This window comes from Erinaceus europaeus, chromosome 18 (assembly GCF_950295315.1).
Source record: "Erinaceus europaeus chromosome 18, mEriEur2.1, whole genome shotgun sequence".
NCBI classification, from domain to species: Eukaryota; Metazoa; Chordata; class Mammalia; order Eulipotyphla; family Erinaceidae; genus Erinaceus; species Erinaceus europaeus.
The window spans coordinates 4,328,574-4,616,931 of NC_080179.1; the positions used below are offsets into that span (position 1 = coordinate 4,328,574).

Here is a 288,358-nt window from a genome sequence, read left to right on the forward strand (position 1 = left end):
TTATCCAGGCCCAAGATAAATTACTTCCTGATTCGTTGAACCACTTCTCCTTTATTTCCCCCCCCCTTTTTTTTGCCTCTTGGTTATTGCTGGGGCTTGGTGCCTGCACTATGAATCCACTGCTTCTGGAGGCCATTTTCCCCCCATTTTTGTTGCCCTTGTTTATCATTGTTCTAGTTATTATTATTGTTATTGCTTCCGCTGGATAGGACAGAGAGAAATAGAGAGAGGAGGGGAGACAGAGGGGGAGAGAAAGACAGACACCTGCAGACCTGCTTCACCGCCTGTGAAGTGACTCCCCTGCAGGTGGGAAGCCAGGGGCTAGAACCAGGATCCTTCTGCCGGTCCTTGAGCTTTGTACCATGTGCGCTTAACCCGCTGCGCTACCGCCTGGCCCGTCTCTCCCCTTTATTTTGTCCCAGTTGAGGCACCAGCCTCTCTTGTATCTGCCCAGTGGTTTTTGACTCTTGTCGGGTCATCTTAGAGCCTAGATGAAATTGCACGGAAATGCCTTCGGGCTTCCGATGTGGCTTTGTCTTGTCATCTTACGCCCAAGGACAGAAGAGCTTGTGCTGAGAAAATCATTTCTTTTGATTTCACTGTAGTCAGCATGTCCCAGCACATCCTCATCATCACAGAATAACACGATTCTAGGGCCCAGTTTTTTAAAAGGCCCTGCAGACCCAGAAATCTCTTTGGTTGCACTATCCAACAGGGTAGCCGTGAGACAGGTGTTCAAATTTAATTCAAGTGCGGAACCTCATTCCTCAGATCCACGAACCACATGCCAAGCCTTTGAAGTCTCCCTTTGACTAACAGCTGCATGCCTGTCAGCGCCTCTCTGCAGCTGCCCTCAGAGGTGGACTCACGCATGCGTCTGCTCTCCGCCTGCCACCTAGGCTTTGTCTCTCGGCTCCTTTCCCCCTTTTAACTTTACTAGTGATTTAACATTGATGAACAAAATTACAAGGTAACAGGGCTACAACTCTACACCGTTCCCACCACTAGAGTTCGGTGTCCCCATCCCCTCCACTGGAAGAAGCTACAGTGTTTCTCTTAAGTTTGCAGATAGGGGTGAACTATTATTCCTACTACTCTCTGTCTCTATTTGCCCACTTTTTTCTGCGGTCCCATCTTCTCTTCCTGTCCAAGTCACACCTACACCTATTACTACATCCAAATGTCCCTTCCTTTTCCTCTTCTCTCACTGGGTCCTGATGGAATTGGAGTTTAGAGCCCTCTGGTCATCTTCCTCCTATTACTTCTCCCACTCTGGGAGTATGGGGAGCAGAAGGTGGGAGTTCTGGCTTCTGTCACTGCTTCTCCGCTGGACATGGGTGTTGGCAGGTGGATCCACACCCCCAGCCTGTGTCTGTCTGTCCCGAGTGGGGCAGGGATCTGGGGAGGGGAGGCTCCAGGACACACGGGGGAGGGCGTCTGATCCTTGGGTTTTCTCGACAAGGCTGCCAAACTACCCATGCCGGCCTCTGGTGCAGTCGGGCACTCACAGCCAGCAGAGCTCTAGGGGGCTGAGCAGTGGCGCATCCGGTTGAATACATACATTACCACGCATAGGGAGCAGGGTTCAAGCCCTCGGTCCCCACCTGCAGGGAGGACGCTTCACGAGTAGTGGAGCAGAGCTGTAGGTCTCTCTCTATTTCTCTCTCTCTCTCTCTCTTCCCCCACTTCCTTCTCAATTTCATTCTCTCTGGAAGGAAGGGAGGAAGGAAGGAAGGGAGAAAGATAGAAATCTGCAGACCTGCTTCACCACTTGTGGAAAAGCATTCCTGGTGCAGGAGGGGAGCCGGGAACTCAAACCCAGATCCTGGCACTTAGCACTACATGTACTTACCCACCGCCTGGCCCCCAAGAACTAAACTTTGCATACAAGGTGACAGTTCAGGCTAGAACTGCTGACGGCTGGCTTTGCCACACCCCCCCTGCCTCCAGGGAAAGGGAGAAGGGGTGGGTGGACGTATATTTTAGCACCTGGTGGGTTTGAGTTAGAATCCTGGCTTTGTGATTCTGGCCTAATAATGTAGCCCTGATCCCTCCAGCATCTTCACATCTAAAGCAGGGATCGTGAACTGTATCGTGCTGGTTGTTAGAGAGGCGAAAATCAGAGCCTCGCCTGTAGATGGCCAGGACTCGGGAACCACTGGCTGGGGGAGAGGGACATTTCCCAGACGCTCTAGCTTCACGTGCTGTCAGCACCACTCCCTCTGGTAGTGCCAGTGTGACTGCCTGCCAGTCAAAGTGAAACACGGAGCTAACTGCCTCACGGGGTGGGGGCGGGGGAGGGAGAAGTAGCAGGAAAGTAAAGCCCAAGGACCCTCCTAAGACCTCAGGTTTTTCATCAGGTTCCCTGGCTCGTTGGGACGACACGCAGCATTAGAAGCATCTACGGAGACTCGCAGTGACTGTCTATTCCTCAGCAGCTCGCCTGCCTGGGTCCACGCGAGCTCACCACTCGGGGGTTTCACTCCGAAGCCATAGGGGGAAAGAGTAGGAAAGAATCATTCAGACAATCCTCACCCCTTGCACTTTGGGACCCCTCGAGGGACTTCTAAAGGGTCTCGAGTGGGGTTATAAAAGTCTCAAGTCGGGAGTCGGGTGGTAGCTCAGCGGGTTAAGCGCAGGTGGCGCAAAGCGCCAGGACTGGCATAAGGATCCCGGTTCCAGCCCCCGGCTCCCCACCTGCAGGGGAGTCGCTTCACAGGCGGTGAAGCAGGTCTGCAGGTGTCTGTCTTTCTCTCCCCCTCTCTGTCTTCCCCTCTTCTCTCCATTTCTCTCTGTCCTATCCAATAATGATGACAACAATAACTACAACAACAAGGAAAAACAACAAGGGCAACAACAAAAGAGAAAATAAATATAAAAAAAGTCTCAAGTCAAAATTTCATTTGAACTTACTTTAATATATATATATATATTTTTTAATGGCATATGGCACTTTGAGGACAGAAAAAAGTCACAAAGTCCACAAATTCATGAAGGCGTCCACTCTCCGAGGCTGGAGATGACAGCAGCATTGAATCAGCTCTCACAGGAAACAGTTCCTAGCAAAGGTCTGTTGGATTTTGTCTCGTGCTCTAGAGTGGAGAACTTCTGTTTACTCACATCCTAAGCATTTTAATATCTTAAAATAGTCTTTATTTTTATTTCAACATGTCAACAGCAGGCTTTTCAAAGAAATAAATCAGATCTGTAAACACGACATACAGTAGAAGTTTCTGACTCGCTACCATTTCACAAATCCACATTCTATACATTCATAGGCGGAAATCAGTCTGTCACCCATTTTTTTTTTAATTTCTATAATTACATAAGCATAATAAATACATCTGATTTTAAAGGTCACTTAAATGCATGATAATTTACAGTACAGTACATTTCAGTTCAAGTGCAAAAATAACTATTTACTTAACTCTTTCCACTCGTTTATTTTTAAACTGTGTTTGAGGTGAGGCTGGACGTCCCCGTGTAAGATCTCTGCTCCCAGCGGTGTGTCATGGAGAAACTGTCACTAAACCCTGGACCCTGCGTCGTCAGGGTCGGAGGTAAGGTGAGCCGTTCACCTTTCACTCTGTTCTCTCCTTGCTCCTGTGCTCATCCACAGAACCTCACACTCTCTGACTGACCTTCATTCCGCTGTGGTAGTCTTTCCTCTCCCCCGGGGCTCTGGATGAAACCTCAGCTTTCACTGTTAGTAGCAAGCTTCATGTGTGAACCACACCCAGTCACTGTTCTGACTGTAGCTGTAATATATACAATAGCTTATCCATAGCTGAACTGTCCAGTGCCTGACTACGTCTCCACAGGAGTGGAGATACGGAGGCTCACGTCCTTAGGAACTACAAAGTATGCTTCTGTCCTGCCCATTCCAGTGTTGCTACTTTCCCCTGTCCCTCTCACCAAAACCCTTACGCAACTTGAAAAAATTGTATCCCTCCCCCAGGCACTTACATCTTATACTGTTATTTGTAAATAGTACTACTTAAGGAAAGAAATCCTTAGGAATTCAGTGGTTTGTTTTATTTCATCAACGAACTGGAGCTCAAATCACTATGAAGCTGTAAATAGTGAGGACGGCCACGGACAGCATCACTGTAGATGTAGGGGCGCTTTCCCTGTCAAGCCTTGGGGTACTGAGTTGGTTAGTTAACTCGATATATTCCCTCTTCTAGTCTTAAAGCCCATTTAAAACAAAAGGCATTTTAAAGCTCAGCTAAACTTGCAGTTGTCAATACCAGATCTTGCTGCTCAAAGGTCTGACACTTTCATTATACACCTTACACATATAAAAATAGATTTGCTAGACATACGCCAAGTTTCTAACGAAACTTTCTTTTAACAAAAGCATATATACGTTACAAACTTCTGCCTGGTTATTTTCCTTAAATACGTCATGTGATTTTTTTTTTTAAATGGTTCTCTTCAAGAGAAACAAAACTATATACAGACTCTGTTTCTTCCCAGTTTACATCGAGAGCTAAATAACTCAAATAAATAATCAGAAGAGGGAAATTATGACCACTTTCACCCTGCAACATTTCCTCCCCCTCACTGCTGGTTACAACTCTCTCTCTGATGGCAAGTCACCCTTAACCTAACCAACTGTGCACAGGCAGTACTCACTGAACTGCATTCCCTTCTCTGAGATGAATGGCGTTGTGGACAGTAGCTCGCGTCTGATCGCAGGTATGCAGAGCCCCGGCGTGCGGATGTGTTTCCATGTTAATGAGAGAGATCAGATGTTTGGGGGCATCCATGGTGCCGTGCTCCTCGAGGTGAGGTGTGTCTTGGGGTGGACGGGCCTCTCTCCCCCCGAGAGGAGCCTAGTTCCATGCAGGGTGTGAAGTGAACAGGACCCCTCAGTGTCCTCCCTCGGTGGAAGCCTGCCGGTCCCCGCCCTCCTCAGCATTCTTCTCCGTGCTTGGGCGAGTAGGGCTGTTCTGTGTTGGAGGTGCTGCTGCCTGAGGGGGTGACTGCTTTGTAGCTGGATCAGAATGGGGCTCAGGCTGGGCTCCACCAGCTGGAAAAGGTTCCCGAATCTCATTGGTCGCCTGAAAGGGGGGAATAATAATAAATAATAATAATAAAGATGCCCAGGGTCAGTCATAGCAAATAAACCCAGTTTTTATTAAATATGCTTTCCAACAAGCTCTAGAAAGCATGAGGATATCATCCTGATGCGACCATATCAGGCAACACATGGAAGAGGAGTGAGTAAGGAGGCCGTGTCTTACCTTTCATTTCCTTTCCTACGTACAACTGCCAAAGCCGCGTGAAAAACATAAAGACTATGAGCAGACACATCGTGTGGAGGTCACAGGACATTACTACTAGACGCCTGTCACGACGAGGAAAACAGTCACGTCCACAGATACTCACTGAGCTCCCCACCTGCCGCTACGGCAAGTCGCCGGGCCAGCAGCGGGGAAGGGGAGGCCGTGTCACTTGCTGAGACCACCAGGCACTAGAGCTGGAAGGCAACTGTCCACTCAAGAAGAAGACATAAGAATACGTCTCAACACTGGGTTAGAAAGAAAATGTCCCGATATTTGCCCCTAACAACTATCTGGGGTTTTGATAAGCGCACTGAAGAAGTCAAATACGACAGGAGATCCTATACACAGGGCGGGCAGATGGAGGCAGGCAGAGGAATGCTTCTGGAACCGTGAGCTCACACTACACACATCATCCGCAGCCCATCGGAATAATGTCATGGTCCATGTCACATTCCCGACTTTCACAAAACATTTTAAAAATGAGGTCCTCTCCCTCTCTCTCTCTCTCTCTCTCACTCCCCCTCTCCCTTCTATAGCAGAGCACAGCTCAGCTCTGGCTTATTGTGGTGCTGGAGATTGAACCTAGAACCTTAAATCCTTGGGCATGAAAGTCTTCTTGTATACCATTATGCTATCTCCCTGGACTAGTCTCTCTCCCTTTTTTTTTTTTTTTTAATTTTTTATTTATAAAAAGGAAACATTGACAAAACCATAGGATAAGAGGGGTACAGCTTTTCCCACCACCAGACCTCCGTATACCAACTCTTCCCCTGATAGCTTTCCTACTCTTTAACCCTCTCTCTTTATTCAAATAGCTGAATGCCAACAAAAAGCTATTTGAGACTGACTGACAAAATATATTACAATTGTACGACTTCCCCATAGGAATACTAAAATATACCTGCCAGCCCATATTAATTCTAACAGACCAGAAAAAAAAAACTGAACGTGAGTATTGAAAATAATGAAAGTGACACGACCGGGGAGAAAGTTCTATCCTTTTCTCAAGCTTCTCTTCCTGGTTTCATGTCTTCTATATGTTCCTAGTCCACAATTCTCATTCCTGGTCGAGCAGAGGATTCCTGTGGGTTTGTTAACTTGATAACCATCTTGATCGCGCACGGGGATTGCGTATGGGTAAACATTCAGTATGGCTATCAGAGAAGAGCCAGGTTTGGTTTAAACCACAGCAGTCGTGCACAACCATTTACAAAGCTGCGGTACAGGTAAAGCAGTTCAGTTGTTCTTTTCTTTTCTAAATATTTTACTTGTTTTATTTATTTATTTACTTTTAAATTCCTTTTTAAATATTTACTTATTCCCTTTTGTTGCCCTTGTTGTTTTACTGTTACAGTTATTATTGATGTCATTGTTGTTGGACAGGACAGAGAGAAATGGAGAGAGGAGGGGAAGACAGAGAAGGGGAGAGAAAGACAGACACCTGCAGACCTGCTTCACCGCCTGGGAAGCGACTCCCCTGCAGGTGGGGAGCCGGGGCTCGAACCGGGATCCTTACGCCGGTCCTTGCGCTTTGCACCACCTGCACCTAACCCACTGCGCTACTGCCCGACTCCCTTCCTGATTTTATTTTAATGAGGGAGAAAGACAAGAGCTGTGGCTTATGCTGGTGCTGGGGACAGAACCTGGGAGCTCTGAGCCTCAGGCATGAGAGTCTTTTGCAGAACCATGATGCCGTCCCTCCAGCCCTCTGTTTTTCTTAAAGAGAACAAATCATCCAAGTTCATCTTTTGTTTTTAAGACTTTACACGTTTTTTTCTAAAGTGTCTTCCAAAGCTACTTCAAATGCAGGGCTGGCATGGCTCACATCGCAAAAGAATGAGGTCAAAGCCAAAAAGCACACAGGGACTCCTAACTCCTAACCTTGCCAAACCACAGAACCACATCACGCTTGATCATTTTCCCAAGGTGTATTTAGTTTATTTTAAAGGTTTTTTTAAAAATATATTTTTATTTCCTTTTTGTTGCCCTTGTTGTTTTTCTTGTTGTTGTAGTTGTTGATGCTGTTGTTGTTGAATAGGGAGAGATGGGGAACACAGGGGGGGAAGAAAGACACCCGGGGAGTTGGGCGGTGGTGCAGCGGGTTAAGCGCAGGTGTCCCAAAGTGCAAGGACCGTCGTGAGGAACCTGGTTTGAGCCCCGGCTTCCCACCTGCAGGGAAATCGCTTCACAGGCGGTGAAGCAGGTCTGCAGGTGTCTGTCTTTCTCTCCCCCTCTCTGTCTTCCCCTCCTCTCTCCATTTCTCTCTGTCCTATCCAACAACAACGACAACATCATCATCAACAACAATAATGACAATAAGACAAGGGCAACAAAAGGGAATGAATAAACAGATATTAAAAAAAAAAAAAAAGACAAACACCTGCAGACCTGCTCCACCACCTGTGAAGTGACTCCCCTGCAGGTGGGGAGCCGGGGGGCTCGAACCGGGATCTTTATGCCGGTCCTTGCGCTTTGCACCACGTGAGCTTAACCCGCTGCACTACCGCCCAACTCCCCATATTTAGTTTTAATTACAATCACCCATACTGTTTTATCAACATAATTTGACTTAGGGAAGAGGACACTTCTAAGGAACAACAAAAAAAATTAAACATTTATATTTTATTTTCAGGTGAAGCTACCAGCAAAACTATACTTCTGTTAAGTTCCATGTCCTATCAGACCCAGAGTGATTCAGGACCATTCACTAGTTCACCACATACGCACTGAGATCCTGTCTCCCATGACAACTTCAGGATTACAGTGCTTCAAATACAGTCCCTTAAAGAACCACAGTCTGATTAGAGCTGGTATCTATTACCCTTAAAATGTTCAAGAAGAACACTAAATCAGAATGGGTTTTAATTTATTATTATTTTTTTAACCAGAGCTCTGTTCAGCTTTGACTTCCACTGGTGCTGGGGGCTGAGCGCGAGACCTTTGTGCCTCAGGCCCGGAAGTCTGTTTGTATAACCATTCTGCCGTCCCCCCAGGCCTGGGCTTTCATTTTCTGTCTTTCAGGAAGTGTCCTCTGGGAGAAACCTCTTCTACACTTCTGCAATGCACTTATCTCTGAGTCTGAAAATGATCTGCCGGCGTGCGTGCGGCTCTCCTCCAGCAGACCTTTGCTTCGTCATGCTGAAGGAGTACTGAGTAATGAAAGCCAGTGAGCCCACGTCCGGCAAACCACCCGAGGGCCTTTACCTGTAAGGGCTGGATCTCCGAAGCGCGGCTGTCTCTGGCTAGCCGCACCATCTCTTTGATCTGATAGAGTGCGTACACCAAGGTCACCCAAGGGGAGGAGCTGACCCCCCAGGCTGGCTTGTTCACATCCTCCTGTTCTTCCTGGTGCTTGGTTTTCTTGGGTGGAAGTCTGGGCTCGATGCGTGACATGACATCTTCTGTCTGTTGCTGTACCAAGTCGATGGTTGCTATGGGCACGGGACTGGAGGGGACAGGAATCCTTTCTGCCAGCATTGTCTTGTCTGAAGAGAAAATCATGTTGAAATCATTTTGTAAAGTTTTTTTACATATTTAAAAACCTATGCCGAAATCCATAAAGTAGAAAAATCCTGCAAACCTATTATTTTATTTTATTGTCCTGCTTACTCTAATGTGCTGGCTAACTTTAATAAGTTGCTGTGTACTGAAGGCTTGAATTGATGCAAATGTACAGCAAGTCGACATGCTATCTTCCAGGATCTCCTGGTAATAGCTATTAACTTCTAATGACTTATGGGATTTATTCATATTTAAATTATTGGATATAACATCTCTGGGGTATAGGCTACAGGGGCCATCACTCACTGACTTGTATGTTGTACAATGTGGGAAAACCAAGAAAACGGACCAGGCAGTGGTGCACTTGGAAGATAAAGATTATAAACGATAAACCTCGGGAGTCGGGCGGCGCAGCGGGTCAATCGCAGGTGGTGCAAAGCACGAGGACCGGCAGTAAGGACCCCGGTTCGAGCCCCTGCTTCCTACCTGTAGGGGAGTCGCTTCACAAGTGGTGAAGCAGGTCTGCAGGTATCTCTCCCCACTTCTGTCTTTCCCTCCTCTCTCCATTTCTCTCTGTCCTATCCAACATCGACGACAACAATAATAACTACAACAATAAAACAAGAGCAACAAAAGGGAATGAATAAATGTATTTTTAAAAAAAACCAAAAAACTATAAACCTCAAAAGGGAAAAGTCTTTTTTCATCTTTTGCTGAAGGCATAAGCCAAGGCTGTCTCAGAGATAGAATCCAGTAAGATTATAAGAGAATAAGAATGAGAAGAATCAGTATTATTTTTGTTTCTTTCCGCCAAACTGGTTGGCATTAAAATCTGCCTCTGTGGTTTCTTTAGTGAGTTTTTCTCTTAACAGAAGCATTTCAGTTACGTGAGGGGCAAGGGAGCCTCAAAGGACAAGACATCAAACATGAACCCTATCCCAGGACCCATGAGCCAAGGTGATCTTATTCTTACTGAGAATATTTCCCCTCCACTGGTTGGGCTTCCTTATAAAACCATTTGGCTCAGCTTGTCCCCATTTATACATCATATTTCATGTGAGCTCCTCTCCATGTAACAATCTGAATGATGGTAATAATGCCTTTTGAGGTAAAATTCAAATTTAAACCATATATATATATATATTTCAAATGCAGGAAAAAGTGTAGAGATTAATACTACTCTCTATCTATAGGAATACAATTACAATTTAGCCTTAATATGTCTAATTTAAATTTCTTTAGAATACTAGTGAAATTTTAAAGCAAAACTTCCCCTAGTGTTTTGTACAATGTAGCAAAAACAAGAAAAGGAGCCAGGCAATGGTACACTTGGTTAAGCACACATTATTACCATGAGCAAGGACCTGGGTTCAAGCCCTCACTGCCCACCTGTAGGGGGAAGCTTCGTGAGCAGGAAAGCAAACACTGCAGGTGTCTTTCCCTCTCCCTTTCCGTCTACCCCTCCCCTCTCAGTTTCTGTCTTAGCAAATAAAGGGAAAACACACACAGGAAAAAAATGGCCGCTGGGAAGATGGATTCATTGTGCAGGAACTGAGCTCCAGCGATGACCCTGGAGGAAAAGAAGGAAAAAGAAAGGGGAGAAGGGAAAGGAACGGAAATGAAAAGAAACCCCATGTTACTTAAAGCAACTCGTATTTACCAGACTCCTTCCAACATCTCCAACAGTGGTCCACATGAATCCACTGAGGATCACTGAGAAGATCTCGCCACGCAGATCTGTGGTAAATTCTGTAATACCTCCAGCTCGCAGAGGAATATATATGGCGTCAACCTTCAGAGCTATTAATAAGGAATGGACATTTTTACCTTCTTCCTCCTCGGGCACTGCCAGCCACTGGATCAGGGAAAAGAGCAGGAGTATCACCAGGCAGGCCATGCCAATTCCTCGGAAGGTAGCAGCAGCCCCTGTAAAACAGAGCGATTCCAGGAGAGTTAGGTGGCCTTCATGCAAAGCTGTCAGTGTTCTTTAACTCAGGGCTTAGAAAACAAATGGTCATTGGCTTCCAAAAACGAGGAGAAACCCAAAATACAGGGTTGTGAAGACAGCAGGAGACCCGGGTGTTGGTATTATGTCTATTAATGATCAGGTCTTAGATGTGTATTTGTGAAGGACTCTGTTACTTTCATCATGAAGCTCAGTGGTGCTATTCTGTTCATGAAAACCAAGTACTAGGGGAGGGGGGTAGCACAGTGGCTTTGCAGAAAGAATCTCATAACTGAGGCTTCAAAGTCCCAGGTCCAAGGAGTCGGGCAGTAGCGCAGCGGGTTAAGTGCACATGGCACAAAGCGCAAGGACCAGCATAAGGATCCCGGTTCGAGCCCCCGGCTCCCCACCTACAGGGGAGTCACTTCACAGGCGGTGAAGCAGGTCTGCAGGTGTCTGTCTTTCTCTCCCCCTCTCTGTCTTCCCCTCCTCTCTCCATTTCTCTCTGTCCTATCCAACAATAATGACATCAATAACAACAATAATAACTACAGCAACAATTAAAAACAACAAGGGCAACAAAAGAGAAAATAAATATTAAAAAAAAAAAAGTCCCAGGTCCAATCCCATACACCAGAGCTGAGTAGTGCTCTGGTTACAAAGCAACAGAAAAAAAAAATCACAATTATTCAACAACCCTGTCCACCTATATTAGGAAGAGCAGAGTTCAAATAGTGCTATAAACTCAGACATTTCTAGGTCCATCTTCTATATGTACAGAAAGATAAAGTCACTTTGCCTGAGCAATCCAGATGCCTGAAGCAGATAACCCCACTCCCATCCCACCTCTCCATTTTCCACTCAGGACAGACAGATGGAGTCATATTACCAAAATCAATCAATGACTACCAGTTTTCTGGTTCAAAGACGCCTTCCAGAATGAACAGCAGTGATGAGTGTTCTCCCTGCCAGCGCCAGCAGGCATGCTTCTTCACTTGCTTGCTGGCTTCCAGGTGTCTGTGTGACATCTGTACGTTGTTCGTCAGAGAGCTCTAACTACCTTCCGTCCTCACAGTCATGGACGCCAAGCGGAGAGAGAGCATGCACGCCGGAGCTTAGCTGCTGCTGACCTTCACCGGCAGCCTGAGCCTTTATGCAGCTGCTGTCGAACAATCACAGGTTTGCATGAAGTAAGTAGGGAAGAAAAAGTAAAAGGCATTCTTACCGAAATAATTGACCAGCACGCCTCCGATCATGGCACCGCAGCCTCTCCCCAAGCCCAGGTGAAGGCCCTGCAGAATGCCCTGGGCGGACGTCCTCAGCTCCGGGGGCACAGCTGCACTGAGGTAGGAGATGCAGGCCGCCCAGATGGCTGCGTGTGTCACTCCTGCGGAGGAAGAGGCATGAGAGGGTTGTCTTTTATTTATTGTTTACTTATGTATTTATTTAGCCTCCAGGGTTATTGCTGGGCTCGGTGCCTGCACTAGGAATCCACTGCTCCTGGAGGCCATTGCCCCCATTTTGTTGCCCTTGTTATTATTGTTGTTATTGATGTCGTCGTTGTTGGATAGGACAGAGAGAAATGGAAAGAGGAGGGGAAGACAGAGAGGGGGAGAGAAAGACAGACACCTGCAGACCTGCTTCACCGCCCGTGAAGTGACCCCCCTGCAGGTGGGGAGCCCCGCCCTCGAACGGGGATCCTCACGCTGGTCCCTGCGCTTCACGCCATGTGCACTTAACCAGCTGCGCTACCACCCGGCCCAAGAGTTGTCTCTTTTTAGATAGGAATTATTTATTGAAACACAGATAGTTAGTTAATAAATCTACACATACACAGATCTTATTTATTTGTGATAAAATATATCACATAACGGGGCTGGGAGGTGGTACACCGGGTTAAGTGCACACAGTACTAAACACCAGGACTCCCACAGGGACCCAGGTTCAAACCTACACACACATCTGCAACCAGTCTTCTTCATATTTGCAGGTGTCTGTCTCTCTTTTTCTCTATCTCCCCCGCCCCTCTCAGTTTCTCTCTGTCCTATCAAATAAGAATAAAATTATACATAACTGGGGGCTGGAAGACAGTTCACCAAGTAGAATGGACGCACCGCTATGTGTGGTGCTCTGGGTTCAAGCCCCAGACCACATGGGGGCACTGTCAATGGTCCGAGGGGCCCTCGGCAGAGGGTGGGACAGTGTTATGACCTCTCTCCTCTGTCTCTGCAGGCTTGTAGTTAGAAGGGATTAAGACATCTTGCGTTCTGCCTAGATTAAGTTATGGGTATAGAGAAATCTCACTTTGAGATATCATAAAAAAATACCTTTTTTTTTTCTGTCATGAGGGGAGGGGAGGTTGCACTGCTTCAGACCGACTTTTTTTTTTTTTTTTTTTTTTTTTAGATAAAGGGAGACAGAAAGACATATGGAGACATACTACAGCACCAAATATTCCCCCAGTATGGGGGGGTGGGCTCAAAGCGGAGTTGGCCACATGACAAAGCGGGTGAATTCTCTCCAGGTGAGCCACACTGGCCCCACCCAGAGACATTTCCTTGTTGTGTGTGTGTGTGTGTGTGTGTGGTTTAATGTTTACAGTAGCTTTATTTGTACTAGCCACAACCTAGTACAATCCAATGTACTTCAAGAGGTCAACGGCTTCCTCGCACCTCACCTGTCAGATGCAGTCCTACCTCACCTGTCGGATGCAGTCCTACCTCACCTGTCGGATGCAATCCTTACTACTCAACAATTCGAACAAATGAGCAGTCAGCACCTGCAACAGTCTGACCACGTTACCCTAGACGGACGCTGAATCAACAGCAACAAACCTGGAAGGTTCTATTACGGGCCACAGGTTACCATGTACAGAAATGAAAGGGTTAAGGAGAGAGACAAAAGCATGAATGGCTTCTGGTGAAGGAAGATGAGGATGGCAGGCAGAGAGGTGAGACTGTAAAGAGATCAGGGGAGTTAGTTCCTCTGTGAGAAAACAACCCAGAATGTTTTGTTGCTGCTGCATAAATCTGTACCGGGGACAGACTCACACAGGTTGGCCCACAAAGGAGAACTGGGGAAGGAAGCCTTTATTCTGCCTGGCAGTGTCATGTCAGTCTCTTGCTCTGCCCTCTTACTGCGGCTCCAGACAGACTATGACCCACATAGTCAACGACGGCCACCTCTCCAGATTCAAAGGAGGTCTCGAAACTTGACATCAGGCTCAACCTGACGCTGATGACTGGCTGCGGAAGAAGGGCAAACGCTAGGAGAAGAAACTGTAGTTACAGGAGAAGTTTCTGCTGAGCAAGATGTGATTCTCGTTCTTGGATGGACCTTGAAAAATTCATGTGAAGTGAAGTAAGTCAGAAACAGAAGGATGAATATGGGACAATCTCACTCTCAGGCAGAAGTTGAAAAACAAGATGAGAAGAGAAAACACAAGTAGAACCTGAACTGGACTTGGCGTATTGCACCAAAGTAAAAGACTCTGGGGTGAGGGGATGGAGAGAGAATACAGGTCCAGAAAGGATGACAGAGGACCTAGTGGGGGTTGTATTGTTATATGGAAAACTGGGAAATGTTATGCATGTATAAACTATATTGTATTTATTATCAAATGTAAAACAAAAATTCCCCAATAAGGAACTTAAATTAAGAAAAAGGATATATTGTCAGGGGGCTGGGTAATGATGCACTTGAGTGCGCTGTGATTGTGTCTTTTCATCTTGATGCTCATTGTGATCATTTTCAGTTTGGAAAACTTATGTTAGAGGTGAGAACATGGTAGGTTTTAATCAATAGGAACTTTATTCTTTTTTTTTTTTTTTCTCTTCTAGGGTTATTTCCGGGGCTTGGTGCCTGCACTATGAATCCACTGCTCTTGGTGGCTATTTTTCCCATTTTATTGGAATAGGACAGAGAGAAATTGAGAGAGGAAGGGGGAAATAGAGAGAGAAAGGGAAAGGGAGATACCTGCAGACCTGCTTTATCACTTGTGAAGTGATCCCCCTGCAGCTGGGGAGCTGGGGGGCCCAAACCCAGATCCTTGTGCGGGTCCTTGCACTTTGCACTATGCGCACGTAACTGGGTGTGCCACCTTCCCAGCCCCTCAATAGGGGAATTTTACTCACCACGTAGGAATCAATGGAGATTGGGGGGTGGTGGTGAATTTACTGGCTTAAAGACAATTACAGAGACACTACTACATCAGCACCATATAACATGGGCCAACTGGCTTCCAGAAAAAGAAGGCAGTAACTGACTATTTTTAGTGAGTGTGCGTCACACCCCGGCACACACAATTACCTGCCAGAAACTCCTTTGTTTCAGAAGATGAAGCTACAAGATAAATACTCGCTGGAGACTTAATCTGACTTCAGTCTGCTCCTGGATAAAGTGGAACAACAGGATCTGTATTTATCCTGCTTCCTAAAACAACTAGCATGAGCACACTTCTAAAACAATCATTTTCAAAACACTCAACATCAGCACAGAGGTGGTGATTCCTGAGATGGGAAATATTGAGAGTCCTAACTGACTGCTGAGTCAACTAGCTGCAGGGAAAGGAAGGGCAACCACCCAACTGAAGGGATGAAGCCCACCATCCGGGACAGAGAAAGAGAGGAGAGAGCCCCTTAGCAAGAAGACACCCACCGTCTGGGACAGAGAAAGAGAGGAGAGAGCCCCTTAGTAAGAAGACACCCATTGTCTGGGACAGAGAGAGGAGGGAGCCCCTTAGCAAGAAGACAGTTTCAGGGGTCTGTAGAAACTTCCTCTCAACGATTCAGCAGAGAACTAGCAAGCCAAAAACCCAAACCAAACAAACAAACCAACAAAAACATGTGTAGAAACAATTCAAACCCAGGAAAGGAACCACCCCAGAGCACTGGAGAAGATGGTGTGCAGATCCCACACCTCCCACAATAGAACCTGTTTCTAGAACAACACAGATTGGAAAAACTTGTGCTTCCTGGGACTGGTACAATACTCCATAGACTTATGTGAATAGAACAGGGGAAAAAACAGCTCCTGTCTAAACCCAATTCTGGCTCAACCTAAGTAATCTTTAAATGCAAGATCCAACGGGAAAATACTACTAACTGTGTGACTAGCACAAGGCTCAAGATTATCTAAGGAAACAAACAAACAAAAATCTCCAGCAGCCAGGAGAGGGTGTGGCGTCAAAGGAACCCTCCTGCACTGCTGGTGGGAATGTCAATGGGTCCAACCTCTGTGGAGAACAGCCAGGAGAACTCTCAGAAGGCTAGAAATGGACCTACCCTATGGCCCTGCAATTCCCCTCCTGGGAATATATCCTAAGGAACCCAACACATCCATCCAAAAAGATCTGTGTACACATATGTTCTTGGCAGCACAATTTGTAATAGCCAAAACCTGGAAGCAACCCAGGTGTCCAACAACAGATGAGTGGCTGAGCAAGTTGTGGTATATATACACAATGGAATACTACTCAGCTGTAAAAAATGGTGTCTTCACTGTTTTCAGCCGATCTTGGATGGACCTTGAAAAAATCATGTTGAGTGAAATAAGTCAGAAACAGAAGGATGAATATGGGATGATCTCACTCTCAGGCCGAAGTTGAAAAACAAGACCAGAAAAGAAAACACAAGTCGAACCTGATATGGAATTGGAGTATTACACCAAAGTAAAAGACTCTGGGGTGGGTGGGTGGGTGGGTGGGGAGAATACAGGTCCATGAAAAATGATGAATGAAATAGTGGGGGTTGTATTGTTAAATGGGAATCTGGGGAATGTTATGCATGTAAAAAAAAAAAAAGAAGTAGAAACGCAAAGTAGAAATTGACTGAGTTTGGAGTATGGCACCAAAGTAAGAAAGCAGAAGTACACTAGAGTTTGCAGTGAGTACCTCCCTAATACTTCCTCTCCACTTTTCCAAGCTTTGGGTCCATGATTACTCAACAATTTGTTTGGCTTTGTATGTTAACTCTCTTTTCAGTCACCAGGTTCCAGGTGTCATCAGGATGCCAGCCAGACTTCCCTGGACAGACGACCCCACCAATATGTCCTGAAGCTCAGCTTCCCCAGAGACCCACCCTACTAGGGAAAGAGAGAGGCAGACTGGGAGTATGGACCGACCAGTCAACGCCCACGTTCAGCGGGGAAGCAATGACAGAAGCCAGACCTTCCACCTTCTGCAACCCACAGTGACCCTGGGTCCATGCTCCCAGAGGGATAGAGAATGGGAAAGCTATCGGGGGAGGGGGTGGGATATGGAGATTGGGTGGTGGGAATTGTGTGGAGTTGTACCCCTCCTACCCTATGGTTTTGTTAATTAATCCTTTCTTAAATTAAAAAATAAAAAAGAAAAAAAAAAAAAGAAAACACAGCCACCCGTAAAAAAAAAAAAAAAAATCTCCAGCAGCCAAAAAGGTAAAACTCACTGTCTGAATCTGATCAGAGGACCAGGCATTCTTCTTTTCTAGAATGGAGTGAGTAAACACTATTTATCCGGGCTACATTGAATACTATTCCTTAAAGTTTACTGAGAAGTATCAAAATAATTTTTCTTAGGTTTACCTATGTGTCAGTAACCATTTCGACCAGCTTATATTTTAACTAACGATGGGGCTAGGTGACTGGCAACAGTATACACACTAAATTAACCTCCACAGAAGTCCAAGCATTTGCTTTGTCTGACTACACAATTGTCACATCTCAGACAGATAGTGCCGGCCTTCCACAGGACTGAACATGCTTGGATAACATCTTCATTATAACGGAGCTCTGGTGGTGGGGATTGTACCCCTCTTACTCTATGGACTTGTCAGTGTTTCCATTTTATAAATTTTTTTTTTAAAGAGAGAAAATAGAGCTTTTCTAACTTTTACCTTGAAAGAGGCAAGTAGTTTCAAAGCTTGTCTATGATACAGTGTGTGTGTGTGTGTGTGTGTGTGTGTGTGTGTGTGTGTCTGTGTGTGTGTATGTGTCTTTGTGTGAGTATGCTTGTGTATTTTATATTCCTGTATTATGCCCTAGGCAAACCTGAGAGCAGGTTTTAGGATAGATAAGCACCCAAACCAGAGATAGCAAATGTCAAGCCTAATCAACACAGTTTACTGCGTGTTCAGAGCTTCCTGCCATGGAGTCATATAGGAGAAATGCTTTTATATCAAAGCCAAAAAAAAAAAAAAAAATTCACTTCCCCAAAGGTGACTTTAAGTACAAGGTGTACTGATGCGTCATGTTTCTCTCATGCTTGATCTACCAGGGCTCAGAACCTGATTTATGGTCCAGCTTCAATACTTTTCACCTCTTAAAAAAAGCATCATCTAAGGGGGGGTTTGGGTGGTGGTGAGCACACACATATTACAATGTGCAAGGACCCAGGTTCAAGCCCCTGGTCCCCACCTGCAGGGAGGAAGCAGGGCTGCAGGTGTCTCTCTACTTCTCTCCCTATTTCCCCCCTTCCTCTCCATTTCTCGCTGTCTCTATTCAATAAATAAAGATAACAAAAAGATTTTAAAAAAAAAATATCTAAATTGGGAGTCCGGCGGTAGCGCAGCAGTTAAACGCAGATGGCACCAAGCGCAAGGACTGGCATGAGGAACCCAGTTCTAGCCCCCGGCTCCCCACCTGCAGGGGAGTCGCTTCACAGGCAGTGAAGCAGGTCTGCAGGTATCTGTCTTTCTCCCCCTCTCTGTCTTCCCCTCCTCTCTCCATTTCTCTCTGTCCTATCTAACAATGACAACATCAATAATAACAACAATAATAACTACAATAAAAACAACAAGGGCAACAAAAGGGAAAAATAAGTATTTAATATTAAAATATTTATTAAGTAATAAATATTTTAAAGAAAAGAGGTATAGCATTTAAAAAATATCTAAATTACATACATTTTCCCTTCATCCTGATTTTTTTTTAGAAATTAATGATCAGGCGATAGTTCATACGCCAGAGCACATGCCTTGCCATATGTGAGACCCTGGGTTCTGGTCCTAGTACCCACGTGAGCACCAAGGAAGGGACCAAAGTTTGCTCTGTGGGTGGTGGAGCTCTGCTGCGGTGTCTCTCCTGCTCTCCTCTCTCTGTTCCAGCAAAGACAGAAAGAACCAATTTGAGCACTTGGGGAATCGAGAGGTACCGCAGAAGCAGAAGACACACTTCACTGGGCCTGCGCCCTCTACCAACACCTGGGACAACTGGGCAGGAGAAGCTTCATCAGCAGTGAAGCAGGATGGTACTGTCACTCTTTTTCTCTCTGTCCTTCTCTCTCTCTCCCCCTCCCTCCCCCGTGTCTCACCTTTAATGAAAGGAGAGAGGAGGGAGGTGGACAGGTAGGTAGATCAGTTGGGACTGGTAGAATTGTGCAGGTGCAAAGCCCCAGTGAAAACCCTGGCAACAGAAAGAAAAGAAAATGGACAGGCCTTTAAAAGGTAACACTAGAGACTCGGGCGGTGGCACAGCGGGTTAAGCGCACATGAGGCAAAGCGCAGGGACCAGCGTAAGGATCCCGGTTCGAGGCCCCGGCTCCCCACCTGCAGGGGAGTCACTTCACAGGCGGTGAAGCAGGTCTGCAGGTGTCTGTCTTTCTCTCCCCCTCTCTGTCTTCCCCTCCTCTCTCCGTTTCTCTCTGTCCTATCCAACAATAGTAACAAGAATAACTACAACAATGAAACAAGGGCAACAAAAGGGAATAAATAAATAAATATTCTTTTTTAAAAAAGATAACACTAGTCTTTGCAAGCAAACTAACTGGGAGAACAAGTAACTGCTAAGGTCTGAAATAGTGCAGATATTTGAAACCAACTCAGGAAAGGAAGAGCCTCTATTATCATTTATAAGACTATACTGTTTAAAAATTAATTTTAATGCTGACTTGTTTGTTTTTGCCATTAGGTGATCACTGGGACTCTGTGTCTGCAAGATTCCACAGCTCTGATCACCAGTTTTCCCCTTTTCTTTCTTTGTGATAGAGGGTGAGAGACAAAGAGAGTTAGGAGAGACACTTGCTCCACTGCTCATCAAACTTACTCCTGCAGAGGCTTGAACCCAGGCCCACAGGCATAGTAACTTGTGAACTTCCCAGGTGAGAAACACCAACAATTACTTTTGTGTGCAAATTTTTCTTTTTAACTTATGTTTTTACTTATTTATTGGGTAGAGAGAGAGGAATCAAGAGAAAAGGGAGGGATAAGGAAGGAGAGGGGAGAGAAGGAGAGACAGACAGATACCTGCAGCACTGCTTCATTGCTTGTGAAGCTTTCCCCCTGCAGGGGGGGACCCAGGGCTTGAACCTGGTTCTCTGAGCACTGAAACATGTACACTCAACTGAGTGTGCCACTGCCTGGCCCCAGTGTATGCAAACTTTTCAACTGAAATTATGAAACTAGAGAATCTGTCTCTCTTCTGTATTTGTGTGGCTAGAGATTTGGCTCTAAAGAGTTAAACCAGACAGAAAAGTGCCCACGTCAATACAGCTGAAATCTCGTCTAGAGTTTCCACGGTCAGGTCAGAGTAGCATAGGGACCCTTTCATAATTTTTCTATGCTCTTCCAGGGTGTAAGAGAAAGAAAAACATGACTCTTTCTCGGTTGGGTAGGCTTACCAAATAAGAGAACAAATCCATTCAAACTCATCCTACTGACAACACTGAGAGGCATTCTTACATCAGAACCTTAACCCGGATCCCGCTGAAGAAGCATTCTGTGGAGGCATCTGACGCAGACCTCCTTTCCAGCCTTCCCTGTCTGACTCGTTAGCTAAAGTACTCCAGGTGGGTCCCTTTACGGCACAGCAACCCCAGACTGGCCTTATGTCTGTATTTCGATGTGTTTTCATGGCAAGAATGCTTTTGATCACATCCATCTCAATAGTCTGCAAGGATTCATAACCATAAACCGCGCACAATAAATTCAAGTTAGATTTTGTTTTCTTTCTTTCTTCCTTCCTTCCTTCCTTCCTTCCTTCCTTCCTTCCTTCCTTTTTTTCTTTCTTTTTTAACCAGAGCACTGCTCAGCTCTGGCAGTACAGAGGACTGAACCTGGGACTTCGGAGCCCCAGACACAAAAGTCACTGTGCATAACCATTATGCTACCTACCCTACTTGAGTTAGAATTTTTTTTTTCTACTTCGTTATAACTGTGTATGTCTAAATGCTTCCGATACAGAAGTCGAAGGGAAAATTTCATGGGATTTTAAGATAAGGTTTGAAAACTAGAAACTGGGCAGAGGGTAGAGAGCATAATGGTTATGCAAACAGACTCTCATGCCTGAGGCTCCAAAGTCCCAGGTTCAGTCCTCCGTACCACCATAAACCAGAGCTGAGCGGTGCTCTGGTTAAAGAAAAAAAGAAAAAAAGAAAAAGATGATGGAAAACTAGAAACTCCCTCTTCCTCTCTACCCAACTCAGAATTGAGTCTAGTCAGTTAGAATCGCTTATTCATCTTACTCTTTTAAGAAAAGCTCTTGGCCCAGGGCCAGAGCTGCACTGAAGGCTTTGCGAATGTCTTCTACACTGGGTCACTTCTCCAACCCAATTTTACATTTAATTTTTATGAGTCAGAGAGAGAACGTGGACAAAGCAGTCTGGTTTTGTTTGAGTTGCTCTCATGTGATGCCAGGACCCAGCCTAGAGTCTCATGAAGTAAAGCAGGGGCTCAGCCTAAGTATCTTCCAAATCTACACTGAATGTTCCAGCCTAGAGTCTCATGAAGTAAAGCAGGGGCTCAGCCTAAATATCTTCCAAATCTACACTGAATGTTTTCTTTTCTTTCTTTCTTTCTTTCTTTTTTTTTTTTTTTTTTACCAGTACTCTGTTCAGCTCTGGCTTATGGCGGTGTAAGGGACTGAACCTAGGACTTGAGAGCCTCAGGCATGAAAGTCTTTTTGCATAACCATTATGTTATACCCCCACCCTACTGAATGTTTTCAAAATAAGTTGTGGGTTCCGTCTGAGCAGGAAATCTGCCTTCTGCTTCTTCAAATTGGTATCACCAGTTGCCTACTGAAGACACATATCGGTTGCAAATGGTAGCTGGTTATTTCTCTGTGTGACCACAATAATACTCCACAAAGACTTATGTTGGTGCTGGGGACTGAACCCGGGACCTCAAAAGCTCAGGCATTACAGTCTTCTGCAGGACCACTATGCCATCTCCCTACTCCTTGCCAATGGCAGCCCAACCACACAAGTGATAACACTACAAGAGAATGCCGACTACTAAACCGGGGTAAAAGTTCAAGAAGAAGACGCATCGTCACAGTTTTCATCAGTATCCAGTCTTACCTTGATGCCCAACAGATTACGGACTAAGCTTCCTTCCTAAAAGCACACAGAACAAGGGGCCTGGTCGAGTGCACTCGTTATCATCTGCAAGGCCCTGAGTTCAAGACAGAGGCAAGCTTCTTAAGTGGAAGAGCTATGCTACAGGTGTCTCTCTTTCTCTCGCCCTCTCAATTTCTCCATCTTCTCTATTTAACAAACCCGGAAGAAGGGAGCCAGGTGGTGGTGCAAAGCACAGGGACTGGCGGAAGGATCCCGGTTCAAGCCCCGGCTCCCCACCTGCAGGGGAGTCGCTTCCCAGGCGGTGAAGCAGGTCTGCAGGTGTCTGTCTTTCTCTCCCCCTCTCTGTCTTCCCTTCCTCTCTCCATTTCTCTCTGTCCTATCTAACAATGACGACAGCAATAACAACAATATATAACAAGGGCAACAAAAAGGAAAAAAAAATAAAAATTTAAAAAATAAACAAACAAACAAATCCCCTAGAAGAACAGAAAATCTTATTTCTCCACAACGAGTTCTGATTAGAAAAATGCTAACCCACCCTGCTACTCTGCTGCTGCCCTTGCACCTTCAGGACTAGGGTGACATCGAAATCTGCAATGCCCGTCAAACTATATATAGCGGTGTGCGACTTAGCACAAGTAGTGACAGTTGCCTTGGCTAGACCAGAAGATCCCAGACGCAGTCCTGCTGCCTTTATTTTTAGTCTTAAAAGTATTTACGCACTTTCGTTTATCATTTAAAAATAACTTTATTTTTACCATAATGCCAAGCTGCTAACAGAAGTGTTTGAGAGATCATCTGGGTTTTTCTGTAAGTTAAAATGGCGATGAGCTTTGACTAGAAATTCTTTTTCTTGTACTGCTAGGTAAGTCCTATGACAAGAGCGTCATAGAAGGTTTTTTGGGGGAGTTGGGCAGTAGCGCATCGGGTTAAGCACACGTGGCACAAAGTGCAAGGATGGGTGTACGGATCCTGGTTCGAGTCCCCGGCTCCCCACTTGTAGGGGAATCACTTCACAAGTGGTGAAGCACGTCTGCAGGTGTTTGTCTTTCTCTCCCCCTCTCTGTCTTCCCCTCCTCTCTCCATTTCTCTCTATCCTATCCAACAACAATGACGACATCAATAATAATGACTACAACAATAAAACAACAAGGGCAACAAAAGGGAATAAATAAATAAATATTTAAAAATAAATTAAAAAGTTTTTTTTTCAAAGTTACATGTTGGAGGGAATTTACACACTGAAGCTAAGAGAAAATTTCAGGTTAGGGGATTTAAGCAAAGATTTTAAAGGCTCATGGGAAAGCACTAATATGACTATAAGAATTTAGTTATGTCAGTAGATGCAATAAAGTGACAGAGTATATAAAAGTATTATGACAACCATTTCCAGTAAGTATGGTTAATCTACAGATGCAAAGACATCTTAAAAAACAACTTTTTAATTCTGTAAAGTCATCTATGGACAAATATCTAATAACTGCCCCTAAGAGTTTATTACAGAGTTCCTCTTGCTTTGTTTAGTCACTAGGGTGTGGGGTCAGATCCAGTTTTGTCTGGCTCAACAAATAAGACAGGTAATTCTCACAGTAACTGAAGAACCTGTCCCCCGACCTGAACCTCTCCCTTAACAAACACACGAATATGACCTAGAGCAGTGTGGAGCCACCCCTCCCAGAGTCAAATGTTGAAAGCAAACTCTTCCTTTCTCCCTCCCTCCCTTCCTTCCTTCCTTCCTTCCTTCCTTCCTTCCTTCCTTCCTTTTTTTTTAATATAGAGAAATAATTCTTTTCCAAAAAAATTTATTAGTGATTTACAAAATTATTAAATAACAGGGGTGTAATTCCACATCAATCCCACCACCACCAGAGATGTTTTTTTAATACTATAATTCACTTTCTTTTTTTTATTGGGGGGATTAATGGTTTACAGTCGACAGTAAAGCCCTGTAGTTAGGACATGTGTAACATTTCTCAGTTTTCCACATCACACTCCAATGGCCTCTAGGTCCTCCTCTGCCAGCCTGTTCCAGGACCTGAAGCCTCCCCGTCCCCCAGTCTTTTACTCTGGTGCAATACACCAGCTCCCGTCCAAGTTCTGCTTGGTGTCTCCCCTTCTGTTCTTATTTCTCAGCTTCTGTCTATGAGTGGGACTGTCCCATATTCAGCCTTCTCCCTCCCTCCACCCCCACCCCCAGAGTTCTGTGTCCCCATTCCCTCCACTGGAAACTGCGGTGGTTCTCCCAAGCTCACAGATAGGGGTTGACTATTATTTCTATAACTATCTGTCTGTACTTATATATATTTGCCCATTTTTTCCCCCATGGCCCTGTCTTCTCTTCCTTCCTAAGTCACACCTACACCCATTGCTACTTCTGAATGTCTCTCCTTTTCTCTCCCTGGGTCCTGATGGAGTTGGAGTTCAGAGCCCTCTGGTTATTTTTCCCCTAACATTTCTCCCTCACTGGAAGTATGGACTCCAGCTGCTAACTTACCTTGAAGAACTTCCATGGGGAGAATAATCCAGGCGTTTTCAAGGTAGGAAATATAGATGTATCTCGCCGTGTTACAGGCCAGCCCGATGTACAGAACCCTGCAGAAAGCAAAGGGACAGAAAGTGGGAACCCAGTAAGTGATGCCTACTTGGCCCTGCCACACCATCCATTATGGAGTCGCCAGTGTTCCAAACTTAGGAGAGGGAGAGTGAAGGATGATTCAGTCTGACCACGAACTCTTAGGACTAGAAAGAGACATAGCTTCTCATCTGTCTGGACTCTGCCTTTTCACCATGCTTGTTAATATAAACGTGAACACGACCCTTTCTGAAACTTAACTAGCAGCAGAGGGGATGCTTTTTTAAAGAGAGTCTGGGCACACTGCCATCTGTAATGACATTACTGGCTTCCTTCCAGGGGGATGTTGGGATCGAAGCTACTTCACTATGATGGGGGTGGAACAAGGGAGGAGGAAAGATCAAAATGACAACGTGTGATGTGAATGTGGCCTTGCTCGCACACCCCAAGATACTCCACAGGTTCACAGAGAGACTTTGAAGGTCATCAGAATGATCACCTGTTGATAAATAATACACCCCTTGGAAATGGAGTCCTTGTCTCTGTCAGTTCAACTCATACAAATTCATTGTTTCTTTTTTGACATCATGTGTGAGCTTATAAGATTGATTAATATATACCGACCATCTGCTTCCCCTTCACAAACACCGTCGTCCCAATCATGAGTAAAGCAAAGCAAGCACGGGCTTTCTGCGTTGCAGCCAACCACAGACTTCCGGTCTCTCTCATTCTGAACTAGGCAGGCTGGTTTAGAAGCCACTGCTCTATGCAAAACAACTGGATGGTAGAAATTCCCCAGCTGTTTTCCACTTTCTGTTAGTATTGCTAACCTGGATGGTTTGCATGTCTCATGAAAACTTGAGGGTAACAGAAAGAAACCTGACAGTCTGGTCAACAATCTTTATCAATTATATTTCTATATTCAAATCATTCCTACAAACATTTTTCTCATTTTCTAACAATAGATTAAGGAACGGAAGTGCTACGTGACGTCCAGTTGGCATGAACTACAAAGACGAAACAGGAGGGTGGGGAAGAGTCAACAAATAAACATTAATGAGGACTCTGAGCAATTTCATCAGGACTCGGAGAGAGAAGTGGGGGAAAGGGAAGGGACACTCAGAAGTAGCAGGTGTGACTTAGTGAGGAAGACAAGGCAGGACCATAGGGGGGAAATGGGCAATTATATATAAGTACAGACAGATAGTTACAGAAATAATAGTCAGCCCGTATCTGTGACCTTGGGAGAACCACTGCAGTTTCCAATAGAGGGAATGGGACACAGAACTCTGGTGGTGGGAAAGGTGTGGAATTATACCCCTGTTATTTTGTAATTTTGTAAATCAATATTAAATCGCTAATAATTTTTTTAAAAAAAAAAAGGCTAAAGTGTTTTCAGTGAGGTTGGTATAGGAAATGAATGTTAGGAGGGGTTTAGAATACAACTAACTAGGCATCAGTATGAGTCCTTGAGAGACAGGTCAGCCATGATAGTGTTTTTGTCATTTTAGCCACCTATACAAGATGACTTAGTGACCCCTAAGTGCCATAATAAATATGAATTGGACTCCAAGAATATTTGTTGGAATATTACCAAATGCCAAACACTACAGTGGGCTCAGAGATAAAAAATGTAGAGAAACCCTCTGTGCCTTCAATTCACAGTCTAGTGGCATGACAAGACACATGAGCAAAAAAACTCAACACGGTACTTCCAAGAGGTCTGTGTAGAGTGTGCTCTGGTCGCAAAAGGAGAGGTCCTGAGGGGTCGCCGGGGCTCTTGGGTTAGGAGTAACGGACAAAGACAGTGGGGAGGACACTGCAGGCAGAGGAAACACCGGGGACGAAGAATGATCATGAAACCTCAAGTGTCTGCACAGAGAGAGAGCCTTTGAAAGACAGAAGGAGGATCAAACACTGATGATTTAGGAAAAGAAGAGTGAACTTCTCCAGTCTAGATCCAAGCCAGAAACGTCATTAGAAGCGGAGTATTTACAGACAGGAAGCCTGGCATGGCTCAGCAGTCTTGGTCTATACCCCATTTAAAGAAGCACAGATCCCACACACACGTTACTCAGGACAAGCGTTCCTCAACGGTGAGAGACAGAAAGATGACCAGCAATAAACCAAGGTTCAGAAAACATCACTTTGAGCAGGCAGGAAACCACTTGGTGAGAGTTCTGACCCGCAACTCAAGAGCGCGGATTCATCACAGACATCGGCTACTTGAAGCACAGTCTAGTTGGCCTGAAGCCTGACTCAACTTACACCGTCTGGACAGTGGCTAGTGAGGGGTTCACACTCTCCTTGGGTTGCATCATTCCAAGATCAACTTTTTAAGCTCTCTATAAACTTGTCAAGAGAGAAAAAAACCTAAACAAACAAACAAAAACCCTCCTTCAGATATTGCTACAGAAGTCTCTTTAGACCAGGTAGACATCTCTCGCTAACGACAGTGACAATTCTGGTTTGCTTACGCAGACTGGTACAAGAAGGAAACATATTTCCAACACGACCACTCATGGACACAGATGGCCAGAGTAAGATGGCATTTCCTAGAATTGGTTTAATAAGGCAGGACAATACAAAGCCAAACCTTTTAGACAATGATACAACTGCACCTTGAAATATCTGGGAGATCTACTGGAAAGGATGTTTCCTGTCAAGGACAGAGACCTCACAGTCAAGTCAAGACTCAGGAGAAGGGTGAGGTCACCAGCTCTCGCCACTCTGAGGTAAGCACATCATCTGGTCTGGACGGCGTGTGGCAGCCTCTGTGACGGACGCTTCCCTCAGATTGCTGACTACTCAGTGGTCTCATCTTTGCCCCTCACTCTCACTGCCTTTGCTTCACTCCCTCAGTGAGCACGCCTTTGGTTTCTCATCGCAGTCAGATGGCAGCTGCTTGAAGGGGGAGTTGCAGTGACTAGCAGCCCAGGATTGGCTGATGTGAAGGGGTTGGGCTGGTGCTCACCATTTGAATGCCCACCCCAAGCAGCTCCCATCTCTTCACGTGACTATTGCCATTTCCTGATTAGAGTTTACTTATGTGACTAGGTTAACACTGAGAGGTTCTCCAAGTGTTTTGAAGACTTTCTTCTTGGAGTTCAGGGCTGAGGCTACTTACTTTTTTAAAAAAATTTTGTTAGTGATTCGATAATTGATTTACAAAATCAGAAGACAACAGGCGCATGATTCTATAATGTTCCTGCCACCAGAGTTCTGTGTCCTCATCCCCCCCAGGCCACTATCATTTTGAGTGGTGTCATTCTCTCCCGTGTGGGACCTGCCATTTCATAGCAGACTGGCTAGTATACCTGGCCCTCTGGTACTAAATATCAGTTTTTTAAAAACTAAAAATGCTCCTACACATACTCTAAATACCTCCTCTAGAAAACCATTCGATGGGGAGTTGGGCTGTAGCGCAGCAGGTTAAGCGCAAGTGATGCAAAGCGAAAGGAGCAGCGCTAGGATCCCGGTTCGAACCCCCGGCTCCCCACTGCAGGGGCGTCGCTTCACAGGCAGTGAAGCAGGTCTGCAGGTGTCTGTCTTTCTCTTCCCCTCTCTGTCTTCCCCCTCCTCTCTCTATTTCTCTCTGTCCTATCCAACAATGATGACAACAAATAATAACAACAACCATAAAACAGCAAGGGCAACAAAAGGGAATAAATAAATAAAATACATAAAAAAAGAAAAACATTAGATGAGTCTCTTAAAACAATGATTTCCTGGTCTTTGTGTTATGAAATGTCCTGCATATGCACCCATATTCAAGCTACATTAGTGCGTAAACAGGGATGCACTGGATCGACCTTCCCGTGGTGCATCCCGTGAGTACCCATTCATTGGGGAAACCGACAATCCTTCCTAGCCGACTGAATCCACATGGATCCCAGTCACTTTCAAAGCCAGCAACAAGCAGCTCCTGACAGCTTTCAACCTGACGCTGTTGACTGGCTACGGAAGAAGGGCAAATGCTAGAAGAAGAAGCACGTAAACAAAGCTAGAACAAAAGAAGAAACTAAGGCAAGGCTGAAGTTTACCTTCAAGATTTGTGACTGGAGTCCTTCACTGTCGAGGGGGTTTATTTTTGCAAATGCTGAGTTTACACAGTGGGGCTGTGTACTTTACAGTAACTATATATTAAAGTTCTCAAAGAAAAAAAATTAGTTTCCAGATTTAAAAGATGAAAAAAATAGACCTAGGACAAAAAGTAAAATTTGGGGGAAGTGGGTAACATAATACAAAGGAAAAGAATTCTTCTCTCAGATTGTTCTATCTTTCAGGTCATGTTAAAAAGGAAAAATTGATGGAAATCAGAGAGCACAAGTGTGGTCTAACCACAGTGAACAAAGACAAGATTTGGTCCCGCATCTGAAGATGGGCTCACGCTTTCACATGTCTGTGTTCTGCCACGTTTACCCCGCACTCTCTACTCTGCATAGCTGAGAAGGAAAAGTTTCAGATCCACGGAGACACCGACATGTGAACAGACTGTTTCTGGAAGGGCTGAACTCTCATGTTGCTGATAGTCTCCAAGAAAAGGATCTAGGCATCTGTCCAAAGGGTGGGAGAGACATCTCCCCGGATATGTTGTAGTAGTCTTGCTTTTTTTTTTTTTTTTAATCATGTCCGTCTACTTCCTCAAAGAATGAATCAGTCACTGTTTCACACTGACATACAGGTACTGTAAATGGTGTACAATATATGATGTCTGACAGGTGGCTCTCCATTTTGAAGAAATCATCTGTTTTTTCCATTTTGACTTAAAAACAAAAGGACAGGGAGTTGGGCGGTAGTGCACCAGGTTGAGTGCAGGTGGTGCAAAGCACAAGGACCAGCATAAAGATCCCAGTTCAAGACCCCTGGCTCCCCACCTGTAGGGGAGTCGCTTCACAGGCAGTGAAGCAGGTCTGCAGGTGTCTGTCTTTCTCTCCCTCTCTCTGTCTTCCCCTCCTCTCTCCATTTCTCTCTGTCCTATCCAACAATGACGACATCAATAACAACAATATTAACTATAAAAAAAAACAAGGACAACAAAAGGGAATAAATAAATAAATAAAACAAAAGGACCTTGGTCAGGGAAGCTATCATAATGGCTGTTGGGAAATGGTTAAGCCAGATCCCCCTGCTCCACCCTGCATTCCTGATACCTATCTACCTAGTCATTGTCTTGCCTGAAAGATCCCCACCCATTCCATTCCTTTGATCTATCTTTCAAGACCCTCCCTGCCTCCAGGGTATCATTAATCCCACCAGTGAAAACCCTCGCAACAGTTGCTAAGGAAGTTTCTACCTTCCCAGAGCCCGTTTGCCTTTCTCCACCCCTTTCCTAGCCATTTCCGTTTCTGACTTGTCACTTCCAGGTCTGACCTTTAAAAGCCTTGCTCTCTGATCAATAAAGACATTGCATTGCCACTCTACCACAAGTTCAAGTCATCTCTCCCACTTCTCTGAGTGAGTAGCAGCCCAGGCTGGCTGTAGTCAAGTTCTCTCCAACCCAGAGAGTGCACGCCCGGGAAGAGACACCCCTATGCTAGCCCGGCAAATGGCTATGCAAAAAGACTCAGCATGATGGTTGTACAGAAAGTCTTTCATGCCTCAGGCTCAGTCCTACCCCAACCATAAATCACTGCTGAGCAGTGCTCTGTGTGTGTGTGACTTTCCTCGTCTCTCTTTTTTCATCTGTTTGTATATATATGTATATATATCATTTATTTGTTTATTTATTGTCACCACTCTTGTCACCAAAGATCTGTGTCCCCATGTCCACCCTCACAGATAACCACTACAGTTCTCTCACAGTCTTGAAAATAGGTTGACGTTTTGTCTTTTTCACATTTGTCTGTTCAATTGTCTATATTCCACATATGAGATCCAGAGATTGCCTTCTCTCTCTTTCTTACTCTAAAATAAAAAATTTATATACATAAGAAGTTGGGCGGTAGTGCAGCAGGTTAACTGCAGGCGGCGCAAAGCTCAAGGACCAGTGTAAGGATCTTGGTTCGAGCACCCGGCTCCCCACCTGCAGGGGAGTCACTTCACAGGCGGTGAAGCAGGTCTGCAGGTGTCTATCTTTCTCTCCCCCCTCTGTCCTCCTCTCTTCTCTCCATTTCTCTCTGTCCTATCCAACAACAATGACATCAATAACAACAACAATAATTACAACAACAATAAAACAGCAAGGGCAACACAAGGGAATAAATAAATAAATATTTTTAAAAAGAATATATGACGACCTAGTTAATTTTAGATAGTACTCCTATCTTTCTAATCTGCCAGAGATTGGGTTTGAATAAACCATCTAGTCATACAAAAAGTTAAGAAAAGCACGTGAAGGAGCCAGCATTCCATTCACTTACTGACAAAGAACAGGGCAGTCGTACAGGTAGGCTGAAGCTCTCATTTGCTGCCAGTGCCACCTGGGCCATCAGAGGATGCCTGTTAATACGGATTCAGGTTCCATTACACACCACGCGTCCTCGTCACTCAGCCGGCACACCGCCTAGCTCGCTGTCCTCCAGACACGTGCGCGTCGAGTGGACAGCGTGGTCAGTGTCCTCAGCTCTCCCTGGTGGAGGTCTGAACGCCCATGCCTCCTTCAGCCGTTGCTCAGGGTCTTTGAATGAGCTCACACACCCCCTCGCCATCCTCGCATCAAGTGCAGCTTGCATCAACAAGCTTTATGAGGACTGCAGTTCTGTGTGTCCCCATACTACTGACTCAGGCTGACTTCCAGTACTCAGTGCACAGCTAGTACTAAGTAAGTACTCACAGGCTAGAGAGACAACATGCACACTTGAAATAGGACATCATACAGCAGAAATTCTTATTTTACACACTCCACCAAGTGTCAGAGACACTGTGAACATGCTATCGTTATAAACCATGCATACATACTTAGAATTTACATGCATGTACATACATGCATATAGATAATGGCAAGGGAATAAAATAAAAATGGTTACATGAAAGAATCCACTGCCTTAAAAAAAAAAAGGGGAGTTGGGCGGTGGCGCAGCGGGTTAAGTGCACGTGACACAAAGCACAAAGACCCGTGGTAAGGATCCCAGTTCGAACCCCCGGCTCCCCACCTGCAGGGGAGTCGCTTCACAGGCGGTGAAGCAGGTCTGCAGGTGTCTGTCTTTCTCTCCCCCTCTGTCCCCTCTCCTCTCTCCATTTCTCTCTGTCCTATTCAACAATGATGACAACAACAAGAATAACTACAACAATAAATCAAGGGCAACAAAAGGGAATAAATAAATAAATAAATAAATAAATAAATAAATAAATAAATACATTTTTTTTAGAAAGCCTAGAAGGCCAGCAGAATTGCTTACTTGAATGATGTGCTGCTCTGCTCTGTTCAAACCTGGCTTGCACCACACTGAGGAAAGTTTTATTTATTCTTTTATTATTATCTCTTTATTTATCTGTTGGATAGAAACAGCCAGAAATCGAGAAGGGAGAGGTGGAGAGGGAGAGAGAGACAGTGAGACCTGCAGCACTGCTTCACTACTCTCAAAGCTTTCCCTCTGCAGGTGGGGACCGGGGGCTTGAACCAGGTGTGCTACCCCGCCCAGCCCTGAAAAAGTTTTATTGCTATGGTTTCTTTCACTCTCAGTCTCTGTCTCTGTATAATAACAACAACAACAACAATAGGCTTAAAACTAAGATAATAAATTTCATGTCCATATTCGGTAAGCTTATTTATTTATTCCCTTTTGTTGTCCTTGTTTTATTGTTGTAGTTATTATTGATGTCATTGTTGGATAGGACAGAGAGAAATGGAGAGAGGAGGGGAAGGCAGAGAGGGAGAGAAAGACAGATACCTGCAGACCTGCTTCTCTGCCTGTGAATCAACTCCCCTGCAGGTGGGGAGCCGGGGGCTCGAACCAGTATCCTTATGTAGGTCCTTGCACTTTGCGCCACCTGCGCTTAACCCGCTGCGCTACCACCCGACTCCCAAGATAACAATTTATAAAAAGAATTTCTGTTCCAAACAGTTGTTGTGTTCGTGTTCTTTTGAAGAGAAGACCTAACCATCTCTCACAACATAATTATTAATGATCCCTAACCACCTGGAAGACTTCTGTGAACTTTGTTGTTGTTTCTAGTTAAGTAAAAAAAAAACAAAGTCAACTGACCACGCCCTCACCCATGTGCCCTGGAGCCTCCCCTCCCCAGAGCCCTGCCCCACAGGGAAAGACAGACACAGGCTGGGGGTGCGGATCCACCTGCAGAAGCCAGAACTCCCACCTCTGTACCCCATACAAAATTCTGGTTCATACACTCAGAGAGGGGAAGAAATGATAGGGGCAGATGACCAGAGGGCTCTGAAATCCAACTCCATCAGGACCAGAGAGAGAAAAGGAAAAAATGAGGCACATTTGGAAGCAGCGATAGATGTTAAGTGTGACTTATAAAGGAAGAGAAGGCACAGGGGGAAAAAGGGCAAGTATATATATTTATATTAGCCTAGAAATATATTTAGTAAACATATAAATATATCTCTATATTAGTATAAATATATATTGTATGTAATAAATATATTTGTTTCATTTAAATATATAATATATATAAATATATAAATTTATTTTATATTTTATTTCAAATGTTTAAATTTAACTTTAAATATATTAATTTTTACATATAATAGTATATATAATTATATATAAATATATAAAGTATATATAATTATGTATACTATTATATATAAAATATAATAAATAAATAAATATATATATATATACACTGCAGTTTCTAGTGGAGGGAGTGGGGACACAGAACTGGAGGTGGGAATGGTATGGAAATGAAATTATAATTAACTAAAATGTATACCCCTGCTATCTCATAATATTGTAAATCTAAGTCACTAATAAAAAAGTCAAATGACCAAACACATACACACTAAATGACTTTGATTAATAAGTTCTCAGTGATATGGCCTGAGGTTCACATAAAGTAATGTCTATAACAGAAAACCGATAGTTTCCAGATAAGAATCACTGACATCTGGTATAGCCATTATTCTGAAAAAGGCATCAAGATGTTTAAATGACCTTAGGTGAAATATGAGGAATCCAAACTACTTCCTAAAAATTCAGACTAAATCAAAAAGAGATACTGATCCTACTGCTCTTACTATGGCCAGACCATACCAGGAAGTGGGTGTGATTACTAGATTACGGAGAAAGAAAAAAGAGAGAGAAGCTAGAACTAGGATATGGGGGCAGAGGGGAGTGTTGGGGATAAGGTATTTTGGAGGAAAAAATAATTCCTAGAGGAAAACTGTTACAAAGCTGTAAGAGGCACACGAGGAAATGAGGTTTTTGCTCAAGAGGGGGAATAAGCTATAGTTTTCCAAATTCAGTTCTTCAGTCAGTACAAACAGATATTTTTGCTTAGTTTCTAAGCACCAATTAAATGGATGCAATATTGTCTTTTCATAGGGATTTGATCCTGGGAACATGTGATCCTGGACCTGCCTGGGACCTCTAGCAGATGCTCGAGCATGAAGCCCACTCAGAGGAAAACAGAGTTGGAAGACAGAGTGCCAGCTTCTGGTGACATCTGCAGTCATTCGCCGCGTTTTTGGCTACAGGAAGGTCCTCCTCTTCCAGTTAACACAAGCCAGCTGTGCTTCCCTTAGGCCACTCTGGGTGAGGCTGTCTGCCCTGGAAGTAGCAAGAGTCTGCACTGACCCCACGTCTTAGCTCCTCTGAAAGCAGCAGTGCTCACAGACCAGCTGCGGGCCTGGCTGCAACAACAGGGCTTCCTTCCTCCTTATATGGAGGCACAGCGTCTAAAGTCAGGGTTCATTTCCTCTCGCGTGCCTCCTTCCCCGACAGACAGACAGACAGACGCTTCCCTGTGTCTTCTTCCCCTGTCCATCATTCCATCTGTTTCAGGGCATCTGCAACGCAATCTTCTCACAGGACACATCTGTTTACAGCCCATCCTAATGCCTTTTTTTTTTTTTAAAGATTTTATTTATTTATGAGAAAGATAGGAGGAGAGAGAAAGAATCAGACATCACTCTGGCACATGTGCTGCCAGGGATCGAACTGGGGACCTCACGCTTGAGAGTCCAAAGCTTTATCACTGCGCCAACTCCCAGACCACCACTTTTTTTTGTTTGTTTTTTAACTTAAAGCACCTTTTGTGAAGTCCCTACATCCAAGTACAGTTACAATCGGAAGGACTAAACTTTGCCACATGGATCACTGGGGATGTGGAGGCACAATTTGGCCCTCAGAAATTACCTCGACCAGGGAGAGCAGAAGCAACCGGTGGCACAGCTATATACAAGATGCTGGGTACTGTACAGCAAACCCTAACAAAGGGACTTCTCAAAGTTAACCCAATTACCAAATAATGTGATGATAACAATAACTATCCATTGTCTTCTTAAACCCTAAGACAGCAGGAACCTCACATTTCCACTATAGAGCCCCTACTTCCCCCAGTCCTGGAACCTTAGGGTGGGGCGCACTTTCCTGCATGCTTCTCTCAATTCATGCCAAATAATATTGCATCTGCCGATCCCAACCTAATTAATGCAACGAGTGCCACCCCAGCCTGCTTCACTTCAGACTGTGTCCAGAGACTTCAGGTGTGGAATGACAACCCTTCAGCTTCATTACACGGTGAGACCTTTCCTTTCATAGTATACTCTAATTCCATTCCAGGCGGTTCACTTCCTAACAAAGTCCCAAAACCTAGATATAGACCAGGTTCTGTGAGAGAGAGCATATGTTCACACGTATCCATAAACTAGGACAAAATATATACCTGAAAGCAGAAGTACACTAGAGTTTGCAGTGAGTACCCCCCAACACTTCATCTGCACTACTCCAGCTTTTAGGTCCATGATTGTTCAACAACTTGTTTGGCTTTGTATGTTAACTCTCTTTTCAGCCACCAGGTTCCAGATGCCAGCATGATGCCGACCAGACTTCCCTGGACAGACAACCCCACCCATGTGTCCTGGAGCTCTGCTTCCCCAGAGCCCCACCCTACTAGGGAAAGAGAGAGACAGGCTGGGAGTATGGATCCACCTGTCAACACCCATGTTCATCAGGGAAGCAATTCCAGAAGCCAGACCTTCCACCTTCTGCATCCCACAGTGACCCTGGGTCCATGCTCCCAGAGGGATAGAGAATAGGAAAGCTATCAGGGGAGGGGATGGGATACAGAGATCTGGTGGTGGTAACTGTGTGGAGTTATAGCCCTCCTATCCTATGGTTTTGTCATTGTCTCCTTTCTTAAATAAAAATAAATAATAATAAAAAAGAAATGCCCTCAGGGGCTGGGGGATGCCTCAGTGTGCGGAGCACAGGTCCTGCACGAGGCGTAGGTTGCGGGCCCCAGAAGTGGCGGAGTGGTGCCTTGGTGCCTCCTGCTCACCTGCTCTCCACCTTCCTCTCTCTCTCTCTCTCTCTCTCTGCCATCCTCTTCCCCCCCAAAAAAAAAGAAAAGAGAGAGAGAATGATAAAAACTAGGCTGAGGAGACCACTCAGTGGTTATAAAAAAAGATGACCAGGGGCCAGGCGGTGGTGCACCTGGTTGAGCACACATGACAGTGCTTGAGGGCCCGGGGTTCAAGCCTCCAGTCTCTACCCGCAGGAGAAAAGCTTTGTGAGTGGGGAAGCAGGGCTGCAGGTGTCTCTCTCTCCCTAGCTGCCCAGCCCTCTCAATTTCTAAGTCTCTATTCAATGATAAATTAATTTTTTTTTTTGAAAAAACCCACGTACTCCTCCGACGAGAAATAGCACCGATCAGAAAGCAGCTTTCCTGGGTTTCCAAAGGCAGAACAAGGCTGCCGTGTAGGGAGACTGTTGGCCCTTTATACACCCCAACCCAACCCAACCCAACCCAACCGCACTTACTCACTGTGTTATCTGGGGGTTACTATTTACGCTCCCAGTGGCTGCTGTAAGAGGACAGACCTGGCAAACAGTGCTTAATTAATGCATTTGCACAACGGGCAAGTGGATCGGTGAAGCCCTGGCACATTCCTACTGGAGTTGGACTTCTTCTTGGAAATGATGAGAAGCCCTCGTGCTGCTCTATGATAAGGGTTCTGACAAGGTCGAAGAAGAGCAACAGAACGGCTCACCTGGACAACGGGCCGCTCTGTCGTGTCGGCTCCGCGTTGAAGCCCCGTTCCCGCTGCAGTAAAGGCAACGTCAGCTCTGTGGTTTCTTTCGCTCTCTTTGCCCGCCTCTCTGTCTCTTTCTGGCAGCCGGCCTGGAGTGCCAAAGCTATAGAGATGACAACATGGTCCCATGTACTCCTGCCCTGTGCGCCCTGTGACGTGTGCCTCAACCAAGGGCACCGCCATCTGGCCCTCGACGCCTTAACTTTACAGAAACAAGGAGACGGGCAAGCAGAATGAAGTCGCAAAGCTGGCTGGTCAGCGACAGGTCAAGAAGGCCCCTTTGGACAGCTAAAAACAGTGCTGTGTGCCTACATAAGATCAAACCCAGACAAAGACTGAAAGAAACCCCAGACTGGGCCAGTGAAGACAGGAACTGGTCAGATCAGTCGACATACTGGTAGCAGCTGTACACGGAGATGAAGGAAGCAGGTGTGTGTCTGAGCCTGAAAGCCAGCCGGCCGCTAAAGGACCGATGACCCATTAGGAGGATAAACGGGGATAAGAGTCCAGCAGAAAAGCGAACGCCACTCTGCAGCTGTGCAGTATCCTGAATCACAAAAGAAAAGTTCCCCAAGAAGCGACACCTGGTGTTATTAGATGAACTAGGTCCAGTGAGCCTGTCTGCTGAAGAAGCCGCTGGAATCCCAGGCGTAAGTGCTAAGGCAGGACACATCCTACCCCCAGCTGCAGGATGGGTGTGGGCCGCAGCATCTCTGAAGTAAGATAATTAGGAGTTGAGTGTATGATTTGGGCTGGGTTAAGAGCAGAAACTAGGGAGAGCCGTGAAAGAGAGAGAAGGAGAGAGAGAGGAGAGAGAGAGGGGAGAGAGAGAGAAAGAGGAGAGAGGAGAGAGAAAGGAGAGAGAGGAGAGAGAGAAGGAGAGAGTATAGGAGAAAGAAGGAGACAGAGAGGAGAGAAGGAGAGAGAGGAGAAAGGAGAGAGAGAGAGAGAGAGAAGGAGAGAGAGGAAAGAGAGAGAGAAGGAGAGAGAGAGAGAGAGGAGAGAGAGAAGGAAAGAGAGAGTAAATAGGAGAAAGCAGTAGCAGACTGTGAGGAGAAGGCAAGTATTTTCATGCCCTGAGGCTCCAAAGGACCAGGCTCAATCACCTCACGTTACTACCATGAGCCTCTGCTGAGCAGCACTCTGGTCTTCTCGCCCTGTATTTTTCTCTCTCCTCTCTCTCTCCCTGTATCTCTGTATCTCTCTCCCCCCTCTCTCTGTCTGTCTCATTAAAACAAAACAAACGGGGAGTCCGGAGATAGCGCAGCGGGTTAAGCACAGGTGGCGCAAAGCACAAGGACCGGCGTAAGGATCCCGGTTCGAGCCCCCGGCTCCCCACCTGCAGGGGAGTCGCTGCACGGGCGGTGAAGCAGGTCTGCAGGTGTCTGTCTCTGTCCTATCTAACAAAGACATCATCAACTACAACAATAAAAAACAAGGGCAACAAAGGGGAAAATAAATATAAAAAAATTTTTAAATGAAGTATGTACATAGTAAAAAGACAAGTACTCTCTGGAAGTCTCCAGGTCAGTCATGTCTGGCTGCAAGCATAGCAGGGCTCACCAGCACCCCGCTTTCTGGCCCAGACTGACGCTGCTGAGAAGGCTTCACCCCAGCAGGGCCTGAACAGAGGCCCGGCCTCCTCAGCTCCCTGTCCTTGAGCTGCCTGCGCAAACCCCACAGCCGAGTTGTGAATAGTGCTTCTTTCTTAAAACCTATGCTTTTTAAAAACAGAATTGTGTTCAAAGTTCTTATCCAAACCATTCCTGTTCTCTTTTCCTGGCATCAAGGAAGAAAAGAACATCAACCTCTGTGGTCAAGAGTTTGTTTTTTTTTAAATATTTATTTATTCCCTTTTGTTGCCCTTTGTTTTATTGTTGTTGTCCATGTTGGATAAGACAGAGAGAAATGGAGAGAGGAGGGGAAGACAGAGAGGAGGAGAGAAAGACAGACACCTGCAGACCTGCTTCACCGCCTGTGAAGCGACTCCCCTGCAGGTGGGGAGCCGGGGGCTCAAACCAGGATCCTCACGCTGATCCTTCCGCTTTAAAAAAAATTTTTTATGGGAGTCGGGTGGTAGCACAGCGGTTAAGCACAAGTGGCGCAAAGCACAATGACCGGCGAGAGGATCCCGGTTCAAGCCCCCGGCTCCCCACCTGCAGGGGAGTCGTTTCACAAGCGGTGAAGCAGGTCTGCAGGTGTCTGTCTTTCTCTCCCCTCTCTATCTCCCCCTCCTCTCTCCATTTCTCTCTGTCCTGTCCTACAACGAAGACATCAATAACAACAACAATAATAACTACAACAATAAAACAACAAGGGCAAAAACAAAGGGAAAATGAATAAATATTAAAAAAAACTTTTTTATTATCTTTATTTATTGGATAGAGAGAGCCAGAAATCTAGAGGAAAGGGGGTTGTAGAGAGGGAGAGACAGAGAGACACCTGCAACACTATTTCACCACTCACAAAGGATAGCATTGCCCCTGCAGGTGGGGAATGGGGCCTCGAACCCAGGTCCTTGCGCACTGTAACACGTGCACTCAAGCAGGTCAGTCTGCCGTAGGCCCCTCACCTGCACCCAACACGACCATCTCAGTCATGGTCTCTCATCCTCTACCACTCCCTCCCACTTAGTTTTTCTTTTATTCCTAATAGTTATCCTTCAAAAGGGAAAGAAGATGAGTTTACCCTTTATCTTATTTTTAAAAAGATTTTATTTATTTATTCATGAGAAAGATAAGAGGCTTTGGAAGCCAGATGGTGGTGCACCTGGTTAAGAGCACCCATTACAATGCACAAGGACCCAGGTTCAAGCACCTGGTTCCCACCTGCAGGGGAAAAGCTTTGTGAGTGATGATTAGGGCTGCGGGTGTCTCTCTGTCTCTCTCCCTCTCTACCTCTCCCTCCCCTCTCAAGTTCTCTGTGTCTCTATCCAATAATAAATAAATAAATAATTGTTTTTAAAAAGATAGGGGAGAGAGAGAGAGAGAACCAGACATCACTCTGTTACATGTGCTACTGGGGATTGAACTCAGGACCTCATCTGTGAGAGTCCCAATTTTATCAACTGTGCCACTTCCTGGACTACCATTAATCCATTAATCTTATTTTATAGGTGAGGAAATCAAGGCCTCAGTTCCAAGAATGGAGGCAACCTAGCTCTCAGCAAGTCACTGGGAAACAAACATAAGGAAGCACTACACTGCATAGTAGTCAGCAGTAAAATATTTATAAGCACTGTATCAACTGCAACGCTTGCCATGTTATTTCCAGTTATTTTTTATTGATGATCTAAAAATGAGAAATAGAAACCATGAGCTTTCTGATTTAGCCTAACTAGGAAACAGACCAGGATTGTTTCCTGTAAAAGAGGAATCATTCCTTGTGGAATAAAATCTAATCCAGCCTTTGCTGAGATGGGGCAAAAACAAACAAACAAACAAACAAACAAAAAACAACGAACAGTGCTTCACTGAGACGTGTGTGTTAGAAACAGTGTGTTTCTTCGAAACTAGTCTTGGTTTGCTTTCCTTCTCAGGTGCTCAGATAAGCCCTGTGCACAGTCACGCCTTAGTCGTCAGCCTACTTCAGGCATCATATTCCCCCACTACCGGTTTTTCCAGTCCCACAGAAATGTAAGTAAGGTCCGCCATTCCTAAGGGGAAAACAGAGGCTCACTCTGGAATGAACATGAGGGTAAAGAATAGGAAAGCTACTAGCTCTTTCCAAAATGGAGACCTCCCCAGATCTTCATCTGCAATATTCTTGCCTTTAGGTTCAACAGTTTGGCTCTATATGTTAACTCTCTGCTTCAGCCACCAGGTTCCAGATGCCACCATGATGCCAACCGGACTTCCCTGGGCAGAAATGAGACAGCTGGGACACTATCCCACATGCCTCGCAGGGAAGATGAGGAAGATGGTGGAGTGCAGATTAGACCGACCTGCTCCTTCCACCTTTCCCTCCCACTCTGCCAGCGGAACGACATGCCTGATCAACACCCCACCATGAGAACCAAGGACGGCTGCCAGCACCCCCTCACTAAGGGCTCCACACTCTCTCTACCCAGCTATCACTCACAGTGGACCGGTCCAAATAAAACCGCTTAAGTGTACTGAGCTGGGTACCATTCTGCAGTCTGCTGTTTCCGATTCAACACCACACCTCTGAGAGTGTGCGGTGTCGACAGAGGCTCCGTCACAGTGCTTTTATCTTCCACACTCTATTCCAGTCCATGCAGAACATATGCCACCACCATGTACAGCATATTCATTCCCCGCCTGACAGGTAACGTTTCTATTTTTCATGGTTGTAAAGATGTGGTCAGTGTGTAAGTGTCCTCATGCAGTGTCTTGGTGTTCATGTAGAAGAGTGTCTCCAGGTAATTTTCATGAAAATTGAAGTACGATTTTCAGGTCATGGGAAATGTTCACCTTAAGCATTTCCATAGACAGTGGATCTGGTCTCCCTAGCGGCGGTCCTGGTAAGAAGTCTGTTGGAACCGTCATTACTCTGGCTAAGTGCAGAGCTTAACAATCACCACTTTGGCCTGGGAGATGGTGAGAGGCATATATATCAGTAACCAAAAAAGCTATGGCTTTGGGGTTGGGCGGTAGCACAATGGGTTAAGCGCACGTGGCGCGAAGCACAAGGACCAGCGTAAGGATCCCGGTTCAAGCCCCTGGCTCCCCACCTGCAGGGGAGCCACTTCACAGGCAGTGAAGCAGGTCTGCAGGTGTCTGTCTTTCTCTCCCTCTCTCTGTCTTCCCCTCCTCTCTCCATTTCTCTCTGTCCTATCCAACAACGACAACATCTACAACAACAACAATAACTACAACAATAATAAAACAAGGGCAACAAAAGGGAAAATAAATAATAATAATAATAATAATAATAATAATAATAGTGAAAGCTATGGCTTATATGGAGTAAGTCTGTTCTCCTTAACACACTAAGTGCCTTAGACACGCCCAGCCAACACAGGTGGAAGAGAAAACAAAGCAGATGTGACATCACTCAACAAAAGCCTGGAATCTATTTGCTGCCTGGTGACAAGGGTCTTTTGTTCCCAGCCAGGAACAACTGAGTGCCCAGCAATGCCGCTCCTGGCTTGCCAGGCCCGGGGCTAGACTATGGCCGTAGATTTCTCTGAAGAAATGTTCTTTTCAAGGAACTATAAAAGCCAAGTTCCTCCCTTTCAACTCTTGAAAGTCAGTTTTTATTTATCGGAGGCTCTGCAGCTTACACTTTCGTGATGAGAACAGATCCTTGCAATAGCTCTAAGAGACTTTCCTGACAGAAAATGGCATCACTACCACCCCAGGTGAAGTGGGAAGTGAACAGGAAAATAGAAATCTGCCTACATGGCAAGAACAATTATGGGCATAATCATCCTGCGTATTGTTTATTACACAGACGGTGCTTAGAGTCACCGACTTCAAAAATATCACTAGGGAGCAAACAAATAAACCACAGATACCAATCTCTATTGGAACAAGATGTCTTTGAGAGAGGACTGTTACTTTTTAAATCACCACCAACTTTCCAGCCTTAAGGATAGGGGCACTCTCACAGTAGACTAGACGTTCGTATCCGATTCAGCAGGCTCTGTGGCTGTGAGCAGGGCAGTAGCCAGAGCGGCTAAGTAATCAGAGAATCAGCTGAGCTCCTAGTAACAGGCCAGCTGCCATGCTCCACAACTGTCATGCTTCATCGCAGTCTTAAAAAATGTATATGTGTACTTGAGGCTTCATTGCTTTGGGTTCACTTATTTTTCAGAGATGAGAGAAATAGGCAGAGACACAGGGGGCCAGGTGGTGGCACGCCCAGTTAAGCGCACATAGTACAAAGCATAAGGACCCACACAAGGATCCAGGTTCGAGCCCCCAACTCCCCACCTGCAGGGGGGAATGCTTCACAAGTGCTGAAGCAGGTCTGCAGGTGTCTCTCTCTCTCTCTCTCTCTCTCTGTCTTCCCCTTCTTTCTCAACTTCTCTCTGTCCTATCCAATAAAATGGCAAAAATGGCCACAGGAACAGTGGATTCACAGTGCTGGCACTGAGCCCCTAGGATAACCCTACAGACAAAAAAAATAAATAAATAAACAAATAACCTGGTGAAATCCAGTTTTAAAAAAGAGACAGAGACAGAGAGGCAAAGACACGACTCTGAAGATGCCCCAAGTGTGATGGAGGCTAAGCTGGAAGCTGGGTTCCGTGCGGAGGAAGAGCAGGAAGTCAGTACTGAAGTCTAGGAAGTAGGTGCTAACAGCATACCCAGTTCCAAGGAGCTGAGGCAGAACACACCACATCATTTGTAAAGCCACACAGTTCCCAGCGGCAGAGCTGTAAGCCAGGCTTGTCACCACTATGTGACAAAGATTCTCAGAAGGACAGGAAGACACCTTTGCTTTCAGAAAGGAGCTGTTTCCTCTGTCAGTAGCCTCTCTGGAGTCCCTGTGAGAAGGATGCGAGGACAGAGCCACGCTACCAGCACTCAGGATCCTCCACAGCAGAGGGGTCTGTAAGTGAGACGCAGAAGCTGTTAGAGAAGCTGCCTGTCTGACAGAGCACAGGGTCTCCTGAGCTAAGGAGATGGGGCTGACAGGGCAAAGGACAAGAGTAGAAAGGACTGCAGAGGGAGCCCCTCAAGTTTTTAGCTGAGGGCTTACAGCACCAGGCGGTGCGGTGCACCTGGTTAAGGGCTCACATTACAGTGCACAAGGACCAGGTTCAAAGCTCCTGGTCCCCAACTGCAGGGGGAAAGCTTCACAAGCAGTGAAGCAGGTGTCTCATCTCAGTCTCCCTCTCCCTCTCTATCTCCCCTCCCCTCTCAATTTCTGCTTCTATCCAATTAAAAAGAAAGAATTTCTAAAAATAAATAAATATTCTTTTTTAAAAAGGGGGGACTGGGTGATGGCGCACCTGGTTGAGCACACGTCACAATGCACAAGGACCCAGGTTCAAGCCCCCGGTCCCCACCTGCAAGTGGCAAGCTTTGCAGTGGTGAAGCAGGGCTGCATGCTGTCTCTCTGTCTCTCTCCCTCTCTATCTCCCCCTGCCCCTCTCAAGTCATGGCTGTTTCTATCCAATAAATAAGTAAATAAAGTAATTTTAAAAATCATTAAAAATAATAATGAAAACAAAAGCACCCGAGGCAGGGAGGAACTAGCAGAGAGATTCAGGGAGCCGCCTGCAAGGCCCAGATGAGCTGTTGTGTGAGCTAGAGGGAGAGCAGAAGCCCCCCACCCCCACACAGACCCCCCCACTCCTCACTGGGCCTCTCTCCGGCTCAGTGGTTATCAAGCTCCACTACACAGTGCAGTCACGTGGGGCACTTGGAAAAGTCCAAGCGTCTGAGTCCTGCCCTAGAGACTCATGTCTGACAGCAGCCCGAGCACTAGGAGGACTTCCAAAGCTCTCTTGGTGAGGGGCCGGGTGTGGCACATCTGGTTGAGCGGACCTGTCACAATGTGCAAGGACCTGGGTTCAAGCCCCACCTGCAGGGGGAAAGCTTGGTGAGTGGTGAAGCAGGGCTGCAGGTGTCTCTGTTGATCTATCTATCTATCTATATCTATCTATCTATCTCTTCCTTCCCTCTCAATTTCTGGCTGTCTCTATTCAATAAATAAAGATTTTTTTAAAAAGAGGAAAAAGAAAAAAAAAAAAAAAGCTCTCTTGGCGAGGCTCAAGATCACTGCAACAGCTGAGCCCAGGCAGCAACCAGGAGACCAGGGCCTGGGAGGTGAAGTCCGCAGAAGTCAACAGATGAGTGGTCCGGGAGGTGGCGCAGTGATAAAGCTTTGGATTCTCAAGCATGAGGTCCCGAGTTCGAACCCTGGCAGCACATATACCAGGGTGATGTCTGGTTCTTTCTCTCTTCTCCTATTTTTCTCATAAATAAATAAAATCTTTTTAAAAGAAGGAGAAGGAGGAGGAGGAGGAGGAGGAGAAGAAGGAGAAGAAGGAGAAGAAGGAGAAGAAGAAGCAGTCAACGGTTGTGCATGTGAGAGGCAGCAGGTCCGGGGTCTACAGTCAAGGCACAACGAGGTGGAGGGAGACAAGAAAAGGACACAGCGCCACAAAAGAACCAGCACCAGCCTTCGGTGGCCAGCTCAAACTCAGCTCCCTCTCTGAAGCCTTCCTGCCACCCCTCCAGTGTCAGATGCTGATCACATGCCCCTCCCTTCTGTTCCCAGCTTGCAGGTAGCACTGCCCTCCTGTGCCCTCAGGACCTCACCAGGACAGCTGGCGGGCTCCTTTTCGCACCATGCTTTGGTCCCCTTTCTACACTGAACTGTTAGCTCCTTTGCCTACTCAAGTAGGATTCGTGGCTAGTGGGGTTAATGTATTACTCCTCCCAGACAATATTTGTGTATCAAAACTAACCTTGGATATAAGAATTTCGGGACAAAGTCACAAACTGAGTGGATCTTTGCCCCTTAAAAGGTAAACAAATTACAATCGAATAGCATGGGTGACAGCCTGGTGCGGCACAGAAGTGAGCAGCCAAGTTCAAAAGTTTTCATTGTAACTTGTAGCCTGCGGCTACGGACATAATCATGGTGCTGACTATAACCCTGAGGGCCACTCACGGTCACAGAAACCCAGCTGTCATCTTTACGTAAATTAGCCCAGAAAGAACTGCACATTCCACCACTCTTTTAAAAATTTTTTTGTCAGTGTTTCCTTTTTATTTATAAAAATTTATATATATATATACATATATATATATATATATATATATATGCACATGAGGTGGCACAGTGGGTGGCTTTTGGATAAAACCACTTCCCAGACCACTCAGCAGCTTTCTCAACACTTGGCGTTTCTGAAGTCCCATCTAAAGCCTGAAAATCTCACATTGTTGGTTTTATTTGCCTTCCCTGATAATCAGGGACTTTGAGAATATTTTCAGATGTCTACTGTCCCTGTGGATCTCTTGAAAATATTCTGGCCATGTATCCCACCTATTTTTAAAGGGATTGTTTTATCTTTTTTTTAAAAAAATATATATTTTGTTTATTTTATTTTTGAGAGATGCAGAGAGAGAGAAACGCCATAGCAATGCCCAGCTCTGGCTTATGGCGGTGCAGGAGGATTGAACCTGGGACGTTAGAGCCTCAGGAATGACTGTCTCATTCCATAACCATTATGCTATCTATCTACTCCCGCCCAATGATATGCTTAATTTTTAAAAAATATTTGTTGTTTTCCCTTTTTGTTGCCCTTGTTGTTACATTCCACAACTCTTATGACTTCAGATCAAGAGAATTTTACATTATAGTGGCAAAACTAAGCTTAACTATTTGCCTAGAAAGGCTGCTCTCTAGAGACGGGCAAACCCAAGGTCAAAATCAGAAATCATTCTGGGTGTGTGCGCACCTGTGCAGGTACGCTGTGTATTCGTGTGTGTGTGTGTGTGTGTGTGTGTGTACATATGTACTTAAGATTAATTTGCTGTATGGGGTAATTCCCTAAAAAAAAAAAAAATGGGCCCATACTGGAGAACATAAAACATTAAGAAGTTCAAAATCGGCATGCTATTTTAAACACTGTATTTCTGGTACGAATTATAAATTTTGAATCTATATAAGGAATTTACAGAAAATTCACTTTTGGCTACATTAGGATGTTTGTGATCCCCATTAAGCCAAACACAGAATATTGCAAAAAGCACATCAAGGCCACAGATAGAATCCTCATTATGGATCTATGAGAAAAACACACACAAGATAACCTATCTTAATCAGTAATTTAAGGTAAGGCATTCTTCCAATAAAAAGTCTGAGCTGCCAACACCACACTTTTAAATTCTCAAGCCTTCGCCATCACCACCGCCAGACTGGGCTCACAAAATTAACCCAGAAGAGAAACATATTAATTCTAGCCGATTGTGTGGGCATAACACGGCAGCTATCAGAACATGTTACTTTATTTATTTATTTTTGAAAGATAGGGACATGGAGATAAGTGGAGGAAGAGAGAGACAGGGGAGATGGGAAGGAAGGAGAGGGAGAGAACATGAAAACTTCTTTCTCTTTCTTTCTTTTTAATTGGATAGGACAGAGAGAAACTGAGAGAGGAGGGGAAGAGAGAGAGAGAGAGATACCTGCTTCATCATTTGTGAAGCATCCCCCCTCCCCCTCCCCCCCCCCCCCCCCCCCCCCCGCAGATGGGGGCTCCAACCTAGATCCCTGGCCTGGTCCTTGGGCTTTACACTGTGTGCTCGTAACTGGATGACCACTGCACCGCGATCCAAATTTCTTTCAATGCAGTAGGGCTGGGCTTGAACCTAGAGCATGTGCCTGGCATCACATCATCCAAGCCAGCCATTTCACTTGTTCCAGAATCTTTTACAAAAGAAAACATTAAAAAAATTGAAATCTGAAAGAGGTAAATAACCACAAATTGATGAAATTCCAGTAGACTGTTGGGAACAAGAATGTGACCACAGATCTTTTTCCATCTTATCTTTCAATAAAGAAACGGGGTGCTCTTTTATACGTGAACCAGAAAATTAAAATGAAATAATCTGTAGGGTTTTTTTTTTTTTTTTTTTTGCCTCCAGGGTTATTTCTGGGCCTCAATGCTGCACCATGAATCCGAGGCTCCCGGAGGCCATTTTTTTTCCTCCTTTGTTGCCCTTGTTGTTGTAGCCTTGTTGTGGTTATTATTGTTGTTGTTGATATCGTTTGTTAACAGAGAGAAATGGAGAGAGGAGAGGAAGACAGAGAGGGGGAGAGAAAGACAGACACCTGCAGACCTGCTTCACCGCCTGTGAAGCGACTCCCCTGCAGGTGGGGAGCCGGGGGCTCGAACCGGGATCCTTACGCCGGTCCTTACGCTTAACCCGCTGCGCTACCGCCCAACGCCTGATGTGTAGATTTTAAAGGAGCAAGTACCTAATGAGATAAAAAAAAGCCCAAGTGTAAACACATGCAATTATCAAAAGTAACAGCAGACTCACAAGAATGGTATCATGAAATACATACAGCAGGGGGCCAGGTGGCGGCTCATCTGGCTGAGCGCACATGTTAAAATGCACAAGGACCCGGGTTCAAGCCCCTGGCCTCCACCTGCACAGAGAAAGCTTTGTCAGCGCTGCCCGTGTCTCTCTGTTTCTCTTCTTCTCTATCTCCCCTTTCCCTCTCAGTTTCTGACTGTCTCTATCCAATAAGTAAATAAAGGTAATAACTTTAAATAAATAAATATCTATAGTAGGCAAAGGACAAAGACAGAAAAGATAGTTTTTTTCCCTTAACATGTGAGAAGCTAACCATTTACCAGTCAGGGGGGTAAAAAAAAGGACCTATGTACACACTCTGAACAGAGTCATCGTTCAACTCATGCTACTGACTAAATAAGGACATCTAGGAACTCCACTCACCAGGTATCTCTCTAAGAACAAATAACAGGGATTTAAAGATACAATCAGCTGAAGCAGAATCCCATTCACACATCCAGGTTGAAGAGAAGTGTCTCATTCATCACAGTCTTCTAGCAGAGAATGTAAACATGATCTAGACAAGCTTAAAAGGCACCCAAGTCCTTAACACAAGACGCTTTTCAGACCTCTCTGTCCCACTGAATTGTGCCCTGGGAAGTCTGCACATCCTGGAGCCATCCACACAGCATCTCGCTTTGTTTAGTGACAAATTTGAGAAAAAAGACCAACCAAGACAGAGATTTGAGAAAAAAGACCAACCAAGACAGAGAGCCCCCTCCTCCCACCAAGCACAACCAAATCAAATGAGAATGAAAAAAAAAAAAAAATATATATATATATATATATATATTTATAATTGTTGGGGAGGGAGAGAGATCATAGGCTGAAACATTAAATTAGAAAAGATCTTTAGTTAGTAAAAGAGAAAGTAAAAAGAAAAAAAATCAATGTTTCTCTTGTCAGTGTCTATTTTTCCTTCTTATATTCTCATACAAACAGCAGATTTCAGAATTACCACATAGACACAAACACACATGGTTTGCTTTCTTTTACAACAACTTCAAATTTGGGGAACTGACAGGCCTTGCTTTTTGAGTAAAGCATGCCTAAGTGAACCAGGCTTGACAGCAGCTGAGTAGAAAGACTTACAAAGAGTGAGGCCAGGTGGTGGTGCACCTGGTTGAGAGCACGTGTTACAGCGTGCAAGGACTGGGGTTCAAGCCCTTGGTCCCCACCTGCAGGGGGAAAGTTTCACAAGTGGCGAGGCTGGGCTGCAGATCTCTCTCTGTCTCTCTCCCTCTCTATCTCCTTCTTCCTCTCAATTTCTGGCTGTCTCTATCCAATAAATAAATAAAGATAAAAATAAAATATTTTTTAAAAGACATATAAAGATCAAGGTTCTATTTGAAAAACTTTAGATAAACACTAATGGTGGGGTTGGGTAGTGGTATACTCAGTTAAGTGCAGGTAATACCAAGCGTAAGGATCTGGGTTCAAGCCCTTATTCCCCACCTACAGGGAGGACGCTTCCTGAGTGGTGAGTCAGGTCTATAGGTGTCTATCTTTCTCTCCCTGTTTAACTCCCCCTCCCTCTCAATTTCTCTCTGTCCTGTCTAGTAAAATCTTAAAAAAAAATTTTTTTTAATGGAAAAAACAGCCTCCTGGAGCAGTGGATTCACAGTGTAGGCACCGAGCCCCAGTGATAACCCTGGAAGCAAAAAAAAAAAAAAAAAAAACCACTGGTGAAACATTATATAAATCCCAGGCAATTCTTGATTTTTGATTTTTTTTTCCTCCTCCAGGATTATTGCTGGGGCTTGGTGCCTGCACCACGAATCCACTGCTCCTGGAGGCTACCTTTTTCCCTTCTGTTGCCCTTGATGTTTTATGGTTGTTGTGGTCAGTATTATTGTTGTCAGATAGGACAGAGAAATGGAGAGAGGAAGCGAAGACAGAGAGGGGGAGAGAAAGACAAACACCTTCAGACCTGCTTCACCACCTGTGAAGCGACTCCCCTGCAGGTGTGGAGCCGGGGGCTCGAACCGGGATCCTTACGCCGGTCCTTGCGCCGGTCCTTGTGCTTTGTGCCATGTGCGCTCAACCTGCTGCGCTACAGCCCAACCCCCGATTTGATTTTTTTTTTTTTTTTTTACTAAGAGGACTGATTATGTACAAGATTTTTAATTTCCCATGTTTTCATGATAGATAAAAACGCAGAGTGGTCCGGGAAGTGGTGCAGTGGATGAAGCATTGGATTCTCAAGCATGAGGTCCTGAGTTCGATCCCCGGCAGCACATGTACCAGAGTGATGTCTGGTTCTTTCTCTCCTCCTATCTCTCTCATGAATAAATAAATTAGTTTTTAAAAAATGCAGAGATGCTTAAAAACAACTATGTTGGGGGTGGGGGAGAGGGGGAAGGAGAGGGTGTTTACTCACCTGAGCAAACATTGTACCATGCTGGTGCCCACAGCAGAGATACCACAGTACCAGAGGGAGCCCCGCTGACAGTGGGGTGTCTGTGGTATCTATCACTCTCTCATGTCTCTCTCTCACTTTAAGAAGCAAAACAATATCCTCTATATAAAGTCATGGACTAGCAATGATGGCGGGTTACGTAACTTTTGCAGAATACAATAGATATCTTCATTTGTTCAAGATCTGTATCAATTAGAGGCTGAGATAAGTAAAGACTAAACACCAAAATAAACACACAAAAATGACAACGAAACCTAATTCCTTTTCCATTTCAGCTTTCCTTCATAAATGTCTGCCATGGTAGCCTCTGAGGGCCACAGAATGATACGGTTTGCCAATTCAGTGTCCCTATATCTGAAGATAGTTATTGTAAGAGTTTCTTAGTGTGCAAAGAGGAAGCAGTGCTTCTTGCTTGTTTTAGATCATCCAACTTGTCTCATTACTTTCGCTGGATTCTATTTTGAGAAGGAAAAGAAACAGGCCTCCTTTATACTTGATCCCCAACCCCATACTCAACACAAGCGAAAATACCCTTAAGTGTGTTCAAGTAAGTGTTCCATTGTGGGAAGGGCAGGAATAGCATTAGTAAGCTTGTTCTAGGCCCAGGTGGTGGCGCATCTGGTTGAGCACACATGTAACAAAGCATAAGGACCTGGGTTCAAGCCCCCGGTCCCCACCTGCAGGGTGTGGGGGGGGGAGCTTTGTGAGTGGTGAAGCAGGGCTACAGGTTGTCTCTCTGTCTCTCTCCCTCTCTCTCTCCCCTTCCCTCTTGATATCTGGCTGCCTCTAGTCAATAAATAAATAAAGACGGGGCCAGGCGGTGGTGCACCTGGTTGAGTGCTCACATTACAGTGCACGAGGACCCAGGTTCAAGCCCCTGGTCCCCACCCGCAAGGGGAAAGCTTCACGAGTGGTGGAGTAGGGCTGCAAGTGTCTCTCTGTCTCACCCTCTTTTCATCTCCCCCTCCCCCTCTCAATTTCTGGCTGTCTCTTCCAATAAATAAATAAAGATTCAAAAATTCAAAAATAAGTAAATAAGTAACAATTAAAAACTAAGCGTGTTCTTACCTGATGTGGCCGATCAATTCAATAAGCTTGTGACTGAAAAAGTAAGCCATCAGCTCAGACACATGACTCAGTACTGAACAGACCCCAAAAAGGGTTGTGGTTCCATTGAGATCTTCCAAGTGCCAGTAGAGAAAGGTGAATACAAAGCCATATCCAAAGCCCATAAACCAAGCCACAAATAACACGGAGCCGTACTGCACGCTGCAAAGTAGTCTGATGAGGTCCCAGAAGCTGAAGGCCTGCGAGTGGCTGGTGGCAGTTGGCGTCTCCTCCGGGGTCTCCGTGGAGCTGTTTCTCTCCACCTGAGGGATCTCCACCTCTCTCCCTTTATTCTCATCGTTCTTGAAGTGGTTATAACGGAAGCGGAACTGGGTGGCTACGATCAAGGCCATGGTCATGAGAACTCCAAAGACGATGAAGACGATCTGGTAGTTACGATACTCGGGGGGCCTGCACCCCTTGCCATCGATGGGCACTTCCATGTGGGTGTAGTCAATGCCGATGCCCACAGACAGCATGGCCAGGCCCCAGCCCAGGGAGCCCCACATGCGCTGCAGCCCGTAGCGATCTCTGTGTTTGCCCAAATACTGAAGGGTGACTGTGTCCACAATTGTGACAGAAGAAGCACTAAAAAATTCCCCTATGATGACAACCACCAAGATCACCAAAAATATAGCTTCCACCTCTTGCTGATCATACAGGAGCGCGACTTGGTCGGAAGGTACAGCTTTGGTGGTGGCGGCGACGGAGGTGGTTGTCTCCTTAGCTCCATTTCCCGGGTGGGCCAGTGTGGCCGTGCTCGGGTTCAAGACGGAGTTCGCTATACGGGTGGTGGTTTGATCGGTCTGAGGTTGAAGAGTGGGGGCACCGGTCTTCGCGACAACTGCTGGGAAGGTAGTCATTTCTGTGACGTTAGGCGTCACAGGCCAGCTGGAAGAAAGCAGGTCCCTTTTCGCACGCATCCTTGGGGACGTGGTTGCGGGAGAGGGGGTGGGAGACTCCGCCGGCATGACGGTTAACGGGTGACTCGAATTGGCAGGGGGAGTTGTTGGGGAGATCTTTGGGACGCACCTCAAGGTCGCAGGTTTGACAAAGCCAATGCCCAGGTTAAATGAGACCCAACACAGAAGAGAAAAGAGGAGGACGATTTTGCCCTTTTTAAATCGATCCGCGACGACACCCCAAAAGGGCGCACTGCAGAACTCGATGAAATAGCGGATACCTACGAGCAAGCCGCTCTGGCTGGGCGACATCCCCAGCTGTTTATAGTACACAGGCAGGAGTGGGTAGAGAGAACCATAGGCAGAGTAAAAGAAGAAATAGAAGACCTTGGAGATGAGGAGGTCGTTGTTGATTTTAACACAGTGCCGCTCCATCCAGTCCGTCTCCTCCTGGGGAACAGCAGCTGTCTCCGTGGAGGAGGGCGTCTCGTTGGAAGGCGGGTCTTGTTCCCTGGCAAGGCCATTGAAGGGGTCTGCAAGCACGTACTTCCTCTTCTGCTCCTCCTCGTCATCAGTGAGGATGGCAACTTTATCGTCGGCCGCCATGGCTGTTCTGCACCATCGGAGAGTGTCTTCACTGTGGATCTGCACAGGAGAATTTTTAAAATAACTTAGTAATTTAAAAAGCCGTAACATTTAAACATAGAGCTTTAACTTGAAGGAAACCGAGGAGCATAAAATTATAGCTAAAATAGGGGTCGGGCGGTAGCACAGCGGGTTAAGCGCACGTGGCGCCAAGCGCTAGGACCTGTGTAAAGATCCCAGTTCGAGCCCCCGGCTCCCCACCTGCAGGGGAGTCGCTTCACAGGCAATGAAGCAGGTCTGCAGGTGTCTATCTTTCTCTTCCCCTCTCTGTCTTCCCCTCCTCTCTCCATTCCTCTCTGTCCTATCCAACAACGACGACATCAATAACAACGATAATAATAACCACAACAATGGTAAAACAACCAGGGTAACAAAAGGGAAAAAATGGTCTCCAGGAGCAGTGGATTCATGGTGCAGGCATCGAGTCCTGGCAATAACCCTAGAGGCAAAAAAAAAAAAATGATAGCTAAAATATACAGACTTCCTCGCTCCTTCCAACATGGAGACCCCAGATCTCACCTGCTCTATTCTTGCCTTTAGGTTCCTGATTATTTAACAATCTGTCCTGCTTTATATCTTAATGCTTTTCAGCTACCAAGTTGCAGGTACTACCTTGACATCAACCTGACTTCCCTGGGCAGACGCCCCCACCCATGTGTCCTGGAGCCTCCCCTCCCCAGAGCCCTCCCCCACTAGGGAAAGACAGAGACAGGCTGGGAGTATGGATCCACCTGCCAACACCCTTGTCCAGCGGAGAAGCAATGACAGAAGCCAGAACTCCCACCTTCTGCTCCCTATAATGATCCTGGGTCCATGCTCCCAGAGGGAGAAAAAAAATAGGGAAGCTTCCAACGGAAGGGAAGGGACGCAGAACTCTGGTGGTGGGAATTGTGTGGAGTTGTGCCCTTCTTATCCTATGGTCTTGTCAATCATTATTAAATCAACAATAGTAATAATAAAGCAATCCCTGTGAGGGAGCACTCCCACCACTGGTCACTTCGTCATACAATACTGATAAAGAAGACCAGCTTTCAAAAGACCGCATATTTTCTGTGGTCGCTGACTGACTTTCTCATCTCAGATGCAGAGCTCAGGTTCAGTCTCAACGGTGTCACTGATTCCTAGGGAAAAGGCATCATGGACAGGGCTCATGCCTAGCACAAATACAGAGGAATGGAGATCCACAGCACTTACAGCGTGGAAAGCACCCCTACCCTCTCCTCCTCATCAGGGACAGGTCTTTTCAGCTGCAGGCCCTCCCCACATAGAAACAGACTGGCCCTTCCCAGGGCGGTCGCTGCCTCACTACTCTCCTACATGACAGCGTTTTGCAGATGGTCAGAGAACCTCTGTCACGTCTATCCAGGGACCCTCATCCTGACAGTATTGTACAGTCCTGTGCATGGAAGATGAACTCGGGGTAGCTGCGATGAACAAGTCAAACGCCACCAAGCTAAAGGGCCACTCCCCACAACACACACACACACACACACACAACTCTATCCTCTTTACACTTTCTCTCTTCCTAATAAAAACTCCCTGGGACAGTCAGAATGAGGAGACAAAATTTAAAACTTCCCTTTTGTCTCCCACCTAATCAGCCCCATATCCATTCCACACTTTCTCTTCCCAAACTTCTGCACGTGCTGGGTAGCTGGTTCCTAACCACCATGTCTTCGAATAGCTCCTTGGCCTTACTGTTCAGACAAATCCATAGCACTGTGAAGTCTAGATTTATTTATTTGTTTGTTTGTTTATTTACTTATCTTGCCTCCAGGGTTACTGCTGGCTCTCGGCGCCTGCACTACGAATCCACTGCTCCTGGAGGCCATTTTTTTCCCTTTTATTGCCCTTGTTGTTTATCATTGTTATTACTGTTGTTGTCACTGCTGTCATTGTTGTTGGATAAGACAGAGAGAAATGGAGATAGGAGGGGAAAAGAAAGATACACAGAGAGAAATGGAGAGAGGAGGGGAAGACAGAGAGAGGAAGAGAAAGACAGACACCTGCAGACCTGCTTCACCACCTGTGAAGCGACTCCCCTGCAGGTGGGGAGCCGGGGGCTCGAACCGGGATCCTTAAGCCGGTTCTTGCACTTTGCGCCACATGCGCTTAACCCGCTGCGCTACCACCCGGCCCCTAAGTCTAGAATTTTTAAACACTAAGGGCAGCTAAACTCATGTAATTTCTGCAGGAATAACAGAAATGAGAGGGTTATTTGTTTGTTTGTTGCCTGACTGAAGATTAAACTCAAGCTCTCAGACAGGAGCTGTGCCGCGCCACCTCCCCCACCCCGAATGGGCCCCTAGTCACCACAGCAGAGGCTCGGACAGCCAGCAAGCCCTCGTGCTGCTTTTATTGCATATATCTTAGTAACATCCCTTTTACAGATGAGAGAAAAATGAGGCGTGGTTTCTTTGATCCATTTCAGTACATGCATTTAAATAACCCGATAAATGGCAGCCAGATGTCACAGCGGTGGTGGTGGTGGGGGGTCTTCCACCAGAGGTGGGGCCAGGTGGGGAGCTGGAATATTAATCCTTGTCGGGCACAAGGTCATAGTCCCCAAAACAGTGTAAGCGGAGACCAGAGGCAGCTTGGACATCCACCCTGACCTGAACAACAGGGCAACAACAGGGCAGCCTCCTTTCCCCCTTGGGGAGGGCTAAGGGGAGGCTCAGCGGAAAGCCAGGCGGCCCTCAGCCTGCCTGCAGAGGAAGGCCACCCCTCCTGCTTGGTTATGGTGTCAGCAGTGATGAAGCCAGAGGTTTCAGGGAAGGCTAAGAGCAGCCCCACCACCAACCTCCACTTCACAGTAACAAACAGCCTTCCCTCCCCAGGTGTCCACAGGGACTACATAGAAACCTGTTTTTGACTCCACCTGGCAGTGACAAGGCAGCGTCTCTTAAGTCTCTTGAGAGTTGTGTCAAGAAAGTCCAGCTGAAACAGAAGGTTTCAATAACCAGTCTCCTAACAGAATGTCCAAACTTCAATAAAAAACTAAGTCATGGGCAGGGGTAGATAGCATAATGGTTATGCAAATTGTTATACACTTGTGCCTGAGGCTCCAAAGTCCCAGGTTCAATCCCCTGCACCACCATAAGCCAGAGCTGAGCAGTGCTCTGGTAAAATAAATAAATAAATATAAAATTAAATTTAAAAAATAAAATATTTAAAAAAACAACAACAAAAAACCTAAGTCATCATATCAAGAATCAGGAAGACCTCAAACTAAGTAGACGACCATCAACCCACGTCAGCACAGAGATGGCAGTAATGTAAAGAAAACCTAACACCTTTAACCAGCCATAAAAACAAAAATGCTTCAAGAAATTAACAGGGGCTGGGTAGTGGCGCACCTGGTCGAGCGCACACGTTACAGTGCACAAGGACCCAGGTTCGAGACCCCGGTCTCCACCTACAGGGGGAAAACTTTTCAAGGGGAGAAGCAGGGCTGCAGGTGTCTCTCTCCTTCTCTCTCCTCCTTCCTTTCAATTTCTGGTGTCTCTATCCAATAAATTGATGAAGATAACTTCAAAAAAAAATTTTTTTAAAGAAGGCGACAAATGCACTTGAGACAAATGAGTAAGTAGAAAGTTGAAGGACACGCAGAGAAAATTTCAAGAAAGAAATATACATAGAGCAGAAAAACTGGAAACAACCCCGGAGGGATTGTGAAATGAACTGTGATGCATCTGTGTTATGGAAAAAGTATGTGACAACAAACTGGAACCCACGAGTGGCCAGGGAGGTGACCTACACAGAGGATAAAGCACGGAACTTTCAAGCAGGAGGCCTTGAGTTCAACTCTTGGCATCACGTGTGCCAGAGAGATACTTTGCTTTCTCCCTCTCTTGGCTCCCTGATAAGCGAAAGAAAACACTGAAACATACAATTGCTTGGGATAAAACTGCCAGAGAAATTACTAAGGAGGAAAAAGGCCAATCCCAGAAGCTGCAATGCTACTGGATTCAGCTCATACACCGTTTCTCAATTTAAAACATCACTGAAGTCAGAAACAGCAGGAGGAATAGGGGATGATCTCACTCTCAGGCGGAAGTTGAAAAACAAGATCAGAAGAGCAAACACTAAGTAGAACCTGGACTGGAGCTGGTGTATTGCACCAAAATCAAAGACTCTGGTGGGGGGGAGAGTACAGGACCTGGAAAAGGCTGACAGAGGACCTAGCGGGGGCTGTATTGTTATGTGGAGACTGAAAACTGTTATGCATGTACAAACGACTGTATTTACTGTCGACTGTAAAACATTAATCCCCCAATAACAAATAAGTTTAAAAAGTTCCTGGAATATAACAATCAGTACTTTTTAGAAGAGCGTCATGCTTGATAACTTTTATAAATTTGAAGTCTAAAAATACAAACAGAAACTTTTAGTTTCAACTCTGGACACTGAATCATTGGTTAGATTCCTTATTTCCAGGTCATGTTTTATTTTGATGGCCATAAAACTTTTAAATCACACTGTGAAAATAGTAACAGAATAAAGCAGTCATCTGTGAAATCCCAGGATCAGGGACAAAAGAGAAAAAAAGCAAATGAACTTAAACATGTCTCTATTTTAATAGAATTGAAATATGTCCCAAAGCAAGATATGTTCTGGCTAACACAGATTACAGCTAGTTTGCCATAAAGACGGACAAAGGGACTGGGAGGAGCAGGAAAAACACCATGTCACCAGTCCAGGGAGACTGGTCAACAAGCTAACATTTTGTTCTCAATTTCTGAGTCTTAAAAGATTTTTTTTTTAATAGAGAGAAAACTTCTCTTCCTTTTCATTTATTTTTTGTATTATCTTTATTTATTGGCTACAGACAGAAATCAAGAGGGGAGAGGGAGACAAAGAGGGAGAGAGACAGAGAGGCCTCTGCACCTGCTTCACCACACACAAAGCTTCCCCCCTGCAGGTGGGGACTGGGGACTCAAACCCAGTTCCTTGCACAATGTTAACATGTGTGCTCAACCAGGCACACCACCAGCCGGGCCCCCTTAGAAGGCATTTCAAAGTAGATACAGAATTGAATTGATGAATTCCTCTGGGAAACTGCTACTGGAATCACGCAGTTAATTCTAATTGGGTAACAGAGGCTTTTTCATTTTCCTTTAGAAAACCTGAGAAGTTTTCACACCTAGCACTCTCTAATGAAAGTAATCAACACTATGACTGCGAAAATAAGATAGTCTTTTAAAATGTGGAAAGACATTCTCACTATTGATAGCACCTGCACTGAGTCATCAAAATAGCAGGCATTTCTGAATTATGGACAAAAGGAAATAAATAGCTCTTGTTAAAGCTGATGGCTTTCCTCATTATGTATTTAAATTAAAACTGCCCAAACAATACATTGAAAAAAAAGTTTTCTTTGCAAGATACTGTTCTATATCTACAAATATACTTGTATGGGAATGGATTCAATTTTCAAGAAGAAAAATAAGCCTGAAACGTGAAAATATCATTGAAATAATAACCACCATAGGTCAGACGACAAAGATTACTATCACATGAGCTCTAACGTAGCAATGTGATCATCTTCAAGGATGGCGGAGACAGTCCTGAGTCAGAGAAGTCTCACCCGTCCTGGTACCAGAGTCATAGCTCAGTGAAGCTCAGAGACCAGCAGAGCAGCTGCAAAGAGAGGAACTCGCTTCTTGAACTTACGAAGCTAGCCTCTCCCCTGTCAGCTGCCATTGCTCAGGCTCTGCGTCTCAGGACGGTGTAAATCATGGCGTAAGACTCTGTAACAGCGGCTGTGATTCATCCTTAGCACAGACCCAGAGAAGCCCCTCTCAACAACCCTGGGGGCCCTGGTCTTCACACACTACATACACTCTTGAACACTGAGTACAAGCTCCCAAATTCTCCAGGATAGGGTTTTTTTTTTTACTCAGAAGCACAACATTCAACGTAAATTTTCACCACGTTAATTTTCCTTACTAAGACTTGCTTTAGCAGCTAAATAGTTAACCAACATCAAGAGAAATGTTGGTTGTGTAACATTTATAACAGTTGCCAGGATATTAAGGTATGTAACTTGTGCATCTAGACCACAGCTTGCTCAGCCACTCATCTGTTGTTGGACACCCGGCTGCTTCCAGGTTTTGGCTACTCCAGACTGTGCCACTCTGAACACAGGTGTACACAGGTCTTTCTGGATGGGTGTGTTTGGTTCCTTATGGTAGTGCAGGGGACTGAACTTCAGACTTTGGAGGCTCAGGCAGGAGAGTCTCTTTGCATAACCATTACGCTATCTACCCCTGCCCCAGCCTGTTTCTTTGTTGGCAATATACAGAAGGGTCCCAGCACAGCACATCAGACCATGGGTCTGGAGAAGCAGCACCAGCACTGGTAGGGAACTGGTATGACCAGTGTCCAGGCCTCACTGCAAACATGCCAAGTCATAACTTCTTACAATAGGCACCAGAGGGGAGTCGGGCGGTAGCACAGCAGGTTAAGCGTAAAGTGCAAGGACCGGCGTAAGGATCCCAGTTCGAGCCCCCGGCTCCCCACCTGCAGGGGAGTCGCTTCACAGGTGATGAAGCAGGTCTGCAGGTGTCTGTCTTTCTCTCCCCCTCTCTGTCTTCCCCTCCTCTCTCCATTTCTCTGTCCTATCCAACAATGACGACAGCAGTAACAACAACAATAAACAACAGGGACAACAAAACGGAATAAATAAATATTTTTTATAAGGTACCAGAATACCCATACTTTCTGTGCACATTAAGGTGTGAGAAGTAAAGCTCTATGATGTTAGTCACCACCCACAGTCCATTACCATCACAATGGGGATGTGATTTGTGCTTTCCTAAACTGATTGATTCTGTTTAGTTCTGATTGTAAGTATCAGGCTCATTTTTATCAAAGTTAGGTAAAAAAAAAAAAAAAAACTTGTTAAAATTGTATAAAAATCTTTCATCGGCATCAGTGCCTCCAACAGTTGCTCCTGTCTTCCTGTCTTGTCTGCTGAATTCATGATTCTTACCCAGATCCAATGAAGATCACGTAATAATCAGATCAGTCTAGTATCAGGAAGTGGCCCTTAGTCGCCATGTGAAGAGTACTGGAAAATGATCTTTCTTGCTAAGAATCAGATAGCCTGCATGTGACCTAAAAAAGTAATATGGATGTTTTAAATTGCGCTATACCTGGAAAAATTCGACTTGTATTATGTGGGGGGTTTGCAGGAATATGAGCATAAATTCTACACATGACACGTTTAAGGAAAAGAATAAAAAAGAACTGCTGTTTAAGAGTTGAAAAAAAAAAGGAATGCAAATAGTAATTAGAATGTGGGATTTTGGGGGGGCCAGGTGGTGGTGCTCCCGGTTAAGCGCACATATTACCATGCTCAAGGACCTGGGTTCAAACCCTCAGGCCCCACCTGCATCATAAGCAGTGAAGCAGGTCTGCAGATGTCTCACTGTTTCTCCCTCTCTATCCCCATCCCCTCTCAATGTCTCTCTGTCCTATCAAATTAAATAAATAAATAAATTTTTAAAACTCTTTAAAAGAACTTGGGATTTTTTTTTTCTTTATTGGGGGATTAGTGGTTTACAGTTGCCAGTAAAATACAGACGTTGGTCCATGCGTCACACTCTCAGTTTCCCCCACAACACTTCTGACTCCCCACCTCGGTCCTCCTCCCCAGTTCCAGGACTTGAACCCTCCCCCTCTTCCTCACCCCACAGTCCTTACTTGGGTGCAATATACCAAACCCAGTCCAAGTTCTGCTTTGTGTTTTTAAATATTGTTTTTTGCTTTTTGATTCTTTCCCTGACTTTTGGAGTATTCGGACATGGCTCCTGTCCAGCCAAGTGGAATTGCTAACTCTTTTAAAAGCAACCTGTGACTACTTGTTGCTGTTGGCAGTTACAGTCTTGGTCCAGGGCCTTTACAATACTCTAACTTATATGGCAATTGTTTCCCAACTTTTCTTTGCAAGATACTGTTCTAGAATTCTGTGGCTCTGCGCCTGAACTAGGCCAGCACCATATCCAAAATGTTCGTAAACGTAAGTCTATAACCATTTCAAATCCACTGCATGACTGGGGGGGGGGGGCACGGGTTGGGGGGCAGAGGAACACCTGCAGATGCACGAGAGAATGTGTTGTTAAGAGAATGGACTAGAATGGTAGTTAAGCATACCCTGGCCAGCAATAACTATTTATTTATTTTTTTAAAGATTTTATTTATTTATGAGAAAGACAGGAGGAGAGAGAAAGAGCCAGACATCAGTCTGGCACTTGTGCTGCCGGGGATCGAACTTGAGACCTCAAGCTTGAGAGTCCAAAGCCTTATCAGTGCGCCACCTCCCGGACCACACAATAACTATTTATTTAAAATACAATCCCCTAATGAACATTTTCATTTTACTTGTTATGAAATAAATGTGAAAGAAAGGAGTTAAACTCATATTTCCCTTTAACTGCTAAGAGGGTACAAGGAATAAATTATTTGCATCTTCTGTGGAGGTGAACAGCCTTTAACCCTAAACATGACGATAGTCATAAAAGGCAACTGACTTTATGGACAACACAATTAAACTTCAATTTAAAAAAGTGTTATAATGTAGACCCTTAGAGTATATGAACCATGATAAAAGCAGATGCCTATTTGTTTGTTCTGGGTATTTGATCAACATTGTGCTATTAGCTTACAGTATTTATTTAAAGGCATCTAGAATTGCATTTCCTTCAGTCATTCAAATAAATCTCCTGCCTTCAAACAAGTCCAGTAGAAGCAGGCCAGATGGTGGCTTACCCAGTAGAGTACACATGGATGGAAGACATGGGTTCAAGTCTCCTTCCCCCACCTACAGGGCAGTATTGTGGGTTTCTCCCTTTTTCTCTATTCTCCTCCCCCCCCCCTCTCCCCTTTCTCTTTTTTTTAATATTTATTCCCTTTTGTTGCCCTTGTTTTATTATTGTAGCTATTACTGTTGTTATTGATGTTGTTGTTGGATAGGACAGAGAGAAATGGAGAGAGGAGGGGAAGACAGAGAGGGGGAGAGAGACAGACACCTGCAGACCTGCTTCACCGCCTGTGAAGCGACTCCCCTGCAGGTGGGGAGCCGGGGGCTGGAACTGGGATCCTTACGCCGCCTGTCCTTGTGCTTTGCACCACGTGCACTTAACCTGCTGCACTACAGCCCGACTCCCCCTCTCCCCCTTTTCTAGTTCTCTGTCTCTCACCTCTATCAAAAAAGAAAAATTGAAAAGGGGACAAAAAGATGTCACCACCGGAAATGGTGGTGAACTCTGCACAGGCACTGAAGCACCAGAGGTGATTTGGAAGGAAAAACAAAAAGGATAAAGTACTAAGCCCAGTGGAAGAGACAACTAACACTATGTTACAGCATTAACAATGTTCTGTGTTTAAGAGAATCACACCTTGTGAATGTCATCAACGGCAGGAAAATTCAAAAGGCGTTCACAGGAATAGCCCGGTGCTTGCACTCACACTTCACTTACTTGAAAGAAAGCAATGCTGGGATATAAGAAAGTCCCAGAAGCTTGGTAAAAATAATAACTTTGGGGACAGGGGAGATAGCATAATGGTTTTATGCAAAGGGACACTTGTGCCTGAGGCTCCAAAGTCCCAGGTTCAATCCCCTGCACCACTATAAGCCAGAGCTGAGCAGTGCTCTGGTGTTTCTGTCTCTCTCTCAAATTAAAAAAAAAAAAAAAAAATATATATATATATATATATATATATATATATATATATATATACACACACACACACACACATAATGCAGCCATCTCTTCCTAAACAAGTATCAGTAACTAGATCAGGGCTGGAGAGACAACATACTGGTTATACAAAAAGAATTTCATGCCTGAGGCTCTGAAGCCCCAAGTTCATCCAACTAGCGGGCAGGGTGTGTTTCTAATATTTATTATACTTCAGTTGCTTGAAAGCTGTTTCCTCATTGCAATCCCGTTCCCCATAACACTGGTGCTCAGTTCCCCACACCGAGTGGCAAGGAAGCTGAGGGTAACAGCCGCACGACTTGGGAGTTTGCTTCTGCTTTTTGAATGGGAGCGGCGCCACATCTCCAGAGACAGTCTCAGCCCTGCTTCACTCACCGCCTGGCCCTGAGCTTCCCCCAGGCTCGGTGACTCCCTACCTGCAGGAGCTCTGAAGTTACTGCCAGCAGCCACGGAAATCACTAAGGAAAAGTGGGACACCTATGTACCTGCCTGTTTCTGAATGATGCTACCACCCTGCAGCCACTTATTGAATAAATGTAAATGCCACCCGAGTTCCCTATCATTCTGCATTGTCTCAGCCAGGGAACTCTCCAACGTCCCTGAAACGGGGCCTTGATCTCCTAGGTCACAGAGCTGCACGGGGGTGGGGGGGGGGGGTGGGGGGGGTGGTGGGGGGGGTGGGACGAGGGCCGAGTGGGACCTGACCCGAGTCGACACTGACCAGTGTGTAACTGGGGGCCAGAGCACGTGAACACACCCCCCTTGAAAACTGTCTCTATTTACAAATTGATAATTGTATCTGCTTATCTTTATTATAGTTCAGGCTCATGGAGATGCTGGGGGTTGAAACTGGGACAACTCGGGCATGAAATTTGTAACTTGTTTTAAATGTTTTATTTATTTTAGTGAGAAAGATATAGTGAGAAAATAAGAAGAAAGAGGGAGAGAGAAAGAAAGGCAGAAGGAAGAAAGACAGACCAACAGACTAGAGCACTGCTCAGCTCTGCTTTATGGCGGTGCTGGAGATGAAGCCTGCACCCCCAGAGACACAGGAATCAGTCTTTTGCAGAACCACTGTATTATCTCCCCAACCCCAAATTTATGATTTTGGTGAACATATTTTTTTCTCCATGAAGCAAACAGAAAAACCTTAGATGTTTTTTACTTTTAAAAGATATAAAGTACTCCCAAGTCCCAGGTTCAATCCCCTGCACTACCATAAGTCAGAGCTCATCAGCGCTCTCATTAAAAAAAAAAAAAAAAAAGACAATGAATTGTATAAAGGTTGACACTGAAATCAGAGTTAACTGCTTAAACTTTTAGAGACAGGTTTTTTGTAAGCTATTGTTATACTTTAGAAGCAATTTAAACCAAGTATATTAAAAAGATAATGAGTATTAATCTTTTATTTTAAAAAAGCATTTTTTAACCGCTGCAAATGTCTGACTCATTTTGTTTTTGTCATCACCATAGCTTTATCACTCTGAAGTGATTTCTTTAAAAAATTTTATTGTGTTTATTTATTTATTAGATAAAGACAACCAGAAACCAAGAGGGGAAGGAGTGACAGAGAGAGATAGAGAGAGACACATAGACACCTGCAACACCGCTTCCCCGTTAGCAAGGTGGGTTTCCCTCTGCAGGTGGGGGTTGGAGGCTTGAACCCTGGTCCTAGTGCTCTGTAACACATGTGCTCGAAAAGATCCCAGTAGCAAATCTTCCTCCAATGCAGTGAGGGTGGGGTTCGACCTGGGGTTGCACAGGTGACAAGCAACATAATAACCAAGTGACTTATTATGCTTTCCCTGTAAGAAGCATCATGCTAAGGGCAAGACATGAATAAACCTAGAGTTCCTGAAAATCACGGGAAGTTTTGAAAACGCAGTCTGTGTTCACCAGCAGAAACAACTGATCGGGCCTGCCCTGTGGGCTCTGTGCACTCTTAAAAAATGCTATACATTCAAAACAGAAAACCCCATTACACAGAAATGTCAGATGTGTGAGATTGCTCCCTTTTGTTTATTTTTTATTTATTTTTCCTTTTGTTGCCCTGTTGTTTTTTTAAATTGTTGTTTATTATTGTTGCTGTTGTTGATGATGTCATCATTGTTAAACAGGACAGAGAGAAATAGAGAGAGGAGAGGAAGACAGAGAGAGGGAGAGAAAGACAGACACCTGCAGACCTGCTTCACCACCTGGGAAGCGACTCCCCTGCAGGTGGGGAGCTGGGGCTCGAACCAGGATCCTTACGCCGGTCCTTGAGCTTTGTGCCACCTGTGCTGAACCCGCTGCATTACCGCCCGACTCCCGAGACTGCTCCCTTTTAAAAGTAAAGAACAGTCTTCTTTTATTCAGACTCCCTCATACAGGTGAATCGGGGGATGATTTGTTCATGACTTGAACACAACCCCCCAGAAATTATTTTGAAATAGGATCAAGAAGATACTCTAGTAGCGAGAGTAGTTTGTGCTCACTGCTGTGTCAGAGAGATGTGCTTCTTCAGGAAGTCAGAGATAAGGTGCTTTCCCTCTGTCTGACTCTGCTTTCTGTGTGGGAGCTCACCCAGGTTTTGCTCTGCTCAGGGGCACGTGTGGAAGGCCCCCACTAGCCTCTCTCTAAGCGTCCAGCAAGGGCTCATGGAGACCTGCGAGGCGCCTCCCCTGTTCTAGAGCTCAGAGACTCTCTGGGAGACATGTCTCTGCTCTGCCCAGACATACTCAGGGGGCCTCGTGGAAAGTCGGAGGCTACCTCGCTGTGTAACGGAGGCCCCCTCTTCAGAACCACACAGCAGCTCACACTAGCCCAGGCTCACTTTCCCCCCGGCACCATTAACCCACAAATCAGTCTGGTGGAGACAATCCCAGTTCCTCCTTCTAGTTCGCCTTTTCCTCTCCACAAAGACAAAGCAGAGCTGTCTGGCCACTGCTCACTCACGGTGTCCCATCGGACCGGATTCCCCCTCGTACCGCTCATGATGTCAGATTCAAAGGTTCCTCAGTCATACAAAAAAACAAACAAGCAAACAAAAACCCCTGCAATGTTCTGTTTTCTACTTCCAGAAGTTTCCCTGAAAGGTTAAAAAAAAAAAAATGGGGGCAGGTTTACTCCTCTTAGTCCTTTTGCTATTCCTGTGTGTGTCTCTTCCATCTGGAAAATGGTTTTTCTAACAGCCTAGATTTTTTTCCCCCTCCTATATTTTTTAAAGATATTTATTTATTTATTTATTATTGGATAGTGACAGAAATGGGAGAGGGAAGGGGAAGACAGAAAGGGAGAGAGACCCCTGCAGCCCTGCTTCACCACCTGTGGAGCTTTCCCCCTGCAGGTGGGGACCGGGGGCTTGAACCCAGGTCCTTGCACACTGTGATGCGAGCACTTCACCAGGTGCGCCCCCGCCTGGCCCCTCCCTCCTATATTTTCCATTCTCTCTTCTTCCTAAAATGCAGCAGGTCACAAGGCAATGCAAAGATCTCCTGCACATCTCCAAGCCTGACTATTTCTCCACCAGTCATCATCTAGGCCACATCAGCCAATGGTGGATCAAGGCGGATGAAGTGACTTTTAACACACACACACTCTGTATTAAGGCAGATTTTGGTGGTGGTGAAGCAGAGGCTATGTGTGGACATACTTGCATTAGTACAAATGCTCTGTAAGTAAACAGTAACCGTACACACACACACATATAATATATATATATATACACACATATGTTGAAGTGAAATTAATTTTCAACGGTAACGAGCAAGGGAAGGCACCAATGTAGGTGGTAAAGCTCAATGGGTCCTGACTGGCTTTGAAGCCAGAAACCTGGGGTTAAATCTAACTCCACCTCTTACTGATAAGTGGTTTGTGTAAGTTCCTTAACCCTTCCGAGCTTCCTTTTCATATCATAGAGGGAGAAGCTTATCTTCTAGAAGATTTAGAAATTAAGTGCTTAAGATAGTGACTTGAAATAGTTCATGATAAAAAAGATGCTTTAAAACTGGTATCTCTCTCTCTCACACACACACACATACACACACACACACACAGAGACTGGTATCACACACACACACACACACACACACAGACTGGTATCACACACACACACAGACTGGTATCACACACACACACACACAGACTGGTATCACACACACATACAGACTGGTATCACACACACACACAGACTGGTATCACACACACACACAGACTGGTATCACACACACACACACACAGACTGGTATCACACACACATACAGACTGGTATCACACACACACACAGACTGGTATCACACACACACACACACAGAGACTGGTATCTCACACACACACACACACAGAGACTGGTATCACACACACACACACACACACACAGACTGGTATCACACACACACACACACACACAGACTGGTATCTCACACACACTCACACACACACACACACACACACACACACACACACACACGCACACACGACTGGAGACTCCAATGCCTGTAAACCCTGCTGTTTTATCTTTGTGACTTCATGTACCTTCATGGTTTTCTATTTACCTTATTTATACAGAAACAGAAGGACATTTGGAAAAAAAAAAAAACTACTGCAAGCAAGCCTAGTGCCTTTATTACATTACTGAAATATGACCCTTTCGCCTCCTACTCCCTCACAGCGTCTGGCACTGGACTGCTTAGCGATGCCCCTACGTCCACGGAGGTAATCTCAAATTTTATTTACCACTATGATAAACACACAGGCCATCTGTCTACCACAAGATACCTTCCATGCTCGCTAATGACCAGCAGCTTCAAGTGCCAAAAAGCAAAACTTCCCAGCAATGAGGCTTGTCTTCTTAACAAGGCCATCAATGCTACACACACTTTTAGCTGCAAGGTGGCCTCGTCCTGGGGAAGAGACAGGCACAGACACCAGGCCTCTATCAAGCCCATCTCTGCCCTTATCACGTACTGTGGCTCCGCCCCACATCCTCCTACCCTTTCCATTTATTTCTATTTGAAGAGGTAAGATCTTTCACATTTCTACAATTAGTGGGAAGTCTAGCCACGATTCTATCTAACCCTCTCCTCTGATAAATGAGAAAACTGAGGTTCAGAGAGATATGCCAGGCCCCAGGGTGTAAAACTATTTAGATAGCAGCTGGGATTAGAGCCCAACTCTTCAAGGTTTTTTCCTAGAACTTAATGGGCAAGGTGTGGGTCTGCTCCAGGAGCTCTGAAAAGTGGGGGGGAGAAGGGGGGCGCGGGGTAGGAGAGACAAGAGGCAGCCAGCGTGTGCCGCTCCGAGGGCAGTCAACCCACGTCCCTGTCCGCTCAGGGATGAGAAAATGCGGGCGGAAACCTGCGTCTGGAATTTGCCACCGTCCAACTTGAATTCACTGGAGACTAAGACACAAGGGGATCCAAAAGGACCAGTGGAAACCCCACTGCCTCCTCACAAGGGGTTCTAGGGAGGTGAGATGAAGGCGGGGAGGAGGGCAGGCAGCAGCTCCGGGAGCAGAGCCTCCCCTGGGCGGGCGGCACTAGGTGGAGCGCACCAGTCGCCGCGTGCGGGGTAACCTGCAAGCCCCCAGCCCCTCCTGCGGCGGGGAAGCCTTGGAGGCAGCGAGGCAGGGCTGCAGGTCTCTCTCTCTCTCTCTCTCCCTCCCTTCCTCTCTCCTCTCTCCCTCTCTCCTCTCTCCCTCCCTTCCTCTCTCCTCTCTTCTCCCTTCTTCTCTCCCTCTCTCCCTGTCTCCTCTCTCCTCTCTCCCTCTCTCCCTCCCTCCCTCTCTCCTCTCTCCTCTCTCCCTCTCTCCTCTCTCCCTCTCTCCCTGTCTCCTCTCTCCTCTCTCTCCTCTCTCCCTCTCTCCCTCCCTCCCTCTCTCCCTGTCTCCTCTCTCTCCTCTCTCCCTTTCTCCCTCCCTCCCTCTCTCCTCTCTCCCTCTCTCCCTGTCTCCTCTCTCCTCTCTCTCCTCTCTCCTCTCTCCCTCCCTCCCTCCCTCTCTCCTCTCTCCTCTCTCTCTGTCCCTGTCTTCCCTTGCTCTCTCGGTTGCACTCTGTTTCCCAGTCCTACGCTCTACCGTTGTGCCACCTCCCCAACTGGCTCTATCAAACACAATCTTCAAATATTCAACAATAATAATAATAATTGTTTTTTCTCCTAGGGAGAAAGGTGGTTGTTATCGTTGTCCCGACGCACCTGCAGAAGCTGTGCATTTGCCGCCGGCGGGGTCCGCGCCCCCAGCCCCCCGCACCCCCCGCACCCCCCGCACCCCGGGCGGCCGCAGGGCCGGGCTCCGCGGGCGGCGCCTTTGTTTCCCGGCCGGTTACGTTTGCGGAAGCGGCACCGCGCGGGGGAGCCGGGAGCCGCCGGCAGGGCCCCAGCCGCGGCCACAAAGCTGACAGCCCGCACCCAGCCCGCACCCAGCCCGCACCCAGCCCCGCACCCAGCCCCGCAGCCGCCCCGCAGCCGCCCCGCAGCCGCCCCGCAGCCGCTCCTTCCGAGCCCCCGGGGCCGCCGGGCGGGGCGGGGGCGGCGGGGCGGCGACTCACCTGCTGCGGGGCGGCGGCGCTCAGGGGCGCGGGGCGGCGGCGCGGGGTCCCGGGCGGGCGGGCGGGGCGGCGCGCACCATCCTCGGGGCGGCGGGCGGCTCGGGGCGGGAGGCGGGGCGGGGCGGGGGCGAGCGCAGCCGGCGGAGACCGGCCTTCCCGATCCCTCCTCCCGGGTCCCTCCTCCCTCCCTCCTCTCTTCCCTCCTCTCCTCTCCTCTCCTCTCCTCTCCTCTCCTCTCCTCTCCTCTCCTCTCCTCTCCTCTCCTCCTCCTCTTCTCCCTCCTCCTCTCCTCCTCTCCTCCCTTCTCTCCTCTCCTCCCTTCTCTCCTCTCCTCCCTCCTCTCCTCTCCCCTCCCCTCACCTCCCCTCCCCTCTCCTCTCCTCTCCTCCCTCCTCCTCTCCTCCCTCCTCCTCTCCTCCCTCCTTCTCTCCCTGCTCCTTCTCTCCCTCCCTCCTCCTCTTCTTCCCTCCTCCCCCTCCCTCTTCCTCTCCCTCCCTCCTCCCTCCTTCTCTCGCCTTCTCTCCCTCCCTCCTCTCCCCCTCTCCTTCTTTCCCTCCCTCCTTCTCTCTCTCTCTGGTCCTTCTTCTCTTCCTCCCTCTCTCTCTCCTTCTCTCCCTCCCTCTCTCTCTCCTTCTCTCCCTCCCTCTCTCTCTCCTTCTCTCCCTCCCTCTCTCTCTCCTTCTCTCCCTCCCTCTCTCTCTCCTTCTCTCCCTCCCTCTCTCTCTCCTTCTCTCCCTCCCTCTCTCTCTCCTTCTCTCCCTCCCTCTCTCTCTCCTTCTCTCCCTCCCTCTCTCTCTCCTTCTCTCCTTCCTCTCCCCCCCCCCCCCCGCGGGCAGGGCCTCCGCACCCTGGCGGCTGAACCCGCGTCTGCTGCGCCCGCCTCCTGCGCTGCGCCCCGCGACTCCGCCCGCCCGCGCCCTGGGCCCCGCCACGACCGGCCCGCGCTCCCCGCGAGCGCACCTGGGTTCGAGGACCTGGGTTCGAGGCCCCTCTCCCCCGCTGTCCACCTGCAGGGAGGGGGCAGCTTCATAAGCGGTGAAACCGGCCTGCAGGTGTCTCTCCCTCTCTTCATCTCCTCATCCTCTCTCAATCTCTCTGTCCTATCTCAGAAAATTAAAGGGGGCGGACGGTAACGCACTGGGTTCAGCACCCATAGTACCAAACTCAAGGACTCAGGTTCGAGCCCCCCCACCTCCACTTACAGGGGGAGGGGGCTGCTTCAGAAGCGGTGGGTCATGTCTACAGATGTCTACCTTTATCTCTCTCTTTAAATTTTTACTATCTTTATTGGATAGAGACAGCCAGAAATCGAGAGGGAAGGGGTGATAGAGAAACAGACAGACACCTGCAGCCCTGCTTCAACATTCACAAAGCTTTGCCCCTGCAGGTGGGGGCGGGAGGCTCGAACCCGGGTGCTTGCACACTGTAGCATGTGAGCTCAACCAGATGTGCCACCACCGGGCCTCTCTCTCCCTTTAACTCTCTCAGTTTCTCTCTGTCCTATCTAATAAAAAGAAAAAAAAAAGAAAAAATACATAAAAGAATAAATGGCCTCTGGGAGCAGTGTATGCATAGTGCCGGTACCGGGCTCCAGCAATAACCCCGGTAGCCATATATACAAAATGCTGTGCATAATATATTCACCCACCCCACCCCAACTGGGCGGGGACACCCTCACACTTTGTCAAGAGAGGGCAGACTGTAGGTGGCCTACTGGTTGGGACTTGTAGCAGCCACAAGAATGACAGCCATACTTCACTGAGCAGTTACTGAGCGTGAGACGGTGCTAACACTGTCAGTGCAGTCTCTTCTTGTCTCTAGTTTGAATCTTTTTACTGGCTGCCCTCAGCTGACCCAGGAGAGAGGAGCTGGGCAGGGTGACAGAGGCAGGAGGCAAGTAACCCAGATTCCAGGACTCAGGGGAAAGGAAACACCAAAGCTAACCTGCCTTTCCAATTAGGAAGGTGCTTCTAGCGGAAGCAGTAACCTTGGGTGTCGCATTAAGGATATAATTAAAGTTGAATTTCTGGTTAAGCATGAAGGAAGGGTGTGGAGACTGGAGTTGTTTGCAAGAAATGTATTTATCTTCAGTAAATGTTTTCATGACTGTGATGGGGCTGGGGAGATGTCTCTCCTCTGATGCTGCTGTTCAGAAGTGACAACCCCATTCTGGCAAGAATGGCAGCTTCACCTCATCTTGGATGGGGCTTGAATGAATCATGTTAAATGTGATAAGTCAGAAACAGAAGGATGAAGATGGGATGCTCTCACTCACAGACAGAAGTTGAAATACAAGATCAGAAGGGAAAACAAAGCAGAACTTGGACTGGAGTAAAGACCCTGGAGTGAGAATGGGAAGGGGGGGGGGTTTCTGCTCCCGGAAAACAGAGGAGGACCTAATGGGGGTTGTATTGTTATGTGGAAAACAGAAATGTTACACATATACAAACATATATTTTATTTTACTGTGAACTGTAAACCATTAATTCCCTAATATAGAAATTAAAGACAATGAAAAGAATGGCAGCTAACACTGTGTAACTTCTATTACATATGAAGCGTTGGGCCGGGTGGTGGCGCACCTGGTTGAGCGCACGCACGTTCCATATGAAGCATTGTTTGATTCCCATTCCGTCTCCTATAATCCTATAGACATCAGTAATATTATTGCATCTACACCTAAGGAAGCTGAAACTGAAAACTAAAGTGTTACCTGTTCAAGATTCCTACAGGACCAAAGAGAAAGACATCTATTAACTCCAGAGTTTAACCCCGTGACCCCAAAATCGCACTGATGAATATTTTATTGACCTGAAGATTTGGGGTTTGAGACCCTGTTTAGGAAGAACAAAACACATAAAGTCCCTGCAGACTTTACAGCATCGAGCATTAGGCCCGAGACACATCCCCTGGCTATTCTGATGCCTACAAAGCAATCAGTTTCAAATTCAAGAGCTTGTAGTGGCTGGTGGTTGGCCTCAAAGTGACCGATTTTGCTCTGCCGTGGCCTGGAGACAGTTCCTTGCTGAAAGTACCCAGCTAACAGCTAAGGCAGCACATCTTGTTAGCCTTTTTATCTGCCCGGCGATTAAAGAAGCACATTTTTCAAGATGGAAGAAAAGAGAAAAGAAAAAAAAATATGAACGTTCTGCTATGATTCAGGCTCCCTTGTGCCTATGGAAGGAGGTGGGGAATGGGAAGAATTGGGGGAACTAACAGGTCATTCTTAGCCTGCGCTGGCTGTCCGAGGGCTGCTCTGCATTAAGAAGTAAAGCCAAGTGACTCAAAAGATTCTGTCTGCTGTGTGTGTTTCAGCGAGGACAGAATAGGGTCTCCAAATCAGAAAATGTTGTTTTAATTGGCCTTGTTCGACCAGAAATTGTCTTCTGGTAGACCCTTCCTTGCTTTTACCCTCAGTTTGTTTGTTTGCTTGTATGTTTGTTTTACCATGTCTTTCCCACCCCATATATGTACTAAATGTTGCATATTTAGTTTTTTTCAAAATGCAAGAGAAATGACTGTTAATATAATTCAGAGAAATATATATATCCTGCCCCTCCTCCCACACCTTCTGAGGACTTGTAAGGCAACTGGTGGGTGTGGTGTGGGAAATTAGCTCCCAGTACACTTCCCATGCAAACTATCCCAGAAGTCACCACACAGAAAAAGTTCAAAGATAAAAATTAAGATGTTGAAATCTTAAGGCCTATTGGGTCTATTTAAAACTCAGAAGCTAGGAGAAAGAGATAAGGCAGATTAAGGATGAACAAATTTAGCACTGGGTCCAAGCCTATGTTGTATGCTTTCCTGCTAGTGCTGAGATGGCACAGGCAAGAGCTGGGCTGAAAGAAGCCGATTTGGTGGGCAGAGGGTGCACACCCCTCGCCCAGTGACTGGCCCCAGTTCTAGCTCACCCATTAACCTGATGCATAGCAGTGGCTTTTACCTGTGCTTCTCAGGCAGAGACTAGTGGAGGCTACGTAGTCCTTTCCTTTCAGTCTTTCTCGACAGTGAGTGCCTCACGGCCTCATGAATAGTTTCCTTAGCAAAAATATTTGATGCTTATTTGGACCTTGTGCTCTTTCCCTCAAGCTTTAGCTCCTACCTGCAGCTCCCACTTAATCTCACAGACGTGTTTCTGCTTTAATGCCTTGCCCTGTTTGCTTACCTTATTTCCCTTGGCGGCAGAATCTGTTATTCTTAAGTAATAAAGCAAATATTTTTACTTTGGTGCCCTACTCCAGATTTAGTCAAATCCTGCTTTGAGTTTCCCTTTCTGTTCTTCTTTCTCAACTTCTGTTGATGAGTGAGATCATCCCGTACTCGTCTTTATCTTTCTGACTTAGCTCACTTAACATAATTCCTTCTAGCTCTGTCCAAGATGGATCAGAGAAGGTGGGTTTATTGTTCTTAATAGCTGCAGAGTATTCCATTGTGTATATGTACCACAGCTTTCTCAGCCACTCATCTGTTGTTGGGCACCTGGGTTGCTTCCAGGTTTTAGCTATTATGAATTGTGCTGCTGTGAACATAGGTGTACAAATGTCTTTTTGGTTGGGTATTATGGAGTCCTTGGGGGTATATCCCCAGGAGAGGAATTACTGGGTCATATGGAAGGTCCATGTCTAGCTTTGTGAGAGTTCTCCAGACTGCTCTCCACAGAGGCTGTATCAATTTACATTCCCACCAGCAATGTGAAAGGGTTCCTCTGTCCCCACATCCTCTCCAGCATTTGTTGCTGCTGTCCTTTTTGATGTATGTCATTCTCACAGGGGTGAGGTGGTATCTCAGTGTTGTCTTTATTTGCATTTCTGTGACAATCAGCGACCTAAAGCAGTTTTTCATATGTTTGTTAGCCTTTTGGATCTCCTCTGAAGTGAATCTTTTATTCATATCCTCTGCCCATTTTTGGATGGGGTCTCATTTGCTTTTCTGGTGCTAAGTTTGCTGAGCTCTCTGTATATTTTGGTGATTAGTCTCTTGTCTGATGTATGGCATGTGAACATCTTCTCCCATTCTGTGAGGGGTCTCTTTGTTTGTGTGATAGTTTCTTTGGCTGTGCAGAAGCTTTTTAATTTGATGTCGTCCCATTGGTTTGTTTCTGCTTTAGTCTTCCTTGCAATTGGGTTTGTATCATCAAAGATGTTTTTGAGGTGTAGGTGGGAAAGTGTTCCACCAATGTTTTCCTCTAAGTATTTGATAGTTTCTGGTCTAACCTCCATTTGGAGTTGATTTTTGTTTCTGGTGAGATAAGGTGGTTCAGTTTCATTCTTCCGCATGTTTCCGCCTAGTTTGTTACAGGGAGCAATAGCAACAACAGATACGACTGCTGGCACATAGACAGGACTTAACACTTTCCATTTATGTGTTTATTTAATCCTCACAACAATCACAAACAGATAGATATTGTTGTCATCCCACCTTTAAAAAGACACAACTGTTGCATATAAAAGTGAAGTCACTTCAGCCAGCTAAAAGCCCTTAGTAAGGGATACGAGCTGTTTTTGCACCTAGGTAGTAGCTGGGTTCAGGTTTTTTTCTTTTTCTTCTTTTCTTTTAGGTTTTTGCTTTTGTTCCTTGGTTCCTTTGCCACAAGGGTTATTGCTGGGGCTCAGTGTCTCTATGAGACGGCCACTTCTAGCAGCCATTTTTTTCCTTTTTCTTTTTTTTCCTTTCATTTCGATAGGCCAGAGAGAACTTGAGCTGGAAGGAGGATAGAGAGGGGGAGAGGAAAGTGACCTGCAGCTCTGCTTCACTGCTTGTGAACCTTCCCCTCTGCAGATGGAGACTGGGGTTTGAACCTTGCACACCGTAACTTGAGAGCTCAGCCAGGTACACCACCAGCCTGCCCCTCAGGGCACAGGTTCTTAACGAACCCTTCCACCTTGCTCATATAAACACTCACAAGCGTGTATCTCCGTGTGGGGACACTTAAGTATTTTATTTTTATGCAGATTCTCCCACCCACTTTCTGTCTTCTGTCAGCAGCATTGAGTGTTGTGGACTATCACCTTCTAGAAGCTCCCCACCCCACCCCCCCGCCTTTGACTTTTGTGGTTCAACAGCTTTGGATTTACCTTGTCCTTTAGGGAACCCCCTTCCCCACCCCCGTGTATGCTCCACTGGGGTTTTGTTTGAGGTATTTCTTCTCATCCTGCTCTTTTTCTGCCGGGCTAGTGTGGGGGTGCCTCTTCCCGGGCACGTACTCTCTGGGTTGGAGAGAACACGACCAGAGCCGGCCTGGGCTGCTACTCACTCAGCGATGCGAGGGAGATGACTCAGGAACAGACACGTGGTGTCAAGACAATTCGATTCTTTTTTTTTTTTTTTTAATATGTATTTATTTATTTTCCCTTTTGTTGCCCTTGTTGTTTAACATTGTTATGGTTATTGGTGCCGTTGTTGTGAGAAATGGAAAGAGGAGGGGAAGACAGGGGGAGAGAAAGAGAGACACCTGCAGACCTGCTTCACCGCCTGTGAAGTAACTCCCCTGCAAGTAGAGAGCCGGGGGCTTGAACCAGAATCCTTACACCGGTCTTTGCACTTTGCACCACATGCACTTAACCCACTGCGCCACCACCCGACTCCTGCAATTGATTCTTTATTCAATTGATCTGGGTTTAAAGGTCAGACCTGGAAGTGGCAAGTCGGAAACGGAAATGGCTTGACATAGTTTGGAAAGGGGCAGAGAAAGGCAAAAGGGGATGGGAAAGGCAGGAACTTCCTTAGCAACTGTTGTGAGGGTTTTAACTGGTAGCATAAATAATAATACCCTGCAGGCAGGGAGGGTCTTGAGGGTAGAAAGAAGATAGATCAAAGGAATGGAATGGGTGGGGATCCTTCAGGCTAAACAATGATTATGTAGATAATAAGGGAACAGGGCATAGTATCAGGAATGCAGGGTGCTTTGTGAGGCAGAAAGTCTGATAAGACGGAGGCAAACCTTTGGGGTTACTCCTGTTCCTCCTTGCTCAACCCCTCAGTAGAGAGATAGACTAACAGGATAGAGCACTCCTCAGGTCAAGCCCTGGCAGGCTCTACCACATTTCCTCACAATTTCCCGACATTTTTCTAGTGTAACTCTTACCTACATCCTTGACTTTGATCACAGAATATTTGAGAATGCCCTAGGGTCTCACCCTCTAGGGCAGCCTCTCTCCACAGTGCCCTCCCGCTTCAAACTGCCAGGGGTCTGCTGGGTCATTTCCCGGGCACCTCAGCCTGGCTGACGTCCATGGCTATGCTTCATTCTTCTCTGTTCCTTTCCAGCTCACTGCTCACTGGGTTCCCAGATTGTCATCTGCTCGAATATACTACCTTTCTTTCTGTTGCTTCTATAACAAGCTGCCACAAATTCAACAAAGTAAAATGACAGATATGCATTATCTTGTAAGTCTGGAAGTCAGAAGTTCGAAATGGGTTTTGAGTGATTAAAAAATCATTGTATTCACAGGACTGCTTTTCATGGGTAAGTTTTAAAAGTGAATCAGTTCCCTATCTCCAGCTTCCAGAGACTGCACACTTGCCTTGACTCATAGTCCCCGTCTCCCTCCAGCTCTGTAGCATGTCTGCTTTGGCTACCACTTTGCCTTTCCTGACTCTGATCCTCCTGTCTCCTCTTCCTCCTCCTCCTCCTCTTCTTCCTCTTTCTCTTTCTTGATTGAGAAATGGAGATTCTCTCTCCTCTGCCTTATAACAAGGTCTCTGGTTCTTTACCTCAATGTACTCTCTCATCCAATTGATTTTCTTTTTAAACTTTATTTATTTGTTTATTTATTTTTGCCTCCAGGGTTATGACTGGGGCTCTCTGTGCCTGCACTACGAATTCAATGCTCCTGGAGGCTATTTTTCCCTTGTGTTGCCCTTGTTGTTTATCATTGTTGTTATTGCTGTCGTTGTTGTTGGATAGGACAGAGAGAAATGGAGAGAGGAGGGGAACAGAGAGTGGGAGAGAAAGACACCTGCAGACCTGCTTCACCGCCTGTGAAGTGACCCCCCCCTGCAGGTAGGGAGCCGGGGGTTCAAACCGGGATCCTTACACAGGTCCTTGTGCTTACCCACTGCACTACTGCCTGGCTCCCCCCGTTGATCTTCTTTGTTGCAACCAAATTCATCTTTAGTGGTGTCTAGCCACGGAATTCCTTTGTGGTCTCATAGGGTCGCACGATGCCTTGGGACAGTGTTCACGTGTCCTTGTACCTCCCAAGGGACCAGCAGCACAGTTCACTCCTCTACTTAAGTCCCATCCAAGGCTCCATTTACTGAAACAAAGAGATTCAAAAGCCCAGTAGTTAAATATAACTAGAAACTTGTCTTCCTTTGTGTAGTATTTCCTAAGTGGACTGCTCCAGGCTGATAATATGACCCCACCACCCACACAGCCTGTGGATTTCATCTCCATGGAAACAATACTGGGGGTGACAGCTTTGGGTCTCACCATTTACAGGACATGAGATGGGGGGGGACACAACACGAGTCACTGAAAGGGAAGCACTATCATTTTGCACACATCCTGTTTATTCATACCCTCTTGGCTGAAATAATCACATGGAAACCTCTGCATGCAAAAAAAAAAAATGGAAATATGGTTGTTAGCAGAGTGGCTATAAGTCTGGTTAAACTATAACACTACAAAAGAAAGGAAGAATGGTCTTCCACAGAGAGGAAAAACAAGGCACTGTGTAAGAGGAGAACGGAGAAACGGAATCCGTGTTGGAGGATAGGGAAGGCCTCTTGGTGGAAGTCACACTAAACTGAGAGCTGGGCTAAGTAGGAGGTGGTGAGGAAAAGTCCTCTCTCCCCTTGAGGGAGTAGCTCTGAGGCAGCTAACAGATCATCTTTGGTGACTGCAACAAAGTGAATGTTGAGTTCGTAGAAATGTCAAGAGATGAGTCAGGTCAGGCTTTCTCCGTGTGCATCATGTTAAAGCTTTTGAATTTCAACATATACTGAGCATGACCCACCGCAGGATGTTCAGGAGGTATTATTTGTGCTTTTGAAAGGCTTGTGATGGCCACTGTGTCTCAGGGAGAATGGTGCAGAGAGTGCAGAAGTGGAAGCGAAGATCAGAAAAGAAACAGCAGTGAAGAGAGAGGAGCGGCTTGGGTGGGAATGGTAGCATTGGCGACAGAGAGTAGTGGATGGATGAGATGGTTCTGAGACATGTGTCGGCACCCTTGCTAATAATGTACTGGGTGTGGGAGGTGTGTGTGTGGGGGGGTGAGTAGGAAGTGTTAAGAAAGAGTCACAAATACCTGGTTTGAGCAAATGGATAGATTATGATAACTTTACCATGAGGCAACAGGCTGAAGAAAGAAAAGGAGAGTTCATATTTTGCGGTGTTTGAGATGCCTGTGAGGTCTTCAGGTTTACCTTGAAGTAGCAGTTAAGTGCGTGTGTCCCTCACTTAGATGAGACGGATGGACATGATAGTCAACAGCACTGAGATGCTTTTCACAGTTCCAGGATTGAAAAGGACCACCTGAAGAGAGAATATGTCAAGACCTTCCTGAGAGAAAGGAAGACTAACGTATAGAAATCTCTTACATTGATATCTTCTTTGATTATGTAGAGTTTGCCAGGTGGATGTTGATATTTACCTAAAAGTGATGATATTGTGATCTCCTTTCTAATATTTATAAATAGTTTTATAGTATTACTATATTGGCATGGCAATTATAAATATCCCTGATATTTGTCCCCTTGTCTTATTTCTTTTCTTTCTCTTTTTTTTAAATTTATTTTTTTAAAAAATAGTTTTAGTTTTATTTTATTATTGGATAGAGACAGAGAGAAACTGAGAGGAGGGGAAAATAGAGAGGGAGAGAGAGAGAGAGAGAGAGGCGCCTGCAGTCCTGCTTCACCACTTGTGAAGATTTCCCCCTTCAGGAGGGAACCAGGGGCTTGACCCTGTGTCCTTACCTACTGTAATGTGTGCGCTTAACTCGGCACACCACCTCCTCCCCCGCCCCCATCTTATTTCTTTACTGAGTTTTTCTTTTCTTTTTACTTTCACAATAAGTATTGACTGTTACTTTAAGATAATTAATTCTTCACTGTTAAAGTAACCCTACACACACACACACACACACACACACACACACTTAAATAGCAAGAGTTTAAAAATTAATAATAGGTGTTTTAGCGTTATAGAGTTAAAAATGCTTTATCACAATCCAGTTCTACCTCATATATTCATTAATGTTTTCTAGTTCTGGTCAAGCTAGCCAGTTGTAGCACAGCAATGAATTAAACCTTAGAGACAAAAAGAAGTACAAACCCAATTTCATTCCATCACAAGATTTGTCACTGACTAGCGGAGACAAGGCTATAAATAGGTGGGTTCTCTAACTGAAGTTGACATCTGCTAGGAGTGCTACACAGATTAGCTCTACCAAAAAAAAAAAAAATGTCACTTTGATCATGTTCCTTCCCACCTAAGAAGAGCTCATTAAACCTTTATGGGCTAACGCACCGAGTTCCAGCTCTTTCATCTCCTTCAACCAAACACCGAGCCTTGCTAATTTTATCTCTTTGGTATTTCTCCAGCATGTCTAATGGTGCTCATTCCTGCACATCCCACTCCAAGATTCTAATGTCAAGGTCTCCATCATGATTTCCGGTCCCTAATCTTGCACATCTGTCCAGTAAAAACCAAGGCTTCAAAATGAGTTTCAGCTACGAGCTTTTGGACAATACATACTTATGTTTAATTTAGATACCTTTTTATTAGAGTTTTATATATATATATATATATATATATATGAGTACACAAATCACAAAGGTAAAATTCACTGAACTATAAAATATTAAAAAGGGGAGGAAGACCTGGCACCTGTGTTTGTTTCCTTTGGAAAGATTCTTAGAAGGGGGGTTGCAGGGTCACAGGGCAGGTCCATTTCTAGCCTTCTGAGAGTTCTCCACACTGCTCTCCACAGAGGTTGAACTAACTGACATTCCCACCAGTGTAGGAGCAGTGTAGGAGGGTCCTTTGTCCCCACACCCTCTCCAGCATTTGTTGCTGCTACCTTTTTTGATGTGTGACATTCTCACAGGAATGAAGTGGTACCTCATTGTTGTCTTTATTTGCATTTCTCTGACCATCAGTGACTTGGAGCATTTTTGTATATGTCTGTTGGTCCTTTGGATCTCTTTGGTGAAGATTCTGTTCATATCCTCTCCTCATTTTTGGATGGGGTCATTTATTGATGTTGTTCCTGAGTTTGGTGAACACACACACACACACACACACACACACACACTGGTTATTAGTCCTTTGATATATTTTTTGATGGTGGTTCCTTTTGTTGTACAGAAGCTTTTCATATTGTTGTAATTCAGCGGTTTATTTTTGTTTTGTTTTCTTTGTGACTGAGTCATGAAAGATTTCTTTAAAAATTACATTAAAAATAATTCTGCTAATGTTTTCCTCTAAATATTTGATGGTTTCTGGTCTAACATCCAAACCTTCAACCTACTTGGAATTGACTTTTGTGTGTGGTGAGATGTTGTGGTCCAGTTTCATTTCTTTGAACACTGCAGTTGTTTATATTTTTCAATGTCTCTGGTATCACAAGGTTTTCTAGGCTCTTGGTGTTTTTTTTCTCACATATTTAAATATTCATGAAAAAGAGAGAGAGGAGTCTGAGCACTGCTCTGCTCTAATATGTACCTAACACAGATTCAAAACTTCTTAATAAGATTTTAAGAAATCATATCTAGCAATGCCATTCCCCTCCTGCTTAGCATCGTGACACAAGGTTCAATAATTAAAATTCATTCAGAGTAATTCACCACATTGACAGAATAAAAAGAGGGAACATATTATGACTGCAATAGCTACAAAACAAATATTTGATGAAATTCAGCATCTACTTAACACTGTGCTAGCTCTCTGTTTTGTGTAATAAGACAAGAATGGCGAATATCTACAGTTGGAGAGGTGACTCTGAGTACAGCATAGACTTTGCATTTTTAAAAAATTTCTCTATTGGGGGACTAATGTTTTACATTCGACAGTAAATACAATAGTCTGTACATGCGTAACATTTCCCAGTTTTCCGCATAACAGTACAGCCCCCACTAGGTCCTCAGACTTTGCATTTTTGAGGCCCCAGGTGTGGCGGAGCAATGCTCTGGTTGGTTTCCCTCACTCGTGCTCTCTCATAAAAATAAATTGAAAAAAATTAGATTGGAAAGAGAAGAACTATTTTTATTCACAGATGACACATTTATTGGTATGGAAAATTCTAAACCATCTATGACGAATGCTAGTAGACTAGTGAAAAGATTGAATTTGTAAGACAGAAAAGTCCAGGTGAAAATCAATTCCAGTTCTCTTGACAGCCAATGAACATGAACTTCTAAATGTGTAAGACAGTACCAATTACATGACATCAGAAATTTAATTCTGACATGTCAAAAAATTTTAATAGCTAAAACACGGCTAAGAGAAATGAAAGAAAACCTAAAAATTAGAACTGATCTACCATGATACTAAGTTGGAAAGCTCAATTTACAGATTAAAAACAATCCAAACCAAACTCTCAGCAAGTTTATTTTTATTTATCCTTCTGATTGTTGGGAATTGTTGAAATGATTCTAAAATGCTCCTAGACATGCAAAGGATATAGAATGCAGACCAGCTTTGGAGAAGATCACCTTAGGGAGAGCTAGGCGTTGTGCACCTGGTTACACACACACACATCACAGTACACAAGGACCCAGGTTCAGGACCCTGGTCCTCACCTGCAGGAGGAAAACTTCACAAGTGGTGAAGGAGGGCTGCAGGTATCTCTGCATCTCTCCATCTCTATCTCCCTCTCCCCCTTATATTTCTCTCTGACTCTATCCAATAATAAAAATAGAGAGTCGGGCGGTAGCACAACAGGTTAAGCTCACGTGGCGCAAAGCACAAGGACCTGTGTGAGGATCCCGGTTCCAGCCCCCGGCTCCCCACCTGCAGGGGAGTCGCTTCACAGGCAGTGAAGCAGGTCTGCAGGTGTCTGTCTTTCTCTCCCCCTCTCTGTCTTCCCCTCCTCTCTCCATTTCTCTCTCTCTGTCCTATCCAACAATGATGATATCACTAACAACAACAATAATAACTACAACAACAATGAAAAACAACAAGGGCAACAAAAGGGAAAATGATTTAATTAATTAATTAATTTAAAATATCACTTTTAGGAAACTTACACCACCCATTCGGGGCGAGGGAGGTGACACGGTACAGCTCCTGTCTCAGAGCTCCAGTTTGATCTTCAGTCAGGCAACAAACAAACAAACAACCCTCTCATTTCTGTTATTTCTGCAGAAATTACATGAGTTTAGCTGCCTTAGTGTTTAAAAATTCTAGACTTTGGGGCCAGATGGTTGCGTAGCGGGTTAAGTTCATGTGGCGCAAAGCGCAAGGACCTGTGTAAGGATCCCGGTTCAAGCCCCCGGCTCCCCACCTGCAGGGGAGTCGCTTCACAGGCGGTGAAGCAGGTCTGCAGGTGTCTGTCTTTCTCTCCCCCTCTCTGTCTTCCCCTCCTCTCTCCACTTCTCTCTGTCCTATCCAACAACAACGACATCAATAACAACAACAATAATAACTACAAGGAAAATAATAACAATAATAACAGAAGGGAAAATAAATAAATAAAAAGATAAATTAAAGAGGAGAGAGAGGAAGGAGGGAAGGAATGAAGGAAGGAAGGAAGGAAGGAAGGAAGGAAGGAAAATAAATGCCTTCCAGGGGTGATAGATTTGTCCCAAGCTCACATGGAGATTCATCATAATGCTAGGAATGGACCTACCCTATGACCCAGCACTCCCTCTCTGGGGGTATCCACAGAGAAAACAGACACACCTGTCCAGAGACACCTATGCACAACTATATTCATAGCTGTACTGTTTGTCATAGTCCAAACTGGGAAACAACACAGATGCCCAGAGCAGATAAGGGGCTAAGAAAGTTGTGGTCCATATACACACCTGACTACTACGCAGCCATTAAAAATGATAAGGTCATCTCTCCTTTGCAGTAGCTTGGCCAAAACTCAAAGGCGTCATGTTGAATGAGAAAAACCAGAAAGGAAAGATCAGTACCATAGGATCTCATTCGCAGGTAGATCTGAAGGAAAAACAAACAGAAAGTGAACCCTTGGCTTGGGTGTAGTGTGTTTGCACCAGAGCAAATGACTGGGGAAGGTGGGAAGGGATAGGGTCAAAGGATGTTGGGCTCCCTTGGTCCCTTGGTTGTGGGAGTGTCTCCCAGGCATACATCAAGGAGAAATAAAGGTCGTGCCTATGTGTCAAAGACTGTACTGTTAGCCATTAACCCCACAGTCAAAATTTTAAGACACATGCAGACTCTCATGCCTGAGGCTCCAACATCCCAGGTTCAATCCCCATAAGCCAGAACTGAACAGTGTTCTGGTAAAAAAAAAAAAATTAAAACATGCACACTAGTGAGCCCTACGTAACAACAACAACACAATGTAAACGACAAGGCACAGAGCAGAAGAAAGTATGTTCAAACATATGCAATAGTTACTTGTATCCAAAATGTAAAAGAACTCTCACAGCTCAACAGTGAGAAGCCTAGCGATCCAATCACAGGAAGGAGAGAAGCATTCCAACTCCTACTTCACCTAAGACAATGACTCAATGGCCAGTTAGTCCATGAAAAAGATATTTGGGTGTGTTAATCATTCTGGTGATGCTTTCAGCTGGTTACAGTTTGTCCCTACGTAGGGTTCCAGAGACTTGGACGATGTCTCCAGATGGTTCTGATGGCTGCAGCTAAGGAGGAGAGAACTACTGACCCCTAGTGAGTGGACACCAGGGATTCAGCTAATCATGGGCCGTGCACTTGGAACTCCACACAGGAAGATGGGCTTGGCCGGAAATGCCGATAGCAAGCAGTAAGGTGGAAGGTTTTACAAGAGGCACAAAGTAAATCAGGCAGACAAAAGCCTCTCAAGATTCCAATACATATGTTGCAGAATAAGCAAAGAGATAACTAAGTAAACCAGTCAGTCTGAACATACCAACTACTGGCAAGGATAGGGAACAATGAGAACCTCATGAGAAATAAATGTCGGTATCCATTCATAGACCATTGGTAACCACTCCCCACCTGCAGGGGAGGATGCCTCAGGACCGGTGAAGCAGGTCTGCAGGTGTCTCTCTTTCTCTCTCCCTCTCTAACTTCCCTCCCCCTCTCAATGTCTCCCTGTCTTATCAAAATTGAAATAGAAGGAAAAGAGAATAAAAGAAAAGAAGAGAAAAGAAGAAAGGAAAAGAAAAGGAAATGGCTGCTGGGAGCAGTGGCTTTATAATGCTGGTACCAAGTGTCAGCAATATCCCTGGTGGCAAGAAGATCAAAAATTAAAAACCTAATTGGCATAACTACATGCTTATATTTGTAAATATAAAATAGAGTAGGGATGCAAAATAGCGATATGACTTGGAAGTTAATTTACTAATCTCTAATTCATTTATTTATTTACTATTTGATAGAGACAGAGAGAGAGATATTGTGAGAGGAAGGGGATAAAGAATAGGAAAGAGGTTTGGGCGGTAGCACACCGGGTTAAGTGCACATAGTAAGAAGCACAAGGACCCTCTCAAGGACCCTGGTTCGAGTCCCCGGCTCCCCACCTGCAGGGGAGTCGCTTCCCAGGCAGTGAAGCAGGTCTGCAGATGTCTGTCTTTCTCTACCCCTCTCTGTCTTCCCCTGCCTTCTCAATTTCTCGGTCTTATTCAACAATAAGAGCAGCACCAGAAGCAACAGCAAGAACAATAACAACAAAAGCGTCCAGGAGCAGTGGATTGGTAGTGCAGGCACCAAGCCCCAGTGATGACCCTGGAGGCAAAACAAAAACAACAACAAAAACAGGGGAGCTTCCAATGGAGGGAATGGGACACAGAACACTGGTGGTGGGAACTGTGCCCCTATTATCTTATAATCCTGATAATCATTATTAAATCACTAATAAATAAAGTTTCTCTGCAAATGCTAGGGTGAGACTATGAAGAATAAATAAACACTGTTAGATGAGGGGAAATTTTTCCATTTGGGAATAACGTGAAAATCTTGCCAAACCTGTCACCTCTCAACATTTTCTAGTGCTTTCGTATTCTTCTGAAGTGTTATCTGAGGAGTGACCTCAACTATCTGTAGACCGACCTCCTCTTCTGGAGAATGTGCCCTGTGGTGTCTCAAGCGTTAGCATCTCCTCCGGCTTCAGTGTAGGACCTTGGCTTCTTACTCGGCCCGTCAGCTGAAAATAGTGTCCTGCCTGCCACAAGCACCGGGGACGACTGAGTGGTGATACAGCAATAATGGAGTGATTATTCAGTTCATATTTATTAGGTACTCAAAGCTCTGGTACTATTCTTCCTGAAATGGAGTGACACAGAGCACAGGAAGAACTAGCATGACATTGAGGACATGAAGGCCATGCTATTAGGACTGAGTGTACAAACATATATACTTATATGTCTGGGCTGGGGGAGATAACACAATGGTTATGCTAAGAGACTCAGGAACATGATGGCAGAGGAGGACCGGGGCGGGGGCGTGAGGGTGTGATATGGAAAACAGAAATGTTACACCTGTACCAACTACTGTATTTTACTGTCGACTGTAAACCATTCACCCTCTCAATAAAGGAAACAAAAACCTAAATAGGTAGATACACAGTTATAGAAATAATAGTCAACCCCTATCTGTGACCTTAGAAGAATTGTTGCTGTTTCCGGTGGAGGGAAAGGGGACACAGAATTCTGGTGGTGGGGAACAGTGTGGAATTTTTTACTCCAGTTATTTTGTACTTTTGTAAATCACTAACAAAAATAAAATTCAAAGGGGGCAGGCGGTGGTGCACCTGGATAAGTGCACATAGTCCGAAGCACAAGGACCAACATAAAGATCAGGGTTCAGGCCCCCGCTCCCCACATGCAGGGGAGCACTTCACAAGTGGTGAAGAAGGTCTACAGGTGTCTCTCTTTCTTTTTTTTTTTTTTTAATTTATTCCCTTTTGTTGCCCTTGTTGTTTTTTATTGTTGTAGTTATTATTGTCGTTGTTATTATTGACGTCATCATTGTTGTTGGATAGGACAGAGAAATGGAGAGAGGAGGGAAAGACAGAGGGGGGAGAGAAAGACAGACACCTGCAGACCTGCTTCACCGCCTGTGAAGCGACTCCCCTGCAGGTGGGGAGCCAGGGGCTCGAACCGGGATCCTTATGCTGGTCCTTGCGCTTTGCACCATCCGCGCTTAACCTGCTGCGCTACCGCCCGACTCCCTCCGCCTTCCCATTTATAAAAAGTCATCCTTGCTTATTGAAAACAAACAATAAAGAAATGGAGGGAAGATTCTTTTGTACTCCAATCCATTGGCATGATTAACATAAGCATGCCAAGTGTATACTTATATAAAGGAGGTCAAATTGTTTAATAAACAGAAACCAAAAGGTAGGAATAGAGCAGATGAAACCAGGGGGTCTTCATGTGGGAGGAAGCTGGGAACTCTATTTTAGGTGAGTTCCAACGGGCCCATGACTTTAGTAATTTTTGCCTGAGCCTGACAGCTAACATGCAGATGGGCTAAAGGTATCGTCTGTGAAGATGGTGTCAGAGTTGATAATTGGACTAGAAAGCTGGATCAGGCCAGAGTAGCTCCCAAATATGAGGAAAGTGTATAAATACTGTTAACTGTAAACCTCACTGGTCTGTCCTAGGGCCCATGCCTACTCACATTGAGCACAGGAGCCTGAGTGACCTCTGAGTCCCTGTCAGTCTGAGCTCACAGTCCATGGTCACAGCTGGGAACATTCTAGGCTGCTCTCATGTCAGGACCCAGCTTCCTCGATTGGACTAGTAGATTGACCTGGCCTCCCTTCAGAGAGTGAGGGGGTCCCTACCATTACTGTTCTACATTGAGGATACGGTCCTGGGGTGGCACACAAAAGGGCTCATGATGATGTTCCTTCCATAGCCAGTGATGGTAGAGAGAGGGTTTTGTTAGAGGTCTAGGCTTATCATATCTATGTGGGAATCCAAGGATTCTCTGACTAGAGCCCAAGATGCTGGGGTGGCCTAGTAATGACCAAAAAGGCCATCATTAAAGTGAGTCTATAAGAGACTCTTAATTGTTCTAAATTCTCATCAGTGCTTGAACTCGTGTTAAGTTTTAGCCATCCTGGTGGGGACAGTGAAGCTCTGTGTGTTCTTTATTTTATTGAGGTAACATTGGTTTCCATGGCTGTATGTCTTAGAGGTGTGGCTTGACAGCTCTCCCTCTGCACATTCCTGACCCTCACCCTCGTGTTCCACGCATCGGATCGTAGGGCTGGAGATGTCAGGAGTCAGCATGAACTTGCCTTGCTCCCCTGAGAAACCTCTGCACCTTCAACATCCCTTCCTGCCTGTACCTGGTTGTGTTGTGGTAGAGTTGCCTTTCTGGCATGGGCATCTCTCCTCCTCTCTGACCGGATACTGTCTCTGGGACCCTTGGGAAAACTCTGTTGACACACATCTGCGATGGTTTCTGTGCATATCCACCCCCACTTGGTTTAGTTTTCTATATTCATTGCGAGATCAAGTTTTCACCCCATCCTTCCTATGCTGTCATAATGCATTTTCCTGATCACCTGTGATCCTGAGCACCTTTTCTTTCTTTCTTTCTTTCTTTCTTTCTTTCTTTTTTTTTTTTTTAAAGATCCTATTTATTTATGAGAAAGATAGGAGAGAGAAAGAACCAGACATCACTCGGGCACTTGTGCTGCCGGGATCGAACACGGGACCTCATGCAAAGCTTTACCACTGCGCCACCTCCTGGACCACCTGAGCACCTTTCCATATATATATCCATTTGAATAGTCTCTTTGGTAAAGCATCTCATGACCATTTTTAGTCGGCCTCCCCTAGCTGATGCCCTTCCTGAACGACCTTGTGAACACAGGTTGTTCGGCAAATCTTTCTTACAAGTATCTTCTCCCTCTCCGGCTCTGTCTTTTGTTTTCTTATGTAGACAGAGAAGTAAAGCAACTAAAGGGAGATCAACTGAAAGGTCAAAAGTAGCCACGTGTCATGTCTGGAGGCTGGATTTTGTGCCCTTTCACATTCCCACATTTTTCCACTTAAAAGCATGTCATGAAAAGAGAATTGTAGGACACAGTGAAAAGGAATGAAGTTTTTTTCCATTTTTGTGTTGGATAGGACAGAGAGAAATGGAGAGGGGAAGACAGAGAGGGGAAGAGAAAGACAGACTCCTGCAGACCTGCTTCACCGCTTATAAAGTGAGCCCCCTGCAGGTGGGAAGCCAGGGCTCGAACCAGCATCCTTGCGATGGTCCCTGCACTTCGCTCGGTGTGTGTTTAACCTGTGTCATTACCACCTGACCCCCAACCTTAAACTGTAAAAAATTTATGGATGATAAAACTATTGTTTCCATGTGGGTTGCTACAGTTTCCTACTTCTCTTGTAAGTGCAGTCATATTACTAGGGCTAGGTTCTAGTCAGTGAGGGAAAAGAAACCACCTACCCTTGCATGGCTGTCTTTCTCTTTATTTTTTTATTTTATTTTTGTTTATTTATTGTTGGATAGAGACAGAGATAAATTGAGAGGGACAAGGGAGATAGAGACAGAGAGACACCTGCAGCCCTGCTTCACCACTCATGAATCTTTCCCCCTGCAGTTAGGAACCAGGGGCTTGGACCTGGGTCCTTGCATACTGCAATGTGTGCACTTAACCAGGTGCACCACCACCTCAAGTGTAGACCCTATTGTCTTAGCCCGTGAGAAGAGCCTGGGGCTGTGGGCAATGACACAGAAGGAACCTGAGTCCTTGAGGACTTACGGGTAGAACTGTCTCTCACCTTGAGACTTCAGGGAACGTGGTTTGCAGTGGAGTGGGGAGATCCTATCAATTTGACTTAAAAACCAACTTGTAGAATGTAAGTGGTAAGAACATACAGTTTGAAAACCCCAGTTAAGCTCAAAGCATCATCAGGACTTTAAAAAAAAATCTAGGGGTTAGGAAATGGTACACTTGGTTGAGAATACATGGTACCATCTGCAAGGACCCAGGTTCAAGCCCCTGGACCCCACCTGCAAAGGGGAAGCTTCACATGCAGTGAAGCAAGGCTGCAGGTGTCTTTCTCCCTCTCTCCTCATCTCTGCCTTCCATCTCAGTTTATATCCAACAAACATATTTTAAAAGCTATAAGCCTATTACCAAACATGTGATTTCACTGTCGTATGAAACCAAACGCTATTGGAAACGTTCGTTCATCCCTTCCACTCATTTGTGAAGATAAAGAGAACGCTGCAGAAATAATCCTTGTCCCGTAGAGGGCGCCAAGTGGAAAGAAGTCAGAGCTGAGTCAGGCTGGTCTCCTCAAAGCCACAGCAGGAAAACAGGAAAGGGAAGGAAGGCGTCAGTATTCTCCTCACAAAGGCTGCTGCAGCACTGCTGCTGCTGCTCACTCTACTGCTGGCTTCTGAAGTGTAGAAACACGGCCAGCACGCACACACACAACCTGGGGCACTGTCTCCTCTTCTGCTTTGCCTTCTGAAGCAGTGCGTGAAGAGCCTAGGAGCAAGGAGCCCTGGGAGGCCGCACAGGGGATGAGATGTTGGCCTCTAGGCATGGAGTCCTGAGTTGGATTCCCCAGAATGACAATATGCCAGTGATGCCGTTTTTATTTTGCTCCCTGTCTCTCCATCATTAATATAAATGAACAGATCTTTAAAAATAAAAGCATTGTTGGGAGTCGGGCGGTAGTGCAGTGGGTTAAGCACATGTGGCACAAAGCGCAAGGACCAGCACAAGGATCCCGGTTCGAGCCCCCGGCTCCCCACCTGCAGGGGAGTCGCTTCACAGGCGGTGAAGCAGGTCTGCAGGTGTCTGTCTTTCTCTCCCCCTCTCTGTCTTCCCCTCCTCTCTCCATTTCGCTCTGTCCTATCCAACAATAACAACAGCTATAGCAACAATAATAATAACCACAATAGGGCAACAAGAGGGAATAAATAAATATTAAAAAAACATTTTAAAATAAAAGCATTATTTTTTTTTTTTTTTTAAAAAAAAGGTATTGGGGGTGGGGGTAGATAGCATAATGGTTATGCAAAGACAATCTCATGCCTGAGGTTTCAAAGTTGCCACACACACACCACCATCAGCCACAGCTGAGCAGTGCTCCGGTTAAAAAAAAAAAGTTATTGGAAAGAGAATGTGCAAGATAGTGTGAATATAAATGAGAGAGTCTAGAGGGCTTCAGACTTTGCTATAATAGAACAATGCTGTTTAGACTACAGGAACTTAGCCAATTATGCATCAAATTCACACTTTCAACATGTTTTGCTCAAGACTGAAGTTGCAGACTTTCCTCTAAGACAGGAAAGAAAACCAACCAACTGTGGTCGGGCGGTGGTGTACCCGGTTAAGCACACACAGTACTAAGTGCAAGGACCCGTGCAGGGATCCGGGTTCAAGCCCCTGGCTCCTCACTAGTGTGTGTGTGTGTGGTGTGGGGAATGATGCTTCACAAGCAGGTCTGCAGGTGTCTATCTTCCCCCCCTTCTCCTCTCTCAAGTTCTCTTTGTCCTGTCCAATAAAATGGGGAAAATGGCCACTAGGAGCAGGGGAGTCGTAGTGCTGGCACCGAGCCCCAGTGATGACCCCAGAGGAAAAGAAAGAAAACCCAGGTACAACACTCTCCTTCTTTGCATTAACTTTATTTATTGGAATAGAGACAGAGAAATCGAGAGGGTAGGAGGAGAGAGAGAGGGAGAGACAAAGAGACACCTGCAGCCCTGCTTCACCACTCACAAAGCTTTCCCCCTGCAGGTGGGGACCAGGGGCTTGAACCCAGGTCCTTGCACACTGTAACATGTGTGCTCAACCAGGTGCGCCACTGCCTGGCCCTAACACTCTCCTTGTCATCCCTAATAGTTCAGCAATTGGGTGGATAGAGGAGTTTTAACAGCAGAGAGGATTTCCTCCAGTTTTCTTCATCTGGTTTTTGAGGTGTCTCAAGTGAAACGAGTCACACACTCCTCAAAACTCCACACCCATGTCGTTATTGTAAGAATGCCATTTATTTGTCGAGATTAACATCAGGAACACAATGGGAAAAAAAAAAAAGGTCCTCAAAAGAGATGGATGAATGTTGAGCAGAGACTACCCCCCAAAGAGACGCGGAGAGTGGCTTCGCAGCTCTGTGTCTGGCTATGTCTGCGTCTCCGCCGGGGCGAGGAGGCTCTGGATGAGCAGGCTCAGGAATGTCTCCAGCTGTTTCCCGGACCGGTAGGCCACCAGCCCTCCCTTGTTGGCCCACTTATCCACACCGGCAGCACCCTCGTTCTCCACGTGGTAGGCCAGCTGTGGCAAGCCTCGCCCGGCTTCTGCGGGCCTCGACAAGCACTCGCTCAGGTCCACCATGCCCCCTCCCATGGCCCGCAGGATGGCGTGAGCCGCACAGGAGTCCCACTTGAACGTGGTGTCTTCGGAGAAGATGTAAACGTCGACCAGGCCCTGGATGACACACAGGCTTTTGTAACCGGCCCCAGCGGCCCGGAATATGCGGTCTCCACACACCTGGGACAGTGCCGCCTTGATGGTCTCCTTCTCACTGGTGCTGATGACAGCTGAAAACTGATGGGGGGAGGCGGCCTCCGTCGGGTTGCTCTGCGTCTCACTGCCATTCCTCTTAGAGGCAGGGGACTGAAGGGAGTGGACGTTGGTTCCCATATAAGAAAGGCCCCAATAGTACTGGCCTTTCCATCTGTGGAAGAGAACGTTCAGTTTACAGAGGTGGGTTATCCCATTGTTTCTCTCTCTCTTTTTAATTTTAATCTTTATTTATTGGACAGAGGCAGCCAGAAATTGAGAGGGAAGGGGGTGGTAGAGAGGGAGAGAGATAGAGAGATACCTGCAGCCCTGCTTCACCACTCACAAAGCTTTCCCCCTGCAGGGGGGGACCGGGGGCCTGAACCCAGGTCCTTGTGCGCTGTAACATGTGCGCTCAACCAGGTGCGCCACCACCATCCCGTTTGTTTCTTTTTATTTCTGTTGTTTTCCAACTTATTTATACAGGCTAAAACATGTATTATGTACTCAGTGCCATTAAGCCTAGGAATGGATGTCAAGTCATTAAGTTATTTTTACAAAATTTTCATCTCTAGGAAGCTGAAGTTTGTTGCAGATTAAAAATGCCATCAATTGGGGGCTGGGTGGTAGCGCAGTGGGATTAGTGCACATGGCGAGAATTGCAAGGACAGGCATGAGGATCTTGGTTCGAGCCCCCAGCTCCCCACCTGCTGGGGGGTCACTTCACAGGTGGTGAAGCAGGTCTGCAGGTGTCTATATTTCTGTCCCCCTCTCTGTCTCACCCTCCTTTCTCAATTTCTCTCTGTTCTATCCAGCAACAACAATAGCAATGACAACAATAATAATAACGATAAACAACAAGGGCAACAAAAGGGAAAATATGGCCTCCAGGAGCAGTAGATTCACAGTGCAGGCACCGAGCCCCAGGGATTACACTAGAGGCAAAAAGGGGGGAAAAAGCCACTAATTGTACATCAAACCTAGGATTACCCTGAAATCTGTGGGCTTTCCAGCCTCTAGGAATATTTAAGGCTTAGCTGGGAGAAAAGGTTAAATTGACAAGACTCCTCTCACTCTGCAAAGCTTTCACAGTTCTACAAGTTTTTGTTCTTTCGATGGCTTATTCCCTCCCTTCATCTGCTAGCTGGGTTTTGACTTGAACACCAAGAAATTCCTTCCCAGCAACAACGGCAGTCGAAACGACACCCATCTCTTATCAATCTAACGAGATATGCTGGGTGATTTACTGTTTGCAGAGAAGTAAACTGAGGCACAGAGTTCGTGAATTGCTTGCTCTAGTCCACATGGCTGGTCAAAGATAAAACTTGCATCAGACTCAGTCTCACTCCATATTTGAAGGCTTTCATGAATATTGTTAGGCACCAACATTCCCAAGCCAGGGCTATATCTCACTCAGTCTTCATTAATTTTAATGTGGTTCCCCCCCCTTTTTCCTTTTCTTTTTTCTTTCTTTCTTTCTTACCTTCTTTCTTTCTCTCCTTTTCTTTATTTTTAGTTCATGTGTATAAGATCTCTAAATTCCACAGGAGTGGAACCACCTAGTAGCTAATTACATGTTTGCCTCCAGAATTATCTTTGGGCTTGGTGCCTACACTAGGAATCCACTGTCCTAGTGGCCATTTTTCTCATTTTTTTTTGGACAAGACAGAGAGAAATGGAGAGAGGAGGGGAAGACAGAGAGGGGGAGAGAAAGATAGACCCCTGCAGACCTGCTTCACCACCTGTGAAGAGACCCCCCCCCCCGCAGGTGGGGAGCCGGGGGCTTGAACTGGAATCCTTACGCCGGTCCTTGCACTTCACACCATGTGCACTTAATGTGCCACTGCCCGGCCTCCTTAATGACTTTTTTTTTTTTTTTAGTTAAAATTTTTTTCTTATCTTAATTTATTGGATACAAACAGCCAGAAATTGAGAGGAGAAGGAAGACAGAGAGAAACAGAGTCAGAGAGACACCTGCAGCCCTGCTTTGCCACTTGTGAAGCTTTCCCCCTGCAGGTGGGGACCAAGGGCTCGAACCCAGGTCCTTGTGCACTGTAATGTGTGCTCAACCAAGTGCACCGCTGCCCAGCCCCCTTTAATGACTTTTTAAAGATAACAGAACTACAGCTTTAACTGTCTTTTTCCTTGGGTTAAAGGAAAAAAATGACAAAATTCCAGGGATATAGTTTATGACAAAGATTAAAGAATTCTCAGTTGTCTGAAGTAAGTCAAGGTTGAATAAAAATATATAGTCCATAATAATTAAAAAGCATCTCAGAGGCTGAGTGTTGGTGTACCCAGTCAGGCATACATATTATCATGACCAAGAACTCAGGTTCAGGGTGTCTCCCCCCCACCCCACCCCCACCCCAGAAGGGGCGCTTGACAAGCAGTGAAACACAGCTGCAGGATTCTCTCTTCCTCTGTCCTCCTGAATCTGCCTTCAGCTCTCAATTTCTCTCTCTCCTCTCAAACAAAAGAAAAATGGCCACTGGGAGCTGTGGTTCACTGGGCAGACACCAAGACTCAGTGATCACCCTGGTGGTGAAAACAAACAACTGTAATTTAAAAAAGAAAGAAAGAAAGAGAGAAAAGAAAAGTTGCCAGCAGGCAGCTGGACTCTGCCATGCCCAGGAGAGAGCCTCTAAGCACAGCTGGCTTCATGCCATCTTCTGTTCTCTGCGCAGGCATCCAGGGAGGGCAAGGGAGGAAAGGGGTGCGGAAGAGTCGAGCATTTCATGGGTTCAAGTCCCGACCTGCAGATACTTCGTAGGGTCACTGCAATGCACCCAGTCTTGGGGTGGCATGGACTGGAAGTCTCCACAGTGAGCAGAGCCGCAGCTGTGCATTCTAAAAGCCACGGTATAGCCACAGGACGCGTCTTTTACCTGCGTGTGCTTGAGTCTTGTGATGTGAAAGGCTGGTTGATGACTCCCATCAAGGGCTCCCCTGTCTGTGTGTCATAGACACCAATTAAAATGGTGACACACTGCAGTCCGCTGGGGAAGATGCCTTGGTTGGATTTGGTGTCGGCAGAACCTTTTATATATTGGTAAGTGGAATCTGAAAAATGAAGTACAGGTGTTTGGATCCAGTGAGAGGCTGTTTTGCTTATTTTATTTTTTAAAAAAGATATTGTAATTTGTTATTGGACAGAGACAGAAATTGGGAGGAGAAGATAGAGAGACACTTATAGCCCTGTTTCACCACTTTTGAAGCTTTCCCCTTGCAGGTGGGGGCCTGGGGCTCGATCCCAGGTCCTTGTGCACTGTTATGTGTGTGCTTAACTGGGTGTACCACCTCCTGGTCCAAGAGGTTATTTTGAAGACAACGAATACATCAATAAATTCTCTCCTAATTTATCTCTTCTACGAGTTTGGTGCCTGTCATGTTCTGAATATCGCATCTCCCCTCATGACTTAATTTCACCAAAGGTGATGGTAGTATTTACTGCCTTTGGGGGGGGGGGGGAGCAGATGGTGCTGCACCTGGCTGAGCGGCCATATTACAATGCACAAGGACCTGGGTTCAAGCCCCCAGTCCCGACCTGCAGGGGGAAGCTTTGTGAGTGGTGAAGCAGGGCTGCAGGTGTCTCTCTCTCTCTCTATCTCCCCCTTACCCTCTTGATTTCTTGCTGTCTCTCTCCAATAAATAAGGATAAAAAATTAAGTGCCTTTGGGAGGTAGTTAAACTAGGTAAGATTGGTGCTCTTATAAAAGAGGTTCCAAAGAGATCTCTAGTCCTTCCCAGCGGAGGACATACCCAGAAACACTGATTCTGAGCCAGGAAGGGGCTCTCACCTACGCAGCCCAGCACCGTGTCTCTAGAATCTCCAGCCTCCAGAGCTGGTTTTCGTTGCTTACAAGTCACTTGTAACAGTCTAGCTAGACTCACAGAACCAAGCTTGCCCTCTGCTGTTTGACTCTGGTGCTTCACTTTCATGCTGATTGAGTTTTTATCTTCCCATCTACATGGGATCCCTTCAAGGGAGAGGACATGCCTTCACTTCCCAAGGCATCTGGTATAGCATCTCACCTGCCACACACACTCAAATATTCAGCACGTATCAGGTGCACTTAAAAGATGGTGACTGGGGGTCGGGCGGTGGCGCAGTGGGTTAAGTGCACGTGGCGTAAGGATCCCGGTTCGAGCCCCCAGCTCCCCACCTGCAGGGGAGTCACTTCACGGGCGGTGAAGCAGGTCTGCAGGTGTCTATCTTTCTCTCCCCCTCTCTCTCTGTCTTCCCCTCCTCTCTCCATTTTTCTCTGTCCTATCCAACAACAAAGCAATGTCAACAATGGCAATAATAACCACAACGAGGCTGCAACAACTAGGGCAACAAAAGGGGGGGGAAATGGCCTCCAGGAGCGGTGGATTCATGGTGCAGGCACCGAGCCCAGCAATAACCCTGGAGGAAAAAAAAAAAAAAGATGGTGATTATGGCTTCTGGAGGGAATCTCCAGCGCACTCACTACATAGAAAACAAGTCCCACCATTGGAAAATGCCAATGGTGGTGGTACCAGCGAAGAAATCATTGGAGCTCCCATGGACAAGGAGGCAAGGAGTTTAATTTCTCTCTGTGATGTGCACACCAGCAGATGAGTGACAACATCTAGGGAGGCAACACCAGCTAACAAAGTGCTGGGCTAATGTGCTATCAAACAGAAGTCACCTTATCACAGAACGAAGACACAGGAGGTCCTGGTGTCTCGGAAACGTCAACCGATTCTGATTTAACCTTACAGGATCAAGGATTTGGGAAGAGAGTCTTAGTTTGCATATGTATCTACTAATAGGATATTCCGAAATTCCCTCATCAGTGGCATTTCCGTGAAGCTGTATTAACGTAGGGATGGGTGGGTAGGAGTGGGAGAGTTGGCCTGCTCAGTAGACATAGTGGTAGGACATGATAGAAGGGTGAGTGAGAAAACTCTCTGAAAACTGACTCAGAGCATTATAGTAGTCGTCTCACTGAGATAAGATCTACTCTTTTAAAAACAACGAACTATATGCCATGGTTCATTCAGCATGCCAAAAACACGAGTGAGTTTACGCAGGGCTCCGAGGCTGAGTGCTAGGGCACCCTACTCAGCTATATTTTGTTTGACCTGTGCAGTGCCTCTGTCACCAACAAGCAGAAGCAAACCTTTACACACAGCTCTCGGAAGTACACATGCTGCTATGGTAACACGTATAACTCAACTCTTCATTGGTCATTTTAAGATATACAAAGTATGAAGAATTATAAGAGTGCTGAACCATACACACAGTAACATTTATTTGTCCAAGGTCCCCCCCCACCCACCCCGCCAGACACATTCTCCTATACTTACCTATGGGATCCACCCAGATTCCCAGAATGTCCTGTGGGATGCTGACCTCTACAGAATCCAGTGTTGGGTCCGAAAGGGTAACATCTTGATGAACAACACTGGCTAATGCTTCTGACGCCAACTTGTTACCATTAAGGACTTTGCTAAGAAGCTCCACTGTTTCTTCCTCTGTTGCACACAGTCTTAGGATCACCTTTTCCCCTAGAGGAAAGACAAACTAAAAGCCATTACATTTCAAAGAGTTTCAGGGAACAAAACACACAAACAAAAAGAAACAGGGAGAGGGCAGCAAAAGCTGACAATGTGTCTACACCACACATTTTAAAAACGATTTAAAAAATTTTTAATGATTTTAAAAATCATTCAAATAATGATCAGAGTCACCCACTGGACTGTCCAAGATAATGGCCTTGCAGCGGTCACTCGAGCACTTTATATGAACAGTGAGGGACACTGAAGGAAAGAAAGCCAAACGCCTCTTCTAATCCTCCTTGTCTACACTCAACTTCATCACCAGCCCACTATTTCTTCCTCCACATTTCTCTGTCCCTTCAACCTGCCAATCCCAGTCTTTCCTTCGGCTTTTGGGAAAATGCGTGGAGGGTGCCTTTTGCCCTTATGATTCTATAAATTCAATGAGTCCTTATGAAGTAGCCAAACATGGGATCTGAAATGCAAAATTTCTTATGAGTTTATCAGAGACAGGAATGTTTGAGCCTTAAGAATTTTAAGTGAACGTGCAAGGACCCAAGTTCAAGACCCTGCACTCCATCTGCAGGAAGAGGAGCTTCATGAGAAGCTGCAGGTGTCTCTCTCTCTCTCCCTGTCTCCTCCCTTGACTTCTCTCTCTCTCCTCCATATATATAGTATATACATAATATATACATTACACATATATAAAGAAAAAGGCTACCAGGACAGTGGATTCATTAAGCAGGCACCAAGCCCCAGCAATCCCCTTGGTAACAATCCTCACTGTCATAGAAGTAACCGCATCTTAATACACAGCATAGAAAGAAGACATTTCTAGAGTTAATCCAGAATTTTCCTTTTTCTGTTGTAAAGATGCCTTCAAATGCTTGATCATTTGTCAGTGTTTAAAGTTCACTACTTTAGTTGTCTGTTAATCAAAAACTGCTACAAACTGAAACGAATGTATTTCTCTGCAAAGACTCAGAGAGATTATGATCTTCATATGCATACCACAAGGAACACAGGGGCCCCTCAAAGGAGAGTCTGACCCACAGGAAACTAAAGACTTAAAACTTGGTACAACAAAACCTTGCAATTAGTCCAACTCCCTTTACGGAGGCTCTGAGAACAGAGAACCGGGGTGGTTTGCTCAAGATGAAATGGTATTTCAGCAGTGGGCTTTCTCTACATTATTATTATTGTGATTTAATATTGATTTACAAAATTATGAGATGACGGGGTATAATTCCACACCGTTCCCACCATCAGAGTTCTGTGTCCCCATTCCCTCCACTGTAAACTGCAGTGGTTCTCCCAAGGTCAAACATAAGGGTTGACTATTATATCTACTACTATCTGTAACTATATATATTTGCCCTTTTTTTTTTTTTTCCTCCAGGGTTATTGCTGGGCTCGGTGTCTGCACCATGAATCCACCGCTCCTGGAGGCCATTTTTCCCCCTTTTTGTTGCCCTAGTTGTTGGAGCCTCGTTGCGGTTATTATTGCCATTGTTGACGTTGCTTTGTTGTTGGATAGGACAGAGAGAAACGGAGAGAGGAGGGGAAGACAGAGAGAGAGGGGAGAGAAAGATAGACACCTGCAGACCTGCTTCACCACCCATGAAGCGACTCCCCTGCAGGTGGGGAGCCGGGGGCTCGAACCGGGATCCTTACGCCCTTACGCCGGTCCCTGCGCTTTGCGCCACGTGCGCTTAACCCACTGCGCCACCGCCCGACTCCCATATTTGCCCATTTTTTTTCCTATGGTCCTATCTTCCCTTCCTTTCTAAGTTACACCCATGCCTATTACTACTTCGGAATGTCCTTTTTTTTAAATCTTCTCTCTCTGGGTCTTGGGGTACTGATATAATTAGAGTTTGGAGCCCTTTGGCCATCCTCCCCTAACATTACTCCACCTCTGGGGGTATGGACCAGTATTCTGGGTGTGTGTGGGGGGGGAATGTAGAAGGTGGGAGTTCTGGCTTCTGTAATTGAACTCTTTCAGGGGCCCATGAATAGGCTTCCACCTCAGGCTGGAGCACAGCTGTGTAGATCTTATACCTGAAGGCATCTGTAACTTCCATTAAACCCCAAATAATTGTGCAACTTTCCCCAAAGGGAAGTCATACATTACTTAAATATTAATGATTTACATGTAAAATATTCCATGTGGACTTGCTAGATACTCTAAGATTTAAATGACACAAGGGCCAGGTGGTGGTGCACCTAGTTAAGTGCACACATTACAGTGTGCAAGGACCCAGGTTCAAGCCCCTGGTCCCCACCTGCAAGGGGAAAGCTTCACAAATGGTGAAGTAGGACTGCAGGTGTTTGTCTCTCTCTCTCTTTCTCTCTCCCTCCCCTCTCAATTTCTGTCTCTATCCAATAATAAATGAATAAATTAAAAAAGATTTAAAGATGCAATATTCTGGGAGTATTGAACACAGATTTCATGTGCTTTTAATACACTACACTGTTTGTCTGAAAGGCTCCCAAACATCCATTTATTTGAACACTCAAAGGCCACATGATAATTAAGTCACAAAATTATATTAAGATTTTTACACTTACCCAATTCATTAGTAAACTCATTAGACTCTTCTCCAAAAACTTTGTCTCCCAAGCCTGGAAACTGAACAATTCAGAGTATAAGAAACAACAACAGCTACATACAACTTCAGTTCTGAACAGATTTTCATTTGAGTGTCACATTAAATAGCACAATTATTCGGTTGTGTAAAAAGTCATGACACAATCTTTTTTTTTTTTTCATTGAAAAATGTAGAAAAGTACATCATGATTTTTTCAACAGCCCAACAGATCTGGCATTCCGAAATTTCCAGTTCCAGAAATGAGTTCAAGCATATGAAATGAAGTCATCTTGGTTCCGTGCTACATCTTCTGAAATGTTCCTGTCCCTACAGTCTTCTACAAAGTCCAAGTCATGATACAACCTGTCTCCTTATGTCCTGTTCCGTTTGCGGAAGTACTTGAGGCCATTCTCCCTGTACCGAGGGTGACTGACTGGCCCTTTGTTCCCATCACTTAGAAGTCTGTCTCGCATAATCTCAATAAAGAATGGAGGAGGGGGAGTCTGGCTGTAGCGCAGCGGGTTAAGCGCAGGTGGCGCAAAGCACAAGGACCGGCCTAAGGATCCCGGTTCGAACCCCGGCTCCCCACCTGCAGGGGAGTCGCTTCACGGGTGGTGAAGCAGGTCTGCAGGTGTCTGTCTTTCTCTCCCCCTCTCTGTCTTCCCCTCCTCTCTCCATTTCTCTCTGTCCTATCCAACAACGACAACAACAACAATAATAACTACAACAATAAAACAAGGGCAACAAAAGGGAATAAATAAATAAAATAAAATATTAAAAAAATAAAGAATGGAGGAGAAAGCATGATTTTCAGGAATTTTAAACTTTACTCAGGAAAAGTGAGAACCTTCGCATGTTAGGCAGAGAGAGGGGGGGGAGCGGGAGTAAGATGGGGAGAAAGAGAGGGAGATAAGTCGCAGAGCTCTTACTCACATGTTGCTGGGAGAATGACAGAGAGAGAGAGAGAGAGAGAGAAGCCTCTCAGAGCTCTTAAATGTCCACCCCGGACTCACCCAGCCCAGAGTCAAGCTATGCCCACAGGTCTAGCTTACGAGAAGGCTCAAGCCTCGCCTCCACCTTGCCAAGCCACACCTGTCACCACTCCCATTTGCTGGCAGCAGTTCCCCCCTCCTCCCCCAGGTATGCAGGTGTGCCCGGGGAATATGTGTTCCAGGCAGTGCCCTCTCCAGGAACTTCCTGTCCCTCAACAATCCCTCTGAAGAGCCGAAGAACTAGAGTATTTACAACGGAGATGTTTTAAACTGTTGCTCCAAAAATTCCTCTTGTAGTTGATATTACTGACCTAGCACTTGAGACTGGAGAGAAAGCAGATAATGTGGAATCTCTGCCCTCTCTCTCCGTGTGTCACTATCTGAAAGACAAAGTAGGCTCAGGAGCGGCGAGACCACACCTGTACAAGGTCTCAGCATGGCCAAAACATACACTGCCAGGTATGTCTTCTACCTTTTGGAGGCATCACTAGCCTTCAGGCTAAAACACAATACACAGAAATAAATACTTTGCTGCTAAACTAAATATGGGGTTGGGTGTTGTGACCCCAACAGGAGTTTGGGACTATTAGCACACGAGTGTCGTCAGCCTGAGGAGGTGCTTCAGAGAAGGGAAGGTGTAAAGCAGGGACTGGGAGCAGGGCGCCCTCTTTGGCTGCTGCTGCTTCTCCTGGTCAGAAGCATCTCGAAGGACGTGCCCCAGGTAGCCGTCATGGCCACTTCTCCTGGGAACTGCACACGTGTGACTCTGCTGGCCGGTAAACTTTTAGACCCCTGTACAGCCATGAGCAGCCTTTACCTCAGCTGATAATTGTTTCTCTTATGGGACTCAACTTTTGATAACTATACTCAGACTTTATGGACCTGGCGTACTCTCAACCCCTGATGATCAGTGCTTATTTTGCCTTTTACCTCTTTCATACTAATAAACCTTGTATTGTTTAAAGCAGTTCCCAGTTCCCCGCTACAAATCCTTTTACGTGCCCTAGCTCCCCCCAAACCCCTTTTTAAGTTACAACAGCTGGGTGGTGGCGCACCTGGTTAATTGTAATTGTGTACATTACAATGCACAAGGACCCCAGTTCAAGGCCCCAGTCCGTACCTGCAGAGGAAAACTGTCACGAGTGAAGTAGGGTTGCAGGTCTCTCTCTTTCTCTCTCTCTCTCTTCCTCTCTCTCCCTTTCTCTCAATTTATGACTGTCTCTATCCAATAAATTAATAAACATAACAAAAAAGGTTTTGTTTTAAAAATAATTTATACATTAAAACTGAATTAAAAATGAAGCTAAGAATGCTCTCTCATGGCCTAGTTGGCGGTGTAGTGGCTGGAGCTTGAGGTCCTGAGAGCTGTCCCTGGTATCACATATGGCAGTGATGCTCTTGTTTTTTTTTTTTTTTTTTTCTCTCTCTCTCTCATATTAAGAAACAACTAGGGAGTTGGGCAGTAGTGCAGTGGGTTAAGCGCAAGTTTTGCAAAGCACAAGGACTGGAGTAATGATGCCGGTTCAAGCCCCCGGCTCCCCACCTGCAGGGGAGTCGCTTCACAGGCGGTGAAGCAGGTCTGCAGGTGTCTATCTTTCTCTCCCCCTCTCTGTCTTCCCCTCCTCTCTCCATTTCTCTCTGTCCTATCCAACAATGACAACATCAATAACAACAACAATAATAACTATAACAATAAAACAAGGGCAACAAAAGGAAATAAAGAAATTTTAAAAAGAAACAACTAATAAATCTTTTTTGGATAGATTTTTCTCTCAGTTACAGAAATACTCGTTTCACTGTTTGTTTTTATTTTTTTATTTTAACCCAGAGGATGTAGGGTATGAGAAGTATAGCCTGTAGAAATTTCAACAATCACTTAGTCCTTTTTCCTCTGATCAAGAATCCACTTATCTCTCTTGTGAAATTCTACCTTGTGAAATAAATAAAACAAATCTTTAAATCTGGCACTCTAAGAGTTGAGAGAAAATAACTTCTGTCACTTCTTAGTTTACTCCAAGAGTCTGGAGGGACAGCACCCAGACATCTCTAGATGGGAGAGTGTCAGCTGTGCTGGACCCAAACTCCAGGCAGAGTATTTATTGAGAAAGACATCAAAAGGAACAGGAATATCAGCGATGCCTTTAGGTAAACGAGAGGAGCAATGGTCAAAGCACCGATGACTTTCAAGGTGTGGGAGACATCAAGAATGTGTTAGACCTTGATGACAGTAGCTTCGTGTGAAGGCCACTAGCCAGGTGCAGTTCTCGGAGGCCGCAGGAAATAGTCAGGTCACTCGATTGTGTGCCAACCCCAACCCCTTCAGGGAAGGCTCCAGAGGCTGGAGTTACAGAGATGCATGCTGCAGAGTCCCAAGGCCTGTGGGCTGCCACCGTGACTCTCTGACTCTCTTCATAATGGTTATGCAAACAGACCTGAGGCTCCAAAGAGTCCCAGGTTTAATCCTCTGCAACAGAAATGCAGTATCAGTGTTCAAATCAGATGGGAAAGTGGTCTGGAGTATAGTTAATATTTCCTTTTTCTTAAAATTCTTTTTTAAGTACTTTTTTTTTTTTTTTTACCAGAATACTGCTCACCTCTAACTTATGGTGGTGCAGGGGGGATTGAACCAGGGACTTTGGAGTCTCAGGCATGAGAGTCTGTTTGCACAACCATTATGCTACCTACCCCACCCATGCCACTGTTAGTTAGAACTACTTATAAACAGCTTCTCTTCCCACCCTCCAGCCCTCCAACTTAAGAGAACTAGAATTACAATCACTGATTGCTGTAAACAGCTTTTCAATTAAAACAAAGGAGAACTTTGAGTCTCCAAGACTCTACACGTCCATACACAAGACAACCACTAAAATATGATTACAACAAAATGGTGGGAGTTAAACAAATTTTAAAAAAGGTGGTAAAACTTTTATTTTCTGCTAACAGGGTGAGGGTAGATAGCATAATGGTTATGCAAACAGACTGTCATGCCTGAGGCTCTGAAGTCCCAGGTTCAGTCCCCCTCCATCACCATAAACCAGAGTTGAGCAGCGCTCTGGTTAAAAAAAATAAAATAAAATCAATTTCTGCTGATTTAAAGCATGTACTACTCACAAACACACACACACACACACACACACACGCAAAAGCCAACAATATTTAGCAAAACATAGGTACGACTTTCTCTAGTGATGGGATTAAGGATTCCTCCCTCCCCCAGAGAATATGCATTTTTAAAAAACTTTTTAATATTTACTTTCCTTTTGTTGCCCTTGTTGTTTTATTGTTGTAGTTATTATTGATGTTGTTGTTGTTGGACAGGACAGAGAGAAATGGAGAGAGGAAGGGAAGACAGAAAGGGGGGAGAGAAAGACAGACACCTGCAGACCTGCTTCACCGCCTGTGAAGTGACTCCCCTGCAGGTGGGAAGCCGGGGGCTCGAACCAGGATACTTAAGCAGGTCCTTGTGCTTTGCACCTCCTGCGCTTAACCTGCTGTGCTACAGCCCGACTCCCAGAATATGCATTTTCTAAAAAAAATATTTTATTTATGAGAAAGATAAGAGGAAAGAGAGAATGAACCAGACATCACTCTGGTACATGTGCTGCTGGGGATTGAACTCAGGACCTCATGCTTGAGGGTCCAGTGCTTTATCCACTGCGCCACCTCCATGACCACATGAGAATATACAATTTTTTTATTAAACAGAAAACTCTTTAAAAAAAATAAAAAGTTCTATGCCAGCCAATTCAAGATGTTTCTTTCTAGTTGCTGGAAATGTGATTTTTTTTTTTTAAATTTTCCTTATTTGCTTTTAATACATTTAAAAATATTTTCTGCAGTGGACATTTTAGTAGCACTGTAATCAAAACAGGGGGAGACCCGTGTTGTTTATATGAATCCAGGGTGTTAGTATTCGAAAGGGGGTGGGGAGAGGAAGGGACAGAAGGGAAAACCACAGGGGCAAATAGTTTGCAGTTCCCTTGGCTGTGGCCTTTCTTACCTTGTTCTCCATATTCTGTTTTATAACTTCCTGGACCAGCACGTCCGCCAGGGTCTTGAAGTCGACTGCAAACTTCTTGTTCTTCTCTCCCCCTCTCTTCTCTTCTATCAGCAGCTGGAAGAGGGCTTCCTGCTGCCTACAAGCCCGGGCGATGTTGGCGGCTTTTTCAGAGACTCGCAACAGCTCTCGGAGAATTTCTGACATTTTGAAATCTTGCTGCTCAGCTGCTACCGCCGGTGGGACCGGCACCCAGCCTCTGTGTCTCCAGCTGGAGAAGAGAGAGCAGAGCAGAGTGATGTCAGATTGCTTCTTCCCACACTGCCAACAGCCGCTCTGGTAGTTCACCTGCTTAGCGTGGCGAACAGCTAGCGTTTGTCACGTTCATAGCCTCAGCGTGGAAGACTGCACATCTTAAAATATATGTGGGAGCCTCCAAAATCCACTGTGCAAAGAACTGAATGCCCAAGAGAAAGAAAGTTCTTTTGTGAAACCTACATTCTCTTAGAGACTTTGGGATAGACACGCAGCTAGACACACTTGACAAAGAAGAACCACGTTTTTGTAATGACCTTGGGATAGTCTCGCACGCTCGCGGGCAATGTTGAGATAGTGCTCCTTCCTTCATCCTGGGGGGGGGGGAGGTTAAAGTAAGTGGGGGTGGGGGTCTATCTACCATCGAAGGCAATGTTCTAAAGTACTGAGCACTGCACCAACAAGCAGTGTTTTGTTCTGCAAGACTTAACAGGGTACTTGTGGATGTGCAACTCTAGTGATCTGATCACTTTTCCATTAAAGAGAGAAAACGCACGCACACACCTGTGCTGCTCTTGTATGTCACAGAGTTTGCCTAATACAATGAAGCAGCACCTGCAACTTGCTGAGACTTGCAGATATTCTGGCTTCTAAGAGTGCTGCATTACCTACCTTTATATTGGGTCTAGCTGGCCATCAGGGAAACCCTTCTCACTTTACCCACAGTAGCTACCTTCCATTGAGATCTTTAATAGTTCCTATCCCATTGCTGTCAGAGTTTTGAGAAGCTGTCTGGCCTGCTTAATTGTCAAGGAAATTGAAGTTGAGAGAGGTTAAGTAACCTCTTCAGGGTTACACAAGAGCAAACGGCAAGGCTCAGACTTGATACCCAGAAGTCCAGGCTATTTACTATCAAACTAGACAGCACGCTTCTGCTTTTTATTTGATTTTTTTGTATTTTTCCCCACTGTTGTTGTTGTTGATAGGACAGAGAGAAATGGAGAGAGAAGGAGAAGATAGAGGGGGAGAAAAAGACAGACACCTGCAGACCTGCTTCACTACTTGTGAATTGATCCCCTGCAGGTGGGGAGCCAGGGGCTCGAACCGGGATCCTTGAGCCAGTCCTTGTGCTTCTCATGCATGCTTAACCTGGTGCACCACCACCCGGCCCCCTCATTTTATTATTTTTTTGAAGTGGCCTTAATTTTTTATTACAGTCTTTATTAATTAGATAGACACATCCAGAAATTGAGAGGGATGGGGAGATAGAGAGGGAGAGAGGCAGAGGCAGAGAGACACCTGCAGCCCTGCTTCACCACTCTCAAAGCTTTCCCCCCGTAGGTGCGGACCAGGGGCTCAAACCTGGGTCTTTGCTCATTGTAACATGTGTGCACCATCATCTGGCCCCTTAGTTTCTCTTTTTCAAAGTTCCCTGAACGGACTCCAGGAGGCTGGGAATCAGTACAGTTATGAAGATGTCAATGCAGCAGAGTCAACTGTGAACTGTCTTGCTTTATTCGCCTTAAATTTGCTAGAAAAAAATACATATATATCAACCACACCTTGAAAACAGGCTCGAGCTGAATAGTAATAAAAGGCAAAAATAACAACAATGAAACATATTCCTTCACCATAAGACAAAAAAAATTTTTTTAACTGAATTTTAATTACTTTAAGATTCAGGTGTGCCCTGTGGAGAGCAGTCTGGAGAACTCTCAGAAGGCTAGAAATGGACCTACCCTATGACCCTGCAATTCCTCTCCTGGGGATATATCCTAAGGAACCCAACACACCCATCCAAAGAGATCTGTGTACACACATGTTCTTAGCAGCACAATTTGTGATAGCCAAAACCTGGAAGCCACCCAGGTATCCAACAACAGATGAGTGGCTGAGCAAGTTGTGGTATATATACACAATGGAATACTACTCAGCTAGTAAAAATGGTGACTTCACCGTTTTCAGCTCATCTGGGATGGAGCTTGAAGAAATCATGTTAAGTGAAGTAAGTCTGAAACAGAAGGATGAATATGGGATGTTCTCACTCACAGACAGAAGTTGCAAAACAAGATCAGAAGAAAAAACACTAAACAGAACTTGGACTGGAGTTGGTGTATTGCACCAAAGTAAGACTGGGGTGGGGGGTACTGGGAGTTCAGACCCTGGAACATGATGACAGAGGAGGACCTTGTGGGGGTTGTATTGTTGAGTGGAAAACTGAGAAATGTTATGCATGTACAAACTACTGCATTTATTGTCAACTGTAAAACATTAATCCCCCAATAAAAAATAAATTTAAAAAATTAAGAAAAAGATTCAGGTGTGAATATGTGCTGCATTAAGTTTGCCATTAAAGTTCAATTCTATCCTTCATCCTTCATCATACACTTTAAAAATATTTTATTTATTAATAAGAGATAAGAGAGAGAGGAGAGAGAGAGAGGGAGAAAGAACCAGAATATCATTCTCATACATATGCCACCTGGGACTGAAATGGGACCTCATGCTTGAGTGTCCTGAATGAAAGACTCAAAGATTCGCTTCAGTGGGCTTGAACCTAAATACCAAGGAAAAAAAAAAACCCCCATAAAACTGAGGTTCCAGGGGACCAGGTGGTGGCACACCCAATGAAGCACACACATTACAGTGCACAAGAACCCAGGTTCAAGCCCCCAGTCCCCACCTGCAGGAGGAAAACTTTGAGAGTGGTGAAGCAAAGTTGCAGGTGTCTCTCTGTCTCTCTCCCTCTCTCTGTCTCCTTCTTCCTCTTGATTTCAGGCTGTCTCTAGTCAGTAAATAAATAAAGATAATAAAAAGAAGAGAAAACGAGAGTGACAGAGAGCCACCACAGCACCATTCCATCACCCGTGGAGTTCACAGCTCATGATGGCTTCATGTAGGCTCAAACCAAGTGCCTCACACACAGCGGGGTGTGCATTCTACTAGGTGAACTCTCACAGCCCTACAGCTTTTCATCTTAAAAGCATCATGAGGGGGGTGGCAGTGGCACAGCGGGTTAAGCGCACGTAGTATGAAGCACAAGGGTCCCGGTTCGAGCCCCCACCTCCCCACCTGCGGGGATCATAAGTGAAGCAGTTCTGCAGGTGTCTATCTTTCTCGTCCACTCTCTATCTCCCCCTCAATGTCTCTCTGTCCTATATAAAAAAGCACATGTAGCATATAAAGGAGGCCGATTCCAAAGCTTCCTAGATAAACAATGTCACTGTCTGTTGTACTCAGCTCTGCTAAAGCCAACCATTTTCTTGCCTGAAAAGAAAAACTGTACCACTGTACAGTGTTTGCTAATCAAGAAAGCTCCCTTATTATTATTATTATTTAAAATATTTATTTACTTTCCCTTTTTTGTTGCCCTTGTTGTTTAACATTGTTGTGGTTATTGATGTTGTCGTTGTTGGATAGGACAGAGAGAAATGGAGAGAGGAGGGGAAGACAGAGAGGGGGAGAGAAAGACAGACACCTGCAGACCTGCTTCACCACCTGTGAAGTGACTCCCCTGCAGGTGGGGAGCCAGGGGCTCGAACAGGGATCCTTACACCGGTCCTTGCGCTTTGCGCCACATGCGCTTATCCCACTGCGCCACTGCCTGTCCCCCGCTCCCTTATTATTATGCCTCACAGCACCCAGATGAGCTATTCCACAGGCCACAGGCTCCAGAAATACACCGCCCTGTCATGCATGTGCACACTCCATTCCCTCATGGAAGAAGTGTGTCAGCTTAGCCCTGATGAGTTTCTACATGTTGACCACAGAGAGACATCAGCTGTACACTGGCATCCTGTAATTAACAGATGCTCAGATTTTAGGCATTTATCTGAAGACAATAAGCACATTGTTCAGTTCTAATACTATCCCTGAATTCAATTATAGTCACTATTTTGATCCCAGGAGACAATATGGCTCTTTGGCCAGCATGCAGGCCAAGTCTCCAACTTGAGTTTTTAACTAGACTTCCCTCCAGTTATCCTGTCAAAACCCATTATGCCCCCCCCCCCCCGCCTCTGTGGTCTAGGCCACAAAAATAATCTCTCACAGATGCCACCACCTAGATGCAATTCTCTCGAATGAATTATCATCTCCCGGGCCAAATGGATCATTGAGGGCTGAACTCCTCCAAGGGAGACAAGTCACCATGCTCTAGGTTGCCCCAAGTTGCCTCCACATTTCTCTCCATCTGTTCTCAATTCAGTTTCCACAGACAGGCTACACCCCTGAAGGGAATGTTGGGAAATTCAACCTCATCTTGAATGACTCAACTTTAAATAACATGCCTGTGAGGAGACTGAGGGTTACACCCAACAGGGGGTTTCTTTAGATCCATCAATAGGTACTGTTAGTACTCAGGGAAATTCTCTCTTATAGATGCTTAAAAGATCCTCACGCTGATTAGCGACCTAAGTTAATTTTATCCAAACACTGTAAATGAAAATTATTAGAGACTACCAATCAGTAAATCATGACAGATGCCATTTTTTGATAACATTAAGGTTAAAATAAAATACTTTTATTGAGTATTTCTTTCCCCAAAAAAAATAAAAGGGAGGGGGAAGAGAAAAAAAAGTGGAGAGCCGGGGCATCAGTCTGGCACATGCAATGCCGAGGACCAAGGCAGGATCCCACGCCTGAGTGCTGACTCCTTACCCACTGTGCCACCTCCTGTGCCAACAGTCAGTATTTCTGACCAGAAGTTCTAAGAACCACCGGCATCAGATTTATTTAAGGTCCCTACTAAAACTTTGGACAGATTCCTGGACTCCCTTCCATTTCAGTGAGCCAGAACAGAATTTTTAAAATGTTATTTATTCGTTTATGGACTGGAGACCAAAACAAGGATGAAAATGGGAGACAGAGAGTGCAGCACTGCTCCACCCGTGAAGCCCCCTACAGGTGGGGACGGAGGGCTTGAACCCGGGTCTCTGTGTATGATAACATGTGCACGTGCACTCAAGTCAGTGAGCCACCATCCGGGCCCTGGAATCTGAATGTTGCCAGCATCTTCAGTAACAATACAGACTGAGACTCAGTAGTTGCTGTTCTTTCAGCTGCTTGTGACTACCAGGTACGGAAGGGTGTGGGCATCTGGTGACATCTGTCTCGCAGGAAGCACACAGGTGGGATGGTTCTGCTACCAGATACGGAGATGCAAAGGCACAGATCGTCTTAATGTGGGCTTAATGTTTACCAGGTACTCACTATTTGTCAGTTAGCGTGTGTGTGTGTGTGTGTGTGTGTGTGTGTGTGTGTGTGTGTGTGTGTGTGTGTGTGTGTGTGTGTGTGTGTGTAAAGCGCAAGGACCGGCATAAGGATCCCGGTTCGAGCCCCCGGCTCCCCACCTGCAGGGGAGTCGCTTCACAGGTGGTGAAGCAGGTCTGCAGGTGTCTGTCTTTCTCTGCCTCTCTCTGTCTTCCCCTCCTCTCTCCATTTCTCTCTGTCCTGTCCAACAATGACATCAGTAACAACAACAATAGTAACTACAACAACAATAAAAAAAAAGGGCAACAAAAGGGCAAATAAATATAAAAAAATTTGAAAAAAGAAAGCTAGAGAACTGAAACAAATGAACTTTCACACACACACACACACACACACACACACACACCAGAAGTGAACAAACTGTCTCAAACTTTGTGAGAACTACAGCGGGTATTGTTGGCATGGGTTGTAGCACAGAACTCTGGTGGTGTGAAACTGTGCCTTGTCATCTTATGATCTTTTTAAAGTTATTTTTTTATTTATTTATTGGATAGAAACAGCCAGAAACTGAGAGGGAAGTAGGAGAGAGGAAGAGAGACACCTGTAGCCCAGCTTCACCACTCGTGCAGCGTTCCCCCTGCAGATGGGGACTAGGGGCTTGAACTCGAGTTCTTGTGTACTGTAATGTGTGCACTTAACCAGCTGCGCCACCACCCAGCCTCTTCAGCTACCATTTTGTAAACCACTATCAGCCACAAATAAGAAATGGCTTGGAAAAACTAGATCAAGGGTGAACAGACTGTCTCTTAACACTTTGTGAGAACCACAGTGAACCACTGCTGAGAGCGTGGGGACACAGAGCTACACCCTGTGATCTCACAATCTTATAAATGACGCTTAATCAACTAAGTACAAGAATGGCCTGACTAAAAAAAAAAAAAAATCATAGTTGAGTAACCTACACATATGTCATAAGTGAAAAAGAGTACAGTGGAAAATACACAGGCTCTGAAATTAGATTCACTTGGACTCCAGCCATGGCTCTGCTAATTTCCTTCCCTCTCTGAGTCTCTCTCCTCCCCTGTAGGATGAAGGTAATATTAGCCTTGAAGGGAAATCGTGAAGATCAAATGATTGTTTTTTTTTTTTTTTTTAAGAAGACTCAGCTCAGACCCTTGCAGACAGAAGGTAACGAACAGCAGCATCTCTATGACAGTCGACTTTACAGAAAGCAGTCATGTGTCTTGAGAAAATAGAGAGACTGGCAATTTCATAAGGGTCACTGAAATCATTTCTAAAAAGAAAAAAAATACTAGTTCATTTAACTGCAAAGGGCTGGGAGCTACTTGTAATTCTCTGAATGACCCAGAATGTCGTTCTTCATGTAGGTCAGACTTGCTAGCCTCATGGAAGGAAGACACAAGAGAGCCATTCTGTCAGGGGGCAGGGAGGAGGTGGAGGTGGTTGTTCTATTTTGTCTGTTCTGGTTTTTTTTTTGGATCAAGCGAGTTTTTTTTAGGATGTTCTGTATTTTTAGGATGTTCTGTATTTTTTGGGTCAAGCGAGTCCATTCTCCTGTGAGCCGCCCACTTGCCACAATGCTGGACATTCCCTTTTGTTGCTCACAGGGACGGAAATGTGCTGGCGGAGATCATGCCGTCACCCAGCCAGGTCTGCTCTCTAATGAGCAGGCAAGTGGGTCAGAGTATTTCCGGTGATGTGTTCCTTCTTCCTGCAGATAATCCACTACTTTCACTGAGCCTGCATTTTTTCCCATTATACAATGCCTCTCTCTCTCTCTCTCTCTCTTTTTTTAATTAATTTATTTTTTTTTTAATTTTTCCTCCTCCAGGGTTATTGCTGGGCTCGGTGCCTGCACCATGAATCCACCGCTCCTGGAGGCCATTTTTTCCCCCCTTTTGTTGCCCTTGTTGTAGCTTCGTTGTGGTTATTATTATTGCCCTTGTTGACGCAATTCGTTGTTGGATAGGACAGAGAGAAATGGAGAGAGGAGGGGAAGACAGAGAGGGGGAGAGAAAGACAGACACCTGCAGACCTGCTTCACCGCCTGTGAAGCGACTCCCCTGCAGGTGGGGAGCCGGGGGCTCGAACCGGGATCCTTACGCTGGTCCTTGTGCTTTGTGCCACCTGCGCTTAACCCACTGCGCTACCGCCCGACCCCCCTCTCTCTTTTTTTTTGGCTCCAGGGTTATCACTGGAGTTCAGTGCTGGTACTATGAATCCATTGCTCATGGCGACCATTTTTTCTATTTTATAGAACAGGACAAAGAGAAATTGAGAGAGGAGGGAGGGAGAGATAGAGAGATAAAGACAGACACCTGCAGACCTGCTGCACAGCTTGTGAAGCATTCCCCTTGCAGGTGGAGAGCCGGGGGCTCAAACCTGGTCCTTATGCTTGGTACAATGTGTACTTAACCAGGTGCACCACCACCTAGCCCCCGATGTCTCCCCTTTTGAACCCCGAATCCTGAATTCAAATGTTGAATTCATCTTTTCACTGGTTCTCTGAGGACTGGCAATTGGGTGCTTTTATGTGGTGGCCCTCACAGTTATTAACACACACACCTTACTTACACACAGTTATTAACTTACACACAGTTATTAACTTACACACAGTTATTAACACACACACCTTGTTCTTCTCCCTTACTGTTGCCTGACATTTAGAGGCTGAATCAAGGGGCAGTTTGGAAAGTGGAAGTTGCCCTGGAAAGAGGGCTTGTGAAATGGATGCAGGTCCACCAAAGCATAGTAGAAGACTCGATTGATTTATTTTTAATTTTGTTTATTTATTTACTAAATTTTTTGTATTTATTATTTTCTCTTTTGTTGCCCTTGTTTTTCATTGTTGTTGTTGTTATTGATGTCATCATTGTTGGATAGGACAGAGAGAAATGGAGAGAGGAGGGGAAGACAGAGAGGGGGAAAGAAAGACAGACACCTGCAGACCCGCTTCACCGCCTGTGAAGCGAGACTCCCCTGCAGGTGGGGAGCCGGGGGCTTGAACTAGGATCCTTACGCTGGTCCTTGGGCTTTGCATGACATGTGCTTAACCCACTGTGCTACCGCCCGACTCCCTATTTATTTATTTTTTACCAGAGCACTGCTCAGCTCTGGGTAATGGTGGTGTGGAGGATTGAACCTGGGACTTTGTGACAAAAATTAAAATGCTAGGGGAACCCCCCCATTTCTACCTTTTTCTCCTCTCTCAATTTTTCTATCAAATAAATAATTCTTTAATAATTTAATAATAAATGAAAGAAACACTTTAACATCGGTTATTTTTTATCCTCTTCTCCAGTTATAAACACTTTCATTAAATAGAAACACTGTTCCTTTCGCTATTGTTCTGTGTTTCAATTGTATATGTCTATCTACAATAGTCCAACTTTGATTTTTTTTATGCTAACAGATGTTTTCTGAATAGCTCAGATGTCACAAATGAAACATGAAATTACATAGAATATAAAATAACCAGAAGATTCAGTGTAACTATCTTAGGAAACAATAATCAAATGGGTTTACCACATGGGAAGTATGAGTTGTATGAACCACAGAAGCACATCCCTGGCCAGGAATAAATACTTTCTGCATAAAGATAAGAGATGTATGGGTTACAGGATATTTTTCAGTAGAATATTACTTATAGTTTGATAACTGTTCATCAAAATGGGGGGGGAGGGGAACACTCATGCTGAGATTAAACGTAGGGCCTCCTATCTGCAATGCATAAAAACTTACCAGAGATCTACATACCCAACCAAAGTTTTTAGAGTCTTATCAATCTTTCAAGTTCATTCAAGTTGAATGTGAATGCTTGGTTTTTTGTTGTTTTTTTTTTACATGACATTTTTGAGTTGTTTTATCTTCTGACCTTATTTTTTTTAACACCTCCTTTAGGTACCAAACTCACCTAACACTTTTTTTTGTTCACTAAATGAGTCAAGTTGTATGATAGAAAGATCTATTTTCAGCCATGGGAGAGTTGCTTTCACACTCTGCTTGACTTTTAGACAACAAGCCTCTTAAATTCTCAGGGACTTGTTTTCCTTGTATTTGTAAAGAAAGGAAGGTACCGAGACCTTAGCTGGGATGATTTCTATGGTCTGTTCCAGTTTGAAAATTGTCTCTGATGTCTACTTTACGCGTAACAGAGTTCTAACACATGCTACCAGTGTGCTATAACAACCTGTAAATATTGCACTGTGATAAAAGCCAGACTCAAAGGAACAAATACTGCATGATTAGCCTTACTTGAGATACACAGAATAGTCACACTTATAAAGACAGAAAATTCAGTGGTAATTCCCAGGGTCTGGGAATAAGGATTGCTTAGTATCACAGAGTATCGGTTTGAAATAATAATAATAAACGCTCTGTAAATGGGTAATGGTGGCAATTGTGTAACAGCTAGAATGCACTTAATAACAGTGAATAACACAGTTAAAGTGGTAAATTCTGCATAAACTTTATTACCATTTCTAAAGGTTAAAATGCATAATTAAAAAACTTTGATATTCACCACCTACTTAGTCAATAATAAAAACATGCTTACTGAATAAAGAGGTCAGAGTAGGGCATGAACATCACTGAACTTCTCTGTTCCAGTCTCTTGGAAACAGAGTTGGCAGTCAGCTGAGGTCAAGAACAAACACCTCATCACAGACCCCTGCAAGCGTCAACCCGGCTTTGACCTGGCACGTTATGATTGAGCCCTCCTCAATCGCTATCGAACAGGCCATGGCCGGTGCGCCGCTATGTTCTACCACTGGGGAGCCAGAGATGACCCGAACTGCCCCTGAGGCTCCAGACAGACTATGACCCACATAGTCAACGACTGCCACCTCTCCAGATTCAAAGGAGGTCTCGAAACTTTACATCAGGCTCAACCTGACGCCGTTGACTGGCTACGGAAGAAGGGCAAACGCTAGAAGAAGAATCAGGTTGAAAGGTCAGGGACCAGGCTATTTTTTCTTAAAGCTGAATTTTCAGAGCAATCAGTCTAGGTTTTAGTACTTAGACTGTATGTTTACATGCAATAGTCTAGGCTTGAAGCTTCCACCTAAGTCCTCACTCTGTCCACGATGACTCTGAGTTTGCAGGCCCCCTAAGAGCAGGACATAGGCTACATTTTCTCCATCTCCTCGCAACACAGAGAGAAGGCTGTAAGTTAATGAAAGGATTTTCATTCCATTAGAGATAAATGTGTCTAGAAGGATTTTCTTGCCCCAAAATTAATCTGCAAGGGGTTATTCCTTATGTAAAATTTAGTACTATAACTAAGAAAACATGACTGGAAGGAGTTCTCTACCAAAAAATAGTCATTTATTGGCCCTTACTATTTATTTCCATAATGAAAAATAAAGTACATGACCTAAAATACACTTTTTTTTGCCTTTAGGGTTATTGCTGGGGGCTCAGTGCCTGAACCATGAATCCACTGCTCCTGGAGGCCTTCCCCCCCTCTTTTGTTGCCCTTGTTGTAGCCTTGCTGTGGTCATTATTGTTGTTGATGTCGTTCGTTGTTGGATAGGACAGAGAGAAACCGAGAGAGGAGGGGAAGACAGAGAGGGGGAGAGAAAGACAGACACCTGCAGACCTGCTTCACCGCCTGTGAAGCGACTCCCCTGCAGGTGGGGAGCCGGGGCTCGAACTGGGATCCTTACACCGGTCCTTGCGCTTTGCGCCACGTGCGCTTAACCCGCTGCGCTACCTACCACCCGACCTCTAAAATACACTTCTTGAACATTACGGTAAGAAATCATAATTCTGGCGCTGGGTAGTGGCGCATTTGGTAGAGTGAATGTGGTATCCAGCGGTGAAGCAATACTGCAAGTCTCTTTCTCTCTGCCTCTCTATCTCCCTTTTCCTCCTGGATTTCTCTCTCTCCATCCAAGAAACATATATCCAAATTCTTAGATTCTGTCATGTCACTTGGGCAGGCTTTTTAAAAAAATCTTTATTTATTTATTGGATAGAGGCAGCCAGAAAGGAAGGAGGAAGGAGGAGAGAGAGGAGAGAGAGACACCTGCAGCATCAATTGACTCACCACCTGTGAAGCCTTCCCCCTGCAGGTGGCGACTGGAGGCTTGAACTCTGGTCCTTGTGCAATGTAATGTGTTCACTAAACCAGGTGGCCACCAGCTGGCCTCTCTCTCTTCCTCTCCCCTTTTACTTTTCTGTCCTATAAAATAAATTTTAAAAAGGCAAAAAATGAGGACACTTAACTGTTCAAGTCAGGGGTTTGTTCAGTGGATTATTTTTATCATTCGACTATGGTCAGGCTTCTCTGGCTCCAATGCCGGGAGTCACAGGTGAAGGTCCGAAAATGTTTCATTCAACATGTTTGCTGCATTTAGCAGTCTGTACATCCAGCCTGAACTTACTGTCCTACTGAAGCAAACACCACTCACACATTATCCAATCCAAACCTTGGTTTCTTCTACGTAACTGTAGATTTACAATGGCTGGTAAGATTGACCAGCAGCTGGTGTAACGGACTTGCTAGCCTTCCTGAGTTAGCTCCCTGGCACCACATATACTAAGGTGATGCTTTGGTTCTCTCTCATTAATAAATGGATTTATTTTTCAACTTAGACTTCAAATTGGAGACTCTCCAAAGTACACATTCTGGGTGTGTCTGCTTGCTCTTCAAGGATGCATTAAATAGCTAGACATTTTCTTTCATGTTCATTTGATCGAATCTTTCCCACCTACTACTCTGGGTACAACTAACTGTGCCTATCTTGCAAATTCATGTCGCAAGGCTGTTTTCTGTATTTTGAAAAATTTAAAGAATGAGGCCAAGTAGTGACACACCTGGTTGAGCGCACATGTTACAATGTGTAAGGACCTGGGTTCAAGCCCACAAGTCCCCACCTGCAGGGGGAAAGCTTGGCGATGACGGTGAAGCAGGGCTGCAGGCCTGTCTCTCTCCCAATCTCCCCCTTCCCTCTCGATTCCTGGCTGTCTCTATGTACTAAATAAAGATGACGATAAAAAAAAGTTAGGGGCCGGGTGGTGGCGCACCTGGCTGAGCGCACAAGTTACTGTGTACAAGAACCCGGTTACGGCCCGGTCCACTCGGTCGCGAGTGGTGAAGCAGGGCTGCGGGTGTCTTTCTTTCTCTGTCTCTGTCTCCCCTACCCTCTCAATTTCTGTCTCGATCCAATAACAACAACAACAACAATAATAATAATAAAGAAAAAATTTGAGAATGCAAAGCAAGGAGGTAAGACTTGTCTAAATACAGTTCCTTCCACCCAGGGCGGCCAGCAGCTATGGACACTAAGAAGCAGCATCTCCGAAAGCAAAAAAAAAAAAAAAAAAAAAAATTCCAAGGGCGCTTGGCAGCTCCTGTAGAAGCAGGGCCACTCCTGAGGAGCCATTCGATTTGCCACGAGACAGGTTCAGGACGTTTTCCAATAAAATCCAACAGAAAGCTATTTGCTCATCAAAATTTTCTCGCTCTCTCCCACCTACTTCCCTGCAGAGAGCCAATGGAACCGCCAAACCCCAGGGTGACCGCAGGCCGGGCAGTACAGGGGGCACCCCCGGAACCCCCAGCCTCTGGGGTCTGACTCAGCTGCTCCAGGAGCGCACCCGAGCCCCTGCTCCAGGCCCCCCTCCCCGACCCTGACCCAGACCCCAGACTCACCTGCCGGGGAAGAGCACCCGAGCCCCTGCTCCAGGCGCCCCCGACCTCTGGCCCCGACCCCAGACCCCAGACCCACCTGCCCTGGGAGAGCACGCGAGTCCCTGCTCCAGGCGCCCCGACCTCTGGCCCCGACCCCAGACCCCAGACCCACCTGCCCGGGGAGAGCACGCGAGTCCCTGCTCCAGGCGCCCCCGACCCCTGGCCCCAGACCCCACCTGCCCGGGGAGAGCACGCCAGTCCCTGCTCCAGGCGCCCCCGGCCCCAGACCCAGATCCACCTGCCCCGGGAGAGCACGCGAGTCCCTGCTCCAGGCGCCCCCGACCCCCGGCCCCAGACCCCAGATCCACCTGCCCTGGGAGAGCACGCGAGTCCCTGCTCCAGGCGCCCCGACCTCTGGCCCCGACCCCAGACCCCAGACCCACCTGCCCGGGGAGAGCACGCGAGTCCCTGCTCCAGGTGCCCCCGACCCCCGGCCCCAGACCCCAGACCCACCTGCCCGGGGAGAGCACGCGAGTCCCTGCTCCAGGCGCCCCCGACCCCTGGCCCCAGACCCCAGACCCACCTGCCCGGGGAGAGCACGCCAGTCCCTGCTCCAGGCGCCCCCGACCCCCGGCCCCAGAACCCAGACCCCAGACCCACCTGCCCGGGGAGAGCACGCCAGTCCCTGCTCCAGGCGCCCCCGACCCCCGGCCCCAGACCCCAGACCCGCCTGCCCTGGGAGAGCACGCGAGTCCCTGCTCCAGGCGCCCCCGACCCCCGGCCCCGACCCCAGACCCACCTGCCGGGGAGCGCACGCGAGTCCCTGCTCCAGGCGCCCCCGACCCCCGGCCCCAGACCCCAGATCCACCTGCCCCGGGAGAGCACGCCAGTCCCTGCTCCAGGCGACCCGACCCCCGGCCCCGGCCCCAGACCCACCTGCCGGGGAGCGCACGCGAGTCCCTGCTCCAGGCGCCCCCGACCCCTGGCCCCAGACCCCAGACCCACCTGCCCGGGGAGAGCACGCCAGTCCCTGCTCCAGGCGCCCCCGACCCCCGGCCCCAGAACCCAGACCCCAGACCCACCTGCCCGGGGAGAGCACGCCAGTCCCTGCTCCAGGCGCCCCCGACCCCCGGCCCCAGACCCCAGACCCGCCTGCCCTGGGAGAGCACGCGAGTCCCTGCTCCAGGCGCCCCCGACCCCCGGCCCCGACCCCAGACCCACCTGCCGGGGAGCGCACGCGAGTCCCTGCTCCAGGCGCCCCCGACCCCCGGCCCCAGACCCCAGATCCACCTGCCCCGGGAGAGCACGCCAGTCCCTGCTCCAGGCGCCCCGACCCCCGGCCCCGGCCCCAGACCCACCTGCCGGGGAGCGCACGCGAGTCCCTGCTCCAGGCGCCTGGCAGGAGCCGGGGCGCACAGGCCGGGGTCCGGGGCCGGGGGCGCCGCGGAGGGCGAGGACAGCGAAGTCCCCGAGCCGAGCGAGCCGGAGGCTGCAGACTCGCCCTCCAGAAACGGAAGAGGCGGGGGACGCGGGGACGCGGGGGCGCGGGGGCGCGGGGGGCGAGCAGAGCGCGGAGGGAGGCGCGGCGGCGGCGGCGGCCCGGGGCGGGCGAGCGGGGGGCGCGGGGGGCCGGCGGGCGGCTGGGCTCCGGCTCTGGGCCCCGCGCGGGTCTCCGCGCCCCGGGCTCCCGGCTGCCGCGCGTAACCGTAACCGTAGCCGCGCGGGGGCGCCCGCGCTCGGGGCTGCCCGGGACACCCACGCCATCCGGGCCCGGCGCTGCCACGTCACAAGTGCGAGGCGCTGAGCGGAGGTGCCGCGGGGTCGAGGAGCAGCACCGGGTGCGGGCGGCGGGGGCGCCCGGGGAAGCGCGCGAAGATCCGCGCGGCGATCCGGGTTCGAACCCCCGGCTCCCCAACTTCAGGGGCGTCGCTTCACGTGCGGTGAAGCGGGTCTGCAGGCGTCTCTCTTACCGGATCCCTCTCCATCACCCCTCCTCTCTCAATTCCTCTCTGTCTCGTCCAAGAAGAAGTCCAATAAAATGGGGGAAAAGGGGGGGTGCATCAGAAGCGGTAGATTCGTCATGCTGGCACTGAGCCCCGCGGTAACCCTAGAGGAAAAAGAAAAAAGAAAAATCAGAGCTAGCCTATTGAAGTCAAGAAGGAGGAACTTCATTCATGTAAACAGGCCACCGAGGGCCGGTCCAGCTTCTCCGGGGGCTGCAGGCTGAGAGCAGAGGCTACAGGGTTAAGGGGGGGACACCAGTGCTCAGAGTCCGGTTGCCTTGGTTACTGTTATCTTTTCCGGCATAGCTGTGTCTGGGGGAAGCTTCAGGACATAGAAGTTTTATGACCTGTCAGGACAGGATGTACCACTCAGGGGTGGTGGTGGGGCGCTTTCTCAAGGCCTCTTGTTATCTGGGGCTACCCTTCTTCCTATAGTTTGCTTAACTTTTTCTTTGCCTTGACATTCTCCTTTTTATTTTATTGGCAGTGCAGCAGGTAAAGGGCTCCAGGCTCACCTGCTCCGTCGTTTCTGTTTTGACCTTGTAAGCCGCCCACAAACTGGTTTCTAAAAACCTTCCTCCTGGTTGCTTTATGTGTTGGGCGGGAATACGAGTTGGGCAGCCGGCTCCGCAGCTGTGGAGACGGACTTCCTGCCCAAAGCAACCAAATTCCATGATTGTAACAGAAATGTCAAACATGTCGATTGTTCTTCAAGCCATGAAGAACTCCTGAGACTTCGCCTCTGACCAGGAAGCACATCGGAGGACGCTCCTTTCCTTTTAAATTGTTGTCCTAGCTGAAGATGGCTTTCAGTGCTGGGTGCGGACAGGAATGGGTGTGTGCGGGAAAGGGAGGGGTCGAATCTTTTTCAAGGGTAACAGTACTGTTTTGAATACAGCTGGCCCAGCTGTCATGGGTGTTTGCGAGTGCTTAGAGCAGCCCAAAGAAGCTTCACACACCCTCCCACCTCCTTGTGCACCTGGGAAGTTACGGTGTCTGTAAGTTCCCAGGAGGGCTGATCAGAAAAAGATCGCTCCTGATCAGAAAAAGATCGCTCCTGATCAGAAAAAGATCGCTCCTGGAGTGACTGGACCTTTTTTTTTTTTTTTTTTTTTTACCTGAAGGGCTGAGAATACCAATCTCTACATATTTGTAACATCTTCCATGACACAGCATTGGGATGCTAGGTTTTGATGTTCTAGCTGGCAGGTTTTCTTATTTACATCTCCCCAAGCCACTCATGACCGCCTCCTGAGTTTTCCAACACATATTTCTCACAACAGTGAGAAATCACTGAGACAAGAGTCTGGGGCAATTCTGGCCTTGTCCATACTACAGGAAGTGATGGTTCAGACCCACACCTCTCAGACTGAACTCATCTTTCTGCTCCCAGAATGCTCTGTGGGGAGTCCGGCGATAGCGCAGGTGGCGCAAAGCAGAAAGGACCGGCATAAGGATGCCAGTTCGAGCCCCCGGCTCCCCACCTACAGGGGAGTCACTTCACAGGAGGTGAAGCAGGTCTGCAGGTGTCTGTCTTTCTCTCTGACCCTCTCTGTCTTCCCTTCCTCTCTCCATTTCTCTCTGTCCTATCCAACAACAACAACGTCAGTAACAACAACAATAACAACTACAACAATAAAACAAGGGCAGCAAAAGGGAATAAATATTTGAAAAGAAAAAGAAAAGAATGCTTTATGGTCTGACTCAGATAACTTCCCTAACCAGCCTCCTCTTCTCTCCAGTTCCCATAACTAGTTAGTTGGACTGGTTCTACTTTCTCTCTCAAATTCATGCTTTAGATCTATTCCTTTAGGACTCCTTGGATCTATCCCCACTGCTGTATTGTACAATTATAAATAAGGTCTTTTTCCAGGCTGACAAGATAGCAACAGTTCAGTAAAAACCCCCAGGCTTAAGAGGGCTACAGGTGCAAAAGCTAGCAACTAGCTGCTGCTCATTCTGAGAATCAAAGGTAAGGTGTACACACCTGGCCGCTGAGTAGCCTGGGATGCCAGGTGGCCGCAGACGCAGCTGGTCCCCCTACTTCCCCAGAGACCCACTTTTCATTGAAATGTATTTCACAAGCGCACTGCCGCCCAGCAAGCAGGCAGTCAGCTCTCTCCTGTGGACACACCTCCATCTCATCTGGGAAGCAGATAGCTCCTTTTCAGCTGACTATTTCTTAACAATGAACGTCCTAAATCCTTTGCTGCTTAGTCTCTCTCCCAGATTCCTTATGCATCAGCGGCCAGAAGGTGCAAAATATGCCTTCGTGTATTCTTACAGGGTACTAGTCTCTTAACCTAAAAAAAAAACAAAAACCAAGAAACAGTTTAAACATGATAGATACAAGAGACAAATACTGGAATCATTATAAGATGTTGGATTTCGCCTCTAGTGAGCTGGAATTTGGGGCGGGGAACTGTGGAGTGGGGGAATTGCTGTTTTGTAACTTTGCTCCACAGAGATCATAGTACATCACACATTTCAGGGCATGTGCTTCTTAGTGGTTCTTTTTTTTTTTTTTTTTTTTTTTGCTTGCTCAAAACGTATTTTGTAGCTTTGTACCTTTCCACATGTTGCTTTTGCCCAGAATAGTCCTTTGCTGCTATGATGTAAGAGCTAAAGGCATTCTTCAAAGTCTATCATATACTTTCTAACTTTATGCTTACAGTAGTCTTAGAGTAGGTCTCATTGTTCTTTCCAGTTAATACAAAATAAAAACTGTCTTAGGTTAAGTAATTTGCTAAATGCAGACTGTATGGTGAGACCAAATTTGAACCATAAATAGAATTCCAATACTCACATCATTATTACTATTGAAGCTTGTGTTAAGGGTGCCAGGAACTGTCAAAGGAAACCTTCTGGAACCACTGTATTTCTTGGACAGGTACAGGAATCCAAAGTCAGAATGCGGCTGGGCTGGTTCGGTGCTGCACCTCAAACTCTTGATGTTGTGAAAGACGCAAAGCACTGAGGCCCAGTCATCAACCATCAAAACAGTGATGATGACCAAACACTAAACGGCTGTGCCACTGGCATTGCAAACAACCGTTCCATGATACCCGGAAGAACAGGTTAACACAGTAGGCAGAAAAAAGATGGACTGGGGCCGGGTGGTGGCGCACCAGTCCCCACCGGCAGGGGGAAAGCTTTGCGAGTGGTGAAGCAGGGCTGCAGGTGTCTCTCTGTCTCGCTCCCTCTTTATCACCCCCATCCCTGTAGAGTTCTGGCTATCTCTAGCAAATAAAATAAAGATAATTAAAAAAAAAAGAGAGAGTCGGGCTGTATACAGCGCAGCGGGTTAAGCGCAGGTGGCGCAAAGCACAAGGACCGGCATAAGGATCCCGGTTCGAACCCCGGCTCCCCACCTGCAGGGGAGTCGCTTCACAGGCGGTGAAGCTGGTCTGCAGGTGTCTGTCTTTCTCTCCTCCTCTCTGTCTTCCCCTCCTCTCTCCATTTCTCTCTGTCCTGTCCCACAACGACGACAACGATAATAATAACTACAACAAGGGCAACAAAAGGGAATAAATAAATAAAATAAAATAAAATAAAATATTAAAAAAAAAAGAAAATAAAAAGAAAAAAGACAGGCTGTAGGCTCCCCTCACATGTAGGCAGTGTGCGGACTCTGCACAGCAGCGAGGACAGTTCCCAGAATGGCTCCTGAGCTTTAGTTTGTAGATTAATCCTTACGAAAATTCTTCTCAAATCCAAGTTTGTCTGCTTTTCAGTGGACACAACACCAGTATAAAATGAAAAGGCAAGTGAAAAATCATTAAAAAAAAACTGAATACATGTGAAATATAAATAAATAATAAAATTAAAACCTCAGTAAAGAGATTTTAAAAGGAAATGTAAATATCCTGTTTTTCTTTTAAAAAATATTTATTAATTTATTCCCTTTCATTGCCCTTGTTGTTTTATTGTTGCTGTAGGTATTATTGTTCTTATTGTTATTGATGTCATTGTTGGATAGGACAGAGAGAAATGAAGAGAGGAGGGGAAGACAGAGAGGGGGAGAGAAAGAGAGACACCTGCAGACCTGCTTCACCACTTGTGAAGAGACTCCCCTGCAGTTGGGGAGCTGGGGGCTCGAACCCAGGTCCTTAAGCCGGCCCTTGCGCTTTGCGCTATGTATACTTAACCCGCTGCGCTACCACCCAGCCCCCCATGTTTCCTTTTAATTAAACATTTTTTCCTGCCTTGCAACTTACTTTATTTCAGCCACCAAGTTGCAGATGCTACTATGATTCTGTCCTGACCTCCCTGGGCCAACGACCCCACCAATATGTCCTGGAACCTCCCCTCCCCAGAGCCCTGCCCTACTAGGGAAAGATAGAAACAGGCTGGGGGTATGGATTAGCCTGCCAGTGCCCATGTCCAGTGGAGAAGCAATGACAGAAGCTAGAACTCCCACCTTCTGCTCCCCAAAAAGAAATTTGGGTCCATGCTCTCAAAGGGGTAAACAAAAAGGAAAGTAAACCAGAGGGTCCTGTAAGTCCCATTCCACCAGGAGCCAAAGCAGTTGTCACCAGAAATCTTTTTTAATACCATCAATGAAAAGGAAGTGAATCTGGAAAACCACAGAGGAAGCCAGGCACAATTTTGCTTGTCTAAGAGAGAAGAGGGGAAAAAAAGGAAAGATGTGGAAGTAATCGTAGGTATAGTGGTGAACTGGAAGGGAAGTGAAGGCAGGATCATTGAAAACATGGAAGGGAACTATATATATTTACAGTCAGCCCATATCTATGACCTAGGAAGAACTACTGCAGTTTCCAGTAGAGGTGATGGAACACACTCTGGAGGTAGAAACTATATGGAATTACACTCCTCTATTACCTTCACAATTCTGTGAATCAATATTAAATCACTAATTGAAAAAAAGAAAAAACAAACAAGTAAAATAAGTGTCCTGTTTTTAGAAATGGCTGAAAATGAGAATTTGTTGTGCACATGATGTTAAAGGTGGGGGAGATAACACACTGGTTCTGCAAAACTGCCAGTTCAGGCTGAGGCGTGGCATGTCCCAGATTCCATCCCCAGGACCACCATACACCAGAGCTGGCCAGTGCCCTAGTAAAATGGAAATAGACGACACTGCCAGTAGTCAAATATACTTTTCTGGGGAAGGAAAGCTTTAAATGATAATGTGTCACCAAAGTGAGAAAAAAATGAACACTCAGAATCAGTGATTTGGGTCAGTGACTGTAGAGACAGGCATCATGGCAGGCAACCAAGCGCAGTCATGAGAACAGCATAAACTGGTTCAGTGTTTCTGGAGGCAACTTGGCAGGCAGACTGTAGCAAAAGCCTCAAAAATGTTCACACCCTCACCCTCAAAAATGACATTTCTGGGAATTTCTACTAGAGAGATTGACAAATGTTTTTTTATGAAAGCCCAGAAAGTAAATACTTTAGGTTTCCCAGCCCACAGATGTCTATATTACTTTTCTTCTTTGTACGTGTGTGCAAGAAAAACAAAAGAAAGACAATAAAGCCTTCTAAAGTATGAAAGCTCTTAGATGGAGAACCATAAAAAAAAAAAAGAAAAAAGCAGTCTGAGGTCTGAAGTTGACTTGGGGTCAGTCATGTGCAAAGAGTTAATTACAGGCAGGTTCAAACGAGTGCATTTAATAATAGCCAAAGGAGAAGCCAAACTTTGCTCTATAGAAGTCAGTTTTAAGGAGCCAGGCGGGAGTGCAGCGGGTTAAGCACACGTGGTGCAAAGCGCAAGAACTGGCATAAAAATCAGTCCTGGTTCGAGCCCCAGCTCCCCACCTGCAGGGGAGTCACTTCACAGGCGGTGAAGCAGGTCTGCAGGTGTCTGTCTTTCTCTCCCCCTCTCTGTCTTCCCCTCCTCTCTTCATTTCTCTCTGTCCTGTCCAACAACGACATCAATAACAACAATAGTAACTACAGCAATAAAACAACAAGGGCAACAAAAGGGAATATATATATATGAAGCTAGTTACGGGGGCCAGGTGGCGGTGCGCCTAGTTGAGAACACACGTTTGAGCCCCTGGTCTCCACCTGCAAAGGGAAAGAGCTTTATGAGTGGTAAAGCCGTGTTGCAGGTGTCTCTCTGTCTCTCTCCCTCTCTATCACAGCAGGTTAAGCGCAAGTTCAACACTCGATACAGCAGCTGGGTCTATAGGTGTCCTCAATGTCTAAACAACAAGACTTGTGGGTATTCTGTATCTCTGTGAGATTTCATGTAGCCAAGGAGAGAGGAAGATGAGGAAAGGGCACTTAGATGTAAGCTGGACTTCTTTTTATCCTTTTTAAATATCTTATTTATTTATTTATTTTTAAGATTTTTTAATATTTATTTATTTTCCCTTTTGTGGCCCTTGTTGTTTAACATTGTTGTGGTTATTGATGTCGTTGTTGTTGGATAGGACAGAGAGAAATGGAGAGAGGAGAGGAAGACAGAGAGGGGGAGAGAAAGAGAGACACCTGCAGACCTGCTTCACCGCCTGTGAAGCGACGCCCCTGCAGGTGGGGAGCCGGGGGCTTGAACCGGGATCCTGATGCCGGTCCTTGCGCTTTGCGCCACCTGCGCTTAACCTGTTGCGCCACGGCCCGACTCCCTTAAGATTATTTATTTATTTATTTATGAGAAAGATAGGAGTAGAGACAAAGAGCCAGACATCACTCTGGTCCATGCGCTGCTGGGGACTGAACTCAGTACCTCATGCTGGAGCCCAGTGCTTTATCCACTGCGCCACCTCCTGAACCACGATAGTGGAACTTCTAAGGAGCTTTGGATTCACATTTGGTATCTGTGATCTGAAGATGTTATCAATGTACCTCAGGAAGTTTCATAAAACTGATATTTTCTTTTTTTATATTTTTTTTCTTTATTTTTCCTTTTGTTGCCCTTGTTTTTTGTTGTTGTTGTAGTAGTTATTATTGTAGTTGTTATTGATGTCATCGTTGTTGGATAGGACAGAGAGAAATGGAGAGAGGAGGGGAAGACAGAGGGGGAGAGAAAGATAGACACCTGCAGACCTGCTTCACTTCACTATGAAGTGACTCCCCTGCAGGTGGGGAGCCGGGGGTTTGAACTGGGATCCTTATGCTGGTCCTTGTGCTTTGGGCCACATGTGTTTAACCCGCTGTGCTACCTACCGCCCAGACTCCCAAAGCTGGTATTTTCAAAAAGCAGTTCTTTGGTATGGAGATTCTTTTTTTTTTTTTTTCTAAAAGAAAGACACTGTTGATATTCTTTTTCTTCTTTTGTCACTGCCATTCTTGGATCCCCTGTCCACTCTTTAAACCCTCTAAGGCACAGTTTTGAGTATACTCTCACTCACCTAGCAACAGAATGACCTACACTTCATTGTAATTCCCTCTGTGTACATTATTAAAAATTAGATTGCTAAGCTGTGGAAGATAGCCCAATGGTTCTGCAAAAAACTCTCATGTCTGAGGCTCTGAAGCCCCAGGTTCAGTTTCCAGCACCACCATAAGCCAGAGCTGTACAGTGCTCTTGTTAAAAAAAAAAAAAAAAAGATTTTTTTCCCATTTGCTGACCTCTCTAATGTCATTGTTACTCATTTAGTGTAAGAAGAAGCTGGAAGCATAGGGGACTTCCCCCCAGGATCCCCACAGACATTGTTTTTTTAAAAATAATTCCACTCTGATGCATAGTTCATCCTGTTGGTTTAAGCGCAGATAGCACGAAGCACAAGGACTCGCGAAAGGATCCTGGTTCGAGCCCCCGGCTCCCCACCTGCAATGGGGGTCGCTTCACAGGTGGTGAAGCAGGTCTACAAGTGTCTGTCTTTCTCTCTCCCTCTCTTTCTTCCCCTCCTCTCTCCATTTCTCTTTGTCCTATCCTATCCAAAAAACTCAAAAGAATGCCACAGGAGCAGTGGATTTGTAGTGCAGGCATTGAGCCCCAGCGATAACTCTGGAGGCAAACAGACAAACTGAATTTCAGGTCTGGAATTATTATTTTTTTGGTAATACCTATAACTTGTCTTCTGTTCAGTGACTTTTTGGTGGTTATATGTGACCTAGGTTAGAAAAGCAATTTATCACCAAAGGCTTGAAACGCGACCATTTTTAAATGTTAAGGAGCTACAATGACCTTTTTCTTCTCTATAATTCTTCACTGAACCCCTCCTTTCTGATCAATGGGTCATAACCTCAGTGATGATGAAACGTTTGCTCCTGGACTTCTGGGTGGGAGGAACGTTCAGTTGTTTCCTGAATCAACTTAACAGTGGCTCCTAGTGGACGAAGCCTCATTTTCCTTTAAGTAACATTTCTGAATGTAATCAAGAATTCACTGACAACAGTTTCTCTTTTTCTTTTCACTATTTCCAAAAAAAAAAAAAAAAAATCCTGGTTTACTTACTGAGAGAGAGAGCCAGAGTATTACTCCAGCACAGGTGCCATGCAACTCCTGGGCTTGCTTTTTGCTTTTTGTTTCTTTCTTTTTTTTGGGGGGGATGGGGGACTTGTTTTACTTTGCACAATCTTAACAGCCTTGCTGATGGGCTGTCCCCTTTCCCGGGTGCCCCAGGCCAGGCCCCGCCCCTCCCCGGGCCCCGCCCCCTCTCTCGGGCCCCGCCCCCTCCCTCGGGCCACGCCCCCTCCACCAGCCCCTCCCTCGCCCTGAACCCATTTCCTCCCGCGGCAGTGCGAGCCCCGCCTGTCTCCTCTCTAGCCCCTCGGAGGACTAGTCTCCTATGTCCCACGCCGGCGGACGTCGGTGGGCGTGTCTGACGTAGGCCGGAGGAGCCACGCTGATTGGCCAGCGCGCCCCTCTTAGCTTCGCGAAAGCCATGGCCATGGGGCTGCAGGAGGCGTGCAGGCTGGTTCCCAGGTGAGCGGGCTGGGGTCCCGGGCGCCGCAGTGTCGGGGCCTTGGCGTCTCTGGAGGCGGCGCTCTGAGATCGGCCTGTTCTCACGTCCTCAGCACTTTGCACCATGCCGCTGCTTGCTCACCCCGGGCTCCTCACTACTTGTCTGTCGGTCCCCATTTATTCCCGGGGGCAGGAGGAGGCCGCAGTCAGGGCTTGCATATTCTTCTTCTTCTTCTTCTTCTTCTTCTTCTTCTTCTTCTTCTTCTTCTTCTTCTTCTTCTTCTTCTTCTTCTTCTTCTTCTTCTTCTTCTTCTTCTTCTTCTTCTCCTTCTTCTTCTTCTCCTTCTTCTCCTCCTCCTCCTTCTCCTCCTTCTCCTCCTTCTCCTCCTTCTCCTCCTTCTCCTCCTTCTCCTCCTTCTCCTCCTTCTTCTCCTTCTTCTTCTATGATTTTGTGCGTTTAAATGCTTGTGTTTTGCCAGTGTTTGCACCTGTGCTCCTAGTGTGATTTTTTTTTTAATTCGTTTTATTGCACATTCTTTAAAAGGTTGCAGCTTTGACAGCGGGCACAGGTGGCCTGAAAGATGGGTGCACACATTGATTTTTATTTAGATTTGTTATTATCTTTATTTATCGGCTAGCGACGGCCAGAAATCGAGAGGGAAGGAGGAGAGAGACACCAGCAGCCCTGCTTTACCATTCGCAAAGCTTTCCCCGTGCAGGTGGGGGTCAGGGGCTCGAACTCGGGTCCTTTCGCACTGTAACATGTCGCTCAACCGGGTGCGCCCCCACCCGGCCCCCCCACACAGATATTTTTTATTATTTTTATTTATTGGGTAGCGACAGCCAGAAATCGAGAGGGAAGGGGGGAGATAGAGAGAGAGACAGACAGACAGACAGACAGACACTTGCAGCCCTGCTTCACCACTCAAGCTTTCCCCCTGCTGATGGGGTCTGGGGGCTGGAACCCGGGGCCTTAGCATTGTAGCATGTGCGCCCGGCCAGGGGCGCCGCCACCCGGCCCCTTGGGATTGATTTTTGGAAGCGTTGCTCTGCTCTGAGCCGGCAGAGCTCTGGTGTGAGTAACCCTCGTGGGAAGTCAGGCTGCAGCAGCCTCACACCTGGCGCCTGTCCCCAGGAGCCACCTTATCTGCCACCTAAACCCCAGGTGCTTTCTAAACCCTTTGAGGTGGTTTGTCGCACAGGGATGGAAGTCATCCTTTCAATTAAAAGTAGTGATTACTTTCGGGTAGGTTTCTAATAGTTTAATATCGCATCCATAAGCCAACATTAAACCACAGGTGCTCAATACGTAAGCCCAAGTCTGTCTGTCTGTCTGTCTGTCTCCCTTTGAAATAGGTTGTCCCAGGGCCTCAAGATAGTAAGCATGAAAAAAAGTCGAAACCTGACTGGTGTTTATTGCAAGTGATCCTTGCAGGTGCTTGTGTGAAGATTGTCAGCAAATAACTAAATTCTATGAGAAACACAAAACGAAACTAGTAAGTCTGTGCTTGTTAACTTGGAGAAGAATCTGTCAGCTACCGTGTTTGGGTTGGGTTATTTCTCCCCACGTTCCGAGATGCAGACCCGGCGAGTTCTCTGAGTTCTGACCAGAGGCCACGTCCCCAGGCTCAGTTCTAGCTGGAGTGGAGGCGTCCTGGCAAAGCCGAGACACGAGGGCGGAGCTGCGGGGCCTGCCACTGAATACATCAAATAAATCAAGGAACACTGTGTAAAGAGTGCTTCTGAGGAAAGAAGGCTGCTGTGCTGTGCTGTGTTGGGCAATCTCTCAACTGCATACTTCCTTGGCTTCTCCTTTGCCTTCCTTTTTTTTTCTTTTTCTTCTTCTTCTTCTTTTTTTTTTTTAATAAACTCTCTCCACTACTTAACCTGACCCTTCTTCTTCTAGCGTTTGCCCTTCTTCCGTAGCCAGTCAACAGCGTCAGGTTGAAAGCTGTCAGGAGCTGCTTGTTGCTGGCTTTGAAAGTGACTGGGATCCATGTGGATTCAGTCGGCTAGGAAGGATCGTCGGTTTCCCCAATGAATGGGGACTCACGGGATGCACCACGGGAAGGTCGATCCAATGCATCCCTGACCCTAATGCTAATTCAGTCCTTGGACTATATTCGCTTTCCCAAATAAAACTGTTCTTTTCCTGAAGGGAACTTCGCACATCCAATCCTGATGTACTCTAAATGCCTTGTTTGCATCCCAAGTATAAATTTATACTTATGTACGATTCTCCTACATGCTCCTTGAACTTGTTGGCATTAACATTTAGATTTCTTTTTTTAATATTCATTTATTTATTTTCCTTTTTTGTTGACCTTTTTTTTATCATTGTTGTGGTTCTTGTTGTTATTATTGTCGTTGTTGGATAGGACAGAGAGAAATGGAGAGAGGAGGGGAAGACAGAGAGGGGGAGAGAAAGACAGACACCTGCAGACCTGCTTCACCGCCTGTGAAGCGACTCCCCTGCAGGTGGGGAGCCGGGGGCTCAAACCGAGATCCTTACTCCGGTCCTAGAGTTTCGCGCCATGTGCTCTTAACCTGCTGCGCTACAGCCCGACCCCCAACATTTAGATTTCTAAAGTAAGTTCATCCACACTCCCAACCAAATGTTTTCTTTTTTAAATGGATGAATTTTTTTTTGTCAACAGGGTAATTGCTGGTACTTAGTGCCCACAAAACTCCACCACTCTTGAGAGCCATTTCTGTTATGGAGAAAAGGGTGAGGGGCCTGGTGGTGGTGGCACACCTGGTTAAGTACACACACTACAGTGTGTAAGGAGCTGCGTTCAAGCCCCTGGCCCCCACTTGCAAGGGACAAGCTTCAAGAGTGGTGAATTAGAGCTTCAGATCTTAGTCTCTCTCCCTCTTTCTCTTCCCCCTCTCAATTTCTCCCTGTCTCTATCCAATAATAAATAAAATAAAAATAAATAATAGAAAAACAGAGAGAGGGTGAGAGCGAGGAGAGACAACAGCCCTGCCACAGCATTGCTCCACGTACTTGTGAACGTTAATCTGCAAATGCTCTGGTGTGGTGCCCCTAGGGCTAGAAGCTTGCTGTCACTCCCGGGAGAGAGAGAGAGAGAATCAACTGTATTCTTAGCCTGCTGGCTAGAACTTGAAAAGTCCTCTCCAATTCATAACGTGTTTGTTTTGCAGAAACCTGACTGGTGGATTTAGTTTTAACCGACTAGATACTGCCAGGTGATTCTTGCTAAAGTCTTGTTTGTGCCTGCCGTTACTCTACTCAGCACGTAGAGGTGTCCAGCTAGCTACGGCAAGAACTGGAACTAAAAACTTAGCAACTAGATTTTCAAAGTTTTGGCCCCAATCTACCTGATGAATTGACAGTGCTTACTTCCAAGTTCTGGCTGAGGAGCGAGGACTGAAGGCTCTTGGGAAAATCCGTGCAAGACAAAAGTTACAAGGAAGGTAGCTGTCCCTGTTAATCCCGGTTTTAATGCCCAGCGTGCGGATCACCATCTCGCAACAGTGAGGTGCGAGGGTGAAGGACTGTGCTTACTGTTCTATTGTTTCTCATAAAGTCCTTGAGGTCTGCAAAGACAGCAGGCCTGGCTCAGATCCTTAAACAAAAGTAGCTCTTACCTGCCGACGCTGATGAGAGCCAGAGTTAGGAAGAGGGATGAGAGAGCGCCTTCACCAATGTTGACTTGGACATTTTGAAGAGTACTCGGAATCCCAGCTGTGGTCACACGTCTAGTCTGTATTCTGCTACGGAACATTGGTTCTTCTGGGCTGTTGCTTTTCTGTTCTGTTGTTTCTGAAGACGCAGTATTTGATTATTGGATCATTTCCCTTAGGCTAGATGCGGAGTCTAAATGCAGAAACGAAGTATGCAGTTTGTGAAAATTCATCCACTTGTATTTTTTTTAAATAGTTATTTATTTATTTATTTATTCCCTTTTGTTGTCCTCGTGGTTTTTTATTATGTGGAATCGTACCCCTCTTATCCTATGGACTTGTCAGAATTTTCCATTTTATAAATAAAAATCTTTTTAAAATCTCATTGATACACAAATGTGTCTACTTTTAAATCCCACAGGATGGCTTTTATTGAATATTTTAAACTAAATAAGCAATAACAAGTTAATTGGAAAGAAAAAAAAGAAAAATCACTAAATTAGCAGTGTGTGTGTATGTGTGTATCTGTGTGTGTGTGTGTGTGTGTGTCTGTCTGTGTGTGTGTGTCTTGTGTGTTGGGTAGTATGCCAGCTCCCCCTGGCTTCTGCTTAACCATATACCTATATAGGGATTGATTTGTTCAAAGCTTTGGTCTATTTACATAAATCACTTTTACATTTACATAAAGCACCACCTTCCCTCCAGGGCACTGGTGGTTTAGTGGTAGAATTCTCACCTGCTCCACCCCCTCTCCTTGTCACACCCTGATCCTCTCCTTGTCACACCCTGATTTTCACCAGTCACTTTTCTCTCCACCCTCTCTGCGTCACATCCTGTTCACACCCTACTTGGGAAGTATATATAAGACAACATTGTTCGTTTTAGTTGTTAGTTTAGCTTAGCTGGGCTTAGATTGTGCTGCGTCCTGCATGAATAAAGAGATACTGCCTACAGCTCAACCATGAGTCCCTGGTTGTCTGTTACCCGCCCGTGAAGCCAGCCCGGCGAAAACAACATCTGTGTGTGTGTGTCTGTGTGTGTGTCTCTGTGTGTGTGTGTGAGTGTGTGTCTGTGTGTGTGAGTGTGTCTGTGTGTGTGTGAGTGTGTGTGTGTCTGTGTGTGAGTGTGTGTGAATGTGTGTGTTTCTCTGTGTGTGTGTCTGTGTGTGTGAGTGTGTGTGTCTGTGTGTGTGTGTGAATGTGTGTGTCTCTGTGTGTGTGAGTCTGTGTGTGTGTCTGTGTGTGTGTTTGTGTGTGTGAGTGTGTGTGTGTCTCTGTGTCTGTGTGTGTGAGTGTGTGAGTGTGTGTGTATGTGTGTGTCTGTGTGTGTTTCTCTGTGTGTGTCTGTAAGTGTGTGTGTGTCTGTGTGTGTGTGTGTCTGTGAGTGTGTGTGTGTCTGTGTGTGTGTGTCTGTGTGTGTGTGTCTGTGTGTGTGTGTCAGTCTTCAGACACACACTTTCCTTTTTATTTGACATGCATTTTGTATATTCTAACTTCATGGTTGTTATTGGCTGTGTAGTGGTTGTGTATAGAAGACAGTTTAAAAAATATTATTGAGTTGTTACACGCTTACTTTTTGGTTTTCTAGCTTTTTCCTCATGATAATAATTGTTGCAAAAATATGAATAAATCAAATTATGCCTGAAGTCTCCTTAATGCAATTGGTTGTGGAATTTTTTTATCTTGATGTAATTGTAAAGTCATGGATCTATATTTCTAGATTCCAGCTCATATCTCAGCAGGTGTCTGAGAATGAGAACGAAAATGCTCTTGTTTTTTTTCAGTTAGTGATTTAACAGTGGCTTACAAGATCTTCGTTATTTCTTTTTTATTTATTATTAGATAGAGACAGAAACTGAGAGGGGAGATGGGGAGATAGAGAGGGAGAGAGACAGAGACAGACGCCTGCAGCCCTGCTTCACCACTTGTGAAGCTTTCCCCCTGCAAGTGGGGGCCAGGGGCTTGAACCTGGGTCCTTGCTCACTGTAATGTGTGTGCTTAACCAGGTGCGCCACCATGATCTTAAGATTAAAGGGAATAGTCCTACACTGCACCCACCACCACAGTTCTGTCCCTGAAACTCCCTCTCTCCCTCCCAGCGCACCCAGCATAGTTTCCACCAAGTTCTAGTGACAGTTGGACTGTTTCTTGAAAGCAAGCTCATATATATGAGTGAAGCCTTCCTGTTGTCCTTCAGAGAAATGCAAGTCACTTGGTAACAGATATAAACTGTAACAGCAAGAGTCCTTAAGCACAAACAAATTAAGGAACCCCAAGGTAGTATACAGATAAGGATAAAGTCATGTCCTTTGTCTTACCTTGGATGGGGCTTGAAGGAACTATGTTAGGTGAGATGAATCAAGAGAGAAGGGAGACAAAAGAGAATAAATAAATAAAATATATGTTTAAAAAAAGAGAAGGGAGAACACTGGATGGTCTCACTTCTAAGTGGGACTTGAGAAATGAGGACAGAAAGTGAGACTCTGGCTGGGTTTGGTGTATGCACCGCAGCAAAGGCCTCTGGGAAAGGCTGGGGGGGTAGTAGAGGGCGGAGAGGTCACTGTGGATCCCAGTGCAGGACAGTCCAAGAACCTAGTTGGGGTGGTGTGTTCCGCCTGTCAAGGGAAGGTGAGAAGTTGTAGCCGTGTGTCAACATTGTCCTGCCAACTAGTATTCCCCCAATAAAATAGTTTTGGGGAGAAGGTTTAGTTCTGTGAGAACCCTCTAGACTTTCAAAGGAACTGTATCATTTAGTATTTCCAGTAGTGAATGAGAGTTAAAACTTGGTGTGTGCGTGTGTGTGTGTGTGTGGGGGGACTGCTTTTGTGCTATTAGCTTTTAAAGAAATGAAAGCAAATATAGTATTTATATGTTGAGACCTATCACTCACACTGTGTTCCTTGTGTCCCACATTTGTTTCAGATTTCGTTCTGTCAGAAGGACTAATATCATACTGCAACATTTGGTAAGTCTGGCCTTCGCTCGCCATTACTAGATTGTGACGTGTAATTAACAGTGGGCGTCATTGTTAGGGAAATTGAGACCCTCTGGAAGATTTTTGTTAGCCTTTTGCTGTACCGTGGTTTCTAATCTTACAGTCTTGAAACCTGAGGTGATTTAAAAGAACATGGATCTTCCAGCCAGAGCCTGGGGTTAAGTAATGAATATACTCTCTTACCCGGGTTTCTTATGGTTTTCTGTTTTGACGTAAGTAAAATTCATCTTGGAGTGCTTATAAGATAATTATGTTCAAGAGAGACTACACTGGGGGCCCGGCGGTGGCGCAGCGGGTTAAGTGCACACAGTACAAAGCACAAGGACCCGGGTAAGGTCCCAGTTTGAGCCCCGGCTCCCCACCTGCAAGGGGGTCGCTTCACAAACAGTGAAGCAGGTCTGCAGGTGTCTGTCTTTCTCTCCCCCCTCTCTGTCTTCCTTTCTTCTCTCCATTTCTCTCTGTCCTATCCAGTAACAACAACAATAGTAACAGCAACAACAACAACAATGGAGAAAAGATGGCCTCCGGGAGCAGTGGATTCATAGTGCAGGCACTGAGCCCCAGCCATAACCCTGGCAGCAAAAAAAAAAAGTGAATATAGTACCTGGCATATATATATGTGTGTGTGTACATATATTTACTTTTCCTGTAGTATTAATAATACCTTTCTAAGTCTTAACCGTCCTTTAAGTCGCACCGTTAGTATAAATCACTCACTTTTGACCCTGCCGGAGACCGAAGGTGTCATCCCCAAGCCTGTATGTTGTATGTGCAGCGCTGACTGGCGGGAGCACTCGGGGTTGTCATTAATTCTGGAGGTGGGAGCCCCAGAAATGCCTCAGTGCCTTTCTCAGAGCATCCAGGGAGAGCTCGTCTGTACCTTCTCCTTGTGAGGGAGGAGGACACAGGGAGACTACGGGTGTCTGTGAGCCAGAGGCCGGTACCCGACATAGGCCTCATCAGATACCGAGTCAGCTCACAGCCTGGTCTTGGGCTTTCTAGCCTTTAGAACTGTGGGACATTTGTCTTTTAAAAAGTAACTTTGGTATGAAAGTGTGCGGATTAGACTACAGTGGAGTGATAAGTGAACATACCAATTTCATGACTAGTGTTATGTCCTTCTTTTAAAACAAATTTTTTTTACATTTATTTATTTCCTTTTTGTTGCCCTTGTTGTTTTATTGTTGTAGTTATTATTGTTATTGATGTCATTGTTATTGGATAGGACAGAGAGAAATGGAGAGAGGAGGGGAAGACAGAGAGGGGGAGAGAAAGACAGACACCTGCAGACCTGCTTCACCGCCTGTGAAGCGACTCCCCTGCAGGTGGGAAGCCGGGGGCTCGAACCAGGATCCTTCCACGGGTCCTTGTGCTTTGTGCCATGTACGCTTAACCCGCTGCGCTACCACCCGACTCCCTAATGTTCTTAAGTGGTTTGTCTGAGCTCAAGAAAGAAAAAAAAAAAAAAGAAGGAGACCAGTATTTTTAGAGAACACCATCACCAGACAATGAGAAGTCAGAGTGATAAGATCGCAAGTATAGGGTAGAAGAAACCATAAACAAAAACCAGTGAAAAAAAAAAAATAATATCAATAAAACAAAATGACGATAATGTGGAGTTATTATGGGACAACATCTGGAGAAACACCACTTACATCATAGGGACGCTAGAAGAAGATGAGGGAGAGAAAGACTAAAACTCTTATCTGCAGACGGCAGAGCTGGGCATTGTTCCAAACTAAAGGAACTGGATAATCAGGTAGAGGGAGGCTGGAAATTCCAAATAAGAGTCGAAATAGAGCAAACCAAAAATACTCTAAGACGTAGTAGCTAAACTGGGGAACAGTTAAAGACAGAACTTTAAAATCAGCAGGAGAAAACTAGACCTCACCTCTGAGCGCACCCCAGGGCCAGGAGTATAGTTCACACGGGTGGGCACCTGCTTTGCCCTTCACGTGACCCAGCTCTGAGTCCAGCCCCTCTTGGCCGCACTGGAGCAGCTGGCAGCGCTGTAGACTGCCTTCCCTCCTGTCACTCTCAACTGTCTGAAAAAGATGTTGACATAGAGTGGTGAATCTCTGGCAATGAGAAAAAAGAGTTTTTTTTTTTTTTGCAGGTACCCCCACAAGACAATTAACTGACTTCTGAAATAGAAACTTTAAAAGCCAGAAAGAAGGGGCGCAATAGATTGAGAGCGTTCCATGGAAAAGACCTCCACTCAGCATGCTCGATCCTGTTAGACTCAGAATTGTAGCGATGAATAGCTTTTCAGAACAGAGATCACACCGGCCTGGAAGAAATACCAAAGGGATTTATGTGGCAGGAAAATACTAGATTGCTTTTTTTCTTCAGCTCAGACATACCACTTAAGGACACAGTGCTGGTCCTGATGTTGCTATGTTCACACCTCACTCCTCTGCAGCCTAGTCAGTACGCTTTCATATTGAAGCTATTTTTAGAAAGACAAGTCTGACATAGAGCGGCTTACAGACTAGGAGAGAGATTATTCAGATATGTCTATGTATGTCCTTAAAGTGTTTATGCATTCTCTGAAGACGTTTGCGTGACATTGTTGTACGCACACCTACCCCAAAAGGTAGAGCAAGCAGTCCCCCCGTGGCAGACATGGCAGAATCACAGTGTGCTTGCCTCTCCTGACCTTTCTCTCACCTCCAGTAGTGTAGACAGTTCTTTTCTCTCTATCTGAGAACGTGTTGGAGCTCAGATACCAGCACAAAAAAACCCTTGTATCTAATTTAGAAAAGTTATCTAGGGGCCAGGCGGTGACGCACCTGGTTAACCGCTCACTTTACAGTGTGCAAGGACCTGGGTTCAAGCCCCTGGTTCCCGCCTGCAGGGGGAAAGCTTCATGAGTGATGAAGCAGGGCTGCAGGTGTCTCTCTCCCTCTCTGTCTCCCTCTCCCCTCTCAATTTCTCTCTATCCCTATCCAATAATAAATACGATTACATTTTTTAATAATTTTGTTATATTTATTTATTTATTTATTCCTTTTTGTTGCCCTTGTTGTTTTTTATTGTTGTTGTAGTTATTATTGTTGTTGTTATTGATGTCGTTGTTAGATAGGACAGAGAGAAATGGAGAGAGGAGGGGAAGACAGAGAGGGGGAGAGAAAGACAGACACCTGCAGCCCTGCTTCACCGCCTGTAAAGCGACTCCCCTGCAGGTGGGGAGCCGGGGGCTGGAACCGGGATCCTTACGCTGGTCCTTGCGCTTTGCACCACCTGTGCTTAACCCGCTGCGCTACTGCCTGACTCCCAAAATTACTTTTTTGTTCTCACAGAGAATGACCAAGCACACGGATACAGCAGGGGAAATATCACTGGAAAGAAAAGGCTGTGTAGGCGTGATCACACTAAACAGACCCAAGTTCCTGAATGCCCTGAATCTCAGTATGATTCGACAGATTTACCCACAGCTAAAGGTTTGTCTTTTTTTTTTTTTTTTTTCTTTACAGACATTTGCACGAATCTTAAAGAAAATAAGTGTTTACTCATGAGAGAGAGAGAGGGCAGAGAACCAGCGCATCATTCTGGTACATGTACTGCCAGGTTGAACTCGGGATCTTATCTGGGATTCCAGAGAATTGTCATTACGTGGCCAAGATCTCATGCTGACTGACCCGTTCCCCACGCTTTCTCCACGGTGCTACCGCTTAAGTACATGGGATACATGGGATCAGTGACAGTATTTTTCTGGGTCATTACTCTGAAATGCCCCCAGTGCTGAGGACTGTGTCACGCCGTGAGATGACCCCTAGCTCCACGTAGCTCTAAAGTCCTTTCTCGTGTTCTGCCACTTTTTATTTCTCTGGCTTTTACAATATTACCTGCAGCCACATGACTTTTTTTTTTTTTTTTTTTTTGGTTTGTTTTTGTTTTTACTCAAAACTGGTTTTGAAATGCTTAGTGAGGTTTCTTTTTAGAGAAAGCTGTGCACGTTTCTGGTCTAAGTGAACTAACTGCACAGTGCAGTGGAAAAGTAGGACTTAGTCTCCTTGCATTGAAACTCAGGCTCCTGTTGGCTGCGGCGATAAAGGAAATCTAGCGTCTCCGCCTTTGCTCATCTGTGAAACTGGGATCATGATTCATAGGATGGTCAGGAAGATTAAGTGAAATAGCATTTCCTTACGTCTTCAGTTGAGAAATCTTTTCCACAGTGATGTACTTGTCTGGGATACCTTGAAATAAGGCGAGCTTTTACGAACAAGAGTCGAGCTAGAGCAAGGAAACAAAATAGAAGCCTCCACACTAGAATCTCATATTTCTGTGAACGCAGCCCAGCATTGCACGGAATTTTGTTTGGATAACCACACTGGTCAGACTACATCTCATCTTGCATTTGTTTTCATCCTCAAGTACAGAAATTATAGAGCAATTTTTCATTCCCCAGTTAACTGCTTTTTATATTATTTATTTACTTTTTACATAGAGACAGGGAAGGCAGGGATGGAGGGGGAAAGATATATATATATATACTTTTTATTTTGAGAGAGAGAGAGAGTTTTGAGTTTTGTCATAGCAACAAAGCTTCCTTCAGTGCAGCCAGGGGCAGGCTCCAGCCTGGGGTCTCGCTCATAGCACAGCCACACACTTACCAAGTGTGCTATTTCACTGACCTCAGTTAACTACTTTCTCTGAATTTGGCTCATTGAAACATTTGGCCTTTCGAGTGGACTTTTTCCCTGTCGCCACGTGAAGTGCGTGTGATGGCACTGTCCCCGGCAGAGGCTTTTGCCCGTCAGCAGCAGCTAGAAGCCGAGAGCGTCGAGGAGGGGCCCCGCAGCCCGGCTCCAGTGTTCACGAAGCTGTCCACACCGTGCCCTGAAGGGGCTTCCAGCCTGGGTCCTTGCACATGTTAAAGTATGGGTCTGATCTGGTGAGGCATCTCCCGATTCTGGATCGCTTCATTGTAGCTATGAAGTATCCCCAAATTGCTGGCAGATTCCAGTAATCTAAGTGGTTCCACTTTGCTCCTTACTCATGTTCAGCTGGACAGAACCCGGCATCACTAACCTAGAGTGGCCGCTGCTTTGTATAGAAATGATTTATCGGGTGACCCATTCACGCAGTTTTAAGTTTGTTGAACAAAATGTGGAACCTGCATTCCCCCCGTGGTCTTACAGTTTTGCCATGAAATCTTTGGCAAAGATTTCAGATGCTATACAAACACTTGGATCACCAAATGTATTTCTCCAGCAACTCTTCTAGAATAGCCTCTATTCATAAAAAAATAAATAAATAAATAAATAAATAAAAAGGTGAGATTCATCCTAGTAGATATGTTTTCTAAGACTTTTCTTTGATCTACATGTTCTGTTTGCACATAGTACACCTCTGCGTGTCTCTCCTGAGTCAGTTTCCTGATGTGCTAATACTTACCTTTGCATTTGGGTAGAAATGGGAACAAGACCCAGAAACTTTCCTGATCATTATGAAGGGAACTGGAGAGAAGGCTTTCTGTGCTGGGGGTGATATCAGAGGTAATTATTTTTCTTCTTCTTCTCTCCTCACCTAAATGCCTCCTGCCCGTGGTGGAACCAGCAATACAAATTCCTACAGCATATCTTGCAATCTGCTTTAATTTTAAGATTTTTTTTGTTGTTGTTGTTACAAAGGAAATCTGTTGTCATGCAGTTAATTTACAAAAAGAAACTTTCAGACAGTGCCCTGCTCCCCCGATCAGGAAGCTTTGTCTTGGCTTGGGCTCCAACACCGTCCTCGCTCACGGCAGTGTCTGCTTTGCTGTGCCAGCTGCCACCTGGCTGCTGCTTCTCCCAACTTTTTGTAGTTGATATCAGAAAAAAAATGAGAATAGCAAAGTAGCTCAATGTGTGTCTTGAAATTCAGATATGTTGTCTCCCTCCTTGAATTGTCCTAAATACACTGTTTCATCTGTGAGAAGAGCTGGTCCCAAGCTGTGTGGCTGTGACACGGTAATCAGACAACCCGTTCACAGGACAGAAGGGAGAAGGTGTGTTCGTTCTGAGCGTCACGCTCATGCCGGCGCTGCATCTTGCTGGCAGCTGACTCTGGTCGCCAGTCTTTCATATACACGGAAAGCTTTCTGCAGCTTGTAGTTTGTTTTTTCATGTTTAAAATCCTGTGGTAGTTGAGGCTTGACCCACCTGGGATGACTTGTGCAGAGAGAGAGGTGGAGAGGCAAGGAGAGAAAGAGACCACAGCATCGAAACATAGTCCAGTGTGGAAGGTGGGTGGGCGCGAACCTGAGTCCTGCATATGGCAAAGCCGTTCACTATCCACGTGAGCTATTTTTGCCAGCCCCCCCCCCCCCCTTCATGTTTTATGGAACTGGTGGTAGGATTCAGGGATGGGTTGTTTTTTTTTCCCTTGGCGTTTTTGCTTTGTATATTTGTTCTTTTATTGATGGTTGGGTTGATACTCAAATTTACTGTTTTGTGTATGCCACGGAGCAAACAAGCTTGAGTCAGCACATCATTTAAAGTGCCTGTCAGATTTTAAGTAGAAATGTCTTCTTTTTCTTAATTACCAATTCTGTTTAATGAGCAAAAGCTATTGAGCAGTTTTGACATTTGGATAGTATAGTTACTCAGTTAATGACCTGAAAACGACACCAATTTTGTCCAGAGTCCTGGAAGATACTATCAGTGTCAAATGCCAGGTAGACCCGCCCTGTGGCTTGGCAGTTCTCCTGGGGATCTACCCAAAGGAAGCACAGACACTCATTTAAAGAGCTGCATGTGTCCCACACTCCTAGCAGGGCACTTTGTAGCCCCCAGACCGGGAGGCCCCCAGATGCTGCACTACAGGGTGGCTGAGGAAGGGTGGTGTGCGGACACAGCAGAGCACGACTCAGCTCCGTTGCTCGTCCTGCATGGAGCTTGAAGGAATCACGTTAAGTGAGACAAACTTTTTTTAGTGAGATACCCGGGCGTGAACTGAGGTCCTTCACACAGCACTGAGTGACTTCTCTAGACAAGCTGTTAAGTGTCTCTTTACACAGGAAGAGGTGAGAGGGGAAGAGAGGAGAAGGAAAGAAGAGAAAGGAGAGAGGGACAAAGAGCTAGATACCCAAGTACTGCTTCTGCATCTGCTCAGTTCCGTGTGACGCTGTTTATGATACTCCCATGCAGTGCTGGGGATGTAGTCCAGGGCCTCAGCCCCTTAAGAATGCATCTACTCTCGGGACTATCTTGGCTCTAGTTACTGACCCTTAAAATTGAGTTTACTCTTCGATCGATGAGACTAATATATGTATTTTGCCTCCAGGTTTATTGCTGGGGCTTGGTGCCAGCACTACGAACCCACTGCTCCTGGAGGCCATTTTTCCCATTGTGCTGTCCTTATTGTTACCCTTGTTGTTGTCATTATTATTATTGTCATTCCTGTTGTCGTTGCTGTTGTTGTTGCTGGATAGGACAGAGAGAAATTGAGAGAGGAAGGGAGACAGAGACGGGGAGAGAAAGACAGACACCTGCACACCTGCTTCACTGCCTGTGAAGCGACTCCCCTGCAGGGGGGAAGCCGGGGTCTCCAACCGGAATCCTTCTACTGATCCTTGCGCTTTGCGCCACGTGCACTTAACCTGCTGTGATACCGCCCAACTCCCCCTTTTTCTTTTAGAAGAGCTGGGGCTTTGCATCTATGTGAGTCCACTGTCCCTGCTGTTCGTTCATTCAGATACAGGCATGTTGGCATTTGCCCGTCTTGTGGCATTTCCTTGTGGTACTGGGACTTGAACTTGGGCTGTATACTTGGCAAGGCATGTGTCTTACCCAGGAAGGTGTTTTTCCAGCTCATAACATTCATCTCCATTCATTCACTCATTCATTCATTCATTCATTCATTCATTTTTAAGCAGAGCACCACTCAGTTCTAGCTTATGGTGGTTCCTGGGCTTTAACCTGGGACCTTGGTGCCTCCGAAAGCCTTTTTGCGTAACCATTATGCTGTCTCATCTTCCCTAACATGCATATTTTTAAAATACTGATTTTCCTCTGTAATGAAATGTCCCTTTGGAGCTGGGCATGCAACCTTATATTTTACAGATGGGGAAAGCCACGTGTGACTGTCATCTTCTCGCTGCACTCAGGCCTAACTTGAGGTTAATATTCAGACGTGGAATTACAAATGCTAGAATATAGTGCCTATGTTCAAAAGAATAAGATCAAATGCCAGGAATGTGTGGTTTCTTTGAAGATGGTAGTTTTTTTTTCCCTAGAAAACATGGAATTATATTATTTAAAAAATTATATGGATAATTGGTTTAGTAATAATTAGCATAAGACATGGGGAAACTTATAAGACTTTTTCTTTCAGGTAAAATATTTGTTCTCCAGGCTCTACGCCTCAGCACTCCTGTCCTGTTAGGCTGTGTTAGCAGTGATGAGAACTGAGCTGTGTCATGTGGTGTCCGTCGGGGGTGGTCTGTGTCACTAGATGCTTCCAGTGGCAACACTAGACACTAGGCTTTTCTTTAAAAAAAAAATAAAAGTCAACATTGGGAACATCTTGCAGGAATCACCTTAGTCTAGAGTTAGTCTGGAAATCCCAGGTCAGCAGTTTCTGTGTAGTTTCTCAGTAAAGCAATCAGGAAAGGTAACATGAGCTTGCACTAGGTGGATGAGATTGACTTAATAGCAGTTTTTTCTTTTTTTCCTCCAGGGTTATTGCTGGAGCTCGGTGCCTGCACCACAAACCCACTGCTCCTGGAGGCCATTTTTCCCACCTTTTGTTGCCCTTGTTGTTTTAGCCTTGTTGTGGTTATTACTGTTGTTGATGTCGTTCGTTGTTGGATAGGACAGAGAGAAATGGAGAGAGGAGGGGAAGACAGAGAGAGCAGGAGAGAAAGACAGACACCTGCAGACCTGCTTCACCGCCTGTGAAGCGACTCCCCTGCAGGTGGGGAGCCGGGGGCTCGAACCAGGACCCCTACACCAGTCCTTGCACTTTGCACCACGTGAGCTTAACTCTCTGCGCTACTGCCCAACCTGCAGTAGCAGTTTTCATATCAGCAGGAATAGTAATCCAGTGACTGTCCACTGAATAATAGGAAATTGTATAGGATTGAAGGCACTTGATAACTGTTATCCACCATCTGGTGAGCACACAGCTCTGTGGAGCCAGCTGATTGAGCCGGACAGTACTACTGCCCTGGTACTATCACAAACCCAGCATTTCTACTGAGATTATTAAGGTTACTAATCCTTTTATTTGCTCCTCTGGCCTCACCTTTGACCATTCTTCTGTGATCTTGTACAGACTACTTCTTTTCTTCTTTCTTGCCTATGTATCTTTTTGATAGTGGTTTTAAAAAAATAAGATTATGGGGTTATCTCACAAGCTACTTCTCTTTTTTCAAGTCCGTGTGTTTCAGTTCTGTATATTCCAGAAACTATAATTTCCGGTTTAATTTATTAATTTTTATTAATTTTTTTTTAAATTTATTGGAATTGGCATATTGCCCTCAAGTAAAAGACTCTGGGGTGGGTGGGTGGGGAGAATACAGGTCCATGAAGGATGATAAATGACATAGTGGGGGTTGTATTGTTAAATGGGAAACTGGGGAATGTGATGCATGTACAAACTATTGTATTTACTGTTGAATGTAAAACATTAATTCCCCAATAAAGAAATAAATTAAAAAAATAAATAAATAAATAAATTTCTGGTTTAAGTATAAACACTACGTAAGTAATTTTTGCTAGGAAGTTTGCCTTCCAGTTCAGCACTGGGCTGTGTATCTGCTACTCACTGGACATGGGCACTGCGGGCAATTTAATTTTTTAATTTTTGAGTATCTCATTCATTCTGTCTGGACAGAGAGAGAGAAGTGGAAAGTTATGAGGGAGGTAGATAAGGAAGGGGGAAGCAGGGAAGCAGGTAGACAGACAGACCTGTAGCGCTGTTTCACTGCTACTGATGCTTACTCCCACGGGTGGGGACTGGAGACTTGAACCTGGGTCCTTGTGCATGGAATGTATGTGCTCAACAAGGCCACCACTGCCTGACTTTGTGCACTATGGGCCACTTGGGCAACCTATTCTAAAACTTCCCTCTGACACTTACTATCACAATATTTTAACTTTACTCTGTTTGGCTGTACTGACTAGAAAATGCCTTTTTTAAAAAATAAAATTATAATCCTTTCTTTTTTTTTTTTATTTTTTTTTTATTTTAGGAGGGGTACAACTCCACACAATTCCCACCGCCCAATCTCCATATCCCACCCCCTCCCCCGATAGCTTTCCCATTTTCTATCCCTCTGGGAGCATGGACCCAGGGTCATTGAGGGTTGCAGAAGGTAGAAGGTCTGGCTTCTGTAATTGCTTCCTCGCTGAACATGGGCGTTGACTGGTCGGTCCATACTCCCAGTCTGCCTCTCTCTTTCCCTAGTAAGATGGGTCTCTGGGGAAGCTGAGCTCCAGGACACATTGGTGGTGTCTTCAATCCAGGGAAGTCTGGCCGGCATCCTGATGACACCTGGAACCTGGTGACTAAGAAGAGAGTTAACATACAAAGCCAAACAAATTGTTGAGCAATCATGGACCCAAAGCTTGGAAAAGTGGAGAGGAAGTATTAGGGAGGTACTCACTGCAAACTCTAGTATACTTCTGCTTTCTTACTTTGGTGCCATACTCCAAACTCAATTTCTGCTTTGCGTTTCTACTTTTTTTTTTTTTTTTTTACATGCATAACATTCCCCAGATTCCCATTTAGCAATACAACCCCCACTATTTCATTCATCATTTTTCATGGACCTGTATTCTCCCCACCCACCCACCCACCCACCCCAGAGTCTTTTACTTTGGTGTAATACTCCAATTCCATTTCAGGTTCGACTTGTGTTTTCTTTTCTAATCTTGTTTTTCAACTTCGGCCTGAGAGTGAGATCATCCCATATTCATCCTTCAGTTTCTGACTTATTTCACTCAACATGATTTTTTCAAGGTCCATCCAAGATCGGCTGAAAACAGTGAAGTCACCATTTTTTACAGCTGAGTAGTATTCCATTGTGTATCTAGACCACAGCTTGCTCAGCCACTCATCTGTTGTTGGACACCTGGGTTGCTTCCAGGTTTTGGCTATTACAAATTGTGCTGCCAAGAACATATGTGCACACAGATCTTTTTGGATGGGTGTGTTGGGTTCCTTAGGATCTATCCCCAGGAGAGGAATTGCAGGGTCATAGGGTGGGTCCATTTCTAGCCTTCTGAGAGTTCTCCAGACTGTTCTCCACAGAGGTTGGACCCATTGACATTCCCACCAGCAGTGCAGGAGGGTTCCTTTGACCCCACACCCTCTCCAGCATTTGCTGCTGTTCCCTTTTCTGATGTGTGACATTCTCACAGGAGTGAAGTGACATCTCATTGTTGTCTTGATTGGCATTGCTCTGACAATGAGAGCCTTGGAGCATTTTTTCCTGTGCTTCTCGGCCTTTTGATAATCCTTTCTTTTCTTTTTCTTTTTCCTTCATGTCTAGAAGTCTCAGAAGCAGGTAAAGCAAACCAGACGCTCGCTCAAGATTTCTTCAGAGAAGAATATACGCTGAACAATGCCATCGGTATGTGTGCTTGGCTAGGAGCTGTGCACAAAGTGAAGACACAAGTCACCAGTGTCTGGGGATAAGGCTCAGTGGGTGGAGAGCAGGACTTGCCCGTGTGAGGTCCCAGCTTCTAGCCCCGGGACTGGACTTGCCAGAGCGGTGTTCTCCTCTCAGTACATCCAGAGAAATTGGTAATGACTAGGGACTCTTGTTTAATCTCTTGTGTGCCATTTTAAAGTTGGTCTTTCTCACTGTTCACTCTACAATTTGCATATTATCTATTTATTTTTTAAAATATTTATTTATTCCCTTTGTCTTATTGTTGTAGTTATTATTGTTGTTGCTATTGATGTTGTTGTTGGACAGGACAGAGAGAAACAGAGAGAGGAGGGAAAGACAGAGAGAGGGGAGAGAAAGACAGACACCTGCAGACCTGCTTCACCGCCTGTGAAGTGATTCTCCTGCAGGTGGGGAGCCGGGGACTCAAACCGGGATCCTTATGCCAGTCCTGTGCTTAATTCGTTGCGCTACCACCTGCCTCCCCCATTTATCTTTTTTTTTTTTTTACCAGAGCACTGCTTAGCTCCGGTTTATGGTGGTGCAGGGGATTGAACCTGGGACTTTGGAGCCTCAGGCATGAGAGTCTCTTTGCATAACCATTATGCTATCTACCCCTGCCCTATTTATCTATTTTTAAAGATAAGGACAGAGAGGCTGAGAGAGAGTGAAAGAGACCACAATACCAGAACTTCCTTCAATGTAGTATGGACTGGGCTTGAGCCTGGGTTGCACCCATGGCCAACCAGACAGTTTGGTATTAATTGGCTCTGTTTTATTTTTTTTGATTGCCACTAGGCTTATCACTGGGGCTTGGTGTCGGCACTGTGAATCTACCACTCCCAGCGGACATTTTCTTCTCCTCCTCTTTCTTCTTTCAATTATTAGATAGGACAGAGAGAAATTGAGAGAAGATGGAGAGATGAAGGGAGAGAAGGGGAGACCTGCAGACCTGCTTCACTGCTCGTGAAGCATTTCCCCCTCCACTGGGGGGGACCAGGGGCTTGAACCCGGGTCCATAAACATAGCACTATGTGCACTTAATCGAGTGCCTGGCCCCTTAATTGGCTATTCCTAACTATCTTTCTGTCATAGTTTCAGTATAAATTCTTGGATTCTGGTGATCCGATACTTCTTGGAAGACAAAAAATTTGGGTCCTAGATTTTCTGTATAAAATGAAGTATTGTTGTCTAATTAACAGAATTCTAGAGTGAATAATTCTGTCTGATCAGCATTCTGGGTTTCCTGTGTGTCCCCCAGCCCAGAAGTGAAAGACACTGATATTTTCAGTTTGTTTGCTTTGGAAGTTAAATACATGAAACTGGGTGGTGGTTTGCAACAGGTAAAAACTTGTGATTCAGTGGTCAGCTTTGGGGCTCTGTAGCTTGGTGACCACAGTCAATAATACAGCATTGCACACTTGAAAGTTGCTAAGAGGGGCGGGGGAGATAGCATAATGGTTATGCAAACAGACTCCTACCTGAGGCTCCTAAATCCCAGGTTCAATCCCCTGCATCACCATAAACCAGAGCTGAGCAGTGCTCTGGTGTTTCTCTCTCTCTCTCTCTCTCTGTGTCTCTCTACATCTCTCTCAATAAAAATAAAATAAAATTAAGGAAAAAAGAAAGTCGCTAAGAGTAGATCTTTAAAGTTGTCTTAAGGAAAAAAATTGTAACTGAGATGATGGATGTGAACTTACAGTGATTATTCCGTAACAGTACCTACAGCTATCAGATCATGTTGTACACTTAGGACAAATATAGTGGTGACAGCGGTGTTATCTCCACACACTGAAGCTATTAAGATAAGAGACAGAGCTTATAGTTCAGGCCACAGTGCTGCTTCCCTCATGGTAGTTTGCTGTCTCTCCGCGGGAGTACCCACTCTCACCAAGTTTTGTCCTACATGTATTTTAAAGATTGATTTATTTTTTTATTAGGGGGAATGGGAGAGAGAAAGCTAGAACACCCCCCCCCCCCCCAGCACATATGATGCTATGGATTGAGCCTGAGAGTCCACTTGCATCTGCAACCTTGGGGGAACTACTGTAGTTTCCTAGTTTCCAGTGGGCGGATGGGAACACAGCTCTGGTGATGGGGCCGCTGTGGATTTATTGTGCTGCCGTCTTAGACGTTTATAAAGCCTTACTAAGCCACCAGTGAAATACAGTTTTAAAAAGTCCAACACCTTAGCTACTATGCAACTTTCTATTTCACCCAAGGCCACATTTTGCTTTTGTTACATATTTATGGCAAAAATAGCATCTCTGATTTTGAAATTTATATAAATATCTTTCTATCAATATACATATATATTAAATAGGTCCTCAACTACATGGAATATGTGTTCTTTAGAATTCAATACTATGACTATTCTGAACATTTCTTATTCTAATTAACATTTTGGGTTACTACCGATGTTTCTAACGCCTGTCACTGAGCTCATATATTCACCCCCTTAGTGCCAAAGCATCAACATTGCTCTAGAGATGATAATAGAAGCGCATCCGGGTGACAGTTTAAACATCTTCAGTTTGCTTTGGTCGATCCATACCCCCCTCCTGTATATAGAAACATTATTTTATCTGGTTTCACATAGCTATTTTTGAGATTTTGATCGAAATTACAATTTAGGTAAATTTGCGAGTGAGTCCTCCTGGGCTGGGTGGTGGCACACCTGGCTGAGCACACACGCTATGATATACAAGGTCCTGGGTTCCAGCCCCGGGTCCCCACCTGCAGGGGGAAAGCTTTGTGAGTGGTGAGGCAGGGCTGCAGGTGTCTCTCTGTCTCTCTCCCTCTCTGTATCCTCTTTCCTCTTGATTTCTGACTGTCTCTATCCAATAAGTAGATAAAGAGAATTAAATAGATAATGAGTCCTCCCCATTTGTGAATGTGTCCTATTTCTTCATTTGTTCATATAGAATTTAACTTACGGAATTAAAACTTAAAGACTATGTATTTCATCTTCTTTTTAAATAAACATAAGAGCATTTCATCAGGTTATCTTTTTATGCCCTTTTATCATGTTTTATTTTCTTATAAGGATCTTGCTTTAAAAAAAAAAAACAAACCTTCTATTCTTGGGTAGCTTGAGGTTTTTGCTACTAGATTTAATGGGATTTCTTTTTTCCTTTAAAAAAATTTTTTTTTAATTTGTTTATATTTATTTATTTATTTTTCCTTTTGTTGCCCTTGTTGTATAACATTGTTGTGGTTATTGATGTTGTTGTTGTTGGATAGGACAGAGAGAAATGGAGAGAGGAGGGGAAGACAGAGAGGGGGAGAGAAAGACAGATTCCTGCAGACCTGCTTCACCGCCTGTGAAGCGACTCCCCTGCAGGTGGGGAGCCGGGGGCTCGAACCGGGATCCTTCTGCCAGTCCTTGCGCTTTGTACCACCTGCGCTTAACCCGCTGCACTACTGCCTGACTCCCTTTTTTCCTTTTCTTTTAAACTGGGGCTTGGGGATTAATGGCTTACAGTAAATACAGTTCTGGATAAAATTTCTCAGTTTTTTACAACGCACTCACACCCAGCCTAGATCCTCCTCCGCCATCACGCACCAGAACTCGAAAGCCTCCTCTCCCCCCTCACCAGTCCTTATTTTGGTGCCATACCCCAGATCCAGTCCAAGTTCTGCTTTGTGTCTCCCTTTCTGTTCTTATTTCTCAACTTCTGCCCATGACTGTGATCATCCCTTATGCATCCTTGACTTTCTGGCTGATCTCACTTAACGTGGTTCCTTGAAGGTGAATTTATCACTCTTAGTAGCTGAGTAGGAGATATGTCACCACTCATCTGTTGTTGGACACCTGGGCTGCTTCCAGGTTTTGGCTGCTACAAGTTGTGCTGCTGTAAACATAGGTGTACACAGATCTTTTGGGGATGCTTGTATTTGGGTCCTTAGACTATATCCCCTGGAGAGGAATCGAAGCCTCATAAAGTAAGTCCACTTCTAGCCTTCTGGGAGTTCTCCAAACTGCTCTCCACAGGGGATGGACCCATTGACATTCCCACCAGCAGTGCAGGGGGCTCCTTTGTCCCCACTATCTCTCCAGCATGCATTCTTACTGTCCTTTCTGCTATATAATATTCTCACAGGGGTGAAGTGGTATCTTGTCTTTATTTGCGTTTCTCTGACAATCAGTGAGCTATAGGATTATTGTCATGTGTCTGTCGGCCTTTTTGATCTCTTCTTCAGTGAATTTTCTGTTCATATTCTCTCCCCCCTTTTGGATGGGGTTCTTTCTTTTTCTTTTTCTTTTCTCTTTCTTCTTCTTTCTTTCTTTCTTTCTCTCTTTTTTTATATAAAGAGTTTGGCAAGCTCTTTATATACTTTGGTTATTAGCCTCTTGTCTGATGTATGGCATGTAAAGATCTTCTCCCATTCCATAAGGAGTCACTTTGTTTGGGTGGTGGTTTCTTTGCCGTGCAGAAACTTTTCAGTTTGATGTAGTCCCGCTGGTTCATTTTTGTTTTAGTATTCTTGGTAATTGAATTTGTATCCTTTGAAGATACCTATAAAATTTAGATGGACGAGAGTTCTACCAATATTTTCCTCTAATGAATTATCTGGTAGTTTCTGGTCTAACATATAAGTCCTTGATCCATTTGGAGTCTGCTTTTGTGTTTGGTGAGATGTAGTGGTTCAGTTTCATTCTTCGGCACATTTCAACCTAATTTCCCCAGTACCATTGGCTGAAGAGACCCTCCTTTCTCCATTTAATAGTTTGGGTTCCCTTGTCAAAAAGTAGATGTCCCTAGGTGTGGTGGCTTATATCTGGGCTCTCAGTTCTATTCCACTGGTCATGTGTCTATTTTTGTTCCAGTACCAGGCAGTTTATATGACTATTTCTTGTCTATAGAAATGCTTTTGATTTTAATATTTGTTCTTATTCCAAATTTGTTGAAATTTGTTATTCTAACAATATTCTGTAGAAACTTTTATTTCTTTTGTCATGGACAATTTATCATGTGCATTCAATTTCTGTTACTATGATCCAGTCTTTATATTTTGGTAGGAGCTGTGTTATAAATACTTAATGAAAATATATCTATATGTACGTGCATATTAAATCACAGTGAGAAGGTAATTAAGATTATATATGAATTTACATTTTGAGAAGACCATACTTTATAAACCATGCATTTCATTTATGTGGACATTTCTTGCAAAATTTTCCTAGAGAAAATACTCCGAGTTCATGTAATGACTTCTAGAAAAAAGTGGCTATCCTGCATTCTAAACACCGCAACTAACGACAGCTATTTCTTTCAGCTTCTTGCCAGAAACCGTATGTTGCACTGATTCATGGAATCACAATGGGCGGGGTAAGTGGCCTGCTTTGCTCTCACCACTCATTCATTTAAGTTGTCTTAAAAGTAGGTTACTAACGGTCACATTTCAGTGATTCTTGTAAGACAGAAAAATTGAACTCAGTAACACAAGATGTTTGTGTTTTATATCTGTCTGGGTTTGGAATATACAGAAGACACTTTTAGGCTATCTCAACCTACCAGTATTTGAGAGGACTTAGTGCTGTTTTCACTATACCTAGGGGTCGTTGGAAAAGTCACGATGCACTTTTGCAGAGAAAAATACCTTATAACTGTCCTAACAACCCAGTAACTATCAAGCTTTTTAATGAAAAGAACTGAATCTTTTTTCTTTTTTTTTTTTTAATGTAGAGATTTTTTTTTCTGCTTCTAGTCTCAGAAAAGAAATGAGGGGTGTTGAGTTTTTTTTTTTTTAAAAAAAACCTCTTGATTATTGAGAGCATGATTAGGTAAATTACATCTACTGCACAGAATGTCCCCTGAATGAAAGCATGTGGACTTTTTTTTTCTTTGTCTCTTGGGGCTCAGTGCCTGCGCTACGAATCCACTGCTCCTGGAGGCCTTTTTTTTTCCCCCTTTTGTTGCCCTTGTTGTTTATTGTTGTTGTTATTATTGTTGTTATTGCTGTCGTTATTGTTGGATAGGACAGAGAGAAATGGAGAGAGGAGGGGAAGACAGAGAAGGGCAGAGAAAGACAGACACCTGCAGACCTGCTTCACCGCCTGGGAAGCGACTCCCCTGCAGGTGGGGAGCCGGGGGCTCGAACCGGGATCCTTACGCCGGTCCTTGCGCTTTGCGCCATGTGCACTTAACCCGCTGCGCTACCGCCCGACCCCCAAAGCGTGCGGACTCTTTATGTATCTCTCTGATACTGCAGTTATGTGATGTGAGAGATACTTAGGATTTTTGTATCTGTACATCTACGACCACATCTTGCCCATGTATGATTTTTTTTTCCCTCGCAGTGAACATTTTCATGCAGATAGAGGAGAGAGAGGGAGAGAGAGAGGAGAGAGGAGAGACAGCACAGCACAGCACAGGAGCCAGCGCTGCGGTTTGTCTCCCACAGTCCAGGGCTCAGACCTCGGCTATGCATTTCCCAGTGAGTTACCTCTCTGACCCCAAGAGGAATTCAATTTCAGAACCGAGGTGAAAGCTGGAAGAAAGGGCCAAAAACAGAGCAAAGATCTCCCTGGCTGCTTTCTGCGTATGCTGGGAACGGAAACCCCTTGGCTATTCTAGATAGAGATGGGATTTGCGTCAGCGTGGTAACTTAAAATAAGACAACACTCACCTGTGAGGACTTAAGCTCTTTTTTCAACACCTTGGAAAGACAGTGAGCCATTGTCTCATCTCAAGATACCCTGTCTCTCGTGAAGCTCAGAACCCTGATAGGTGTGAGGAAATGCCAAATGCAACTCTGTGGTCCTAGTGTTCTCTCCTATGAATCAAGCCAGCCAGGGTCAGACAAATACTGCAGGCTATAGCTTACATGTGGAAACAAAGAATTTACTTTTAGATTTCTTTGAAGTGTTAACTCTGTAGATGTAGTTAGACGGTAGCGCAGCAGGTTAAGCACTCATGGCACGAGGTGCACAGACCTGCATAAGGATCCTAGTTCAAGCCCCCGGCTCCCCACCTGCGGGGGGGGGGGGGGGGGCGGCGCTTCACTAGCGGTGAAGCAGGTCTACAGGTGTCTTTCTCTCGCCTCCCTGTCTTTCCCTCCTGTCTCGATTTCTCTCTATCCTTTTGAACAACAATGACAGCAATAATAACAATAATAATAACAACAACGGTAGACAACAAGGGCAAAAAAAGGGAACAAAAGGCCTCCAGGAGCAGTGGGTTCGTAATGTAGGCACCGAGCCCCAGCGATAACCCTGGAGGCAAAATAAATAAATAAATAGATGGTTTGTGCTGATCTGTTAGTCTGTTAAAGTTTATTGATAAGACAGAGCCAGTATGTCGACATGCAGGAAAGTAATATGAACCTGTGGACATATTAGTGGGAGGTAGGTCTTTGCTTTGACTGTGGAGCTTCTTAGTCTGACATCTAGCCTAATGCATGTGGTTCCACAGATGGGGTGTAAAAGTGAAAAATACTTTCATGGCACAGTGAAATGCTACATGGTGAAAAAATTCCTTTGAACGTAAAACCAAAAACGATACCTATTTTCCCAAACAGCACTTATAATGCTGCTTGATGGTGGGAGAAGTCTTTGGCTTCCTGTGGTGCACTATTTATTCATTCTGGGCAGAAGCTCACTCATTCTCTGCTTAGAATTTCAAACTGAGACTCTGGAGGCTTCCTTCACGTCTCTGAAGCTGTGCCTTTCTCAGCTGTTGTTTTTATAGCCATGGCTGTCAGCTCAACTTGCTTCCCAACATTTGTTTTCAATATAAATACTAAGTCTAGTATTTAAGTTAATTTGGTATTTAACATAAATATAAAATAACAATGTCGAGTCTGTAATTTGCTTTAGATGAGATGGCCATTTGTTTATCTTATTCTACATAGCTAATTGTGGTAATCTCCTCTAGTGTACTTTCCAGCCACTTCATTCCACAGACTGAAATTCTCATCAGCCTCACTTGACTGCCAGCGTGTGTCCCCAGTTCAGGCAGACGCTCCTGGGGCAGGGCAGGGCAGAGTCTCTGGGTAGAGAAACGACAGCGATGGGGGACAGGTGGTGACTTTCTCTAATGCATCTTCTTTATTCTGTCCCCTGGTGTCAGCACAGGGCCTCCCCCCTACTGCTCCAGCCTCTGCGGGCAGTAGCAATGGAGACTCACAGTTGCACTTGGTGAGTCTCAGGGGAGTCTTCTCCTCCCTTCAGCCGTCTTTTTGTTGGTGAAACAGACGGGAGGTGGTGTCTCAACTGGTAAACTGCCAGACTGTTCCCAGCCACTTAATCTCTCCCTAGGCTCCTCTCTGTCCACGAGGCATACATATTTATTTGCACTCACCGGTGATTTGGTTGTTTCCTGAAGTCATTCTAGTCCTGTCTTGTCGCAGTCCCAGATGATGTCCTTTGGTGTTCCTAGTTGACCTGGGAGAGGAGAGAAACACAGCTGCTACTGCACTGTAGCCCCGTCACCCAATGCATCTTCTTTCTTCTAAAAGTGCACGATTCTGTATCAGATATAACCACATGTGGAAAGAGAAAAAAAAAAAACCTGACAACAATAAAAATACCACATAGCTCAGTAAAAGAACTGCTGAGCCACATCCAGATAAGACTGACTTAGTTTCCTCTGGCTCATCCTCTGCCTGGCTGATTCTGTTTTCTGCTTCTGTTAGCCTGCTCTCCCTTCCTTCAGCTTCTTTCTTCATTTCAGTTATAGTATCAGCTTGTTCTGCTAATTGACCTCTTAGTTTAGCTATTTCAGCTTTCAGTTCCCTAATTACCTCGAGGTAGCTAGTATTTTCCTTGAGGGTCTCATCTGTTGTTTCCCTAATTCTGAAAGCCCTTTTCTCCATAGTTGTCTTCATTTCTATGATTATTAGGTTTACTTTTGCTTGCATACTTTTCTTATCTATGGTTACTTCTGACTGATTTGGAGTTTCTTCTGGGCTCCTGTCTTGATTCATTGTGGTAGCAGTTTCATTTGCTCTTGATTGAACCTTTTTTAAAATTTTATTGATGTGTTTTTTATTTTTCTGTTCTGTCGTTCTTCAGTTGTTGTGTTTTGAGTACAAGCCACGCTATACTAAAGACCTTTATGACAAATGCAGTCACCAACCTCAGAAATTACAACAATAGTAACTGAAGCAAGGATTGATGCAGCTTACCCATTACCAGTTAGCCAAACAACACCTCTGTAGGGAAATTGTGAGGGTGTGGTAGAGCCTGGCAGTATCAGTGAATTCAGAAAACAAAAGAGGAAGAAAAGAAGACAAGAACAACAACAACAAAAATAACAGTGAAAAGAAAGAGGTTTTTTTTTGAATTAGCTAGGAGGAGGGAAGAGGTAGAGTGAAACAAGTTCCTCTCACAATGGATAGGACACCCAGTCACCTAGCAATGGAAAAAACAATGTTGATTTTGGTCAACCTGAAGAAGGAGGGGGGACAAGGGACACTTGAGTATATATGATAGCAATAATAAAATAGAACAGAGTAAAATACCCTAACAGTCAGTCTACAGCTTGGACGGCCCCGGATTGGCTCAGGCAGCCTGAGCAAAGAGCCAATTGTGAGAAGTATACAAAAAAAAAACCCCTCCAGGTAGTCTTTTCCAGGCAGGCATGAGGCTCTGATTGGATAGATATTTTGTCACTCAAATAGAGCTCCAGCCACTTAGGAAAAAAAAGAGAGGGAAGGCAGAAGGAAAAGGATTGGAATGACACCCCTGGTGAGCCAGGAATCTTGGTAAAGAACACAGCTCGGTAGTAAAGCCTGCTGGGAGCGGCTGCCCAGCCCCTGGGGGCTGGTTTTGGGGTGGGGGGGAGGGGTAAGCCTCAGAAATAATCAAAAGATTTCCTTTCTTTTTCCTCCTGGGCTCTGTTTTCTAACCCCAGAGTGAGCTATAGGACCCCTCCTTGGTGTCACACGTAGGACCCTTATTCACCCTCCTGCTGACAGCCCAGCGGATTTCCTCCCCTATCCAGAGAATCCCAGGTCACAAGCTGCTGCTTGTTGGAACTCACACCAGCCGCTGCCTCCAAGTGGAGGTCTTGGCTCCGCCCCCTGGTAGTGTCCTTTTACAACTGCCAAAATCTGGACTCAAGTTCAGTGACCACTGACAGGTGGCTGAATAAAGAAATTGCAGCACATAGATTTGGGGGAGTCAAGACCGCAGACATGATCTCACCGTTTTACCTCTCCGGGCTGCTTTTTCATTTAGGTAGACCAGCAGAGACGCTGCAGCATCAAAAGGTCTCTGACTCCACGGTACTTGCCATGTGGTGTCAGGGTTGGAACCTGGGTGGGGTGCATGGTAGGGTCTGCCTTCTGCCTGGTGAACTGTATGTCTACCCCCAAATTGCAACATGTTTAACTCAGCTCTGCGATGTAGATAGAGTCTACTCATTAAGGATTAGTCATGAAACTGAAACAACCTAATGGCAGTTCTGAATCATTTTTAAAGGTGTATATTTCAACGCATACTTTGCTGTCTCATGGAGCTTCATTTAATTTGTTGAAATATGTTTATTTCAAGATCACTGAAGCTTGCCCTTTTTAGTGACATTTCCACAAGCCAACGATAGACTTGCAGCTAATCTGTTTCACTTTCTACAATTGACGTTTAGCACTGCACATTTGGTCTCACTAAGTGTTGTATCTGAGAAAAATGTTGCTGATTTTATTTGATGAACTGTGTGGGTTGTGTGTGTTTCTGCTCTATTTGAAGCTACTGAAATTCGCTGGAACGGTTTTGTTTGTGCATTTTTGATCATTGGTCCCCCTACCAGCACACAGGGCTCATGGAAAACGTCAGTGCCCTAAAAAGAGTGCTTCATCTAGTTTTAAAGGAGATCTAGTTGGAGAAGACAAAGTACAAACCATGAAGCTGAGTCAGAACATAGTGACTAAAGCAGGTTTATTCCAGATGTCAGAACATAGTGACTAAAGCAGGTTTATTCCAGATGCCAGAACATAGTGACTAAAGCAGGTTTATTCCAGATGTCAGAACATAGTGACTAAAGCAGGTTTATTCCAGATGCCAGAACATAGTGACTAAAGCAGGTTTATTCCAGATGCCAGAGACACCCATGGTTTCGCTCATTAAATTCTTAGACTGTGGCTTTCCTTTTTCTGTAGATATTTCTCCTGAAAGAAATATCTGTGGAAATATAAAGGCAGTTAACATGAGTGAGAAAATTTGTTTTCATGTCTTAGCATGCACTTAAAATATTCTCATCTTATTTCTCTAGGGAGTTGGCCTCTCAGTTCATGGACAGTTCCGCGTGGCTACTGAAAAGTCTCTTTTTGCAATGCCAGAAACAGCAATAGGTAAAACAAACAAAAGACCAGATATGTTCATAGTTACTTTTAGAATCATCTTTTGGTATAGTTCAGGTCAGACTATACCATTTTATGTATATTTTATAGATAACTTAGTTCTTACTACTGTCGAATTGATCAAACTGTGTGAGACAGAGCAATGAAAGAAATTCTTAAGAAGACTAAGGAGATTCCTAAAAGTTTATAGTTCAGTAACTGAAAACATGCAAGTTTTAATCCTTTTCTTAATTTTTTATTTTCTGGGGAATGAACCCAGGGCCTCTAGCACTTGCTGGATGCTATGTCTGAGTAGCATTTCTGGGCCTATTTATTATTTATTTTTATGAAACCATGAATTTATTAGGAATCAAAACAAGAATTCATTTTCAAAAGTACAGTCATGGTGATACAGTCACTCCTGCTCCCGAGAGAAAGATGCCATCAGTTTAAGTCGCGTCTAGACGGGGCGCTGTAACCAGTGTTCCCTGGGCGTGACAGGCAGTAAGTAACATTGGCTTGTGGCATTTTTTTTCTCTGGCTGAACTTGACTGTGCAAAGGGGAAGCCCCTTGTTCCTGCCTTCAGAACAAACAACAAAGACAGTTCCTGTGGAGGTGCAGGCTGTCATGTATTCCTGACTGATGAAGCTCGGACAGTGGGGTCTAGGCTCCTGACAGCATTTCAGTGCAATTTCTGAGGCCCGGGAGGTGGCCCAGGGCTAAGAGCACAGGACCTGTGCATGTGAGGCCCTCCCTGGGATGCTCCCGGCACTGCAGAGGTTGGCGGGCTGCCATTTCTCTCTCCACTCATTAAAATAAGTCAGTCGATTTGTTTTAAAACAGCAGATCTTAATTCTACACTTTGGAATGTCAGTTCTCAAATCTAACGTCATTCATCCATCATCAAGAGGTACGTTTTAGGGCACTGTTCAGGTGGAAATAGACTGCAGTGTTCTCAGGTGATTCCAAAGTCATCCCTTAGAGGAAACGGGCCTCCTGCCAGGCCTCCTGGCATCCCAGGCAGTGCCGTCCTGTGGAAACTACTCCCTCCTGTTACGGAAAGCCGGACACCACAGAACAGAATGTGTCGTCCTGGGAATTGCAGACTTCATGCTGGGAATTCTTGTCATTCAAACACAGGGACAGCTTCTTTCCTTCATTCTTGTCCCCCCCCCCCCCTCTCTCTCCCTCTCTCTCTCTCTCCCTCCCTCTCTCCAGTTTAAATTTACCACTTCACTGAACAAGGACAGTTTCTATTAGTTTTCAAAAGCAAGTTCATAGGAGCAGCTAGTATTTCTCTCCAAAGGATTTTTTTTTTTTTCTGGTCCAAAGTTTGTTCTTCCCAGTGTCTGGCACAAGCCCACCTCTCAAGTGCTCAGCTCTGGGGACAAGTCAGGACTCACAGAGCTTGCTGGAGTCTACTGCTTCTCCAGAGACTTGGTGGAGGAACACTCAGTGGACAGACAGTACAGAGAGTGATGAGAAATGGAAGTTTTCTTTTTTTTTTTTTTTTAATATTTATTCCCTTTTGTTGCCCTTGTTGTTTTATTGTTGTAGTTATTATTGTTGTTGTCGTTGTTGGATAGGACAGAGAGAAATGGAGAGAGGAGGGGAAGACAGAGGGGGAGAGAAAGACAGACACCTGCAGACCTGCTTCACCGCCTGAGAAGCGACTCCCCTGCAGGTGGGGAGCCGGGGGCTCGAACCAGGATCCTTACGCCGGTCCTTGCGCTTGGTGCCACATGCGCTTAACCCGCTGCGCTACCGCCCGACTCCCGGAAGTTTTCTTTTTTATAAAATAGATTCCTAGATCTCTGGACCGTTCACACTGGTGGAAACTCTTAGGTGGTAAAGGACCTGTCTCAGGGCCAGGTGGTGAAGCAGGTCTGCAGGTCTCTCTTTCTCTCCCACTCTCTATCCCTCACTCCTCTTCTTTCAAATTCTCTGTCCTATCTAATAATAATAATAGTAATAATAATATCGAAAAGAAAAAAAGGAGAAAAAAGTCGCCGAGATTGCTGGAGTCACAGTGCCGCACTGAATCCCAGCAATAACCCTGGTGGCAAAAATAAATAAATAAAAACCCACATGTCTCTGCAGTCATCAGGACCCGGTCACGGACCATGCTGCAGAACTGTGGGTGTGCCAGCCGCACACTCAACACCACCAGCATCCGCAGCCCTCGGTCAGGGTGCATGAACAGGGGCCTGCCTGTCTTTATGACTTCAGTACATTTTACGTACGTCTTCAGAGATGTGAGGGAGATGCAGCTCAGCTAATCCCAGGGACTAGCCAGTAATATACAGTCACCTAAAGCCAGAAGAGCCAAGGAGGCAGGGAAGGGAAGAGGGACGTTTTCTTTGTCACCAGGAATAAGAGGAAGATGATTTTGAAAGTGCTGATCATTAAGAAATGAATACATGCGAATGATTTTATTAGGGGTAAGCGTATTCATCTGGCAGGTGGCATTTGTATTCATCTTCATGTTGAATATCAAATAACTATTTGGAAAATTATTGAAGTAGTGCTATTTATTTTCCCATAAATATTATATTTCCTCTATGTGTATCATGTGGAGAGAGTTTTTTTTTCCAATATTTACTAAGTAACTTAGTACTTGGAAATGTAGGGAATATTAATTCTGGACTTCCAGTATTACAAAATTTATGCCAGAATCGTAGGCCCAATGCACGTTATTGGTTTCTATAAGAATGAGACACGAAGGTCTTTAAAATACCCAAATTAAATTGGCATGTTTTAAGTAAGTCTTTTATGATATTAGTTGAATTGTACAGCACTTAAGCTCAGTGCTGGTTTTAATCATTTATTCAAGCTCCAGGACAATGTCCCCCTAATCTAAGGAGAGCTGCTATCCGTGTCTGCCATTTGAATCACTGCTATTCCCCCTATTATTATTTCACTACAGGATTGTTTCCGGATGTAGGTGGGGGTTACTTCTTACCGCGACTTCAAGGAAAACTCGGTTATTTCCTCGCACTGACAGGGTTTAGGCTGAAGGGGAGAGACGTGTTCAGAGCAGGAATCGCCACACACTTTGTGGACTTTGAGAAGGTGAGATGATTCTGGTTTATGTTACTGGAGTCATGTGCAGTGCCCAAGGAGCTTAGTCAGAGCGGTCGAGGTCACAGGCTGATGTGGTAGATGTGGTTCTGGATCCTGGCTTCACTGCTCACTGCTTTGTGACCTCGGGGAGGTGCCTAACTCTCCAAACCTCAGTTCCCATAAGCAAATTTGTACTCATTATATTTGTGTTTAAGGCTCTTTTGACTGGCACTTCCTGTGGAGGTTTGTAAATGAAGAAAGCCTGGAAATAGCAACGTTCTAAGAGTGTCTAGGACGGAATGGAGAGCTAGTTCAGCAGGTCAACGTGTCTCACGTCCCTGAGGTCTTCGATTTGATCTTGGCAGCACATGGAGGTGCCGGAGACGGCACCCAGGCGGCCCTGTGGGTAGCGGAGTGGTGCTTTGAAGGTCTTTCCTCTCTCTCTCAAGACGAAGTACAGGGGGCCCGGCAGTGGCGCACCGGGTTAAGCGCATATAGTAGGAAGTGTAAGGACCTGAGCGAGGATCTTGGTTCAAGCCCCCGGCTCCTCACCTGCAGGTGTGGGGGTCCCTTCGCAAGCAGTGTAGCAGGTCTGCAGGTGTCTCCTGTCACTCTCCTTCTCTACCTCCCCTCTCAACTTCTCTCTGTAAAAGAGGAAAAAAAGACCAAGTAGAATAAACGCTGGCTCGTTGGAGGCTGCTTGACGGCACTGCTCACACAGCGCTCTGGCGTCGACCCCCAGCACGTTCAGAAAGAGATCTCGGGGCCGTCTCCATGGGAGAGCACAGGACAGGCCTGCATGGGGCGTGAGAACACCCAGCTGTTGAGAAGGAATTTTAAGACTTGTAAAATAAGATTTTGCATTTCTGTAAGCCTTCAAGTCACTTCCTTTTCCCTCCCCTTCAGTTGGGCCAGTTGGAGGAAGACTTGCTGTCCCTGAACTCGCCTTCAAAAGAAACCATCGCAGGTGTCTTAGAAAGCTACCACACAAAAGTAAGCTTGTCCTTATCCTAACTTCAAATCTTAAGTCGTGGGGAATAGAAATGTGCCAGTTATTATGTCTTTCTATAATGCTTATGTACTTTGTTTTATCAGAATGGTGTGTAGTAAAATACTGTGGTTTACAGATACAAATTACTTGGATGTCTTACTATAATGCTTATGTACTTTGTTTTATCAGAATGGTGTGTGGTAAAATACTGTGGCTTACAGATACAAATTACTTGGATGTCTTAAACACTTGATGGGAATGTTAGCACTTCACGTGAATATGTGTGAAAGTGGCCTCTTGACTGTGCAGGTCGACAGCTTGTCTGTCTTCTCACTCTGCTGAATTTTAGGGCTCAGCCTTGTGACTGGCCTTGCAAAGGCTTTTTTTTTTTTTTAAATTGGGTTTAAATTACTTCATTGTGGAGTGTTTACCCCAGAATGAAGCCAGTTCATTTCATTATTAAAAGCACTGTGTCCACAATAAACAGGAATGTGTACAGCCCTCTTGTATTTTATAAGTTTAGCCACACCTTTTTAAAAAAAAATTTTAAAAAATATTTATCCCCTTTTGTTGCCCTTGTTGTTTTATTGGTGTAGTTATTATTGATGTTGTCGTTGTTGGATAGGGCAGAGAGAAATGGAGAGAGGAGGGGAAGACAGAGAGGGGGAGAGAAAGACACCTGCAGACCTGCTTCACTGCCTGTGAAGCGACTCCCCTGCAGGTGGGGAGCCAGGGGCTCGAACCAGGATCCTTACATTGGTCCTTGGGCTTTGTGCCACGTGTGCTTAACCTGATGCGAGTTCTCCTTTTTAAGAATGGCCTCAACAAGCTGGAATTTAGACATAGGAAGACCTGGATTGTGAGCAGACACAAAACTGTTTTGTGAGAAGAGATTAAGGTAGAAGAAGGACAGTTCGACTGGAACCATAAACATAAAAGGGTTGATTTTTGTCAAGAGATTGTGTTTTTGTTTTTGTTTTTAAGTCTAATTATAGTACTCAAGCACTTTCAATTTCCTTCCTGAATTACTGGTTTCTATTCTTGTAGTTAAGTGTTTCCAGATAGCAGAGAAGTGGTGGGAATTCCTTTCAGATGAGAATTTGGGCTGGATGACTTCTCAGAACCCTTTGATCCTGAAGTTCATTGGCCTATTTCAGTGATAATGCTTGAGATACATAATGCTGTGTAAGTGAAATGTAAGAACCTTTGGCCCAGTGGTGGCGCACCTGGTTGAGCGCACATGTTACGGTGCGCAAGGACCTGGGTTCGAGTCCCTGATCCCCACCTGCAGGGGGAAAGCTTCATGAGTGGTGAAGCAGGGCTGCAGGTGTCTCTCTGCCCCTCTCCCTCTCTGTCACTCCCATCCCTCTGAATTTCTGGCTGTCTTTATCCAATAAATAAGTAAAGATAACAACAACAAAAAAAAAAACTAAAAAAAAAAAGAAATATAAGGACTTTTTTTACTTGTAGCATTTTTCCGAGCTGATCTGGAATAATACATACTGTCTGAATTCTCAACATACAGTGCTAGTTATTTGTGAGGTAGTTTGATGTCATTTAACTGGAAGTGATAACTGGTCACAAAACATAATTTTAAATATGAATATTTGGGATTTTAAAAGCATGTTATTTTAATTAAATTGTTTTCTTTTCAAACAGTCTAAGGTTGATCAAGACAAGTCTTTTATACTTGAGGAGCACATGGACAAAATAAATAGGTACTTGAAAAGAGATCTCGGTTATATGTATTCCTTTGGCAAGACCCTATTCAATTGAAATTTACTAACAGTGTGGTAATTATGTTGTGTTTGACAGTGTATCAGATTTTATTCTTACTCGCCTTTGAAAGTGACTTTTTACCTACTCTTGGAAGGGGAAACAAAATCATCGTACTTAGTACATGGGATTTCAACATGCTGATTCATTTCACTGCAATATTTTTTAAAAGGAAATTGAGACTGTAACAATCAAATTACCTTTTATCTTTGTAGCTCTTTTCTCTAAAGGGGTTACCAAACTAATCAGAAAAAGGTTTTATTCAGAAATTTGATAGATTGACACACTGACTTAAAGAAACAGGAGGAGAACTATTAGAAAAAAGTAAGAAATCTATTTACCTTTTAGGCTACTGGTTGTTCACATTTTAGATCTCTTTTACTTTTTAAAGTTTAATATTTCATGCCAGAGAGGGAGTGATGGAGAGGGGGGAGATAGAGAAATGAGTGTATCACTCAGAGATAAGTGTTAGGAATTTAATTTTACTTGAGGCCTCAGATATGGAAGCTTTGCAAGAGTCTGCTGAGGTCTTCCTCCACCAAATATCATTCATTTTATTTCCATATAACAAGTAGCAGAAAGCCAAAGAGCAAAGGGTGTTTGGTTTGGTTTTTCCTTGATGCAGTAGGAAGGCAGTCTGTATTCACTTACTCAGAGAGGCAATGTGCCTGGTATCCTGAAAAATAAGGGGGGAACACTTTTATTGTTGAGATGAAGTTTGGAAAGCCTGTGTTTAGATCTACCACTGTCGTGGAAAATAATTACTTCTACGTTGTGAACCGTTATGCGTTTCCTTTTCTCTAGATGCTTTTCAGCCAATACTGTGGAGCAGATCATTGAAAATCTGAAGCAAGATGGTTCATCTTTTTCCCAAGAGCAGTTGAAGGTGAGGTGTGGGTGGTCTCTGCCCTGAGTGTGACAAGGAAAACTGTCTGAGTGCCAAGTGCCTTCTGGCTGTGACATGGGCTGCTGCCGGGCCAGCGTGGGAATGCCTCTTCCTGGGCGCGTGCTCTCTGGGAACGCTACCGGAGCCAGCCTGGGCTGCTCCTCACTCAGCAAGGTGGAAGACAGATGACTCAGGAACCAAGCTCGTGGCGGGCTAGGCAACACAACTTTCCTGACTGATCAGAGAGCAACGCTTTTAAAGGGCAGACCCGGAAGTGACAAGTCGGAAACGGAAATGGCTAGGAAAGGGTTGGAGAAAGGCAGAAGGGCTCTGGGAAGGTAGAGACTTCCTTAGCAACTGTTGCGAGAGTTTTAACTAGTGGGATTAATGATACCCTGGAGGCAGGCAGGATCTTGAAAGATAGATCAAAGGAATGGAATGGGTGGGGATCTTTCAGGCAAGACAATGATTATGTAGATAGGCCATAGTATCAGGAATGCAGGGGGGAGCAGGGGGAGCTGGCTCAACAATTTCCTGACAGGCTGTCACTCTGACGTTTTTCCTCTGAACCCTATGGGGCCTCAGAAAGATGTTCCCATAAAAACTTTCGCCTAAATCCAAGTACTTACCTGCTAGGTGTCGGTGGCAAGGTTGAATTGTTTTTAGTTTCTCTGAATGTGACGCTTCACCCACCACAGCGGGGCTAGGCTAGAGCCTGGGTTCCATCCATGGCAAAGCAAGCCCCCTTCCAGGTGAGCTATACAGTGGCCCTGGCTGACTCAGTGTCTCTAATCTTCAGGAATCAGCATGATGAGTGCGCATTGACAGTTTTCTGTAGTTCTAATTTATTGTCCTGATATATATTTATATATATTATAAAATATATAATAATATATAAAATAATATACTATATATTATTATATATTATATAATACATAATATAATATATAATAATATATATTTTTTTTCCCAAATATGTCCTCTGAATCAGTGGCTTTCTCATTTTCTTGACAAAGCCCTTCAAAGAGGAAATGTGCTTATTATAGTAAATGGATTTATCAATTATTTTCTTTTGCAGATTTTATTTTATTTGCCTCCAGGGTTATTGCTGGGGCTCGGTGCCTGCACTATGAACCCACTGCTCCTATGGCCATGTTTTCAATAGGACAGAGAGAAATTGAGAGAGATGGGGAAGATAGAGACAGAGAAAGATAGACATCTGAAGACCTGCTTCACTGCCTGTGAGGTGACCAGCCAGTGGGGAGCCGGTGCTCCAACCCACCAGACCGGGATCTTTGCGCAGGTCCTTGTGCTTCAAGCCATGTGCCCTTAACCTGCTGCGCCACTGCCTGGCCCCCCACCATGCTGTCTCTCACTGCGAGGAAGGGCAAGTTACTTGAGCTGGTGAGTGCTTTTGTATCTGAGCACAATAAGCCTTCAGGAGAGAAAGCACCAGTTATTGTAAATGGGAAGAGAAGATCATCTCTCCGTGGACCTTAGTGAACCTTGATATCATATCCTTATTGTCTTTTTTTTTTTGAACCTGAGCACTGTTCAGCTCTGGCTTATGGTGGTGAGGGGGACTGAACCTCGGACTTAAGAGCCTCAGGCATGACAGTCTGTTTGCATAACCATTATGCTATCTACCCTCCGCCCTTACTGTCTTTTCATTTCATTGAATTGTTCATGCTTCTAAGAAATCTCCAAGATAAGGCAGCAAAAGCTCTCTTTGGGAGCTGGCTCTGAATCTTTTTGCTGTAGAGAAGAGATAGTACTTCTCGTTTCTTAAGTGCTGTTTGGGTTCTGTATCATAACATCATAATTTCAAGGGTGAAAATACATATTTCAAGGCAAAGTATTCCTATGGGATTACAGCATCCAGTCAGTCTCTGATGTTCGGGTCTAGGTGCTTTATATTTCTGTCGGTTTATTGTTTGAATACTACTAGAAAAAAATTATACATATGAGCACTAAATTACATAGAGGCTTTTTTTTTTTTTTTTTTTTTGCTATTTAAGTTATTGCTGGGGCCCTGCCTGCATGACTCCACTGCTCCTGGTGGCCACTGTTTCCCTTTGCTTTAGAGGGTGAGAGAGAAGGAGAAGAAGGTAGTCAGTCACCCACAGCACTTCACCACCTGGGAAGCTTTCCTCCTCTCCCTCCACACCCCCCTCAAGGCACTCTCATGTCATGGCCTGGGGTTCGAACCCAGGTCCTTATGTATGGTCATGTGTGTGCTCTACTACCTGCCAGCTCATGAGATTATTATTAAGAAAAATATTCAAGGGGCCAGGTGGTGACGCACCTGGTTAAGTGCACAAGGACCCAGGTTCAAGCTCCCGGTCCCCACCTGCAGGGGGAAAGTTTCACAAGTGGTGAAACAGGGCTGCAGGTGTCTCTCTGTCTCTCTCCCTCTCTCTCCCCCTCTCAATTTCTGTCACTATCCAATAATAAATAAATGAAAATATTTTTTTAAAAAAGAAAATATTCACAGTTGATAACAGAACATAACTCCTTAACTGTGCTCGATTTAAACTACTTTCAAAAAACCCAAAGGCAAGAGGATATAGCAGTGGTTTATGCTCTGATTTGAAATAACAGCTGCGGTTTGTTTATTTTAAATATTTTATTATTTATTTTTAATGAAAGAGGGAGAGACCAGAGCACTGCTCGGCCCTGCCTCCTGGTGGTGCTGGAGATTGATCTGATCATAAAGCCTCAGGCGTGAATGTCTTCTGTGTGATCATCAGACCGTCTCTCCAGCCCAGCTGGGACTTAGTCGTGTCGCCTTAAATTACACTTTCTTCTTAATTTCATTCAACCAGGACATACGGGCAAGAGAGAATTCCCATTTAGGGGCCAAGGGGTGGCACACCTGGTAGAGCTCATTTATCGCTATGCCCTTGTTCTTCCACGTGTAGTGGGGGAAGCTTCATAGGCTACGCTGGAGATGTCCTTTCTCTCTGTCTCACTCTCCCTTTCTCTGTGCATCTCTCTCTGTTACCCTCTGTCAGGGAAAGAAAGAAAGAACAAGCGGTATTTGCCACTTTAAGTTAGCACAACACAACTTTAGTGGCAGTGTTATAAAACACCAGTAAAATGACGGTGTTGTCCCAGCGACCCAGGTAGGTGAGCAACAGAGAAGTGGCTGATACACAATGGAATACTACTCAGCTATTAAAAATGGTGACTTCAGGTGCCGGGCGGTGGCGCAGCGGGTTAAGCGCAGCGGGTTAAGCGCACGTGGCGCGAAGCACAAGGACCGGCGTAAAGATCCCGGTTCGAGCCCCCGGCTCCCCACCTGCAGGGGAGTCGCTTCACAGGCGGTGAAGCAGGTCTGCAGGTGTCTGTCTTTCTCTCCCCTTCTCTGTCTTCCCCTCCTCTCTCCATTTCTCTCTGTCCTATCCAGCAACAATGACAGCAATAACAATAATAACTACAACAATGACTATAAACAACAAGGGCAACAAAAGGGGAAAAAATAAAATAAAAATAAACATTAAAAAATGGTGATTTCACCATTTTCAGCCCATCTTGGATGGAGCTTGAAGGAATTATGTGAAGTGTGCCAAGTCAGAAACAGAAGGATGAATATGGGATGATCTCTGGTATTTCCGGATAATCTTTCTCTTTTTAAAAAACTGGTTGGCTAGACTCATTTAGATGTTCCTTTAAAACATTTTTTTTTGCATTATCTTTATTTATTGGATAGACAGCCAGAAACTGAAAGGGAAGAGAGTGATAGAGAGGAAGAGAGACAGAGAGACACCTGCAATACTGCTTCATGACTCACAAAGCTTTCCCTCAGCAGGTGGGGACCGGAGGTTTGAACCCGGGTCCTTGTGCACTGTAACATGTGCACTCAACCAGGTGCGCCACCACCTGGCTTCCCCAGAGCCCTGCCCCACTAGGGAAAGAGAGAGGCAGGCTGGGAGTATGGATCCACCTGTCAATGCCCATGTTCAGCAGGGAAGCAATTACAGAAGCCAGACCTTCCACCTTCTGCTCCCACAATGACCCTGGGTCCATGCTTCCAGAGGGATAGAGAATAGGAAAGCTATGAGGGGAGGGGATGGGATAGGGAGGTCTGGTGGTGGGAATTGTGTGGTGTTGTACCCCTCTTATCCTATGGTTTTTGTCAGTGTTTCCTTTTCATAAATAAAAAAATTAAAAATAAATAAATAATTACAAATAAACCAACTAGGTGGCTTTTAAATGTAGCATTTCTTAGTTTATTTTTTTGAGAGCCATTTGCCTTTGTAGAGAACTATTTCTATTCAAAATGGTTTCTGTAAATTCTGACTTAACATCATCCATAGGTTCTTGGAGACTGCAGTTAATAGTAATAATAATAATAATAATAATAATAATAATAATAATAATAATAATAAAAGTACGTCTATGTGAGAAAGGCCTCACTTGCCAGAACACCACCCCACCATCTATGATGTTCTCTTTGTTTCTGTCTTTCCTGTTGTCACGCTGTGCTGGAGGCTGAGCCCGGCCATCAGCAGTGCAAGGCAAGCATCTCCCTGCTGAGTCACTCGTCCTGGCTCCAGGAAACTGCGATTTTAAGAAAGATAGCACAAAGCAAATTTCAGCACAGGCTACAGGATGTGAACAAGCTGGTCTCCTGTTGCCTAAAGACCTTCTGAGTAAAGAGCCAGAGCATGTGCTATCTGAAACAACACTGTCCCTCCACCTCCAGTCTGCTGGGTGCCGCTGAGAGTCCAGGGCCTGCCTGAAGCTCAGGGGCAGTTACCCACAGCCTGGTGTGTTCAGACCCTTCCCTGCTGATGTAGGTGTAGCCCAGCAACTACATTAAACACCCCAGTGGTTACTGCCAGCCGTTTGCTTCAACTCTTGATGGTATTTTTAGCAGTACAAAGACAGTGTTTGAAATAGCACATTTGGTTTTTTTAATGGAAGGATTATTAAGTTCGCCTCACAGCAGGCTAGTAGATTTGAAATATGCTGCACGCTTTCTTTAAAGCAGGATAAAATCATGCCCGTCTGTATTGATCATGTACTTCTATACACTCCTTTGATCAGGTAGGGACCAAATCTCTTTCCTGTACTTTGCTGCCTCATTGTCCCTAAGCTCTTCATCTTCTCTGCCGGTATTTAAAGTAAGTAAAGGGCAGTGGGGTAGATAGCATAATGGTTATGCAAGAGAGACTCTCATGCCTGAGGCTTTAAAGTCCCAGGTTCAATCCCTAGCACCACCTTGAGCCAGAGCTGCTTAGTACTGTGATTAAAAAAAAAAAAAGCCAGTATCAGCTCTGTATTTAACGCAATTTTAAAAGTAAAATTACCTGTACAGAAGCTTCTGTTAGTGAGCCCTTATGGGGAATTAAATGTGGCAGAGCCTGGGCTTCTAGAGAATGTTATGACTTTAAACAGAGAACTCAAAATATCTTTTTATTTTAACTGGGGAGATTAATGGTTAACAGTCAACAATAAATACAGTTATTGGTACATATGTAAAATTTCCCAGTTTGGGGGGGGTCAGGCAGTAGCGCAGCATGTTAAGTGCACATGGCGCAGAGCACAAGGACCGGCATAAGGATCCCGGTTCGAGCCCCGGCTCCCCACCTGCAGGGGAGTCGCTTCACAGGTGGTGAAGCAGGTCTGCAGGTGTCCGTCTTTCTTTCCCCTTCTCTGTCTTCCCCTCCTCTCTCCACTTCTCTCTGTCCTGTCCAACAATGAACAACATCAACAACAACAATAATAACCACAACAAGGCTATAACAACAAGGGCAACAAAGGGGGGGAAAGGTGGCCTCCAGGAGCAGTGGATTCATGGTGCAGACACTGAGCCCCAGGAGTAACCCTGGAAGCAAAAATAAATAAATTCCCAGTTTTCTGTAAAACACCCACCCCAGACTAGATCCTCCTCTACCATCCTGCACCAGGACCTGAACCCTCCCTCCGCCCCCAGCGTCCTTTCCTTAGGTGCAATACGCCAAACCCAGTCCAAGCTCTGCTCTGTTTTCCTTCTTATTTTTCAGCCTCTGTCTATGAATGGGATCATCCCATGTTCATCCTCTTTCTGGCTTCTCTCCCTTCACATGATTCCTTCAAGCTCATCCAAGATGGGCTGAAGAAGGTGAATGCACCATTTTTAACAACTGAGTAGTATCCCATTGTATGTGTGGACCACAACTTAATCAGCTGTTGCTGGGCGCCTGGGTTGCTCCCAGGTTTTGGCTATTACAGATTGTACTGCGATGAACAAAGACCTACACAGAAAGAGATTATTTTTTAGATCACATAGTGGATTAGTGAAATAATTGATTTTATTCCTATTGATAGACTCATTGCATGCCCTTTGGACTGTGCCGGTATTGCTTGCTGATCAACTTTGTCTCTTGATGGTGCATGACACACAAGTATAGTTGGGTGTTCTGATACTCACCTGAGGGGAGGGGCAGAAGGTAGGGTTTTTTTTTTTCTATTATCTTTGTTTATTGGATAGAGACAACCAGAAATCAAGAGGGAAGGGGGTAATAGAGAGGGAGAGAGACAGAGAGACACCCACAGCCCTGCTTCACCACTCGTAAAGCTTTCCCCCTGCAGGTGGGGACTGGGGGCTCAAACCCAGGTCCTTGTGCCCTGTAATACGTGCGCTTAACCAGGTGCACCACCGCCACCACCACCCGTAGTTTTGTTTGTTTGTTTTAATTCTTCAGGACTTGATACAATGTACCGAAAGAAGCACGTCTGGTGGTCTACCTGGCGAAGTTGCTCTCAGAGTAGAAACTGGCCGTGGCCTCCTAGTTATCATCGCCGCTCCTCAGTTGTCTAGCGCAGAACAGATGCCCTGCAGTACCACTGACTTGAGATGAGAACGTAAATAATTTGATGATGGTGAAGGAAAAACAAAGTTGACTCATGGTAGGCGATAAAACTAGAATAGAAGAGCCCCCTGCCCTGGGTTTTAGAAAGTCAGACTCTGCCGGACCTGCTTTTGCCTGGAGAGAAACCTGCCTTGCCATGCAGGACAAGGCTGGGCTTTATGGACTCAGCATCCAGCCCCTTCCTCCACAGAGCTGGCCTTCTACACAGGTGAGGGAGGTAACAGGAACTCCAGACCTCACCTCCAGGCCCTCATCTCCCCGTGAGAACAGGGCCCTTCAGGGGTCTCAGCTGATCTCCATGGAAACTCTAGAGTAAGGAAGAGGAGGGTGGGGCAGGGGTGAGTTCCTGCTTCACACTCAGTCTTGGCAGATTAAGTACTGCTGTTCAATTCCCGGCTCCCTTCGTCCTGCTCCACAACTTTCTACTATGTTCCAAATCCAGTTTTCTCTTCTTTTTATTTTTTATATTTATTTATTTATTTTCTCTTTTGTTGCCCTTGTTGGTTTTTGTTGTTGTTGTTGTTGTTGTAGTAGTAGTTATTATTGTTGTCATTGCTCTCATTGTTTTTGGTGGATAGGACAGAGAGAAATGGAGAGAGGAGGGGAAGACAGAGAGAGAAGGGGAGAGAAAGACAGACACCTGCAGACCTGCTTCACCGCCTGTGAAGTGACTCCCCTGCAGGTGGGGAGCCAGGGGCTGGAACTGGGATCCTTGTGCTAGTCCTTGCGCTTTGCGCCACGTGCGCTTAACCCGCAGCGCCACCAGCCCGACCGCCTTTCTTTTGTTATAGATGGGCGGTGGGGCTTGATTTCAGAGACAGAATATGTTTAAAGGGTCAGGTGAATTGGTTAGCTCACAAACTTGTTTTACCAAAAAAGTAAAAATGTTGTGTCGGCATAGATGTTATGTGGCACACATCAGATAAAGGACCAGTAGCCCAAACACACAACAGGAGCCGTCCGTCTACGCTATGGTGAGGATGCAGATTGATCCAACGCTTGTGGAAAACACTCTGCACGTTGCTCAGAACAGTGGACACGAATCATTCACATAACCTAGCAATTTCCCTCCTGGGGGCTTATCCAGAGGAAACAAAAAAACGGATCCAAAGTGATTCGTGAACACTTGTGTTCATCGTGGCACAATCTAAAATAGCCCAAACTTGGGAACACTGTTAAGGGCCATATATTTTTTATTAGTGATTTAATAATGATTAACAAGACTGTAAGGTAACAGGGGTACAATTCCACACAGTTCCCACCAGCAGAGTTCTGTGTCCCCTCCCCTCTGTTGGAAGCTTCCCTGGTCTTTATTCCTCTGGGAGTATGGACCAAAAATTTTTATGAGGTGCAGAAGGTGGGAGTTCTGGCTTCTGTCATTGCTTCTCCGCTGGACATGGGTGTTGGCAGGTGGATCCACACCCTCAGCCTGCTTCTGTCTTTCCCTAGTGGGGCAGGGCTCTGGGGAGGTGAGTTTCCAGGGAAAGGCCGTATTTTAATATCACATATGAAAACTCAGATCAACTAGCTTATTACAGACAATAAAGGAACAATTAGTCTAAAACTAGTCATTTTATTTTCTCACTAGGTAATCAATAAAATGTCCCCAACATCCTTAAAGATTACACTAAGACAACTCACGGAGGGGTCTTCAAAGACACTGCAAGAAGTCTTAACTATGGAATACCGGCTGAGTCAAGCTTGTATGGTAAGAATTTTTTTTTATTAAATATTTATTTATTCCCTTTCATTGCCCTTGTTGTTTTATTGTTGTAGTTATTATTGATGTCATTGCTGGATAGGATAGAGAAAAATGGAGAGAGGAGGGGAAGAGAAAGATAGACACCTGCAGACCTGCTTCACTGCCTGTGAAGCGACTCCCCTGCAGGTGGGGATCGGGGGCTGGAACCGGGATCCTTACTCCAGTCCTTGTGCTTTGCGCCAAGTGCACTTAACCGCTGCTCTACTGCCCAACTTCCAAGAATTTTTAAAGAACTTATTGTCAAACTTACTGTCATTTTTACTTATGAGAGTAATACTTGTTTATTATAGAACATATATTGGGGTTGTCTGAAAAGTCATGACATGTTTTTCCTATTTTTTTAAAAAAATTTTTCTATGTTTTTATGCAAAAAATACATCATGACTTTTTCAACAAACCAGTAAGACTATAAAGAAAATTAAAAATATCTGTAAATCTACTTGGTGTAAATACAGACCTGTTAATTTAAGGCGTGTGGAAGTGTTTCTCCCACATTGGCACTCAGCCTTCTTGAAACACCAGTTATCTTTGCATGTGCGTAAAACAGCCTCTGACCTCATGTGGAATTTAAAACAGAGGTTCCTTGTCTTTCAAGCATAGACTTTGGAACCTTGAGCAAAAAGTAAAAACTTGTGGATCTGAGTTCCCTTATCAGTCAAGTGATGAATAACACTTATAAATAGATTATGTAAATAAATAAAATTAACAAGAAAGTTCTGTTACATGTTTTAATGAAGTTAACATTGGAAAACCTTTGTATGGCAAAGGTAGATAGCATAATGGTTATGCAAAGAGAATCATGCCTCAAGTCCCAAAGTCCCAGGTTCAGTCCCCCGTACCACCATAAGCCAGAGCTGAGCATTGCTCTGGTAAAAAAAAGAAAGAAAAAAGGAAAAGAAAGAAAAATAGATCTTAGTATGTACCCTTAAGGAATTTTGTCATGTTCAAGAAAGTTTTCAGTCCTAGTCCTTTCTTATCCAGATGATAAACTCTTAAGGCAGCTCGAGTAGGAGGTAACTCATCTCGTCTGACCTGTACCATCCGTGCCCGAGGTCCTGGGGCTGAGCCCAGCACTCTCCAGGGGCGCCATAGCACCTGGGGAAACCCACAGGCGGTGGAGCCTTCTGTGCTTTCTCTCTCCCTGCTAGCCTCTTAGCTGGGATAAAGAACCATTCGGGGAGATATCAGCCTGCCTGTGGCCCGCAAGAGAGAAAGGCGTTTGCTGACAAGTCTCTCTGGTTTCAAAGCCATTGTAAGAGACAAACTGCTGTTTGGATGGAGATGGGGAGGTTCAGAGTCGAGGCAGAGACTCGTAACACAGTGATACAAGTGCAAGATAACAGCAACTTGGGTGGAGGTGATGTTAACAGAGGGAAGTGAATGGATCTCACGGAAATGTGCAAGATGAAAGCGGCAGGACGTGACTGACAGGACCGGAAGAATACATTTAGGAGTTGAGGTTTGGGGGGCCAGGCGGTGTTGCACCTGCTAAGCGCACATAGTACTAATACTGAGCACAAGGACCCATGCACAAGGATCCAGGTTCGAGCCCCTGCTTCCCACCTGCCAGGGGAGGTCCACTTCACGAGCTGTGAAGCAGGTCTGCAGGTGTCTCTTTTTCTCTCTGTCTCTCTCCCTCTCTATCTCCCTCTCCTCTCTCAGTTTCTCTCTGTCCTAACCAATAAAATGGAAAAAATGGTACCAAGCCCCAGTGGTAACTCTGGAGGAAAAAAAAAAAAGAAAAACTTGCCAAAAGTGAGGGGATGAACCATGCAGGCATCTGGAGGAGAACATTCCAGGCACATTGCGAGCACAGAGCTTCAGGTAGGAGTATGCCTGTTTCCAGAGCCACAGGGAGGCCTTTGGATGAAGTGGGTCATAGGTAACCAGGAGAAAGAGAGAGAGAAGACAGAGCTGCAAAGGGAAGAGGGCTGAGTGGAGGCTACGCGACTTTGATCTATTATCTGAACGTCCCGGTTCAGGGCTTGACCGCACAGAGTGAGACGTAGGAGTGAGTGGAGAGAGATCACCAGCCGTCAGAATGCCTGGGAACTCATACTCAGTCTGTCTTCTTACAGGGAGGCCATGACTTCCACGAAGGCGTGAGAGCAGGTGAGTGATAAATCATTGTTTCCTCTTTGGCGGGTGTGGGAATAGGACTTATGATCAGACACTGCTAATCAGAGATGTTATTATTATTATTATTAGTAGTAGTATTTTTGCTAGTGAAAGTTATAGTTTGTATGTAAAGACAGCAGTGTTAAAAACAGTAACAGCGGGAGTCAGCGGTAGCGCAGTGCGTTAAGCGCAGGTGGTGCAAAGCGCAAGGACCGGCATGAGGATCCCGGTTTGAACCCCCGGCTCCCCACCTGCAGGGGATTTACTTCACAGGCAGTGAAGCAGGTCTGCAGGTGTCTCTCCCCATCTCTGTCTTCCCCTCCTCTCTCCACTTCTCTGTCCTATCCAACAATGACGACATCAATAACTACAACAACAATAAAAAAAGGGCAACAAAAAATATATAAATATTTTTATAAAAAAAAGTCACAGTGGGGGCCGGGGAAACAGCACATTGCATGGTGGGCTGCTTTGCCATGTGAGCCCCCCCAGCCCCCACCGCATTGAAGGGCCCAGTGGTTGTTTTCATTTTCCATTTTCTCTACCTTCCTGTCAGTCTGTCTTAAACTCTCTCGCTCTCCCTCCCCACTCCCACAAAAGGGAGTTTCAGTCTTTGAAACCAGGGTCGATTTTTCTAAAAAGGAGACAGCCTGGTTACTGCTCCCTGATTTATATACTAAAAGTAACCCTGCGTTAGCCCTTATATAACTTGCTTCTGCTAAGCACAACATGACTTTATGGGTTGTGTGCTGACAGCCTTTGAAACCTGCATTTATCTTTTGCAAACACAAACAACAGAGTCCCGCCCAGCATTGTCCAGTTCAGCCCCTTCCTGTTACCTGAGCACGTGAGCTTTGCTGGGGTAAAGCCTTGTGAGATAATTAGGCCTGTCTACTAATGTCATGAGTATTTTCCATTCTGGCTTATCATCTTAGGATTGACTTTTTTGTTCCTGGCAAATTGGCATATTCCCTCCCCCCCATTTTTTTTTTGTCTATACTGATTATCTGTCTTAATAACAGCTATTATTTACACTGTGTAAAGTGAGTTTTTCCCTTGTGTGTACTCTGCATATCCCGCTGGTTTTCTTGATTACCTTAGTGCAGACTCTGGGTATCATCATCTTCTTCTTCTTCTTCTTCTTCTCCTTCTCCTTCTCCTTCTCCTTCTCCTTCTCCTTCTCCTTCTCCTTCTCCTTCTCCTTCTCCTTCTCCTTCTCCTCCTCCTCCTCCTCCTTCTTCTCTTTCTCCTTCTCCTTCTCCCTTCTCCTTCTTCTCCTTCTTCTTCTTTTTTATGAATTGAAGGTTATGTTTTCTTCAATGAGACTTTATTTAAACATTAGACACTTGTAGAACTCTCCAAACTTCTGGCACGCTTCATCATCAAAAATAAGCAGTGAATTTAATTTCTTCTAGAGGACACATGGATGAGAGGAGATAAATATATGTCTTATAGAAAACAAGTATCTTTTGCCCACGAGGCCCCTGCAGACCCTTAGTGCATGTGGACCAGAGTCTAGAGCTCTGGTTTCAGGAGAATCTAGGTGCTACTTGGTTTATGTTCTCACGTAGTCTTTATATGCAGTAGCTTTCTCTTCTGAAATGTAGGGGGGAAATGCAGTGTGTGTGTGTGTGTGTGTGTGTGTTTGTCTGTGTGTGTGTTGAAAGCAAGCAGTGTTAAAAAATGTGGTTCCAGGAAAGCAATTCCAGAAGCCAGACCTTCCACCTTTTGCAGCCCACAATGACTCTGGGTCCATGCTCCCAGAGGGATAGAGAATAGGAAAGCTGTCAGGGGAGGGGATGGGATATAGCATTCTGGTGGTGGGAACTGTGTGGAGTTGTACCCCTCTTATCCTATGGTTTTGTTAATGTCTCCTTTCTTTAATAAATAAATAAATAAATAATTTTTTTTTAATGTGGTTCCTAACACAAGTGTTTGCCTGGTAGCTTTTCAATGAAGAGACAGTGAGAGCCTCACCCCCTAGCATAGTGTCTTTATTCCAGAAAGGGCATTCTGGGGAACACTGGGTGGGCTTGTGTGATCGGATGTTTGCTGCAATCTGTTATTATAGACTATGCCAGTAAATTCAGTAAAATAGACTAGGAAGACGGAAGGATGGTTGTCAACCTTTCTCGCTCTCAGGACAGAGAACAGACCTCATGGTCACGAGAGGAAATGAAGTTACATGGTCCCAGCAGAGCCCAAGAGCCTCACCTGCTTCGGCCGTCTGCATAATCCATGCTGTGGGCCAGGCAGGGGGCTGGCTGCTGGCAGGGGCTGAGTCTAAAGCGTGTTGTGGCAAGTGAAACAAGGGTAGTCTTTCTTTCAGCTGTCTGTAGGTTGTCAGGATGTCCATAGCATTAGCCACAGTACTTAAAGGGGAGGAGGACTGTGTACAAGCAGTGCTCCGAGATTTTTATTCATCTGTCCAGGGCATGTACAACTTTCCAGTTGGCAGGGAGGATAGCGTCATTGTTAAATCTCACCACTGATTTGATGCTGGAACTTAGTAGGTAGGCAACCACGCCATAAAATCTATCAGCCGCCAGTTATTCAGAAAGCATGCCTCTTCCCTGTCTTATGAGGCTCCCTGCTCCTTAATTATTTATCCTTAAAATATTTATGTATTTGTTTTGGATAGAGACAGTGAAATCTAGAGGGAAGGGGAGATAGAGGGAGGAGAGAGAGAGACAGAGACAGAGAGGAAGCGGTATAGACACTTGGCAGCACTGCTTCATCACTTATGAAGCTCCCTCCTCCAGTTGAGTGAGGACTAGGTCTTGAACCCAGGTCCTTGCACACTGTGATGTGTGAGCTTAACCAGGTGCACCCCTAATTACTTTAGCCAGCCCCTAATTACTTATTCTTTTAATGATAAATTTGTGTTTTGTGTGTGTTACTGGAGTTTCTTTCTTTCTTTCTTTTTTAACTTTATTTGATAGACTAGAGAGAAACTGAGTGGGAGGGGCAGATAGGGAGAGAAAAACACCTGCAGGCCTGCTTTACTGCTTGTGAAGCTTTCCCCATGCAGGTGGGGACCGGGGGACTTGAACCTGGGTCCTTGTGCATGGTAATACATGCACTTAGTCAGGTGTGCCACCACCCGGCCCCAGTTACTGTAGTTTCTATACTTAAATTATTTTCATTCTTCATGAGAATCATGCACTTTTTAAAAATGTATTAAGGAGAGGGATAGGAGGACAGAGAGAAAGAACCAGATATCACTCTGGCACATGTGCTGTTGGGGATTGAACTCGGGACCTCATGCTTGAGAGCCCAGCACTTTATGCGTTTTGCCACCTCCCAGACCACAATAATGCAAATTCACAACCATTCTAAGTGCTCTCCTTCTGTTTTCTTTTAACTTTCTGAGATTATGCGTGCACATGCATTTGTAAGAAACAACATAAATTCCACACAAGATAACACAGATCAGGGCTGGCCTGTGTTACAACTTGTATAGTGCACAAGTTCCCATTTGTGAGGACCTGGGTTCAAGCCCCTGGTCCCCACCTGCAGGCGAGAGGCTTCCCAAGTGGTGAAGCAGGGCTGCAGGAGTTTCTCTCTCCCTCTCTCCTGCCCTATTTCTATTTGTTTAATTAAGGGTGGGAGGTAGTAACAAAACCGAAAAAATTCCCCCAGGCCACAGATTCTCCTGTCTCCCACCCAGCGTCCCAGCAGAGAGCCAGAAAATGGGTATTTTGCTTACGTAGTTACCAGCTGTCTCATACTCCCTCCTGTGGGGATGCTGTGTGGCTGCAAAGTGATAGCTACCCTGAAATCGGGGCGGTTGCACCAGGACCTGAAGGCAGCTGAGGATTTTAACTCAGATCCGTGTGAATCAGAAGATTCAGCGAGGAAACAGCAGAGTCCACCTTGCATTGTGCATGAAGCCCCTTCCTCTAGCCCGAGGGGCTTCCTTCCTGTGGAGGAAGGCCAGAGGATAGACCTGTGCCCCACCCACAGCGATGGCTACATGCCCTTTCAACCTCACCAGCTGTTTCAGTAGATGAGAAGGAAATTTCACTTTTGACTTTTCTTGAAGGAAAGAGAGTTCTGTGGCTTAAGCCACTGAATCAAACCAGGGTTAAAAAAAAAAAAAAAAAGTCAGAGCAGCTACACCTGAGATCATTATGCTCCTAATGACACTGACAGCCTTCCAAAGTCTTTGGGGACCTATTTAGAAAGACATGGTAGAGTGCTGGACAAGTCTGCATAGGGCAGGGGAGTTTGTATTTGTGAGGTCTGTTATTAAAAATCAGGCAGTAGCAGAAACAAAAGTGGTAACACCTGTCTTCTTCTTGATAGTTTTAATAGATAAAGATCACGCTCCAAAGTGGAAACCAGCAGATCTAAAAGAAGTTACCGATGAAGATCTGAATAATCATTTTAAATCTCTGGGAAGCAATGATTTGAAATTTTGAAGTGTCTGGATTTTAAGGTATTATTTTGAAGCAGAAGCTGGCATTCGATAGTACATCTATATTGCTGGGGGCTTTTTTTTTTTTTTTTTAGTATATATATCCTGCAAGCTAAAAATGTTTTCTACATTTTTAGATGGTTGGGAAGAAAATTCTAAAAGACCTGATATGATGTGAAGATTACATGAAATTCAATCATAGTGTCTATAAGTAAAACTTGATTGCACACGAGCTGTAACTCTCTTCCGGGTACACACGTGTCTGTCTGTCTGTGGTTGCTTTGACTGGAGTAGTTACAGTACAGAACGTCCATGATGCTGAGTCTGCAGTAGCCACTCTGGCCCTTTTTAGATAAAGTTTGCCAATCATTGTTTTTAGAAGCTGGGTAAAATTTGAAGGCTTTTAGAGATTCTCAAGTTAGTGTTTCTAATTTTAATGGAGACTTTGTTTTAGCAAAGGTGGTTGTGTCTATATGTTGGTTAAACAAATGTGTAGCTTAAAAAAATAATAAAAACCTTAAATTTGTTGGGTACTGTGTAAATAAATGCTTCACAGAAAATTCTCTTTGAATCTGTTTTAAGACACATCCAAGTTACGGCTGCCAAAGTGTTCCTTTATAACATTAAAAATCTCAGGGAAAGGGAAGAGGCATTCATGTGAGTCCTCTACTGTCTTAGCCTAGCTAGCTGGAAATGCGGCCCATGGTGAAAGTGAAAAGCTTGACTTCTTCTTGGCGGTAGTCTTTGTTAATCTGACAGAATGAGGAGTCAGTGAACTTATTTCTGAACTAGAGACAACCTGCTTCCTTCAGTTTATCAAGTTTTGTGTGCCAAGTTTACCAGAAGAAGAGGCCGTAGCACTGAAGCTTCCGTCAGTATGGTAGGGACCACCCCCATCTCATAAGGAAATTGCGATTCAAAAGGAGTTTTATTGAATCTTCTCATAGTACATTTCTCTTCTATAGGAAAGATTAAAAAAAAAAAATCAGACTTGGATCTGCAGTGAAGATGGCTTGATATAGTGGACATACCTGCATTTTATGTGTAAGCCCCAGATTGGATCTGAATAATACAAGAGAGTATTTGTTTAAATAAGTTTTTATTCACTTAGTATTTGTTAGAGTGCGGGAAATACTAAGCCCTTTCTAAACATTGGAAGTACACAGTGTGAAAAAAAAATTTAAGTTATTACTTGACTCGTGTATAGCTAGTTTCTGCAACTAAGCTTTTATTGTGCAGTTACAAAAGTGTCTCACAAATGTATTTGAAAAAATATACCATTTCATAGCCAAGTCTTACGGGGAAGAGAATTTGCTGACAAAACTTGAATTTCACAAACTAAGATCCGGGAAATGCTTTCAACTCAAGCTTCTGACCCCGAGGAAGACATGTCCTGTTGGTCACACAGATACAAAGGAAAAGGCATTATCACGAATTAAACTGTATTTGTTATCATTGCTTGTAAATTACTTTTCTTCTGCATCATTTATAAAGTGTCTCTACCTTTTGATCTCTTAAAACCATATATCGTAAAATTATAGTCCTCCTCCTCAAGAGACCAGTCATTGAGATAATGAGGTAAGTAACATACGAGTTTGTCCATGTGTCTGTTTTTAACACTAATAAGGCGATTTTACACATGTGGCTCTTATCCCTTCAAAATTGTGCTTTACGTGCTAACAGCCGTAGGTGGTTTGCAAAGAAGCTGTAAGGCAACTGAAAATAGAGAACTCCTGGACTAAAGGCCAGTAGCTGAAAAGTGAGAGACGGTGAATTGAGAGAGGAGGAGTGAAGTGCATCAGGTGCTGTGGCCTGTGAATCTCTGTAGATGAGTAACAGACACGTTTCCTCTGCTAAGCTGATTTCCATAGTGGCTGCCTGCAGGTTCTTGGTTGCACTGATAGCTTCTCATCTGTGCCTACAGTGGATGTTCTGGAGGTGAAAGATATGTGTGTGTGTCGGGGGTGGAGGGGGCCTGTCTAAAGAAAGGAACTTGACCCACCTGTGGTGGGGTAGGGGGGTGCTTAACAAGTAGTGAAGCAGGTCTGCGGGTGTCTTTCTCTCTCCCCACTCACCCCTCTTTCTTCTGCCCTCTTCCCTCCCAATTTCTCTATATCCTTCCCAATAAAATGAAAAAAGAAAGGAAAGGAACTTGCTATTTTGTCCTCTCCTTTAGTCTCAAACACTGAAAAGTTGTTTTTTGCAGACCATCTTCTCATGGGACCTGACATTCATGCTGTGTCTTATGATCTCTCTCTTCCCTGCACGCCTTTGCTTTAAAGTGCGTTTACTAAAAAGAAATAAAAAATAAGTTGGCTATTATTATTATTTCATCCATGTTTATGATGTCAGTCGCAACCAATATTTTCTTCCCAGGAGCTAAAATTCTCCAATCCTCTATTTTATATGTCCCCTTTCCTCTCTGACGGTCCTGCCTTCTTAGCATTCACGAAAGACCTTCAAAATGAAATGAATCCAGTATTTCACTGAGATGATCAAAGTATATAAGTTCATGTTTAAATATGTGGGGGAAGCCTAGCCATCCTATCAGAGAACGTGCCCTTTGTACAAACGATCCCACGCATGTAGCCTGTGCAAATCTTAAATCGTCTTCAGATTAGCTGTAAGAGCTGATACAGGTGGAAATGCTATGGAAATGGCTGTTACAGCTTACTGCTTAGGGGCAAAAAATGAGCAAAATAGTGTCAGGACATAACCAGTACAGACATCAGCCAAGACAGACGAGTGCACACCTCTCATCCCCAGTTGACTGAGTCCAAAGGGGATGGGTGGCCTCTGGGTGTGGAGCCTCCGGATACAGAGGGCCGACTTGTGTTTCTTCCATTTCCCCTGCCCGTCCCTAACTGTGTCATTCACTCAGTCACTCTCTCACTGATCATGCCTTATAGATCTTCACCCGCGGTTCAACAGTTAATACAGCAAATATTTCCAAGGTAAGTTTCTTATGTTACAATTTTATTATCCTCTAGGAATATGATGCAGGGGCTGAGGGGCATTGTTTGGCAACAAAGCTACGTCTATTGTTAAGTATCGAGATTACACGCACAGAGATTGTCCTTCTAGTTACAAAACTGATATGGTAGACTCCTGGACACAGAAGGAGCCTGATGTTAGAATATCTCCACAGAACCTAAACCCACTGGTGTCTATATCCCTCTCTGTGCTGAAAAATTCAACAGCAGGTTGCTTTCTATGGTTTGTGTTCTCGGAATACATATTTTAATATATCTAATTACATTTCTAAACCGCACATGATGCTGAGGCCACAATATCTTGGTGTGTGGTAAGATAGCCACACCAAGACTAAGATGAGCTGGAAATGTATTTGGTCCTTTGGGAAGCCTGCTGTTCTTATCATTTACAACTTTAAGCTTGGGCCCAGGAGACAGCTTAGCTGGTCGAACCCAGGCTTCTAACCCCTGTGAGACCCTGGGTCTGATCCTTGGCACCACACGGAAACAGTATGCAGAACACCCACAGAACCCCATGAACGGTGGAGCGGTACTTGGCAGTCTCTCCTTTCTCCCTCTCCAGAAAGAGAGAATAGAAACTGGGGTGGGGAGGTAGCAGTGGGCGCGTCACACACGTGTAGGGCCCTGCCCCGGGCTTATTCCCAGCACCTCGTTTAAGCACAGGACTGCAGGTTTTTGACTAGAGGCGGGATAGTTGCACTGTGTGCAGCATGCAGGTACAGAATAACAGGAATCCTGGCACTAGGTGGAATGAAAGTTGATTCGGTGTCTTGAAAAATGCACATTTCTGGTGGGGGAGTGAGGGCTTCCAGGTCGTGGTGGTGATGGTGGAGGAGGATGGGGGGGTGTTTTGCAGAAAATTGAGAAAATGTAACAACTATATTATAAATGATTAATCCCAATTAAAATGTTTTTAATGGACATTTCTCACTTTAAATAGCTCTTTTTTGTCCATCTGAATTGAACTGACTCTTAAGTGACGGGTTTCAGAGTATAATTGTCAAAACTGGAGGTAGTATTTCCGCCTGCTTCCAAGGCTGAACGTATGTTTATCTCATTGAAAAGTTCACAAAGTCTTTTCCAACCTGTCTTTAGACGGCGACAACTAGGCTCTACTTTATCATACGAACAGGATCTTTCTATAGCTTAAACAGCTGCCTTCCCCAACTGTATTCAGTATATACATGTGTAAGAAGATCATTCTAGAGACAACCTACTTTCCCTACAATCACGCCTTTTTCTTTTTTTTTTTTTTTTTTTGCCTCCAGTGTTATCTCTGGCGCTTGGTGCCTGCACTACGAATCCACTGCTCCTGATAGCCATCTTTTTTTCTTCCCCATTTGTTGTTGCTGCTGCTGCTGTTGGATAGGATAAAGAGAAACCCAGAGAGAGGAAGTCAGAGGGGGAGAGAAAGACAGACACCTGCAGACCTGCTTCACCGCTTGGGAAGCAACCTCCCCCTGCAGGTGGAGAGCCGGGGGACTCGAACCAGGATCCTTGCGCTTGGCACTGTGCGCTTAACCCAGCCCAGCGTGCTACCTCCTGATCCCTTGTATTTTCTTTTTTCTCCCCAGAGGAAGCTGATCATTAACCTTAAGCAGTACTAGTTTAAGCAGTACTGTTGTGATAGTAAACAATAAAAAGTCCTCCCTTCAGTGAGGAGCTGAATCTGTGGAAGTTGTTTGGCTGTAACTGCTCTGTGGGCTTAATGCGCTGAAAAAGCCTCCAGTGGAGTCCCTAGAGGAACACGAGATCTTCTGTAATGTGACTGTAACGATCTGTCTCCACACATACTTCGGTCCCCCAGGGATGTTGACTGTCCCACCAGGCAAAAACTGGGAATGAGACCTACCTGGTCTCTGCATCTGTTATGGGGCAGGAAAGCTTAAGGCACACGCCTGCTTTCTGCCTCCCCAGCTAGGGCTGCTGCTGTCCTCACACACAGTCCTATCACTGGGTTTCTTAACTTAATGCGGCAAACCTGTTAGGACTTAAATAAATTGTACCTGTCAACTTGACTCGTGCAGAGTCAGAGAAATGCTAGTAACAGCTGTGGGTGGGTAGGATCCTGAGGTTCAAGATTTTTTTTTTTTTTTTTTTTTTAAGATAAGAATGATTTAAGGGCAGGGCCCAAGGTAGATATCTTCTGTTTATTTTGTAGTGTTTGGTCACTTGTTTTAAAGAAAATATCCCTTGGCAAAGCTTTTGACAAATAAGATTATTAGTAACCACTATGGCTTATATTACCATCCCAAGACAATCCTGTGTGTATGTGTGTTAGCAAACAGTTATTTTAAAGAGCTATCTTTAACCATATAGAATCTTTGGAACACTTTATTTCTTTGGTGATTACTCAAGAAATGGTATGACTTATGTTAAGCCCTGACTTTAAAAAAAAAAAAAAACAAAACCAAAAACCATAATCCAATACCAAACAGAAATTGCTGTTACTATAAAATTGCTTAGAACATTTCTTTGTAGGTATTCCGATACTCTTGTTATCATGAACTTTTTTTTTTCACATTCAGACAGTTTCAATTGTGTTCATACCAATGTTTGCATTTGTCTCCAGTATTTGCACGAGCACCCACTATACCACCGGCCAGACAGTCAGCTGGCAGCATCAAGGCCCTCGCTCTCAATGTAGGGAATGTCATGGTACTTGAGGTTATTGCTTGCCCACTGCTGGATGGCGTCAGTCAAGATCTCATGGGACAGGCGGTTTGCAAACTCACAGACCACAACGTTGGGCCCTGGGGGTTCTGCTGCTACTTCTTCTTGGACAATCTCTGGAGTAGGCGGCGCAGGTAGAATTTTCTCTTCTGATATAAAGCTTTCCTTACTCTCCTGCCTCTTCTCAGCCTCAAGCGTGTTCGCAAACGGGAATGTCTGCTTTGATTTCATGCATCCCATGTTTCTGAAGAGCTTCGAGTCAAAAGCAGCAGCAGAAATTACTTGAGTAGCATCTTTGGCCGTCACGATCCTGACGTGTGCTTTCCTCTCCAGGTCCCTGCAGAAGTCAGCGCTCCTTCACAGCTCGCCACGTGTGATGTTTATCTGTCGAGAGAGAGAGGAAAGGGATGCTTCACGTTAAGGTTAGAGAATGCAAGATACAGTACGATCGTGTCTGTAGAAATAATCTTTTACCACTCTGTCACTTGGACGAAATGTGAGATAACAAGTTTTTTTGTTAAATTTTTTTTTTGTATTATCTATTTATTTGGATAGACAGCCAGAAATTGAGAGGGAAGATGGTGAGAAAGAGGGAGAGAGACAGAGAGACACCTGCAGCCTTGCTTCACCCCTCAGAAAGCTTTCCTCCTGCAGGGGGGGACTGGAGACTTGAACCCAAGTCGTTGCTCATTGAAACATGAGCATTCAACCAGGTGCACCACCACGCAGCCCCTGGTAACAGTAGTTTTATTAACAGATTAAATAGACAGTGGCCAGGAAGGTGACTCTGGGTACTTTAGATCCAAGGCCCAGTGGAGTACAAGAAGCTAGGTTGGCAGTAGGCCCAGTGCACAGACACCTATCGTGAAAGCATGAGCGATCGTACCCAGGTGACAACAGCTGTCCTAGAAATCATTATTTTCCCTACCCAAACAAAAATGGTAAATTACAAAACAGGAACTTTTTTTTTTTCCACCCAAGATCCTTTTGACTGAGGTTTAAGGACACCACAGTTTAGCAGATGATCAGTTAACCCTTGGGCCACATTCCAGCTTCCTGTTTGTATAAATCATTTACTAGGACGGAGCCCCGACCATGTCCTTACGTGTCTCCGTGTCTGCTTTCTCGCTGACTTGGAAGAACTGAGTAGTGACAGTGCTGCTGTCGGCAGAGACTAGGACCGTTACCACTGGCTCTTCATGGGAAAGCCTTGGCTGAGCCCTGCTCTCAACTGCTATGAGAAGCAAGTACATTCAGACTTGCTCCTCCCTCAGGCCTCTGAGTGGCGGACCACATCAGAGTTGTGCAGAGTGGTGGCCTTTTTGGACAGCCAGCTTACGTAACTTGTTACTGTTGTCATTGTTGTTGGATAGGACAGAGAGAAATGGAGAGAGGAGGGGAAGACAGAGGGGGGGAGAGAAAGACAGACACCTGCAGACCTGCTTCATCGCCTGTGAAGTGACGCCATGCAGGTGGGGAACCGGGGGCTCGAACCGGGATCTTTAAGCCGGTCCCTGCACTTTGCGCCACGTGGCTTAACCCGCTGTGCTACCGCCTGACCCCCGACAACAGTCTTCTAAGTCCTCATTTCTTCCCGCAGAGATTTATTTGAGAAGAACAAGGCAAAGTCCCTGGCATTTTCTTCTGAATTATTTAATCTCTATGAAATATGGAGAACTCATATAGAAATGTTTAAATGTTTCTTCTGGGGGCTGGGCGGTGGCACACCTGGTTAAGCACACCTGTCACCAAGGGCAAAGACGGGGGCGGGGCTCAGCCCTCCACCTTGCCACCTGCAGCCCTGCTCCACCTCCTGTGAAGCTTCCCCCTTACAGGTGGGGACTGGAGGCTTATACCTGTGTCCTTGCACACGACAGTGTGTGCACTTAACCAGGTGTGCCATCATCTGGCCTCGAAAAGGAGGATTCACAGGGAGTCGGGCGGTAGCGCAGCGGGTTAAGCGCACGTGGCACAAAGCGCAAGGACCGGCCTAAGGATCCCGGTTCGAACCCCGGCTCCCCACCTGCAGGGGAGTCGCTTCCCAGGCGGTGAAGCAGGTCTGCAGGTGTCTGTCTTTCTCTCCCCCCTCTGTCTTCCCCTCCTCTCTCCATTTCTCTCTGTCCTATCCAACAACGACGACAACAAGAATATATACAACAATAAAACAATAAGGGCAACAAAAGGGAATAAATAAATAAATTTTAAAAAAATATTAAAAAAGAAAAGGAGGATTCACTTTTTTTTTAATGAGGATTCACTTCTGACCAAGTCGTCGGAAGAAAAAAATTAGTTGGACAAAAACCTGATTCACAATGCCACCAATGTAAAGTCCTGAAGCCGCTTCCTTAAGCAACTATTGCCAAATGGGCGTAGGGTGGAGAGGAAGAGCCGGTGCAATGTCCGCACTGTCTCTGCTGTGTGAAAACAGGGCTCACTATCCTTTAGCACGTAAGACAAAAAACCGTGAATGCCTAAAACTTAAAATCTACGTGACCTCTTGGGCTTGGCAGTGACTTTGCAGCGAACACCACCAAAGACAAGCCATGAACTAACTGATGAAGGTTGAATGTCACCGAAATATGCAACTGCTATGTAAGACTATCAAGACAAGAGACAAAAACCAACGAAATTCTAAAGGCTTATCTAAAATACATGAGGAACACAGATATGTTTTTCTGGACAGGCTTTTTTTTTTTTTGGTGCCTCCATGACATCACCACTCCTGCCATCTCCTTTTTTTAGAGAGAGGAAGAGAACTCACAGCTTGTGAAGCTTCTCTGTGTGCAGGTACCCCGTACAGTGGCCGGGGCCTCAAACCTGGGTCCTCCCAGTAGTGAGTATGTGCCTTCTCCCACTACCAATCAAACTTTTAAATGCAGAGCAACTTTATTCATAACAGCAAAGCTGGAAACAGCCCAAATGCCCCACGAGAAACAGACCAGAAAGATGGACATACCGATATGACATGAAATACTATTTGGCTATGAAACAGCACGAGCTACTGATCCATGCAGGGTGGGTGAACCTCAGAAATGCTGAGCCCACCTCAGAAGACGGTCACACTTCCATGAGTGTCAGGAATGGGCGGCACCGACCCCATTATATAGCATACAGTGGATCTCGATGGGTGGTGATGGGAGGGATACTGGAGAGGGGCGTGATTATCTTTCTGGGTGACAAATGCCTTGAGTACTGATTCCCTGGGGAAATGTACAGTGTCAAAACTTGTCAGGTAGTACTGTTGGCATCTGCACAGTTCACTACATTTTCCAGTATTAGGCCGTGTGAAGCCATCTCGTCTCTGCGCACTTACTGGAAGCTATAGATCTGAGGGAATATATATATCTTTGCAGAGGGCTGCCTGCTTAAGCCAGTCATGCCCAGTTGTAAGAATCATTCTCAAACCCCAGCTTTTCACGTGAGTAGGCAGCATGCAGAGCACAGAGCTCTAAGCCACCTACGACCGCCCTGCTGCTCGGTTCTTAACAGCGGCCTAGACTCAGCCCCAGCGGCTCAGCGGCCAGGCTCTCCTGGGCCTACAAAAAGGGCGAGAAGCCTCCCACCACCCACTGGTGCTTGCCCGTTCGAGAGCTTTATCCATGTCTCACTGCCCGTGGAAGTGTGTGAAATGCTTTAATTTTAAATAACGACATTAAAAAAGAAGTTTGAAAACTGGATGTGAATATTTTGTCTTAGTAGTATTGTTGCTAAACTTGTAAATAAGGCTGGGGGAGGAGCGTGGAATAGGGAAAGGGTCCGATATGTTCCCACAAATAATTATCATCAATAGACTCGTAAGACTCCATGCTCTTAGCGTGACTATCTCTGTCCTGCTGGTCGCAGCAGGGTTAGCCAGCACGCTTCTGTCAGGAATACAGACAGCTGTCCCATAGCTGTTCGTCACTGATGCCCTCATCTCCTTCCTCCCCACCAGATGAAACAGAACAGCTTCACCATGGTCACTTGCGAAAGGAACTAGTCCAGAGAGCTTCCTCTCTAACCCCGGGCCCTTCATGGAATATAGTTTAGCTAGTAACCCTTTCCACAACCACAGCTTGTATTTCAAAGTGTCATTCATTCCCCTCTCTGTAATTTATATAACTTGCCCCAATCCTAGTTTTGAGAATTATTTTGGCCAACAATGACCAATTGTGTTATAGTTCCTTCCCAGAGACTCTTGTTACTCTTCTCAGTGCTCAGCTAGAATAGGACTAGAAAGCTGGACCAAGGCAGAGTAGCTCCTGAGCTTGAAGCAGATATATAAATACAATTAACTGTTTACCACATTGATATGACCCGGGGCCCATATCTATGAATTTAAAAAAATCACATTTTCTACTGACTTTAAAAGGTACTAGGTAGTCATTACCTTGTGGTTTTTACTAGAAATTTGCATTAACTTACAGCTAAGGTTCCTATTCAACAAAATATCTTAGAAGTTTGCTTAATGCTTAGAATTTGACAGGAAGTAGGGAGTAATAAATCATCTCTGCTAGTACAGATCTTTTAAGAAAATAATTTTTAAATATTTATTCCCTTTGTTGCTCTTGGTGTCATATTGATGTCATCATTGTTGGATATGACAGAGAGAAATGGAGAGAGGAGGGGAAGACGGGGAGAGAAAGACAGACACCTGCAGACCTGTTTCACCGCTTGTGAGGTGACTCCCCTACAGGTGGGGAGCCGGGGGCTCGAACCAGGATCCTTATACCGGTCCTTGCGCTTTGTGCCACCTGTGCTTAACCCGCTGCGCTACCGCCTGGCTCCCTAGAACAGGTTTTTAAGTTTCTTTCAGGGGGACTAGGGTGTTTGTCTAAACCCAAATCCTGTGTAGCTGTTCTGTGAAACCTCACTGTTCAGGCTCAGTCAGATGGCAGCACACCCTGCACAGAGAACCACACCTCAACATGAACTGAAATGTTAAAGAAATTGGTGCAGGTGCAGCTGCTTCTGTTGGGAGAGACCCAATAGAGGACAGAGTAGCTGGTAGATCCATCTATGAACACAGCTCCAGAGGATGCAGTCTTTGCCCATGAGGCTTCACTGAGGGAAACAAGGGCCCTTCTTTTCTTTCCATATAATTGTGATATGTATGCATGTGTCTCGGGGAAGGCACCCCTAGGCTTTATTATATTTGGCTAATAACTGTTATACGTAACAAACAGACTACATGATGATCATTTGTTATTTCTGAATAATATTATGAAGTAAAGGCAAAGCAAAGAGCCCTCTGTAGGCATCATAAAAGTCAAATGAGTTTCCAAGTTAGGGTGTGTGAAGCTAGTTCAGAACAAAATTCTCGGCGAGTGAGTTCTCACCGCACTCTCAGACAGTCCCGGAAGCTGATGAACGTCAAAGCATTTCCGTGTTTCGGTTATTTTACCTTAAGAGTATAATGAATTGAAGTCAAGTACTACTGACATTCACAGAGGCATGTGAGCAGGTAACAGCCAGTGGTAACTCTCAGGTGTTAAGGCTGTATCTCATCCACCAGACCCTCCAGGTGGGAAAAAACAAAAAGTCCTTCAGACCTGCTGGGTTTTATTCTGATTATATGTATGGATTCACCCCATGTCCACTGAACTTCAGTAGAATTTATCGTAATAACAATATATATGGATATATACACATATATGTGTCTGTATTTATGTCTTTGGTCTTTTCACAGCCCAGCTAAATGACACACTTGTGCTACTGATGCATGAATTAAGAAGCACAGTCAAGTCCTGAAACCGCCTCCTGAAGCAACAATTGCCAAATGGGCGTAGGGTGGCGAGGAAGAGCCGGGTGCAATGTCCGCACTGTCTCTGCTGTGTGAAAACAGGGCTAGTCTTTAGATCCTGACACGAAAACTAGAAATACTCATTTGAATCAGCCGACGAAAGCAGAATTAATGCAGAATAAAGTCCCCAGATCATCCAAACCTGACCATCACAATGCAATCATCCCTCCATGCCAAACGAATTATTCCATAGACTCCTACCTCACATTCATAAGATGCGTTTTTCCTTTTAAAAGGGCTTCTTATCTTTTACACAGCAGAAACGAGTTACTTTTCCTCATTGTCCAAACTGCACTGGTGTCTAACTGTACACAGAAGCAGGCTGGGCGTCCTGCCTGGAGAGGCCTGCGGTCTTGCTGACGTGGGGTGAGAGCACAATGCCCCTGCGTGTTCTAGAACCTGTTTCCAAGCCTCTTGCTGCTGTGTCACGCTGCCTGCCTCCCTTTCAGATTTCATGGCTTGTGCTGATGAAAATAAGCTGCCTGATTCCGGAACCACTTATTTTACAGATCCACCCTTCAGCTAAATCAGTGAATGGATGGAATGTGGTGGGCGTCCTCAGACACAGATGCTCCTAGCTGACAGTGATCCAACGGGAAGATAACAATGAACATTAATCAGTGAAAAGTCCTGGCCCACCTATTTCATTGTCAGGAGTTAGTCCTCAAGAAATTGCTGACAGTGGAGTCGGGCGGTAGTGCAGCGGGTTAAGCCCAGGTGGCGCAAAGCGCAAGGACCGGCATAAGGATCCCGGTTCGAGCCCCCGGCTCCCCACCTGCAGGGGAGTCACTTCACAGGCGTTGAAGCAGGTCTGCAGGTGTCTGTCTCTCTCTCCTCCTGTCTTCCCCTCCTCTCTCCATTTCTCTCTGTCCTATCCAACAACAACATCAATACAACAATAAAAACAAGGGCGACAAAAGGCAATAAATAAATATTTAAAAAAGAAATTACTGACAAATTTTTATAAGATACATTTTTATAAGAGACTTTTAAAACTGAGAAGAACCGTGTTGGCCACTGTCAGGCCACCCCATCACCTGGGGCCCTAGACAGAGAATCCTTGAACTTCCCCATAAACACTGTGAGCCTAGACCGCTGACAGACCCCTCACTCCATCACCTCTGGTCACTCCCCTTGGGAGTGTGGGTTTCTTCAGGACCGTGTCCTCACTATGAAATAGTAATGGCAGGGAGGGCCCCACTCTGAAGGGATGCTTGGTCATCCTACTCTGCCACTCAGGGAAGACTGGTCCCAACATGAGTGCAGTCTGACAGGGACTCACAGGCTGTACAGGCCCCAGTGCTAAATACGAGCAGGTAGGGGTCCTGAGCTAGATCATTGTGGTAAATGAGTTAATTGCATTTATATGTCTTCTTCAAGTCTACAAGCAAGTCTCTGCCCTAATCCTGCTTCCTAGTTCTACTCTCAACTCAAGACACTATCTTTCCAAACTATTTTTTTAAATATTTATTGATTCCCTTCTGTTGCTCTTGTTTTATTGTTGTAGTTATTATTGTTGTTGTTGTTGATGTCATTGTTGTTGGATAGGACAGAGAGAAACGGAGAGAGAAGGGATAAGACAGAGAGGGGGAGAAAAAGACAGACACCTGCAGAGCTGCTTCACCACTTGTCAGGTGACCCCCTTGCAGGTTGGGGAGCCGGGGGTTCAAACCAGGATCCTTAGGCCGGTCCTTGCACTTTGTGCCACGTGGGCTTAATCCTCTGCATTACCACCCAGCTCCCTCCAAACAGTATTTCTAGTCCACCCCTATGTTAGCTATCAAGTTCAAGCATAGCTCACGCAGACATAGACTCTAGGAACATTCCTAAAATAGGCTTCCTAGCTCCCTTCCATCCTAAGGTGCCTACTGCCATCTGTTCTATTCCTACTGTACAGTTCCTGTTTATTAACCATTTTGTCCTGCTTTCCAGCTTACTGTATTTCAGCCACCAAGTTCTAAATGCTACTCTGATTCCATCTGGACTTCCCTAGGTAGACGACCTCACCAACGCTGCCTGGAGCCTCACCTTTCCAGAGCCCTACCCCACTAGGGGAAACAGAAACAGGCTGGGGGCACAGATCCACCTGCTAATATCCATGTTCACTGGAGAAGCAATTATAGAAGACAGAACTCCCACCATCTGCACCCCCCAAAAAAGGTTTTTCTCCCAGAAGGATAAAGAATAGAGAAGCTTCCAATGGAGGGGATGGGACACAGAACTCTGGTGGTGGGAGCAGTGTGTAATTGTACCCCTGTTATCTTTCAATTTTGTTGATCATTAAATCACTAATAAAATTTGAAAAATATTTGGCAATATAATCTGAAATATAATTAAAGAAATAACACCAAACAAGATATCATTATCTCCTCCTACAATACAAAAATAGACACACACTGGAAGACTTATTCAAATCTTCAAGTTGATTTCATTAATTTTTAAAAATAAAATTACAACAGACATGAACAATCTTATATAAAAATATATGCTTTTAAAGGAGCAGAAATAAATATAAGAAAACAGATTCTGGATGAGGAGACTGAACAATTTTAATGTCTTCATGAAGCCTTCATTTCTACAATTTTTTTCAAATGCAATTATACTTATCACTAGAAAGATGTTTTTAAAAAGCTAATTTGACGCAAGACATTTTAGGGACTTCAGACTAAGACTTAATGCTGAAGTGAGACTCAACCATTTTGTGTACAGAGAGACTAACACTTGGTGCTTACTAAGCCCAGTTTCTTAGTAGTAAATCCACAAAACCAAATCTAAAAATCTTTAAAGAGCCCATCAGTTCTGAGTCAGCATTAAGTTGATGCAGTATTCTATGAGAACCAAGCACGTGTCCGCGAGGAGAGACGGTTGATGGCCTTCGAGACCCTGGATCCAAAAGGCCAAGTTTACAAATAAAGATAAAATCTCTCTAAAGTCAGTCAACTCCTGGATCTCCTCATAATGGAATATTCATCATCTTTGACGTAAATATTCTTGAAAAGCACCTTCTAGCCTACTATCACTTTGGCTCTGCGTGCCCCAGGGAGCAAACTTTTCACCCATCTCAAAGCTGTATGTTAGGAAGGCAAAAGGCAAAGGTTCTTTAGAGTTAGGACTTGGTCAACTTCAGTTTTGTCAAGGCTTTTCTCAGTGCTCTGAGCACAGACTGGTAGCTCAACCAAAATCCTGAACAAGGTTACAGAAAAAGAAAAAAAAAAAAAAAGACTCATCATAAAACACGAAACTTGAAAGTTTTCATTAAACGAAATGACTTTCTACTCAAAATGAGTGCCTACAATCTTGTTCTGTATTTTTCTTTGAACCTCACTGAATTTATAGAGAAAAACATGTACTACATACAGCAAACAATCACTTAAGAGTTCGGAACAAGTTGGGAAAACAACAGCTTCTATAAAGGAGCCCCCCCGCATCTTTTTCCATGACCCCTAATTCCTTATCTCTAAAGCAAGGGTTCTAATACTCGCCTGCAGTTTCTCCGTGAGTCAGCATTCCTGGGTTGTGAACCATTCTCGCCTTCCATTACACAAAAGTCCAAGCTATAAGAAACAGACGCTCTGGGTGCCCAGCAGTGGGGCAGCCAGTTAAGCACACATAGTGCTAAGCGCAAAGGCCAGCGAGCGCATGGACCCGGGTTCCAGCCCCCCCTGGATCTGCATCTACAGGGCGGATCCATCAAAAGTAGTCAAACAGGTCTGCAGGAAAAAATGGCCACCAGGAGCAGTGCTGACACTGAGTCCCAGCAATAATCCTGATGGCCGAAAAAGAAAGACAGACTCCAAGTACTCTGCAACAACCCTAGAACTGCAGCCCTTGCATCACTCCACTAAGATGTGATTACAGCTTTCCTTCCCCTGGGAGGGGTGGGCTGTCTGTCAATCACGTAGGTCTACAACTTGCTCCAAGGGAGAGACTTGACCCTTACTCAGGCATGAACCGAGTTTCCAAGTCGTTTTTTTTTTTTTCTCCTCAGTTTTAGTTTCTAATTTCTAGTTCAAATTTGGTTCAAAGTAGAATCCAAATCTTAGTCATTTTAACTGAGCAAACCATATTATAACTGGCATTTTTCTGAGTATTATGTTGTTCATCATATCACTAGGGCTTGTGATGGGAAGCAGAGTTTACCACCCCAAAATGCTACAATTGTCCTGGGAACTGTTTGTAAACTGAAGGCAATTAGTCTCTGCAAACCCCCCACCCCCACCCCACTTCAGCTCGTTCCAAAAGTAGGGCAAAATTTACCCTTTGAGAACGACTCCTGAGGCAACTCTTCAGACCTGAGGACACTTTCCTGCGCAATAAACCTTACCAGACAACCCTCATTCACCTGCCCACTGCCAGCCTTTTCGGCTCTTCCCTGCTGAATCCAAATCTTGACTATCGTTCAAGGCTCAGGGAAGCCCCATCTCTCTCCTGCAGACTTCAAGCCCAAACTCTAAAATTCTCGACCTTCCGTGCAGTCTAGTTTATAAATTTATACCATCTCCCCACATAAGACTAAACATTCCTTAGAAGCAACAGCTCTCTCTTCCTCTTTTTTTTTTTTTCTGCTATTTTGCACAGAACAGTTTTCCACATCAAGGCTCTCGTTGAATGCTAATTAAAAGTTGGCTATTTACCAAATAACCATGCATTTCACCTTGTGTTAGATGCTGAGAATAAAACAGTCAACTTCACACCTAGTTTCACCTCTCTCCATGCACTCAGAAACAAAGGCCGCACGCGATTCACCATCTTGTCTGAGGCAGTGCTCATTTAGCCAGCGTGGTGGTTGAATGGTTCTGACTTAAGAGCTCTGCCAGATAGTCACATCAGTTCACACACTCCTTGTATCTGAAACCCATCCGGCCTCACTATCTATCCTTGATTTCCCAACTCTAAACTTATAGGGAATAAAATTAATTCTTTTTTTCCCCTCCAGGGTTATTGCTGGGTCTCGATGCCTGCACCATGAATCCACTGCTCCTGGAGGCCATCTTTTCCCCCTTTATTGCCCCTGTTTTTTTTTTTACCATTGTTGTGGTTATTAATGTTGTTATTGATGTCATTGTTGTTGGATAGGACAGAGAGAAATGGAGAGAGGAGGGGAAGACAGAGAGGAGGAGAGAAAGACAGACACCTGCGGATCTGCCTCACCACCTGTGAAGCGACCCCCCCCTGCAACTGGGGAGCAGGGGGCTCGAACCCGGATCCTTATGCAGGTCCTTGCGCTTTGTGCCATGTGCGTTTAACCCGCTGCGCTACCGCCCCGCCCCCGTCCTTTACTTTTGTGATATATGGAGGAATAGTCAAGACTTTTATTTTTAGCAAAGCATTTGACTGATATTTTTTGTTATGATGTCCTTCTGAAGAGTGCTGGCCGAGAGTTAAGGCATATGGTAAACAGGAGCAGTGTTAACTGAGCTCAGCTGACCACTTTGTCTCAGCAGTACCTGCTAAAGGCCCAAATTAGATTTCCAGCCACCCTGTACGTGGTGCTTTCAGTGCATGACTCTGATTCCAGCAGGGATCCTGCAAGATAAGTATGACTTGCTGGTGTAGATACTAAGTTTCTCAGCATCATAAAAGTAGTGGATGTCAGGGCCAGGATCCACAACTAGACCCCAGTCTTCCCTCCCCCACCCCCCACTACCACCAAATTCAAGACTGTGTCTACTTGCCACAGGGTTCTATTAACCTGTCCCATATATTATCAGTGACTGATTGTCTGGTGGACAGACTGACGAAATGTGCAGGGGATCCACAGCCAGGAAATAAAATTAGCACAGTGAATGCCAACAGACAAGATTAAAACACACCTAACTGGCTACTGGAGAGGGGCTTGCAGTATTACAAGAGGGGAAAATGCTATTAAGAAATGTCTGTATGGGAGTGGGCGGTAGTGCAGCGGGCTAAGTGCAGGTGGCACAAGGACCAAGGACTGGCATAAGGATCCCGGTTGGAGCCCCGGCTCCCCACCTGCAGGGGAGTCGCTTCACAGGCGATGAAGCAGGTCTGCAGGTGTCTGTCTTTCTCTCCCCCTCTCTGCCTTCCCCTCCTCTCTCCATTTCTCTCTGTCCTATCCAACAACAACAACATCAATAACAACAACAATAACTACAACAATAAAAAAGGGTGACAAAAGGGAATAAATAAATATTTTTTTAAAAATAAATATCTGTATAAAACAAAACAAAAAACCAGGAATAAAGCTTACCTTGAATAAAGCTTACCTTGAATAAAGCTTACAAAAAAATGTGTATGAGGCAGAATGAGAGGTTTTACTTCAAATGCTAATTAAATATTAGATAAATCTGAAGATAGAAAGTTGTTGCACTATTTCAGCTAGAATGATATACTGAAATCAATTTTGGTCTAAGAATCTTTAGCACAGAGAAGGGTAACAAAGGAAAAAACAAGGGATTGTTAATGTAGAGAAAGGAACATTTCCTGACTTTTAGGGCACTATACTAAGTACTTTCTGACAATTATTTCATCTAATTCTCACAAACTTTGGGGCAGATAAAGTATACTATCATTCCGACTTTTACACGCAAGGATCTGAGAAACTAATTACAAGGAGTAGTTACACAGTCTTACTTCCTACCTCTTTAGACCTTTCATTTCTTCACTTGTTTTGGTCGTGGATTCTTTTCCAGACTGACAAAAGTTCAGATATTCTCTGCTAATAACAAATGGATACCTATATTTTCACAAGCTGGAGGGCTACTGGTAAAAGGAATGTGGAAAATTACAGTCAAAGAAAGCAATTTTCAGCCAAGTATAAACAGGGCCTTGCAAACTGTAACAAGAAGTAATTCCTCAAGAGGAAATAAATACCCTGTCAATAGTGTTTGAGCAAAATGTGACTGTTTTATTTGGAGTGCAAGAAAGGAGCTAATAAAATAACTGGGTTATCATTTTAAATCTCACTTTTTGACATAAGACGCTGGGCCTACAGGCTTTTTGTCTTTTCTATTTGATGGAAAACAAGAAAATTAAAAACAGAAGCTACTGTCTTTTCCAGATTATTCAGTCTAGTTATGTCCAGCTGAATGCCAAATAATGTTATTTCCGATCTGTATGTGATAGTCAGTCAGTAAATACATTCAGAGGGGGGAAAAAGAGAGTCAACTGTTGATTTACACTTTGTCATAATAAAAGATTTATTATCCCTTTAAGTCCTTAACTTCAAAAAATGTCCTAAGTAGTAGATAAATCAGATCCTAAAAAAAAAAAAAAAAAAAGGAGTTTGATGACAGCATTCACTGGTTCATACTTTTATGATCACCTATTTCCACAAAAGATGGAGAGGAACAGATTTTTAAAAAGATAAAAAAGACTCCATTAGTTTTCCCTCGCTTCTAAGATCCCGTCGTTAATGTTTGAAGGATTTTACCTGTTCACTAGGTGTTTTGTTGTTGTTGTTGTTGCTGTTTTGCAGAACACTGCTCAGCTCTGGCTTATAGTGGTGTTGGAGATTGAACCTGGGACACTGAAAGCCAGAGAATCTGTTTGCATAACCCTTCTGCTGTCTCCCTCCAACCACTAGGGTTTATTTTTCATTTGCATCAAGAATACCCCCTCAAGAGTCAGCCTCCCACCGTTCTTCAGATCACAAGAGCTCCAAGTTCTTCCCTTTCCATGCCATTCAGAGCACAAGCTTGACAGCTTTGCCATAAGAACTCTGCGTTCACAAACACATCTTCATTCACTCAGAAAGGCGGAGAGAAGAGGAAACTCATGAGGTAACACCTTTCTTCCCAAGGGTCAGAGCAAGGTGGAAGGGCGGGGACTGTCCACAAGCAGGAAGGCCAGGCAGTGAGACTGTGTCCAGGACCCCCCTCCCCATACACACACACACACACACACACACACACACACACACACACACTCTCTCTCTCTCTCTCTCTCTCTCTCACACTCACGGGTCGCCCACCTGCCAGCCGCCCAGATGTTGCACGCCCAGATGTTGCACGCCCAGATGTTGCGCGTTCTGCAGGGCAGCTGCGGGGCCGAGGCGCTGAGCGCCGACGGGTTGGCGGGTTGGCGGGTTGGCGGGTTGGCGGGTTGGGTGCCCCGCGCGGTGCCCGCTTCCCCCGCACAGCTGCCGGGCGGGCGGGCGGCTCTCGGGGCGGCTGACAGCCGAGCAGCCAGGCCGCCTCCGCCCGCACCGCGCTCGCTCCAGCCGCGGCACTTGCGGGGCCCGGCGGCCGGCCGCGCGCTCCAGGGCCCGGCCCCTCCTCCCGCCGGCGCCCCGCCCGCCGCGCGCTCCCTGCGGGTTCGCGTCCCGCACCCGGCCGGCGGGGCCGGGCAGGTGTCTCCCGGCTCCCGGGCGTGGCCTCCGCGGGCTGCGGCTCCGCTGGCGTGAGGCCACCCCCCTCCACCCCAACTGGCTGTCTGGATTTGGCCCCGCGGGTGCCTCAATCAAAAGCGAAGCCAATAGAAGTGGGGGTGACTTCTTGGCCCCGGGGGCAGACTGGAGCCGCTGGGCAGTGCCCAGGTGAAGGCAGGCGCCACCTTCCTGCGGAGAACAGGTGCAGGTGGACCAGAGCTCAGGCTCGCTGCTTAGCGGCCTTTTGATCTTGACTCCCACAATTTCTCAGGTCTAGGCCCGGGGCTCCGTCCTTCCTACTTGTGGGGCGAGCGAGTATGCAGTGTTAATAATAATAATAATAACAATAATAATAATAATAATTAATAAAATTTTAAAAATTCATGTTACGTGAGATAAGTCAGAAACAGAAGGATGAATATGGGATGATCTCACTCACTCTCAGGCAGAAGCTGAAAAACAAGATCAGAAGAGAAAACACAAGTAGAACCTGAACTGGAGTTGGTGTATTGCACCAAAGTAAAAGACTCTGGGGTGGGTAGGTGGGTGGGGAGAATGCAGATCCAAAAAGGATGACAGAGGACCTAGTGGGGGTTGTACTGTTATATGGAAAACTGGGAAATGTTATGCACGTACAAACTATTGTATTTACTGTCGAATGTAAAACATTAATTCCTCAATGAAGAAATGAAAAATAAATAAATGCTTTAAAAATGTGGAAAAGAAGTTGACGTATTTAAATATTTTATAGAACACATTTTTTTAAAAAAACATTTTGTACTTTCTTATCCCCCCAAAGACTCAAGAACATTTGTCAAGCTTGTTTCAGCTAAAGACAGAAGGTCCATGGACTCACTTTTTAAAGCATTCAAGTCCCACTGCAGAACCTGGCCATTTCCAGAGCTCTTTTGCCCACACTGATTGCTAGAAATAGAAAAAACCCCAAACAGACGATCTCACCCATGTGTCCTGCCTGGAACCCCACCTCCCCAGAGCCCTGCCCCACCAGGGAAAGAGAGAAACAAGCTGGGGGTGTGGACCCACCTGCCAATGTCCATGTGCATTGGAGAAGCAAATACAGAAGTCAGAACTCCCACCTTCTGCTCCCCATAATGATCCTGGGTCCATACTCCCAGAGGGTTAAAGAATAGGGAAGCTTCCAATGGAGGGGATGGGAAATGGAACTCTGGTGGTGGGAACTGTGTGGAATTGTACCCCTGTTATCTTACAGTCTTGCTAATCATTATTAAATCACTAATTTAAAAAAATTATATAAGACTGGTTCGAGCCTTTGGCTCCACACCTGCAGGGGATCGCTTCACAAGCAGTGAAGCAGGTCTGCAGGTGTCTGTCTTTCTCTCCCCTTCTGTCTTCCCCTCCTCTCTCCATTTCTCTCTGTCCTATCCAACAACAATGACAGCAATAACAATAATAACAACAAAAAAACAACGGGGGCCAAAAAAAGGGAAAAAATAGCCTCCAGGAGCAGTGGATTTGTAGCGCAGGCACCAAGCCCCAGAGATAAGCCTGGAGGCGAAAAAGTCTGGAGAACTGCTGAAGGAGCAGTTTCGTGGGTTTAGTCAGACAAAATTCCTGCTTGAAGACACCTCGGCAGTAACTTCCCTTGACTCCTTCACACAAGAGATAAGAGTCCAGCTGCAAAATTAAATATGAGGAAGAAAGATTGGAACCTACAAAGTTCACGATCTGGAGACTAACATGAGTCTTAGGGCTCTCCCAGTGTAATATAGTAAAGAATACACTTAAATTGTAGGATTGAGAAGCATGAATTACACAGTGTCTACCTTGGAACCGTTTAGGTTTTTAAATGAACCAAGCATTCTTACATTATACTATGTTTAAATAGGGGCCAGGTGGTGGGACACCTGCTTAAGGGCTTACATTACAGTGCACAAGGACCTGGGTTCAAGCCCCTGGTCCCCACCTGCGGAGGGGAGGAGCTTTACAAGTAGTGAAGCAGGGCTGCAGGTCTCGCTCCCTCTCTGTCTCCCTCTTCTCTCTCAATTTCTTTCTATCTCTAGTCAATAATAAATAAATCTTTTTTGAAAAATACTATGCTTAACTGAACTTTTTATTTTTAATACAAATACAGTTGCCTAGAACATTGATTTTTCTTCTTCATGGTTAGTGGGGTTGGAATGGATACATTCTGACAATCAGAATGTGAATATATTTACTTAACATTAATTTGAAAGTGTGCTGATAAAATGAAATGGGACTGCAACATATCACCATTCACAAAAGTCAACTCCAACTGTATCAAAGACATGGATGTTAGACCTGAAATCATGAAATGCATAGGAGGTGAGAGTGTGCTCATGCCGCAACAACTCTTCTGTAAGCTATTATTTCCCCCAATAAAGTGATTTGAAGAAACAGCATGACTTTGCCCAGTGTGTGTGTGTGTGTGTGTGTGTTTGTGCGTGTGTGTGCGTGTGTGTGTGTGTGCGCGCGTGCGTGTATGTGCCTGCGCGTGTAGTCAGCACCTCACACATACATGATTTCACCAGACCTCGGCTGCCGTTTGCACTCACCCGCTCTGCTGGAGTCCCCTATCTGTCATCTCATTTCATGTGTACAAGAACACAATGAGGCAAAAATGATTTTGTTTTGAATATGAGGAAGTGAGCAAGTTGAAGTAACTATTAGTAAATGTTATTATTAGTATACGTTGGATTTGAACGGAGGACTAAGTTCAAAACCAATGTTCCTTTAGTTACTCTGTTTCACCTGCTGGTCTCAGTTGTTCACTAAACCTGGTTATTGATTCCGGCAGTCAGCTTCCAGTCCGGCTTCCAGTTCTTCAAATCTGATGGGCAGTATTCATTGCCAAAATAGTCAGAGTTCGAAAGAAACAAATTGTTGAACTTGTGGGATAGAGCTTCTGACTTCAACTTGCTGATAGGGGAGGGACTATTCTGAACTATCATATTTGCTACGGCTTCTATGTCTATGATTCAGGATCTCATCCGGGGAACTTAAGCTACTTCTTGACTGCCTCTTTGATGTTATTTCTTATAGCTCATTTGTTATCTTATAAAGTTCCAGTCACACATTTCCCCCACTCCCCTCAGAGTCTTTATAATTTCTGATTTCCTGTGTTTACCATGGTTTTTCACTTGGCTGTCTCTTTCACATATTTTTAAAAAATTTTTTTAATATTTATTTATTTTCCCTTTTGTTGCCCTTGTTGTTTTTTTATTGTTGTAGGTATTGTTGATGTCGCCGTTGTGGGATAGGACAGAGAGAAATGGAGAGAGGAGGGGAAGACAGAGAGGGGGAGAGAAAGACAGACACCTGCAGACCTGCTTCACTGCCTGTGAAGCGACTCCCCTGCAGGTGGGGAGCCGGGGGCTTGAACCAGGATCCTTATTTGGGTTCTTGCGCTTTGTGCCGCGTGCGCTTAGCGCGCTGTGCTACCGCTCGACTCCCTCTTTCCCATATTTTTTTCTTTTATCGTCTTATTAGAAGTTTAATGGCTTGTTGTTGACACATGAATATATCACATATTTTATGTCTCCAGTTAAAATGCCTCTTTAGAGGAGACTTTCTTAACTACCCTAAAGTAGCCTTTTCGCTGCAACTTGGACCCATCACATCGTTTATTTCTTCAGTCTTTATCACTTCTTAAAACTAAGATACTTGGTCTAAAGGCCAGGCAGTGGTAGAACCGGTTAAGCTCACGTATCACCATGCACAAAGACCAGGGTTCGAATCCCAGCTCCCCACCTGCAGGGGAGATCCACTTCATAAGTGGTGGAACAGGATTTCAGGTGTCTCTCTTTCTCTCCTTATCTCTATCTCCCCATCTTATCATATCAGTTTCTCACTGTCTTATCTAATAAAAAAAATAGAAAGAAAAAGGGGGGGGTGATGGCCGCCAGGAGCGGTGGATATGCAGTGCTGGCACCGAGCCCCAGTGATAACCCTGGACGCAATTAAAAAAAAATAGAAGATACTTTTTCTATTTGACCTGCCTCCTCTAGGATGTGAGCTCCATGAGCTACCATTTTGCTTTATCTAACAGTGACTAGGATAATGCTCCAATATCAGAGACACTAAACACTTCCTCAACAAATAAATAATAATATAATTCCACTTCTAACTATAGAAGGCTAATTATATTATAACAATTCTCTCAATGAGAGCAACCATAAAATCTGGATAGACTATATCAAAACAAAACAAAACAAAACAAAACTGAAAGTACCCCAAGTATTACCAAGGCAGCCCAGACTAACGGAGCCAGACTCATGATCAGAATGGAAGTGATGGGAAGTGAGCCTGGGATTTTGTGCAGAATATCTTTGCCAGTTTGTGAGTAACAGCCAAGAGACCGAAAAGGATTGTTAGTTATCTCATGCAGTTTGGGAGGGGAACCTTTAGTTCAGGATACATCTATGTGAAGGAAGCCCAAGCTAACACTTTCGGTTTTCAGTTGGGACTACCAAAACAGAATAACCACAATAGCCAGTAAAAGAAAAAAAAAAGTAGCAAAGAATAAAGTATCAAAAAGAAAACACTGAATCTCTGATTAGCTCAATCCACTCTGTAGTTTCTCTTACCAGGTTTTCTGTCAGGCTGCAAACAACATCATCTAGAATCTCAATTTATTTCTATGATTCTTAATACGTAAGTCTGGCATTTAGTTTAAAAATCACACGCACACAGAAACACAACAAAAGACCAAAGGCCAAGCAAAGATAAAAATGGGCAAAAAATGGGCAGGGGACTTAGATTTATAAATGTTTCAGAAGAACACATAGAATTGACTTTTTTTAATGAGTTGGAAATGCAAGAATTAAAAAATTCAATAACGAAAGTTAAGAAGTCAAACAGATAGATTGGATTTAGGCTAGCTACAACCAATGAAAAGAACAATGCAAATGAAAACTATACAGAAGAAAAAGCCCAGACTGAATCAGGAAATTTCAAAGCTAGAAATGATGATGAAAGTGCTTAGCATAGCTGAAAATCACAGAAGGAGAGAAAAGGCAGACTAGGGTTTAAGTGATATTTGAATAGGTAACGGGAAAGAATTTTACTACTATTGAGAGCCAATAAATCCAAGATTCAAGGTCCAGTACAAACACTCGACAAGATCAATTCCAAGAAAAGCATATTTAAGAACATCATGGCCCACTCCTATCTGAAGGGGGGGAAGCTTTGTGAGAGGTGAAATAGTGCTGTAGATGTTTCTGTGTCTCTCTCCCTCCCTATCTCCTTCTTCCCTCTTGATTTCTGGCTGCCTCTATCCAATAAAGGGAGAAAGAGAGAGAGAAAGAAAGGGAGAAAGAAAGAAAGAAAGAATGAAAATCATAGTAAAACTGCAACAACCAAAGGGAAATAGAAAACCGCAGAGCAAATACACAATAGACACCACCCTCAGAGAAGTACAAATAAGACTGACAGCTTCCTTTCAACAGAGATGATGAAGGAAAAATCCCGTCTGTCAGCATAACAGTGTGCTATTTTTCATGTTCCTGGCTAAGGACATATTTTTTTAATAGAATGCAAATGAAAAAATTTCACGTTCATAAAGAAAACATTATAAATAGCACTATATTAAAATTAGAACTTATTTTTTTATTTTCCCCTTTGTTGCCCTTGTTTTTTTTTTATTGTTGTTGTAGTTATTGTTGTTGATGTCATCGTTGTGGGATAGGACAGAGAGAAATGGAGAGAGAAGGGGAAGACAGAGAGAGGGAGAGAAAGACAGACACCTGCAGATCTGCTTCACCGCCTGTGAAGCGACTCCCCTGCTGGTGGGGAGCCGGGGGCTCGAACCGGGATCCTTATGCCGGTCCTTGCACTTCGTGCCCCATGCGCTTAAGCTGCTGCGCTACCCCCAGAACTTTTTATTATATGACATCACTGCTGTTGGAAGGGTGGCGGGCACAGAACTTTGGCGGTCGGGTTTGCTGTGAAACTAACTATAGGGTGGGGTTAGGGGTGGCACACACTCGGTTAGGACGCATAGTACTGAGTGCAAGGGCCGGTGAAAGAATCCAGGTTGGAGCCCCATCTCCTGACCTGCAGGGGCTACGAGTGATGAAGCAGGTCTTCAGGTGTCTTTCTCTCTCTCTCTCTCTCTCTCTCCCTCCCTCTTTCTCTCTCTCTCTCTCCCCTCCCCTCTCAGTCTCTCTCTGTCCTGTCCAATAAAATGAAAAAAAAAAATGCAACCAGAAGCAGTGAATTTGTAGTATCAGCACCAAGCCCCAGGGATAACCTTGGAGGCAGAAGAAAGATAAGTAAATATTAAGTAACTGCAAAAAGAATTTATATTTACTATTTGAAGTCTGGTCCTCTAAAAATTAATCGTAAGGAAACCTAGGTGCATACAAAACTTTGCCTTCACGTCACTTTGCCTAGTTCTACAGGTTAAACAGAAAATGGATGAAATGGGCAAGAATTGTATCCTAATTCTCCATTTTGTTTCCTATTTCAAGAGTCAACCCACAAAATATTTAGTCATGTTTTGGAATCATCAGGGAAGAAAAATTAATTTCAAAATATATCATTTTCAAACAGGACTTGGTAAGTTGCACAATTTTCATAACAATTATACATAGGAGGCCAAGAAGTTGACATTTGTGGTTTGGCATTTTGAAGTGCAGATTCTCTGAAGGAGGACAGGACTGACAAACTATGGTTTAAAATGAACAAACAAACTGGCAAATCCTTCCAGGGTTAGTGCCATTAAGGCAAAGTAAAAAAAAAAAAAAAAAAAAAAAGTCTAGATAGGAGGAGAGTCCGGGAGAACAGAACAATGTTCAGTGGCAGTTTATAAAAGATGCTGACATGATGACGTGATCAGTCTGAAGTCTCAGAATATGAAGTTGTTTGCAAAGCAGCTTGATTTAAGAAGCTAGAAAATATCAAAGAGATCTGAGATTGAAAGTCACATAAAAGCAGACTTATGAACTCATCAACTGCTTCCTGATGATCCTTCCAAAGAGTTCATGATTGTGTTTTCGAAAATGGATGTTGAAGAAGTGATTCAGTGACAGAGCACCTACCTTGTGCAGTAGGCCCTGGGGTTAATCTCTGGTGGAAGAAAGGAATACATAGATACATAAATAAGTGGAGGGAGGGAGGGAGGGAGTGAGGGAGGGGGAGGGGAAGAATGGAGAGGAAAGAAAAGAGAAAGAAGGAAAGAAGATGGAGGAGGAGGAGCAGGAAGAGGAGGAACAAGAAAGGCTATTGTCAGTATAACTGAATGTAATGAAATATCCCCAAACTGAAACATTTAAAGTTTTCAGTAAAATTTTGTGAAACAACTCCCCTGCAGGTTGGGAGCTGGGGGCTCGAACCAGGATCCTTATGCTGGTCCTTGCGCTTTGCGCCATATGCGCTTAACCCGCTGCAGCTGCACTACCGCCTGACCCCAGCACTTCCAGTTATTCATTTGCACTTTCTAGTTCATAATAGCCTACTTTTAAAAGACAAACCCAGATGTTTTAGAAGCTAAAGAACAGAAATCTGGAAGGAACCAGCAACAGTTCTTAAAAATTGATTGCTGAAACTTGAACTTTTTGCCTTTTTCTGCACTGACTTCCTTGACCTTTCTCCCTCCCATGTGTACTCAAAGTCAGGTTTTGTGAATCACTGAATTCAGTGACCCACATAGTCAACGACTGCCACCTCTCCAGATTCAAAGGAGGTCTCGAAACTTGACATCAGGCTCAGCCTGATGCTGTTGACTGGCTACGGAAGAAGGGCAAACGCTAGAAGAAGAAGATTGAATTCAGTCTTTTTTTCTTAAGTGTCTCAGGCTTAGCTATTGAATGTTATTGGCAACCTCAATTACTTTACATCATATTGGCTAGAAGAATGTAGTTACAAAGCAGACATCAATCTGAGACCTTAGGGACAAGAGAACTTGGAACATGAAGCTTCATAAAAAAGTGTTATGCTTGGGAGTCGGGCTGTAGTGCAGCGGGCTAAGCGCAGGTGGCGCAAAGCACAAGGACCGGCATAAGGATCCTGGTTCGAACCCCGGCTCCCCACCTGCAGGGGAGTCGCTTCACAGGCGGTGAAGCAGGTCTGCAGGTGTCTGTCTTTCTCTCCTCCTCTCTGTCTTCCCCTCCCTCTCTCCATTTCTCTCTGTCCTATCCAACTACGACGACAACAACAATAATGATAACTACAACAATAAAACAACAAGGGTAACAAAAGGGAATAAATAAAATAAATAATAAAAAAATAAAAAAAGTGTTATGCTCACAGCCAAATACGACAGAACTGCAACATTTTAGTAGCCTAACTTCACAAGCTGAAACAAGAGCATGTCCTGAATTTAAAATAACAACAACAACAACACATGCACACAAGAAAAACAATGCTCTCCAGAAATCAAGTCCAAACTTCAGTGTGTGACCAGAACAAGTATTTTATAGTTGTGAAAATGCCACTGTTAATAATTTTTATGTGATTTATACAGAAAGTATGTAAATACAACACATCACAACAGTACTCAGCAACCTAGAACTCCCAAACCTCTTGAGAAACGTCTGTCTTTCAATTCCACTGCTGTGTCCAGACCCATAGACGCCAGCCTCCGAGCTGAAGGCAGGTGCGGCTGTAGCTATTAGAATGTGTACCCAATTGGGTGGGGGCCAGTATTAAGATCACTGCTATCTTGTATCCAAAGAAAAGGTCAAAAACTCCACCCCAGTTTACACCATCTATCTTGGTTAGTTTCTTCTGCATTTTTGCTTTTCTGTAGGCTTGGTTAAGTTCTACCATTTTCCTGCTAGTTTGTAGTCTTTGAAACTGCACTCTCATTTGCTTCCTACAATCTTGTCTTTACTTAGACGTCTGTCCACTTCCAGGTCCTAAAGGAAGCCAGGCTGCTTTAAGGGAGGATGGGCTTCCTTTGGCCGCGGCTCACTGTCAGAACAGATGTAAGATTCTGTCTCCAATCGTGAGTGCTTCCCTTGGTTGGTTCAGTTCTTGGGCCTGTGGCCACATTCTTTTCTATCTTCATTGTTTCTTAAAGTGGGCCTCTCACATGTTTTCTCTTGATCAGTGAGAATGGGGGGGGGTGTCAGTTCATTCTTCTCCAACTCAGATTCTGCATGATGCTAGAGATGACGTTCATTATGAGGAATGGAACCAGAGCAGATTAGCTTCTGTAATAATAAGACCATCTATTCCCTCGGGAATTTGTGCTTTTATTAAGAACATTAAAAGCAAGGTGATTCTAGCTTGTGTATACTACGATTATTCAAAATCATTTCTGTTCAAAATGTGTACCAGATAGTTAAATTTTCTCTTCTTTAATTAATGTGAAATTATATGAAACCATAGCTTTAAAAAGATTTATCTATCAAGCAAAGAGAAAGAGAGAGAGATAGTAAACCCTAACCTTTGCCTTTGCTTTTGCCTTAGAAAAAGCCAAGTCAGGGAACAGAATAGTGAGCTCAGAAATATATCCCAGCTTGAAGGTATCTGATATATAATAAAAATGGTGTTTGAGTTAAAAAAGAAAGAGAGAGAAAGAGAGAGAGAGAGGAAGTGTGGGTTTACTTATTTATTATTTAAAATATTTATATACATGAGAGAGACAGTGGGGTGAGGAAGAGAGAGAGAAGCAGGGTATCCCTGTGGTGTGTGTGCCGGCTGGGATCAAACTTAGGACCTCGTGTTTGAGACTCTAGCAATGTGTCCACCACACCGCCACTGCAGGTGGGTTATTTTCACTGCTACTCACTCCATTCCCATGGGAAGAGTCACTCCTTAGTGACCTTCTGACTGGCTGCCACTATTCCTCTTAGCCTTCCAGCTCACTTTATCCAATTTACCCCCAAACACTGACACTGGTTAATAGCATTTCCTTTTCTGAGATGACTCTTTTTATCTTTTTAGTTTCCTGCTGTCAACAAAATAAGTTATTTTTTAACCTATTCAACTTAGGTCAATTTCTATATTTGTACTCCGTGAACATTCTAAATCCTTTTCAGCTACCCCCATTCTCACCAGCTGTCCTTAACTCCCACTTCATTAAAAAAACATCGAGGCTGTCATTTTTCCAGACTGCTGTGCACAAGATAACTCAAGTGCATGTACATTCTGAACGCCTTTTCTTCTGTCACCACGGGATGAAACCATTTTTCTTTTTCTTTTTTTCTTTCATTCTTTCTTCTCTCCTTTGTGTTTGTTTGTTTTGTTTAAACCCAGGCTTTCGTGACACCAAAATGTTCCTCATCCTTGAAGATCTTGCTTCATCAACATCCTCCTCCCTGCTTGCGTGTATATCCCATTTCTGTGTCTTGCTTCTTTCCCTCAACCTTTCCTTTAGCTCATTTCCGCTTTCCTGTTGTGGAGAAGCCCTTTTAACAATGCTGGCCAGATTCCATAGCCACTTAATCATTTCCTTCTATCAGAGACGCAACATAGTCATTGTCACAACATCTTCTACCCTTCCTTAACTAAGGTTAAGCTCTCCCAGCTTCCAGTGAGAAGGTAGGGCCAGGCTCTGAGTCCCAGGTACCATGCCTACCTCTCCCGAGAGGGGATGAGCATAGAGAAATGTGTCCTCCTGGCTGGGTGAAGTTGCAGTCCACTATGTTGACTGTCTCTATTTTTAGCTAATACTAAAAGCTAATGTTAATATTTACCCTGCGCAGTCTACGCTCAAATGCCGGCTTTCTTTCTAGTATGTGTGCGGATTCTCATAGTGGTTTAGAAAAGATCTTCCTGAGTCATGATAAGTGAGATAAGGCAGAAACAGAAGGATGAATATGGGATGATCTCACTCACAGGCAGAAGTTGAAAAACAAGATCAGGAGCAAAACACTAAGCAGAACTTTTGGTGTATTGCACCAAAGTCAAAGACTCTGGGGTGAGGGTGGGGAGGGTTCAGGTCCTGGAACAGGATGGCAGAGGAGGACCCAGTGGGGGTTGAATTGTTATGCGGAAAATTGGGAAATGTTATGCATGTACACACTATTGTATTTATTGTCTACTGTTACCCGTTTACCTGCATCTGTGACACAAGTCATACTTGCATTCTAAAGCCAAGTCCAGGCCTGTGTGCTAAATCAGCTGCAAAGCTTGTAGTGGCACTGCTGAGACACTTCCCAGCAGGAAGAGTTATTTTTATTAACAAAAAAGACACCAAAATGCAGTCCTTTTGGGAAAGCTAAATCAAGTAAGAAGAACATTTTAAAAAACAGGAGCGCATATATACCTATAAACTTCTAGAAATAGAGATGAAGGAGGCCAACCTTAATAAAAAAGCAAAGGGTGTCCATGGAAAGGCCACCAAAGATACCAGGTGATACCAAATGTCACTAGTTAAAATGCAAATTAACATTAGACCAAGATAACCAGTCTACTAACAGGCAGAAAAAAAAAAATCTAAAAGTTTTATAGCACACCATTAGAGGGGCTATAGGAAAAAGGACATAAGTCCTTTACTTGATGGAAGACATAGGAAATAGAGTAACAACTAGGAAGGAGTTTCTGGAAATAGCCACCAAAATTTGAGATGTATTTACTTGACCCAGTAATCTTATTTCTAAAAATAGGTAAACATGGGGACACATACACACACACACACACACACACACACTGCACAAATATTCGTGTGTAATATATTTGTGACAATATGAAATAATGGCTGTGCAGTGTTATCCTTTGCATGATTATAAAAGGAATAGCCTGAGACACGAGTATCTAGCAGTAAGGAACTGACTGAATGAAAATCGTGGTGTGCTGATACAACAGAAAACTGCAAGAAAGTATACAGAAACTCAACTACTAACGTGAAACTGTCACTGACTTAAATGCTCATGCTGACAAAAGCAAAGAATAAAGTCATGTATGCTATCAGGTCTCTTGTTTTAAGAAATGACAAGAGAATCAACAGATTTCTATTTACTTATATTGCATATAATTCAGAGAATAAAAATGAACATCTACCATTAGTGAGAGAGATGGACACCAAGGCACAGGTGAAACATGAGTGTCATCTTCTTTTATGGAAATAATATGTTAGCCAAACAGTCTAAACCTCGATGCAAATTGTACTTTTTGTCATTGCTAGGATTTCAACACTCTGGGCTAACTGCTTCAGGTACAAACAGAGACAGAAAGAAAGAAAGAGGGAAAGACACCACAGTACCAGCATGGTGGAAGGGTTTGTGCCAGTTATTAGAGTAAAGATATCTGGATAGTGGCCTGGGAGGTGGTACAGTGGATAAAGCAGGGACTCAAAAGCATGAGGTACTGAGTTCAGTACCTGGCATTACATGTGCCAGAGTGATACTTGGGTTCTTTGTCCTTCTTTTAAATAACTATCTTTTTTTTTTTTTTTAAATATATATATACTTGGGAGAGTCGGGCGGTAGTGCAGCGGGTTAAGCACACATGGTGCAAAGCATAAGGATCCTGGTTCAAGCCCCTGGAATACTTTATACTTTACTGGAAGTTGAGAACTTAAAAAATCTTGATGAAATCAAGTTTTAATAAAACTTTTTTTTTCTCCAGGGTTATCACTGGAGCTCAGTGTCTTCACTATGAATCCACTGCTCCTGGAGGCCATTTTCTTTTTAACTGGGTAGCACAGAAAGAAGTTGAGAGGGGAGTGGGACATAGAGAGGGAGAGAGAGAGCCACCTGCAGCCCTGCTTCACCACTCATGAAGCATCCCCCCTGCAGGTGTGTGTGGAGGCCAAACCCAGATCCTGTATGGGCCCTTGCTCTTAGTACTATGTGTGCTTAACTGGGTGTTGGGGAATGGGCCCACTGTCCCGGGAAGTCCAGGCTGTTGTTTCCATGAGGTCCGAATGGGTTGAACCCAGCTCTCCCTCTGGGTCGAGACAAGGGCAGGTTCCCCCAACCTCATGAACTAATGATGGATGGCTTCTCCGGAATGGGGGCTACCTTCCTGCACATGCCTCTCCTCTCCCCTTAAAACAAAGGCCATGAATTAACTGTACATTGTGTTTGGCCTAACTTGAAAAACCTCTGCAAACTCCTGTTACTCAATCCCCCTTCCTCCTGCCCTTGCCCAGAGGTACCTATAATTTACCCCCAGGCAACTATGCATTGTGATCAAACCTTGTAACTTTCTACTTGTGATCAAATAGTTTGCAGGTCAAAATGTGACTCTGCATTGTGTTGTTCTGTGCTTGGGTTAATGATGACCTCGACCTTCTCCCTGGGTAATGGGTATATGTACTTGCTTTCTCTTTCAATAAACGAGTTGCCCCACTGAGGCTATCCCAGAGCTGACTGCTTGTCTCACTGAGCACTTTACCCTCAGCATGAGAGCTACCCCAGGACTCCCAGGGGGCCACTCTGATTCTCGCCTCTGCTGGCCAGGGGGCCAGGGGACCTGGAGAGTCCAACCCGCCACTGGGTGTGCCACTCACTGCCTGGCCCCCTTGATAAAACTCTTTATGTTGGGTATGAGAATATATTAAGAATAAAAATGCTTGCTCTCAAGGAGTTTGAACTTACAGGAAAGATCAAAATTAAGCATGTGGCTACTTAGTAAAAGAATACTGAATTATACAATATATGCAATGGTTACTTAGTAAAAGAATACTGAGTTATACAATATATGCAATGGTTACTTAGTAAAAGAATACTGAGTTATACAATATATGCAATGCTATACTTGACCTTCTATTGTCTAGAAAGTCTTCTTAGAAGTGAGGAAAACCAATAAAACTCTGACCTATGACTAGGGACTAGTTGCTTAGATTACCCAGAGGGGAGGAGTCTTTTCAGGCACATTGAACAATAAGTGCCACGGTGTGTTTAGGTATTGTTATTATTATATGCAAAATTATATATAAAGTCCACTATCCAGATATCTTTACTCTAAAAGCTGGCACAAAATTGATTTACTTTTCTTATAAGATGAATTTCATACTCCTTAGTCTCAACACAACCTATCACAAATGACTTTGTCTAGCTCTCTATTTTTTTAAATATTTATGTATTCCCTTTTGTTGTCCTTGCTGTTTTATTGTTGTAGTTATTGTTTTTGATGTCACTGTTGTTGGATAGGACAGAGGGAAATGGAGAGAGGAGGGGAAGACAGAGAGGGGGAGAGAAAGACACCTGTAGACCTGCTTCACTGGGGGCTTGAACCAGGATCCGTACTCCGGTCCTTGCGCTTAACCCCACGTGCGCTTAATCCCCTGCGCTACCACCCAACTCCCTAGGTCTCTATTCTTTTTTTTTTTTAATATTTATTTTATTTATTTATTCCCTTTTGTTGCCCTTGTTGTTTTTTTATTGTAGCTATTATTGTTGTTGTCGTTGTTGGATAGGACAGAGAGAAATGGAGAGAGGAGGGGAAGACAGAGAGGAGGAGAGAAAGATAGACACCTGCAGACCTGCTTCACCGCCTGTGAAGTGACTCCCCTGCAGGTGGGGAGCCGGGGTTCAAACCGGGATCCTTATGCCGGTCCTTGTGCTTTGCGCCACCTGCGCTTAACCCGCTGCGCTACAGCCCGACTCCCCCTAGGTCTCTATTCTTATCTCTTACTACTCTGGAGATATACGTGGAAGGAACTAGAACAGAAGTTGAGATCATTGGAGTTTATGGGCATGTAAGATTTCACAGATAGAGTGATGCCCAATCTAGATGATCTCCAAGACGTCCCCTGAAATCCTGAGTGCCAGGAGTTGTGATGGGAGAGTTTTGGGAGAGCTGATGAAAAGCTGATGGCTAGCGCTTGGAGTAGAAACAAAAACTGAGGCCCCAGGTGCATTAGACTCAATAAATACAGAAGAGTAAGGTCTACGTGAATATTAACCGTGGGGGTATTAGGAAACAGTCAACAAGCATGAGGCCAAGTTATTTATTCTGTTCCTCGAAGCTTTCTGAGCATCTTTCTCCACCAATATGGCCTCTCTCCTGCCCACCAGCTTCTTCTGAAAACTCCTGATACACTGTTACTTAGCTGAATCTCATCTTGAGGTACAACCAGGGGCGAGACAATATATTGTGATCAGTAGTAAAAGGAGTAGAAACAACAGCAACTAGACTATGGATAAGATTTTTCAGAAGAGTTAAAAATTTTTGTTTCCAGGATATGTTTAAGGCCACATCATATGCTTCCAGAAGTAGGAGGTAAATCTGAATACAGGCCTAGACTATATAGGAATGTAGCAGAGTTCAGGCTAACAGGAATAGACATGCCTGATTTAAAAAAAAAAAAAAAAAGCTAACACATCTTCCTTCCATCATCATAATCTACTATACTCAAAAATCTGTATGCTTAGCTTCTATTCAGAGGAGAAGAATAATAGCATAAAATAACAGACTATTTAATACTGAGTTAAGAAAAACTATACCTTGTAACTGGAACCCAAATAATCCAAAAGAGTTATCCTATAAAATGTGTAGAAATAGGTTGTGGCTTCTTCAAGGCATTAACAGCTGGCTCCCTGCCACCATCTGCCTAGAAACAGTTGCTAAGCGGTGCTAGATTTGCTCACAAGTGCACTTTTCACCTGGTGATCTGTATTATGATAACATACATGCTACCTCCCAATCAATTTTTATCAATTTTTATGTTCCTGTTTCACAGTCAAGAGACTCTGGCAAGCCTTGGTGATGGCTAATCATTTCATGGGCACTGAGTTGTGCGAGTCTATTTCCTGGGCAAAATGATAAAGCTCTTTACCACCCAGATTGAGGATAGTATTTTAAAAAAATCTGAAAGCTGTATATTTCACTTGTTCTTAATTTCTTTCTTCCTTTCTCTCTCTCTCTCTTTTTCCTTTTTTTTTTTTTTTTTTTTTTTTGTTCTTAAGTTTTTTGAAGCTGGATATAAATGTCATCCAGGGACCATACAAATGGGATAATGGAACCAAGACTCATTTTTCTTTCTTACATTGATTCATGAAAAACCGATACTGCGTTTAATTTAAATTCATCTTAAATATTTAGTAGATGTCTTCTGAGAATTCATCACATACAAAGACAGCAAGGATGTCATCATTATAGACTCTAAGTTCTGCTTTTTGCCAATGATGTGCTCAATGAGAGAAGAATAAGATAGAAGGCTCTTAATGGAGATTTAATTTTTAAAATATTTTTCATTATCTTTATTTATTTTTGGATAGAGACAGCCGAAAATCGAGAGGGGAAGTGAAGAAAGCAAGTCAGAAAGAGAAAGAGAGAGAAAGAGAGAGGCACCAGCAGCCCTGTTCACCACTCGTGAAGCTTTCCCTTGGCAGGTGGGAACTGGGGGCTTGAACCCAGGTCCTTGTGCGCTGTGATGTGTGTGCTCAGCTGTGTGTGCCACCACCCGGTCCCCCTTAATAGACATCTTTATACTTCATGTGCTGATGCTTTTTATTGAATATGCGAGCATCGTCTGCACTTGAGACTTCCAGAACTATACATATCTTTTCCCCATAGCAGCTATGCTTCCATTTTTGCCAGAGCTATGACCTCATGTCCGGTTCTCCAGGTGTAATATGATGAAACTGTGACTGTCTCCTTCCGTATTCTTCACGCCTAATAACCACTAATCTTATTCCTGTTGTTGTTCTACTGAGCTACCCAGTCTCCTGATGTTTTCTTATATAAATGTACTATTTTTAATTAAAATAAAATCTCCCATATTCCTCACAAAGTTGACAACTTTTGCTTAAGTCTGGGAGAAAAAAGGATGCAGTCTTAGCCCCTCAACTGCCTGACATAACTTCAGCTGCTGTCATCCCATCTAGTTCTTAAAACTCCTGTCACTTTGTAGAAACAGATTTCTAATTTTTTTCTCTGTCTCTCTCCAAATATTTGTTACTGCTTCACAGGCTGTTTAATGTGAAACACCCAGAATCTTTTGTCTCTAATCATTTCTAAATTTAGTTAGCCCATCAAGCCACTTTACATTTCCAAGTCACGTACGTACTATTCCTAGCTCATCAAGCTCACGTCACTCACTATTATCTTCCAAAGGTCAGTTGGCTGACAGGGCCACGTGTTCTAGAACGCTAGTCACATGAGAATCCTAACTCTTAATACGGATCGACACTCGTATCGTGCTTATTCCCTACTAAACCCTAATCTAACTAGTTCCTAAGTATTAAATTCAATCATTAAAAACATCTTGAAAGGGGGGCTGGGTAGTGGTACACTGGTGTTGATCGCACATAGTACTAAGAGCAAGGACGCTCACAAGGATCCCGGTTCGAGTCCCCGGCTCCCCACCTGCAGCAGAGACGCTTCACAAATGGCAAAACAGGTCTGCAGATGTCTGTCTTTCTCTCTACCTCCTCCTCTCTCAATTTCTCTCTGTCTTACTCAGTTAAATGGAAACATTGCTTCCAGGAGCAGTGCATTTGCAGTGCCAGCCACCCTAGAGGCAAAAAAAAAAAAAAAAAAAAAGCCTTCATGAAATAGCTACTATTAAAATTTTTATGCTTCAAATTAGGTATTGGAAGCACGGAAAGACTGCATATATAAGTCCACACAGTTAGTGTTAAGACTTGGGAATCAGACACAGAAATATGAGTTCTAGCATCAATGCTTTAAACACTGACCCATGTTATAAATAAAATTAAAAACAAAACACTAGTCCTTATTCTAGGCTCCTTCCAGTTTAAAAGTTCTTAAGCCGGTCCATGCCCTTTGCACCCCAGGTAACAATAACACTGCGCCACCGCCGGCTCCCTTCAGTTTAAAAGTTCTTTACCTGCTAAGCCACCTCCCCCGCCATTCATCTTTCAGCTGAAGCAAAATGAAACAGGGAGAAACCCAGCACCATACTAGGCGTTCCATACAGCAGTGCTTCTCAACATTCAGTACGCTGAGACTTGCCCAGATTTATTAAGTGCTGATCTGAATTTTGTAGATACAGGAGGAAGACTGATAAGTCCACATTTTTAATAATTTCCATAGGCTACTGATTTTACGAGTTCATGTCCACATATTGAATAGCAAAACAACAACAGCAACAGAACTGGTAGCACAAGGGGGTAGTGACTGCATAATGACTATGCAAAGAGACTCATGCCTGAGGCTGCAAAGTCCTAGGTTCAACCCCCCCCACACACACACACACACAACCACCACCACCATCAGCCAGAGCTGAGGAGTGCTGTGGTGAAAGAAAGAAAGAAAGAAAGAAAGAAAGAAAGAAAGAAAGAAAGAAAGAAAGAAAGAAAGAAAGAAAGAAAGAAGGAAGAAGGAAGGAAGAAAGAAGGAAAGGAAAGGAGAAACAAGGAATGGTAGTGCAGAGAGGAACTCAGTTCTGACTGACTTCACTCAGTGTCATTCCAAATGCAATGCTAGCGGGTGAGGGGGGAAATATGCTGGGTAGTTTTTAGTGAAAAATGTATTTCTCTTCAAAAGCAGCTTCTTGCAGACCTGGAGTGGTGAACAGACCTTACGACGCTTGTTTTCCTTTGTGTTTTGATTGTTGTAGAATCACAAGAGCTTCTTTCTGCAAACCCTTCACATGTGGTATCATTTCAGACGTCCACAGTACGGGGCACACCCGAGCCTCAGCATCACAGACTCATGCCCACTTCTTTAAATCCTATTGACGTGTGACTGGGTGCTCAAGTGGGCACACGAGGTTGGCATTCGGAAGAGACTGGCGGGAACAGGCTTTCCGAGGTCCCAGGAGGCGAGACCATCAATAGCTGTGCATTCCTTCTGCCTTATTCTCTGGGAGAGCTCGCTGCAGCATCTGACTCAGGAAACAGGGAGCCTTTGTTGAATCCATTTTCCCCTTGATAAATGCGTATCTTTCCTAGATTGTTATTATTATTACTGCCTCCAAGACTATGGCTGAGGCTCTGTGCCTGCACTCAGAATCCACTGCTCCTGGCAGCCATCCCCTCCCCACCCTGCTGTTGTTGTTGGATAAGACAGAAACCCTTTCTCTCTTCCTCCCTATTCCCCCCACCACCCAATTTCTCTCTGTCCAGTCCAGCAAAGTGTAAAACAAAGGCCATCAGGAGTGGCAACCTTAGAGTAAAATAAATAAATAAAGATGAAATTCTGAGGTCCGGGAGACGGTGCAATGGCTGAACATGAGGCTCTCAAACATGAGGTCCCAAGGTCACCTGGCAGTGCATGTACCAGAGTCCGGTTCTATCTCCGTCTCTCTCTCTCTCCCACTCCTATCTTTCTCGTTAATAAATAAGATCTTTTAAAAATCAAATTCTTATTTATTTTATGTTTATGTAAGAGAACCATATCTGACATTACCATGTGGATTTCACATTAATAAAACTTAACATTAAATTGTAATCGCTAAAATCAGTAATAAGTCTAAGAGATAAAACTACATGAAACTATAGTATGCTGAGTATTCTTAATAAGTTAGAGAATAATGAGAATAATATTTAGAATCATGGCACATAAAATATTTATCTGGATAAAGAATAGCATGATCAGAATCCCTCCAGTAACAAAAATAAAAGCATATAAAGTTGACCCTAAAACTGAACAGACTAAGAAAGCAAATAAAATAAGTTAGTGTAACTAGCATCACAAGATAAACTACAGCCGTCTAATGAAGTTCCCATTTCCTCTTTGAAAAGGCTTAGGAACGGAAAGAAGTGAGCAGAAGCATCTGTCCAAGTAGACAATGCCATAAAACAAACAAACAAACAAACAACCACTCTAGGGAAAAAATGAGTCCTTCCTCCTCCCCTTCACATTAAGATCGGTCTTAACAATAAGGGCATAGCACACTTTTTATTTGATGAGTCCATTCTCACTTCACATTCACAGGTAACACCCGCCAAGTTGCCTAGCATGACTGGTCTAGTAACAAACTCACCACTAGGTTGCAGTCTTAGCTCAACTGCTTCTTTAAGAGCATCTACTCATTAGCATTTTACCCTCTGCATTGCTAAACATCAAGTTCTCCTTGGCAAGAATTGATACAAACAACAAACACTGCTCAAAAATTGTATTAGTGATTTCATACTTACAAAACTTTAAGACAAAAGGGTACAACTCCACACTGTCCTGCCACCAGAGGTCTGTGTCCCTATCTCCCCCACTGGAAGCTCCAGCAGTTTCCCCAAGTTTGCAGATATCGGTGAACTATTATTTCTGCAACTCTCTGTCAATCTGTGTATAGAGTGCCCCTTTTCTTCCCTGTGGTTCTCTTACTTCCCAAGTCACACCGACACCTCTTACTACATCCAAAAAAACATGCAGAAGAATGAAACTGAACCACTATATTTCACCAAACACAAAAGTAAATTCCAAATGGATCAAGGACTTGGATGTTAGACTAGAAACTATCAAATACTTAGAGGAAAATATTGGCAGAACGCTTTTCCATATAAATTTTAAAGGCATCTTCAATGATACAAATCCAATTACAAAGAAGACTAAGACAGAAATAAACCAATGGGACTACATCAAATTAAAAACTTTTGGGAGGCTGGGTGGTAGCGCAGCAGCTTAACACACATGGAGCAAAGCGCAAGGGCTGGAGTAAGGATCCTGGTTCAAGCCTCCTGGCTTCCCACCTACAGGGGGGGTCGCTTTACAGACAGTGAAGCAGGTCTTCAGGTGTCTATCTTTCTCTCTCCCTCTCTGTCTTTGCCTCCTCTCTTGATTTCTCTCTTTCCTACCCAACAACAACAACAGCTATAACAACTACAACAAGGGCAACAAAATGGGAAAAAAGGCCTCCAGGAACAGTGGATTTGTAGTGCAGGCACCGAGCCCCAGCAATAAACCTGGAGGCAAAATAAATAAATAAATTCTTTAAAAAGTCCCCCCCAAAAAATAATAAAAAATAAAAAAGTTTCTGCACAGTAACAGAAAACATTACTCAAAGAGACATCTTACAGAATGAGAGATCTTTACATGCCATACATCAGACAAGAGGCTAATAACCAAAAATAAAAAGAGCTCACTAAACTCAGCAACAACAAGAAAAAAAAAATGACCCCATCTAAAAATGGAAAAAGGATATGGACAGAATATTCTCCATAGAAGAGATCCAAAAGGGGAATTGGGTGGTAGCACAGCGGGTTAAGTACAGGTGGCGTAAAGCACAAGGACCGGAGTAAGGATCCCAGTTCGAGCCCCTGGCTCCCCATCTGCAGGGGAGTCGCTTCACAGGCGGTGAAGCAGGTCTGCAGGTGTCTGTCTTTCTCTCTCCCTCTCTGTCTTCCCCTCCTCTCTCTATTTCTCTCTGTTCTATCCAACAACTACAACATTAACAACAACAATAATAACTACAACAATAAAACAACAAGGGCAACAAAAGGGAATAAATAAATAAATTAAAAAAGAGAGATCCAAAAGACCAATAAACATATGAAAAAATGCTCCAAATCATTGTCAGAGAAATGCAAATAAAGACAACAATGAGATACCACTTCATTCCTGTAAGAATGTCACACATCAGAAAAGACACCAGCAACAAATGCTGAAGAGGTTGTGGGGACAAAGGACCCTCCTGCACTGCTGGTGGGAATGTAGGTTAGTCTAACCCCAGTGGAGAACCGTCTGGAGAACTCTCAGTAGGCTAGAAGTGGACCTGCCCTATGATCCTATAATTTCTTTCCTGGGAATATATTCCAAAGAACTAAGCACACCTATCCAAAAATATTCGTGTATACCTATGTTCATAGCAACACATTTTGTAATAACCAAAACCTGGAAGCAACCCGGGTGTCCAACAACAGTTGAGTGGCTGAGCAAGTTGTGGTCTAGATACACAATGGAACACTACTCAGCTAGTAAAAATGGTGACTTTGTGCTCGCTTTGGCAGTACATATACTAAAAATGGTGACTTCACCCACCCCATTTTGGATGGAGCTTGAATGAATCATGTGAAGTAAGAAAAGTTAGAAAGAGAAGGAAGAATATGGGACGATCTCACTCATAGACAGAAGTTGAAAAATAAGCACAGAAGGGGAAACACAAAGCAGAACTTGGACTGGAGTTGGTGGGTTGTACTAAAGGACTTTGGGGCGCATTGGATCGACCTTCCCGTGGTGCATCCCGTGAGTCCCCATTCATTGGGGAAACTGACGATCCTTCCTAGCCGACTGAATCCACATGGATCCCAGTCACTTTCAAAGCCAGCAACAAGCAGCTCCTGACAGCTTTCAACCTGATGCTGTTGACTGGCTACGGAAGAAGGGCAAATGCTGGAAGAAGAAGTAAAGGACTCAGCAGGGGGCGGGGGGAGTTCAGGTCCTGGCGCATGATGGCAGAGGAGAAGGATCTAGTGGGTGTTAAATGGAAATGTGAAAAACAGAAATGTTACACATGTACAAACTATTGTATTTCACTGTTGATTGTAAACCATTAATCTCCCAATAAAGAAAATTAAAAAAATGTCCATTATTACAGACAGAACTGTAGGTCCTGGTCAATAAAAACAAGCCCCCAAGTAGAGAGGTGTGTGTAATATGACACCTGAATATAGACAGACACCTGCAATGCTCCTCTTCCCAGCAGCCAGAAAGCAGTGGGTTATGCCAAGTGGTGGTGCACATGACAGAGAGTACATGTTTCCAGTCAAGAAAACCCAGCTTCTTTCTTTCTTTCTTTCTTTCTTTCTTTCTTTCTTTCTTTCTTTCTTTCTTTCTTTCTTTCTTTCTTTTCTTTCTTTTTCTGTTTTGTTGTCCTTGTTTATCATCATTGTTGTTATTACTGTTGTTGTTATTGCTGTGGTTGTTGTTGGATAGGACAGAGAGAAGTCAAGAGAGGAGGGGAAGACAGAGAGGGGGAGAGAAAGACAGACACCTGCAGACGTGCTTCACCGCCTGGGAAGCAAACCCCCTGCAGGTGGGGAGCCGGGGGCTCGAACCAGGATCCTTATGCTGGTCTGTGTGCTTTCCGCCATGTGCGCTTAACCTGCTGCGCTACCGCTCAGCTCCTGAGAACCCAGGTTCTAACCCCTAGTCCCCACCTGCAGGGGAAAGCTTCAGGGCAGGGGAACAGCACTACCGGTGTCTCTCTCCTCTCTCCTTGCTTACAGCTCTCTGTCTCTATAAGGTAAAGAAAGAGAAATAAAAGGAGAAAATCGTATATCATGCATAACAGTAATGGTTTATAAGTCCAACTACATAAATCAACTATTAATACATGAGAAAATATATTATGAAAATTCTTTTAAATTTAAACTCAATTTAATTCTCTGATTCTCAGGTCATATGTGTGAGTAATTTTACTACTTCCAGACCAAATTTTTGTTTTTTTGTCTTTCTTTCTTTATTTTTTTCGTTCAGGCATATATAGAGAAAGAGATAGGTCAACCACAGCACTGGACCTCCCCCCTGTTTATAGTTATTGGATTCCACGTCTGGGTAGGTGACCTGTCTTTCTGGCCTTATTAAAATTCTCTAAAGATCATAATAGGTTATAAAAATTTATTCAGTTCAACCATTAAACTCTGTGTGTCTTAACATTCATCATGAATTAAAATATTGAATAAACACTAATTCAAAAGAAAAAAATATTAAAGGTTACAAATAGAGCCTGAATAAGTGAATGAATATATCATATTAATAACTAGACTATTCATGCAGAAGTGAGAAGAACATAATCTATCCTGATAAGAAAGTATGAAACTTGAAAGTGTAGTGTTGAATGTATGAAGTCCTAGTTTCAAGAACTGGCATAAAAAAGAACATAAACAAACCAAGAGGACCCCTTTGTGGGGCCCCAAAAGACCTTGTCCTCCGTGTGGATCACCAATGACACAGACTGTGGCATTCTCTGAAGGGAGGCTGGATAATATATTCTACCTACCACCTGAGGAAGATGGGTCCTGAAATTGGGGCAGCCTGGAACGTTTCTACTCGTGACCACAGAATGTGAGCTCAGACCTCCAGGGATGCAGAGGTCACACAGGCTCCTGTGCTGAATATGGGCCCCAGATCACATCAATGGGCTTTATAGTCAACAATATTTATATACTTTTCCCATATTTGGGAGCTACTCTCTTCCTTGATCCAGCCTTCTAGTCCTTTTTCCAGTCATGACACCATCTCCCCAGACAATAACCAGGGTCCACCTGCATATTAGTTGTCAGGCTCAGGCAAAAACCAGTAAAGTCATGGACCCCTTGCAATAGACCTAAAATAGACCTACTAGCTATTTCCAAAACGGAGATCCCAAATCTTCACCTGCACTATTCCAGCCTTAAGGTTCATGATTAGTCAACAATTTTTTCTGCTTTATAGCTTGACTCTTTTTCAGTCACCAGGTTCCAGATGCTACCATGATGCCAACCTGACTTTCCTGGGTATAATCTCACCAATGAGTCCTGGAGCCCCGCTTTCCCAGAGCCCTGCCCCACTAGGGAAAGAGAGAGAGAGACAGGTTGGGAGTATGAATTGACCTGCCAACGCCCATGTTCAGGGGGGAAGCAATTACAGAAGCCAGACCTTCCACCTTCTGCTCCCCACAATGATCCTGGGTCCGTACTTCCGGAGGGATAAGGAAGAGGAAAGCTTTTAAGGGAGGGGATGGGATACGGAGTGCTGGTGGTAGCAGTTGTGTGGAATTGTGCCCCTCTTATCTTATGATCTTGGTGTTTCCATTTTATAAATAAAAATTATTTTTTAAAAAGACCAGAAATAAATAATATTGCATGAAAAATTAAAAAGAATTTATAGAAACATGTCTGCTATACTACTTATTTTTGAAGTACATACATGTGAGCATGCACACAAACACAGACTCACATTTCTGGAATGAACTCAATTTCTTGATGAGGGTGTGTTATGCTGCATATAAATATATTCTTTCTTCTTTCTTTCATTCATTTCTTTATTTGGGTCACCAGGGTTATCTCTGGGGCTTGGGGCTTGGTGCAGACACTGCTTCTGGTGGTCATCTTTTTTCCCCACTTTATTTGACAGGACAGAGAGAAATTGAGAGAAGAGAGGGAGATGGAGAAAGAAAGACACTTGTAGACTTGCTGCATGGCTCCTGAAGTGTCCCCTGCAGGTGAGGAGAAAGGGCTCGAACCTGGATCCTTGCACAGGTCCTTGCACTTAGTACTATGTGCACTTAACCACCGCTCGGCCCCCTCCATATATTCTATATTAAGAACAAACACTAAGGAACAGTGCCCTAAATGGTAACCTAGGCTAGCCCTGAAAGACTTAATCTCTTTAAATAGCTAGCTTAGTTTACCTAGGCTCAACAGAGACCATGCTGGCACACTCACTCAGTTAGAATGACAATAAAAATCCTCTAAACACATTTACAGTGTAATATCATCACTCCACATGGACTTGTGAACGCAGGATCACTTGATTCCTAATGGACACTGGGCACACCGAGGTCCAGTCTTCTACCTGAGATGGGGTGCTACTCAGCAACTTGATGGCCAGCAACGAGGTTCAGCCATGAGAAGGAATCTGGTTTCATTTCTAGGATGGAAAGAAACAAAGCAACAGATATATTCCAACTCAGGTTGTGTTGTATTTTGTTGGGGGTTTCAAAGCAGGCATTCAGATGAGCTAAGCAGGCCAGCTGGCGGGCTCTACTTATTCCTCAAGACGTTGCCAAGCTCTTTGCTGTACTCACACACCTATCGGACCTCCCCTGTTCTCTGTTCTCCTAGGGGCCTATCTGACCTGCTTGTAGTGCGAGATTAGGCTAGTGGCTTTCCAGGGTTTGATCAATTAGCTTTGGAAAGACAGCAGTCAAGAAGAAATGGTCCGGAGCGCTCTTTGAGCTCTGGAGTGCACTGGGAGTTAGCATCTGAGACGTAGCAGCAAGCCTGTGCCTCAGTTGGTGTGTCCACATTCTCTCTCTCTCTCTCTCTTTTTAATACTGGTTTAATAATGATTGACAAGATTGTAGGGTAAGAGGGGTACAATTTCACACAATTCCTATCACCAGAGTTCCATGTCTCAACCCCTCCACTGGAAGCTTCCCTATTCCTTATCTTGCTGGGAGTCTGGACCAAAGATCTTTATGGGGTACAGAATGTGGAAGGTCTAGCATCTGTAGTTGTTTCTCCATTGAACATGGGTGTTGGCAGTTTGATCCACACCTCCAGCCTGTCTCTTCCTTTCCCTACTGGGGAACGGTTCTGGGGAGGGGAGGCTCCAGGACACACTGGTGAGGGCATCTGCCCAGGGAAGTCAAGTAGGTGTCATGGTAGAATCTGAGACTTGGTGGCAGAGTATTGGAGCTGGAAGGGTGACATCCTAGGCTTGGCATCTCTCTGCCTCACATTCTTAGTCCCCTATGTAAGTGGGTTGTTGCCTTTTGTTAAAATAGTCCCTGGGGTCATGGCACAAGCCAATACCTTGAAGCTGCTGGTTTCTTCACAAGAAAATGTACAGTACTGCTTGGGGCCTCTGGAAAGGGGCAGATGCCACCATAGGCAACAGGAAGTTAAGAAAATACTTTTGTTGACAAACGTGAATGGGAACTATCTTCTTCTCACTGGGCCTGGTGATTCTTTAGGATTTGAGAAATGGAGGGAACTGTTCCTCGAAGGACTGAGTGGCCAAGTGGGGAAGCAACACCCCATAGGAGGATCCGCCAGGATTCTGGATATGAGACCTCACCCTACACAGAAGGGCTTTTGAGATGAGATGAATCCCTAACAAAGGGCAGCAGGAGGTGACAAGGGAAACAGGTCTTGGAATCATTGCTAGAAAAACAAACAAAGGAACAAAACCCTAGAATACAAGAGAAAGGCTAAGGGTGTTGCTGGCAATGTCATTCTGGTACTGCAGGTGAGTGTTATGTCCATAGACTAGGGAAACCACATGTCTGAGGCTGGGAGGCCACACGAGGAAGCTCGAGGTCCAGGGCTGGGTCTCAGCATCGCATCTGTCAGAGTGATGCTCTAGGACTCTCTCTCTCTCTTTTTTTTTTTAGATTTTAAAAAATATTTATTTCCTTTTTGTTGCCCCCTTTTATATTGTTGTTGTAGTTATTATTTCTGTTGGATAGGAGAGAGAGAAATGGAGAGAGGAGGGGAAGACAGAGAGGGGGAGAGACAGACAGACACCTGCAGACCTGCTTCACTGCCCTGCAGGTGAGGAGTCAGGGTTGAACTGGGATCCTTACTCCCTCCACCGGTTCTTGTGCTTTGCACCATGTGCGCTTAACCTGCTGCGCTAGCACCTGACTCTCTCTGTCTCTTTCTTAAAACCAACAAACACAAAACCCATACGTTCAAACCTATAGGACTTCTTCTTTATCACAAACTCCATCACCTCTAGTTTTCTGTCTTAATTTCAACTGATGCCTGGTTTTCCTGTATCTTACACTGCACCTATATTTTCCTTAATCTCTGGCATTCTAATATCTACAAATTAATTTTTTAGCACTCATCTGATGTTGCACATCTGGGTTACTTCCAGGTTCTCACTAATGCGATTTGAAAGGCAAGAGTATAATTATACCGCTCGGTCAAAACATGAAAGTATATACTATTAGCACAGTTTTTTTCCTTCATTTTTCCAACAGTATTATAAGTCAGAGGCTATGATGTGGTCAGAAATGAAGGTAGAAATAACACGTAAGACTTCTGAGTGTGACAGCTAGGCTTTGTGCTTCTCCAGTAGGAATTTGGAGAAGTGGCCTGGGGAGACAGCATCATGGCTATGTAAATGATTTCATGCCTGAGGCTCTGAGCTTCAGTCCAGGGCATCACTATGAATCAGCTGAGCAGTGCTCTGACACACACACACACACACACACACACACACACACACACACACACACAAAGGGATAAGGAGAAGGAATGTGGAAATTAAGGCAAATTTCCATTACAATGCATGCCACCCTGATGTACCACTTTGACTTTTCTTTGTTTATACTTTTTAGTTGAAAATATCTTATATCTTGAAATGATACTCATGAAATTATATTAAGAATCTTAAGAAATTCTGAAATGCAAAAAAAAAAAAAAAAATTCAGGAGGATGCATAGCTTCAGTGTTCTGTCACTCTTCTGTATTCTAGTTTCTTAACACCTCTCCCATTCTTCTCTGATAGACTACTCTTCCTAGATATTTCTAATAAGTTTTATACCCCAGAATGCCAATGTGAATGTGTTATTTAAGGACCATGGAAAGAATAGTTTATCATGCTAAAGCAAAGGAGCCTCATTGTCTAAGGACCTAAATTCAGTTCCTTGTTCTACTTCATGCCAGAGCTGGGCAGTACTAAATGCATCTTTAAACAAAAATCTTATTTAATAAAGAGCTCAGCAAACTTAGCACCAAAAAAGCAAATGACCCCATCCAAAAATGGGCAGAGGATATGAACAAAACATTCACCTCAGAGGAGATCCAAAAGGCTAACAAACATATGAAAAATCTTATTTAAGACTTTCCTTGGGGCTCTGGGATTGGCTATGTAGAGGTTGCTTACTGGATTTGAAAGCTAGAAGTTCCATTAGCCCAGAGTCAATTGCTGGCACCACTATATGCCAGAGATGAGCAGTGCTTTGGTCTTAAGTAAATAAATAAAAAATAAATAACTTTTCTTAAGGCCCAGAGAGAGTTCCTACGAGGTGGGGTACATGCTCTGCCCTGCATGCACCCCAGGTTCAAGACCTGACTCAAGCCCATGGCACTAGAGGAAATTCATAGACTGTGGTGTCTCTCCCCTTCCAATCTTTCTATCTGGAAAAAAAAAAAAAGTGACCTAGATTGGTGAAACTGAACATGCATGAATACCTCACTTTAAAACAAAACAAAAGCCTTTCCCTGGCTCCTCATCCCTAAATCCAGGAATTTCCATAATCTCTTTAACATTCGTCAAGAATCAAGAACAAAACCCAGTCAATTGTAGAAATTAGCAGGATATGTATACATTTATGTGTGTGTGTGTGTGTATGAATTTATTTGTAATAGTGAATTTAGTACTGTCATATAACTGGCAGTGTGCACATCTTTGTCCTTTTCAGCTGGCCTTCTGTAAGATCTCAGACAATTTTTTTTTGAGAGCAGAAACTACATGACCAGAAATATCGTGGCAAATATACTGGGTTATCAGCAGAGAGTCAACTTTGTTAACCTGCCTGGAGGAGACAGCAGAGTGGTTATGCAAATAATTTCAAGCCTGAGGCTCTGTGCTCCCAGGTTTAATCCCAACATTGCTATAAATCAGTGCTCTGGCAAAAAAAAAAAAAAAAAAAAAAAAAAGCCCTTTATCTACAAAATGCAGGAATTAAGCTTTGAGTTTTAGTAAAATTTACTAGTCTTTAGGGTCCAGTTCAGACAGAATCTACTTTTGATGTTGCAAAATTTGATTTGATCTGTTCTGTTGCATCCCCTGATACTGTCCAGTTGAGTTTCTTTGCACAGAAACTCCTAAATGCTACTGGATGATGATTCAACCATGCTTCCAAAACTGTGTCCTAGCCTTGCTTTCTGAGCCACCTACACCTGACTCTGTGTGACTCCACTCTTTCAGCAACACACTTCTGGAACAAGCAGTACTCGGGCTGGTGAAGGATGAGGCTGGACGGCATCCTGAAATCAAGTAGACTCCTCTAGACAGCTTACACCGACTGGCAGACCAGCCCGGCCCCATGGTTCTCAACCTAAAATAAGACTCATCTCACTCGCTTCTCCAGCTTGAAGTCTCTGACCAGGGACAGGCAAATCAACAAGAAGACAAAGAAGCAAACAGAAAAACAATAACTTGCATGAAATCCTGATTTAAATCATTGCTCATTTTATGCCAGATGTGCCGTTAGACACTTGCCATATATTTTTTAACAATTTAATTTCCTTAACAACACAGTGACGTCTGCGCTGTGCTTCTCATTTCACAGGTGAAAACATGGTCTCAGAGAAATCCGGTGACTGTCAAAGACCCTAACTAGTAAATGACAGGATCAACTGGAATCCAAGTCAGCTGGAGTGTTTTTTCTAACATATCACCTGGCCGCTCACATCTTACATACCAGATAGTAAATATATAGTATGGAATTATAGAAGTGGGAGTCGGGCGGTAGCGCAGTAAGCGCAGGTGGCGCAAAGTGCAAGTTCCAGCGGAAGGATCCGGGTTCAAGCCCCGAGTTCCCCACCTGCAGGAGAGTCGCTTCACAGGCGGTGAAGCAGGTCTGCAGGTGTCTGTCTTTCTCTCCCCCTCTCTGTCCTCCCCTCCTTTCTCTATTTCTCTCTGTCCTATCCAACAACGATGACACCAATAACAACAATAACTACAACAATAAAACAACAAGGGCAACAAAAAGGGAAATTGAATAAATAAGTATTAAAAAATTTTTAAAAAGAAAATATAGAAGCATAATAGTATAGACATTTCAGCAAAACGAAAACTGTTCCAGACAAATATGGCCTTCTGTTCAGTACACCTAGAGGTGGCCGGCACAGTTGCCAAAGATCAGTTAGCAGTCTCGAATTTCAACTCTTCCCTCTCCAGCTTATATTCCTTACTGGCAGAATAGTTGGGTCTAGGAATAGAATCTCCTTAGTTGGGTGAATTTAAGCTGTTCCTCAGTGATGGTCACCACTTAACATTACCACAACAAAAAAAACATACCTCTTGAGTTGCAAGACAATTGTTTATCCTAAGTCCTGGTGAGAAAAACACATTTTCGGCAATGATTAGTCCCCTTTTTTTCCCTTCGAGACAGAGGCAGTGAGTACTGTTATTTAAAAGTATAATGTTAAGCAAGCCATGTTTCTTTGATATTTAGGATGGCTGATGCTGACTGCAGTAGTTCAGCTGAGCTGCAATTAGGGTTTGCACAGACAAGAGTCCACCAGGAGGGCCAGGTGGTGGTACACCTGGTTAGGCACACACATTACAGTGTACAAGGACCCAGGTTCAAGCCCCTGGTCCCTACCTGCAGGGGGGGGGAGCTTCAGGTGTGGTGAAGCAGGGCTGCAGGTGTCTCGCTGTCTCTCTCCCTCTCTGTCTCTCTCTACCCTCTTGATTTCTGGCTGTTTCTATCCAATAAATAAAGATAATTTAAATTTTTTTTAAATAATATATATATATAAAGAGTTCGCCAGGTTCCGAGAGATAAAGACTGTCTTATTATAGCCAAACTCAAAATTTCTAGGAGTGCAGAATAGACACAATAGAGAGCTTGCAGAATTTAAAATGACCAGCGTTCAAGAAATAGCAGAGACAACAACAAGGAAGTCAGCAAGGAAAAACAGATACAGACAAAGAATTCAGATCACGATGCGCACATAAGCCAGGGTCGGGTGGTGACCTATGACCAGGTTGAGGTCATACATCACCATGTGCAAGGACTCGGGTTCAAACCTCCAGCCCCCCACCTTCAAGGATGGAAGCTTCAGGTGTGGTGAAGCAGGGCTGCAGGTGTTTCTCTTACTCTACAACTCTGTCTTTCCATCCCCTCTCAGTTTATTTCTGACCTCTCAAATTAAATAAATGTTTTAAAAAATGTTACACAGCAATTAAAACTCATTGAAAACAGATACTCAGGGGATCTCGGTTTGAGCACCCAGCTCCCCACCTGCAGGGGAGTCACTTCACAAGTGGTGAAGCAGGTCTGCAGGTGTCTGTCTTTCTCTCCCCCTCTGTCTTCCCCTCCTCTCTGTCCTAGCCAACAACAATAGCAATAACAACAATGACAATAACAGCAACAACAAGGGCAATAAAATGGGGGGGGGGAATGGCATCCAGGAGCAGTGGATTCATACTGCAGGTACTGAGCCCCAGCAATAACCCTAGAGGCAAAAAAAATAATAATAATGCATAATCCCAGGCAGGGGAGATGGCATAATGGTTATGCAAAGAGACGTTCAAAAGAGGCTTCAAAGTCTCAGGTTCAATCCCCCACACCACCATAAACCAGAGATGAGCACTGCTCTGGCAAAAAAGAGAAAGAAAGAGAGAGAGAGAGAGAGAGAGAAAGAAAGAAAAGAAAATTGCATATTGCCACATGAAGGTTCGGTGGCTCCAGCAATAGGAAGGTGCACGTCTTAGGGTATACAGTCTAGTAGCTCAGTAAAGCTGAACGTATTTTATGAGGTTGAGAGAGAATGTATTTACAGTATATAAGCTGGACACCTCAGGTGTCTGTGGATATTAAGCCCTCAGGAAGTATGCCAGAGGCACAGAATGCCAGTTGATATGAGCACGATAGCACAGTCACACGCTGGTCTGACAGATTCTTCGTTTGCCTCCTATGTGCCTCCTGGCCGAGAAACATCTTTGGCCAGTTGAGTGTTTATCTTGTCATACAACATGGATATTGCAATTAAGTCCCATTGTTTTTCTTCTGATTCTTCTTCTTTTTTTTAAGAGAGAAATCAAGAGAGGAGGGGAAGACAGAGAGAGGGAGAGAAAGATAGACACCTGCAGACCTGCTTCACCGCCTGTGAAGTGACTTCCCTACAGGTGGGGAGCCGGGGCCTCGAACTGACATCCTTATGCCGGTCCTTGTGCTTTACACACACACACACACACACACACACACACACACACACACACACCACATACGCACACACGATAACTGACAAATAGTGAGCACCTGGTAAACATTAAGCCCGCATTAAGACGATCTGTGCCTTTGCATCTCCGTATCTGGTAGCAGAACCATCCCACCTGTGTGCTTCCTGTGAGACAGATGTCACCAGATGCCCACACCCTTCCGCACTTGGTAGTCACAAGCAGCTGAAAGAACAGCAGCTATTGAGTCTCAGTCTGTATTGTTACTGAAGATGCTGGCAACATTCAGATTCCAGGGCCCGGATGGTGGCTCACTGGCTTGAGTGCACATGTTATCATACACAGAGACCCGGGTTCAAGCCCTCCGTCCCCACCTGTAGGGGGCTTCACGGGTGGAGCAGTGCTGCACTCTCTGTCTCCCATTTTCATCCTTGTTTTGGTCCCTAGTCCATAAACGAATAAAATTGAGAGAGGGGGAGACAGAGAGGGAAAGATAGCGAGAGAGACACCTGCAGCCCTGCTTCACCACTCTGGATGCTTTCCCCCTGCTGGTGGGGACCAGGGACTTGAACCTGGGTCCGTGCACACTGTAATGTATACGCTCAGGCTCCAAAGTCCAAGTTTCAATCCCCCGCATTGCCGTAAGCCAGAGCTGAGCAGTTCCATGGCTTAAAAAAAAAAAAAAAAAAAGAAAAAGAAAAACGTGTAATGTGTGCACTTAACCAGGTGCACCACCACCTGGCCCCTCTTCAGTGATTCTTGCATTTGTATTTTTTGTCATTCATTCCAGTCCTTACTCACCCACTGATCAAGCACTTAGGTCTGGCAAGTATGTGTTTCCAGGATATCGGTTAGATGCTAGAGGGACAAAGATGAAGAAGAAAAATTCTTTCACTGTGAAAGAATTCAGCTCAATGGGATGAACAGATTTGCAAAGACAAAGCCCAGTGCAAAGACAAAGCCAGGGCCAGGAGAGAAACCAGTCTGAAGCCTGCTGGTGTTGCAAAGGCAGGAACAGCATGAAACCATTACTGGCAGGGCCCAGGTGAGATTAGAGACCATGAATTTGCAAAGTCAACTCACTCTCTGACTAGGGGGAAAAGAGGGGGGGGGGGAGAGAAACTGTATCTAATCCAGGTAAGAAAGCTAGAGGGCGAGTGTGAATTAGGCGTTACCGTTTAAGAAGTCATTCTGGAAGTCGGGCGGTAGTGCAGTGGGTTAAGAGCATGCGGCGCAAAGCGCAAGGACCAGAGTAAGGATCCCGGTTCGAGCCCCGGCTCCCCACCTGCAGGGGAGTCGCTTCACAGGTGGTGAAGCAGGTCTGCAGGTGTCTATCTTTCTCTCCCTCTCTCTGTCTTCCCCTCCTCTCTCCATTTCTCTCTGCCCTATCCAACAATGATGACATCAGTGATAACAATAACTACAGCAATAATAAAAAACAAGGGCAACAAAAGGGAAAATAAATAAATAAATATTAAAAATTTTTTTAAAAAAGAAGTCATTCTGGAAGTCAGGCGGTAGCGCAGCAGGTAAAGTCCTGGTGGCACAAAGCTCAAGGACTGGCGTAAGGATCCCGGTTCGAGCCCCCAGCTCCTCACCTGCAGGGGAGTCGCTTCACAGGTGGTGAAGCAGGTCTGCAGGTGTCTGTCTTTCTCTCCCCCTCTCTGTCTTCCCCTCCTCTCTCCATTTCTCTCTGTCCTATCCAACAACAACAATAAAACAACAACAAAAGGGAATAAGTAAAATAAATAAATAAAATTTAAAAAAGAAGTCATTCAGCCAAATAAGTAAGATGTTCACATAGCTTACTATGTAAACTGGGCAGAGAAGGACTAAAGACACAATTCATAATTAATTCCAGGCAGCAGGTGTCAACTGGTACGACCCCAGGCTGTGTGTGCATTGGCTCTGTCAATAAGCCACGGACCAGACGCTGGGCTAGGCAGTGAGGACACCGTGGAAGACAAGGCAGAAATAGTGCCTGTCATCATGAAGTCACGCGTCACACAACAATGACAAGCACTGACCAGGAAATTAGAACTGTGGTGAGTGTTGCTAAAAAGATCGGAGAAGGAGTGACAGGAGTTAATGACGGAGGAAATCATTTTTGCTGAGACTGCAAAAGGTGAGTAGGCATCTGAAGGTAAAGCAGTGAGGTCCGAGTGTCCAGGCAGCGGGAAGGAAGCTCTTGAATCAAGACCTTGGGAGAGGGAAGAATACTCTATCCGAGTCCTCAATTCTAACAGATGTTATTTGTTTCCAAATCTTTATGACCTTTATTATTATTATTTTTTTTTTGCTGCTGTTGTTCTGCCTTGATGTTTCTCTGTTTCTTCCTTCCTCCCCTGCAGGTGGGGAGCCGGGGGCTCAAACCAGGATGACGATCAGAGTTGCGGCTGACAGAGAAATGGAAAGAGGAGAAGAAAGTGGAGAAGAAAGCCCTTGAAACTCAGATGAGCGCAATGACAAGGGAAAGAGATGAAAGGAGAATCTTAGGGGCTGGGCAGTGGTGCATCTGGTTGAGTGCACATGTTACAATGCACAGGGACCTGGGTTCAAGCCCCTAGTTCACACCTGTAAGGGGAAAGCTCACAAGTGGGGAAGCAGGGCTGCAAATGTCTCTCTCTACCTCCTTCTTCCTTCTCAAGTCTATATCCAATAAGAAATAAATAAATAAGTAAAGTGTTTTTAAAAAGAAAGGTGAATCTTAAAGAAGAGTAGGACATTGCCCTGGGTAGATAAATTAGTGTCCAGGCAAACGTATTTGAGAATAAAGAAATAATATTATTTGGGCAGTAGGGATCCCACTAGATTCTGTGGGAACAAGGACAATTACTCAAAACATTTTTTCGGGAGCCAGGTGGTGGCACAGCAGGTTAAGCGCACATGGTACAAAGCGCAAGGACCGGAGGAAGGATCCCAGTTCGAGCCTCCGGCTCCCCACCTGCAGAGGGGTCGCTTCACAAGTGGTGAAGCAGGGCTGCAGGTGTCTTTCTCTCCCCCTTTCTGTCTTCCCCTCCTCGCTCCATTTCTCTCTGTCCTATCTAACAACAATAATAATGACAACAATGATAAACAACAAGGACAACAAAAGGGGGAAAAAGTAGCCTCTAGGAGCAGTGGATTTGTAGTGCAGGCATCAAATCCCAACAATAACCTTGGAGGCAAAAAACAAACAAAGACATTTTTGTTTTGTTTTGTTTTGTTTTTACAGAGCACTGTTCAGCTCTGGCTTATGGTGGTATTGGTGACTGGACTAGGGACTGTTGGTGCCTCGAGTGTGGAAGCCTCGAGCGTGGAAGTCATGCTATCACCCTTCCCTAAAAAAGTCTTTTTTTTAAAAGTAATTTTTCATCCTTGCTTCTCTCTGAGTGAGGTTAAAAATGGTTTTTGTTTGTTTGCTTTTGCCTCCAGGGTTATCGCTGGGCTCGGTCAGTGCCTATACTACGAATCCACTACTCCTGGCACCCATTTATTTAATTTAATTAACTAACTTATTTTTGATAGGACAGAGAGAAATTGAGAGAGGAGGGGAAGATAGATAGATAGACAGACAGACAGACAGACAGACAGACAGGTAAGAGAAAGAGAGGGAGAGAGAGGCCTGCAGACCTGCTTCACCGCTTGTGAAGCGGCTCCCCTGCAGGTGGGAACCTGTGAGTGGGTTAGGTCACATGGTGAGATGTAAATGAGAGTGTAGGTGGCATTAAAGTCCCTGCCCCGCTGACCTCAAAATGCAGAAATGTAAATGTAATTACAGGGATGCTGAGGAGGCGGGGAGGAGAGTAATAGAGTGATGAGGTATAAAAACACATGAGTGGCCATGGTTGACTGTGGAGATGTAAGGCAAATGCACATCTCGCTTTGGAAGCTAGAACGCCTCTTTTAGATCCCTGATTTTTAACCCATTTTAGACTTCTACATTTGAATTAAGTCAATACACTTGTGGCAATACGTCACAGCAGGAATAGGAAACCAGAATGCAAAACATAAAGACAAAGCTTCAAAAACTGGAAAGATGGGAGTCAGGTGGTAGCGCAGCAGGTTAAGCGCACGTGGCCCGAAGCGCAAGGACCGGCATAAGGATCCCGGTTCGAGCCCCCGGCTCCCCACCTGCAGGGGCGTCGCTTCACAAGCGGTGAAGCAGGTCTGCAGGTGTCTGTCTTTCTCTCCCCTTCTCTGTCTCCCTTCCTCTCTCCATTTCTCTCTATCCTAACAACGATGACATCAATAACAACTACAATAATAACTACAACAATAAAAACAACAAGGGCAAAAAAAAGGGAATAAATAAATATTAATTGGAAAGAGGCAATGGTAAGCAGTGTTGGCGCAGAAACAATAATAACACGGGAAATGCTATCAGCAGAGGAAAGAAAAAAGGTGCAGTACTCCGTTCTCTTGAGTTTACAAGCAAGCAACCTACTCTCTGAATCAAGGTTTAGTGCCGAGAGCTAGCAAGACCCTTCAGGAGAAGGGCAATGTGTCAGGTCAGGAAGGCAATTCAGCCCTCACAAAGCATTCATTATAGTTTGGTCAGTAGCATTCTGTCCTTCCTCTTCTTTCCTTTGTATTTGCTGTCCCCAGACTGACTTTTTTCAGATCACCTGACAGAAGACAGAGAGACAGAGGGAGAAAGGGAAAGATATCCCAGCAGTTCCCTCCAGTCTGTTAGGGGCCTCACTTAAACCTGGGTCTCACACATGGCAAAGCAGCCCCACCGTCCAGATGAGCTATTTGACCATCCCTACTCTTTTTTTTCCCCTGTGCTTCTCCCTATAACATTCCCTTGCTATGGAACATTACAATGTGTCAACTTGACCAGCTTGAACTAAATTTCAGGCGCCACCAGAGAAAAGCATGTGGGAAATGTAGAGGAGACAGCGAAACAGTAGTCCTGCTGTAGCCCCTTCTTCTGGGCTCTCCTTGTGATGGGCATTCAGCCTCAGCTGAAACCAATTTGCTCTCCCGGGACCCCTCCTGTGAGGTCTCAGACCCCTGAGCCAGGTGTGGATGCTTCGTTCCTTGAAGAAAAACATCAGCTCTTGTTCACTCACACCATCAGTGTCAAAAACAAGACAGAATGCTGGTTTCAGTGCATTATGGGGACTCCTCCTCCAGCTGTGGGTTCTAGCTGGTTTTTTCTCTCTCTTACACCATATTCATCTGTCCCTCTACACTGGCTGCCTTGTGCCAACATCATATAGAAAGATGACAACTCTACAGAAATTCTTTAAGGTTGATATAGTATCAGATAATGTGTGCATAGGCACAGCCTAGTCTTTGAACTTTTGAGTTTCTTTTTTTTTTTTAATATTTTATTTATTTCTTCCCTTTTGTTGCCCTTGTTTTATTGCTGTAGTTATTATTATTGTTGTTATTGATGTCATTGTTGCTGGATAGGACAGAAAGAAATGGAGAGAGGAGGGGAAGACAGAGAGAGGGAGAGAAAGACAGACACCTGCAGACCTGCTTCACCACCTGTGAAGCGACTCCCCTGCAGGTGGGGAGCCGGGGGCTCGAACCGGGATCCTTACACCAGTCCTTGTGCTTTGTGTCAGGTGCACTTAACCCGCTGCGCTACCGCCCGACTCCCTTGAGTTTCTATCTTATTCGTACCTTATATTACAAAAATTATTTTCATTTTCTATGATCTGTAGAAATGATATCTAGTGCTTCTCCTGGATTATTATCCTAGTCATTCATTCTCTTAAATTATTCTTTAGTTTCTTTGAATACTATTTGTTCTTGAAGAAACAGAACTCGAGTGACTCACACTCAGATAAAGTGGCAATTTGCATTATTATTGAGAGATGTCTATAAAATGTCTCTCTCTCCCCACCTTTGCCTTAACGCTCTCCCAAAAGGCTTGAGAGGATCATTCAAAATACGTAACTCAGATACAATGCCAACACAGAATCAGCAATTCATGAATAAATTATAAGTAGTGACAGAAGGCAATCCGATGTGTGTGAGTCAGTTCAATAGATTTTGGGGGGAGGCAAGAAAACATCCTGTAATTAATCCTCTGATTGCTGTAAAATATGATTCAAAGTAAAAGCTGAAGTAATCCTGAAAATGCATCCAGACACTCAGAACTTTTATCCTCTATTTCCTAGTAAACTGAGCTTGGGCTGTCTGGCAAAGAGTGATCGACCTGGAAACTAAACCACGTTTTCATTCCACAGCTCTGTGACTTTGAACAAGCGACTGAACACTTCAGATGCTCAGTTTTCTTATGTACAAGACGGCAGTAATGCTACCAGTCTCATAAGATTGCTGAGACCAGAAAGAGTATAGAAACACTGGGCACATATGATGCCCTCAGAGAACCCACCTCTTCTCATCAAACGCCTCAAACACACACATTTCCCCTTGGTAAATATCTTTAAAAATATTGCTCCAAACACCATATCCTAGAAAAGTGCCCACAAATATGTGTGTATACTTTCTGACTGCAAAAGCCCACATACCTTTACTTTTTAGATACAAGATTCACATTCACCAAGTCTTTTTCTTTCTCTTTTTTTAATTTTTAAAATATTTATTTATTTCCTTTTGTTGTCCCTTGTTATTTTATTGTTGTAGTTATTATTGTTGTTGATGTTGTCGTTGTTGGATAGGACAGAGAGAAATGGAGAGAGGAGGGGAAGACAGAGAGGGGGAAAGAAAGACAGACACCTGCAGACCTGCTTCACCACCTGCAAAGCGACTCCCCTGCAGGTGGGGAGCCGGGGTCTCAAACTGGGATCCTTATGCTGGTCCTTGCGCTTTGCTCTGCCTGCGTTTAACCTGCTGTGCTACCGCCCGACTCCCACCAAGTCTTTTTCTATAGCATCAGAAGTCAAGTTAAAGCCATATAGAAACTCACCAAGTTCATGGCTGAGAGAAGGTGGAAACTCTTGGCAGGAGCATTCAGTTGTCAGAGAAAGGAAGGCCACAGTTCTTAACCAGAGAGCTGAAACTTCAGTATCTGCACTAAGGACTCAGTCACATGACAGGAAAGGCAAGAGCAGGCCCCTCCGGCCCAGTTTGAAGGTTCCTGGGTGAGTAGATTGGTTGGTGTCTCCTCTCACAGCCTCTAATCACTTCCCCATCTGCCTGTGAAGGCTTCCACAGGCAGACTATCAAGTTAGGAAATTCCCGATGTGAAAATACACAGACAGCTGTTTGGAATCTATAGATGACATAAACAGCTGCACATAGGGTCAAATTTGACTTTGATAGTATAAGAATCTCTCCCTGAAACACCGAGTGAAAATGAAGAGATAGCATAAATAAAACGACTCCAGAATGAAGTCAAACTGTGAAGAAACGAGGACAGTAAAAGAAGAACATTAGTCTGCTGCAGGCAGTAGCTCAGATGAATGGAATTCTATTTTCCCCTGTTTTTGCTACATGGTATCTAGCATTGTTTACCTTCATCTTCTCCTTCCCCTCCCCCTCCTCCTCTTCCTCCTCCTCCTCCTCCTCCTTCTACTCCTTTTCTCCCCTAATACACATACCTGCAATGTCTGTGTACTTCCTGTTTATGGCTTGAAGTTATTTAGACATCTTACCCAGAAGGTCACCTTCACGAATAGAGACATTATTATACTCCTTAAAAAAAGTAAAGAATATAACTTTTCCTAGAATGTCTCTTTTGTTTCTAGTAAAAAGTCCAGTGTAAGTGAATTCTATTGACAGAAGAAGCACAAAACAATTAAATTCTAGTAGTAACTAATACCTAATCTCATCTAATTAGGTACAAAAACATTCCCAGAAAAAGAAGACCAAACTTGATTTTTTTGTTTTATTTATTTATTTTACAAATGGTACAAAAGGGCTATTCATCTGGGTTAGCAAGAATTTTAGGAAAATAGATACTTCTGAATACTCTAGACTTTAAATTATATAATATATCTATCTTTCTAAAGGCTATCTGGGGGGGGAAAGCCATTCAGGTTTTTAAAAATACATTTTTTTTTTTTTGATAGAGGTGAGGAGAAAGAGAGAATAAACAAGAGGGCAAATTACCAAAAACTACCTTCAATGCGGTGGAGTGGGGCTCAAACCTGGAATGTGCCCATGACAAAACACGACACTACCCAACATCCCCAAAATTTGCTTATTAAAATATACTTTTAAAATGTCATATATATTTGTTTATAAAAGGATTTATCATCAAGGATATGTTTTGAGATGTTATGACAGAAATTTCCAAGAATGTTAAGTGTCATATAATAGAATACTGATTAAAGACATTGTTAAACAAGTATATGTCAAAATAGGAAGATATTCATACAGTAATCAGTGAATTTGGGTTTACTTACCAAGCAGGTAGATGAGAGTGTTCACAGTAGTTATGTCTAAATTAAAGAATGAGTGATTTTGTTTTATTTTTGTGCTTCCTATAAATTTTCCATATGAATTTATATGACTTTATAACTATATGACTGTCAGGCACTAAATGCTATTTTATACATCCACAATTTAAAGCATATTTACATGTGTCTATGATGTGTTTATTTCAGGAGCTATTTAGTAAAATTATGAAAATTAATTAATGATTTTTTTCTACTTATATTTGTGCTTAAGCTTAGAATCATAAAATTTCATAGTTGGGTAGGGTCAAACTTTATCTAATATCTAAAATTTCATCTCAAGAAACTTAAGATACATAATTAACTTTATGGATAAAACTTTTGAATCACTAGTACAAATTATTAACTCTTCAGCTACTAAAATGACTCCGCTTGGGTGATTTGTGATTTTTTTTATATATTTCTTTTACTTTTTAAAAAAATTTTTTTCCTTTATTAGGGGATTAACATTTTACAGTCAACAGTAAATACAATAGTTTGTACATGCATAGCATTTCTCAGTTTTCCACATAACAATTCACATAACAAAAGACCCCCACTAGGTCCTCTGTCATCCTTTTCCAGGACCTGTGCTCTGCCCCCTCCACCCACTCCAGTCTTTTCCTTTGGTGCAATACACCAACTCCAGTTCAGGTTCTGCTTAGTGTTCTCTCTCTCTCTTTTTAATTTTATTTTTGCCTCCAGGGTTATCGCTGGGACTCAGTGCCTGCACTATGAATCCATTGCTCCTAGAGGCTATTTTTTCCCCTTTTGTTGCCCTTGTTGTTTAACATTGTTGTTGCTGTTGTTGTTGTTGGATAGGACAGAGAGAAATGGAGAGAGGAGGGGAAGACAGAGGGGGAGAGAAAGGCAGATACCTACAGACCTGTTTCACCTCTTGTGAAGTGAATCCCCTGCAGGTAGGAACCTGGAGTCTTGAACCAAGATGCTTATGCTGGTCCTTGTGCTTTGCGCCATGTGCACTTAACCCCACTGCACCACCTCCCAGCCTCCGTGTTTTGTCTTTTGATCTTGTTTTTCAGCTTCTGCCTGTGAGTGAGATGATCCCATATTCATCCTTCTATTTCTGACTTATTTCACTGAACATGATTTCTTCAAGCTCCATCCAAGATGGGCTGAAAATGGTGAAACCACCATCTTTATTTATTTTTTTTAATTTATTTTTTTATTTATAAAAAGGAAACATTAACTAAATAGGATAAGAGGGGAACAACTTCACACAATTCCCATCACTAGAATTCTGTATCCAATCACCTCCCCTGACAGCTTTCCTATTCTTTATCCCTCTGGGAGTATGGACCCAGGTTCATTGTGGGATGCAGAAGGTGGGAGGTCTGGCTTCTGGAATTGCTTCCCTGCTGAACATGGACGTTGACTGGTCAATCCATACTCCCAGCTTGTCTTTCTCTTTCCCTAGTGGGGCAGGGCTCTGGGGAAGCAGAGCTCCAGGACACATTGGTGGGGTTGTCTATCCAGGGAATTCTAGTCGGCATCATGCTAGCATCTGGAACCTGGTGGTTGAAAAGAGAGTTAACATACAAAGCCAAACAAATTATTGACCAATCATGGACCTAAAGGTTGGAATAGTGCAAATGAAGAGTTGGGGGGGGCTCCATTTTGTAGGTAGCTAGTAGGCATATTTTAATTATATTCCAAAGGGCCTGTGGCTATAGTAGTTTTTTTGTTTGTTTGTTTGTTTGTTTGTTTTTTGTTTGTATGTTTTTGCCTGAGCTTGAAATCTGATATGCAGGTGAATCCTAATTATTGTCTGGGGAGGTGGTGTCAAGGCTGGCAAAGGACCAGAAAGCTGGATCAGGGAATAGAGTAGCTCCTAAATATGGGAAAGGTATATAAATATTGTTGACTGTAAACCCCATCGATTTAATGTGATCTGGGGCCCATATTCAGCTTAGGAGCCTGTGTGACCTCTGCATCCCTGTAGATCTGAGCTCACATTCTGTGGTCATGAGTAGGAACATTCCAAGCTGCCCCAATATCAGGACACATCTTCCTCAGGTGTCGCATAGAATATGTTGTCTAGCCTCCCTTCGGAGGATGGAACATTCTCTACCATTGTTGATCCAAGTTGAGGGCAAGGTCATATGGGGGCCCACAAAGGGGTCTGTTGTATTGTTCCTGAGAGACATGACCAGTAACAATGGAGAGAGGGATTTATTTGAGGTCTAGGCCCATCATGCCAGTTTGCGAATCTCAGGACTCCCTGACTAGGGCCCCAGCTGATGGGGTGGCCTGATAGTGACTAAAGAGTCATCATTAAAGTATGCCAGTCTCTTGCCCTTATTCAGCTTCTGCAGTCCTTGCTTTGATGAGGTTAGCTTTGGAGTGAGTGAGAGAACTGGAATAGGAAGTAGGTGAGGAGGGTATCTAAGTCTAAGTGGACACTATTTCAATAGGAACTTTATACTGACTCACTACAGACTATTGTGTATTTTTGCTTTCAGGTATATATTTTGCCTAACTTATGGATACATGTGAACATATACTCTATCTTATAGGACCTGGTCTATATCTAGGTTTTGGGATTTTATTAGGAAGTGAACCTCCTGGAATGGAATTAGAGAATACCATGAAAGGAAAGGTCTCACCTGAGTAATGAGGGTGAAGGGTTGGCATTCCATGCCTGACGTCTCTGGACACAGTCTGAAGTGAAGCATGCTGAGGTGGCACTCGTTGCTTTGATTAGGTTGGGATCGGTGGATGCAATATCATTTGGTATGAATTGAGAGAAGCATGCAGGGAAGTGAGCCGCACCCTAGAGGTTTCAGGACTGGGGGAAATATAGGGTCTATAGAGGAAGTGGGAGGTTCCTGTTGTCTTAGGGTTTAAGAAGATAATAGATAGTTATGGCTATAATCACATAATTTGGCAATTGTGTTAACTTTAAAATATCCCTTTGTTAGGATTTGCTGTATCATACACAGCATCACCATAATTTATGTCCTTTGACGTTATTTGTCACCGGTTGCTTCTGTTCTCCCTGGTCTAAGCTTTTAAGAGAGTCAACATATCAAAGACTCAGCCTATGTATCAAAAAGACTCAGTCTGTGATATAAAAGGTTCGAGACATTCTATCAATTTTTCCCCATTTCATATTAAATAAATAGAGATTCATATGGGTACAAACTGATAGGAGTGTACATAAACACCATTCCCACCACCAGAAGACTGTGTCCTATCAGAAGAGATCTATATAGATATTCTGTGTTCATAGTGGCACAGTTTGTAATAGCCAAAACATGGAAGCAAACCAGATGTCCAAAAATAGATAAATGGCTAAAAAAAAATCCAAACAAAACAGTGGTATATATGCATGATGGAATGCTGCTTAGCTGTTAAAAATGATCCTTTGAATAATTGTGGATGGCCCTTGAAGACATCAGGTTAAGTGAAATGAGCCAAAAAGAGAAGGCCATGTGCCAAATGGTCTCACTTATAAGCAGGACTTAAAATGTAGGGATGGGGAGGCAGGACAGGAAGTGAAAGGTGGACTGGACAGAACTATGATTTCTTACACATTGAAGAAAATCTACTACATGCCAGAATCTGTGTTAGATAGCAGTAGTACATTTCTTTTATTATTTTTTAAAATTTATTTAAGAAAGGATTAATTAACAAAACCTTAGGGTAGGAGGGGTACAACTCCACACAATTCCCACCACCCAATCTCCATATCCCACCCCCTCCCCTGATAGCTTTCCCATTCTCTATCCTTCTGGGAGCATGGACCCAGGGTCATTGTGGGTTGCAGAAGGTGGAAGGTCTGGTTTCTGTAATTGCTTCCCCTCTGAACATGGGTGTTGACTGGTCGGTCCATACTCCCAGTCTGCCTCTCTCTTTCCCTAGTAGGAAAGGGTCTCTGGGGAAGCGGAGCTCCAGGACACATTGGTGGGGTCTTCAGTCCAGGGAGGCCTGGCTGGCATCCTGATGACATCTGGAAACTGGTGACTGAAAAGAGAGTTAACATACAAAGCCAAACAAATTGTTGAGCAATCATGGACCCAAAGCTTGGAACAGTGGAGAGGAAGTGTTAGGGGGGTACTCACTGCAAACTCTAGTGCACTTCTGCTTTCAGGCATATATTTTGCAGTAGTTTACAGATACGTGTGAACATATGCTCTCTCTCACAGAAACTGGTGTATATCTAGGTTTTGGGATTTTGTTAGAAAGTGAACCACCTGAGATGAAATTAGAGTGTTCTATGAAAGGAAAGGTCTCACCTGAGTAATGAAGCTGAAGGGTTGTCATTCCACACGTGGAGTCTCTGGACACAGTCTGAAGTGAAGCATGTTGAGGTGGCAATCGTTGTGTTGGTTAGGTTGTGATCGGCAGATGCAATATTATTTGATATGGATTGGGAGAGAAAGTGGGCCCTATCCAAGGGTTCCAGGACTGGGGGAAGTAGGGGCTCTATAGTGGAGATGTGAGGTTCCTGCTGTCTTAGGGTTCAAAAAGACTCTCGATAGTTAATGTTATCATCACATTATTTGGTAATTGGGTTAACTTTGAAAAGTCCTTTTGTTAGGGTTTGCTGTACAGTACCCAGTATCTTGTATATAGCTGTGCTATTGGTTGCTTCTGATCTACTTAGTCTAGGCTTTTGAGAGAGTCTGCATATCAAATACACAGCCTATATATTAAAAAGATTCAGTCTGTGTTTTGAAAAACTTCGAGACATACAATTAATTTTCCCCCTCTCGTATTAATTAACTAGTGATTTATATGACTACATTTTACTAGGAGTGTACATAAACACCATTCCCAGCCCCAAAAGACTGTGACCCATCCCTCCCACCCACTCCCACCCCCCACTGGACCTAGTACATTTCTAAGACATCAGAGTCCCTAGTCTTGTAGCACCAATCCGAAGATTAATTAAAACACCGTGTGCTAAGCACCACACAGAGAGAAATGCTAGGTGTTAGGAGAGAAGTTGGATGGGGCAGTGAGAGAAGTCATACTTTTCTGTGTTCTCTCCCCACCCTTCTAAAAAGAAAGAACTACTTTGGACTAAGTCATATCATTATTGGGATGCTACGTAAATTAGACCAGAGACTCAGTTTCAGGGTGTAAGGAGTCTATTTCTTTGTGGCTGTTGTTGTCATTGTAGGGAAAAATGTGTGATACAGGAGTGGCATTGTTTTGCCAGGCTTTGTATAATCTTGTGAAGTTGGGGGAGCAGCTCTGTGGTAGACTGAGTTCTTCTAGAGTAGTACTAAGTTGAATGATAGTTTTAGAAAGCCCTAACATTTAGGATTTAAAACTAAGGACTTGGTCCTAAAACTCTGGACTGTGGAGAGTCCTATAATTGGGGGGCTATAGTGCCTGTCATTCAGCTTCATAGACAGAGTGTCTCCAGCTCTCTCTGTGATGTATATAGACACTGTTTTCAGAGCAAAGGCATAATGATATAATTAGGCGTTAGAACTGCCTTTGAAAAGCTGGCCTGACTCTTGGACCTTCTTCTTTTTTTTTTTTTTTTTTTGCCTCCAGGGTTATTGCCGGGGCTCGGTGCCTGTACTACAAATCCACTGCTCCTGGAGGTTATTTTTTCCCATTTTGTTGCCCTTGTTGTTGTGCTTGTTTTAGTTGCTATTGTTGTTATAGCTGTTATTGTTGGATAGGACAGAGAGAAATGGAGAGAGGAGGGGAAGGCAGAGAGGAGGAGAGAAAGACACCTGCAGACCTGCTTCACTGCTCGCGAAGCGACTCCCCTGCAGGCGGGGAGCTGGGGGCTCAAATCAGGATCCTTCCTCTGGTCCTTGCGCTTTGCATCATGTGCACTTAACCCGCTGTGCTACCGCCCGACTCCCTGGACCTACTTCTTATGGTTTCATGTGTATAAGTGCTCAAGAAGAAACCCATGGGGACGTATAACAAATAAGAGATTCTAGGGGCTGGGAGAGAGCTCACCCAGTGGAGTGTAGACTGCCAAGTGCAGCAGCCCATGCTGAAGGCCCCAGTATCTCACAGGAGTACCAAACACAGGGGCAAGTTTCAGGAGTGGCCAGGTGCTGCTGTGCTGCCTCTCCTTTCTCTTTCCTTCCCTGTCTCTGTTTATTTCTTTAGTTTTTACCAGAGCACTGCTTGGCTCTGGCTTATGGTGGTGTGGGGGATTGAACCTGGGACTTTGAAGCCTCAGGCATGACAGTCTCTTTGCATGATCATTATGCTCTCTCACTCTGCTACTCTCTGTCTCTTTTTATCTGCTATGGAAAGTAAAAAAAAAATTCCTCAGAAGAGTATCAGTAGCAGCAGCAACAACAATAAAATCCTCAGGAATGAATGGGTTGGGGGTTCATAGCATTAAAATAAAATAAAATCCTCAGGAATGAATGGGTTTGGGGGTTCATAGCATTAAAATAAAATAAAATCCTCAGGAATGAATGGGTTTGGGGATTCACAGCATTAAAATAAAATAAAATCCTCAGGAATGAATGGGTTGGGGGTTCATAGCATTAAAAAGAAAAAGTCCTTCAGGATAGGATTGTATTTTGCTTTGATATAATTTCAAACCTAAAGAAGTGTACATTCTGGGACTGAGTGGTGCCACAGCTGGTTGAGAGCACATGTTACAATGTGCAAGGACTGGAGTTCAAGCCCCCGGTCCCCATCTGCAGAGGGAAAGCTTTGTGTTACAGGTGTCTCTCTGTCTCTCATCCTATCACCCCTTCCCTCTTAGTTTCTGGCTCTCTCTATCCAATAAACAAATAAAGATAATCAAAAAAAAATACACGTAAAAAATAAGTATATATTCTGATTGTGTGTGTGTGTGTGTGTGTGTGTGTGTGTGTGTGTGTACACAGACACACTCCAGTTCTCCACTAAGAATAATCCACTACGGAGTCTAACACAGTAAGATCAATGTTTGAGTAGCCATGAAAGAAACACAGCAGAGAACAAGTAAACAGAATGGATGCTCTGGGGACATTGTAAGATTGTTTTAGATAATTTCTGGGTATAGAGGTCTATGTAGTCTAAAACAGAAAATTAAGACAAAGGATAGACATGAGACTAGTGTAGTCAGCAGCATGAAAAGACAGATTCCGGCTTAATGTGACTATACTGACCCCTGCTGGAGCCTGTTTGCTTTCTTATTTTTTAACTCAATCTACATCAGACTGTTTGGGCAATAACAGTTTTCATAGACTGAGTTTGCAAGTTGGGAGAAGTCTTCGAGAACACTTAGCACTCTTTCTTTATTATATAATTGATGAAGCAGGCTTTTAGTTGGAGAGGTTAAATAGCTGGCTTGAGGTCACAGCGCTGGGCTTACCAGGAAATAGAGACACTTGTCCTATTCTTGGCCTGTTCATACAGGTGGTGATTTCTGTCACAACAAATAAAAGTGCTTGCAACACAAGAAATGAGAAATTCATAAAAAAAAAAATACTAGGAAGTTACACCGATTTTTTTTACTTTTTTTAAAGAACATTTTTTTAAATTTTTAATTAATTTATTTTCCCTTTTGTTGCCCTTGGTTTTTTTATTGTTGTTGTAGTTACTATTGCTGTTATTATTGATGTCGTCATTGTTAGTTAGGACAGAGAGAAATGGAGAGAGGAGGGGAAGAGAGAGGGGGAGAGAAAGACAGACACCTGCAGACCTGCTTCACCGCCTGTGAAGCGACTCCCCTGCAGGTGGGGAGCCGGGGGCTTTAACCAGGATCCTTACACGGGTCCTTGTGCTTTGCACCACCTGTGCTTAACCTGGAAGTTACACTGATTTTAAAGTAAACTACTCACTTTGTTTGTATAATAAGAACTCAAATTTTGCTGAACAGAAGTTTCTAACCAATATAAAATAACAACTTATTTTTTTTCTTTCCTCGGGCCTTTTTATTCAACGTCAAATCATACTCAGATTTATTTTCGAAATGTTTATTTGTTTTGTCTTTCACCAGTTATCTGTGCTCTGTCTCTGTGATTTTCATGTTCTTGAAATATTTGTCTGGGTTTGGGGCTTGAGTATATTCTTATATCATTCCATATTCTCTATTTCTAAAAACTCTTGACAGTGTACTCAGGGAGGAAAAGGACAAAAAGAAGAGTGATATCTCTGTCTCTCTCTCTTTTCAGAGTACTGCTGAGCTCTGTCTTGTGATGGCAGAGACTGAATGCAGGATCTCTAAGCCTCTGGCACGAAAACCTTCGGCCTCCTCACTATGCCGTCTCCCTAGCAGCCACCTTGCTGCTTCCATATTCCATTTGTCACTTAGAAATGGTCACAATAATGTGACATATGTTTGCTTCATAGTGTTTCAGCAAGGATCATGTAAGACAAAATATTTTAAAGAGATTTGAAATGTATTACATGCAGGATAGTTCTTGGATATTATTTTTATTCTTTTCTCTGTAATGTTTCCCTCTCCAACTATTCAAATAGTTAGCCAGATGGGAAAAATTCCAGCTATAAAAGTCCAAGCAGTTTTTATATTAAAGAGATTGTGCTAAGAGCTCTGAAGGAGGAAAAAAAAGAGGAAGATTTTGTAAAGAGAAGAAGAAAGTGTCTGTCCTATTTCTGGGAGGTAGCACAGTGGGCAATTTGGATATGAAAGCATGAGGTCCGGGGTTCAATCCCTGGCATCACATGTACCAGAGTGGTGTTCTGGTTCTCCCTCTTCCTTGTTAATGAATAAATATTAAAAAAAATAAAGTTATAGGGGCGGGCAGTGGCGCACCCAGGTAAGCACACACATTGCTAAACCCAAGGACTTGCACGAAGATCTGGGTTTGAGCCCACACATTTAACAACTGACGAAGCAGGTCTGCAGGTAGCTCTTTTTCTCTCTCCCTCTCTGTCCTCCCTCCTCTCTCAATTTCTCTCTGTCCTATCCAATAAAATGAAAAAAATGGCCACCAGGAGCAGTGGATTCATAGTGCCAGCACCAAGCCCCAGCAGTATCTCTGGAGGCAAAAAGAAATTAATTAATAAATAAATGTATGTTATATTTACTGATTGCATCATCAATGGGGACATGCTAGAGCCCAGTCTGAGATCACCTTTGAGGATGGTAACAAGATCTCAGGGTGGAAGATTTTGCCATGCATGTACTAAAATCCAACTGCCCACTTTGTCTGACAGAAAAATCAAAGTAGAGATCTACAGTGATTCATAGGTAAGTGACTTGGCTAAGGAGTATGGGATTTTAAGAAACCAGATTTGGAAGCTGGCTATAAGGAAGTCTGAAGAAATGGTATTAGACGGGGCTCTGGGGAAGCGGAGCTCCAGGACACATTGGTGGGCCTGTCTGTCCAGCAAAGTCTGGTTGGCATCATGCTAGCATCTGGAACCTGGTGACTGAAAAGAGAGTTAACCTAAAAAGCCAAACAAATTGTTGACGAGTCATGAACCTAAAGGCTGGAATATGCAGATGAAGAGTTGGGGTGTGGTGTCTCTGTTTTGTAGATAGCTAGTAGGCATGTTTTAGTTATATTCCAAAGGGCCTGTGGCTACACTAGCCCCCCTCCCCAGCCTGAAATCTGATAACGCAGGTGGATCCAGGTTATTATCTGGGCAGATGATGTCATGGCTAGAAAAAGGACCCCAAAGCTGGATCAGGGAAGAGAGTAGCTCCCAAATATGGGAAAGGAGTATAAATATTGTTGACTGTAAAACCTATCGATTTGATGTGATTTTCTACTCCTTACCCTTCAGGCTTTGAGTGGAATGAGAAATCATGGTTGTAACCTTGCAGAAATTCATCATTCTCTACAAACCCACTACCTCAGCTATTATTATTATTACTACGGTTTAGGAAACAAAGAGAGGCCAAGTTACAGTCAGGATGATGAGGAAGCCCAATGAAGTTCCGTTTCCTTTCATGGCATTGTGTGCAGATCAACCCCCAGCAACAGGAGCCAAAGGCAGCATTCACTCCACTCACTCTAAAACACAGTGGTTTTCTCCAGGGCACCTTTCCTTTCATAATCTGTTTTGCAGTGTGCTCAATAACCTGCCAGGGACCACTCGGCAAGAAAGTATCAACTCTTTATCCAAAGTCAGGTCTATCCTACTCCAAAATCTATAGTCTCCCCTCAGTATTTCAGTAATTTCTAGGAAAAGACAGTCACTAGCACACATGTTATAATGTGCAAGGATCTGGGTTTGAGCCCCCAGTCCCCACCTGCAGGGGGTAAGTTTGCGAGTGGTGAAGCAGGGCTGCAGGTGTCTCTCTGTCTCTCTCCTTCCCTATCTTCCCTTTCTCTCTCAATTTCTGGCTGTCCAATAAATACATAAAGATAATTTAAAAATCACATTGAAAAGTGCCACTTTCCACCAGTTTGACATGACGAAGTAAACTGTTTTACATGAAGCTTCCTACTTACTTGTACTGTGACTTCTGAAGTCCAAGCACTCAGCAGCACATTAAGGTCACCTGCAAACTTTGAAAGCACACAGATTACACTCTAGGATAATAGGAAGAAAATGGGCTTTAGACTGGAGGGTCTCTAGACCTGAAGTTGGTTCACTGGGGAGAGCCTGTCACTGAACAACACCATTAGTTTGTGAATGGTGGAATCCTGCATGTGCAAGGTCCCAGCTCAACAAGATTTAGCGTTTGTTATCTCTGACTTATTTAATAGATTTCAACAGCGAAAAGCCCTTTACACGACAGCACACTTGAGAGGAGGTAAGAGGCTGTATTTCAGCTTTTCACACTGTGTCTGCCACATAGTAGAAACAATAAATAATAGTATCAGCCTCAAGCACTGCTATAGTAGGGAGGGGAGTTAAAGTCGCATAGACCTACTTTAAAGCCTCATAGCTACAGCCTTTACCAGGAGGTCCTCTGCTTCATTTTCCAGCCGTATAACTATTATAATAATTTCTACCTGATGCAAATGTGTGAGTTACATAAAATGTTTGTCAAATACCTGCTACATTTCTTTAGCTGTCTGTGACTCAGTTGTGAGAGTAAACCTACCCTTGAAAGCAGGCCATAGAAGGTCCCTGACAAGGGGATGGGTGATGGTGTACCTGGTTGAGTGCACATGCTAGAAGGTCCCTGGCATTTAAAAGTCACAGATTTTAGACGTGGACATGTCTATAGTCCGTGTATAGGACAGTCCACTAAATTCAGATTATAGTATAGATTTTTAAATTTATCTTATTTTGTTAAATATGTATTTATTCCCTTTTGTTGCCCTTGTTTTATTATTGTAGTTATTATTGTTGTTGTTATTGATGTCACTGTTGGATAGGACAGAGAGAAATGGAGAGAGGAGGGGAAGACAGAGAAGGGGAAAGAAAGACAGACACCTGCAGACCTGCTTCACCATCTGTGAAGTGACCCCCCCTGCCAGTGAGGAGCAGGGGCCTCAAACCGGGATCCTTACACTGGTCCTTGCGCTTTGCGCCACATGCACTTAACCAGCTGTGTTACCGCCCGACTCCCAGACTTTGTTAATTTGATACTCTTCTGACTATGCCCAAGCATAGAGCGTCAAGTGTTGGTGGTGAAGTATGACAAGAGAAGGTGAGTGGAATCCATCTGCTCGCTGAGCTGGAATCAAAGAAGGTGTCAGGACTCCCGCCCAAGCCATGAGGTAGGACTGTTGGCTGGCCCTAACCTACGTGCTGAGCTCAGCTAAGTGGCCCTGAACACAGGGGGAGCTGGACTTGAGTGTCGCCAACGTCTTCATGAAAGTGAGTTCAGAACAGCCACTGGCTGTTCACACGTCCCTGTGCTGTCGATGCCATAGTGGTAGGAGATTGCTCTCAAGCTGGAATGTGTCAGCAGTGTTAAAACAAACATCCCTGCTCCATCTTGAGAGCAAAGTCTATTAATAGGAGACCTGGACATGGCTCATAGCAGACCCTTGTGGAATTATCTGTCTTCACAGGATGTGCCTGGCTCATTGGAGTGAAAAGTCTGGACCAAAGCTTGATATATACAAGATACTCAATAACTGTTGATTGAATTGAACTGACCTGTGTCCTATGCCAGGAACAGTTCCTCAGATGAAGTCGATGTCAACATTTCTTGGGTCTTCTTCCCAAGTACATGGCTCAGTACGAGGGACTTTATATATAGACATCACCTCACTGGCTTGGAGAATTGCCTATCCTTTAAGAACAAGCTCAAATGTCACCTGTTCGGTTCAACCTTCTTGACCCACCTCGGGCAGAGTCCTCTGTGCTTCTGCCGTGACAGCTCTTTCCCCAGTCTCCAGAAGAGTATTTACCACCTTGACCTTTACGCCATATTGACCAGTCTTGCTCCTCGCTGAAATGGGAGGTGGTCAAGGGCAGTAAACAAATGGTGAGGTTGATTTTCAAAACACTTTTCTGACTAAAAGTATTCACACTGAATATGTATTTAAAGAAGTGCATCCTAGGACAGCAGAGGTAGTGCAGAGCTTACACATCAGCACATCAGACTTTCATGCCCGAGGGATGGGTGTCCTAGGTTCAGTCCCGGCACCACCATAAGTTTAGCAGTGCTACTGTCTGTAGTTGTCTGTCTCTCTGTCTAGCTATCTATCATTAAAATATACCTTTTATTTGTATTATTTATTTGTTTGTTGATTATCTAGAGACAGAGAGAAACTGAGACGGGAGGGGAGCTAGGGAAAGAGGCATAGAGACACCGGCAGCCCTGCTTCACTACTGTGAAGTTACCCCTCTGCAAATGGGGACCGGGGGCTTGAACCTGGGTCCTATAATATATGCGCTTAACCAGGTGCACCTGGTTAAAATAAATCTGTTAAAAATTGCATGCTTAGGGGGCCGGGTGTTGGCATACCGTGTTAGACGCACATAGTACAAAGGGCAAGGACCCACACAAGGATCCCGGTTCAAGCACTGGCTCCCCACCTGCAGGGGGGTAGCTTCACAAACAGTGAAGTAGGTCTGCAGGTGTCTATCTTTCTCTCTCCCGCCTCTCTCAATTTCTCTCTGTCATATAAAAAAAAAATGGTCATAGGAGCAGTGGATTCACAGTGCAGGCATAGAGCCCAACAATAACCCTAGAGGCAAAAAAAAAAAGAGCATGATTCTATAAATAAATTCAGCTACAATTTTCATAAAATTGAATAAGACTTTTATAACTAGAGAATGAATTTCATACTGTAGAACTGCAAACACTATGTACGTATACCAGTTGTGGGAATCAACACCTCATGAGATGTTCTTTCAAAGTATCTATCCTGTCTGGTGACCATCTTCCCACAGGGCCTTCCCAGACGATGTGGCCAAGGGAACACAATGAGAGAGGATGACAGGTAAACCCAAGCGCACAGACACATCTACACAAACACACACCAAGTTCATTTTGTTACTAAAGCATTACCAGCTTACCTTAACTTCTATTACAAAGCAGTGTCTGTCCTATTGAGTTTCGTGATGTCTAAATTAGACACTATATCTAAACTGACACAATTTATAGCTACCTGGAAAAGTATCAGAGGATTGGCAAAGATAGTTCCCCTGGGGGGGGGTGCCTGCTTTTGAGCCCTGTCCCCACCTCACTGTAGTGTCTGACCTTTTCCTGCTCTGCCTCCTGACTTCTGTCTTTCTCTTTCTGTCTAAAGACGTCGGCCAGGAAGGTCGAAGCTCTGGCAAAGACAAAGTAAATAAAACAAGGGACTGCAGCGAGCCCCCCGCCCGACGCCCCAGTGCAGTGCACCCCTTCACATGCACAAGGACCCAGACTGGAGCCGCTGGCCCCCTCACAACAGCAGTTGACAGGGGAAGCTTCGCAGGCGGCACAGCTATGCGGTGGTACCTTTCCTTTCTGCTACCCTTTCTTGTCTTCCAGCCTCCAGAGAGGAATAAACAAAAACAGACAAACACCAGTCTACTCAGAGTAGAGGAATTGTACACATGTGAAGTCCCAGTGAAAACCCTGGCAGCAAAGTAATATTAATAATGATAATAAAATACAGTAATACAGTAATACATCCATCTGACCTGGGGTCCATCCAAACAGAGTTCTGTTAACCCTCCAGCTTTCTAAACACCAAAATTCTTAGTTCCTCTGTGTTGTTAAAATTCGGCGGCCTCTAGCGGGCTGGGCTAGCTTCACGGGCGGGTAACAGAGACGCGGAGACAACGGCTGGGCAGGGAAGCTCTATTTCTTTATTCAGCAACAACAACTAAGACAAACTAATCACCAAACAAAACTCTGCTGTCTCTTTGCGGTGGCGCAAGCACTCTCTGCAACTCTGGAACTCAGGAACCCCCTCTCTAACTCTCGAACTCTGGAACTCTGGTGGGGTTCTCCTTGGGACGGGCCAAGCGGGCCGTGAAATTAGCAGGACTGATCCAATTCTCTTGGCGGGGGAGAACTACCCAATGTAAAGCATACAACACCTCTGGACACTGTAAACTTAGTGAGAATAAGACCTTCACTACCAGATTTTATTTTCATTTTTAAAAAATTGATTTAATGACTGACAAGTCTGTTGGATAAAAGGGGTACAATCGGGGGCCAGGCAGTAGTGCAACGGGTTAAGTGCAAGGATCGGTGTAAGGATCCCTGTTTGAGCCCCGGCTCCCCACCTGCAGGGGATTCCTTTCACAAGCGGTGAAGCAGGTCTGCAGGTGTCTGTCTTTCTCTCTTCCCTCTGTCTTCCCCTCCTGTCTCCATTTCTCTCCATCCCATCCAATAATAATGACAGCAATAATAACAATAATGATAAACAACAAGGGCAACAAAATGGGAAAAATGGCCTCCAGGAGCAGGCACTATAACCCTGGAGACAAAAAAATGAAAAACGTACAATTCTCAACACCAGAGTCCCACACCTCATCACCTCTATTGGAAGCTTTCCTATTCTTTATCCCTCTGGGACTATGGACCAAAGATCTTTATGGGTAGCAGAAGGTGGGAATTCTGGCTTCTGTAATTGCTTCTCCCCTGGACATGGATGTTGGCAGGTGGATCCACACCCCCAGCCTGTCTCTGTCTGTCCCTAGTGGGGGAGGGCTCTGGGGAGGGGAGGCTCCAGGACACATAGGTGAGGTCGGCTGTCCAGGGAAGTCAGGTTGGCATCATGGTAGCATCTGAGACTTGGTGGCTGAAAAGCATTAAGATATAAAGCAGAACAAATTGTTTCATAATCAGGAACCTAAAGGCAAGAATATTGCAGATGAGAATTGGGGTCTTCATGTTGGAAGGATCTAGGAAGTCTATTTTAGGTCTATTCCAAGGGGCCCAAGACTTTACTAATTTTTGCCTGAGTCTAATGACTATCATGCAGGTGGGTTAAAGGTATTTTTGGGGAGGTGATGTCAGAGTTGGAAATAGGACTAGAAAGCTGGATCGGGGAAGAGAGTAGCTCCCAAATATGGGAAAAGTATATAAATAGCATTAACTGTAGCTTCTTGATCTGGGGCCCATATTCAGCACAGGAGCCTGTGTGACCTCTGCATCCCCGTAGGTCTGAGCTCACAGTCCATGGTCACAGCTGGGAACAATCCAGGCTGCACTCATGTCAGGACCAGTCTTCCTCGAGTGGCAGAGCAGGCTGACCCAGCCTCCCTTCAGAGAGTGGGGCTGCCCCTACCATAGTTGTTCCACCTTAAGGTCAAGGTCCTGTCGAGGCCCACAAAAGAGTCCATGATGCTGTTCCTAACGGAGATCATTAGTGATGGTGGAGAGAGGGGCCTGTTAGAGGTTTAGGCCCATCACGTCTTGTGTGGGAACCCCAGGCTTCCCTGAATAGGGCCCCTGAGGATGCGGGGGCCTGGTAGTGACCAAATGAGCCATCCTTAAAGTGTGCTGGTCTGTTGCCCTTATCCAGTTTTTGTAGTTCTCATTTTGTCTGTAGCCTTAGGGTGACTGAAGGAATTATCTACAGAGAAAGGACACACGTAGTGAAAGTGGCTTTTCATTTTTACCATTCAAAGTATCTTGCATTCTAAAATGTTCTTTACTCAATGTATTATATCCACCTTTCTGTGTCATCACATACATGTCTCTGGAAATACTATCGTTTCCTTAATTTATTTTTATTGTGAAACATGTAAAATGTTTCTAACTTTTCAAGAATAAGAACTTCATAAAATCTCGGAGAGTCTGTGCAATTTGTTATAAGAGCAAAACCCTGGAAAATCGAATTGCTGGAAATATATTTTGGCATCACAGTGTAAAGAAGCAACCGTCAGTGTGCAGTCATCTTGCTGATCTGAAGAAGCAGAAGTGAAGTTCTGAAGGTGCGGAGGATGCCTGTGTCGTGAAGCACAGAGCTGGAGAGGAGGGAGCTAAGCCAGGAAGTTGTGTAAATCAGACATCTGCTGAGCTTCCTGTAAATCTACATTGCGAGGAACAGAGTGAACCATCATCAGTCAGACAAACAACACCCAGGGAACTGCAAGTTAGATGTTTCCTCAAGGTTGCAAAGGACTCCAAATCTCACTGGAAATTAGACGTTTCTTCAAAGTTGCAAAGGACTCCAAATCTGACTGGAAGCTAGACGTTTCTTCAAAGTTGCAAAGGACTCCAAATCTGACTGGAAGCTAGACGTTTCTTCAAAGTTGCAAAGGACTCCAAATCTGACTGGAAGTTAGACGTTTCTTCAAAGTTGCAAAGGACTCCAAATCTGACTGGAAGTTAGACGTTTCTTCAAAGTTGCAAAGGATTCCAAATCTGACCAGCCAGAACAGAAAGAAACACTTGTTAAAAATCCAGAAAACAGTAAGATTCCAAGGGTCACAAGTTTGCAATTGGACTAAACTAGGGTACCGTCAATTGAAACTTGAAAGTCAGCTTTAAAGCTAAAGCTAGTAGACAGGATGTATATGGAGTGGAATCATTGATTTACATCACCTTCAATATTTTTCTGTCACCACTGGAGCTCCAACACTCTGGGATTGACTTTCTCAGATTTATAGAGACAGAGGGAGAGAGGGGAAAATATCATAGCACGGACACTTCCTCAAGTACAGCAGGGACTGGGCTCAAACCTGGGCGACATCCCTGACAATTAGGTGCACCATCTGGGTGAGCTAGCTTGAGGGACTGTTGATGCTTTTTAAAGGACAGTGAGAGTCAGAAACTCCACAACAGAACATTTAAAATTCCCTGAGCTTAACAAAAAATTACTAGATATGTAAACAAGGAAGAACATGTCACTCAAATAGAATAAAAATCAACAGACACAGATACTAAAAAAAAAAAAAAAAGGCAGAGATAATGGGATTTGCAAAGATTCCTTTAAAATCATAAAAATACTCAAAAATTTAAAAGAAATGTGAAGAAGAGAAATGGATTTTCTAAGGATAAGATGCGGTATCTAAAATGGAAAATTCACTTTAGCTCAATAGGTGACTAGATACATCAGGGTATATATATCTCAGAGAACCAGAAACAATAGTAATGAGAGTTGTCAAAACTGAAACACACGGAGAGATAAAAAGAATTTTAAATGGTGTGAACTGAGCCTGTGGGACAGCATCAGTGAGCCCAATGACTATGTTTAATTAGAGTCCTACGGAGACAGGAAGAAACACACTTTGACTAAATAATGATTAAGTCTTCTTCAGATTTGATGAAAACTATTGATCGTCAAATCCAGAAAAACCAAGGACCTTCAAGAGGATGAAGACAAAGGAAACAAAATTAAGGCATGTCATGATGGGACTGTTAGAAGCCAATAATGAGAAAAAGTTTGAGGCTGGGAGTGAGACTCAGTGAGTACAGCATAGGTAGGTTGCTTGCAGACCTGGGTCCCCACGATCAATCCCACCTGTCTACAGCTGGAGCTGCTCTCTAGTTTCTCTACTAAAATGGAAAAGACAGGGGCCAGCAGGTGGCTCACCTGGTTAAGTGCTCACATTACAACGCACAAGGATCCAGGTTCAAGCCCCACCTATGGGTGAAAGCTTCAGTAGCAGTGAAGCAGGGTCGCAGGTGTCTCTATGTATCTCTCATCTCCCTCCTCAATTTTTCTGTCTCTATCCAATACTAAATAAGAATATTTAAAAACATTATTTTTCAAAACCTTTAAAAAAAAAAAAAGAACCAAAAAGGCAAAATCTTAAAAGACATTTTATATACTAGAACAAGGTAAGGAAGACCGATAAATCTTTGACAGAACCAATGCAGTCTAGGGGACATTTTTAGAGTTCTTAGATGTTCTTAGATGTGGGCCCAGCAGACAGCTCAGCAATGGAAATTGTCTAAACGCCCCAATTAGAAGAAAGAGGTTGCAAGATTGCATGAAAAATCACCAAGACTGGGGACGGATCTCACTCTCTGGCAGAAGTTGAAAAACAAGATCAGAAGAGAAAACACAAGTAGAACCTGAACTCGAATTGGCATGTTGCACTAAAGTAAAAGACTTTGGTGTGGGTAGAGGAGAGAATACAGGTTCAAAAAGGATGACAGAGGACCTCATGGGGCTTGTATTGTTATTTGGAAAACTGGGAAATGTTATGCATGTACAACTATTGTATTTACTGTCGAATGTAAAACATTAATTCCCCAGTAAAGAAATTAAAAAAAAAATTAAAAAATCACCAAGACTGGGGGACCTGGCGGTAGCGCACCAGGTTAAGTGCACGTGGTCCGAAGCGCAATGATCCATGCTAGGAACTCGGTTTGAGCCCCCGGTTCCCCACCTTCATGGGGGTAGCTCACAAGCGGTGAAACAGCTCTGCAGGTGTCTTTCTCTCCCCCTCTCTGTCTTCCCCTCCTCTCTCCATTTCTCTCTGTCCTATCCAACAATGACAACATCAATAACAACATCAGTAATAACTAAAGCAATAAAACAAGGGCAACAAAAGGGAATAAATAAATATTAAAAAAAAATTTTTAAATCAAGGTTAGATGCACATGGCACCAAGCGCAAGGACCAGTGTAAAGATCCGGGTTCAATCTGCCCCCACCCCTCCTGCTAGGGAGTCGCTTCACAGGCAGTGAAGCAGGTCTGCAGGTGTCTGTCTTTCTCTCCCCCTCTCTGTCTTCCCCTCCTCTCTCCATTTCTCTCTGTCCTATCCAACAACGACAACATCAATAATAACAACGATAATAACTACAATAAGGGCAACAAAAGGGGAAAAAATTAAATGAATGAGATATACCACAGAAGCAGGAATACTAAGACTGTTGGTTGCAACAGCTATATTCATATCAAAGTTAATTTTAAAATAGGCATTAGTTTCTTTTTCTTTTAAATCAGAGCACTACTAGCTCTGGCTTATGGTGGTGTGGAAATTGAACCTGGGACTTTTGGAGCCTCAGGCATGCTTGTCTCTTTGCATAGTAATTAAGCTATCTACCCTCATCCTCAAAGTAGGTTTTTTTTAGGAAAAAGAAATATTACCCAAAGATAAAAAGGAATATTTCATAACGACAAGAGTCAATTTCATTAATAATCACATAGCAATTGTAGACAGGTATGCGTCACATTACAGAGTTTCAAAATGCATAAAACAAAACTATACAGAACCTGAAAAAGAGATAAAATCAAGTCCATGATTACAACTGAAGACTTACTCTTAGTAACTGAACAAGCAGAAAAGAAGTAAAGTCAACCAATCTTCTGTGTTAAATTTTTCTATTATCTTTATTTATTTATTGGATAGAGAGAGGCAGAAATTGAGAGGAAGGAGAGATAGAGATAAAGAGAGACAGAGAGACACCTGCAGCACTGCTTCACCACTTGTGAAGGTTTCACCCTGCAGGTGGGGACCAGGAACTTGAACCCAGGTCCTTGAGCATTGGAACACATGCACTCAACCAGGTGTGCCACCACTCAGCCCCAGGTCAACCATTCTTGACCTGTCTGAGGGTCACGGAATTAAACTCGCAGCAACAGGGCACACATTCATTTCAAGTGCACATGAAACATTCCCCAACACAGACAGACCATCTGCTGGGCCATAAACCAGCTTTGATAAATATGAAAAGGTCAAAATCAACAAAGGCAGAAACAAAGAGTGTGTTCGAATAAAAGAACTGAATAAGAAGTCAATTATGAAAATGGCATGCAATAATCACGAAATATCCAGAACTGCGAAACAATGTACTTGTCAACAACTCATAGGCCAAAGAAACAATCAGAGGAAAGTGGCAAGATGTTCTGTACGGCCCATGACTTTGAGGTTTGTTTTGCTATGATGAAATTTTATTTTTCAATCTAGACACATTTATCAAGTCTCAAGAAAATAGATTAAGAGACGCCAAGGCACTTACAGACCAGTTCCCTAGACTCCACATAGCTAGTATCTTCCTCTATACCAATGCATAACCCATCTATTTAATGTTTTCACTTAATTTAATATCTTTTTTACATGCTTTTTTTTTTTTTACCACTCCTTTCTTTTTGGCTTTTCTTTCTATCTTTTTATTTTATTTCAAACTATACTATTTTTTAAAATGTGTTTTCAGGGTAAGAAAGAACCCAGGGTCTCCTACCTTTGAGATACCATTAAGGTCTCTCTAGCCTGATTTTTATTCTATATTGGGGGGCGGGGAGAGAAAGGATTATCCATTATTGTTTGCAAGTACTGTCTTTAGTATTCCTGTGTGGTACTGGGGATTAAATTCAGTGCTTCATGAATGATAAAAGCTTGAATTGTACCCACTGAGCCAACTTCCTTCAACTTGCTATTTTAAATTACCCCTTGGTAAAATGGTTTTGTATCTATCAGTGCTAGTCCCTTCTCATTTCTCTCTTATCAAAGTTTGCCTGCCTATTCCGAAACATTTGTTTTCTTTAAAAATCGGTCAAGAAGCTCAAGCTCAGTCCCAACCATACTGACAAGTCTCAGCGCCTCTCCCTCCCCGTTTCCTCCCTCTCCTCTGCCCCTCTGCTTCTGTCCAAAAAAAAATTGGGTGAGAGGATGGGGAGGGAGCTCGGTGGTAGAATGTCAGCCTTGAGGGGTGGAGAGTCCGGGTTCAATTCTTGCCACCTGAGAGTAATGAGGACACAATGAGTGGAATCCCATGGATTGCAGTCTTGCCATTCTCTCTCTCTCTCTCTCTCTCTCTCTTTCTCTCTCTCTCTCTCTCTCTCTCTATATATATATATATATATATATATATATATATATATATATCTTAGTCTTTTTTTTTTTTTGAGGTGACTCAGCAATAGTGTGCATGGGTGAGACCCAGAGTACTATCTCTGGCACTGCACAAACACACACACACAAATTGAAAAATGATCAATATTTTATTAGAAAGTATGTGGCACTATATATAGAGAGTGGCACTTTACAGCACTGGATTTTCCCTATTCAAGAACAGAGTTTGTCTCTCTACAATTTTGTTTTTAATACTTTTGTCATATGGAGCAGGAGTTCTTAAACATGGTTGTAAAGTACATATATGTGACAGTAGGGTTTCAGATGGAGACAGAGAGAGAATGAGAAAGATAATACAGTAGCACAGCTTATGTCAGAGCAGTGGAGGCTGGAGTTGAACCTGGGCCATGCACGTGGCCAAGCAGACACCCTCTCAGGTAAGCTTTTTTGCTATTCCTCGTTTACTTATTTACTATACTCCAAAGGCCTATGCTTTATTCCCAGAAGCTTAATTGAGTGGAGATGAGCATGTACCTGATGTATCTATTAAATCAATCTGGGTAAAGAACTACTCATGTATGGTCTTCTAGCTGAATCCTCTCTAGGGATTTTCACTAGACAATAAAAAAGTGGGCAGAAGATATGAGGAGGCAGTTCTCTAAAGAAGTGATATACATGGGCCACAGACATGTGCGGAAATGCTCCAATTCACTCATTACCAGAGAAATGAAAATTAGAACCACATTGAGATACCACCTCATCATACCTGTGAGAATGGCCTTCATCAACAAAACAGCAGAGAATAAGTGTTGGAAAGGATGTGGAGAGAGAGGAACTCTATTACACTGCTGGTGGGAATGTGAACGGGCACAACCACTCTGGAGAACTGTGTGGAGAATCCTTAAACAAATACAGATGGAAATACCTTATGATCCAGCAATTCCACTCCAAAAAAAGATAATAACACTAATTTGAAGCCATATATGCACTCCCATGTTCATAGCTGCATTATTCATAATTTTTAAAATATGGAAGTAACCAAAATGCCCTTCAACAGATGACTGGATAAAAATGGTATGGGAAATATACTCAGTGGAGTACTGCTCAGCAATAAAAAGATGGTATTGTGTGTTTGGGGATAAAATGGATGGAATTGGAGAAGATTATGCTTAGTGAACCACTAAGTTACAGATGCTATCATGATTCCATCTTGGACTTCCCTGGGCAGACGACCTCACCAACGTGGCCTGGAATCTCACCTCACCTTTTCAGCATGCCACCCCACTAGGGAAAGATAGAACAATATGGGGGGATATGGATCCACTTGCCAACATCTATATCCAGAGGAGAAGAGATTACAGAAGCCAGAACTCCCACCTACTATACCCCATAAAGAATTTTGGTCTATACTCTTGGGGTGGGGGTAGGGGGTTGTTAGGAGAAGATGACCAGAGGGCTTTGAGATTCAATTCCATCAGGACCCAGGAGAGAAATAATATAAATTTAAAACTTATAGGTAAGGGCTAGTTAGTTCTACCACTGTGTCTTCAAAAAGTTGATATGAATATTCAGTCAAAAGCAACAAGGTGTGGTCCCTTGAAATGTCACTTGTAGGGGTTTACAAGCAGACCACAGGGCCATCTGCTGTCTTGGAGTGTTCTCAGAAAGCTCCATCAGTGTTGCCTGATGAATGACAGAGCTTATGAGGACATTCAGAATTATTTTTGAAAGTCTGTCATGCAACACTTAGCAGTACCTACTACATGTTATCATACACACATATTTCTCAATGAATTTCAAGAATTATAAATAATACAGATTGCATTCTCTGATAACAATATAATTTAGCAGAAAAAAAGTATGATGAAAGTAAAATCAACATCTCCATCACTTTGAAATAAAAGTAGATATTACAAACTGTCTTTGGAGCCAGAGATTATATGTGGATCACATGAGAGAATCCAAGAGGGGGAGTAGGAAGAGGGAGAGAGAAAGAAGTCAGAGGGCCACTCGCTGGAATCCTCAAGCATACATTATGAGTCATAGGAGTGCCTTACTTATAAATTTTAGTCAATGAATTTTGTAGGTTACAAAAGAAGAGAAAAGACACATTAAACTAACCTTGGAAAAATTGGTAGTACAATGATGTAGTTCTCAGAGTTCCCAGCAGGGGCCAGAATGTTCATGCTAAATCTATTTAAATTTAAAAAATTTTCTTTTTTCCACAGTAATTCAAGGTTAGGTTTATTTTAAAACCAATAAGAAAGCCAGAGTTAACTGTAGTTGAAATCATTAGAAACCACCAACTTAGCCATTTTAAACTTCAAGAATATAAGTATAGATTTCAGAATATTGAAAAATGAGATTAACAGAGAGAGAGATGTCCTGTAACAAAAGACTGACCCCAGTATCTGAGCAAGTGAGCCTCCAAAGTACATTTAGTCAGTAGACACTAAAACCCCGATAGTAATTGCCAGACACAGGTCATTGGTCTTTCAGTTGCCAAGCCAGACCATGGATTGGATCCAAGAACAAAGGGCACCACTGTGGCATTGACGCAGGGTTGAGCACTGACCTTATTTGTTAATTTTAGAACATTAAAAAAAAATTCTAAACCCAATATAAAAGAAGTACTTGGTGTTTCAAAAGTACTGTGATATAGATCACTTTAATACATCAAATACATTATTCTTAATTCTGATTCCAGTCTAATTCTAACCTCTCTTTGGGTGGCAATTTCTCCATTTGTGCATGAGGAGATTAAATATGTCATCATTCTGAAATCCGTATGTCCCTAAAGTTCTTTTTTCCCACAGGCAGACTTTCCCTTTCCTGAATTCAAGTCCCGGCACAGTGCTGATCACAGACTAGGTGCTCCTCAACTGTTTTGCAAACAGATAAATAACAGGAAACATTCTAAAGGATTCTTTCTAGGAATTTACAAAATCGTTTTGAAATCAAATGCCTCTGAAAGTCAATCCTTTTATCAATTATGAAAAACCAAGTTCTAGACAAATCCAAAGATAAAAAGTACTTTCTGAAGGTAACTGGATCCTTATAAGGTTATCACAACCTAAAATAAAAAGGCAATTAACTTTGATTTTTAAAAGTTCATTTTCTTTTAAAAAGTACAGGGGAAGGGGCCAGGCAGTGGCGCACTTGCTTAAGTGCACACAGTACAGGGCACAAGGACCCACGTTCAAGCCCCTGGTCCCCACCTACAGGGGGAAAGCTTCATGAGCGGTGAAGCAGGACGGCAGGTGTCTCTCTGCCTCTTCCCCTCTCTATCTCCCCTTCTCAATTTCTCTCTATCTCTATCCAATAAAAAAAAAAGAACAAAATACAAGGGTCAGGGGAGAAAGACACACACAGAGACAGCAGAGCCCTGCTCAGCTCTGGCTTGTGGTGGTGCTGGGGATTGAACCTAAACCACAGAGTCTCAGACATGAGAGGCTTTTATATAACATTATGTTATGCTATTTCTCCAGCTCAAAAATTAAAATGTTAAATGTCTTAAGACTTTAAACTAAAATGTCTATATTCAGATACATGTCAAAGTTTTTTTTTTTTAATCTTTATTTGTTGAAACATACACTGTAATTGAGTCTATCATCTCCAACAATTCCCCAAAAATGAATCCCTGGAGATTATATGATACTCTTGTGCAGTGGTTGAGTTTGAAAGCTTAACTCTTAATAATGGTAAGAGTAAATATATTTTATTAAATTGCAACCTGTATTTTCATTTGATCTGGGAAGAACACTTGTTCTAGATAAACAAATCAGTCATGAAAAATGATGAAAATCGTGACTAGGTAAGTGTCTCAGTGAGGAGAGTGCGGACCTTGCATGCCTGGGGCCAGCTAGTGGCACACAGGGTGGAAAACGCGTATTACCCTCCTCAAGGATCTGAGTTCAAGCCTCCGGTTCCCATCTCCGGGAGAGAAGCTTCACAAATTGTGAAACAGGGCTGCAGGTATCTCTCTCATTCTCTCTTTATCTGTCCTATCTCTTGTTCTCTCTGTCCTATCAAACATAAAAGAAAAGGTAATGGCGGTAGGAGCAGTGGATTGCTTGTGCAGATGCCAAGCCCTAGCGATTACCCTGGTGGAATAAAGAATAGGGAAACTATCAAAGGAGGGTATAGGATATCAAAGGGGTTCTGGTGCTGGGAATTGTGTGGCAATGTGCCCCGCTTATCCTATGGTCTTGTCAATATTTCCATTTAATAAAATAAATAAAGGAAGAACTTGCATGGCTAAAGCCACAGGATTAAAAAAATTTTTTTTAATCTCAATTTATTTATAAAAAGGAAATATTGACAAAACCATAGGATATGAGGGGTACAACTCCACACAGTTCCCACCACCAGATCTCTGTATCCTATCCCCTCCCCTGATAGCTTTCCTATTCTTTATCCCTCTGGGAGCATGGACCCAGGGTCATTGTGGGGTGCAGAAGGTGGAAGGTCTGGCTTCTGTAATTGCTTCCCTGCTGAACATGGGCGTTGACAGGTGGATCCATACTCCCAGCCTGCCTCTTTCTTTCCCTAGTGGGGTGGGGTTCTGGGGAAGCGGAGCTCTACGAATCCACTGCTCCTGGAGGCCATGTTTTCCATTTTATTGAACAGCACAGAGAGAAATTGAGAGATGAGGGGGAGATAGAGAGACACCTGGTCCAGCTTCACGGCTTGAGAGGCATCTCCCCTGCAGGTGGGGATCAGGGGCTCAAACCCAGATAGATCCTTGCACAGATCATTGCACTTAGTACTATGTGTGTTTAGCCAGGTGCAGACCTGCTACATCGCCTATTAAGAGAGAGAGAGAGAGGGAGTCAGCACTAGCACAATAGGTTAAGCGCACATGGCGCAAAGCACAAGGACCGGTGGAAGGAGTAAGGACCCCGGTTCAAGCCCCGGCTCCCCACCTGCAGGGGAGTCACTTCACAGGTGGTGAAGCAGGTCTACAGGTGTCTGTCTTTCTCTCCCCCTCTCTGTCTTCCCCTCCTCTCTCCATTTCTCTCTGTCCTATCCGGTAACAACAATAACTACAACAACAACAATAATAAAAAAGGGCAACAAAAGGGAAAATTAATAAATATATATAATTTTTAAAATGTCAGTCTCTTCCATGACTTTGAATAAAAAGGAACACAATCAAAAGGTTATGAAACAGTTCAGGAAAAGTAAGAACACAGCAAGAATCAGAAAGTTGAGCGATATATTCGTTTTACTCAGGGAAAAAGTAGAAAGCTGAAGTTCCTTGTACTTTGGGAAACCTCTATTCATTTTCTGATTCAGTGATTCAGTAGATAATCTCTTTGCCCGCCAAGTTTATGTGTCAAGTACTGAACCAAGAATTGAAGTGACAAAAATTAATAACAACAACAACATTCTTGTCTTTCAAGAGTTCGTGGTCTATTTGGGGCAGTTGGAGAGGGGGGTAAATATGACAGAATGAGGAAAGAAAAGTAAATATCTGAGGATAGTAAAGATGTATATAATCTAAGTGATGTTAACACTTGGACTTTGTAGAATCGTTTTCAATCAAAAATGAGGCAAATTATAACTTTATTTTTTAGTATCTATGTTTTTAAATCTGTAAGTTTCCCACTTGGGTAAGGGAGGAGGTAAGAAAACACCTTTTGAAGTTTTCCAACGTTAAATCTACCTCAAAATTACAGTGGACCTAGTAACACTATTGTTATGAAGCAACTATGGATGTTAACATCTCAAGACTGAACTGAAGACATTCTATATAATACCTCAAGGTCACAGGTTTTAGCCCACATGCTCGAAATAGCAGCAAATACCCTCTATATAATGTACAAGTTGGTAGTTGGTGACTTCTTCTAGTGTTTGCCCTTCTTCCGTAGCCAGTCAACAGCGTCAGGTTGAGCCTGATGTCAAGTTTCGAGACCTCCTTTGAATCTGGAGAGGTGGCAGTCGTTGACTCTGTGGGTCATAGTCTGTCTGGAGCTGCAGGGGCAGTTCGGGTCGTCTCTGGCTCCCCAGCGATGGAACATAGCGGCGCACCGGCCATGGCCTGTTCCATAGCGATTGAGGAGGGCCCGATCATAACGTGCCAGGTCAAAGCCGGGTTGACGCTTGCAGGGGTCTGTGATGAGGTGTTTGTTCTTGACCTCAGCTGACTGCCAGCTCTGTTTCCAAGAGTCTGGGACAGAGAAGTTCAGTGTAGGCGCAGGGGACCAGATTGGGTGACGAGACGTCAAGCGTTGGACAGGGTGGGCGAAGATATCCGCGTATATTGGCAGGTCCGGTCGAGCGTAGACGTGGGAAATGAACTTAGATGATGCCGCATCCCGATGAATATCTGGCGGGGCGATGTTGCTGAGAACTGGCAGCCATGGGACCGGGGTGGAACGGAGGGTTCCAGAAATGATCCTCAGGGAGGAATATAATTTGGAATCGACCAAGTGGGCATGGGGGCTATGGAACCATCCTGGGGCACAGTATTCTGCAGTGGAATAGCATAATGCCAGAGAGGATGATTGCAGTGTGGCAGCGCTCGCGCCCCATGAGGAGCTGGCCAGTCTTGCAATGATGTGATTCCTCGCGCCCACCTTTGCTGCAGTTTTTATGAGATGTTCGTGAAATGACAGGGTGCGATCGAGAGTAACGCCAAGATAGACTGGCTGGGCTTCATGCTGGATTCTCGTATCGCCAAGCTGCACATTAAGTTGGTGACTATAAAATAATAGAGTGTACTACTCTTAGCAGTAATGTCAGTAAGTAAATACACAATGTCTAAAAATGACCATTTGATAATAGCTACAGGTATTAAGAGGAGAGGAAAATACTCCATTGAAATAACGTAAAAATCATTACTTCAGGGGATATTTTTCTTTCTTTTTTTGCCTTCAGAGTTATCGCTGGAGCTTAGTGCCTACACTACAAATCCACTGCTCCTGGAGGCTAATTTTTCCCCTTTTGTTGCCCTTGTTGTGGTTATTATTGTTCTTATTGCTGTCATTGTTGTTTGATAGGACAGAGAGAAATCGAGAGAGGAGGAGGAGAGACAGAGACCTGCAGACCTGCTTCCCCGCTTGTGAAGCGACTCCCCTGCAGGTGGAGGTTTGAGCCAGGGGCTCAAACCGGGATCCTTACGCCGGTCCTTGTGCTTCATGTCATGTGTGCTTAACCCGCTGCGCTACCACCCAACCCCCAGGGATATTTTTCTAAGTGTGGTCTGGGGATCCCCTTTCAGAGAGTTTGTGAAGTAAAAACTTGAAATAAATAACCAAAGCTCACCAATGTGGGAGCTCACCTTCTTGTGCTGTTACATAACTTGAGAACTACTGTACAGTTTTCTGACCTTAAGTGTACTCAGCATCGAATGGTTCCAAAAGTCTATAGCAGTAAAGACACAGCACAAGCGATCAGATACAGTGCAGCTACTTACTCTAATTCCTAGTCTCCTCCTGTATTTGGCCACATAATTAAATTTCTGACAGTTCCTCTGTATTAAGGTTCCTGCTAGTCAGACGCTGCAGAGAGTTAAACCATAAGCCATAAGTTAAACCATAAACCATAAGCATTTTGAGGGTAAGTATATTTTATACTCTCAAAAATCCTAACAACTAACTTCCGGCATTTGTTACCAAGAAGAAAAGAGTTTCTTTGCTATCTTGCTTTTTTTTTGGTTGCAGAAATGTAAGGCCCACCCAGTATAAGGAGAACTGGGAAACACACACACACACACACACACACACACACACACACACACACCCCTCTTATTATTACTCACCTAAATTCTGTTTCCTGAGAGAAACTGCTTTCATAAATGGCTTTCCTTGGGCAAGGCCAACAAAATGGCAGACCAAGTTCTCCCAGTCAGTGAGAAGGATCTCGACTCCCACCAGACAGACTACTGAGGTTTTCTATGGCCAATGAACCTCCCTGGGCTCTGGGACTCTGGAAAGGTTTCAGTACTGCCACTGGAGAAGAGATACAGGGAGCCCACCGTTGGTCCACCTGGTTAAGTACACATATTACCATGTACAAGGACCCTGGTTCAAGCCCCACTCCCCACCTGCAGGTCTCTATCTTTCTCTCTCCCTCTCTATCTTTCCCTTTCCTTTCAAGTTCTCTCTGCACTACTGAATAAAATAGAACAAAAGAGAGAGGCTGACAGAAACATATTTCAAAACTATCTTGATTACCTCTTAACTCATTTGATACTAACCTCTTGAGAAGTTGATGAACTAACAGTCGACCATTATTCATAGTGATTATGGTCAGTAAAGTTATTGCCGACACTGCATCGGTGAGTAGCAAGTGATTGTTCCTAGGGGAGTAACAAGGTTAGATTCTCATGAGCCTCTGGTTACACCAACCAACAAATTAAAAACCTTGCTTTATTATTATTTATATATCATGTTGAATATGTACTGCTAATTAACATTAGACTTATGATCAATAGTACTATATAACTCAAGTTCAAACAGAGCTTATCAAACACATGTACTTTTCTGTAAATTATTTTATTTTTCCACAAGCCCATATTACAATTTCCTTTTTCATTTCTAGTATATATAAGTCTAAAGCCCAAAACTACCATTTAATCACTCTTACGCTTCTGTTTTTCTTTTTAGAAGATTTTATTTATTTATTAATGAGAAAGCAGGAGAGAGAGAAAGAACCAGACATCATGCTGGTACATATGCTGCCGGGGATTGAACTCAAGACCTCACGCTTGAGAGTCTAGTTCAGTGGCATTAAATTCGTTACTTTGCTTTATTTCAGACCACATGCCTTTGTCTTTCCTCCCAGGCCTTCCCTGTACCTTTGTACCCTTGCAAGTAAACTCCCTTTTATTCATTTTCTTCTTTATGGGTAGAGAGATGCAGTGAGAGGAGTGACGTCCCAGCACCGCTCATGAAGTTCACCAAGTTTCCCGTTGCCTGCTGCTCCTACGCAGTGGCTGCGGACTTGCCCTGCGGGCACTGAGTGAGTGTAGGTCTAGCACGCGAGCCACCACCCAGGCCCTCAGTCTAGCCATTTAGAAGTGGACGGCTCAGTGGCATTGGATCTGCTCACACTGCCGCAGTGTTGTGTGACTATCAGCAACATTCATCTCCTGAACTCTGCCATCTCACTAAATTGAAATGCTGCTGGGGCTGACAGGAGAGTGTCTCTGACCACACGAGGGGGAAGCTTTGCTGCCGTGATATCTCTCTTTCCCTCTGCCTTTTTGTCTCTCTTCCTCTCTGGAAAACAAACAAACAAAAAACCCCCATAAACTACAACATTGAAGGTCTGGCAGCAGCAGCACTAATAACAGAGATTATAAATTGAAACTCGAATCTATTAGACAGCAGCTAACCCTAGTTGCTCCCACTAACTCCACGCCGTCCAGCCTAGTGCCAGGCCATCATCATTCTACTTTCCATTACCTGTGCTGAGGAGCACAGAACTTTGGCTTATGCATGAGGGGTCTTTTAAACAGTTGAACCACCCAAAAAAAGCATGCATACAAAAGTGGAATGCATGGTACCACAGAAGCCTGAAGATGGCTCACATGGTAGGGTACATACCTTGCCAAATATGGAGTCCACGTTTGAGCCCCCATACTACATGGGTGGAAACTCCAGTGCTATTCTCTCAGACTCTCTCTCTCTCTCTTGATCTGTCTAGGAGTGGTGACATTGCCCTGCTGGAGACCCATGCCATATAGATGATTTGGCACTTGGTTACAAGATGGGAGCTGGAAGAGGCAGGACAAAAAACCTTGTTTTATCTAGTGTTGTTAAAATTCGGAGGCTCCAGCTCGCCGGGCTAGCTTCACGGGTGGGTAACAGAGACTCGAAGACACACGGCTGGGCAGGGAAGCTGTATTTCTTTATTCAGGAACAACGATTCATAAACTAAACCAAACTAATCACCAAACAGAATTCTGCTGCCTCCTTCCCCAACGGTGGCGCCAAGAACTCTGGAACTCTGGAACTCTCTTGGGGTTCCTTGGGGCGGGGACAAGCGGGCCCGCGAAACTAGCAGGACTGATCCAATTTTCTTGGCAGGGGGAGAGCATACAACAATCTAGTTAGAAATTTGTGTTAGAAGACTCAAGTCTGGGGTAGGAGAGATAGCAGAATGGTTATGCAAAGAGGTTCTCATGACTGAGGCTCCAAATCTCCAGGTTCAATCCCCTGCACCACCAATAAGCCAGAGCTAAGCAGTGCTCTAGGAAAAAAAAAAAAAAGTGATTTTTTTGTCACTTTGCTTAAGTCCACGTGTGACCATGAGGTTTTCCTGAGTATTAATTTTTGAGTTTAAAAATAGTTTTTAGTATGTAGTCAAGTTCTAAAATATAAGACCTACAAAAAAAAAAAAGAGCAAGTCAGGTAGCTCACCCAGGAGGGGAGGGCACCTGTCTTGCCACGCATGTGATTCTGGTCCACGCTCCTGCTACACCACATGGAAGCACAGGGAAAACATAGGTGCAACTGTCTGTCTGCATGTCTGTCTGTCTGTCTGTCTATCTATCTATCTATCTATCTATCTGAAAAAGTCTGACAGAGTGGTGAAGCCCCAGTGATACAAAAGTAAGACATCTTGTACTGGAAGAGGACTAACTTGGTAAAAGTGCACATCTTACCTCAGGTTCAATTCTGAGCACCCCATGACATGAGGGAAAGCTCCTTGGATGGTGGAGTGGTGCTGCCTTCCTCTCTCCATCTAAAATGAAAAGAGTAAGAAAGTTGGCTCAGGATTGGTGACATTCCATTCCACTGGTAGAAGGCTCTGGGACTATATTTAAAAGATGAGCATCAACAGTACAAGGATTTACAACCTTCATTTACTTTATTCCAGACAGTAGAATTTTTTTTTTTTAAAGCTGCTAAAACATGTCTTGGATAGGACGTCCTTTGAAAATGTTATTCTCCTGTGGCACACAGAGCTCTGACCACTGCTAGTCGGTAATCGGCAGGTGCGGCCTGACGTGGTTCTCGTACACGTGGACTCTAAGTCTGTGCTTGACCTCAAGATCCTCTGCATGAAACTAAAACCAAACCCCCAAGTACCAGTCACTTCCCTACCCATCACTTACTACAGGGCAGGAGCTATGTTTCCATGCACTCTTAGATATCGCCCGGTTTGATGAGGAAACTACGCGTAGGGAAGCTAAGAGTCTCATTCATTCTTACTCAGTCAGAAGTGACAAAGCTGTGATTTGAACTCAGCTCTGTCCAGCTCCAAAGTCCTAGTTCCTATCATTCAATTCGAATCCAGCTTCAAGAAATCTGACTGGAATAAGTATACGGATGCATATGTTAGAATTATTGTAATGTTGTATAGATTTATACGCTGAAAATGAATTTACAAAACTTTGTCAATCTGATCTAATGTTGTCCCACAACAAAGGCTATCTGAAATACTTCAGGGCATCTGGTTTGTGACTGGTTTTCCTTAATCTTTAATGATAGGCAAATCTAATACATTATGTAAGACTGGTTTTTTGTTTTGTTTTTTTCTCAAGAGGTGTAGAGACCTCTTAAGAATTTGATGGGGGAGTCGGGCTGTAGCGCAGCAGGTTAAGCGCAGGTGTGGTGCAAAGCGCAAGGACCGGCGTAAGGATCCCGGTTCGAACCCCGGCTCCCCACCTGCAGGGGAGTCGCTTCACAGGTGGTGAAGCAGGTCTGCAGGTGTCTATCTTTCTCTCCCCCTCTCTGTCTTCCCCTCCTCTCTCCGTTTCTCTCTGTCCTATCCAACAAGGACGACTACAACAATTAAATAACAAGGGCAACAAAAGGGAACAAATAAATAAAATAAAATATTTAAAAAAAAAGAATTTGATGAAAATGCATGAACTTTTCAGGCTACTGAGTTGCATTTTACTGCACTGAGGCAATAAATGAGGGCCCAATGTTCAAAAGTGGTAGTAGCGACCTAAAAAATCAATTATTTGATATGAGCCACTGCATCGTCTTAGGAAAGAATAAAGCAATGGATTCACTCTCTCAGAAGTCTCTTGCTTTCCAGGACGGGAAGGATGAAGAATTCTCTTGTGACCTGAAAACAGCTTCTGTTTCTCACTGGCTATGTTTATTTAGTTCTCTAATAGTTCATTTGATTCGATCTTGCGGCTCTCATAGCTAAGGTTGAGGGTTTGATCCCTACAGAGGCCACTTAATTTAGAGAACAAAAAGCTGTATTCTCTGCTCCCACATCATACCCCAAATCCCTGCCAGGTGTCTGCCCTGTGGACAAAATGAAAAACTGGCAAAGAGTGCAGGCCTGTTACAGCACTCGGGAAAATGGGCACCTCTCTGTTCTGGTATCCTTTTTCTTTTTTTATGTTCACTATATTCTGAAATAATTTATAGGAAAAGATATTATCCATTTTACTCTTCCTGAGTCAGACTAATAAGAGCTGCATGACCGGTCATAAAATCAATTACCTTCTTTTTCTAACTGCAGACTTTTCTGCTGGTTGAAATGATCCTCTTAGTGACAAACCATAGGGCAGCACATGCTCTCAGTGATAACGACATGCAACTTAAGAACAGAAAATAGCTTAATAGTCATCAATCACAAATCCAGCAGCTTCTCTATTAATAAGAGCCGTTAAATTGGTTAAAACTAATTTCACGTATGACATAATATTTTAACACTGATTTTTAGTATGTATTTAGAATTTTGTCAGGAAGTCAAGTTTATCAAATTACAGCTGAGTATCTTCTATGAGTATCACAATGCAGTCTTTCCTTTCTTGGAACCTTCCTGATTTGAATATATATTTTTGCTATTTACATGAAAATGAAAACAATTTAATACAACACATAAAAACATTTCCACTTTGAGGGCTTGCCTTAGTAATATAACTTTGACTTTTGAGGAAATAATATTTCATGTCTTAACTATGCATTGCAAACCAAGATTTACTTATTTAAATCATAACCCAAGAGACTCATATCAAGATTAGCAAGATTTACGTGCAGCTTCTATCATTGTTAACCTTGAGTTGAATTTTTAAAACATCGTGTATATTTCTCATGATCTGTAGACTTATTTCTTTTATGAAGCAATCAAATGAATCAGCTTACCCTTGACTGTAACAGAATACCGCATGGTGACTTGTGACAGGGTTTTAACCTCTGACAGCGAGATTCATTGTGGATTCAAGAGCCAATCATAGGTCCTGACGACACTTGCTCATCAAAGTTGGAATATAAAAAGCCACTTGGAATACAGTATAAAAGATTCACTGGTGTGGCAAGTTGTCCACTGACTGTACAGGCATTCAATTTTTGCTTGGCATTATACAAAAGCAAAAGCAAAAGGAAACTAAAGGAAGAAGAAGAAGAACAAGGAAAAGATTGTGGTGATTTAAAAAAAAAATCATGCAAAAACTTCAGATCTTTGTTTATATTTACCTGTTTATGCTGATTGTTGCTGGTCCGGTGAATCTAAATGAGAACGGCGAACAGAAAGAAAATGTGGAAAAAGTGGGTCTGTGTGATGCATGCGCTTGGAGACAGAACACGAAATCTTCAAGAATAGAAGCTATAAAAATTCAAATCCTCAGCAAACTGCGTCTGGAAACAGCTCCAAACATCAGCAAAGAAGCTATAAGACAACTTTTGCCCAAAGCTCCACCGCTCCGGGAACTGATTGATCAGTACGACGTCCAGAGAGATGACAGCAGCGATGGCTCCTTGGAAGATGATGATTATCACGCTACAACGGAGACTATCATTACCATGCCTACGGAGTGTAAGTAGTCCTATGAGTGTATATCAACAATTCTGCTGACTGTTGTTCTAGTGTTTACGAGAAACAGATCTATTTTCAGGCTCTTTTAACAAGCTGTTGGCTACTATATAAAGTAGGAGGGGAAAAGCTTCCCACCTCCCAGCCCTGCAACATTTCATGAGAAATAGACTAACGAGACTGAAATGTGCTATAGTTTTGGTTTCTTTTAAAAAGATTTTTTAAAAAAAACTAAGAAACATAAAATACTTGCAAATCATTAATGCTACTTAATATAATAAGACATATAAAACATATCTATGCTCCGACAGCTTAATTCCACCACAGTAGTGACTGGGAGATACTACAAGCAATTTTTAAAAAAACTAGGTAAAGATTTATTTGGTTGTCTAAAATGTACATTTGTAATAATGCATTTTTCCACTAGTGATAAAGAGCTTTATGAATTCCAAGCCTAGTTGAGAGTCTTCTGAACAGAGTCTGTTTGTCAAGACTATTTCTTCACTGTGATTTTATGTTCTTTACAAATTAAAATATTTAATCTTGAAATCTTTACAGTAGGGAAAAATAATTGTTTAAACTTAATGTATTACAGTCATGATAAAGTAAATATCACATCATGATAGCTACCAGTGAATTGTCTGAAAGTAGCTAAGAAATAAACATTTTAACCAAGGATTCAAGCATAGTCCACAAAGTCCGACTAATCTATTGACTATGGTTAGTTACTACTATAGGAAAGTACACAGTCTGCATATAAGCCAGCAGTCACACTGCCTAATAGCCAGAAAGATCATTTTATTCTTCATGAGAGGTTCGAATATTACTTGTAGTATCTACATGGTTTCTAAAAGATAATATATTCATGCCACACCTTCACAATCAATGCAAAAGCTTACTCAAGAAAAGGGAGACAGGCACGTTAACAGAGAAGGCAAGACAAGATCTTGTGCCAAGCGTCTGAAATCTTGTTTAAAACAGGGCTTCATACACTTTAAACTGGACATACAACAGCTTTAAAATACTGCTTTCCCCTCTTACAGATTTAAATTATAAAGTCACACAATTTCCTTTAAGACTCTGCTGTCAAATAGTCCTGTAATTGCTTCACCTTACTGATTTATAAGCTCTACAAGAACACCAAAATGCACTGAGTGTTCCTGCTTACAAGTCTCCCCAGAAAGCCCTGAAGTTCTAGCTTTTCAGATAGCCTGAATATAACTTTTAATTTTTTTTGGCTCTAATTACCTGCTTAAACTCATTCCTTAGAGAGAGAGAGAAAGAAAGAAAGAAAGAAAGGCAATCCCAGAGTCAAACAGAACAGATGTGCTATATTTTCTTACAATTCACGGGTCTCAGCTAGTTGCCCTGGCTGTCTTGTCTCCAGGTAATTCAGGCCTGGGGGAAGGGTTTCTTCCAGACTGACTGGTGCAGCTGCTCGGTGAGTGTAACTGCTCAGATTCCAAAGGATTCTAAGTGGATGTTCCTCCACGGTGTCTCTGGCTCTCTCTAATCATCATCATTTAGAAATTTCATTCACTGCTCATTCTTACATGGGAATGTTCTCAGTCGCCAGATCTCTTGGAGGGTGTAGAGTCCTTAGGCACAGCTGAAAAAACACTCACTGAAAAATTCTGAAAAGTTAAATTCTTTCCTTGGGTATTTTTTTGGGGGAGGGGAAGAGTTATGAATGAAATTCTACCATTCTCTGTTTCCAAAGACTAAATGTGCATTCGTTAGTCCAATAGAAAAGGAAAAAAAAAGTCAGTAATGAAAATGAAGGGTTTTGTTCATTATGTCTGAGAAACACTCAGCATCTTTCTTTTTTTATTTAATTTATTTTTTTTTAAAAAAGGAGACATTAACAAAACCATAGGATAAGAGGGGTACAACTCCACACAATTCCCACCACCAGAACTGCATATCCCCCCCCCCCATAGCTTTCCTATTCTCTATCCCTCTGGGAGCATGGACCCAGGGTCACTATGGGATGCAGAAGGTGGAAGGTCTGGCTTCTGTACTTGCTTCCCCGCTGAATATGGGTGTTGACAGGTCAGTCTATACTCTCAGCCTGTCTCTCTCTTTCCCTAGTGGGGAAGGGCTCTGGGAAGCAGAGCTCCAGGACACATTGGTCTGTCCAGGGAAGTCTGGTTGGCATCCTGCTGGCATCTGGAGCCTGGTGGCTGAAAAGAGAGTTAACATACAAAGTCAAACAAATTGTTGACCAATCATGGACCTAAAAGCTGGAATAGTGCAGATGAAGAGTTGGGGGGGTTCCTCCATTTTGTAGATAGCTAGTAGGCATATTTTAGTTATATTCCAAAGGGCCTGTGGCTATACTAGTGTTTTGTTTTGTTTTTTTCTCTGAGCCTGAAATCTGATATGCAGGTGGATCCTAGTTATTGTCTGGGGAGGTGTTGTCATGGTTGGAAAAGGGACAGAAAGCTGGGTCAGGGAAGAGAGTAGCTCCCTAATATGGGAAAGGGGTGTAAATATTGGTGACTGTAAACCCCATCGATTTGATGTGATCTGGGGCCCATATTCAGCTTAGGAGCCTATGTGGCCTCTGCATCCCTGTAGATCTGAGCTCACATTCTATGGTCATGAGCAGGAACGTCCCAAGCTGCCCAATATCAGGACCCATCTTCCTCAGGTGAAGCACAGAGTCTGTTGTTCATCCTCCCTTCAGAGGATGGAACATTCTCTACCATTGTTGGTCCTCATTGTCTCTTTTCTTAACTCATTTACAGCCGATCTTCTCATGCAAGCAGAAGGAAAGCATAAATGCTGTTTCTTTAAATTCAGCTCTAAAATACAATACAATAAAGTAGTCAAGGCCCAGCTGTGGATCTACCTGAGCCCTGTCAAGAGCCCTACAACAGTGTTTGTGCAAATCCTGAGACTCATCAAGCCCATGAAAGACGGTACAAGGTATACTGGGATCCGGTCTCTGAAACTTGACATGAGCCCAGGCACTGGTATCTGGCAGAGCATTGATGTGAAGACTGTGTTGCAGAATTGGCTCAAACAACCTGAGTCCAACTTGGGCATTGAAATCAAAGCTTTAGATGAGGATGGCCATGATCTTGCAGTCACCTTCCCCGGACCAGGAGAAGATGGGCTGGTAAGTGGTCACCGAAAATATTGTCCTAACAACCTTGTTATGTTTTTATTCAGAATGCAAGTATATTTGTGGAAAATAACGACCCAATTTGCTCATGCTGTACCAATGTGCTGCTAAGTCAGATAAAGGTATCTGTCCATGTGGCATCCCTGTACCCAATAAAACCAACTCTCTAATTTCTATTCTATGAACTACTCCCTTGAAACTTTTCCTTTGCATGCAGATTTTTTTTTAAAGCTATCTTGTAGCCCTTAACTTCCTAAGGTTACTTAAAGCTATCTTGTAGCCCTTAACTTCCTAAGACTATTTAAAATGGGAATAAATTGTAAGGTCCTTTTCAGTGACATGTTAGTTTATTATATGAAGAGAAGCAGGAACTCTTCATAGTGTATATACTAAACACATTAAAATCTTTCATCTCATTAGAATGATAAATGTGTTGAAATTTCATAATACTGCAGAAAAAGCAAATGCTAAAATGATCATTAAAATAAAATGCTTTCAGTTACAGTAATGGAGTAAGTATATATTTAGCTTTAAATTTTATTATGTGCTTCAGATTTAAGGCCTCTCATCATAAATATATTAGTATTTTTGCAGGGTGATGCTGCATTAGCATATATGCAGGTTATTTTGTTAATTACCCCTAATGAAATGTAACTTTCCAGTCCAGTTAACCTTTTCCATCCAGCTTATATATATGTAAAAAACCGGGATCCTTATGCCGGTCCTTGCACTTTGCGCCATGTGCGCTTAACCCACTGCGCCACCACCCAACCCCCCATCCAGCTTATTTCTAAACTGCCTCTCCATTCTTGTGCAAGATTTTGCTTAGGCACTGCCATTAATTTAACATCAGGCAGAGGGCAACACCACTCATATTGTAAAAAAAAAAAAAAAGAATTAAAATCACTTAAAAACTTATTATATATTTAGAGTTAGTCACCTGGCTTGCTGAGCTTCTGTTTACAATAATTCATTTCATGTTACCACTTTGTTTATTCTCATCTGTTAACATAACTTGCAATAAACAAGTTTAAATGCAAATTAACAAGTGTTTGGTCTCTAAGTAGTCTCAATTAAAAGCAGGTAATTAGTAAGTCATATCTATTTCAAGTGAAAGCATCCCTCAAGTGGTTATAAAACTTGGCAAATGATCTACCTTTCTTGACTTTTTCCTCAACACCTACTGCATATCATTGACTCCTGAAGTGATGTCATTTTTTTTTTTTTATAATCTTAAAAAGCAGTAGCTTCCAGGTCAATTCTTATTTTGGCACAAGTTAAAATTACTAGCGATTATTTATGAATGTCTGCTTTCTCCGAGGTAGCACTTTAATAATCAAAGTTAGGGGGTCAGGTGGTAGCAGCGGGTTAAGTGCACATGGCTTAAAGCACAAGGACTGGTTGGTGTAAAGATCCGGATTCCAGCCCCTGGCTCCCGATCTGCAGGGGAGTCACTTCACAGGCGGTGAAGCAGGTCTGCAGGTGTCTATCTCTCTTTCCCACTCTCTGTCCTCCCTTCCTCTCTTGATTTCTCTCTGTCCTATCCAACAACAATGACAGCAATAACAACAACAACGATAAGCAACAAGGGCAACAAAAGGGAAAAATGACCTCCAGGAGCAGTGGATTTGTAGAGCAGACACTGAGCCCCAGCAATAACCCTGGAGGAAAAAAAAAAAAAATCGAAGTTAGTGATGTCACAAAGGTTCTAACTGTTATCAAACAAATGGCTAACATAACCCCAGGTTTTCCATGGGAAAGAAACTGAGTCTCAAGTGTATTAAAAGATTAGGGCAATAACACCCAACTCTAGCGGAGAGGCAGTTACAGAAGCCAGAACTCCTATCTTCTACACCCCCAAAACAACTTTGATCCATACTCCTAGTGTGGGAGAAGTGATAGAATGAAGAGGATATGAGGGCTCTGAATTCCAGCTCCATCAGATCCGAGAGAGAAAGAGAGAGAGAGAGAGAGATTTGGATGTCGTAATAGGATTATATGTGGCTTGAAGGGGAGTAGAGGATGGGACCTGGAAGAAAAAGGGAGCAGATGCCTACAAACAGAAAGACAGTTGTGGAGATGACGGTTAGCCCGTGTCTACAGCCTTGGGAGAACCTCCAGTAGGCTGCAGTGGTGGGACTTGGGATTCAGAACTCTGGTGATGGGAACAGTATGGGATTATACCCCTGTTGACATGTAATTTTTAAATTAATATTGAATTGCTAATAAAATATTAGGGCAGGGAAAGGAATGTAGCAACTTACTGTTTGAATACCTACCTGAACAGAACTTTCAGTGAAAGAATAATGGAGGTATTTTCTGAATTATTCTTTCCCTCTCTTTGGGATTCTTTTTCCCTACACAAGATACATGCTACCACCCTCCCCACCCTATTTCTCCCTTCCCAACTCCATTCCTACACTGCTAGTAGGTAATGATTTTGCACTGACTTTTAATATCCAAATCTTCCTGAGTAAAGACCTAGGGAACAAAAGATGAATGAGTACGCTAACCCCTCCTGGGGTCATGAGACATATTTAACCAACACATTCAGTCAACAAGCGTGAAGACAGAGGGCTAACCTCTCCCCTTCTCCTTGACCTCTGCACACTTCCTCCTCCTCCCTCCCTCCGTTTCTTCCTATAAACATTTTTCAGAAAATCTATCATGTCCCACACCTTCCTATACTCAGACTAGGAAAATAAATATTTACAGCACACAGATCTGTCCACAAGAGAATTTGAATTGCTGCTCTAGTCATTGGACCATAAGGGAAGTATCAGTCTAATATAAATTAAAATTCCTGGGAGTCGGGCAGTAGCGCAGCGGGTTAAGCGCAGGTGGCGCTAAGCACAAGGACCAGCGGAAGGATCCCAGTTCGAGCCCCCGGCCTCCCACCTGCAGGGGAGTCACTTCACAGGCAGTGAAGCAGGTCTGCAGGTGTCTTTCTCTCCCCCTCTCTGTCTTCCCCTCCTCTCTCCATTTCTCCCTGTCCTATCCAACAACAATGACATCAATAATAACTACAACAATAAAAAACAACAAGGGCAACAAAAAGAATAAATAAATAAATAAAATGTATAAATTGAAATTCCTTAGTGGGACGCTCTTTCAAATAAATGTGGTGTGAGCAAAATTATTAGGGTTTTTTTTTTTTGGCAATAATGACTTCTTGGAGTAAGAAACTGCTTGAGGGTCTATTAATATTGTTCATTTGTTTTCCCACAGAATCCTTTTCTAGAAGTCAAGGTAACAGACACACCAAAGAGATCCAGAAGAGATTTTGGACTCGATTGTGATGAACACTCAACAGAATCTCGATGCTGCCGTTACCCTCTAACTGTGGATTTTGAAGCTTTTGGATGGGATTGGATTATAGCACCCAAAAGATATAAGGCCAATTACTGCTCTGGAGAGTGTGAATTTGTCTTCTTACAAAAATATCCTCACACTCACCTTGTGCACCAAGCAAACCCCCGAGGCTCAGCAGGCCCTTGTTGTACTCCCACAAAGATGTCTCCGATTAACATGCTCTATTTTAATGGCAAAGAACAGATCATCTATGGGAAAATCCCAGCCATGGTAGTGGACCGCTGTGGGTGCTCATGAGGTTGGGTAGTTGATTCATAACCTCCTTACACATGGAAGGCCTTCCCTTTAACAATTTTGAAACTGTGAAACTAAATACCTAAGGCTACAAGCCTAGCATATGCTACAGTCACTAACGCATAAGCTACAGTGTATGAACTAAAAGAGAAGACATGCAAATGGCTGGCATTTAACCATCAAAACAATCCATACAATAAAGTATTATGACTTCCAGATTTTTTGAACGAGGAGATCAAATAACAATTATGCTTATATATACAACACATGCAGATAAAGAAAAAGCAATTCTCCTTACGTTCTTGTGAATAAAGGAGTAGGCTTTCAAGTTTGTTTCACTTACAATTTACCAAGAAATCTAGATAAAAGTATTGGTAATGTGCAGGATTGAATCATCCTTAAACACTTGAATTTATTTTGTATGATAGTATGCTTGGTAAGATAACTTCCAGAAAAATAGGGATGGGAGATGATTTGCACGTTTCCATTCCTGCTGTGATGGATACAGGACATTCACAATCCGAGCCAGTGGTGCTAATATAATAGGCTGAGTGACTGATGCTATCAGGTTTATCAAATCAAAGACATTCAGTAAAGTAATAAGTTTCTCTTTCCTTCAGGTGCATTGCCATACACCCCCAGATGAGGACAGGCTACCCAAGAGGTCAGCATTAACTTCTATAGTATATCTGGAGGCACTGCATTATCTTAAAAGGCAGTCAAAAAGCATTCATAAATGTCAAACTTTGAAAATTCTAGCCTGTGTTTGCAATACTACAGTTTTCACGATAAAAAAAAAAAGGAAGTGACTATCAACATTGTATACAAAGACTTGGAAGCAATTGCATTTATATGATATGTACACACTATTATTTTGTAAATGTGTCTCCTTTTTTATTTACTTTGGTATATTTTTACAGTAAGGATGTTTCAAATGAAGTATTAAGGCGCAAAGACATGTCACAGATGACAGAAAAGCAACTGCTCATAATTCAGAGCAAGTTAGCAGATTAAATAGTCGTCAACTGTTCTTCAACTCCACATGCTAATGGTTAGATGGTTATATTACAATCATTTTATATTTTTTTACAGTAACCTTCACTATGGATTCATGATGGCTGTATAATGTGAATGTGGAATTCCAATGGTTTACTGTCACTATATTAAAACCTTACCGTTCCATTATTTCAGTATTTACAAGTATTAAGCATACCGTATCAACTGAACTCTATTATCTGAAAGGCAGTGTAATCAACTCATGATAGCTTAACAAGAATTGTTAATTTTATAATTTGATAATGAATATATTTCTGCATATATTTACTTCTATTTTGTAAATTAGAATTTTGTTAATCAAATTCATTGTACTTATGACTAAGTGAAATTATTTCTTACTCCTAATATGTAGGAACCATAAATTATATTAAAGTGTTTTCATTTTTGAAATTTTGAAAGACTTAAGTTTTTTGTTATGATTAACTCTGGATTTATGGTTTTTCTCGTGATCAAAAATGTCTAGTGGCTTAGCAGAAAAGCTTCATTTAGGAGTTTTAGCTTTGTTATTCTCGCTCTCAAGAGTGAAATTCCTGTTAAATTGGGCTTTATCAAATCACTTTACACAGGAAAGCCAGGACTCATTCTATCTATTCTCTCTCTCTTTTCCTTGGTCTGAAAACTATTACAGACTCTCATAGGCTCAATTTGCAAGTGCGCTGCAGCTAGTAAGAGAAATGGTCTTAGAGTGAAGCCTCAGGGACACATGTCCCTTGCAAGGGCTGAATGACAGCACATTCATCTGAACTGGTGGGGTGGGGGGGAGTGTACAAGGAACCAGTTTTCAAGCTGAAGTGGAAAATAATTATGTGATAGTTAGAAACCCTTCAGCACACCATACACTGTGACTGCTGAAAGGACCTCTTCCCCACCCTTCCTCAGTCTGTCAATACCTTTGAGGCAGTAGCTACGGGAGAGATTAATCTGCTATCTGTGTCAAGATTCCTAAATAAACAACCTGGAATCAATATCAACACAAGTTTTAATTATCAGTGACACTACAGAGTTTCAACTCATACAAGGTATATTTTAAACACTAACAGCATTAACAAGGTTGCGAAAAGCGGAGGTAGCCGACTGCAGCAGCTGGGGTGAGGTCACTCTCAGTTGAATCCATTGGAACCTATTTCTTCCAGAATACGGCCACACGTGATCCAAAATGTCTAGGCTGGCAAAGACACTAACGTACCTCAGACTCTGAAGTACAGATAACTGGGGACCCTGACATCTATGGCAGGGACTGTGGAAAGGATATACCTTCAGTTTCTTTTCTATTTATTTATTCCCTTTTTGTTGCCCTTGTTTTATTGTTGTAGTTATTCTTCTTGTCTGTCTTTGTTGTTGGCTAGAAGAGAGAGAAATGGAGAAGGAAAGGGAAGACAGAGAGGGGGAGAGAAAGACAGACACCTGCAGACCTGCTTCACCGCCTGTGAAGTGACTCCCCCGCAGGTGGGGAGACGGGGTTCGAACCGGGATCCTTATGCCGGTCCTTGTGCTTTGCGCCACCTGCGCTTAAGCCGCTGCACTACCGCCCGACTCCCTACCTTCAGTTTCTTATGGCTCAGTCTCAGGATTCTACAATACACCATGGGGCCTTAGGATAGTCTCAGAGGTTGTCAGCCAGCCTCTCCATGTGATAAGTCTCTTCTCCTCCCCTTCCATCAGTTTGGCAGTAGCTAATAAAACAGGAACTATAACCATGGCAGAGAGTGCGATGATCAGTCAGTATTGTGATGGAACTATCTCGTTCTTTTTCTAGTTTGCGTAAGTCCAAGAAAAGGCAAGGGGGCTTTCGCAGCACATCATTTTCAGTACATCAAGAATATTCGCTTGAGATGCATAATATAAATGCCCAAGATTTTCAGAAACTATTTCATAAGGTTCACTGCAGCATACTGCTGTGGATATTCTGAATATCTTCCAATAGTTCTCACACACTAGTCAATAATAAAATGAAAACAAACAAACAAAAATCTTCCAAATTCTACTATTCTCTTGATATTCAAATTGGCTTTTGCATTTTTGTGCCAGAAGAGCTGCATTTTGTTAAGAAGGTGTTTAACATTGTAGTGACTAAATTAGACTTACTTCTATCTCAAAAATTAAAATTTATTTATGAAAAAAATTACTTAGCTTAAACCACAGGATTAATTTTGGATAGTGAATGAGCCTTTTGAAACACGTTGACAACAAAGAATACTGTCACCAGAAAAAAAAAATTAATTGTGCATATATTTCACAGAATCTGTGAATGTCCTGGAGCACACACATAGGAATTTATATACCTTTCCCATAATTGGGAGCTACTCTCTCCCCTGATCTGCCTTCTAGTCCTATTCCCAACTCTGACACCATCTTCCCAGACAATACTTTCATCTCACGTGCATTTTAACTATTGGACTGAGGCGAAAATTAGTAAAGTCATGGGCCCCTTGGAATAGACCTAAAACAGACTTCCTACTTTCTTCCAACATGAAGACCCCACATCTCATCTGCTCTAGTCTTACCTTTAGGGTCCTGATTACCAAACAATTTGTTCTACTTTATATCTTAATGCTTTTCAGCCACCAAGTCTCAGATGCTACCATGATGTCAGCCTGACTTCCCTGGGCAGACAACCTCACCCATGTGTCCTGGGACCTCCCCTCCCCAGGGCCCTGCCCCACTAGGGACAGATAGAAACAGGCTGGGGGGATGGGTCAATCTGTTAATGTCCATGTCCAGCAGAGAAGCAATTACGGAAGCCAGACCTCCCACCTTCTGCACCCCAAAAAGATCTTTGGTCCAGGTTCCCAAAGAACAGGAAAGCTTCCAATGGAGGGGATGGGATGTGGAACTCTGGTGGTGGGAATTGTATGGAATTGTACCTTTCTTATCACACAATCTTGCGATCATTATGAAGACACTAGTAGAGAGAGAAAGGAAAAGAAAGAAAGAAAGTAAGAAGAAAGGGAGGGAAAAAAGAAGGAAAGAAAAGGAGGAAAGACAGAAAAGAGAGAAAAGGAATTAGGAGCTCATGTCCAGTGGAAACACTAACCAAGAACTCCACTCGGGTCAAGAATTTTCTGCCACACTCAGTGGAAGACACGCTAGTGTGCTCCGGTTTGCAGATGAGAACTGTGGGGCAGCAACAGGAGCAGGTACCGCTGTGGACGGATGTGTTCGCACCACCAGTTTACACATGGTTACGATTCTTCACCACTTCCAAGGGAAGAGTGCAGTTGTGCTTTTTGCTGTTTGCACTTTTATAATTCACACGCCTTATGCAGACGCTGCACTGGTTACTGCAGCAAATTGTCACTGCACTTTAGTGACGGGGCAGAGTTGGTATGAATGAGGTGTCTGAGGACCGGTGGCTAAAAGCATTGCATTGTGTACAGAGAGATGGAAACAGTTTATCATCACAGTCTGTGAGAATCAGAAACGGCCTTATAGATCACCTAATTGGCACTTGCCAGAATTGAGGTGGGAAGTTCTCTCCTGTCAGACAGTGAATTGATTCTAGATCACAGACAAGCGTTCTAAGATGCTAGAGTGACTGCTAGATCAATATGGATTCCTAAAGACCTAAATGCAGATTAGCAATAAGAGAGAGAGAGAGAGAGAGAGAGAGAGAGGGAGAAATGGAGAGAGGGAGCCAGGTGGTGGTGCACCTGGTTAAGTGCACATATTACAGTGTGCAAGGACCCAGGTTAAAACCCCTGGCCCACACCTGCAAGGCGGGGGTGGGGGGAGCTTTATGAGAGGTGAAGTAGGTTTGTCTTTTCCCTTTCTATCTCCCCCCTCTCAATTTCTCTATCTATCCAATAATAAAAAGAAAAAAACCAGAAGTGGCTGCTCATTTAATATACTAGATAGAGGAAGTATATATGTATCTTTGACTAGTTTTCCTATAAGAAAAACTTTATATAAGATCCTGTCAAGAACAGAGTGATTTCTATTTTATTTTATTTTATTTTTTCCCTCCAGGGCTATTGCTGGGCTCGGTGCCTGCACCATCAATCCACCACTCCTGGAGGCCATTTTTTTCCCTTTTGTTGCCCTTGTTGTTGTAGCCTCATTGTGGTTATTCTTATTGCCATTGTTGATGTTGTTCGTTGTTGGATAGGACAGAGAGAAATGGAGAGAGGAGGGGAAGACAGAGAGGGGGAGAGAAAGACAGACACCTGCAGACCTGCCTCATCGCCTGTGAAGCGACTCCCCCGCAGGTGGGGAGCCGGGGGCTCAAACCGGGATCCTTACGCCGGTCCCTGTGCTTTGCGCCACATGCGCTTAACTCACTGCGCCACCAACCGACCCCCACAGAGGATTTCAAAGCAAAGATATGTGCGACAATGACAACTATCTCAGAATCCGTCATGAAATTTGGATTGTTTCAGCTGTGTTTTAACATCACACTAAATGTTACTGATACAGAAATATATGACCTGGTAATGAGACAATGACATGTGTACTTAGTTTTCTTTAATTCCAATTTTGGATTACTATATGAAAGAAAAGCTTTTGACACAGTGTTAGGATATTATTACTGTCCTGCAGTAAAGTTTTTTTTTTTAATTAAACACACTCATATTTACTTTCTTAAAAACTGACTTGAAGGGGCCAGGCAGCAGCACAGCTGGCAGAGTCTATACGTTCCCATGGGCAAAGGCCTGAGTTCAAGCCCCTGCTCCTTACCTGTCGGTTTGGGAGTAGAAGCTTCATGAGTGGTGAAGCCTATTTCTCTCTTTCTCTCTCCCTCTCTACCCCTTCCTCTCAATTTCTATACAAAAAGAAAGAATGAAATGAAAAAGGAAGGAAAAAGAAAGGGAAAAAGGAAGAAAAAGAACAAAGAAAGAAAAATAGAGAGGAAAGGAGAAAGAGATGAAGGAAGAAGGAAAGAAGAAATATCGCCATCAGGAGTGGTGCATCTGTTGTGCAGGCACCCAGTACCAGTGATAACCCAGGTGGATAATATTTTTAAAAACTAACTTGAGCGAATCGGGCGGTAGTGCAGCGGGTTAAGCACACGTGACACAAAGTGCAAGGACCGGCGTAAGGATCCCGGTTTGAACCCCCAGCTCCCCACCTTAAGGGGAGTCGCTTCACATGCAGTGAAGCAGGTCTGCAGGTGTCTATCTTTCTCTCCCCCTCTCTGTCTTCCCCTCCTCTCTCCATTTTTCTCTGTCATATCCAACAACGACGTCAATAACAACAACAACAAT

The 288,358-nt window shown here is 44.3% G+C and overlaps 5 protein-coding genes and 2 long non-coding RNA genes across 16 annotated transcripts; 3 read left to right on the top strand and 4 right to left on the bottom strand.

Annotated features, from left to right (window-relative positions):
* Window positions 1-2,897: 2,897 nt before the first annotated feature.
* MFSD6 (major facilitator superfamily domain containing 6) lies at window positions 2,898-52,803 on the bottom strand. 2 transcript variants are annotated; one of them, XM_016190771.2, is made up of 7 exons: window positions 51,235-52,803; window positions 24,504-24,601; window positions 11,963-12,124; window positions 10,620-10,718; window positions 8,496-8,776; window positions 5,250-5,274; window positions 4,934-5,066 (listed from the first exon to the last, which is right to left on the bottom strand). In XM_016190771.2, exons 1-7 carry the CDS (start codon window positions 52,779-52,781, stop codon window positions 5,056-5,058), a joined length of 2,223 nt encoding a protein of 740 aa, XP_016046257.1. In that variant the 5' UTR covers window positions 52,782-52,803; the 3' UTR covers window positions 4,934-5,055. The 2 variants fall into 2 exon arrangements, with proteins under 2 accessions (XP_016046256.1, XP_016046257.1); XM_016190770.2 differs by lacking the exon at window positions 5,250-5,274 and having other exon boundaries at window positions 2,898-5,066.
* A 38,340-nt stretch (window positions 52,804-91,143) lies between these two features.
* INPP1 (inositol polyphosphate-1-phosphatase) lies at window positions 91,144-118,306 on the bottom strand. Of its 3 annotated transcripts, XM_060177591.1 has the most exons (6): window positions 118,204-118,306; window positions 104,786-105,053; window positions 99,774-99,834; window positions 97,011-97,211; window positions 94,565-94,739; window positions 91,144-91,851 (listed from the first exon to the last, which is right to left on the bottom strand). In XM_060177591.1, exons 2-6 carry the CDS (start codon window positions 104,987-104,989, stop codon window positions 91,296-91,298), a joined length of 1,197 nt encoding a protein of 398 aa, XP_060033574.1. In that variant the 5' UTR covers window positions 104,990-105,053; window positions 118,204-118,306; the 3' UTR covers window positions 91,144-91,295. The 3 variants fall into 3 exon arrangements, with proteins under 3 accessions (XP_060033574.1, XP_060033575.1, XP_060033573.1); XM_060177592.1 differs by lacking the exon at window positions 118,204-118,306 and having other exon boundaries at window positions 97,011-97,227; window positions 104,786-104,923; XM_060177590.1 differs by lacking the exons at window positions 99,774-99,834; window positions 118,204-118,306 and having other exon boundaries at window positions 97,011-97,227.
* A 10,292-nt stretch (window positions 118,307-128,598) lies between these two features.
* HIBCH (3-hydroxyisobutyryl-CoA hydrolase) lies at window positions 128,599-180,656 on the top strand. 3 transcript variants are annotated; one of them, XM_060177575.1, is made up of 15 exons: window positions 128,599-128,747; window positions 135,296-135,338; window positions 138,671-138,811; window positions 140,785-140,869; window positions 146,851-146,931; window positions 152,251-152,303; window positions 158,187-158,265; window positions 161,181-161,326; window positions 162,224-162,310; window positions 163,968-164,026; window positions 164,889-164,970; window positions 173,419-173,538; window positions 175,671-175,704; window positions 180,019-180,151; window positions 180,268-180,656. In XM_060177575.1, the coding sequence occupies exons 1-14, from the start codon at window positions 128,707-128,709 to the stop codon at window positions 180,132-180,134; spliced, it is 1,167 nt and encodes a 388-aa protein (XP_060033558.1). In that variant the 5' UTR covers window positions 128,599-128,706; the 3' UTR covers window positions 180,135-180,151; window positions 180,268-180,656. The 3 variants fall into 3 exon arrangements, with proteins under 3 accessions (XP_060033558.1, XP_016046258.2, XP_060033559.1); XM_060177576.1 differs by adding an exon at window positions 131,892-132,164 and having other exon boundaries at window positions 128,731-128,747; window positions 180,019-180,656; XM_016190772.2 differs by having other exon boundaries at window positions 180,019-180,656.
* Window positions 180,657-185,441: 4,785 nt separating this feature from the next.
* Window positions 185,442-239,245, bottom strand: C18H2orf88 (chromosome 18 C2orf88 homolog). Of its 4 annotated transcripts, none has more exons than XM_060177579.1 (2): window positions 239,149-239,245; window positions 185,442-186,180 (listed from the first exon to the last, which is right to left on the bottom strand). In XM_060177579.1, the coding sequence occupies exon 2, from the start codon at window positions 186,034-186,036 to the stop codon at window positions 185,734-185,736; it is 303 nt and encodes a 100-aa protein (XP_060033562.1). In that variant the 5' UTR covers window positions 186,037-186,180; window positions 239,149-239,245; the 3' UTR covers window positions 185,442-185,733. The 4 variants fall into 4 exon arrangements, with proteins under 4 accessions (XP_060033562.1, XP_060033563.1, XP_060033561.1 ...); XM_060177580.1 differs by lacking the exon at window positions 239,149-239,245 and adding an exon at window positions 225,040-225,062; XM_060177578.1 differs by lacking the exon at window positions 239,149-239,245 and adding an exon at window positions 199,512-199,667.
* LOC132534232 (uncharacterized) lies at window positions 186,134-193,871 on the top strand. The gene is made up of 2 exons (XR_009545907.1): window positions 186,134-186,218; window positions 193,511-193,871. It is a non-coding gene; the product is annotated as an uncharacterized LOC132534232 (long non-coding RNA).
* Window positions 239,246-263,142: 23,897 nt separating the features above from the next.
* Window positions 263,143-275,135, bottom strand: LOC132534233 (uncharacterized). The gene is made up of 6 exons (XR_009545908.1): window positions 275,029-275,135; window positions 274,699-274,939; window positions 272,250-272,329; window positions 269,838-269,939; window positions 269,400-269,589; window positions 263,143-263,317 (listed from the first exon to the last, which is right to left on the bottom strand). It is a non-coding gene; the product is annotated as an uncharacterized LOC132534233 (long non-coding RNA).
* MSTN (myostatin) lies at window positions 274,851-283,546 on the top strand. Of its 2 annotated transcripts, none has more exons than XM_060177581.1 (3): window positions 274,851-275,368; window positions 278,116-278,489; window positions 282,722-283,546. In XM_060177581.1, the coding sequence occupies exons 1-3, from the start codon at window positions 274,996-274,998 to the stop codon at window positions 282,908-282,910; spliced, it is 936 nt and encodes a 311-aa protein (XP_060033564.1). In that variant the 5' UTR covers window positions 274,851-274,995; the 3' UTR covers window positions 282,911-283,546. The 2 variants fall into 2 exon arrangements, with proteins under 2 accessions (XP_060033564.1, XP_007529064.1); XM_007529002.2 differs by having other exon boundaries at window positions 281,724-282,906.
* The last annotated feature ends 4,812 nt before the right edge of the window (window positions 283,547-288,358 follow it).

Bases quoted from the DNA above. Each gene is read 5' to 3' on its own strand.
- INPP1 (XM_060177591.1), bottom strand. From the start codon at position 104,989: ATGTCAGAAATTCTCCGAGAGCTGTTGCGAGTCTCTGAAAAAGCCGCC. The intron at 94,740-97,010 runs GTAAGTATAGGA...TTCATTTTTCAG, and splicing joins AATCTGGGTGGATCCCATAG to ATTCCACTTACCAATATATA. The intron at 91,852-94,564 runs GTAAAAGACGCG...TCTCTTCCACAG, and splicing joins CAAGACTCAAGCACACGCAG to ATGGAAAGGCCAGTACTATT.
- MFSD6 (XM_016190770.2), bottom strand. From the start codon at position 52,781: ATGGCGGCCGACGATAAAGTTGCCATCCTCACTGATGACGAGGAGGAG. The intron at 24,602-51,234 runs GTAAGAACACGC...TGCTTTCTGCAG, and splicing joins GAATTGATCGGCCACATCAG to GGTTCTGTACATCGGGCTGG. The intron at 10,719-11,962 runs GTAAGAATGCCT...TCTGTTTTACAG, and splicing joins CGTGCTGGTCAATTATTTCG to GGGCTGCTGCTACCTTCCGA.
- HIBCH (XM_016190772.2), top strand. From the start codon at position 128,707: ATGGCCATGGGGCTGCAGGAGGCGTGCAGGCTGGTTCCCAG. The intron at 140,870-146,850 runs GTAATTATTTTT...CTTCATGTCTAG, and splicing joins TGCTGGGGGTGATATCAGAG to AAGTCTCAGAAGCAGGTAAA. The intron at 175,705-180,018 runs GTGAGTGATAAA...TCTTCTTGATAG, and splicing joins CCACGAAGGCGTGAGAGCAG to TTTTAATAGATAAAGATCAC.
- MSTN (XM_007529002.2), top strand. From the start codon at position 274,996: ATGCAAAAACTTCAGATCTTTGTTTATATTTACCTGTTTATGCTGATT. The intron at 275,369-278,115 runs GTAAGTAGTCCT...ACTCATTTACAG, and splicing joins CATTACCATGCCTACGGAGT to CCGATCTTCTCATGCAAGCA. The intron at 278,490-281,723 runs GTAAGTGGTCAC...GTTTTCCCACAG, and splicing joins GACCAGGAGAAGATGGGCTG to AATCCTTTTCTAGAAGTCAA.
- C18H2orf88 (XM_060177579.1), bottom strand. From the start codon at position 186,036: ATGGGATGCATGAAATCAAAGCAGACATTCCCGTTTGCGAACACGCTT.